At 47.6% G+C, this 201,890-nt stretch overlaps 4 protein-coding genes and 1 pseudogene across 21 annotated transcripts; 1 reads left to right on the top strand and 4 right to left on the bottom strand.

Annotated features, from left to right (window-relative positions):
* Positions 1 to 7,523: 7,523 nt before the first annotated feature.
* On the bottom strand, positions 7,524 to 58,112 carry GOLGA3 (golgin A3). 8 transcript variants are annotated; one of them, XM_062182235.1, is made up of 25 exons: positions 57,792 to 58,111; positions 57,109 to 57,224; positions 51,232 to 51,546; positions 48,081 to 48,362; positions 44,802 to 44,914; positions 41,954 to 42,609; positions 41,500 to 41,611; positions 37,448 to 37,754; positions 35,152 to 35,354; positions 33,161 to 33,298; positions 28,658 to 28,819; positions 27,501 to 27,869; positions 24,817 to 24,894; positions 23,749 to 24,012; positions 21,256 to 21,350; positions 20,212 to 20,428; positions 18,244 to 18,387; positions 17,383 to 17,580; positions 15,085 to 15,201; positions 13,953 to 14,092; positions 13,309 to 13,441; positions 12,974 to 13,096; positions 12,201 to 12,365; positions 11,285 to 11,448; positions 7,524 to 10,642 (listed from the first exon to the last, which is right to left on the bottom strand). In XM_062182235.1, the coding sequence occupies exons 3-25, from the start codon at positions 51,434 to 51,436 to the stop codon at positions 10,423 to 10,425; spliced, it is 4,605 nt and encodes a 1,534-aa protein (XP_062038219.1). In that variant the 5' UTR covers positions 51,437 to 51,546; positions 57,109 to 57,224; positions 57,792 to 58,111; the 3' UTR covers positions 7,524 to 10,422. The 8 variants fall into 8 exon arrangements, with proteins under 8 accessions (XP_062038219.1, XP_062038222.1, XP_062038220.1 ...); XM_062182238.1 differs by having other exon boundaries at positions 48,201 to 48,362; XM_062182236.1 differs by having other exon boundaries at positions 57,995 to 58,106.
* A 4,999-nt stretch (positions 58,113 to 63,111) lies between these two features.
* CHFR (checkpoint with forkhead and ring finger domains) lies at positions 63,112 to 97,087 on the bottom strand. Of its 5 annotated transcripts, none has more exons than XM_062182834.1 (18): positions 97,015 to 97,087; positions 96,666 to 96,809; positions 92,628 to 92,727; positions 88,564 to 88,673; positions 87,641 to 87,700; positions 87,281 to 87,490; positions 82,541 to 82,708; positions 78,966 to 79,125; positions 78,113 to 78,267; positions 77,819 to 77,981; positions 74,471 to 74,613; positions 72,274 to 72,390; positions 70,268 to 70,351; positions 69,427 to 69,497; positions 68,554 to 68,641; positions 66,020 to 66,154; positions 65,582 to 65,654; positions 63,112 to 64,296 (listed from the first exon to the last, which is right to left on the bottom strand). In XM_062182834.1, exons 2-18 carry the CDS (start codon positions 96,796 to 96,798, stop codon positions 64,254 to 64,256), a joined length of 2,013 nt encoding a protein of 670 aa, XP_062038818.1. In that variant the 5' UTR covers positions 96,799 to 96,809; positions 97,015 to 97,087; the 3' UTR covers positions 63,112 to 64,253. The 5 variants fall into 5 exon arrangements, with proteins under 5 accessions (XP_062038818.1, XP_062038820.1, XP_062038821.1 ...); XM_062182836.1 differs by having other exon boundaries at positions 66,020 to 66,127; XM_062182837.1 differs by having other exon boundaries at positions 66,020 to 66,127; positions 87,281 to 87,454.
* LOC133752342 (large ribosomal subunit protein bL33m-like) lies at positions 70,366 to 72,246 on the bottom strand (annotated as a pseudogene).
* A 3,960-nt stretch (positions 97,088 to 101,047) lies between the features above and the next one.
* ZNF605 (zinc finger protein 605) lies at positions 101,048 to 131,113 on the bottom strand. 5 transcript variants are annotated; one of them, XM_062182353.1, is made up of 5 exons: positions 130,890 to 131,113; positions 113,624 to 113,679; positions 109,872 to 109,992; positions 109,549 to 109,641; positions 101,048 to 107,406 (listed from the first exon to the last, which is right to left on the bottom strand). In XM_062182353.1, exons 2-5 carry the CDS (start codon positions 113,636 to 113,638, stop codon positions 105,605 to 105,607), a joined length of 2,031 nt encoding a protein of 676 aa, XP_062038337.1. In that variant the 5' UTR covers positions 113,639 to 113,679; positions 130,890 to 131,113; the 3' UTR covers positions 101,048 to 105,604. The 5 variants fall into 5 exon arrangements, with proteins under 5 accessions (XP_062038337.1, XP_062038336.1, XP_062038335.1 ...); XM_062182352.1 differs by lacking the exon at positions 130,890 to 131,113 and adding an exon at positions 121,154 to 121,193; XM_062182351.1 differs by lacking the exon at positions 130,890 to 131,113 and adding an exon at positions 121,154 to 121,185 and having other exon boundaries at positions 113,624 to 114,039.
* Positions 131,114 to 131,778: 665 nt separating this feature from the next.
* Positions 131,779 to 188,314, top strand: LOC133752302 (zinc finger protein 26). 3 transcript variants are annotated; one of them, XM_062182791.1, is made up of 6 exons: positions 156,590 to 156,819; positions 159,949 to 160,049; positions 163,610 to 163,784; positions 177,160 to 177,286; positions 179,396 to 179,491; positions 185,005 to 188,314. In XM_062182791.1, exons 3-6 carry the CDS (start codon positions 163,770 to 163,772, stop codon positions 186,981 to 186,983), a joined length of 2,217 nt encoding a protein of 738 aa, XP_062038775.1. In that variant the 5' UTR covers positions 156,590 to 156,819; positions 159,949 to 160,049; positions 163,610 to 163,769; the 3' UTR covers positions 186,984 to 188,314. The 3 variants fall into 3 exon arrangements, with proteins under 3 accessions (XP_062038777.1, XP_062038776.1, XP_062038775.1); XM_062182793.1 differs by lacking the exons at positions 156,590 to 156,819; positions 159,949 to 160,049; positions 163,610 to 163,784; positions 177,160 to 177,286; positions 179,396 to 179,491 and adding exons at positions 131,779 to 132,116; positions 142,371 to 142,497; positions 143,469 to 143,561; positions 148,298 to 149,422 and having other exon boundaries at positions 185,467 to 188,313; XM_062182792.1 differs by lacking the exons at positions 156,590 to 156,819; positions 159,949 to 160,049; positions 163,610 to 163,784; ... (1 more) ...; positions 179,396 to 179,491; positions 185,005 to 188,314 and adding exons at positions 131,783 to 132,116; positions 142,371 to 142,497; positions 143,469 to 143,561; positions 148,301 to 151,351.
* The last annotated feature ends 13,576 nt before the right edge of the window (positions 188,315 to 201,890 follow it).

Genomic DNA, 201,890 nt, shown 5'->3' with positions numbered 1-201,890 from the left:
TGAGGTGGGAATTCCCAGGTACAGTGCAGGCCTCCCCAGCGGCTCCAGCAGCCTGCTGGCAGGAGGGAGCAGTGCCCTGGGTCGCTGAGCCGTGCTGTTTGGGAGGTTGGTTGTATTAAATGTCCTTTTGGCTGACTGGGCTTGTGCCAGCGTGGGCTTAGAACACCGGGCCGGGCTGGACACCGTGCTGGCACCATCTGTTCACCTGTGGAATGAATGTCTCAGTGGCATTATGATGGCAACGGTAATGGAACCTCTCTTGGAAATGAGGTGAGGCAGGGCATGCCCTTGCTCTAGTCACCACACGCTAAGGGCTTAGTAAACTGTAGCCATTACTGCAGCCTTTATAACCCATACATTTAAATGATACACATACACGGCTGCTCCAGAAAGTTTATGGAAAACTGGGTTTTAGGGTAATTTATTTGGATGCAAAAAATTTTGCAGCCCATGCATAATTTTTTCACAATCCATGTTTTTTTGTTTTGTTTTGTTTTTTACAAACTATCTAAAAATCAATCAATTTGGGGCTGGCACTGTGGCATAGTGGGTAAAGCTGCTGCCTGCAGTGCTGGCATACCATATGGGTACCAGTTCGAGTCCCAGCTGCTCCACTTCTTTTTTTTTTTTACTTTTTGACAGGCAGAGTGAACAGTGAGAGAGAGAGAGAGAGAGAGAGAGAAAGGTCTTCCTTTTGCCGTTGGTTCACCCTCCAATGGCTGTCGTGGCCCACGCGCTGCGGCCGGCACACCGCGCTGGTCCGATGGCAGGAGCCAGGTGCTCATCCTGGTCTCCCATGGGGTGCAGGGCCCAAGTACTTGGGCCATCCTCCACTGCACTCCCTGGCCACAGCAGAGAGCTGGCCTGGAAGAGGAGCAACCGGGACAGGATCGGTGCCCTGACCGGGACTAGAACCCGGTGTGCCGGCGCCGCAAGGCGGAGGATTAGCCTGTTGAGCCGCGGCGCCAGCCAGAGTTGCTCCACTTCTAATCTAGCTCCCTGCTAATGGCCTGGGAAAGCAGCAGAAGATGGCCCAAGTGTTTGGTCCCTTGCACCCACGTGGGACACACAGATGAAGCTCCTTGTTCCTGGCTTTCGCCTGGCCCACCCCTGTCAATTGCAGCCATTAGAGTAGATGGAAGATCTCTCTACCTCTGCCTTCTGTTACTCTTTCAAATAAATAAATAAATAAATCTTAGAACAAAAAAAAAAAAAGTTAATTTGAAAGGCAGAATGACAGAGGAGAGAGATTTTTCCATCCACTGGTTCCTCTGAGTCACAAATCCAAGTAGTTATGAAAGAATTGATTTTTAAAAAATATTTATTTATTTGAAAGAGTTATACACAGATAGAAGGAGAGGCAGACGGGTGGGTGGGGGTGGTTCTTCCATCCACTGGTCCACTCCCCAGTTGGCCGCAATGGCCAGAGCTGTGCTGATATGAAGCCAGGAGCCAGGAGCTTCCTCCAGGTCTCCCACGTGGGTGCAGGGGTCCAAGGACCTGGGCCATCTTCTACTGCTTTCCCAGGCCATAGCAGAGAGCTGGATTGGAAGTGGAGCAACTGGGGTACCAACCGGCGGCCATATGGGATGCTGGCACCATAGGCGGCGGCTTTACCCGCTATGCCACAGCGCCGGCCCCGAAAGAATTGATTCTAAAGATGGTGTATTGTGTGGAGACTGATGCTACCCAGTGCCCATGCTCTGTGTTACTAACAGAGGTTTCCAGACAGCAGTCGGAGCTGCACCCTTGGCTGACACCTGTGTCCTTGACTCCTCCCACTTTGGGAATGCAGACAGAGGTGGGACCTGGGGCCGCACGTGCACTGCGGTTAAGCAGAGATGGGCAGCGTGTACGTCCTCAGCACTGGGAAGCTGTCCTGGTCAGTCCTGTCTCCGTGTTTGTGCTGTTCTAGGAGAGACAAGCTTGTTTCAGCTCCTGAGCATTGGCATCTCTGACGTGCAGCTTCACTGGCCTGATTTGTGTCTTTTTTTTTTTTTTTTTTTTTTGACAGATAGAGTTATAGACAGAGAGAGAGACAGAAAGGCCCTCCCTCTGTTGGTTCACCCCCCAAATGGTCGCTACAGCCGGTGCTGCGCTGATCCGAAGCCAGGAGCCAGGTGCTTCCTCCTGGTCTCCCATGCGGGTGCAGGGGCCCAAGGACTTGGGCCATCCTCCACTGCCCGCTTGGACCACAGCAGAGAGCTGGACTGGAAGAGGAGCAACTGGGACTAGAACCCGGTGCCCATATGGGATGCTGGCGCCGCAGGTGGAGGATTAACCAAGTGAGCCACGGCGCCGGCCCTGATTTGTGTCTTCACATGGGGTTCCTGGCAACACGGGTCCAATGCCATCCACACTAGATTAAATCAAATTGGAACAACTGAAGATTAAAAATGGGAACTGACGGGGTGGGGCAGGCATGTAGCCTAGTGGTTAGGGAGTACCTGGGTAAGAGGTCTGCATCACGCGTCAGAGCGTCTGGGTTCGAGTCCTGACTCCGGCTGCCTACTCTTGCACACTCAAGAGGCAACAGTGATGGCTGCATTCCTTGGGTCCGTGCCGGTTGCATGGAGTGAGTGCCCAGTCCTGACGTATTCAGTTTCTGATCCAGGGCCCATACGAGTCCCAGTGATCGAATGGGAAGCACTGATATTTCCTGTGGATCTCCCTCAGCAGAAGAGGGTGAGCGCAGGCTGGGATCGAGAGTCAAAGCGAGTGGAAGGTGGCAAGTGGATTGTGAGGCCAGTTTCCTGTTGGTCACAGAAATGTGTGGGCAGAGGAATGACAGGAGCTGTCTGTGGTGTGACGACTGCTGCTGTAGCACTGGAGGTGCCAGAGGAGGCAGGGAGACCTCGCATGGCCTGGGGTGGGTGGGGGAGGGGGCAGGGAGGAAGCGCATGCCAAAAACAAAACAAAAACCCTACCGGCTTCTAGACCTGGCTGTGAAATGCCTCCATGGACGACGAGCCGGAAGCCAGGGCTGGAGGAACACAGCGCAGGCTGCTTACTAAACTGCTGTGAACTGGATCAAAAAGCGCTGGCTCCCCGCAATCTGTCACAGCTCTCAGGCAAACAGATGTGTTTGCATTTAGTCTCCACACCAGACTTAGGTAGTGGGACCAAGCACTTATCACAGGAAACAGACTCAGGATCGCGCCTTAGATCAGTAGAGAATCATTAGTGGTTTTTTTCATCTTCCATTTTCATCAATTGGGCTTCTAATTTAGGACCTCTGCCCATTAAGACTCCGCCTGTGGAAATCCAGCCATGTAAGATGTTACACACCGGGTGCGGGGTGGTCTTGCAGGAACACAGCCCACACCCAGTGCCAGGGGATCCCACGGCGGCAGCAGGAAGCTCAGGACCCTCAGGCCAGGACCCTCAGGCGGACACAGCCTGAGCCCACGTGGACACCTGCTGGCTCCACAGCTAGGCCGGGGGTGGAGGGAGAGGGCGCAGGACCAGAGCCCTGGCCATGGACAGGGCTGGGCAGGAAGCCGTAGGAAGGTGGAGGCAGACACGTCTGGTGGAAAGGGGCTGCCCACATGGCCATCACAGCAGTTTGCTTTCCAGGGGTGAGGCACGTTTTGGGCAGATGAGTCTGAGGGGTGACGGGGGTGACACTTGGTCCTCAGAGGCTTCATGGGAGGTGTAGGAGTGTTACCGGAGAAATGCAGGGTTCTTGTCTTCAAGCAAGAAAGAATTCAGGCGTGAGACAGAGTAGTGGAAAGTAAAAGGAGCAAAGTTTATTAGGGCAGGGACATCTGTAAGAACGGATGGGCACCTCTCCAGACAGGACCCGAGAGAGAGTGCAGTATCTCAGACTGGGGGGGGGGGGGGGACGAGGTTACGTGGTTGAGTGGAGAGATTACACCTGGCCAGACCAGGCTGGCAGCTCAGCAGAGAGGCAGAGGGCTGAGTGCGCGCCATCCGGTTGAGGCGAGGGGGTGGGGGGGGGGTTGGGTTGTTGTTGTTGGTGGTGGTGGTGGTGGCGGCGGTGGCGGCGGCGGCAGCGGCGGCGGCGGCTAAGGAGATGGGTCTTGCTTCCCCACCTTTGCTCCTATTGGAGCAAAAGGGCTTTTTGGATGTAAATAGAAAAACTTCTGAGTTTTCCCTTGAAGGTATATTTCCTCCTGAAACAAAGGACTCTATGGATGCAAATGTTATCAGACAGGAGGGAGGGTGAGCAGGACCCCCTAGAGAATTGGAGCAGGGTGTTTGAAATGCAGATACTGGGCTGCACCTGGGAGATTGTGGAAGATTTGTCAGGCTGAAGGGGTGGGGACCCCCACCTGGCAGGTTCTCAGGTAGAAGGGGCAGGGCAGGATGGGAACACTGGGCTGCCCCTGAAACATGGTCAGGATGACTCTGAGATGCAGCATATGCTGGACATAGACGGCTTCTCTTTAGGCCTTTGTGTCACACACACAGAAGCTCATAACTGACTTCCTCCCTAACAGGAGCAGGGGCTGTCCCCCTGGGGAGCTCTGGCACTCAGGATGTGCAGACATATCAAGTAGTTCGCTGTGAAGGGGACGCGTGGCCCATATTGCATGTAAGAAAGCCCAGATTGGGCCGGCGCCACGGCTCAACAGGCTAATCCTCTGCCTGCGGCGCCAGCACACCGGGTTCTAGTCCCGGTCGGGGTGCCGGATTCTGTCCCGGTTGCTCCTCTTCCAGGCCAGCTCTCTGCTGTGGCCCGGGAGTGCAGACCAGGAGAAGCGCCTGGCTCCTGCCATCGGATCAGCGTGGTGCGCCGGCCGCAGAGGCCATTGAGTGAACCAACAGAAAAGAAGACCTTTCTGTCTCTCTCTGTCCACTCTGCCTGTCAAAAAAATAAATTAATTAAAAAAAGCCCAGCTCATCCACTGCAGATCCCCAATCCCTGTGGGAGGCCGAGTGAATGAGCCTCCCTGGTGGTGCTTCCTGCAGGGCAGGAAGTGCTGCCTCAGGGGGAGTCAGCGCCCTGCAACAGTCCCTGTCAAATGGAATCACAGATAACAGCAAGCAGAGTAACCCCAATAAATGTGCTTCGGGCTAGGTACTGCCGACAGCTGTCTGGTCTCCTAACAACCATCATGTTTATCCACCAAGACGGATGGCAAGGGCTGCGGTTCTGTCCTGTGCTTCTTAGAATTTTATCAGGTGTCAGACTGCTAAGCAACCTGGTGACTGAGCCTTCTGTTAAGAACTTGGGCCTACATTCAACCCACATTCCTGACAGTATCTGCCACTGCTCTGCTAGGAGGTAGGTCCATTCATCTATGCCAAAACCATACTTAGAAAACTCACTGGGGCCGGTGTTGTGGCATAGTAGGTTAATCCTCTGCCTGCAGTGCCGGCATCCCATATGGGCACTGGCTCAAGACCCGGCTGCACCACTTCCGATCCAGCTCTCTGCTATGGCCTGGGAAAGCAGTGGAAGATGGCTGAAGGCCTTGGGCCCCCTGCATCTGCTTGGGATACCCAGAAGGAGCTCCTGGCTCGTGGCTTTGGATTGGTGCAGCTCTGGCTGTTGCAGCTTGTTGGGGAGTAGACCAGTGGATGGAAGACCTCTCTCTGCCTCTCTTTCTCTCTAACTATGACTTTCAAATAAAGAAGTAAAAATTAAAACAAAACAAAACAAAACAAAAAACTCACCATGGGGCCAGCATTGTGGCACAGCAGGTACAGCTGCTGCCTGCAGCACTGGTATCCCATATGGGCTCTGGTTCGAGTCCTCGCTGCTAAGTTTTTGATCCAGCTCCCCACTTCCTAGGGAAGGCAACAGATGGCCCACTTACTTGGACCTCTGCCAACCATATGGAAGACCACAATGGAGTTCCAGGCTCCTGGCTTTGGCCTGGTCCAGCCCTAGCCACTGTGGCCATTTGGGGGGAATAAACCAGAGGATGGGAGATCTCTTTCTAACTTTGCCTTTCAAATAGATGAGTAAATCCTTTAAAAAAAATGTAAAGAAAAGAAGAAACAAAGAAAGAAAACCCACCACACAGCGTTGTAAGATGTGGGACAAACCACACTGGACAAAGTAGATGCACCTTCCAAGTCAGCATTCCAGCTGTGGACCCAGTGCCTGCACACGCTCAGCAGCTTCAGACAGGAGGCAAGTTTAGACGTGTGAACCCAGGTAATGGTCACTCCATTTTAGGACACTCAGGCCACAGCAGAAGGTAGTCAGGCAGTTCTCACTTCCACTTATGTGTAGTGCAGATCAGAAGCTGATGAAGTGGAATCAGGAAACACAGTCAGTCTATGACCACATGTTTTCTGTAGTTTTAAAACCACGCAGGTTACTAAATATTTTGCTGAAACTATACCTGGTGAACTTTTTTTTTAAGTTTGTTTATTTGAAAGAGCAACGGAGACACTAATAGGTATCTTACGCCCTCTGCTGGTTTATTCCCTAAATGCTTGCAACAGCCAGAGCTAGGCCAGACCAAAGCTGGGAGATGGGAACTCAACTGAGATCTTGAACATGGGTGGTAGGAACCCTCCTACTTGAGCCATCACCTGCTGCCTCCCAGGGCCTGCATGAGCGGGAGGCTGGAGTCAGGAGCCTGAGCTGGGACTCTGTCTTCACCAGCGTGTTGACAGCTTCCCTAAATGCCCGCTTTCCTTCAGTGTTGATCAGTAAGGTACACAGGTAGTGGGGTGGGCATTGTACGCTGCAGCATTTCAGTGGCTGCTTGGGATGTCCACATCCCATGGGAGCTGTTTCTGTATCTCCGTCTCTTTGTCTCTCAATAATAATGATACGGTTAGTGCCACCCATCATAAACATCATGTAGCTATCAGTGGTAAATAGTACTTTATTAGTGGTACTAGTTAACATTTTGGAAATCAGAGTTACAGAGTGAGAGGGAGAGACAGAGATCTTCCGTCTTTTGTTTATTCCCCAGATGGCCACTATGACCAGCACTGGGCCAGGCTGAAGCCCGGAGCCAGGAGCTTCACCCAGGTCGGCCATGGTGGTGGCAGGGACCCAAACACTTGAGTCATCTCTTACTGCCGCTCCCAGGGCATTAGCAGGGAGCTGGGTCAGCAGTGGAGCAGCTGGGACACGAACTGGCACTCATATGGGATGCCAGCATTGCAGGCAGTGCTGCTTAATCTGCTATGCAATGCTGGCCCCAGTACCAGCAAAATATGGGTGGAAGACAAGAAACTGGGCATCACAGCACTGAGAATCAACCATGACCCAGCTGTTACCACTGACAGTCCTGCAGAGGCCAGAGCTGGTGATAGGCAACTTGGTGCAGACCCAGGTATGCGGCACACACTCTGTTCTCATCAGTTCCTCTCCCCTTTCTGCCTGGCACAGGAGCAAGCTGCTGCTTGCCTGCTGTGGTCAAAAGCAACAAGTTAGATTTCACATCCTCTCCAAAACTTTAGTGTAACAGAAAATTTTCTTTTAAGACAAGTATTTGAACAGACTGCATAAAAACATGAGATAAAAATATTACTCCCAAATAAGACAAAATATAAATATTAAAATGAAGACCCCAAATGAAATATGAAAATCTTTACCAAAAAATAGTTTATTGCACAAAGTTTAAAGAATTCCCAAGCACACGTAAATTTATAAAAAATCAACATGCTTTTTAAAGTTACAATTTGTATACATGGTGACACCATTCCCCTGAACAGCCCCAGTCTGAGGACTCTCATGAGGAAACTTTTAATAGAAATAAGTAACTCAAACCACTGAATTTTCTTAGATTCTCTAAAACATTACCCTCAAGGGTCCTACTGTAACCTGAGACCACCATATAGTGAATTGGCTGGGCCTTTGAGTGAAACAGCTGTTAGCACAAGGCTCAGAAGGCCCACCATCACAGCAATGCCTGTCCAAGTCATTTCTCTTCCAAATACGCTGGTCCCTTCCACTCCTAGAACCATTATGTGTGGCATTTAATTTTTGTGAAAATAAAAAAATACTCATGGAAGCAGGAATATAGGTCATGGTGACTCAGTACACCCATGGCTTTTGCACGACCCTTATACCAAGAAAAGTGAGCTTCCAACGGGGAGAGAGCTTACTGCAAGCCTCCAGGCTGCCTTCCTAAGAGGGCCAGTCCCATTCCCTGGGCCCTGGCCCAAGTAGATTTTCATGTCCTATCATAAAAACATTGCACGTTACAGCTTCCAGAGAACAAAGGTGTGTAAATCCAGAGATCCGTGGCACCTATCTGACATGTACTATGGAAAAGTCAATGAAAATCACACTGCAATAAACTGTTTAGGAACGTAAGAAAAACAAATGACATCATGAAGTATCCCAGCCCAGGTTCCCTGGTGTGGATGAACAGTGTGCAGTCACCTACTCCAGGCTTGACTGACTTTCCTTGAATGCCTTCTACCATGGCCACTTCTACCCACAAAAACAATAACCCAAACTTTGTAACTCTGGGAAGTAAAAGGGCCGGTAAAGTCCCTTGGAGATAGAAAAATAAAACCCTCAACAATCAAAAGCAGGTGACTTCTTAAGGCTCCTAAAGCCCAAAGTGAACCTGAACCCCCGAGCCCAGGTGGGCTGTGCATGAGAACAGCGACAAACAAGGAACACCACAAAGTGGGCGGGGCAAGAAGCCCAGGTCCCTTGCTGAACCCAAAGGGGCCCTGAGGATGGGACGGGCACTGACAAAGCCAAGAGGAGGCGCTGTGTGTGAGGGTGTGTGCACACAGGGCTGGGGTGAGGAAGAGATCTGCTTTTGCTTGCTGATATACTCGAATTAAGAAACAAGGAGAGTGAATATCACTCATCTGCAGAGCTTCTGTGAGCACGGGGCAAGGAAGCAGCACTGCCGTGCAGCAAGGCGCGTGTTACTTCCTGGTCTTAAAACTAGACCAGAGGATAGTACAACCAAAATAAATAAGGACAAAACACAGAAATAATTTAGTCCAAAGCGATTTCCAACATAAGGTAAGAAGCAGGGTGCATTTATAATGAAGTTTCAAGTATTATTTCTAGATTAACCCTGTACAAATGACACACATACTGTACAAGTTAGAATACTTGCTAGGGAATATTTTTTAAATACCAAAATCTTTGTGATTAACACTACATTAACTGTATCAATTAACCTTCTAGCAGTATAAGAGAACACAGCATAAAAATAGCAGTTTTCTCCACAAAACAGACACAAGTCACCTGTCACCAGCACAACCAGACAGACCACTGGTGCCCAGGACTTCTTCTCCAGAACACGATCTGCAAGGGAGGCCACAGGAACCACTCATCACAACAAATCCATGAAGAGTGCAACTCTCCAGTCAGCCAGCATCTGCAGAGTTTCACTACTCCAGGTGGGAAACACGTACCAGTGGCACCTCACAGACTCCCTGCCAATTCTAAACAGGGGTTTGGCCCTGAAACCCCTCAGGAGACCACAGCACCTTCCTGGTGATGCTGGCGCAGCTCAGAAATCCCTGTACCGCAGCTGTGACCACATATGACCACACGACAGAAGCATCTTTACAGCAAGCATTTCACCTGGGACACAGATGGACAAGGCCTGGAGAAAGCCTGTCGGCTGCCCTCTGAGAACCGGGAAACCCTGCGAGGAAACCCCTACCGCTTCCCCTGCTTCCTCCCTCTCCAGCGTCAGGTCAGCGAAGGGTGAACCTTGGTGTCCCTGCCTACTGGAGACCAGCAGGCTTCTTCAGAGTCCCAACTGCTCCTGCTTGGTAGCCAGCCAAGATGGAGGGTGGGGCCACACGGAACTAGTGGTCTGATAGGCCACACAGGTCTGCGAGCTTACAGAAAATGGGCAGAAGGGAGAGACCCTCAGAGACTGTACAACAAAGAACGCTTTCTGTGTGAGATTTTTTCAGTTTTAGAAGATGCCATAGATAAAGTAAATAATTTCTTAAAAATCTCTTCTTCTGATTGGCACCCCTACACTCTACATGTACGCAGTCCCCTCGGCGCATGGTCAGAGGCAGCGGTCAGACTACTGGGGTGCAAGCTCGGAAAAGAAGGGACAGCTGTCAGCGCTGACACACGTCCTGCGTTGGGATGGCTGCTACAAAACCAAGATGGAGAGCCAGAGGCGCGTGTAAGATTTCATTTGTAAAGCTCTTGCTAAACAGAGCAGCCAGTGAGGGACGGCACCCACACCATGCGGTTTTTAAAGCTTCTGCCACCGAAGCAGCGTCTGTTGTCACTCACAAAACATCTCCTTCAACAAATAACCCCTCAGACACTCAGAAATTCCTCAGAGACCTTAACTAGGGTCTTGGGATTTGGTCGTCATGGGAAATGCTACGTATGATCCTCAGATGACTAGTTCTCTAATCCTTGGTTCTTGTTCTGTTATTTTACTTCCTGTTAAAGGCAAAAGCAAATTTTCATCCCTTAGAAAGACACAGAGCACACAATCAAATAAATACAATGGACAGCGGAAGACTCCTCTGCAATCACACACTGGAGTGGAGGCTGTGGCCGCTGTCCCAGTCTCTCAGCTCAGCTTGGGTTGTGTCTGTGTCACCCCTAGGGTTGGCGTGATCTCCCGGGAGAGCAGGGCTGGCAGCAGCTGGGTCTGCAAGGTGGCCTTCCACCTGAGTCCACGAGGACAGGGATTCGTGCACAGTGATGGTGTGCTCCTCCATCTGTCGTTGCAGGCTGTCCATCTCCTGCCTGGCGACACAGAAGATAAGGGAGAGCCCCAGGTCACACATGTACATGGTGAGCAGCCATCAGTGACCACAGACTTGTCTGTCCCAAGGCAGCCCTGATGGCCATTCACTCCCCAGCACCTGGTGTGCCTCTGGGGACCAAGAAACCTTTACCACAGACCAGCAAAACTGACCATGGCCAAAGGACCACAGGTGCTTTTGGCACTCGTACCCATACCATGCAGGGGCTGGCAGACTGTTCAGCTCCAGATCCTGCTTTAGGGAGATGCCAACTTCCACAGCAAATGTTCTGAAGACAGAACCGAGGGCAGGACCTTCACCAAGTTGCTGTGTGGGAGCCACCCTGAGATCAGTGTCACATATGACTTGCGGTCACAGGGTCACACCTGCCCATGGAGGGCCCATTCACACTCAGCCCTCAGCTGGGGGAAACGACCTCCAAGCTTCTGAGGGCTTGTCAGGTCACTGAACTCTGGGCAGACCTTCCCCCAACCTGCCCCCTCGACTAGAGGCCACGTCTCCTCAAAAGAGACTGCTCAGACTTTGCTGGGCCTTTAGGGCTGGGAACAGGAGACTGCTCCTAGTGAAACATGAACTTATTCTTAAGGACCAAGTGCAGAGGAACACAGAGCATAGGGCATACTTGAGTTGCTGGAGGCAGCTGTTCAGATTCTTGAGGGGCTCCTTGCTCACGGCAGGTGGGGGCCTCAGTAGCTCCTCCAGCAGCGAGGCTGGGACAGGGCAGTCCGGGATCTTGATGGGTGTCGCGGGGCTGGATGAACTGGCCTCACCTTTCAGTTCCTTTCTCTGTGTTAAAAGGCACATCATTAGTTCCCCCTGTACCTACCCTGCTGAGCTGACCACAGAGTTAGTACAGGCTCACAACTGAGGGGTTCAAGAAACAACAGCTGAAGAAGTTTATTCCTAAGGCATCTAACACAGAGCACAGGCCATGTTTGCCCTGGATCCTTTTTAAGAACCTCATTCAGGAACTTTCTGTGATACCCTTTGGCCTTTGACCTTTGCTAAGAAATCACATAAATGTCCCAGCTTAAACTCCTGGTCCTAATGTAGGAAGCTTTTTCAATGGGTAGCCAAGGGATGCTAAATAACCCTTGAATCCCATAGATTTCTTTGCACCTGCCTCCTGGGACTGTTTATGTAGACCAAGGACAGGAAAACAGCCGGGAATGCAAACTCTGACAGGGCCAGCAACAGCAGCATGGGAGCTCCAGGCCTAAGCCCACCCCATAGCTGCCAGGCCCCAGCTCTAAGAACATGGGTCCTGTCACCTGGTTTATAAAGCATACTGTGACAAGGTGGTGATGGTATCTGGATGCGTGAAAAGCAGCAAATTTCTGTTGGAAAAGGCACCAAGATAAAATGATCTGGCTGACTGTCCAAGCAGAATACACTGCTGTCATTTATTTTCACGAGAGTTGCTCCGTGTTGGTTAAATACGTCTGTGTATGTGAATGACATGCATATAGGCCAGCTTCCTGCGCACACAGATGTATAGCAGACGTCAGTTAACCTGAAAGGGACATGAGCCTGGGTACCGTCTTTGCTGTGCTGCGCCGCAGGTCCAGCTGGAGCTGCTGGTTCTGCTGAAGCAGGGTCTTCATGCTGTTCTTCAGCTCTGACACTTTAGCCTGAAGCATGAACTTATCCTTCTGGGTCGAAGACAGCTCTCCCTGCACCACCTCCAGCTCAGACTTGACATTCTAAAGAAAGTGAAGGAAGATTTTCAAATCTAAAGTATCTTAAAAACACTAAGATCTTCTTAGTGTGTCCCAATTCTAAAGGACTAAAAACACAAGAGTGGCTACCCAGGGTGAATTATGGACAACTCCCACCTCGGGACAATTTCTGCTGCCAAGTGTTGAGGTTCAATCACAACCTCAACTTTCCTTACTCAAACTCCAGAGCCTCTGCTCAAAGAGTAGCAATGTCCCATAGCCACCTTCGACACTGGACCCCAAGAACCCCCTGCCTGTACTCCAAAGTCAGCTACTATAATGAGCCCAACCTTTCCTAAAAAATAATCTAAGTCAACCCTCACTGTGAGTCAAGTCACTCAATTTCAAGTGGGGAGCATAGCCAGTTAAAATCTGATCCTCTCCCTGAGCAGAAGGGATTTGCACACTGAGTTCTGGTAGAGAAGCTTATCAGGAATGGGCACACATTCTCGTGAAGTCATTTTTCTGGTATGTTTCACACAGCCCAGCTGTGGGACCCAGAGCAGCAACCATGCTGAGCCTCCTTGTGACATGGGGACATGTCTCCAGGAGCACGCACTCTGACCGGGTGGTGGAGCCATGCACACAGATACCTGCAACAACCGCTGTGTCCCTTCCAGCTCCTTCCTTCCCTGGTGCTCAGCCAGGTCCAGCTGCTGCTTCAAGGACTGGATTTCCCTCTCTTTCTGATCCACTTCCCACTTGAGATTTTCCATCTAAGGGAGGAAAGACACATGAACAAAAGAATGGCAAAGTGGCTGTGCACACTGGAGACTTGCTCTAGGTGTCTCTGCAAGCCGCAGTTAGAAAAAAGTAAACACCCCTCTCCTGGCAGGCGGGGAAGTAAGCAAATCCCCCCCCCCCCCCCAAGCAGAGCCTGGCTGTGGGCCACGTTAACCAGGGGTGTGAGGCCGGGGCCACCTGTCACCTCTTGGTCTTCCATGGGCTGCCGGCTTGGCTGCTCATCCAGCTGCTTGTGCAGGAGCTGAAGCTGAGTCTGGGCCTCAGCCAGCTCTGCCTGGAACTGTGCGACTTCCTGGGAGTGTTTCCCCTCCCGAGCCCTGGCATAAAAATTAAGCCAATGAAATAAAATTACAGCACCCCAAACCCTCCCTCCCATTCACACAGGATGGCTGATGCTTCGGGAGGGAGACCGCTCAACCTGGGCTGGAAGCTGCCCTACGTGCTTTATAATGCAACATCCTGCCTAACCCAGAAGCACTGTGTGCAGCCCTACCCAGCCACATCTGACTCCATGCTCATTAATGAGGAGTTCACAATGAACTTCCTAGCATCCAGGACACAGCTTCCATTGGGGCTCTGTTCTTGGGAAGGATGAGCAAGTTGGGGTATGGACACAGGACAGTGGAAAAAAAGTTGGCGTAGGTTCTTAACTAGAGTCAGCTGTGTGCTATGCTGGCTGGCCTCAAGAGTGCTCAGCTAACACACAGATGGCACTTCTGCAGATGGGTGTGAATTAAAGATGAAGGAGACATTAATGACCCTGCCCACACCAGGACACATGTGGCACAAGCCTGGCGAGGACTTCCTGAGTGGGGCTCAGATGCTCACTGGAGCTCGTCGGCTGCGGCTTGCAGCGTCTGCACCAGCTGCTCTTTGGCTTGTAGCTCCTTCTTCACCTCACTCAGCTCCAAGCTGGCAGCCTTGAAGTGGCGGCGGTTATGCCCGGCGTCTGCCTTGGCAGCAGCCACCTAAAAACAGGGAAGGGAGGACGTGGACATCTCCCACAAGACATGTGTGATGCTTACAGACATCACCCACGTGGGACACGACACACCTGCAGTGGTCAGCACACCAAGTCCCAACACTGCAGTCCCTTCCCACCCCAAGTGTCCCAGTGTCTCCTTCTCAAACTCAGCAACTTCCTCATAGAGATGAGGGCCTTAGCAAAGAGCTTGGCGCACAGTGATGGCACAACATGTCGACTGGTATCCACTGAATGTACAAATATTTACTCAAGATTTTCTCGATCTAAACAGTTTCACAGTCTTCAATTTTATCTGAGAGAACTCTACTTTCCCGTCTGCACAGTTATCTAACTTGTCTGTGTTTTTCAACTCAACGAGATCACTGGCTGTTCTGAAGTTGTTTTTGTAACAGCACTACATACAGGACATCTTTTTCTAGCACAGCATTCGTGTGTGTGTGTGTGTGTGCATGGACCATCATTCAGTGCGACAGCACCTTCTGTTGCCAACACCAGTCCCCTGCAGGCTCCCCTTGTAGCCAACAGCACTGCAACGGCACCAGTTTCCACAGAGCACATTCCTAGAACGGAAACTCATGGATGAAGGGAACTCATTATGTTTTAGATGCCGAAACACTTTCCACAAAGCTCTATGTGGTTCTGATTGGAAACAGGCTGCACGGCTGGAATTTGGTGCTTGGGATGCCCACATCCCATATCAGAATTCCTAGGTTTGAGTCCTGATTCTGCTTCTGATTCAGGTTTCTGCTAATTCACTCTGGGAGGCAGCAATGATGGCAGAAGTACTTGGGTCCTTGACACCCATGTGGGAGACCCACATGGAGTTCCTGGCTCCTGGTTTTGGCCTGTTCCAGCCCTGGTTGTTATAGAAATTTGGGGAGTGGGAGTGAACCAGTAAGTGGGAAAACTACCTCTTCTATCTCCCCCAACCACCTTTTCAAAACAAAACAAAAACAAACAAACAAAAATACACACCTGGTCCTTGAGGCTGTGCACTTTCGTCTTTTCTTTCTCCAGGGCAGCCTGTAAGGCCTGGACGAGCTGCTTCATCTGGCGGTCTTCCTCTTCTTTTCGCTGCAAGACTGCCTGTACCTGATCACATTGTATTAGGATGGGAGAGGTGTGAGATTCCCAGCAGAGCCCAGGACACAGCACAGGGGCCAGTGGAATGGACACACTCATTGCTACGCATCACATGTGTTGCATGACAGCACAAGCTAGGGAGGGAGAGAAAACTTCTCTGGAAAATACTGTTAGAAAACCAGAAATCTGGCTGGTGCCGCGGCTCACTAGGCTAATCCTCCACCTGCAGCAGCGGCACGCTGGGTTCTAATCCTGGTTGGGGTGCCGGATTCTGTCCCGGTTTGCTCCTCTTCCAGTCCAGCTCTCTACTGTGGCCCGGGAAGGCAGTGGAAGATGGCCCAGGTGCTTATGCCCTGCACCCACATGGGAGACCAGGAGGAGGCACCTGGTTCCTGGCTTCGGATAAGTACAGCGTGCCGGCCGTAGCAGCCATCTGGGAGGTGAACCAATGGAAAAAGGAAGACCTTTCTCTCTCTCTCTCTCACTGTCTAACTCTGCCTGTCAAAAAATAAAAAATAAAAAAAAAGAAATCTAAGATTGCAGGGTACAATCACATGATCACTTTCAAGAATATGGCTGGGGGCCAGTGCCGCGGCTCACTCAGCTAATCCTCCGCCTGAGGCGCTGGGTTCTGTCCCGGTTGCTCCCCTTCCAGTCCTGCTCTCTGCTATGGCCCGGGAGGGCAGTGGAGGATGGCCCAAGTCCTTGTGCCCTGCACCTGCATGGGACCAGGAGAAGCACCTGGCTCCTGGCTTCGGATCGGCGTAGCTCTGGCTGTAGCGGCCATTTGGGGAGTGAACCAGCCGAGGAAGACCTTTCTCCCTCTCTCTCACTGTCTGGCTCTGCCTTTAAAAAAAAAAAAAGAATATGGCTGGGTGATGCGGCTAGCATCCTGGGGTAGCAGGTCAAGCCGCCACCTGTAATGCCAGCATCCCATATGGGGGCCAGTTTGTGTCCTAGCTGTTCTATTTCCGATCAGCTCTCTGTTAATAGCCTGAGAAAAGCAGTGGAAGATGACCCAAGTGCTTGGGCCCCTGATACCCATGTGGGAGACCTAGAAGAGCTCCTGGTTCCTGGTTTTGGTCTGGCTCAGCACTGGCTGTTGCAGCCATCTGGGGACTGAACCAACAGATGAAAAATCTCTGTCACTCCCTCTTCCAAACAAACAAAGAAATCTTAAAAAGAAAAAAAAGAAAGAATATGGCTGGTCACCCAAAATGTGCAATTAAATTAAGGGTTATAATCAGAAACACCTTCAGGTAAGGTAGGTGTAGAAAGAAGGGCTGGTGGGAATTAGGGTATCACCTCAGTCATGCAGCTCCCTACTGACTGGGGAACTGGGGGCTGGGTGCTCAGTTTGGCCCTTGGCTGCCCTTCTGAACACGTCCTTGTAACGCCCAGCCTACTCCTGCATCTCCAGGAAATGTTCATGATAAGGCTGAGAAGCCAAAACAGGTCGACAACAAGACCCCGGCCAATATGCAGATCCCAGTGAGGAGTTCAGGTGGGCCTCGCTGCACGTCATTGTTTAGAACTGTAAGATTACCCCACCTACACCACCAAGAGTACTCTCACCCAGTGGGAAGGAAGGAACTGAGGCAATGACTCCATTTCTAAGAACAAGTTTCCCACTCTAGTCCTCCCAGCCTGGCGATCCAGGCTTGCAAATTAACTAGATTCTCTCAGCCTGTTCCTTCATCTCGAGGTCAGGAACACAGGGGCGTGTGTGGCACAGCAGTTAAGATACCACTTGGGATGCCCGCATACTTTATTAGAGTGCCTGGATCCAAGTCGCAGATTCACTGCCCTGTCCAGCTTCCTGCTAATGCCCACACTGGGAGGCAGCACATGATGGTTCAAGTACTTGGGTCACTGTCACCCATGTAGGAAACGAGGTTGGAGTTCTGGGCTCTTGGTTTTGTCCTGACGCAGTCCTGGCTGTCATGTGGATCTGGGGCGTGAACCAACAGATAGAAGAACTTTTTCTTTCTTTCCCACCTCTGCCTTTCAAATAAATAAAAGTTTTAAGAAAATCCCGCTTTCTTCTTAAAATTCCAAAGATGAGGATATTCTCCTTTCCTTGCAGGTAGTCATTATGACTCAGTACAGACGACCACGCACAGGTAAGACATTTGGATGCTACCTGGCGCACACTCACTTTCATTCCCTTCTGGTCAAGGAGTTGAATACCTGAAGATTCAGCTGGACTAGGTCTGCCTCCCTCTTGGCTAAGGCTGTCTCTAAGATGCTGTTGTGTTCCCGCAGTGCTGCGTTGGACTGTCCGAGGCCTGTGAGCTTCCCTCTCTCATGCTCTAACTCAAGAGCCAACTTCTTATTGGACTCCTCAAGGCGCTTTATCTTCCTCCTAAAGCCTCTGGATTCTTGAAGCTGAAACATAGCAAAGTTACTGTGAAGTTACAGTTCCGCTTAAAGGATTTATCCAGTTTTCCACAAGAAATGATTAATGCTAATACACAAACTGCCCTTGCTTTCTGACCCAAAAGGCTGCAGAGGCCAGGGTGGTTGTTTCCCAAGCCCCCTCCCTTTCCTGGCCCACAGCCTCACCTTCTCTTGGAGCCAACTGTTTCTGGAGAAGTCTGCCCAGGGACTGAGCCATGGGCCAAGCCAGGCCAGGCCGAGCAAGATGGACAGGAAATTGAGCAACATGCGTTTCAGGATGGGACAGAGATGGGTAAGTGAAGTATACAGCCCTTGTCAGGGTGACAGCCCCACTGGGACCCTGATGGAGGGGTTGGGCAGGACGGCAATGGGCTGCAGCTGGGCCCACCTGAAGCAGGAACTACACTGTCTCTGAACCTGCGAGCTGTAAGCTCTTAGAAAGGTCTGAGTTGGGATTCTCACTTAACAACCAAAGCAATCTGATGGGGAGAAGAGTCTCCATTATAAATGCCAATGGCCATTCCACTGGGGAGGCCGAATCATCCTCACTCGTGTGCAGGGACCAGAGCCTGATGCGCCAGAGCTGACCAGGCACCAGGCAGGACACAGGCCTCCGCGGGCTCCAGCACTGTGGCGGCCACGCAGCATTACCTCGTCTTCCAGCTCCAGCGCCTTCTCCCGGGACTCCTCCAGCTCCTGGCTGGTTGTGGCGATCACCTCCTGCAGCTCCTTCTCCAGCAGCAGCTTGCTGCGGCCCATACTCTGCAGCTCCACCTCCAGGGCTCGGATCCTTTCCTACAGCCAGGATGCACAGGGCATTTGGTCCCTGTTCCTCCCCCCTTGCCTCCCTTGGCACCGACAGGCATGAAGCCATTCTTATAGCATGTTCCCTTCTTGAAGGATCTCAAGTACCTCAAGACACACTGCTGCAGAGTGACGTGAGGACAGACAAAAAAATAAAGAAGACAGGCTTTTCAGTTAAACGCTTTGGAAACACAGAAAAATCTGACCTGTAGGTGAAGATTATCAATTACTGCATATGGCAAACCAGCAGCCTCCAGCACAATAAACACCACACATGCACACGTGTGCTCACACCATGCAAACATATGCTTCCATTACAGTGCCAGGCCCTGCTCCAAGAACAGGCCAGGGGTCCACAACCTTAATCATCTCTATTATATGACATCATTTCAGCCTATTTTACTGGAGATCATAAAGGTGAGCCACTTGCCTAGGCCACCATCTCTCATATGGATGCCACAGACACCCCAGATGTAGGTCTCAGCCATGTACTCCCACAGTTCCACAGCTGGGCAGGGCAAGGCAGGTTCCACCGAGCATTTGACACCTGTCGCCCTTACCACAAGGCCCAAAGGATAAACATCAGCAGAGGAGGAAGGATGGCAATGGAGCACTTCCCTCTCAACAGTTATGTAAATTCAGCAGGGGAGAACTTAACTTGACAAGAAAATACAACGAAATGATACAGTCTCCTTCTACTCACTACAGCCAGGGAGGCTGGCCACAGGGACAAGGCACTCTGTGGCCAGCACCGATTCCTGCCTCAGTCCCCTGGGTCACCCTCCTTGGGACTCCTGTTTATCCTGACAAATAATTTGGAAGCAAAAGGCTCTGCTCTGTGTCACAGTGCACAGAGCAAGAAGAGCAGCCCCTCCCAATTCTGAGTCTAGCCTCATCGGTCCCGTTCTAAGCCATTTCTCTTCCCGAATCTGGGCATTTGCAGCCACTTCAGCCCTCGTGTGTCCCACACCGACCTTGACTCTGGATCCCTCCCAAACCATCCCATCAGAGCCTTCTACAGCCCATCCCTCAACCCACACACCCTCAGCCCTCCTCAGAGCTGCTACCTCGTGGTGGCTGTTTCCTGTCCTGCTGTCTTCACACTGTGCTCAACACCTCTCCAAGACAGCAGCAGTGTCTTCTGAACTCACCCTCCTGACCCAGTATCTCCATGGACAGAAGCACGAGCAGAGCCCATTCCCAGGTGGTTGTCCATATTCCATCACACACAAGACCACGTACGAACTCCTTCCTCCCTGCCTCCACCCCGTGCCCTCTCCAGCCACGCAGGCCTTCCAGAGAGCCCCTCTACCTAAGCCGCCCCCCATCTGTTGTAGACTATCTCAAACGTCACCTCCTGCAGAAGTTCTGCACTCCACTCAGCACTGGCCTGACCAGTCGCATACCCTCACCCCAGCACCTCAGTGGGCTTGCTCTAAGCACTGCTCCACTCGAGCTCTGCCTCCTGAGACCCTGGGGAAGGCGCCAGAAGACCAGGGGCAGGTCCCATCTCTGCTCCCTCAGCCAGCGAACACATGTCTCCAAAACAAGCACATTCCTTGAGAAGATAAGGTGAGAGCAGAGATGGGACAGGACACGGGAGGACTGAGTGAGAAACCACACACAAATCATCACAGGTCCCCGGCACACACGGATACCAAGCCCTGTCACAGGAATGCCACCTAAACACAGTTTCTCCCATCTATTTTATAAATGCTTTCAGAGGGTTTCCAAGGGAGAAACTGCCCATAAGACAGCCTTCCCCGACAGGCACAGTCTCCTGCCTCTGACGGAGACAGATATGTGTTTACCTACATGTAGGGCGGAATCGCTGCCACCGCTGGCGCTCTGGGCTCTGAGCTGGTTCAGCTCTGCGTCTGCGGCCTCCTTGGCAGTGAGCGCCTCCTGCAGGCGGCGACTAAGGATGCCCACGGCGTTCTCGTAGGCCTTGCGCTTCGTCTTCATCTCCTTCTGAGCACTGGTCAGGTCTGAGCCCAGTCGCTTCATCTTCTGCTTCTGTTCTGTGATGGCCCTGGGGTTACGTGAGGAGATAAGAAGGAGCTGAACTAACCAGTGCTGCACTGCCCCCGCTGCCTGGTGTGCAACATGTGCGACAGGTTTCAGTTTAGTGACTCACACTCCAGACCCAGGAGAGACAGCCTCGGCGCAACATCCCATCCCCTGACCCAATGCTGACTGCCCCTTGGGAAGTGTGGGTCGGCATGTGCTGGTCCTGCTGGGCTGCTGCAAGGTGGACGGATGACCCTAGCAGGTGTCCCTGCTGAGCCAGGCAAGTGGCAAGAGCTCTGAACCTTAGCCATTTCTACTACCACCACCACCACCACCATCAGACCTTGGGAAGGCAGAGAAATGTTTCTGGCATTTCTCCTGACTGCCAGCAACAACCCTAACAATCACATTCACAGGTGAGTCACTGGCCAACAAAAGCAGAGTGGCAAAGGATGTGCCACTGGGGTAGAAGGCTATCTCATGTGCCCGTGCACGCCTGTATGCAAAGGTGAGTGCACATGAGGCCTGTGTGCTTATGTCTACACAGACATGAGGGTGTGAAGGGTGAATACCAAAGTGTCCCTGGTGAGGGAACCAGGAGTGGGGAGGAAGGTGCCACAAGTGTACGGCACAAAAAGTCAAATGAAAATAAAGCAAAAGGGTAGCTTTGGTTAAAGGATGCCTTAGCAAATCAACTCGTAAACTCTGGGATTACCTTCAGGACAAGCACCTGCCAAATCATGCCGGGCCTTTCTATGTGGGACCACAACACTCCAGGCTGCCTTCAAGAGGGGCCCCTGTCACTTCCTGCTGAGCGTGTCCGGGCAGCACAGCCTCGTGCAGACTTACTTCTGGGCTTCTTGCTGCAGCTCTTCCACCTGCTTCTGCAGTGCCTCATTGGCCTGGGAAAGCGCCACCATGTGCTCACTGTCCAGCTGCAGAGACTTCAAGTGGAGAGAGGGCTGTCAGAACTGCAAGTGGCGACCAAGGGCTGCCTTGCAGACTCTGAGGTAACTCGACAGAGATGTTTGTCTCGTTATAAAAATAATTTACAGAGGTCAAAAATTTCTCACTGCTGTGTTCTCCCTGCTGACTCACCTGGGGGCCCCAGCGAGACCCTCCCTGTCAGCTGTCTGTAGGGCCTCTCTGCCTCCCACCACCTCACACCCTAGCCTCGCTCCTCCCTTCTGTGTGGTGCAGTGACATCATCACAGCAAGAAAGGGCTGCAAGGGAAGGACAGGGCTCCTTTCTTTTTTTTTCAAAGGCAGAGTTACAGAGAAAGAGAGAGATCCACCGGTTCACTCTCCAAATGCCCACATCAGCTGGGGCTGTTCCAGCTAAAGCTGGGAGCCCAGAACTCCATCAAGGTCTCCAACGTGGGTGGCAGGGGCCCTGACGCTTGGGCCGTTCTCCACTGCTTTCCCAGGCACATTTGCAGGGAACTGGATCAGATGTGAAGCAGCCACAACTTGAACCAGCGCTCACATGGGATGCCAGCATCACAGGCAGCAGCTTAACCCTCTACACCACAACACTAGCCCCAATGACAGTCTTGTACATATCCCCGTCCCCCAAAACTGGGGCAGCCCCATCCGCCACAGCTTAGTCCTCAGCCTCCTAGGGCTGCCTGTTCTCCCTCAGGAACTCTCCACATCCAGCCACGTCTCACTTTCCACACCCATACTCCCTGACACCAAGCACCACCCTCACAGCTTCAACACCACCTACTCAACGGGCCTTTGCCACAGCCTGGCTCCTCCTGAGGACCTGATCATGGCCTAGCCCTCTCGCGGGGCTCCTAACATGCCATATGCAAAGTGGAGCTCTAGCTCAAACACCTGGGTACAAATCTACCATCCTGCACTGCTCACCTTCCTGCTCCCAGTTACCCTCTTGAACACAGATCAAAGCTCTCACCAGGGACTGGTGTTGTGGTACATTAGGTTAAGCTGCTATTTGCAATGCTGGCATCCCATACTGGAGAACTGGTTCAAGGACCAGCAGCTCTGTTTCCAATCGAGCTTCCTGCTCATATACTTGGGAAGGCAGTGGATGATGACCTAGGTTCTTGGGCTCCTGCCACCCATGGGGTAGATCAGGATGGAGTTTGTAGCTCCTGGCTTCAGCCTGGCCCATCCCTGGCCGTTGCAATCACTTGTGGAGTGAAACAGTTGGGTGGGAGAAATCTGCCTGTCTACCCCCTCTCTCTTTTGCTCTGCCTTTCAAATAAATAAACAAACCTTAAAAAAACAAAACCCTTACCAGCCACTACTGCTCAGGAGAAAGCTCAGCCACAGAATTTTGATTCTACAGGGAGCACGACCAGCTCTGTGCACCCCTCAGCCCCTGCAAACTCATCTGACTAGGGGTCTCTGCCCAGGGTCTCCCCTGGCTCTCTGCATGGCACTGACTTCATGAGGCTATCACTCAAATGCTGTGTTGGCATAGCATTTCCTTATTTGCACATGACAGCCCTGGACAGTATGGCCTGAGTTCCAGGAGGGCCTTCTCCTAGATGTTTTTTGTTTTTCTGGTTTTTGTTTGTTTGTTGTTTTTTGGACAGGCAGAATGGATAGTGAGAGACAGAGAGAAAGGTCTTCCTTTTGCCGTTGGTTCACCCTCCAATGGCTGCTGCAGCCAGCACACTGCGGCCAGCGCATTGCGCTGATCCGAAGCCAGGCGCCAGGTGCTTCTCCTGGTCTCCCATGCAGGTGTAGGGCCCAAGGACTTGGGCCATCCTCCACTGCACTCCCGGGCCATAGCAGAGAGCTGGCCTGGAAGAGGGGCAACCGGGACAGAATCCGGCGCCCTGACCAGGACTAGAACCCGGTGTGCCAGCACCGCAGGCGGAAGATTACCTAGTGAGCCACGGTGCTGGCCTCCTAGACTTTTTTTTTTTTTTTTTGACAGGCAGAGTGGACAGTGAGAGAGAGACAGAGAGAAAGGTCTTCCTTTTGCCGTTGGTTCACCCTCCAATGGCCGCTGCGGTAGTGCGCTGCGGCCGGCGCACCGCGCTGATCCGATGGCAGGAGCCAGGTGCTTCTCCTGGTCTCCCATGGGGTGCAGGGCCCTAGCACTTGGGCCATCCTCCACTGCACTCCCTGGCCACAGCAGAGAGCTGGCCTGGAAGAGGGGCAACCGGGACAGGATCGGTGCCCCAACCGGGACTAGAACCCGGTGTGCCGGCGCCGCAAGGCGGAGGATTAGCCTAGTGAGCCGCGGCGCCGGCCTAGACTGTTCTTTAAAAGTGTCTCCCCACTGTGTCCCACCCTGGACACAGCCTCAAGCACAATTGGCTGAACCTTCACAGTTCCACAGAACCCACTGCCCCCTCCACACACCTGCAGCTGTGTCTCCAATGTGTCTCGCTCCTTCTGTACTGACTGCAGCTGCCCCTCAAGATCTGCCATCTGCTGGTGGACCTGGGACACCTCCTTCTGCAAACGTGACTGCTCCACCTCCACGGCCTTTTTCTCCCCATGCACTTTAATTAAGTCTCGCCTCAGCTCCTGCATCTCTGAGTCCAGCCTCTTCCTGGTGTTCTTCAGCTCATTTATGAGCTGGTCTTTGGAAGAAGAATCCCTCCGGTAGGCCTCCACCATCACCTGCCGGGAAAGACAGAAACTTCAAGTCTGGGTCCAAGTCTGGTTCTGCCCAGGGATCAGCATGGCTTAAACAAGAATGTGTGACAACTCATGCAGGTAAAGACAACATGTTTCACCTATCTGACACATCGTCAACTGAGAGATACCACTACTGAACAGGCCAGATGAGGCGCTGCGCCCAAACAGACATGTGGAGTGGCCTGTCTACTTCCCAAATGTCTGATCTGTTCTGAGGAAGCAATTTCCTCCCCCTTTGGTGGCAGTGCTTGGCCTCTGACATCGAGAAGCCCCTGTCGCCTTGCATCTCTGTACTAAAAAGAACCCCTTTCTCGTGCTGGCTCAGGGGCCTGAGGCCTTGCAGAGACGTGTAGCCCAGTCACTCCTCCAGACACTGGATTCCCTGACAAGTGCTTTCTGCATATACACAATAGTCTGTTTCAGTCTGGATCATGGTGGAAGTTTTCCAAAGACATTTTAAACAGCAAACTCAACCTGCATATTAACAAAGATGTACCACACTCACTGTTCTTTGTGAAGTGACAATAGTGGGTGTCCTGACAGTTGCTGCAGTGATGGGCACCACACACGTCTGTGGTTGGCACCTTGCTTGAAATTGCACCCTGACTTCAGAGAGATTAAAATCGGGCACGGGGAGAATCTTAAGGAAGTGCCTTTAAATCAATCAAGGAGTAAATGTAGCTGTTACCTGCTCTGGTACGCATTTCCTCCTGTGGAAGCTATCAGCCTACACAGGACTGTGTTCCTGCACTGATTTTGCATGAAGAAAACCAACCACACATTTACCTTTTGCTGAAGAAACTGCTCTTTTATTTTCTGCATCTGCTTTTTCACAGCGGTAGTCTCTTGCTGAAGGTGCTCCACCTGTGGGGACACAGAAGTCACCCTGATGGCTGTGGAGGACCTGTGCCCTTGGGCTTTTCCTAAGAACCAGTCCACAGTCAAGGCACAGACTGGAATGTGCCCATGGCCCCTGGAGTCCCTCAGACAGCCATGGCTCCTGCGCTCTCCCTCCTGATGCTGAAGAGCACAGAGAAGAGGCAGGGCAGGGAGACAAGGGAAAGGACAAGTGAGGGCCAGCTTGAGGCCAGGGGCTGGTAGGCCTTTCGTGGAAAAGGCCACATGGGAAACGCCTTCAGCTACACAGGCCAACATTTTTCACCGTTTTCAACTCTGCCCCTGCAGCACAAACAGGCACAGACCACACCCAAGTGAGTCAGCAGGGCTGAGTACAGAGCCAGATGGAGGCTGTGTCTGCATATTACATTATCCGGTCCCTGAGCTCTGCACTCTTGCCACTCAGATCCTGTCACAGACCACTCAGAAGCCTGTGAGAAATGCAGGGTCTCAGGCTCTACCCCACCCACTGAGTCACCTGCATTTGAGAACACAGGCACATGTGAAACTCCGGCAGTTCAGATAGAAATGCTTTCTAAGAAGCCAGGTACTAAACACACCACGAGAGCTCTCACAGCACTCAGTGTGGAAGCACTGGTCACATGACGAAGATGTCACACCCAGGCTACGTTACAGAAGAGGGGTTCTGGAGGCTGTGGAACCACATTCACCATGCTGTGCTCCAAACACTCATCTGGAGCCACTATCTCTGCAAACAGGGAAGAGCTTGCCTGGGGCTCCTCCTACAATTCTTTCTAAGACCAGAGCACACTGCACACACATCCTGGTTGTCACTGGGTCAATTTAGGAATGAGCCATTTTCCCTCTTCAGGCGTAGTTCTAAGCTTCAGGAGTCGTGGGAAGGATCAGAGCACTGGTTTGTTCATTGTGCAGCACCCACTCCTGGCCCTACAGGCTCCACAGTGGGGAAGAATCAGAAGCAGACAGAGGGGAGCTGTGTGAAGAACGCCATTCCAGAGGTACCTCAGGACATGTGCATGTGCTGAAGAGCCCAGGGGAAGGGAGGCCAGCTCTGTCACTCAGGCCAATGCCAGCTCCCAAGTCTGGAAATGGACTCCAGAGCTGGGGGTTTCCCAGTGGGACAGGAGCATGACCACCACTAATCTCTATTTGGTTTTAGGGAAATGATCTTAATCCAAGCAGTAGCTATAAGCAACTCTGTAAGTAACAGTGGAGGTAAAATTATTTCAGCCTTTTCCACGTGTAAGCTGATGCTCCTCTTACTGAGTTGACAGTGAAATCAAATTCAATTTATCAAAATGAGTGTGACACTTCTCTGAATTAACTCCCCAACTGCTGTAAGCACAATGCAGCAACTGTGGCAGGGCTTAGCACGAGGCCCCAGGAGCTCACACAGAACAGGTCAACATTTCTAAGGAAAGGCAGCTTCCTTTCATTTCACTGTCCCAAAGGCAAATCAGATGAGGGACTTCCTCTTGGCCTTGATCCTCAGGAGTGGGACTGAAGAACAAAATCACCCCTGGATACAAATCCTACTTCCTCCACATCTTTCCTCAGCAGTTTTGACTTCCTACTTCCTCCACATCTTTCCTCAGCAGTTTTGACTTCCTACTTCCTCCACATCTTTCCTCAGCAGTTTTGACTTCCTACTTCCTCCACATCTTCCTCAGCAGTTTTGACTCTGTATTTTTTATTTTTTATTTTTTTTTATTTTTGACAGGCAGAGTGGACAGTGAGAGAGAGAGAGAGAGAGAGAGAGAGAGAGAGAGAAAGGTCTTCCTTTTGCCGTTGGTTCACCCTCCAATGGCCGCCGCGGTAGCGCGCTGCGGCCGGCGCACCGCGCTGTTCCGATGGCAGGAGCCAGGTGCTTCTCCTGGTCTCCCATGGGGTGCAGAGCCCAAACACTTGGGCTATCCTCCACTGCACTCCCTGGCCACAGCAGAGAGCTGGCCTGGAAGAGGGGCAACCGGGACAGGATCGGTGCCCCGACCGGGACTAGAACCCGGTGTGCCGGCGCCGCAAGGCGGAGGATTAGCCTGTTGAGCCACGGCGCCGGCCTTGACTCTGTATTTTTTAGTGTTTGCCTACCTCAAAACCATCTCATGCATGAACACTTCAGTTTTTCCCCAGCTGACCTGCTTGCTAGGCTGTGCTTAGAACACCATGACCCCATGGGTGCCATTGGCAGGCTGGGCCCAGCTGGGCCTGCGGTGGAACTGTCCGTCCCTGCCCACGTCTCACACCAGCACTGTTCTGCCAGTGTGTTCAGTGGGTGCCACATGAAGGCAGCACAAAGGGAAAAGCCGAATTCTTGAAGCTTCCGCTAAAGCCAGCCCCATACCATCAGTGTGTTTCTTGGAACACAACTCAGCCCCCTGTTCTGGGCTTCTCCACACCCAGCGGCTCATGCAGGACCACCGGCAGCACTGGCTGCTGTCACCCTTCCGTGGGTGAGCCTCAGCCCCGCCCTAAAAGCATTACTCCATGGATTACCTGCAAGGAGAAAAGAGCCACAGAAAGGCCCAGAAGCCAGCATGGATTCTGGTACATGTGGTTCTTATTCGTAGCAAGATGACAGCAAAAAGCATTACCTGGCTGGACTTGATGGCTAGTTCTTGTCTTAACTGCTCTAAAATTTCCGATGTTTCTTCGGTACCTTCTTCTAAGCGTTTTGCTCCCTGGTCAAATTCCTCCACGCCACTCTTGGCCGCCTGCAGGGCTACCTCCAAGACAATCTTCTCATTTTGTAGGAAGCGGATGGTGTCCTCCCTGGAGGTGGCCTCTCCTTGCAGCTCCTCCAGCCTGGCCTGCAGCTCATCATAGTGCGTCTGCAGGTCACCAAAGGATTGCTCCCTGGCTTGCAGGGCCTCCTGTGTGGAGGTGAGTTGCTGCATCACAGAAAGGTGCTCTTGTTGCAAAGCTTCCAGCTGCTGGTCTCGCTGGTGCAAAGTCAACTTCACCTGGGAAAAGTAGATAAATTCAATATGGCTGCCCCTGACCCTACTACAAGAATTGTACCTTCCTCCTCCCTATTTTGCTTCTTCTTTAAAAAGATCACTTATTTATTTGAAAGTCAGAGCTATTGGTGGGTGTGTGGGTGTGGGTGTGTGTGTGTAGGAATGGAGGGAGGGGGAGAGAGAGGCTGGGCGGGAGATTTGGGGGGGGGGGGAGATTTGGGGAGAGAGAGGGAGAGAATATCTACTACTGGTTCACTCTCTAAATTGCTTCAACAGCCAGGGCTGGGCCAGGCTGAAGCCAGGAGCCAGAACTCCATCTGGTTTCCCACAAGGGTGGCAGGAACTCAAGGACTTGAGCCATGGCCTGCTGCTTTCCAGGCACATTAGCAAGATGTTGGATTGGAAGTGGAACAGTTGGGACTTAAACTGGCAACCACATGGGATGCTGGCATTGCAGGCAGCAGCTTAACCCACTGCGCCACAGCACTGCCAAAGCCCCACTCATGTTTTAAATGTGGACACTCTGGAGTCTCTTTTGTAAACTTCTGGTGGAGGAGAATACTGAGAGTGAACACGCATAATCTGCGTAAGTCAGAGTCTGAAAAGGTGACTCTCCAAGCAAACCCCATGGGCAACCCAACACGGGGTAACCGATGGGGCCTGAAGTGAGAAGACGATCCCACAGCCTCCTGTGTGTGGCTCTGGGACACTCAGACCAGGCGGCCTTGGGCCGGTGTCTGCAAGAGGCCTCTGAGCCTGGTATCTGTTCCCAAGTGGTGGTGGGCACTCGCCTGGTCCAACTGTTGCTCCAAGGAAGCCGCTGTGTCTGCCACCTTCTGCAGCTGCTCCCGTTCATCTTCAAACTCTTCCAGCCTCCTCTGAAGATCCTCCTCCACCATTGTCTTCGCCTCCTGGATCTGCACAAAGGCTGCCTCCTGATCCAACATGTCAGCCTGCGCCAGGAAACAGTGTTTTTTAAAAAGCAGGAAAACCTACCACCCCCAGCAAGAGGACTCTGATATATATGACCATTCTGTCTGCGAATTGCAAATGAGGAGCGCTGAGGCTGGAGGGACACAAGGCAGAGGCCAGGCTAGTCAGAGCATCCTTCCTGGCCACCTGGGGCCTGGTCCTCCTCTCTCCTGACTCACAGTCCCAACCCAGGACAGTAGACAAGACATTGCAGTTTTAAGAACTGAGGTCAAATGGTGAATGAGGCCTCTCATGGAGACAGGCTGGTGGCACATCACTCCTGTTGGCTGCTAATTACCAGTTGATACCACTTAGTAAACCAAAAGGAAACCAAGGAATCACAGGGACAAACACAGCATCCCTGGACAGCTGACCACATGGTTAAGGCCTAACATCTGGACACACTTCTCAGGGAAAAACATTCATTTACAACCTACTATTTTCTCAGTTGTCTTACACTGAGCCCTTGAAGCATTATGACTGACATGAATGACTCTCTTCTATCATGCAAGTCAGATGCCCTCTGAAATCCTTACAGAAAAAGGGGCAGAGACAGAGTAAGAAGGGGATGAAAAACCAAACATGTGACCACCAAGGTTAGGGATAAAACTGGCCCAAATATCCTCACCCACACAACACCATCTTACACCTTGCTTGGATGTTTTATACCACTTTTCTCTTTCCAGTGAGGTTATTAAGTAGGCATTATTATCCCAGCTTTATATAAGAGAAAGGAGGGGCCAGCACTATGGCATAGTGGGAAAAGCCTCTGCCTTCAGTGCTGGCATCTCATATGGGCACTGGCAACTCCACTTCCGATCCAGCTCTCTGCTATGGCCTGGAAAGCAGTAGAAGATGGCCCAAGTGCTTGGACCCCTGCATCCATATGGGAGACTCGGAAGAAGCTCCTGGCTTCAGATTCGCACAGCTCTAGCCATTGCAGCCAATTGGGGAGTGAACCAGTGGATGGAAGACCTCTCTCTCTCTGCCTCTCCTTCTCTCTCTGTGTAACTCTTTCAAATAAATAAATAAATCTTAAAAAAAAAAAAAAAAAGAAAAGAAAAGAAAAAGAGAAAAAGGAAGCTCAGAGAAGTTAAAAAATCACCCAGGGTCTTACAACTTCTTAAAGAACAGCACAGGGGACAGGTGTTAACACACCACTTGGGACACCCTCATCTCCTATCCAAATACCTGGTTTTGGACTTCTGCTCTACTTCCAGTCCAGCTTACTGCTCACGTGCAGCTGGGAGGCAGCTATGATTGTTCAAGTACTGGGATCCCTGCAGTTCTGGGCTCCTGGCTTAGGCCTAGCCCAGCTTGGGCTGTAGCAGGCATCTGGGGAGTAAAGAAGTGGATGGAAGAACTCGCCCTGTCAGTTTGTCTATATCTCTCAAATAAATAAAATAAACATAAAAAAGAAGACGACAAGTTTCTGAGTTGGGGTGGAAACTCCTGCATTTGCTGCTGTTTGAGATGCTCTGTGGAGGAAGCTGGCAGCATTAACAGAGACTCCACGCAGCAGCTAAAAGTCAGACAGCAACCAGAAAACACTTCCTATCAGTGGATCAGAAACAGGTGTCACTAGTGCATCCCTGTCCCCTTTGCGCCCAGCACTATTCCCAACTGGCAATAACCAATGACCAGAGATCGAGGCTGGAGGCAAGGTTGAGTGAATAGGAGTTCCTGGTCACCACAGATATCAAAGAGACACAAAGAGTGGGATCCCAAAACTTTAAGTAGCTATCACTGCACACTGCACAGAACAATATTTAAAGTATCACATTCAAAAAGTAATATATATATATATATATATATATATATTTTTTTTTTTTTTTGACAGGCAGAGTGGATAGTGAGAGAGAAAGAGAGAAAGGTCTTCCTTTGCCATTGGTTCACCCTCCAATGGCCGCCGCGCTGTGGCCGGCGCACCGCACTGATCCGAAGGCAGGAGCCAGGTACTTATCCTGGTCTCCCATAGGGTGCAGGGCCCAAGCACTTGGGCCATCCTCCACTGCACTCCCTGGCCACAGCAGAGAGCTGGCCTGGAAGAGGGGCAACCGGGACAGAATCCGGCGCCCTGACTGGGACTAGAACCCGATGTGCCAGCGCCGCTAGGCGGAGGATTAGCCTATTGAGCCATGGTGCCGGCCCAAAAAGTAATATTTTAGATGAAGTGTATAAAAACAAAATATATATGAGTACTTTATAGTAAAAGATATATATATTTATACTAGTATGTATGGGGGCCTTCAAAAAGTTGATGCATATTGAGAAAAAAATTTTTAAAAGATTTATTTATTCATTTATTTATTTGAAAGTCGGAGTTATACAGAGAGAGAGAAGGAGAAGCAGAGATAAAGAGAGGTCTTCCATCTACTGGTTCACTCTCCAAACAGCTGCAATGGGTGGATGTCAATCCAAACCCAGGAGCCAAGAGCTTCCTGCGGGTCTTCCTACATGGGTGCAGAGGCCCAAGGACTTGGGTCATCTTCTACTGCTTTCCCAGGCCACAGCAGAGAGCTGGATTGGAAGTGGAGCAGCCAGGACTCGAACTGGTGCCCATGTGGGATGCCAGCACTGCAGGCGGTGGCTTTACGCACTACGCCACAGTGCCGGCCCCTATGAAAAAGTTAAGCATAGATTTCAAAACCTCTGTACTAGGGGTCAGAGCTGTGGCACAGTGTGTAAAGCCGCCACCTGTGGCTTCAGCATTCCACACGGGTGCCAATTCGAGTCTCAGCTGCTCTGCTTCCGATCCAGCTGCCTGTTAATGGCCTGGGAAAACAGCTAAAGATGGTCCAAGTAAGTGCTTGGCCCTGCTCCCGATGTGGGAGACCAGATGAGGCTCCTGGCGCCTGGCGCCTGACTTTAGCCTGGCCCAGCTCTGGCAGTTGCAGACATCTGGTGGGGGTGGTGAAGCAGCAGATAGAAGATCTCTCTCTGTCTATCCCTTTCTGCGTGTTTAACTCTGACTCTCAAATAAATAAACCTTTAAAAAAATTTTTGCATTCAAACTTAATTTTAAAATATTTAAATTTTAACTTACTCACTTGAGTGGCAGGAACAGGGAGGGAGAGAAGGAGAGAGGGAAAGGAAGAAAGAGGGAGGAGGAGGAGGAAAGGGAGAGAGGGGCAGAGGGGGAAAGAGAAAGCACTTAAGCTGTTATCCAATGGCTCACTTCCCAAACGTTCACAAGAGCTGGGTTCCTGTCAAAGCCAGGAGCCAGAAACTTAATCAAGGTTTTCCACGTGTGTGGCAGGGACCCAAGGACTTCAGCCTTCATCACTGTCTCCCAGGATCATATTAGCAGGAAGTTGGAATTGGACTAAAACCTGGGCACACTCTGTTATGGATCACAGGCATCTTAACCACTTAAATGCCCAGCCCTAAACTTACATGAAAAATTTTATCATTCCACCAACTTTTCTTTTTATAAATTTTGATTCAAATGAGGGTGAATTCTCTCTTTTTTTAAAAATTTTCATTTACGTAAAAGACAAAGAGGGGCCAGTGCTGTGGTGCAGCCGCAGCCAGCAGCACCAGCATGTCATATGAGCACCAGTTAAAGTCCCGGCTGCTCCACTTCCAATCCAGCTCCCTGCTAATGCACCTAGGAAAACAGTAGAAGATGGCCCAAGTACTAGGGACCCTGCATCCACGTGGGAGACCCACGTGGCTCTGGATCATCCCAGCTCTGGCCACCATGGCCATCTGAACCAGCAGTGGATGGAAGATCTCTCCCTCCCTCCCTTTCTCTAAATAAAAAAATAAATAAATCTTAAAAAAAAAAAAAAAGGCAAAGAGACAGACAAGGCAATCTCTTATCTCTGGCTCACTCGTCAAATGCCTGCAACAGTCTGTGGTGGCCAGGCCAAAGCCAGGAGCCAGAAACTGAATCCAGGTTTCCCAAGTGAGTGGCAAGGACCCAAGTACTTGTATCATCGCTGCTGTCTCCCAGAGCATGCATCCATAAACAGGAAGCTGGAATTGGAAGCAGAGCCAGAATTCAAACCCAGGCACTCAGAGATGGGATGCAAGTATCACAGGAAGCATGTAATTGCTGCACCAAACACCTGCCCCATCGATGAACTTTTTGAAGTGCCCTTCTATATAGGTATATAAAAATATTACATAAAAATGTGTATGAATGTTACATGATCACACATACTCAAAAACACGTAATTTTATATCCCCACAGAATACGTGTCTAATCTATACATATCGTATTTATGACTAAAGTATATTTGTAAGTTCTTCCACTTAGGCAGCATGACCCAAAGCCAGATAAACATCATTAGCTCCTCCCCCGTGGCAGCCCTCACCTCAATGCTCTGCAGCTGGGCGGCCACACGCTCCTTCTCCTTGATGGACCTGTGCTGCGTGTCTGCCAGCCGGTGGGACAAGGATACGTTCTCAAGTTTCAGGTGTTCCAGGAGGCCTGCCTGGGTCATCTGTCCGACCTTCAAGGAAAGCATGCGCAAGGTGAAAGCCTACTCAATCTCACGCCAGAGGTGCAGACCAGCCCATGCCCAGGCTACCAGGGTGAGGGTCTTAGCCTAGCGACAGCTACTAGCTGCTCCTCTCAGCACTGCCCAAGGCAGGGACAACCCTGCCTGCCTCGCTACTGCCCAGGACTCACTCACACAGGCCTTGTACTCCACTGCAGGTCAGATGATCTGGGTTCTATGAGTATCGGAGAAGGCGGCTAATGGCCCTGAAACCAGTGATCGCCACACCCGGCACTGCAATCTGTGAAGGGGTCCACACACAAGCCCCCAATGAAGGTGTACCTCTGAATCCCACAGGTGAAGACCTTATCTGAACTGACCCAAGTCTAGCAGAAATGCATCAGGCCCACCCAACAAATAGTCACAGACAGCCCTGATCAGAAGCTGTCTGCTTGGGACAAAGTAAGAACTGAAAAGTGTGATGGTAGATGGGTCTGTGGCTGACCCTCTAGATCCAGTGAACGTCCCCAGACTGGCAAGATGCCCACATGTGACAGAGCTGTGGGCTTTGGGTCAGGGTCGGGACTGTTGCAAGACAAGTGAAAAATAAACGTTACCTTGTATGCTCCTTCCTTTTGAAATTTGGGTATAGGAAACATGCTACAATCTATAATGAACGAATGTAGAATCTGGCTCCCTAAGGTATTGGAAAAAAAAGTAGCTGTGGTTCTCCAGCTGATACTCACTGACTCTTCCTCTACTCTTACCCTCCCAAGTATACTTCTGACTCATGTCAGGATCCAACGTCTGGCTTCCTCTTTTACACATTTTATGCTCCATATAACTAACTGCACTCCACTTAGCTTAAAAAGCATGTAATTTGTGTAATGATTTATTTCCAAGTATATTTTAAGTAGGACAGATGCTTTCCTGTTTGGTCCTTTCACTTTTAAAGTATGTAATATAAATTTAAGAAAATAACTATTTTGTATATTTGTAAATTCCAGATACAAAAGCAAGGTAACATCTGGTGGAATTAATATTTTACATCCTGTGCCTAAGAGTTTTAATAAACCCACGTTGTCTGATCTGGGAAGGCCCACAGCTGAATTCTCAAAAAGCTGTGACTGAGGGGCTCTTTAGCATCCTTGTTCCCCTGTGCTTCGGGGATAAGATTTGCAGCAGCAACTCGCCTATCCTTCCCAAGTGTCTCCAAAGCACACGAAGAGGCTGCTGCAGCACAGGGACCAGCACAGACACCACGCTCCTTCTGTCCCAGACACACAGATGACACAGCTCCCACCCATGCAACATCAGAAGTTGATCTCGTCTGTGCAGCCACTAACAAAATGGACAAGGCAGCAAGGAGAATGTTTCCTACAGGTCGTCAGGAACAAGAGTCCGCACTGGAAAGATCTGGTCACTGTGTGTTACTCAGAGTCCAAACAGCCACAGAGAGGTGACCATTCCCTGCTGAAAGAGAACGTTTGCTCCAGGCTGTCAGCTCCAGAACAGGGAGAGCAGCAGGAGAGTCCTGAGGCCCACGCAGATGTGGGCCTGAGGATGAAGGTCAAACAACGCAGCAAGTCACCCCTGAGAGAAGAATGGGACCTATTAAACACCATCCCCTCCACAGAATTAAAAATGCTTAAGCAGAAGGGACGGGACTCTGTGCCTGAAGGCCTTGGAGAGAGGCTCCCACAAAGGGCAGCATGGGGTACATGGATGGTTAGCAGATTTTAAAAAAATAGCATCTGTGATATCTAAAAACAGAAAAGTCTTTTGAATTTAGCAAAAAAGCATTGTTCTACATGGATATGTGAAGAGACGGGGTCATCTGTCTGTGTTTGGGCCTTGCCACATACCTGGATGTGGGCCATCTCGCCCTGCAGCCTGACCCGGGCCTCCTGAGCCAGGGCAAGCTGTTGCTGGTACCACTGCCGGACATTTTGCAGAGATGAGATTTCAGCCTGTGACGCCTTGAGCTTGCTGGTCAGGGTTGTGCGTTCCAGCTGCACTTGCTGGAGCTGGCTCTGCAGGGCCGTCATCTGCTGTCGTAGGTCATGCACTGCAAGTGAGCAAGCACAGGCAGCTCAGACCAACAACCATCAATGGGAGAGTCACAGCTCTGTAAGGACGTCTGACACAAAGTCAGAGTCTGCACAGTAGTTTCTGGTGGTTCTCAGCAGTCAGACTTCATGAAGTCACCGTGAACACTGAGTACTGAACCACTGCTCCTGGGAAACATGGAGCTAGGTTCCTGGAAGCCTCTGGTCCCATTTCCATCAACTAACAAACACATAACCTTCATTTATGTGCAGTTCTGTTCAAAGGCACCTTATTTAATAGATATGGTTTATTCATTAACACTCAGTTTGCTGCTGGCCACTAACTCAGCCAGCATGTCTGGATGAAGCTTCTCCAACAAATGTGTCCTCTGACACACAGGACCTGCCTCCTGCTCTTGAGAACACCAGAGTTGTGAGCCACTTTCAATAGCAAAACTACCAAAGACACAAAAACACACCACAAAAAGAACACCTGTTCACAGTCTGAGCTGCGTGTCACCTGTCCAATCTCACTGGAACAGGGCATCAGCTCAATTTTTTTGCCACTCTACCCATGAAGCACCTTGAGTGCTGATTGTGGATCTACAAATAAATCAAAGTAGGCAAAATCACAGGGTGCAATCTCTGATGCTGAGAATTAACTGAGCACCCATAAAATTGATGTGGACACTGTGGCTATTGCTGTCCATCAGCCAACAACACACTTGGTTAACTCTACACGGATAAAACCATGGTTTGCACATGATCAACTCTCAGCATTAAGAAGGGGAAAGTGGGAGGTCAAAAAGAAAGGACAAAGCCACAGAAACCCAAATAACAGTACAGATAAAATCAGTCAAATAGTTTTAAATGTAAACTGCACCCAATATTTAAGAAAACATTTACCATTCTAAAGATGTTTTTCAGAAATTTTAAATAGAAAAGACTGAACAGGAGTCTGAGAGGCCATGGCCAACGCGTCTCAAGTGCTCTGTGGTGAACAGTGACGTCTCAGAGGTGACCGCAGCACCCTCTCGTTGCTCTGCTCCATTCCGACTCCAGCACAGAGCAGACACTGGCCCTCGGCTGTGCCCAGCACTGAGCAGCCCCATGGAAATCAAGGTCAGTGTCGCTGTCCGCTGCCCTGCAGGTGAGCCTTGCAACCCCAGAGTTACAAAACTACTCTGGTGTTTGGAACTTTCTATATTTTACAAATTTTCATAAGGGACTGGATATTGTAAAATACTCAAAGATGGAAAAATTAATAGCACCAAGAGTCTATTAACTTTCTCAGCCGGCTCTTTCTCCTCTCCAGTTCTGGAACACAGGCTCTGCCAGCAGCTCATCACTGCTGGCTTTCAGGTCATCAGATCGGAAACATGGTCTCACATGAGACCCAAGGTCATGGAGACCTTCCCCACGGTGGCCGCACCACAGCCCTCCGAAGGCTCCTACATCTGGAGCTCTGGAGAGGAAAGCTGAGTTGGGGAGATTTCAGAGCTGGGTCGATTCTATACCCCTTGGGGCTTTGATCCTTAATCTTCCCACCCCACTTCAGGCTGTCTTCCTAGTGCTAGTCCAACAGCATGTTCCACACAGGCCGACCAGAGTCCTCTCAATGCCTGCTGGATGCCACAGTGTGGACTCAGGGGCTGGCTCAGGGAGACAAGGAGGCCAAGAGTGCCTCAGGGAGAGCAGGCAGCCAGGGGAGAGGGAGAGGCAAGGAGCCACATGGAGGCCACTCTCTAGGCAAGCCTCACAGGGAACGGACTAGACCACGCCATTAAACTTAAAAAACACAGAAAAGACAGCAGCTTGCTTCTAAATCTTTTAAATAATCAGTGATTCTGTGGCAAAGTAGGCAGCTCTACTGCCCAGCTAACACTGGACTTCCACGGCAGGGTGTGTGGCAACGATCGCTACTGACTGTCAGGGATGCAAAGTCAACTTCCTCTAAGACTTAATTTACCTCACGGAGTGCTCAGACAAAACGTGCAGAAAGCAGATACCTGTATGTCAATTACAAACCAGCACAACTGTCCAGTCACTGGCACAGCAGTCACCACCGTCCCAACGTGTGGGCCAACAGGAAACAGACACCTGTGCCTCTCACCTGTGTTGTCCTTACTGAGGATGTTCTTCTGCATGTCCTCAACTTTGGCCATGAGTCTCTGGTATTGCTCCTCGGCCACTTGCAAGTCACTGTTCGAGGACGCCAGGCTGGCGTTTCTGGCTTCCAGAGTGTTCTGCAGATCAGTCATGGCGCGCTCCAGATCCCAGCAGGATTGCTTCAAGGTATCCACTTCTGAGCTGAGTGAGTCCTGCTTCCGCTGGCTGCTGCGGCTGTGCTCCACCTGTGCCTGCAGCCGGGTGCTGAGGGCAGCCATCTGGGCCTGCAGCTCGGCCTTCTCTTTCAGCGCCTGAAAAGATCCCCAAACAACCACTCTTTCAGGAAAATGAGTCCCTTCCATTCAGTGTATTCACAAGACTGAGAAACCCACCCGGTGAAATAAAGAAGGCTACCTGGCAGGTGAGCCTGGTATTTTTTTTTTTTTTTAATTTATTTATTTGACAGAATTAGACAGTGAGAAAAAAGCCAGAAGGCCGGTGCCACGGCTCAATAGGCTAATCCTCCACCTAGCGGCGCTGGCACACCGGGTTCTAGTCCCAGTCGGGGCGCCGGATTCTGTCCCGGTTGCCCCTCTTCCAGGCCAGCTCTCTGCTATGGCCCGGGAGAGCAGTAGAGGATGGCCCAAGTGCTTGGGCCATGCACCCCATGGGAGACCAGGAGAAGCACCTGGCTCCCGCCTTTGGATCAGCGTGGTGCGCCGGCCTCAGCGGCCATTGGAGTGTGAACCAATGGCAAAGGAAGACCTTTCTCTCTGCTTCTCTCTCTCTCTCTCACTGTCTACTCTGCCTGTCCAAAAAAAGAAAGAAAGAAAGAAAGAAAGAAAGAAAGAAAGAAAGAAAGAAAGAAAGAAAGCAAGCAAGCCAGCCAGCCAGGGAGAAAGGTCTTCCTTCCGTGGGTTCACCCCCCAATGGCCGCTACGGCCGGAGCTATGCCAATCCAAAGCCAGGAGCCAGGTGCTTCCTCCTGGTCTCCCATGCGGGTGCAGGGGCCCAAGCACTTGGGCCATCCTCCACTGCCTTCCTGGGCCAGCAGAGAACTGGACTGGAAGAGGAGCAATCGGGACTAGAACCTGGTGCCCACATGGGATGCTGGTGCTGCAGGCAGAGGATTAACCAAGTGAGCCACGGCACCAGGCCCCTTGAGCCTAGTATTGAAACACTATGTTCCCAAGCCACTCAGTTACTCCACCATGAAAGTCACCCAGAAGAGGAAGACTGTCCCAACAGGTCCAAGGGGTAGGAGGAGACCATGCTGCACCTGCACTGGAAACACCTGTTCACTTGCAGGGATACACGCATGCACACACCAAGGAAAGACAACAGGTGGTGAGGGATCCGTAAAGATAAAAGACCTGAAGGAAAACGGACAGAAAATATCTGCAAGAAAAGCCTGTTATTTTCAGACAGTATTTTATACTCTGTGTGTGTGGGTGCAAATTGTTAATGTTTACTTAGTATAGAGTTGGTCTTCTGTATATAAACTTAAAAACGAATTGTAATGAAGAATGGGATGGGAGAGGGAGTAGGAGATGGGCTGGAAGTTGGGGTGGGAGGGCGGGTATGGAGGGAAGAACTACTATATTCCTAAAGCTGTACCTATGAAAATCGTATTCATTAATAAAAGGTTTCTTAAAAAAAAAGGAAAAAAGCCTGTTGTTTCCTGAGAGGTTCTGGGAGGCTCCAGCCAGGGCCACTGGACAGGCCCAGGAGCAACCCACTCCCCATAGGGTAGATCAGGGAAGGAGAGGAAAGGCCCCAAGAGTGTGCAGAACAGCCATCATGGTGATGAGCAAAGGGCAGAACCCTCCCTCCACTGGAACACTCTGGCCATCCCGAAGTCTAAGGGGCAGGGAGGGTATGTGTGAGAACCCAACTCACATTACAGAGACAAACAACACATTCAACAAAGAACAAACATCCAAAGAAACTGAGTTAACCGAGTAAGTGTAATTTATTTAAATGTCTGCAGACATGCCAGAAAGTTCCATGCCTGTAACCACACACTCAGACTGTGGTCTGCACCCACAGAGCACAAGCGAGTGACCTCAGGAGGGTGAGCAGCTCAAGAGCAGGGTAGCAAGTACAGGTTCTGACAGTTCCAGGGCCTGAAGACACAGGGTGAAAATGCATCTGAAGAAACAGTGGAAATTGTGGACAACCAAATCCACTCTGTTGAAATCTCTTTAGCAGAGAACTGTATGTACTGCACAGTGGTTGTTTGTGTCCCAGGACCAGACTCAATGGCAAAGTAAGTGGTCACAGAGAACTCGTCTTACCTGAGTGGCTCTGCCTATGCCCATGACCCCTGCAGCACACAAACATCATGCTGTGTGTACCTCCTTTCACTCTGAACAAAAGTAGACAGCTCAATTCCACGAAACACATTATCCTCTAACTCTTGATTAAAAAATCCAGTTCTCTGCCATCAATACAAGTGCATACAACAAAATGACAAAGAGAAGCTGAAAACTGTGAAATGATGTTTCAGGTAAATGCTAATAAGACACAGCAAAAATTAATAATTGATGAAAAAGAAACCAGAGGCAGGAAGGAATATAGGGAAAGGCTGACCAGTGGTAAGAGAAATGAGTTCTAGAGTTCACGTGCATGGTACAGTGTCCAGAGATGAAGATCACACACATTTCAAAACAGCGGGATGGGGGCCGGTGCTGTGGCGTAGTGGGTAAGCCACCGCCTGGAGTGCCGGCATCCCTATGGGATGTTGCACCTGCATGGAAGACCAGGAAGAAGCTCCTGACTCCTGGCTTCAGATCAGCACAGCTCCACCCGTTGTGGCCATCTGGGGAGTGAACCAGTGGATGGATGATTCTCTCTCTCTCTCTCTCTGCCTCTCCTTCTCTGTGTAAATCTTTCAAATAAATAAATAAATCTTTAAAAAAAATGAAATGGTGTCCATAAATATGCACAATTTTTATGTACTGAAGATTGACAAAAAAATTTATTGAAGAAAAGTAAAACCCACTGTAAGAAAGTATCAAAAGGGTGAGGATGAAAACCTTACTATACAAGACAAATCTACCAAAAGAATTTATTTTTTATAGACTACTGGGTACCTAACACTAGGCAGATCTGGATGGAGACACAGGGAAAACTGACACATGAACCATCAGAGCAGAGCAGGACACTTCTTTTTTTTTTTTTTTTTTTTTTTTTTAAGATTTATTTATTGGGGCTGGCATTATGGTGTAGCGGGTAAAGCTGCTGCCTGCAGTGCCAGCATCCCTGTACAGGTGCTGCTTTGAGTCCCAGCTGTTCCACTTCAGATCCAGCTCCATGCTAATGTGCCTGGGAAAGCAGAGGAAGATGGCCCAAGTGCTTGGGCCCCTGCATTCATGTGGGAGACCCAGAAGAAGCTCCTGGCTCCTGGCTTCGGGTTGGCTCAGCTCCAGCCATTGCGGCCAATTGCGGAGTGAACCAGTGGATGGAAGATCTCTCTCCCTCTCTCCGTTTCTCCCTCTTTTTCTCTGTAACTCTACCTTTCAAATAAAGTAAATCTTAAAAAAAGAAAAATAATATTCATTTATTTATTTGAAAGGCAGAGAAACAGAAGAGGAGAGGAGAGAGAGAGAGAAATTATCTTCCATTTGCTGGTTCACTCCCCAAATGGCCACAACAGCCAGGTTTGGGCCAGGCCATTAAAGCAGGAGCCAGGAACCAGGAAATCCACCTGGGTCTCCTACGTGAGTGGCAGGGGCCCAAGTACTTGGGCTATCTGTCACTGTTTTCCCAGGCCATTAGCAGGGGGCTGGATCAGAAAGAGAGTCCTGGCACTCTGATATGGGATGCCAGCAGCACAAGCAGTGGCTTAACTCCCTGCACCACAATGTCATCCCAAAGACACCTCTCTTTGGGAGGCTGACAAACCAAGCAGACAAAACATGGAAGGATACAGAACTTTTGGCAAGGCCAGCATGGCTTATTCTTAATGACATCTGTGAAACTTTACCCAACAAAGAGGAAATACATACTCTTCTCAGACTTGGCACATTTAAACATCAACCAAACATCCATTACCTGACTAGCCTCCAACGATACAGCTTCCAGCTGTCCTTCAAGTCTCATTTTCTCTTTAAGAACCTGCAACATTTCATCCTGAGTTCCAGCAACAGAGCTTTCCATGGATATACTGCAGAACAAAGGCACAAAGATCAGGTGGTGGGAAAACAGGGCGAGCATCACTTTCCCTCTGTACTGAAGAGGAAGGCTAAAGCTTACACCAGCGCCACCCACCACTGAACACTGCTGCCAACGCAGCCAGCATCACCAGCCATGCCCCAGTCCGAGCAGTCTCATGGGAAGCAGCACACAGAAGTATCTGTGCAGACACTCACTGATGAGGTCTATTTCTGATGAAGCAACAGGACTGTGTATGGGCAAAACGCTGGTTAGGAAAGAAAAGCAACATTTCACAGCCAGGGTCCAGAGAGCAAGGGCTAAGGCCACGCCTCTGCCTGCCCACTGCCCTCACCTGCTGCAGATGCTGTCTCTTCGGCTCCGCACCTCCCCGTTGACATCCTGTCCCTGATCTTGGTGTTCAGCAGCAGCAGCCTGGAGTACATCCTTAATGGAGGGGAACTGGCCCAGGACATCTGCAGCAATCTCCTGTCCGTTGATCACATAGGAAGCTTCCTGTGTGCCCACTGGGCTCACCAGAGCAGCACAGGTCCTGCGAGCAGAGGTGCTGCTGTACGAGGAGCTGTCACTCTCGTTCCCATCCGCCTCAGACACGCTGTCTCCTGTCAGGGAGGCGTTCTCCAGATGGTCGTCAGTCTCAGGAGCCAGGCTGATCTCAGATACAAGGGCCACTGCACTGCTTCTGTTTGGCCTCAGGGAGGCCCTGGTAGAATCACTAGCTGGGACACTCCCACCAGGACTCCCAGCATCTGAGTCTTCAGTTCTGTAATCAGCCAGAGATCGTATTTTGCTTGATTTTGAACCTTTCTTCTCCTTAGGGTGTGCCAGGAGCCCTAAACTGCCCACTTTTGGCCCCCGAGGGACATTGGTGCGTAGGAATGAATATTCTTTTGTCATAGCCAGGGTACTGGCCCTTGGTAAGTTTTCTGGGTTTAACATGAGCTCAGGATCAAGTGTGCTAAAAAGTCTCATTTTTGTTGGTTGATTGGACTGAAAAGGAAACAAAAATAAAAAAAATTATTTAAAATATAATTTAAAATTAACAAGCAGCATCCTCAAACCATTCTTTAGATAGACTGATAAACACAGCATATCCATCCAGACGGCAGCTCAACCTCTTACATAACAACGCTGGCCCCAGATAAAATTCTTCACACAGTATTAGATATACAAGTTTTTAAAATGGAAAAAAATCTTAAATTTCCAAATTTGGAATTTTATATTTAACTCCTGATAATCAGGCTGGACCCGGGAAATGCAGTGCAGACTCTGCAGGATGAGTCCTGCAGTGGATACCACCCGACTTGCCACATGGCCAGAGTCACCTCTGGCAAGTGCTTCACCACTGATGCTCAGTTTACTCTTCTTTTTTAAGATTTATTTATTTATTTGAAAGTAAGAATTACACAGAGAGAGGCAGAGAGAGTAGTCTTCCATCCACTGATTAATGCCGCAAATGGCCGGAGCTGTGCCGATCCAAAGTCAGGAGCCAGGAGCTTTTTCCGGGTCTCCCATGTGGGTGCAGGGCCCAAGGACTTGGGCCATCTTCCACTGCCATAGCAGAGAGCTGGACTGGAAGTGGAGCATCCGGGACTCAAACCAGTGCCCATATGGGATGCCGGTGCTTCAGGCCAGGGGGTTAACCCACCGCACCACAGCGCCGGCCCCCAGTTTACTCTTCTGAAGTGTCACTTGTTTCCCCTGGTTGTTGTAACGTTTGTATTAGATGAAGTTGTAGGAAACGTATGGTAACGCCTCACATAGAATAACTGCTGATTATCTACTATCATTTTGATTGTTTCAGGCAAGCCACAGTCTCAAGAGGTCCCACACAAGTCTCCCTGACCACGCATGAGGCCATCCTCTGCTCAGGGCCTTGAAGCCTGCTCCTTGTACATTAGGTACAGAACATAAACACCTTCAAAGCAACACCTTCCTCCCGGGAAAAAGAATGGCTAACCCTTGGGGCCGGCACCGTGGTGCAGTAGGTTAATCCTCTGCCTGCGATGCCGGCCTCCCATATGGGTGCCGGTTCTAGTCCCAGCTGCCCCTCTACCAATTCAGCTCTCTGCAGCAGAAGATGGCCCAAGTGCTTGGGCCCCTAAACCCACATAGGAGACCAGGAAGAAACACCTGGCTCCTGGCTTTGGATCAGCACAGCTTTGGCCATTGCGGTCATCTGGGGAGTGAACCAAGGGGAGGAAGACCTTTCTCTCTGTCTCTCCCTCTCACTGTCTGTAACTCTACCTCTCAAATAAACAAAATCTAAAAAAAAAAAAAAAAAAAAAAAAAACGAAAAAATAGAAAAAGAATGACCTCTAAAGGAGACTGCCACTGCTAACTCTCTCATGATAGCCCTTTTTAAAAGTTAGCTTGCTTGGGGGCGGCACGTAGGTTAATCCTCCACCTGCAGCACCGGCATCCCATATGGGCACCGGTTCTAGTCCCAGCTGCTCCTCTTCCAATCCAGCTCTCTGCTATGGCCTGGGAAAGCAGAAGATGGCCCAAGTCCTTGGTTCACTGCACCCACATAGGGAGACCCAGAAAAAGCTCCCGGCTCCTGATCAGCACAGCTCCGGCCATTGCAGCCATTTGGGGAGTGAACCAGTGGATGAAAGACCTCTCTCTCCCCCTCTCATTGTCTGTAACTCTACCTCTCAAATAAATAATAATCTTAGGAAAAAAAGTTAGCTTACCTTTAATTTTAATCTAATTTGAAATTCTTCAAATCCTCAGAAGAACTGTGAAAGAACAGTCTTCATATACATACTCCTTGCCTTTTAATCACTCACATGATTAAAAAGACTTCTTTAATGACCACTGTAATAAGAGCTTTACATCTAAACAAAACTGATTTTAGCATACTGTATGGACGAGTCAAGTAAGTGTGACAGGGCACACATCACCAACTTGACAATGGCAAAGCTTTACCAGAATGTGTCGCTTATGAAAATTTTTACGCTGGAAGACCGGTGGCTGAAGTACAGAGAGCAAGGGTAGGTAAGTAGTTACTTTCTTTGCTTTTCTAATGGTAGACTTCAGTATAAAATGGGCTTGTTCCAAAGGAAGTAGGACCAGACAGGGCAGGAGTCAGTCTCCTGCTGGGTACACAGGAGGGAGGCTGCCTGACGACAGACTCTCTCTCAAGAAGCCTTCTCGGAGCACTCAGAAGGGACACTCACGCGCTCCTGCTGGCGTTTCACTCTGTATTGCTGGAGCTGCTCTTCCAGGCGCTTGCGAGCCTCCAGTCGGACCTGCTCTTCCTCCTCCAAGAGCGGTGAAGACTCCATAGAGCCTGCAGTGGGGAAATGTCCATTTAGAAAGTCACAAAGTAGCAGGGCACAAAGACTAAATTGGGAACAAGAGCTCGGTCATCCTGCACTTATTTCATGTTTTAGCTAAACATCTCATAGCCATCTAGTTTGAGGACAATTTCCAGATGGAGAGAAAACTGTGAGTCCAGGCCACTGACCAGAGAGGTCAACCTTGCAGGAGATACATTGCCAAAATACGGATCTCTGTTCATGCAAGAGTATACAACCCACTACGGGTATTCAGCTACAAGGACCGGAAATGGGTAGCAAGTGCTTTCTAATAACAAAAAGAATGGAATTTAAAGGAACCCTCAAATCTCAGCACGCTCTAACTCTGCTTCCTGGCCTTACAGAAGATGCTCATGACCTTGCCACCAGGAGCGTACAAAAGCAGTTACAATGGAATTATACTTGGGGACGACTGTCCTGTGTTCATGTGATAGCAACATGAAGTGTGTTTCATGGATAGTTACTCTGGGTTAAGAATTGGCCCATAGGTCATCTCATTTCCTACAGGAAGGAGTCATTTTATAGGGGTGGGTGTTTGGTATAGCAGTTCAGCTGGTACTTGGGACACTCACATCCCATTGGTCAGAGAGCCTGGTTCAGGTCACAGCTACTCTGCTTCTAACCTCACTTTCCACTAATGAGCTTCCTGAGAAGCAGCAGGTGATGGCTCAAGTACTTGGGTTCCTGCCACCCGCGTAGAAGACCCAGACAGAATTCTCAGCTAACTTCAGCCTGACCCAGCCCTGGCTGTTGAGGTCATTTGGGGACTGGACCTATGGATAGGAATGCTCCATCTGTCTCTCTCTCTCTTGCTCTTTGCCTTTGAAATAAAATGCAAATAAATAAAAGTTAGAAAAAAAGGTCATGTTATAATACTAAGGTTTTATAAACCGAGAGTTCTTCCACAAGCTGGCAATGCCCACACATTATTTACTCAAGGATCAAAACCACTGCATGGCCTGACTTCAGGACTCACTGCAGAGGACAGCTAAGCAGCAATCTGCCCACGAGAGCCAAGGCTGGCTATGTCCCTTTCCTAACAGACAAGATGCCAGTTCTGTACTCATGCTCAAGGACAGGAAGGGGAATGAATACCATTTTAGCCAAAACCAGAAATTAAAACATCTAAAACCCAAACTTTTTATTTTGGATAATTAAAGGGTTGAATATTGAATGTAAAGAAATGGCAATTACAAACCCAGGACGCTCACATCCTGCGTGTGTGGCAAATCCTTCTTTAATACATCAGCAGACATACCTGCCAGACACCACCAGACGGCCTAGACACTGACCAAAGTAGATACATGAAATAATCTCACAGATTTTCATACACGGCACCCTCTTTAGACATGGATTCTGAGGAGGGAAACAATTATTGTTTTAAATAATCCCAAAAACCTTAGCAGTCACCAAGAAGTTCACTAGGAATTCACCATGATCATTACTAATCCATGCACTTTATCACTGAAAGATCTCTAGACCCTTGCACAAAGCTAAGTGGTCCAGGTAGCTTGACCTTCTGAGCAGTGACTCAGGGACTTGTGACCACCTGGCGGGTAACTCAAGTCAACAGAATGGGTGGATTTTAGTTACAAGACACTGAAGTTGGACGACAAGCTGCACGAAACACACAGCCTCAGGTTCGGGGATGGCAGCAGGAGTATGATGCACGATGCCGTGCAGGAGGTGTATACTCCCCAGGACAGGGCAGCGTGTAGGTGCTGCTTCATGAGCTCACAGATCTGTAGAATCATGAATCCAGACTTTCCGATGATATCTCATGACTTTTATGTCAGTAATTAATTTTCAGAAATGTTTAAAAACACATTGTAGGGGCAGGGTACTGTGGTGTAGTGAGCTGCCACTTAAGAAGCCCACATCCCCCATCAGAGTGCTGGTTTGAGTCCCTGAACATTGACTTCCCGTCGAGCTCCCTGCTAATGCACCCTGGGGCAGCCGACGATGGCTCAGTATCTGGGCCCCTGCCACCCACACGGGAGACCTGGACAGAGTGCTGGGCTCCTGACTTCGGCCTGGCCCAGCCCTGGCTGTTGCAGGTATTTGAGAAGTGAACCAGCAGATGAAGGCTCTCTCTGATTTCTCTCTTTCTCTCACTGAGGCTCTGCCTTTCAAGTACATGAAAAAACAAACATTAAAAATAAGATACATTACAGCCCAGGCAAAACTAAGCCTGAAAGAAAAAGGCAAATAAACCAAAAGAAAAGTATGCAAACTTCTGAAGAGAACAATGCTAAAATGGTCAAAAAATCAAATACAAAGGTGCTCAGAACCTTTGGTCATTACAGTATCAAAACGAAGAGACAGTTTCTACATGATGGAAGGATGGGAAAAAATAGTTGGGGGTGGGAGGCCAGGGAGGGACACACCAGGATTTTCAAGGTGGCACTGGTCACTCAGGCCAAGGAGTACAAACAGCAGATAACAGATGGCTGCAGAACTGGCCCCGCCCTACCAGAGGATATGCTCAGTCTTGAGAGAAGGAATTCAGACTGTACCAGGCAATGGGCACAATTCTCCATGTGATTAGACTAAGTGTGAAAAACACACAACCACATGAGCAATAAACCAGTAACCAAACCTTGGCTATGTTTGACGGAGGCCTGCAAAGGCTTTTGTAAGAATATGGCCCATCAAAGGCTAGGAACCAGGGACTGAAGGGGGAGTTGGAGGCGAAAAGAATATGTGTGATATGACGTGGAAAACGGGGTTTGAAAAAGGTCTCAAGGTTTCTGGGGCTTACAGGCTGCCAGTCTGTCAGTTATTCCCCCCTAAATCACAGACATCAGCAAAAAATAAATGCTGACTAAAACAATTCACAAAAGAAAGCCTCTGATGTAACTGCACAGCTGTCAAGACTGACGTCCACTGCTGCCTACCTACCATCTTGGGATCAAAGGACCTCAACACTGGGAACCTTAGCACCACCACCAACACCAGATATCAGGAAAGTTTCAATACCCAAGTGTATCTGCACTCTCGTTAGAAGCAAGGCCCACCACAGTAGGAAGATGGCAGAGGGCCAAGACTGCTCAGAGTAGGTGGTCAGGGCATGTACCCTGAGGGGCTGATGACCCTGGCGGGCAGAGGGAGGGAAGGGCCACAGGAACAGATGCTTACACAGTTGCGTTTCTTGCATAGGAAGACTGAGTCTGAGAGACTGCAAAGCTTCTTTTCTAACACTGCCCTCAGCACTAGTTCCCTGAGACTTCCTTAGGTTGTCATGGAAACCAGCCACACCTGGAGAGGCATCAGGACCCACTGGGCTTGTGGTGGGGTCGAGGAGAGGCAATGGAGGGTCTGATAACCGCAGTGCTGGCCCGTTCTGACAAAGGCCATCTTGGCCAAGTCCATGCAGGCTTCCTTCTTCACTGGAAGCTCTGTTTACCTCGACAGTGACACCTGGAAAGAGAGCACACACCGTGGTTTTAACAGTAAGAACACATCATTCTCAGATGTGCAGCTAAAGCAGAACTGCAGAGAACCCAGATCCATGAGCTTGAGCATTTCCACATCCCAAAAAATCCATTCACTACAACAGGTCCCACACTCTCTTCCCGAGAGCAGGGAGATCTGACATGATCACAGAACTTCCCAGCCTGTCTTATCCTGTAATGTTTCTTTTTCATTTAAATAAGACCAGTAAGAAATCATATAAAAGAGTCTATTTCTTTAAAACAGGAAAAAAGCTTCAAACACAGCTGACACGTGGCACAGTGCTGGTTTGAGTTCCAGGTACTCTACTCCTGATCCAGCTTTCTGATAATGTCTCCTGGGAGCCACCAGATGATGACTCAAGTACTTGGGTCCCTGCCACCCAAGTGGGGAGACCCAGATGGAGTTTCCCAGCTCTGAACTCAGACCTGGCCCAGGCCCAGCTACTGTGGGCATTTGGGGAGTGAACCTTCAAACGGGAAGACCAATCTCTCTCTGATACTCTGACTTTCAAGTATATGAAAATAAACATTTAAAACAAAACGTATCTGACAATTTTCCTAACACGCTTTGCTGACAGAGTCACACCTCATATTTACAAGAGCTGATTCCAAAGTCATTTTAAAGACCAAGTTTATCCTCTTTAATGAGAAATCCAAGGCAAACAGGTAGATTAGGTGATCAGAATGAAAGCCCAGAGCTCAGAACTGTGCCTCTTCCTGAAGGCCATCTGTCAGGTAAATGTCAAGTTTAACCAGAGACAGCTCCTCTCTACTCACATATTAAACTGAGTCGCACCTGCTAACATGCTGATGCACAGAAAGATTCATATACCAACAAAAGATAGCTCCTTGTCAAAAGAGGAAAAGGAAGACAGACTTTACAACCAAAGGAACTTTGGTCTTTTCCTGCCTTCCTATGCGTCCTATGCCTTCAGTATGCATCCTAGGAATTCCCCATTTGCCCAAATTAAAATTGGATTTCTGTCACCTGCAACTCTAAGTCCTAGCTAATACAGCTACCGAATGTTCTGCTTCCCTGAAAGGAAAAACCGAAATATCAACAGGAGTACCCAAAACAGGAAGCAGAGTCAGGTGAGCCCACCAGTACCCTGAGACAACTGTGTACTCCTAGACAGACAGCCCCACTTCGGTTCCACTACTGATGGGGCAGTGGGGGTAGGCACATTTTAGACACAGTGTAGTGGGTCAGTTTCACCTTCTGGCAGATCTGACAGTTTCTAATCCTTCCTGTCTGCTACAGTTTGAACATGGTCCATGCCCCCAAAGCACAAGCAAAGGCTTCTATCGATGACAGTAAGCAAGAGGGTAGAAACCGAACCTGACCATGGAGCTCAGAGGCAGAGTCCCTAGGACTGAATCCTGGTGGCTTTTGTAAACAGGTACATATGCTCCTGCCACATGCAACATGACGAAGGGGTGCCCTCATCAGAGACTGTGTCATGCTGCTGTGACTCTGAGTCCCCAAAACTGTCAGGCAAGATAAACCTCTTTTCTTAATACAGTAGCCTGCTTCAGAAATCTCTTCACAGTAATGAAAAGTGCCTAACACAGCATCACACTGCACTTAAAAAAATCTAGAAGTCAAAAGATTCAATAGACAATGAGACTTGACTGTTTCCAAACACAATCCTAATGATAAACAAACACGATGAGGGTGACAAGTAGATAAAAACAGCCACAGTTACTTCTTGGCTGTTACTGAGTACTTGGAATTCCATGGGCACCACTTCTTTAAACCCCCACAACTGCCCTGACATAGGTACCAGTAATCTTCTGTCTGATAACAGAAGAGATTGAAGCGAAAATAAATTAAGCGTTTCTCTCAAAGGCATATCACTCCTGAGCGGCAGATCTAAGAGTTAGTTCCCTGCCTGTCTGAGGTGTCTCCATCCTAGGCATGAGTGCAGTTACCAGCGTCAGCTGGCATTCACCATCATTCGTAAGGCCATCCTAAGTGCTGGAACCTCATTTTCCGAGAGTTAGATTGCAGAGGAAGGCATTTTGCTTAGCCATTAGGCCAGCAGTTAGGAAGCCATGGCACACACCACAGTGCCTGGGGTCCACATTTAGCTTCAGCTCAGACTCATGACTCCAGCTTCACGCCAATGCAGGGATGGCTTAAGTGACTGGGTTCCTGCACCCAGGTGGGAGACCGAGAGTGAGTCCTCTGCTTCAAGCCCAACTAGAGTTTGACTGATGCAGGCATCTGAGGAGTGAACCAGCAAGTGGGAGCTCTCTCTCTCATTATGTCTCATTCTTGCTGTCTCTCGAATAAAAAATTTCTAAAAGGAATTAAATTATAAGTTCTGCTAGTACATTAGTGCATACCTACTCTGTAATTTTAAAGCACATACTGTACTGGTATCTCCTGACCAGGCAAGGGGAGTGAGAACGGAGCGAATAATTCACCCTTTCCTTCCGATGCAGGAATAGCTCAGCAGCTAAAATTAAAACGTGGGAACAATCTTTAGATTTCTGTTGGACTATTTCTGAATTCCAGTTATTGAACTTTGGCAACCAACCAGTCAGAAAGGCGGAATTTCAGACAAGGAATAACATGCCAGCAAAACCCACAGACACCTTCAGGGAAAACCACACCGCCCAGTCCAGCTGGTGCACAAAACCAGGTGACTCCTACTACTCTGTTCAGTACGAGCATGACCTGAAGTCAGCACCAACCGAGAAAAAATACTCAATCGATTACAACACAGTCTGAATGAATGAAATTCACAGCACAGTACTCCTCCAAAACACAAGTTCATCATGTCCTCCTGTTAAATGTTAGCAGCACACAGACCAAGCTGACTACTTACGTGGGGCTCTGTCCTGCTGGTCAAGCAGCTCTAGGGAGCCTGGGAGCTTCAAGGGGCCCTTGGTGCAAGCTGAAGTGTCACTGCTGGATCTGACCTCCAAGAGGCCATCCTGGCCAGCTGACATCCCATCCATGGTCAGGACAACACAGGCTGAGCCAATCTGGGGGGTCACAAGTGAACTGCAGGAAAATTCCGTTTCTGCCATCAGCAGCAGCTCAGAGCTCCAGGTAAGAACCTCACTCTGCTTTTCATTTTTAGGTTAAGATTTAGAGTCTCACAAAAGGCTTGACGTTAAACCAAGGAATATCATGATGCCTGAGAGGAGGGAAAGAAAAAAGTGTATCAGAAACTGTTTTTCAGATTTCAAGTCAATAACAAAATTAACATTTGGTTTCTAATTTGCATTTGTATCACCATAGGAAGCAAATATAGATTTACATTTTTGAGAAATAATTCTAGTACAATATCCTAGGTTTTGGGGATAAAACCCTGAGCTCCTGAGGGCTCTTGATGCCTACTTCAGTGCTGGCTGAAGGACACGCTCCCTCAGGTTGCCAGGAAGTTCTGTAGTCCATGGTGCAGCTGTCGGCCATCATCTATGGCAACTGAAAAACTGAGTTTTAAACTTCATTTACACTTCATTAAGTTGAACTTAAAAAGTTACCTGTGTGGCTTCTCTATCACCCAGGCCTAGGTGCCCACAGGCAAGCTCCCTGCCTAGAACACCAGGAGGGACTGCACCCAAGGCCCCAGTCTTGCCACCTCCTCCACCGCAAGCTGGACAGCTCTGGTCCAGAAGGGCAGAAGTTGAAGAAGCAGTTGCCATGGTTCCTGGTGACTGTACATTCTATGAGGGGAATTAGGCAGGCACCTGGACACACAGCCGATGACCATTTCCATCTTTCTTTGTTACCAGGATTAGCTATCTTTTAACCCAACATGCTAGGTTAAATTTAAAGGAGAAGAATTTGCCCAGAGTTTGGCAACTTGTAGTCAACTTTGAAGTGTACTGATATTAACTTATTTCCTTATCAACAGAAAGAGAATATGAGTTTCTATTCATTCTGCAGAAATGCTGGCATTTACTTCTTTTACAGTAAGTTTCTAATTACCCTATGTTTTATTCTGGTTTTAACATATTTCCAACAAATTATCTAAACTTATTCTCCAGCTTACAAATCCCATACAGACTCAGACAAGCCCAAGTGGGTGGTTCTCACAAGGAGGCATGATATCAACTCAACAGCAGAGAGCATGCCAGTTATTCCAGGACTGTCTGTTCTGATCCTATCTGCCCCCATCACTATTCACTTTGTGTAAGAGGGCAGCTACTAGTGGTGAATCTAATCCAGTTTACTGACACAGAAATGACCAGTACACAAATGGCTCTCTCTGTGGCATGATGGGTTACTTATTTGCTTGGAACCATAATAATACAGGTATTCCTCTTTGCTGCTTTGTATCATACAGGTCAGTACATTAAGAGTTATTAGAAGTGCTGTTAAAACTATAAAAATGGGGGCTGGCACCGTGGCTCACTTGGTTAATCGTCCGCCTGCAGCGCCAGCATCCCATACGGGCACCAGGTTCTAGTCCCGGTTGCTCTTCTTCCAGTCCAGCTCTCTGCTGTGGCCTGGGAAGGCAGTGGAGGATGGCCCAAGTGCTTGGGCCCCTGCAACCGCATGGGAGACGGGGAGGAAGCACCTGGCTCCTGGTCGGTGCAGTGCCGGCCGTGGCGGCCATTTGGGGAGTGAACCAACGGAGGGAGGACCTTTCTCTCTCTCTCTCACTGTATATAACTCTACCTGTCCAAAAAAAAAAAAAAAAAAAAGACTATAAAAATGGGGGTGGATGATGTGGCACAGAAGGTTCAACTGCCACTTGGGACATACCTGCAACCCATCTTAAAGAGTTCCGGTTTGGGGCTGGTGCTGTGGCGGAGCAGGTAAAGCCACCGCCTGCAGTGCCAGCACCCCATATGGGCATTAGTTTCTGATCCAGCTCTCTGCTATGGCCTGGGAAAGCAGAAGACGGCCCAAGTCCTTGGGCCCCTGCACCCGCATGGGAGACCCAGAAGAAGCTCCTGGCTCCTGGTTCCGGATCGGCGCAGCTCTGACCATTGCAGCCATCTGGGGAGTGAACCAGCGGATGGAAGACCTCTATTTCTCTGCCTCTGCCTTTCTGTAACTCTGCTTTTCAAATAAATAAATATATCTTAAAAATAAATAAATAAATAAAAAAGAGTGCCGGTTCAAGTCCCAGTACCTCTGCTTCTGATCCAGCTTCCTGCTAATGCATTCTGGGTCAGTAGGTGATAGCTCAAGTGTTTGGATCCCAGCAACCCACACAGGAGACCCAGATGACATTTCCGACTCCTGGTTTCAGCCTGGCCCAGCCACAGCTGTTGTAGGCCTTCAAGGAGTGGGACAGCTGTCTCCTCAAACTCTGTCACTCTACCTTTCAAGTAGATGAAATACATAAAATTTTTTTAAAAACCACTGTCTTAAAAAAATAAACAGCCTAGCAATTAACATGTTTGTGCCCCATAATGGAGTTACTGGGTTTGAATCCCAGCTTCAGTTTCTGATTCCAGTTTCCTGCTGATATAAACACTGGGGGCAGTTGTGATGGTTCAAGTAGTTGGGTTCCTGCCACCCACATGGGAGAACTGGGCTGAGTTCATGGCTCCTGGCTTTACCTCTGGCACAGTCCAGCCTCTATGGGCATCTAGAAAGTAAGTCAGTGGACAGGAGTTGTCTCTCTTCCCCCTCCATATCTCTTTCTCTAATAAACTAATCAAAAATTGTAAGGACACAGAGGGGCCTGCATTGTGGTACAGTGGATTAAGCTGCTCTTTCAGATGCCAGCACCCTATATGAGCACTCGTTAGAGTTCCAGTTGCTCCACTTCCAATCCAGCTCCCTGCTAATGCACTTTGGAAAGCAGCATATGATGGCCCAGGTATTTGGGTCCCTGCCACCCCCGTGGGAGACCCGGGTGGAGTCAGAAGCTCCTATTTTTGGCCTGGCCCAGCCCCAGCCATCGTGGTCATTTGGTGAGCCAGCAGAAGGAAGACCTCTTTCTCTCCATGTCTCTCCCTCTCCTAACTCTGCCTTTCAAATAAATCTTTACAAAAGAAAAAAGAATACAGAAACTTTATGTATGCTATTAGACTACAACTAGCATTAAGGGTTTGTAGCTAGAAAGTACTGTTGACAGAAATGTATGAAAACATTAGTAACCACACATTCAGAGTAGCTAATCAAAAAAAGTTACCAGAAAGGGCTCTGGGAGTCTCTGATTCATGCTGCCTAGCACAAACATTTGAAGATCAAAACAATGTCTGAGTCACAGAAATGAAGGCAGTCATTGAGGCTGGCCAAAATAGAATGCAATCTCACTGTTGCCTCTACAGTTGTCAGTAACATTTCACCCTTGAAGAGATTTTCCAGGTGGGTTGGCAGACGAATGAGCAGGACTCTGGAACCTGGGCAGGGATCTGAGCTACATCCCTATACACCCCAGCACCTCTGAAACCCATCATTCACAGGGTCCCACCTCTGGGGAAACCAGGCCTGCGTGCCAGCAGTGACCCCGGAGAGTGAGCCAAGTTTGACAGGACACTGTGGAGAGAGGAAGACAGGTCAGCAAACTGGAGGCCCCTTTATCACGGCTTGCCACCTTGAGGCAGCTGAATCAATCACAAACGAATGTGGAAGAATCAACCCAGTGAATGGTGGAACCCACTGTGTCACTAAATTTGGTCTCAGCAAAAAGAAACTTTCTGCATTTTGCTTTGCTTTGCAATGTCTTTGCTTCCGGCTTGCAGGGGTGGATGTGACGATGTCTCAATCAGCGTGTGTTCTTCCAGTGCCCAGGAACTGTTTGTTGCCTAAAACCTTGTCATGCCTTTGTGACTGCAGAAGCTGGTCTTCCCCTTGGTAACCAGGCAAAATCCATGTCTCCCTGCCCCTCAGGTAAACTGCCTTGTCCCCTCCCATCTGCTGTCACTGTACCTCAATAACACACTGCAGTTTGGTATCCAGCTACTCCATTGCATTGTTAAGGTCCTTGAAGGCAGAAACGGTCACCTCAAATCCACCTCCCCACCCTCCTCAAATGCTTCCCGTTCAAAGTAGTGCTCAACATAGCTGAGCACTTGGTTCTGCCAAATCCCACCTCTCTGCACCAAGCAAATGATTCCAAAAACAAATGACAAACACTTGACTCTTTGATCATCAACACTGCCTTTTCAAAAACAGAGTTAACTACTCCTACTGAAAATACCTGGGAGTGTGACTGACGAGGGACAAAGAATGTCTCCAGGAGTTAAAAAGACAGCCCAGTGAAGCAATGTCCCCTGAATGAGGAGCAGCAGGAGCCCTGGGGGGACCAGATCCATCTACCAGAGACAGAATATGCAGCAAGGTGGCCAGGGAGCCTCAAAGACAATGTGCCACAGTGATGATGCCTAACTCTATCACTGTCCAAAAAGAGAGGAACATTAGCCAAGTTCCACTGCCAACAGCAAGCCAAATATGATGACAATGCAACAGGCTCACTGAGCCCAAGGCCATCACACACCACTCATTTAATTCCTTTTATTCTGATTTCTTGCTAAAATTTCTTCCCTAGAGGGAAGAAGCAGGGCAAAACTGTAACAGAACTCCATAAGGTGCACCTGACTGCGGTTTCAAATGGAGAAACCACATCTCATGTGCCTACAGGACTTCCAGCATCCTCCAATCCGTGTGCGGTATGAAATCTGTATGTATTTATTCACAGCTCCATCTATGGCATCTTATTAAAGTTGTTCCTATCACCAACTAAAAAATAACAGAGCATATCCAAAGATAAAACAGGACTCTCTTAAGAAGGTTAATATCTGGTTGAGAACATGGCAGTAACCAAAAGTACAAACAGACCCATACACAAAGGGAAAATCAAAGGCAAGGCCACCTCCCTGCACAGCAGATGATCAAGTCTGGAAAGCGGGCTTCTCTTCAAATCCGAAGCCCTCCATCAGTTAACTATGAACATTTCAGGGGCTGGCGCTGTGGCATAGCAGGTTAACGCCTTGGCCTGAAACACCAGCATCCCATATGAGCACCAGTTCGAGACCCGGCTGCTCCATTTCCAATCCAGCTCTCTGCTATGGCCTGGGAAAGCAGTAGATGGCCCAGGCACTTGGGCCCCTGCACCTACATGGGAGACCTGAAGAAGCTCCTGGCTCCTGGCTTCGGATCAGCACAGGTTGGGAGTGAACCAATGGAAGACCTCTCTCTCTCTGCCTCTCCTCTCTTGGTGCAACTCTTACTTTCAAATAAATAAATAAATCTTAAAAAAAAAAAAGAAAATTCCAGCAGAGCGACAGACACAGAGATCCTCCATCTGTTGGTTCACTCCCCAAAATGTCCACAACACCTGGGGCTGGGCGAGGCTGAAGCCAGGAGCTAGACACTCAGTCCAGGTCTCTCATGTGGGTGGCAGGGACTCAAGCCATCATCTGCTGCCTCCCCGAGTGTATGTTAGCAAAAAACTGACATTGGAATGGGAGCTGGGACTCAAACCCAGGGACTCTGACATGGAGTGTGGGCATTCCCAGTGCTGTTTTATCTGTTGTGTTGGGCAGCTACTGTAACCACTCCTAGCCTGTTTTCTCATCAGTAAAACAATGAAAGTAAGAACACAAGGATTTTGCCAGGATTAAACACAGTATGGTACAGGGTCTGTTCCACGCCGTCAGAATAGCAATTATTATTGTTTTCCCTCCAGCTGTTGCTTTTCCAAACTTGATAGGTAAAAGCCAACTAGACATTCTCACTTGAGAAAGTACATTACTTAAGGCACCCGGCAAAACAAAAACATAAAAGTCACCTTCGAGTCGGGAGTCGTGCCAGCCGACTTCAATTTCCTCCTCTTGGCATTCAAGTTAGACCATAACGGAATACTATTCAGCGGTCATAAAGGGCCATGTTCACGGTATTCAAAACCTGATTACAGAAAAGGGCATGAGTCACCAGGTCTGACTTCCTAGGTGACCTGCACAGCGCGCGGGATCGGCCCGGCTCCCTCCGCACTGCACGCTACCCCGTCTTCCACTCCACGGAGCTGAGCGCCCCCGGAGGGTCTTCTCGCTGCCAGCTTCCCGTCAACGGCCGAGCCCCAGCCCGGCTCCCGCCGCCCGGGCAGCCGACCCCGGCGGTCTGCGTCCCTGGACCCCCGAGGGCACCCGCAAGTGCCCGGTGAGGGAGCGACAAGGCCCGGGCCCGCGACGCCCAGAGCCGCTGGGTCGGCCCCGTCGGAGGCCAGCGGAGACGCGCGGGAGGGCAGCCCCGGCCAGGGCGGACCCGCCGCCGACCGCAGAGGGACGGGGCGGGAGGCGAGGCGTTGCCCGAGGGCGGCGGCGAGCACTCGGGCGCTGCGACGGGGTCGTGGCTGAGGAGCGGGCTCTGCGGCCGCGGGTTCGGCAGTTCCTGAACGCGGCCGCCATCGCGTCACCCCCAGCAGGCGGGCCGGCCCCACCGCCTCGCCGCCAGCCACCGCCCCGCGACCCTCACCTGGCGCCGCGGAAGCCACAGCGGCAGACCGACCCTGCCGCCGGCGGAGACGTGGCCGTGCGCGGGGCGGTGCGGACGGCCTCGGCCCCCCGGAAACCGCCCGCGCGCCGCCTCCGTTCCGGAGGAGAAAACGTTCCCTTCGGCGTGACAGCAGGTGCCCTCAGGCCAGGCCGGCCCCGGCCAGGGGCTCCATTCGAGCTCACCCAGGACTGGCCCGAGGCGGACTTCACACAATGACCGGAGCGCTACGACCCTCGCCCAGCCAGAAACACAAGCACCAGACTCTCGGGGACCACTCTGCCAGGAAGCGAGACAATTGAACTTCCGGCGGAAGTGGCGTGGCCAGGTCTGCGTCCCCTCCAGGCCACGCCCCATCCGTCCTGCTGCGGGCGTGGCCTTCCGCCGGTCCCGCCCTCGATGGGGCGTGGCCGCAGGCCGAGGCCGCGAGTGTCGCCGCCCCTGGGACCCCGGTCGGGTCCGCGCTGTCCCCGCGGGTCGTTCTCAGCCCCCACGCACCAGCTCAGAGGTGGGGCCGTTGTTACCGTCTCGGCTTTTTCAACACACCAGCTCGGTGGCCTCGGAGGCGAGGCTCGGGGCCGAGTCGTGGCTACAAACCGCGGCGGCCCCTTCGCCGCCGGCCCCTGGAGCCGCGGGTGCGGAGCGCTGGGCCGCGGATCTGTCCGCATTCTGCGGTTCTCAGGATACGGACTCGGTTCGTGTCTGTGGCGTTAATACCTTAGCGCTTAATTTTCTTTGCAGGGATTGTAAATGGCATTGCGGGCTTTACTGCATTTTCCACACCGCCCTTGCCATTCTGCAGAAATACAGTGGTGTCCTGTGTTGGCCTCGCATCCTGCGGCCGCACCGAGCTCACTTGTTTGTTCTAGTGTTTGGTTTTTTGATGCTGTATAAACTCCTTGGAATTTCCTACATAAAAACCATCACTTTTACAAATGCGAAATTTAACGCAAAATTATGAGACCGGGGCCGGCGTGTGGCACAGCAGGTTAAGCTGCCACCTGAGACACCTGCGCCCCAGCTACTCCACTTTTGGTCCCCTTCCTGCTGGTGTGCAGCCAAGGAGGCAGATGGTGGTTCCAGTGGACCCCTGCCACTCTGTGGGAGACCCAGATCGAGCTCCTGGCTGCGGGCTCCCGCCAGGCCCAGCCCTGGCCATTGCAGACGTTCGGTGAGTGAACCCGATGGTGTACAGGCGGGGTGGGGGAAGGGATATCACAGGGTCTAAACTGCATGATACAAATTCACTTACACAACTCTCAAGAAATAAAATTTAAGATAGCAGATGTCAGCCACGGATTAGAAATGACAGGAAAAGCATGAGGGAGAGCCTTATGGAGCAGGAATGCCCCGTATCTGGATTGGGATGGTGGCCACCTGCGGTAAAGTGCCAGAATACAGCCTCAGCATGTGCTACAATGTCAGCGCCATACACACGCTGACTACATAGAAATGACAGTACCGTACACACAGACTACACATGTGATACAATGACGGAGCTATACACACACTGACTACACATGTGATACAATGACGGAGCTATGTACACGCTGCCTATACATGTGATACAATGACGGAGCTATGTACACGCTGACTACACATGTGATACAATGACAGCGGCATATACACACACTGACTACACATGTGACACAATGACGGAGCTATACACACACTGACTACACATGTGACACAATGACGGAGCTATGTACACGCTGACTACACATGTGATACAATGACAGCGGCATATACACACACTGACTACACATGTGACACAATGACGGAGCTATACACACACTGACTACACATGTGACACAATGACGGAGCTATGTACACGCTGACTACACATGTGACACAATGACGGAGCTATACACACACTAACTACACATGTGATACATTGACAGCGCCATGCACACACTGACTACATATAAATGACAGCACTGTACACACACTGACTACACATGTGATACAATGACGGAGCTATACACACGCTGACTACACATGTGACACAATGACGGAGCTATGTACACGCTGACTACACATGTGATACATTGACAGCACCATACACACACTGACTACATATAAATGACAGCACTGTACACACGCTGACTACACATGTGACACAATGACGGAGCTATACACACGCTGACTACACATGTGACACAATGACGGAGCTATGTACACGCTGACTACACATGTGATACAATGACGGAGCTATACACATGCTGACTACACATGTGATACAATGACAGCACCATACACACACTGACTACACATGTGACACAATGACGGAGCTATGTACACGCTGACTACACATGTGATACATTGACAGCACCATACACACACTGACTACATATAAATGACAGCACTGTACACACACTGACTACACATGTGACACAATGACGGAGCTATACACACGCTGACTACACATGTGACACAATGACAGCACCATACACACACTGACTACACATGTGATTCATTGACAGCACCATACACACACTGACTACACATGTGCTACAATGTCAGCACCATACACACGCTGACTACATAGAAATGACAGCACTGTACACACGCTGACTACACATGCGATACAATGCGGAGCTATACACATGCTGACTCTGGGTATATGCTACAATGACAGTGCCATACACACGCTGACTACACTGTGACACAATGACAGCACTATACACACACTGACTACACAGGTAGTACATTGACAGCACCATACACACGCTGACTACACATGTGACACAATGACAGAGCTATACACACACTGACTACACAGGTAGTACATTGACAGCACCATACACACGCTGACTACATATAAAGACAGCACTGTACACACAGACTACACATGTGATACAATGACGGAGCTATACACATGCTGACTGGGTATATGCTACAATGACAGTGCCATACACACGCTGACTACACGTGATATTGACAGTGCCATACACATGCTGACTATATATGTGATACAATGACAGAGCTGTACATATGTGGACTACACGTGTGATACAATGACAGAACTATACATGCGGACTACACGTGTGATACAGTAACAGAGCCATACACATGCCAACTACACATGTGATACAATGACGGAGCTATATATATGCTGACTACACATGTGATAAATGACTAAACTGTACACACCCTTTGGACCAATGTCAGTTCCTGGTTTTGATGTGGCAGCATAGTTATATAACTTACAACCAACAGAGGAAATTGGGGCAGCAATTTCTGAGCCTCTTTGCTAAGTACACTGCAGGCTGCTCCAGCGGTCCTCTCGGCTGAGCTGTTGGCCCAGAGAGGGTGTGCCGTCACCAGGGTCCCCAGCAGGCAGAAGCCCATTCCAGATCTCATTTGGTTGCATCCCCGGGAAAAAAGTTCTAGAACACTGGGAGTGACTGGCTGGGTAGCTGCTACTCTCAGATGTGGGGCTGATCATCCCAATTCTGCTAGCACTGAGGTAATTACAATGCTTTAAAACTCATTTCAGGGATGGGCACCTGGTACAGCAGTTTGGATACCACTTGGGATGTCTGCATCCAAGCTAGAGTGCCTGGGTTCAAGTCTCAGCTGCAACTGCCAATTCCAGCTTCCTGCTCATGTGCGCTCTGGGAGACAGCAGGTGATAGGGAAAGTGCTTGGGTCCCTGCCGCCAGTGCGGGAGGTCTGGACTGAGCGTCACACTCTGGGAGACAGCAGGTGATAGGGAAAGTGCTTGGGTCCCTGCCGCCAGCGCGGGAGGTCTGGACTGAGCGTCACACTCTGGGAGACAGCAGGTGATAGCGAAAGTGCTTGGGTCCCTGCCACCAGTGCGGGAGGTCTGGACTGAGCTTCAGGCTATTGATTTTGACCTGGTCCAGCCCCAGCTGTTGTGGGCATTTGGGGAGTGAACCAGCAGAAAGATATCACTCTTATCTCTCTGCCAAATGAGTAAAAATAAATATTTTAAAGCTGTATTTCAAGTTGCCCTTTTCTCTGGTCTCAGAGGAAAACAAAAACAAAACCAAAACCTAATAGGCTTGGTTGCAATCAGGACACCTCCCTAGGCCTCACCAGGCTCCCTCAGAATCCCCATGGCCTTTTCCCCTGGCTTGGAATTCACGACCCTTCAGGATAGCTCATTCTGACACAACAGGGAAGGTGGCACAACTGATGGAGAGGGGGGAGGTGGGCAGGACCGAGCCTATTATGATGGGGGTCATCAAAAGGACAGGGTGCCACAAAAAGAGACAGGTAAGGAGACATGGGGAGAAGGAAGTGGGCACCTGCAGGCCGAGCTCTGGTCTGTTCCGGCTGGGCTTAGACAGTCAGACCTAAGCAAGCAGAAGTGTCCTTGGCTGCCAGCTGCTCTTCACAGCAAGCCGATGAGCGAGCACTTACCCCTCCCGACAGGACCCAGGGCTCCAAGACAACTGGAGGTTGTTGGTTTTGTGGGGTGGGGTGGAAGGGTCATGAGGAACAGGAAGTATAGCGAACTGTAAAAGCACTGCAAGTTCACATCCACCCGCCAGTGTAAAGCAGCTATGATGTCCAGGGAACAAGCACCCTGGTCCCAGGCCTCCTCCCCAGATCAGAGGAAGTACAGAAAATCATAAAACACTGCCAAAGTTCACACCCCTGCCTCTATAAAACAGCTCATTATCACATCCAGGGAATAACCACCCTGGCCCTAAGGCCTCCGGCCCTGGCCAGAGTCATGCTCTGTCCTGAAGAGTGCTCACTGGAAGAGAAAAATGGGAACTGGGGTTCACCATCCAGCAGAGTCCCTTAGCATCCCCACTGTGGGCCAGGCATCAACTTTTCCTCACTCCTGAGAAAGTCAGGTGCCCCAAGAGCCCTGAGCCGCCCTTCCCTACCTGTACAGATCCTCCTTCCTGTACAGCGAGACCTGAGGAGAGCTGCAGGTTCTGTCTGAACCCACGCATAGAAAGGCTGCTGCATCCTCTACGGGGTCTGCAGTAAGAGGCAGGTGGAAATGAATGGTTAGCCGAGCTCTCTAAGACGGACACCAGGAAGCCCTAGCCTGCCTGACTCCTTGGGCAGCGTACCCTGGGCCCACTAGGAAAAGAGGCTGCGGCTTCCCAGGGTTGGTGGAATGAAGACTCCCTGTGGCGCTGTCACCAGATGGGCCAGGTCACTTGTGACTCGAGTTTGCTCACCTCACGAGGTTCATGAGCTGAAGGAGTCACCAGGCTGACTGGCAGTAGTAACACACCAGTAAATCTGCACGGAGTCTTCCCCCAGAACATGGGAACACATGGCAACCTCACACATGAGCCCAACAAGACAGGGGAGAAACAAACGCAGCTTGTTTATTAGAATCCAGAACGAGGACATTCTCCCACAAATACAGAGCGCTGCTTCTCAGTCTGTATCAAGAGCAAGACAATCGCTGAAAATCGTTATTCCTGAGAAGAAGCAAAAACGCTACCAGTTTGCAAACAAACATAACAGGTGATGTCAATGACAGATAAAAAGATTTTCCTAACAAAACCCAAAGTTTCAAGTATTATTCCAGATGACATGGCAAACCTAATGTGGCAGCAAAGGCCCCAGCTCCCTCTCATGCTCTGTGGGGTCCCCGTGACAAGGGCATGCCCCACAGGGACAAGCGGGCATGTGGCTGTGGCCATCAGGAAGAAGGCAGCCGTGCATCCCGGCCCTCGCCTCTGCTCCACAGCCAGGACCCGGGGCCAGCCCTACATGAGAAACAGCAGTGCCTCAACTGACACACTTGAGCAAGGGGCTGCTAACTCAGCGTCCACAACTCATGTTAGCAGTTTTGGACATTTGAAGACTTTTTTTTTAATAAACAGTAACATATGCTTATTCTTTCAAATACCATCCACTCCTCAACTTAGTCAATTTGTAAATTATAAATTATATTACTTGTGCTACAGTTTGTGATATTTAAATCTTATTAGAAGATAAGCACCAAACCTATTAAAATAAAAAATATATAAATCGCTGTGGTCTCCCCGACAGCAGAATGCTCTGTACATCCTGCAGGCTGTAAACGTAGGCTCCCTTCTCCTTCAACAGAACGGTTTCGATAACCTTCCCCTTGCTCCCATGGAACTTTTCCTGAACAGAGATTTTGGACAAGGTACGAGGGCAAACCTGTACTACTGCACTACCACCGTCTTGAGTGAAAGAGGATGACTGTGCCCAGCACGAAGCGCCTCCATCTCTGCTGCTCGTGGCCCTGCCTGGAGCTCCCCAGAAGGACGGCTGTGGCACCAGGGCCTCTCAGTCGCTTGCAGGAGATAAAGCTCAGCGAGGGAAGTGTCACACCAGAATACCTGCCCAGAGACCCCCAGCGTCGTTTCAGGGGAACTGTAAAAATGCCCTTCAAGTGTTTGTATTCAGTATTTTTTAGAACGAGCTGTCACTGCAGCTCCAATCCTGCAGCTATCTCAGCGCCTCTCCTGATGCTTAGTTCTTGAACCTTGTCTGTTCACAGATATGATTGAATTTCCTGCAAGGAGAAAATGATCGAATTACACAAGGAAGCATCAGAGACGTTCAAACAAGCAAATTTTGAAACCACATTCTGGAAGAACTACCTACGTGTTAAACAAAATGGCAAATTTGTAACAATATCAAAGAAATTAAGTCCCTTAGATAGTCATCTTTGTCTTTTCTTAAATTCTGAAACACAAATGGATACATCTCAGGTCATTTTCTTAGAGGAGAAGAGAGTAAAAGCTAAGGCTCCTCTGCCCACACTGAGGGCACGGCAGTCACCCAGCACAGCTGAGACAGTCTGGCACAGGGCACACCTTTGCTCCCTTCACACTGTCAGAAAGAAAGGACCCAGTTAAATCTCTGTTTTTCTAATACAGTGGTCTCTCAGGGCAGGCATCTGGAGCACTCCCATTACCAGGGTGCCTGGTCCTGTTCCAGCTCCTGTTTCTAATTCCAGCTTCCTGCTAATGTGCTCCCTGGGAGGTAGCAGGTGATGACTCAAGTACTTGGGTCATTGCTATCACATGGGAACCCCAGACTGAGTTCCAGGATCCTGGATTCAGGCTGGCCCAGCCCTGGCTATTGTGGGCCTAAGTCTCTATTTGTCCCTGCCTTTCACATAGATAAGAAAAAAATAAATTTTTTTTTTTTTAAGAAAATGGTGTCTTCCACAAATTGTTCATGATCAAGTACAAAGCCAGGTTTCTATTTCACAAAACCACTCCTTAGAGGGAGGCACCTTTATCTGGGTGGTCCTGATGTTTCTCAGACTGAGGGCACTGTCTCAGTTACATGGGGCTTGAGTTACTGCTTAACACGGTGAAGCGACTGCTCCTAATCTGTGACCTCAGGGTGACCTGATATTGCCATGCACATCCATTAGAGACACACAGTGGGGGTGACTGTTATCACAACCACAAACACCCAGCTGTCACAGTGCTAGGCAGACGGGGCCTGTGTCTCGGGGTGAAGTTCTTAGCAACCAAAGCCACCAGCTCAGAAACTGCTAACCCTCAAATGTCAGGTGTGCTCCAAAAGCTGTCTGACGAGAGGTAGAGACTCCAGTCACAAATACATGGAGATGGAAGAAAACGGTGAACTCTGGCATACAAACATTTCATGAAACGAGGGAATAGAAGAGCAGAAGGCCTAAGTCACACACCGCATGACTCTGTGGAAGCACAATGACTAGGCCGGTGTGTTTATGAGTAGACAGTTGGCTATTTCCATTGCTTGCCCCATTCTGGGGCCTTGAAGACCTGTTGCTGGCAAGGGTGTTCCCCAGCCTCACTCACATGGCGTGGTGAGCCTTCACCTGTGTACGGCAGTTACGGCCCCAATAGCAATCAGGACGGGATGTTACGGCCACTAGAAAAAGAAAAAAATTACAGGTATGTATGAGATACATCACACAGACCAACTCAGCTGACTGCCTCAAGTGGAGACACAGTGAGGAACCACAGCTGAACTGCAGAACATCCTGTCGCCAAACTAATTTCCCGGATTGTTCTGGGATCTCAGAAAAGAAAAAAACACATATAATTAAAGACCAAATTTAGGAAATGACATCTGATGTCTTTAGTTTTCTGTGTTCTAGAAATTCACATTGCCTTGATCAGTCTGACAGCTGTCTACCCTTTCTGTTAGAGACAAGACCAGCGAAGGCATCTGTTAAAAAGGGAGTACAGAAGCCGATCCACCCATAAGCAGAGTCGGGGAAGGGGGTTCCGCACCTGGCAATTCAGAAGCAGGAATGTTCTGCCGATACTGATAGGTGAGCTCTCTGAAGCTGCGCAGGCCACAACAGTAACACAGCACAGTGTCCCCAGTGATCCTGTCATCTGGAAAACAGGGCCTCATGCAGACACCTTCCAGACAGACAGAACAGATGCAGCACTTTGAACTAGCAGGAAACCAACCCACCGACCCATAAATGACATAGAGACAATGGGCTAGACATGTGGAAAAACATCGACTAATCCAGAAAGAGTACTATGAAGAAAACTGACATGCATATTATTTTCTCTTGAATTCTTATTAAGCACAGGTTCAGATTTTTTTCAGATTTTAGAATGCATATATAATAATGAGTTATCTTGGGGAATAGGACCAAAGTCTGCACACTAAATTTATTTATGTTTCACATACACATCATATACAAAGCTTGAAAGTAATCTGATATGATATTTTTAGTGTGCCTGAATTTTGCCTGCAGCCTATCACTTGAGGTCAGGTGTAGAATTTTCTATTTGTGGCGTCAGGTCAGCAACTCAAAACTTGGATTTCAGAGCATTTTGGATTTTACATTTTTGAATCAGGGATGCTTAACCTGTATGTTGTGAAAACCAAGTGGCACCTGGGAAGAGACCTGTAAATGTGACTGCCTACAATTTAAATAATAACATGGAAATACAAACAACAATCAAAGGTGAAAAACTAATGATACAGTGAGAAAAATGACAATGTATTAAACACTTTTAACAAAGAAATCATACAAGCCCATACCAAAACATAATTCCCTAATAGTCTCATATAAATATGGGCCAAGATCAGAAACAAGCAGATGAACCATAAACGCAAAAACATGATCAATCTTGTCAATAATCAAGTATAGACAAATAAAACAATGACCTATCATGGTCAGTGTCTCTCAAATTTAGAAGATTTAGGGCAAATATAGAGCATGGAGGCTGGGGTATCTCCTTTTCAGGCACTGAGGTACAGCAGGAACTGGGGCAAGCTAGGAACTACGCACGTGCCTGTGACAAAGGCTCACCTGTGTGAACCACTGGGTTGAAAATCCCATTTTTATTCTATTTTTTTAATTAATTAATTTATTTTTTTGACAGGCAGAGTGGACAGTGAGAGAGAGACAGAGAGAAAGGTCTTCCTTTTTGCCATTGGTTCACCCTCCAATGGCCGCTGCGGCCGGCGCATCTCGCTGATCCGAAGCCAGGAGCCAGGTGCTTCTCCTGGTCTCCCATGGGGTGCAGGGCCCAAGGACTTGGGCCATCCTCCACTGCCTTCCCAGGCCACGGCAGAGAGCTGGCCTGGAAGAGGGGCAACCAGGACAGAATCCGGCACTCCGACCGGGACTAGAACCCGGTGTGCCGGCGCTGCAAGGCAGAGGATTAGCCTGTTAAGCCACGGCACCGGCCAAAAAATCCCATTTTTCTTACTCTGTAACAACTTTTCAAAACCAAAATATTGCCTTGTAGATACTATTATTATTACAATATTGAAATAATACTGCAATATTCAAATAGTAGGAAACTTAAAACAACATATGCTTTATTAGTGAACATGGTTTAAAAAAACTATTAGAATATTATGTAATAAAAAACCAAGGTACAGACCCTTAGTGACAGAAAGGAGTCCATAGGACATAGTTGTGTGAAAACAAAATTGTAAGCAGCACACTCAGTCGGATTTCACTGATGAAAGGTATGCTTGTATACATACCCAGCTGTGTGTACAGGTGCCTGCAGGCACCCGCTGTGTGTGTGTGTACAGGAGCCTGGAAGGGTGGTTATGAGAATGTCAATGCAGCATGTGATTTCAGAGTGAGCTCTCCAGTGATTTTTACTCTACCCTCTGTTCTTCCCTGGACCACTGGCATTTTCTCAGCAAACTACATCATTAGAGAAATAGGAAGCTAAAAACAACAAAGGGAGTTCAGAACCAGAAGGCAGATCTGGGCATCCTCACAGCAGCTGTTTCAGCATCAAACATCCAACACCCAATCTGCTGGGGCCCAAGGACTTGGGCCACCTTCCACTGTCTTCCCAGGCCATAGCAGAAAGCTGGACTGGAAATGGAGCAGCCGGGACTTGAACCGATGCCCATATGGGATGCCTGCACTGCAGGCAGTGGCTTTACCCACTACGCCACAGTGCCGGCCCCTGCTTGCTAGTATTTCTATAACGTCCTCCATGACAAACATCACACTTTACAAAGCACCATGTGCTTCCGAGGAGAGGTAACACCCTTCAATGAGTGACTGACCCCCCAACAGCAGACAAATGGCTGGGTACAACCAGCTCCAGGACCTTGATGCAGGTAACTGGTGGGGTCCCTTCAAGCTGCACCCCGCTCTTCCCTATGGAGAGAGGTGCTGGAATACATCACACAGACTCAAACTCAACTTCTGAAAAACAATGCAGAAGCATCAGACCCTCTGTCTCTCTGTCAGGGTGGTGGAGTGGTCTGCACTCTAGGAAGCAAATGCAGCCTTGAGATGCAGGAAGACAACTGAGGCAAAGCTTACCAGACAGCAGAAAGACCCCGCGCTGCAGAGCCAGGAGACTTTCCGACAACACATCTTTCCAGGTCAAACCCCTTGCTGCCAGATAATTCTGTGATAGGGACAAAGAGCAATTAGAAGAAATCCAAGTTCAGAGGAGGAAACATTGAACTGACAAGAGAGGAAACATTTCATGAAAGGCCCCACACATGGTGGAAGCCTAAGCCAGCCCCACAGGTGACACTAACTCACTACCACACAAGTTCTCTCCAGAACCTCAAAAAGGAAGGCAGACCTTTGAACCCTGAGGATTCTGAATTCCCACATACTCTCAAAAATTCTACAAAGACACTCAGCACAGGTACAGTCCTGTGACAAGAAGCCCTCAGAAACATGGAACTGCTTAGCCCTTTTTGTGTAGACTTATGAAAAAGGGCCACTGTGGACTTCAAAGCAGAATGTGGGGCTCCTGTTACTCTTCTCGTGGCAGACAGGAAACCCCACCATTGTGTGTGTGCTGTCAGCAGCACTGGGTGTGCACAGGAGGGCGGTAAGGGTCTCAGCAAGAGCACAGAGGTGTATACCAACAACATTAAAATGCCAAGAACCAAGCTAGCCACCACAAACGTGGGGATGAAGATGGTCAGAAAAGGAGGGTGCCAGAGAGAAGGGCCAGCACTTCCAGGAAACCCTCTCTGTGAGCTGTGGGAACCATGGCACAACAGGCAAAAAGGAAACACCCATTTTGGGAAATGAGAAAAAATAGATATATCCCAATGAAATGCAGAGAACTAGATGTACCAATCAGAAAATGTAAAAACATTCCTGAAATAAAATTTTAAGGAAGCCCCTCCTTGATTTCCACGCAAACCCCAGAACAACTGTGAAAGGTAGTACCTTCAGGATGTCTGACTCATAGTTGTTGTTGCTCAGCACCCCATCCAGACACTTGTCCCCCAGGTTCAGTTCTGCCAAGATGAAGGAAGCAATGTTATCTGGCTTTTCAAAAACGTCTTTATTTATTCATTTATTTAGAGAGGCAGGTAGAGAGACAGTGAGCAAGCGAGCATGTGCTCCCCGATCCACTGGTTCATTCCCCAAAGGCCCACAACAGGCAGGGCTAGACCCCAGGCAGGCCAAAGCCTAGAGCTGGGAACTCAGGTCAGGCCACACAGGTGACAGGCATCCAAGTACTCGGCCGTTACTGCTGAATGCCGTGATTCACATAAACAGGAAGCTGGAGTCAGAAACCAGAGCTGAATATCAAACCAAAGCACTCCAATATGGGTCCCAGACGCCTACCCCAAATACTATTTTAAATAGAGGAAAGGAAAAGTGATTTCCATTCAAATCCCTCCTTAAAGCTCTTTGTGTCTTCTCAGCACCTGATCTGTGTGACAGAATCTTAAACTAGAAATAAGTCTGTTTAGTGGTGGGTTTCTTCTTTTTTTCCTTTTTTTTCAGTGGTGGTGCTTTATGGGTATAAATGAACCCTCCTCTACTGGAAGTTAGTATTTCCCCTAATTTTTCTGGCAATTCTTGTTTCTGAGCCAATACAAACCTGACACTTCTAACATGGCAAATTTCTGCAGCTCAGCAAGAAAAGTCAGTTAATTACTCGGTAACAAACAGTGACCTCCCCACTTTCTTTGCACACAGCAGATCATCTCCTGCCCTCAAGTTCACCAAGAGAACACACACAAATCAAAGGAACTCAAGGCTGAAGAGCCAATATTACCACAGAACGGGGCCAAGCAGCCGAAGCAGCCAGTCCGAGCGCAGCCCCAGTACAGGTGGCAAAAGGGCTGTAGGCAGATGGCACCTACGACAAAGAACAGCTGTCAGTTGGGCTTCAGCTCTCTCGAAAAACACCACTGATGAAGTTTCTAGGGAACTTGGGATCAGGGGCCACATCTCAGCTCACATCAAAGGTGACTGAGAGTTGTGACCCTAACTAAAGGCCAGACCCATACTGCCTCTTCTACTCTATAAACGTTCATCCCAGGAAGACAGCAAGATCCACAGAACAGAATCACACCTGTTCCATCACCTAAACATGGTATCATAATTTTCCTTCTGGCTCTGGCATCTATTACACTCACAACAACCACATATCACACTCTACTTCAACCTGAGTATTTTCTCATACTGTTACTTTCCCTGTGTGGACATTATTTTTTACCACTTACTATTCTATGTAATGGAAGTCCATGGAATAAAGCAGTAGGAATAAAGCAGTCCTAACCAAAACTCTCACAGGGTTGCACATTTATGTATTTTTAAATCTGTAATCACTTCACAACTCTCTCTGTGTATAAAGCATTCTACGTGAAATGACAATCAAAAGCAAATATCACTAGCGAAAAGCTGGCCTCCTATTTTTTAAAAATTTTAGTATTTATTATGAAGGGTTATAAAAATAACCAGAAAGATTTAAAAAATGATGCAATGATACGTGTCCTGATATGAAGAGCTTTCCTTCACAGTATCTCTCCTTACAATGATTCTGTGCCATTTCCCCCATTGATTACACACTGCAAACTTCTGAATCAGTACCCCACCCTTAATCTTCTCATTTATACATCAAATTCCTTTTCAGTCCACTATTCAGAATGAGCATATTTCTTTTTCTGTTCCACAAAGAGGACTTTTTTGTTCACAATCGGATCATAATGCAAAAGTCAGTTTCTACTGCAGTCGGCTTCTCTCGGTGTAGAAGAAGAAACCTGTCCCCACTTGGCTTATCACACCCACCAGAATGGTTCCTGACTTGCTCTTGGCAAGAGAGACCACTGAGGGGAACATGGCGACTGCCCCGTGCAGTCTCTAAGTGGCCTTAAGTCCCTCTACCTCTTGCCAGTGTTTTAAAGCCCTTCCCTCGGATGCCCCATTTGCTGATCACCTTGTGCACGCTCTATAACTTTTCACTTGCCCCTTCTCAATCTGTGGCATCAGAGGGCAAAGACTGCCATGCAGATGGGACAAATGACCACAGGAGCCAGTGACTTTCCAGTGGCACCAGGGTTATGTCCTAGGGCTAGGATAGCTGAATGCTGCCTGAGCCAGAATCCACACCCCGGCTCTACCAGCGACCATCTCACACTTGTCTCAGGAATGCAGTCGTCCTAAGACTTACTCTGTGGTTTCCTCTGAGTGCCAAGAACAACTTTATAAACGATCCCAACAGAGAATCTTTGCCCTCTACATCCAAAGCAAGGTCTCAAACGTAGTGGAAACCAACTAATGTTGCTAGAAAGGTTTATGCTTCTCTTCATTTAACAGCCTTGCCTTCATGTGTAAGGAACGTGCACATAACATGAAATGTTAAAAAAGAGGCAATGGCTATGAACCAATATTACAGAAAGGAGTAAACTCAGTCATTAAATACATACTAAGCTCTGTTTTAAAAGTAAGAAGTGTAAATTAAAGCAAGGAAACATATTTCATCATAAATTAATTGTAGTACTGATGCAGGGACAGAAGTAGGTACAATTCCTAGGAAGAAAACCATCCATGAATGGATACTTGGCATGTTGAACAGCACCATGTCATCAACTGGTAGGAAGAGATGGATTACTCATTATGTTGAAGTGCAAGCAACTGATTATGCAGATGAAATAAAGAAAACAAGAATTGTATCCTTACTTCACACCCTACACAAAAGTCAACAGCCTTGGCCTTGAAGGACGTCCATGTCTTTGCAGAAGGGAGGGCATCTTGGACAGACCTGGCACAGGTACTCACACTGCTGAGGGGCAACGCGGGGGTCCTGCTCACGCTCTGCTCTCCGGTCGGGCATGGGCTGGAAGCAGCAGGTACATATGGCGTGGCTTCCTTGCAGAGGGCACACATAATCTTGGGCTGTTGAAGTATATACATTTACATTCAGGTCATAGCATGTTGGGACACCAAGCAGAGACAATGTTGAGGTGCAGTGAGAAAGTATTCGTGAACAGAGACAGACCCTAAGAGAAAACCAGAGACAATCCAGACCTATCCTGATAGCCACAAGAGATTCTACCATTTAAACTAAGGAAGAGGGCCGGCGCTGTGGTGTAGCGGGTAAAGCCACCGCCTGCAGCGCTGGCATCCCATATGGGCGCCAGTTCAAGTCCCGGCTGTTTCACTTTTGATCCAGCTCTCTACTATGGCCTGGGAAAGCAGTAGAAGATGGCCCAGACACTTGGGCCCCTGCACCCACGTGGGAGATCCAGAAGAAAGCTCCTGGCTCCTGGCTTCGGATTGGCACAGCTCCAGCTGTTGTGGCCAACTAAACCAGCAGATTAAGACCTCTCTCTCTCTCTGCCTCTCTTTCTCTCTCTGTGTAATTTTTTTTTTCAATTTTTATTTATTTATTTGAGAGGTAGAGTTATAGACAGTGAGAGGAAACAGAGAGAAAGGTCTTCCGTCCCTTGGTTCACTCCCCAGATGACTGCAATGGCCGGAGCTGCGCTGAACCGAAGCCAGGAGCCAGGAGCTTCTTCCCGACCTCCCACGCGGTGCAGGGGCCCAAGCACTTGAGCCATCTTCTACTGCTTTCCCAGGCCACAGCAGAGAGCTGGATTGGAAGAGAGGCAGCCGGGACTAGAACCGGTGGCTATATGGGATGCCAGCACCGCAGGCGGAGGATTAACCTACTGTGCCATGGAGCCGGCCCCAACTCTTTCAAATAAATAAAATAAATCTTTAAAAATAAAAAATAAAATAAAATAAGGGAGTTTAAGTAGATTGAAAAGTAACCAGAAACTGTCTTTCAGTTCAGGTTGCAGCATGATTTCAAAGACCAGCTGAAGGTTTCCAGTATTTCCCATAAAGGACAGACCAGCCCATAAAGCACATGTTACCAAACAATACAATAAATTATATGTTTAATTTCTGCCAAGACAAGCGAATTTACCCTTCAAGAAACAAATAACCAGCATGGTGGGCAAGACTGACCTGGCACCAGGACCTCTGTGTCCACGTGGCCGACTTCCCTGGACACTCACCACGTACACAAGAAAGACCATGCATGGGATGGTGCCATATTGCCAACATTCCCCAGGCTCCTGTCAAGCTCTGTGTGCATGACACACATTCTACATGCACAATCCCAATAAGCGCTCTTGATGGTCCCAAAGGGAGGTGCAGACAGGCACCGTGCAGAGACTGTGTTGTGACCCAGACAAACGTGGAGAGGGACAGGCAAACCCAGGACCACGGCTGAGCATCTACACTGACTAAACACTGCCTTCCTATTCCACCCACAAGCTCTACAAAAGCCACAGAGATGCTTAGGAATGTGGCTCTGAGTGACTTTTCAGTCAGGACGCTGGGATGTGCTCAGGCTAAGCAGTGGCTAAGAGGCCAGGGCCCTTGAGGGCCATCTTTCCCTCTGCAGAAACCATCACGTGAACAGGCTTGAGAACTACAGTCCACTGCCCTGCCCAGCTCTCCTTTGCCTTTTTTTGCTGGCATCTGGAGGCCTGTTGGAAACTGGCCACTGAAGAGAGAACGTTTAGGGCAGCTCTTGAGACATGAGGTATAGCTCATGGTAACATCACCACTCACTACGGCAGAGAAGTCAGTCTTTTATTTGATGGTCAGATGTATGATCATCACATCGGGTCTAACAAACCCCACGGAGGGACCTCAGCTACTCTGAAGTCGCAGGCTAGGGAGACAGCAATGCTTAGAAATGGAACTGTTAATTCCCAGCAGTGTCCAGGAAAGGAGACCCACAAAGTTATTTAACTTCTTGGTCCAAATTTGATTATGAAAAGAAAGCCAAGAGAGATGTGGGTGGGAACAGTGAAGCAAGAAGCACCAGAGAACACGTAGCCTGTTGGCTAAGCTGCTTGTGTGAGTGTAGCAAACCACCAGGACGGCGAGTAAGGGTCCTAAAGAGACACCGTGGACATTGCCTGCGTGGACAATGCCTGCAGGAAGGCAGAGCTCTCACCTGTGGTGAAGCTGGCGGACGTGGATGGTGTGTCTCCAATGGCCTGTGGGGCCCCCAGTTCAGTGCCAGGTGCCGGGCAGGGAAGGGGCTGCACCGCCTGCCTTCTGTACTCAGGACACTGTCTGCACACGATGTATGGCTGACTGCAACAAAAGCACGTGCAGAACTGGAGCTATGGAGGCACAGGGCTGAGCAGTACTCACATGCCCATAAAAACAGTGATCTGCTGCCTTCTCCCTGTACTGGCCTCGTCCCCCTTCCGGCTTCAGCTCTGTCCTTGCTCAGTTTTATCCCTACCAGTACAGGAAGGGGGAAGGTCAGACCCGGAGGAAGCTCCTGGCTCCTGGCTTCAGATCAGCACAGCTCCAGCTGTAGCAGCCATCGGGGGAGTGAACTAGCGGATGGAAGACCTCTTTCTCTATCTCTCTGCTTCTCTGTATCTCTGTGTAACTCTTTCAAAAAAAAAAAAAAATCTTTAAAGAAAAAAAAGAAGCACCCACAGAAAAAATACGTAAGACTTTTGTCTCAATTAGAGAATGCCTTTCTGAGCCTGACACCAATGGCAACAATCAATGAGGGATGAGCCAGAAACATCTCATTAGAGAATCAAAACATAGTGAAAAGTTTACTCAATCTCTCTCATGAGAAGAAAGCCAATGAAAATGACACTCCCCTTTTCTCCTAATAAACTGGCAAAGAAAACCCTGTATGCATTTCATACAGTCCTCTGGTGGCCTTTCCGACAGGCAGCAGAGTGACATACCTATCAGTAGACTAGCAAGCCGTAATTCCTGGTCATACTCTTAACTTGACCCTATGGGGCCAGTGTTGTGGTGCAGGTTAAGCCTCTGCCTGTGATGCTGGCATCCCATATGGCACCAATTCAAGACCTGGTTTCTCCACTTTCAATCTAGCTCCCTGCTGACGTGCCTAGGAAAACAGCAGAGGATAACCCAACTGCTTGGGTTCCTGCACCCACATGTGTAAACTCCTGGTTTCAACCTGGTGCAGCCCCAGCTATTGTAGCCATCTGGAAAGTGAACCAGCAGATGGAAGACCTCTCTATCCCTCCCTCTCTATCTGTAACTCCACCTTTAAAATAAATAAAATATATATTAAAAAAAAAAAAAAAAAAAACAGGCCGGAGCTGTGGCATGGTGGGTATGGCCACTGCCTGTGGTGCCGTGTCCTACTGGTTTGGGTCCCGGCTGCTCCACTTCCAATCCAGCTCTCTGCTGTGGCCTGAGAAAGCAGAAGAAGATGGCTCAGGTCCTTGGGCCTCTGTGCCTGTGTGGCAGACTCAGAGGAGGCTCCTGGCTTTGGATCAGCTTGGCGTAAGCCATTGCGGCCATTTGGGGAGTGAACAAGCAGATGGAGGATCTCTCTCTTTCTCTGCCTCTCTGTAACTCTGCCTTTCAAAAAAATAATTAATTAAAAAAAAAATCTTGACTATTTCACTTTGGATATGTGTACAAATATAAACTGCAACATTATTTCCAAATTCAAAATGTTGGGAATGTCACAGAATCCTATGTGCATTATTATCCCATCGTTATAAAAGTATTGATTTATTAGTAAATGTTGTTCACTATTTAAAAATACATGTATGGGGGCCGGCACTATGGCACAGTAGGTAAATCCTCCACCTGCTGTGCCGGCATCCCATATGGGTGCCGGTTCTAGTCCTGGCTGCTCCTCTTCCAATCCAGCTCTCTGCTGTAGCCTGGGAAAGCAGTAGAAGATGGCCCAAGTCCTTGGGCCCTTGCACCCACGTGGGAGACCGGGAAGAAGCTCCTGGCTCCTGGCTTCAGATCGGCGCAGCTCTAGCCATTGAGGCCATTTGGGGAGTGAACCAAAGGACGGAAGACCTTTCTCTCTGTTTTTCTCTCTCACTGTCTATAACTCTACCTCTCAAATAAATAAATAAAATCTTTTTTAAAAAATAAAAATAAATACATGTATGAATACACATATGCATGGTGAGACGGATAGAATAAACTTTTGACATTGAAGTGATTTTTCGTTTTCTTCTTTTGGATTGTCGCTTGTTAAATTTTGTAAAATCAATGATAATAGGCCGGCGTCGTGGCTTAATAGGCTAATCCTCTGCCTGCGGTGCCAGCACACTGGGTTCAAGTCCCGGTTGGGGCGCCGGATTCTCTCCCAGTCACTCCTCTTCCTGTCCAGCTCTCTGCTGTGGCCTGGGAGTGCAGTGGAGGATGGCCCAACTCCTTGGGCCCTGCACCCACATGGGAGACCAGGAGAAGCACCTGGCTCTTGGCTTTGGATCAGCGTGGTGCGCCAGCCGCAGCGCACCGGCCGTAGCGGCCATTGTGGGGTGAACGAACGGCAAAGGAAGACCTTTCTCTCTGTCTCTGTCTCTCACTGTCCACTCTGCCTGTTTAAAAAAAAAAAAAAAAAAATCAATGATATTAAGTTTCCTTTTTTGGGGGGGTCGGCACCGTGGCTCACTTGGTTAATCCTCTGCCTGCAGCGTCAGTATCCCATATGGGAGCAGGGTTCTAGTCCCGGTTGCTCCTCTTCCAGTCCAGCCCTCTGCTGTGGCCCAGAAAGGCAATGGAGGATGGCCCAAGTGCATGGGCCCCTGCACACGACCAGAAAGAAGCACCTGGCTCCTGATCGGAGCAACGTCAGCCGTAGCGGCTATCTGGGGAGTGAACCAATGGAAGGAAGACCTTTCTCTCTGTCTCTCTCTCTCACTGTCTATAACTACCTGTCAAAAAAAAAAAAAAAGATAAAAGTTTCCTTTTTTAAAAATACTATCTTTTTAAATATCAGGGCCTTGATTCAAAATTCAAGTCCTGGACTTGGGAGTTAGGAAACATGAACATAGCAGCAGATAAAATAAGGCCTCCTAGAGCTGTATCTTCTCAGCCAGGGGACTGTCCTGATAAATGATATATATTGCAATTTATGGTGTCAGATTTTGTGGTCACTAGATAAGCTACAAAAAATAAGTGTGCTTAGGGCTTAGGTGAAGAAAAAATTAATTATGGCCTTACATCACAGCTAGCGCATCAAGACCCATGAGGAGGAGTCTAAGCGTTTGGGAACGTGGGAGAGAATCAGACCCCTGTCACAGTACCAAAGGCTTACATTGCCAGCTGCTACACAGGGAACAGCCAGTCCTTGCCGCACTGCACTATGAAGGTGCTCATACTACACCCAGCATCAGGAGACAGGGTCAAGCCATAAAGGAACCTGGCTGCTACGGGACAGAACCAGAGCTCAGGCAGTACGCTGCCTACCCCACAGTGAACTGTGCATCAGGCTACTAACTACATCTCTAGTTCCCAAGGCACATTCTGAGCTGGGTGCAGCGTTTACCTAATGTCCGAGGATTCACTGTCAACATCTGACAGCTCCAGCAGGTCCTCCGAACTGCCTTCCTCATCAGAGAAGGACCTCCTGACTTTGGGCTGCAGCATGTCTTGAGTGATTTTATTCCTGGCATCCATACTTCGCACATCTTCTTCACTGCGACTCTTGTCTAGAATTCAAAGGAGACAGCACCCTTCACTAACAGTGAGATAACCACAAGGACACAGCCTCGATGCTCAGAGCTGGGCTCATACCCCCCATGTCTCAAGTAGGCAGGGGTCCAGTGGCTATCCCACTTGCCTGGGTGCTGGATAAGGTATGCTTCCACGAGGTTGTTGAGGATGTGGTTTTTACAGATCCGCTCCACGGGACAGCGGCAGGTGGGACACAGGGCTGAGCGCTCCATCCAGCCGGAGTAGCAGGCTGCACAGAAGGTGTGCATGCAGGGCTGCAAACTGAGGGACAAGAAGGACTTGGCTCGGGATAGAGTCCTCCACAGGTGCTCAGAAGCATCTACAGATTTGCCAGTGACTCCTGGATGGACATCCGCCCCAGGCCCAGCCTGGGGCCCCAGCAAGGAGTAAGTGTGGGACCCACCCATCATCCAATCTAAAAACCAAGTCTTGGCTAATACTGTGGTTTAGTGTGTTTTCAGGAGGATTAGAGGAGAGTGCATTGTGAATTCAAGAACAGAGAACCAACAGAGACATCGAGCACCTTTAGATCAAAGTTGGATAAGCTCCAATTCTCCAATCCCCAGAGAAAAGCAAGGGCAAGGCTCTTCCTCACTCACTCCTGGGATACTCATTCAATGGTAAATATTAGGTTTCTTTAAATAGGAAATGCTTAAATTTCAGTATAGTACATCTGAACTGCTGCAAAGTAGAGGCTGGGTTCACCAGGTACCAATGACCCACGTCACTCAAAACTGCTGCTATTGAAATCTTTGGATTCTACAGCCTCAGTGTGTAGGCTCCAGGTCTTCTCTTCGCTGATCATGCAAATAAAGTGAATACGTTAACCTCAGAGGATTCCACAACAAACAGGACCCAGACGCTTGTTTCATCCATAGCCCCCCTCGTCCTGCTGGATGAGGGATGCACAGGCCCAGGCTGCTCCCTGGGAGCCGGCCTGAGCAGGAGCAGGGACGCACCTCACGCAGTCATGCAGCAGGTCCTGGCAGATGATGCACGTGAGCGTCTCCTCCATCTTGTCTGGCTTCACGGCTGCAGCTCTGCCATCCTCACAGACAGGCTGAACGTTTCTGCACTGGTCTGCGGCCAACAGCTGCAGGTTCAGGTCGAGCTCCTCATCTGTGAGACACAAGACAAGTCTGACTGTTGTAAGCAAGGAGAAAATAAATGGAGACTCTCTGTCCTAGGATAATCTTAGCTGGTGGACACAGAAAGTTCTCAGAAGTGAAAACACACCATAGCCCTGCTGTAAATGTGTATTTATAAAGGACTTTTTTTTTTTTTTTTTTTTTGGACAGGCAGAGTGGACAGTGAGTGAGAGAGAGAGACAGAGAGAAAGGTCTTCCTTTTTCTGTTGGTTCACCCTCCAATGGCCACCGCAGCTGGCGCATCGTGCTGATCTGAAGCCAGGAGCCAGGTGCTTCTCCTGGTCTCCCATGGGGTGCAGGGCCCAAGGACTTGGGCCATCCTCCACTGCACTCCCGAGCCATAGCAGAGAGCTGGCCTGAAAGAGGGGCAACCAGGACAGAATCCGGTGACCCGACCAGGACTAGAACCCGGTGTGCCAGCACTGCAGGCGGAGGATTAGCCTACTGATTCGTGGCGCCGGCTATAAAGGACATCTATAAAGGCCTAGAGGGGCCAGCGCTGTGGCATAGCAGGTAAGGCCACCGCCTGCAGTGCCAGAATCCCATATGGGTGCCAGTTCAATTCCTGGCTGCTCCACTTCCAATCCAGCTCTCTGCTATGGAAAGCAGTAGAAGCTGGACCAAGTCCTTGGGCCCCTGCACCTGCGTGGGAGACCTGAAAGAAGCTCCTGGCTTTGGATCGGCACAGCTCCGGTCATTATGGCCATCTGGGGAGTGAACCAGCAGATGGAAGACCTCTCTCTCTCTCTGCCTCTCTGTAACTCCACCTTTCAAATAAATAAAATAAACCTTTAAAAAAAACTTTTAAAAAATAAATAAATGAAGTAAAACTTGGGGGTATCATAAACATCTCCTGACTTGATTGAGGCAATGACGACGACCTACATTAAAAGAGACATTCAGGATGTATGGTTAAGAGATAAAGACCAGCTGTCCAACAGTACTTGTGTATAAAATCTATTTTTGTTTAAACCAGGGGTGGGGAATGTCCGGCCCATGGGCCATATAAATCCCACAAAACCATTTAGTCTGGTCCTGACAGACAACTGCGGGTGGGGCATGAAATTGAGTAATTCTATGTAGCAGGCTAATTTGTAAATTCATAATTTTTATGGCTCGAGAATGATGCCACAAATATCCAAATGGATTTTTAAACAATCACATCACACACAGAGCAAAGTGAAGGAAGGCACAGGACTCTCTAAGATGCCACCAGAAACTTTACATGTGTTCCTTCTGGTACAGTTTTATGTCTGTATAATGCTCATGTATTGGTCATCATAGATCAATTTTTATTTTTAAATATTTATTTGAAGAGCAGAGTGACAGGAGAGACAGAGAAAGCAATCTTTCATCTACTGGTTTACTTCCTAAATGCCTGCAAAGGCCACAGCTAGGCCAGCGCAGAGCCAGGAACCAGGAGCTCCACCCAGGTCTCCTATGTGGGTAGCAGGAACCTAAGTACTTGGCCCATCATTTCTCGGGCGTTAACAGGAAGCTGGATGGGGAGTGGAGGTGGGGCATGATACCAGGCACTCTAGTATGGATGCAGGTGTCCCAGTGGCTTAACCTGATCGCCACAAATCTTGTCCCTCAGTTTTTATTTACATACCATTTAAAACATGAAACATTTAGAACAAAGGTAGCCATCCTCTGCCCCAGTGTCTCCTCACCTCCTTTTTTTTTTCTTTTTTTAATTTATTTTACTTGAAAGGCAGTTACACAGAGAAAGAGAGAAAGAGAAAATCTTCCATCTGCTGGTTCACTCTCTAAATAGCTGCAACGGTTGGGGCTGGGCAAGGCTGAAACCAACAGCCAGGAGCTTTAGCCAGGTCTCCGGCATGGGTGCAGCAGCTGGAAGACTTGGGTCATCTTCTGCGGCTTTCCCAAGCACGTTAGCAAGGAGCTGGGTCAGAAGTGGAACAGCCAGGACACACACCAGCACTATATGGGATGCCTGGTGAGGCAGCAGCTTCACCTGGTACGCCATGATGCCAGCCCCTCAATTTCACTTGGATACATTACTTTTGTGCCTTTCAGTTGATTTTCCTTCCTAGTATTTTGTGTTTCTGAACGACAATGTATCTTTTATCAATTTTAGACATCATCTCCCAACATTTATTAAAGTATAGAAGTATTTTGACCCAAAACCCCTTTCCCAATATTATTAAACATAACTGTTGGCTTATTATATTGTATTTACAATATTGTGCTTACGTAAACTATGTTTTGGCTGAGCTAGGTAAAATACTAAAATTAAGTTTCCTTACATGATTTTTCATTTTTACTGACATTAACAACTGCCTCATTTTTATACCAATTTTTCCTGTGTAACGGTTGCTGACTTTTGCACACCCTCCTCAAGCTCACCCCTCACCTTCCCACTCCCTGCAGCAGAGAATCCACTTTGTTCCTGAGGGCCCTTTCTCAGACCCTTCCTGTAACACTGCCCACGTGCTGGCCACACTCTCGCCCTGCTGCACAGCTATCATTCCACTGCGACATTCCCAAATACGTTTCAGGATCTTTGTAACTTGGGTTTTTTTTGTTGTTTTTTTGACAGGCAGAGTTAGACAGTGAGAGAGGGAGACAGAGAGGAAGGTCTTCCTTTTTCCATTGGCTCATCCCCCAAATGGCCGCCACGGCTGGCGCACTGCACTGATCCAAAGCCAGGAGCTAGGTGTCTCCTCCTGGTCTCCAAGCACCTGGGCCATCCTCCACTGCCTTCCCGGGCCACAGCAGAGAGCTGGACTGGAAGAGGAGCAACTGGGACAGAATCCAGCACCCCAACTGGGACTAGAACCCGGGTTGCCGGCGCTGTAGGTGGAGGATTAGCCAAGTGAGCAGCGGCACCAGCCTATTAATTTTAAAAGTTAATGGTTGAGGCTGGCACTGTGGCATAGCTGGTAAAGCCGCTGCCTGCAGTGCCGGCATCCCATATGGGTGCCGATTCAAGTTCTGGCTGCTCCATTTCTGATTCAGCTCTCTGCTGTGACCTGGGAAAGCAATAGAAGATGGCCCAAGTCCTTGGGCCCCTGCACCCACATGGGAGACCTGGAAGCCTGGCTCCTGGCTTCAGATTGGCTCAGCTCCAGCTATTGGGGCCACGTGGGGAGTAAACCAGTGGATGGAAGATCTCTCTCTCTCTCTCTCTCTCTCTCTCCCCCTCTCCTCTCTCTGTTTAACTTTCAAATAAATAAATAAATCTTTAACAACAGAAAAGTAAATGCTCAGATACCAACGTTAAGCAGGGTTCACATTCTTCTGCAGGAAATGAGGCGCTTGTTGAGGGCACCAGCCACCACAGCACAGAGCACCAGTTAGTGCTGGAAGTGCTCCCCAGGAACTCACAGGAAGGTGCACACACAGAACCACAAGATCCTAACCTCCTTTCATTTTCTTTTTAATGGGCTCGAAGTCCTCCTGATCCTGGGATTCTGGCAAAGAAAAGGATGCGCCTTCTCTGTCTGAGAGGACTGAAGCCACCCTGGAGACTTCATCGCTTGCCACAAATGGACCACATCCTTCCAGGGAGATGCCTGCACCTCCGGACCCTGTAGAGGGGACAAACAGGACAGATGCTCATTCACTCGCTTCAGGAAAGCATGGTAGGTAAAGTGTCCCTGTGCAGTCTGAAATCTAAGACTCCCTAGTTCAAGAGTGATGCATGGCTACTAGAACTACGCGTTTACTCAGATCACAAGCCTCAAATGCATTGTTACTACTGTGCTCGGGGAGCCACGAGCAAGCAGTACATTCACAGGGAAAGAAACACACATCTGTGACTGGGGTTAGCTCCTGAACACAGAATCTAACACAAAGCAAATCCACAGGGCAGTAATCACATAACATGTTATGTCGTAACTGGTGTCAAAACAGATCGTGTGGCTGGCGCCGCGGCTCAATAGGCTAATCCTCCGCCTTGAGGCGCCGGCACACCAGGTTCTAGTCCCAGTCGGGGCACCGATCCTGTCCCAGTTGCCGCTCTTCCAGGCCAGCTCTCTGCTGTGGCCAGGGAGTGCAGTGGAGGATGGCCCAAGTGCTTGGGCCCTGCACCCCATGGGAGACCAGGAGAAGCACCTGGCTCCTGCCATCGGATCAGCGCGGTGCGCCGGCAGCAGCGTGCCTACCGCGGCGGCCATTGGAGGGTGAACCAACAGCAAAAAGGAAGACCTTTCTTTCTATCTCTCTCTCTCACTGTCCACTCTGCCTGTCAAAAAAAAAAAAAAATTAAAAAATTAAAAATTAAAAAAAAAAACAAAAACTTGAACCAATTCAAAAAACTTAAAAAACAAACAAACAAACAGATCGTGTGAGATAGAGACACTTCAAAACAGGGATGCACAGGCCGCTGACAGAAGAGAGGACGGTGGTAAACATGAAAAGGAAGGGGGAGAGCAGGAAGCTGTAGAGAAAGTCCTGCCGTACATGAGCAAGAAGTATAAGAACAGTCGCCATGAGCTTGGCAGAAAGACAGGTAAACTTTCCAATAGCCTCAATATTAATGAAGACCTAGTATATGACCTTATAGTATAATATGTACACAGTTTATAATACTCAACTCATCAGTGTTGCTTTTTGAAAAAAGAAATTGGCCTCTAGTAGCCAAATGAATGACGTTGGGAACAAGTGCACTTGTGTACAATGGGAAGAAAAGAGCTTCCTGGGCTGGCGTTGGTCCCAGTCCTTGCTTACACCATGCTCTGGAGCGTCCTCTGTGCCCGGCCAGGCTTCACACCTCCACACTGAAGATGACAAGAACGGTACTTCTCTGACAGCCGTGGGGCTGAAAATCTGCTACCAACTTACAAAAATCATGTGGCGCACTACCTTATGTTTATAGGTATTCAGGCAGTATTAACTATAATTATTTGGTTAGTGTGTCTACACTTGGGACACAGATTTTTACAAAATGATATAAGCAATTTATGAATGTATTACTCTTTCAACAAATTAAACATTATCAGAAAATTAATAAAACACTTTCACTCAGGCCACATGAATGGAATAGAATAGAAAATAATTTTACTGGTGAAGTAGGTTTATTTATAGGCCAGAGCTGTTCTGTGCTTAATTTCTGAAGAGCTTCTTACAAGATCCAGGAAACACGTACTATGGAACTACAGTCATGGCATGTCTTCTAGGCAGGCAGTTGGAGAGGTGTACTCAATCCAAAATCCTTTTAACTTTTCTCCTTATTTGTGTTTGCTGTACTGGAAATGCTCTTAGGCCACAATGCAGTGAACTAAATATTCTTATTACTTGTGCTTCTTTGAGTTATCATCATAAGGGGTGTGCCATCAGGTGTTGGAACTGCTGTGGACAGTCAGTAACTTTTCATTTGTGCTCATGTCTGTTTTAAGGAACCTGGACAGAAACGTGAAGGGTACATAGGTCTAGAAAACTGTAGAACTTCAACCATCCAGGTGGTCACTAAAATGGCATGGCAAGCTTTTTCTTTCACTTGTGAATTTGAAGTGATGGTTGTTGTTGTTGTTGTTGTTAAAAGACTTATTGATTTGAATGAGAGAGAGAGACCGAGAGAGAGATCTTCTACCCACTGGTTCATTCCCCAAATGGCCATAATGGACAGGGCTGGGCCAGGTAGAAGCTAGGAGCCAGGAGCTTCTTCCGGGTCTCCCACATGAGTGGCAAGAGACCAAGGACTTGGGTCATCCCTGCTGCTTCCCCAAGTGCTTCAACAGGGAGCTTAGATCGAAGTGGAGCAGCCAGGACTCGAACTGGAGCCCATACAGGATGCTAGCACTGCACGTGGCAGCTTAACCTTGTATCCCACATTGCCAGCCCCTGCAGTGATGTTAAAACAGAGGTGAACTCAAAGGGCCTTGGAGTAGCTAGAGTTACACTTTGGTATAAACCCTTTCAGTCACTGGTCTGGACCAAGCTGCTCATCTTATCTCCAGGAGTGGTGGGTGAAGACTGAACAGTGCTCACTGTCCACAGTCCATTTTTCAAGTAAGCAACTCTACTGAGCATCCAACAATCTCTTTCACGTGTGCCCTTCACAGCCACATCAACACAAACAAATGATGCTCTTCAGACAGCTAGAATGTCATTAATCTGAGAAGAGTGAGTATCCTGCTGCTGAGGAGCTGAGGCGTCTCCAAAGGGACAGAGGGCAGATTCTACAAGGCCTCGAGGAAGGTAACAAATAAGGAGGGTGACTGTATTACAGAGGAGTATTAGGAAGTAAAAATACCAGATTAACAAAAATGGAAATAGGTTCAGATAGTATGGAAAGACTTTCAGTTCTGAGAAGGCACGCTGAGCCCTCCTGCCTGCTGCTTCTCCTCCCAAACCCCACTACAGTAGAGATACAAGAGGAGCAGCAGGTGGCAGAGTAAAGGAGATGGAGGGAGCAGTCTTCTGAGACAGACTTCACTTGACAGGGGATTTGGAACAAAAGTCCTCTTCCAGAGGCTCCCCTGGCTCCTGCCATGCAAAGTGCTTGTGATGTCCAAAGCTTTGGTAACAAGCTTGGAAGCTCAAGACAAAAAGGCAGCATGGAACAGAATGTAAAGTTCTACCTGGGATCTGAGAAGGCTCTTCTGTCTGAAATCTGCAGACTGCTCTACAATGTGGGAATAGGAGACCAAGCGTTCTAGGAATAAACAAGGACCAGCCCTCAATTTGGGTGGAAAAAACTATAAAACTTCACTAACGAGCATCAGAGAGCTTAATAAACAGGGGGAAATACCATTTTTAGGGATACTGCAAAAATCTCAATTCTTCTCAAGTTGCAAATCTTTTTTTTTTTTTTTTTAAAGGCAGTTAGACAGTGAGAGAGAGAGACAGAGAAAAAGGTCTTCCTTTTGCATGGGTTCACCTCCCAATTGGCTGCTACGGCCGGCGCGCTGCGCCGATCCGAAGCCAGAAGCCAGAAGCCAGAAGCCAGAAGCCAGAAGCCAGATGCAGCTCTGCTGCAGGAGGAGGATTAGCCAAGTGAGCCACAGCGCTGGCAGCAAATCTAATTCTAAAGATAATCTGAGAGAAAACTACACACGTATAGTTAAGAAAGTAAACTAAAAAAAAAATTAGTATATATAGTGTGACCCAATTTCGGGAATATATATGTACACACATTCCACTCAACACCTACGAGAAACACATCATACTGCACCTAAATGGTCTGAATTTTTCCCAATGATCTTGGAGGAAGGTAAAAAAAGTTCATATGGTAAAGAACAGAATACATAAAAATGGCTTTAAATAGTATATTACTCTGGGCTGGCGCTGCGGCTCTTTAGGCTAATCCTCTGCCTGTGGCGCTGGCACACTGGGTTCTAGTCCCGGTGGGGGCGCCGGATTCTGTCCCGGTTGCTCCTCTTCCAGGCCAGCTCTCTGCTGTGGCCCGGGAGTGCAGTGGAGGATGGCCCAAGTCCTTGGGCCCTGCACCCACATGGGAGACCAGGAGGAAGCACCTGGCTCCTGGCTTTGGATCAGCACACTGCGCTGGCCGCAGTGCGCCAGCCACAGCAGTCATTGGGGGGTGAACCAACGGAAAAAGGAAGACCTTTCTCTCTCTCTCTCTCACTGTCCACTCTGCCTGTCAAAAAAAATAGTATATTACTCTGGACGAACATTGAAAACATTATGCCAAGAAAAACAAGCCAGTCAAAAAAAGACCACATATGATGATTCCATATATACATAAAGTCCCAAATAGGCAAAAATCTAAAGAAAGAAAGCAGAATAGTAGTTTCCAGGGGCTGGAGGGAGAAGGAAGAGAGGAATGACTGCTATTGAATATGGATTTCTTTTTGAGGTGACAAAAAAATGTTCTGCAATTAGTGGTAATGGTTGCATGGCCCAGTCAATGTGCTAAAAACAACCAAAGTGAACTCTTCAATTGGGTGACTTTTATGGTATATGAACTCTCTCTCAAAATCGTGACTAATACTCAGTGTGGACTTCACTTGCAGCATTTCTCTTGGGGACAGAACAAGCCAGTGTGTACTACTACAGAAATATCACCACCAACAGCCTATGCAATTCTTTTGTGGCTCACCCGTCTCTGTAACAATACAGGTAAGTATCAGTGAACAAAAATCTATGCAACTATCACTGTGACCTCATGAGAAGTGAATAGAAACTCTCCACCTCACCGGAACTGGAGGAATGCTCTCGCCCTGCAGAAGTAGGCTCCATGGAAGAGGTAGAGGCCGTGGGGAAGAGGTCCGATGTCGACGTTGATGGCTGTGGTTCCTCAAAGCACGCCTGAGTTGGGGGTGACGATGGTGGGACCTGGGCACCATCACCTCGCCCTGTACCTGAGGTATCTTTGGTCATGTGGAACACATTTTCTTTATTAGCTTCTGTAACCACAAAAGGAGCAGGAGCACACACTCAGGGCTCAGGTGGGCACCACTGCTTCAGGGAAGACATTCCAGTGGGGCAAGCGTTCTTCTCTCAAGAATTCAAAAGGCTTGCATATGCATCCACATCTTTGCTACAATCTCACTTACCAAAGGATTCCTGTGTCATGCCTTGCCTTTCATTTAAAGATTCGTACAGGTATGCCACATCTAAAAGGAAATTAATCAAATCAGAGGAGTGGCGGCCATGTGTACAGAACTCATGTTTCTCTTGCTTCCTCCATCACTCCACAGTCTGTCTCTACTGAATATCTGGACTTAGCAGCTAGTAGCAACATTTACCTATTTAAGAGATTTCAAAACAATGATCCAAAATAGCTTTACCAATTTAAAAAAAAAGCCTGAAGGGACAACGCCTGGCATCCAGAGGTAGACTAAGGTACAAGATCTATTCTCTGTTCATAATTTCAAACTTCTACTAGGAATAGACACAAGATCTTTCTGTGTGGCAAGGGGATGGTTTTGGCTATGTTGAAGACAACCTAAAGAACAATATCCCTCTTCTTCCTCATCCTCACCTTCAATAGTCTTTAAACATTTATAGGTGCCCTTCAAAGGACTCCCACGGCTCTCCCTGTCCTAATTCATTCTTCCACAAACATAGACTTCTGGAGCTGGAAAGGTCCTACTGGAACCCAGTCTAATCTTGGCTGTCTCTTGGAAAGTCTCCCAAACCAGAACCATCAGTGGCCTCCAAGCTCCTGCTCCCAGGTTTTCTTCCCCACAGCTCTGATTCCTCCCATGCATCGCTCCTTGCTGCCATTTTGAGACTTACTCCCATGTTCTTGAAGCCTGGCTCCAACTGTAAAGTCAGCATGCCACTCTCCAACAGACAGTATTTACACCAAATCTATATAAACAATCAGGGGAGTGCTGACAATGGTAACAGTCCCACAGGAAATACATTTCCACAGCTTCTCTTTCTGAAGATATTTCCCAGCGTCAGCTAGACTTCCCCACGGTACACTGCCTTGGGCATGTGTCTAACCCCGGTAACTGCTCCTCTCTCTTACTGTGTTCTGGTTCATTCTTCCTGTACACCAAATAGATGACATCCCCAGTCTGTAAAGGACAAGTCTGCTTCTTAACAACCTTCAGCTTATTAATTACTGTTCCATTGGTGCTGTAACGAAAACAAAAATACAAGTTATCCTAATTCAAATACTTTGGAATTAAAAAAAAATTTCTAAGCCATCAAGAAAGTAGCTCAATATCACCATTTTTAACATACACAAAAAAACGATAAAATTATTAAATGGCACACTTACAGTTCTCTTAAGAAAAACTTGCCGGCCGGCGCCGTGGCTTAACAGACTAATCCTCCTCCGCCTTACGGCGCCGGCACACCAGGTTCTAGTCCCAGTTGGGGTGCTGGATTCTATCCCGGTTGCCCCTCTTCCAGGCCAGCTCTCTGCTGTGGCCTGGGAAGGCAGTGGAGGATGGCCCAAGTCCCTAGGCCCTGCACCCACATGGGAGACCAGGAGAAGCACCTGGCTCCTGGCTTCAGATCAGCGGGATGCGCCGGCCGCAGCGGCCATTGGAGGGTTAACCAACAGCAAAAAGGAAGACCTTTCTCTCTGTCTCTGTCTCTCTCACTATCCACTCTGCCTGTCAAAAAAGAAAAAAGAAAAAGAAAAACTTGCCTATTACTTCCTTACTAACAACTATATCACCGTATCACCTGTCCTAACATTTTTGCTGTTCCAATGCCAAGTTCCTTCCATTGCCTCCTGGTAGATCTGAAGCCTCATCGGCAGCACGACCCTTTCATTTCCAGCCACTCTCGGGGTGCATCTAGTACGGGTTTACTCCCTCCCTCCAACAGTCATGACCTCCATCAGTTCATTCCTCAAGTAACCCCTCCTTTAAGAGATGCATTCTGGGATGAGACAAAATAAATGCTGGGCTAGCAACTGAAAAAGGACATGGTGTGCACACTCAGAACCTGTGGTCTTGCGGGGGAGTCAAGTCAACTGGAAGAGGCCAGGGCAAGAGTTCTAGGCATGAGGGGAGATGGGGACAGACCAGAGGCACTTCCCAAGGAGGGCCTTCTAAATGGAGACCTGGTAGGAAAGCAGGCGTTAGCTGGATGGCGACAATGAGGCACAGTACACTGAACAAACACACCAGGCATTCAAATAGCCATACGCCTTTCTCTAAAGGGTCAGAGAGTAAACAGCTTTGGTTTTACCATCACATGGTCCTTACTAAAACTACTTTGCCTTGCAGTTACAGCCCAAGGGCAGTCAAAGTCAGTGCAAAAATAAATGTCCATGGCCACATTCCAGTAAAATGTGTAAAACAGGCAGCAGCAGCCACAGTGTGCTGACTTCAACTTCAGTTATCACAAGAGCTAGGGCTCCTGTCTCCAAGCTTTGCCTCATTATCCATTCTCACACTCTTTCTAAACAAACAAAAATGTGACTATTTCACTCTTCTGCTTATATTCCTTCAGTGTCTTCTCATTGCTGTTAAGGCTAAAGTCCAAATTCTAATTTGGCTTTGCCATTCACCATTGCTGTGACCACATAAGATCTACTTACACCTCTGAGCCTCCAAACATGTGGTTCCTCCTGAATGACTCTCCTGTTTCCCCTCTAGCCCTCTCTGTCAAGGAATAAAGGCCTCTGGAAATAGAAACTGCAGGAAATGGATTTTCCCCGAGGGGCTTCCAGAGGAACCAGGCCTGCTTAAGCTTTCACTTTGGCCCCATGAGACCCATTATGGACTTTGGACTTCCACTGCTGTAAGACAGTAAATTGTGTGTTTTTTAAATTTGCTTATTTTAGTTTTATTCAAAAGGTGAAGAGAGAAACAGACATAGAGACAGACAAAGAGGGGTCTTCCATCCACTGGTTTGCTTCCTAAATGTCCATTATGGCCAGGGCTAAGCCAGTCAGAAGCTAAGAGCCTGGAAATCCATCTGAGTCTCTCATGTGGGTGGCAAGGACTCAAGTATGTGAGCCATTACCTGCTGCCGCCCAGGGTGTCCATTAGCAGGAAGCTGGACTGGAAGTGAAGGAGCTGGGACTAGAACTCGGCACTCATATATGAGGCGCAGGTGTTCCAAGCAGCATCTTAACCACTGTGCCAAAAAACTACCCATCCGTGTTGTTTAAGCCCTGGGACTGTGGCCGTTTGTCACAGCACCCCAGGGCACTGATGGTGTCAGACAGCCAGTGTGGGGAAGCCAATCCCTGAGGCAAGCAAGACAGCTCTGGATCTCTACACTGTGCTGCCAGCTTGCTCCGCTACACACCAGAGTAGGAAAAGAAGGATCAGTCTTTCCTAATAAATCTATTTCCCAGTTTTCTAGCACTGCGCTTGTTAGTTCCCATAGTACCTGATGCTCATAAAAATAAAAAAAACCCAAAACTGGTGCTGTGGCACAGTGGGTAAAGCCACCACCTGCAGTGCCGGCATCCCATATGGGCACCAGATGGAGTCCTCGCTGCTCCACTTCCAATCCAGCTCTCTGCTATAGCCTGGGAAAGCCCTCTACTTCCCTGCACCCACATGGGAGACCCAGAAGCAGCTCCTGGGTCCTGGTTTCATATCGGCTCAGCTCCAGCCATTGCAGCCATCTGGAGAGTGAACCAGTGGACAGAAGATCTCTTTCTGTCTCTACCTCTCAAATAAAAAAAATAAATAAATAAATTAAGATCCTCCAGTGGGAAAGGTACATACTGCTGCTTGTACCAAGTTGAGAATAGACACACTCCCTGTCAAGAAACCATCCCAAGAAAATACACAAATGCAAAGTGTGCAGGAAAGTCACTGTGTTGTCACTTATAAAAGAACAAAATCAAAATCAATGCCTACCATGAAGGAAAGCAACAAACACATTATCAAAAGATAGTGTTGGGGCTGGCACTGTGGCATAGCTGGTGAAGCCACCGCCTGCAGTGCCAGCATCCCTATGGGTGCCAGTTTGAGCCCCATTGCTCCACTTCCAATCCATCTCTCTGCTATGGCTTGGGAAAGCAGTAGAAGATGGCCCAGACACTTGGGCCCCTACACCTACATGGGAAGAAGCTCCTGGCTCCTGGCTTCAGATCAGCGCAGCTCTGACCATTATGGCTAGCTGGAGAGTGAAGCAGCAGATGGAAGACTTTCTCTCTCTCTCTCTCTCTCTGCCTCTCCTTCTCTCTTTGTGTAACTCTTTCAAATAAATAAGTAAATCTTTAAATATATATATATATATATATATATAGTGCTGACATGGTACACTCTCTAAAACTTTTTAAGTGATAAAAGCAGATATGACAATAGTAATTGTATAATCTCATTTATGCAAAATGAATATACTTACATACCTATTTTTAATGAGTGGGATTTTTATACTAATTAGGTTATTTAAGAACTTACTATTTATTTTATTTTATTTTTTTACTTTTTGACAGGCAGAGTGGACAGTGAGAGAGACAGACAGAGAGAAAGGTCTTCCTTTTTGCTGTTGGTTCACCCTTCAATGGCCGCCGTGGCTGGCGCACTGTGGCCGGCACACCGCGCTGTTCCGAAGGCAGGAGCCAGGTGCTTATCCTGGTCTCCCATGCGGGTGCAGGACCCAACAACTTGGGCCATCCTCCACTGCACTCCCTGGCCACAGCAGAGAGCTGGCCTGGAAGAGGGGCAACCGGGACAGAATCTGGCGCCCCAACCGGGACTAGAACCTGGTGTGCCGGCGCCGCTAGGTGGAGGATTAGTCTGTTGAGCCACGGCGACGGCCCACTAATTTTTAAAGAAAGATTTTTTTTGACTTGAAGGAAAGAAGTAAAACTTGAATAGGTTTTTCAAGAGCCAAAAATTTACCAATGTCTTTTAAGTCTTATTTCTGAGTTATGTCTGTTTTAATTTGAATTTGAGAGTTGTACACACTAAAGAATCACAGAATATCCCTCACTGGAAACCAGAAAACACATCTTCTAATACTCTGAGAAACTAATTAACTACTACATTATGGAAAACGAGCCGAGTTATCTCACATTTCCTCAGCCATGGCCGAGTATACTCCCTTTAAAAGTGAGACTTTTTAAGCTTCAAGAGGAAACAGAAAAGAAGTTCAGAAAGTGCTCACCTGGTATCTTCCAGTGTCACCTGACCAGATTTTTCATCCACGACAAGTTTACAGTGGTCTCCAGAGACCAGTTTATTGCTGGGAAACGAAAGGTCACAACCTAAAACAGAGAGTGTGAGAGGACACTGGAGACAGCTATGGATGTGATCACGTGGGAACCTCATTTTGCTTTTTGTTTTACTGAAGTATTGGCTTTGAATGTAGGGTCTCCACCATTCATACTTAACTTTTTTTTTTTTTTTTTTTTTTTTTGACAGGCAGAGTGGACAGTGAGAGAGAGACAGAGAGAAAGGTCTTCCTTTTGCTGTTGGTTCACCCTCCAATGGCCGCCGCAGCCAGCGCGCTGCAGCTGGCGCACCGCGCTGATCCAATGGCAGGAGCCCGGTGCCTATCCTGGTCTCCCATGGGGTGCAGGGCCCAAGCACTTGGGCCATCCTCCACTGCACTCCCTGGCCACAGCAGAGAGCTGGCCTGGAAGAGGGGCAACCGGGACAGGATCGGTGCCCCGACCGGGACTAGAACCTGGTGTGCCGGCGCCTCAAGGCGGAGGATTAGCCTAGTGAGCCCGGCGCCCGCAAGGAAACATTTGATCAAGCAAAACATGAAGAAATTTACAAAGCACCTAAGTTTAGTTAGTTCAAAGTCAAGGGCCAAGGACTATGTTCTGAGCCTTCTTGAAACCCCATTATTTAAAAGATGCCCCATTTACCAAAACTGATCACAAAGTGCTGTCTCCAAGCAGGAAGTGGGAAAACTGGAACTTTCACACTCTGCATAATGGTCTAACCACTTTAGAAACAGTTTGGCAGACTCTCATCAAGTTTAAACTCTCACTGCATGACCCGGCAATTCTACTCCCAGGAAATTAGCTAAGAGAAAGAAAACTGTAAAAAGACCTGTTATAGTTGCTTTATTTCCCATAGCCAAAACCAAGAAACTATACAAATGTCCATCAGCTGGTAGCAAAGGAAGGCACATCCAAAGAACGGATACTATCCAGCAACAAAAAGGAACAAACTGCTGCACATGCAGCAGCCCAGAGCTAATCTCAAATGCACTGTGCCAAGGACAAGAAGCCAGACTGTAGGGGGACACTACTGACTCCACTCAGATGACATTCTGAAAAAGGCAGAACTACGGAGATAGAAACAAGACCAGTGGTTTCCAGGAGCCAGGGCAGAGGGAAAATGACTGTGATGGTCGTCATAGTTCTGAAAACTCATGGAACTGAAGACCAAAAGAGGTCAACTTTATCATGTTAATTACACCTCCATTAAAATGAATGATTAAAAATTGACTTGTGCAGTCTACATTATCAGAAGTACTTTATTGGGGCCGGTGCTGTGGCACAGCGGGTTAACGTCTGGCCTGAAGCGTCAGCATCCCACACAGGCACTGGTTCGAGACTCAGCTGCTCCACTTCTAACCCAGCTCTCTGCTATGACCTAGGAAGCAGTAGAAGATGGCCCAAGTCCTTGGGCTTCTGTACCCGTGTGAGAGACCGGGAAGAAGCTCCTGGCTTTGGATCAGCGCAGCTCCGGCCATTGTGGCCAACTGGGGAGTGAACCATCAGATGGAAGACCTCTTTCTCTCTGCCTCTCCTCTCTGTAACTCTTTCAAATAAATAAATAAATCTTTTTTAAAAAGTACTTTTTTACACTTATCCAAAGTGAGTGTCACCTCAGGTCACGATCTCATCCCACTGAGCCTAACTGCCAGTGTGGCCTCCCTGTAATCCCAGACTGAGTGCCTGTCCCTAACTACATCACAGCGGTGGTTAGCGATCTCACCTGGCTGGAATACGAGTTCTAATTCAGAATGGAGACACTTTATGCTACAGCTCTACTTTGGCACTGGTCCTGCATGCCATGAAATCTCCTGTACGGGTGGTGTACATTTCTGCCACTCCCTGAAAATGGGGAGCTCTATGGGAAGGTGCAGTTCTTGGATCCCTTCCTAAATATCAGTGCATTGTTCCCCAAAATGATACCTTGTATGTGGCAGCCTTGCAGACTACTTTAAAAAATAAATATGATCCAGTTTTACAACTGTTATGGCCTGAATGTTAGTAATTTCTTGCAGTTTATATGCTGCAGTCCTAATCCTCAACATGATGGTATTTGGAAACGGGACCTGTAAACAGGTGATAAAGATTAAATGAGGTCATTAGGACGGGACTCTGATCTGACAGAACCAGTGCTCTTTTAAGAGGAGTATGAGAAACGAGCTCTCTGTCTTTACCATGGAGGACACAGCAAGAGCAGCCATCTTAAGCCAGAAGATGGCCCTCACCAGGAATCCACTTGGCTGACCTGCACTGGACCCGGGACTTCCCAGCCTCTAAAACCATAGGCAGTAAACTTTCGTTGCTTCAGCCAAGCAAAATGTGGTGTTTTATTACAGTAGTATAAACAGAATAGTACTACAACCTTTATGTACTCCCTGGTAATATAATTAATACATTCACTGAAAGCATTTCTATTGATAACTCAGCAACATGTTTTTGCTACCTTAGCTGAACAAGTAATGTAGTATCTTAACATGTATAATAATGACTAAGGTTAAGTGCTAACTCAAAACCAGGCTCCTTCTCGGTAGTTCATGTATGAGATCATGTAATCCTCACAGTAACTCTACCAAGTAGGTACGAAGGCACAGAAAGGGGTGTTGTTGGCCTAAAGCAAGTTATAAGTTGGTGAAGGGTTGAAAAACTAAGTAGCTTGTCTTCACGGCCTCCACTCTTCTCCCCCTGCCTTGTGTATCAATAAAAAACAACACATTTTGGGGACTACATTGTGGATAGCAGATAGGGCTGCAGCCTGCAATGTCAGCATCCCATGTGGGCGCTGTTTCGAGTCCTGGCTGCTCCACTTCCACTCCAGCTCCCTGCTGATGTGCCTGGGAAAGCAGCAGAGGATGGTCCAAGTCTTTGGGCCCCTACACCCACGTGGGAGACCAGGAGGAAGCCTCTTGGGAGACCTGGAGGAAGTTCCGGCCCCTGGTTTTGGACCGGCCCAGCTGCAGCAGTTGCAGCCATCTGGAGAGAGAATCAGCAGATGGAAGATCCCTCCCTCCCTCTCTCTCTCTGTTAACTCTGCCTTTCAAATAAACAAATCAAACACACACACACACACACACACATTTTTCCAAAACTTCTAATGATATGCAAATACTTTCAAAGTTGTAAAAAATAATTTACCTTGATATTAGGATTTAAGACAGCACAAAAAAATTGTCAGGTACAATAAAAGTGGTAAAAAAATCTGTTTGTTGGGGGTGAGAGAACTTTCTCCCATGTGATTGTTTAAATTCTTAGCTTCTCATTTTTGCTGAATAAGTAAATGTTCCAGGATCAGGACTTGAGATCTTCTTTAATATTGGCATCACAATTATAAATTTCCCCCGAGCACTGCTTGAGCTGCATCCCATGCGTTTCGGTATACTCTCTCTTTTTTATTTATTTAAACACCAGAGTTTCAGAAAGACAGAAGAAAAGGAGAGATCTTCCATTCACTGGTTCACTCCGCAAATGGCTGCAAAGCCCAGGGCTGGGCCAGGCCAAAACCAGGAGCCAAGAGCTTCCTCCCGGTCTCCCACGTGGGTGCAGGGGCCCTCGTCTCCCGCTGCTTTCCTGGGGCATCCGCAGGGAGCAGGATCGGAAGTGGAGCAGCGGGACGTCCACTGGGCCCCGCTGCGTTCTATTTTGCTTCCCATTTGTCTCAAGCTGTGCTCCTAGGTCCGTGGTTTAACCCATGAACTCTGAACTCTACGGGCTCAATTTCCCAAGTCTGGGGACTCCGACTTTCCTTCTGTTCTCTATTTCTGCTTGAATGCCCTAACGCTTAGAGAAGACAGTCTGTGTCGCAACGAACGTGCCAAGACTGCATCCCGGAGGGGACGTTAACGCAGCGACTTCACAAAGTTGGAACGAAGAGCAAAGGAAGAGCGACTGGGCACAGCTCTCACCGAGCCCCGCAGCCCGGGGGCTCTGCCCGCCCGCCCGCCCGGCCCGCCCGCCCGCCGGCCCGGCCCCCGCACCTCTCCTCCGCCCGATGGTCCACTCCCGCTTCCACAGGAGGACGTGCGGCTCGCCCTCGTCCGCGCCCAGGCGGCGGAGCCTCCCCCAGGGCTGCTGCTGCGGCGGCTGCTCGCCTCGCTCGGGCCGCTCCATCGAACTCACATCTGACGAGACCCCGGAAGCGTCCGCTGAGGACCCTCCGGCCGCGGAGGCAGAGGCTCAGGGCCGCTGCCCCTCCCCCGCGGGCCTGCCTCCGGCTGCCCACGCCCACGCCGTCCCCGGGCCGGGCGAGTCACCCGCGGGCTGCCCGCCACGGCCGCGGCTGTGTCCCCCCGCCGGCCCTCCCGGCCCCTCACCCGCCCCGCTTACCCCCCGCCCCGCGCCGAACCCGGAACCGGCGGCGCCGCCGCTGCTGTCAACAGACATTGCGGATCCCTCAGCTGATCCGCGGGCGGGGCCAGCCGGCACCCACGGCCTGCGATTGGCTGCCGCCGGCGCCCACCGAGAACGACGGCTAGAGCGGAGCCGAGAGGGGCCACCGAGAGCGGGCGCGCGTGTGGTTCGGAGCGTGCGCTGACGCGAGGCTGCGGGCGGTGACGCCATCTTTGATGCTGGCCGGGAGGACTTCATCTCCGGGGATCACGGAAGTGGGGACGGTCAGCGCCATGTTACGTTGGGGCAAAAGGAGGACGTCCAGAGTCCCAGAGCCGTCTTTGAAATGCAGATGTCTGTTGTGTACGGAAGTCCGTCTTGCCTTTAACGTGGGGGATGTGGGAGGAAACCATTTTCGGAGGTCATTCTCACCCGCTAGGTCACAACGGGCGCCCTGAGGGAGCCCCGGGCCAGTGCGGGAGCCGCGGGTCGGAGTTAAAATAGCAGTTACGCCTTGGCAGGGTCTTTCCATTTTAAAGGTGTTACCGGATAAGTGCAGGGTTCTTGTCTTCCGGCAAGAAAGAATTCAGGCGTGAGACAGAGTAGTGGGAGGTAAAATAGCAAGGCTTATTAGGGCAGGGACATCGGTAAGGACGGATGGGCACCTCTCCAGACAGGACCCGAGAGGGTGCCCAGTCGCTCGGACTGGGCGGGGGAGGAACGAGGTTACGTGGTTGAGTGGAGAGAATACACCTGGCCAGACCAGGCGGGCGGCTCGGCAGAGGCCGAGGGCTGAGCGCACAGCCCGGTTGGGGTGGGGGGTGGGGGGGTAAGGAGATGGGTCTTGCTCCTCTTGGAACAAAGGGCTTTTTGGATGTAAATAGAAAAACTTCTGAGTTTTCTCTTGAAGGTCTGAAACAAAGGACTCTCTGGATGCAAATGTTATCAGACAGGAGGGAGGGTGAGCAGGACCCCCTAGAGAATTGGGATCGGAGCAGGGTGTTTGAAATGCAGATACTGGGCTGCACCTGGGAGATTGTAGAAGATCTGTCAGGCAGAAGGGGTGGAGTATCAAACCAAAGCACTCCAATATGGGTCCCAGATGACTTTCAAATAAATAAATACATCTTTAAAAAAAAAAAAAACAACTACCTGAATACAAGTAAAAACTGTTTTCTAAGTTGCAAAGATCTCACACACAAAAAATTATTAGATAGCGTCACCAAATTCACAGATTTGGCCCCAGAACAAATCCACTACTAGGCTAGTTGATAAGGTTATGGTGTACGTGGTGTTGGAAGGGAAACTGTAAAAGCAAGCAAGCTTTAAATGGAATTTAGTTGAATTGCATTCTTTTGAGCTCACATGTACCAGTGCCTGCTTCTACGTTGCAGACAGATATCTCAAGATAAATAGAAATCTCTAACATCATGACAAGAGTGTCTCACTTCACTATGTGACAAAGGTGCCACAAGAGAATCCAGATGGCAGAAACCATTTTACTCCCATACATGTACAGATCGTTATAGTATTATCACATAGAAACTACAGAGAACTTGAAAACTGTATTCTAATTGTGCTCTCTCACAATACTTATTTCATTGTAATTCCTTATAGAGGACCAGAGTGATACATAGGTTTATTAACACAGAACAAAATGTGCAAGGTGTCTCCTGGAGAGCCCATAATAGAAAGCCTGCATAAAGATGTCCTGCAACATGCTGACTGAAATGCAGATGTGACGAGAAGAGTAAGAGCCCTGCTGATGGCCTGATGGCAATTACTTCTCTTCAAATGAAGTTTACATGCCAATAGGAAAAAAAATATTTGGGTGAGAGAGGATAAAGGAAGGTGAAACTCTAGGGGAGACACTTAAATGATAAATCTACAATGGGACTCTGTGGTAGTCTATTTCAACTTAATTATTCTGTTGCATGAGATTGTGAGTGAAGCAAATACATTTAATCTTAGAACAGTTGATTTTCTGTTTGGCACAGTATTTCCTAAGAGAACTGATGGGAAAGGTGGTGTGGAGGATTTGAAGAAATCTCTACAGTAATTTTTAAAAAGATTTTGTTTTATTTGAAATGCAGAGTGACAGTGAAGTAGGCAGGCATACAGGTTAAAATCGATTAGGTTTGTGACTGGAAGATTCTGCCTTCGCCACGCCCCTGTGTGACCTCATGCCCTACCTGGCCACACCTAGTGCCCACTGGCCAATCAGGTTAATTAACCACTCCCCTTTGGAAGTGGGTTAAAAGCCTGGGACACTTTGTGTCCGCCTTCTCTTCTGTTTCCTGGCCTCTTGCCAGGTCGGGGCTGGCTGTGGCCCTGCGCCCCTAGGGTGCGTGACCTTCGGGCCACCCCGCCCTAGGCTTCCTGGCCTAGAAGCTCCTCCACGTGGCTGGTTTCTGGTGCTCCGTATGAACCCAGATTTACCTCTCTCTCTTAGATAAAGCTCTCACTCTCCTACGCATCTTTCGCTCTAAATAAAAGCCTAAAATGTACCATGCTGCCTTGTGTATTCATGCCAGTATTTAGAATTCTCTAAATATTAGGCAAGAACCCTCTCGGGCTTATTAATATTGGGGCTTTATTAATAAGCATATGGTGATATCGTACGGCACCCCAAATTCCAGTAACATATGTGGCACCCCAGATGGCGCTTCTGGGGACCTCTAAGGGACTACATTGTGATATATGTTAGGGGGTCATTTCCAATATCAACAGTACTGGGAAGGGGACACAGAGCTCTTCCGTCACTCACTCCTCAGATGACCACAGCCAGGGCTGGGCACAGCCAGTGTCAGTAACCCCACCTGGGCCTATCATGTGAGTGGCAGGAACCCAGGCACTCGGACCATCATCTGCTCCTTTCCCAGGTGCAACCGTGGGAAGCTGAGGCTGACCCAAGCACGCTAACATGGGCTGCCCAATGGCTAATGCACTGCATCTCCGTGGTAACTTTGACTACTGCAGTGTAAAGTCTTGTCCATAGGATACAGATTACTCAAATTATACATAATGATGAATAGCAGAATATGGAATAAAGAGATTATAACTGCACAGCACAACTTTTTTTTAGTACCTGGAAGTATGGCATACTATTCTTTTTTACTCAGTAACTGGTTATCTTGTTTATTATCCATATATATTTAACCTGAATAAAAATTCTTTTTATAGGTTGCTTGGCTTTCTCTAAGGTAGCACACATGATTATAAATGTTTTAGTTTAGGGGCCAGCACTGTGGTGCAGTAGGTTAATCCTCCGCCTGTGGCACCAGCATCTCAAATGGGTGCCAGTTCTAGTCCTGGCTGCTCCTCCTCCAATCCACCTCTCTTCTGTCGCCTCGGAAAGCACCCATGTGGGAGACCGGGAAGAGGCACCTGGCTCCTGGCTTCCGATCAACACAGCTCTGGCCGTTGCGGCCATTTGGGGAGTGAACCAGTGGACAGAAGACCATTCTCTCTGTCTCTCCCTCTCACTGTCTGTAACTCGCTCTCTCAAATAAATAAAATCTTTAAAAAAGGTTTCAGTTTTCCTGAAGAGGGGTTTAGAAATAACTGCAAGTCTGTCAACATATGTAGCTAACAGCAGTATCTTCACAGCTAATTACATACACAGCAAAAAACCCAAACAAGCAAACTTTGTTGTCATTTCTATTGAACTGGTAAAGACAACAGGTGCTGGCTTTGGGCATAGCAGATTAAGCCACTGCCTGCAGCACCAGCATTCCATATGGGTGCCATTTCCAGTCTCAGCTGCTCCACTTCCAAGTGAGCTCTCTGCTAATTTGCCTGGAAGGCAACAGAAGATGACCCAAACACCTGGCCCCTGCCCCCAACATGGGAGACCCAGAGAGAGTTCCTGGTTCCTGCCTCTCTGGCTGTTGCAGGTATTTGGGGGGTTGAACCAACTGATGGAAGACACTTCTCTGTGTCTGTCCCTCTCTGTTTCTAACTCTGCCTTTCAAATAAATAAATCTTTTTAAAAAGACAAAGAGAAAATACTGATTTTTAGTGCGGGAAATCTTGGTAGCAGTCAGCCTATGGCTTGTGAGGCACATTTACCAATAACAGATATCAGTTTTATTAAATGTTCATTCAACAAATGGCAAAGAAAAAAATAGTATTCAAAACATTAACAACATTTAATAGAGAAACTGTTTACATAGAATTGTTCAGAATTAAAGAAACTCAACCATTGATAGGGAAACACCCAAAAAAAGTTGTCACCCTTAAGTCTGAATGCTGGAGAGACAGAGCTCCTCAAAGGCAGCTGTAGCAACACTGGGGCAAAGACACTGCCCAGATTTTGGTCCTGTAGGCTGGGAGAGAGAGGCAATAAGCACTCCAGCCTCTCCCCCCTGCTCCTTTACTGATAACTCACATTGTTCCATCCTAAGAATAAGCCTCAGTGAAGCGGTCACTAGAAGACAATGCTGGAGGTGCACAGCAGAGAAGGGAGAATAGATCTGCAGAAGCAGAGAGTAGTCAGCACACACACAGACCCATAACAGGTGCAATTCTTGTTGTAGAGCTGCCACAGACACAGTCACCCTGAGTCCTGAGGACACACGCTGGACTCGGATGAAGCCCTTTATTCAACTACTTTTAAAGACCCACACTTAAGTCCTATTATCAAACAATTTACTTACATCTATAATAAACCCAGAATACACTGTCATCACTCTAGTTTTATGCACTTAGATCTTGTTTTAAAACGACAGAAAAAAACTTTTCTATTTATCCACATATTCACCATTTCCAGAATTCCTCATGGCTTTCTGTGGATCCACATTTCCTCATTATACTATTTTTCTCTGCCCCAAGACTTTGTTTGTCCTCATAGGCACGTCTATAGGTGATAAATTCCTCCTGATTTTTCGTTTGACTGAAAGTCTTGATTTTTGCCTTCATTTCTGAATGATGTTTTTGATGGAAACAGAATTGGTTACAGTGTTTGTTGTTTCTTTCAGTAACTTAGATATGCTACTCTACTTTCTTGTAGCACACTTCTTACCAGAAGTATGATGCCACTCTGTTCATGTGAGTATACTCTGTTTTTTCTACTTGCTGTAAAATTGTTTTGTCACTGTTTTTCATCAATGTGACTTTGATGTGCATCACAGGGGTTTCCTTTGTTACTGCTGCTTTGTGTTCATGGAGCTTCCTGTATATGCAGGATTATCACTTTCATCATATTTTAAAATTTTCAGCCATTACCTATTCATACAATTTTTGTGCATGTTATTTTTCCTCCCCTCCTGGGAATATAGTCACACATATATTATTCCATGGTCTGTTTTCCTATTATTTCTTCTAAAGTATTTTTTCTGTTTGTATACCATCTAACTAATTTTATACTTACTCATTAAGTTCATTGCTTTTTTTTTTCATCTTCTATGTCTAATCTGCTCTGACTGCTACTCAGCATTTAAACATTTATTTCAGATATTGTTTTCACCCCTATTAGTTCTATTTGGGCCTTAAACATACATCTTACACTGGATTTCATGAAATTTGCTGCTGTGGTTTGAACAGGATTTGGCTCCAAAATTCATACATTTATACCCTGAAGTCATGGGTTGCTGGTCAGTGAGGGTACAGGAGTGATCCAGTTATGAAGTTTAGGATGTGACCTAGTGAATGTTCCTTAGGTCACTAGGGGGTACCCTCAGAAGGTAGTTCTCAGGAGAAAGATTATGAAAGTCAAGATGGGCCTAGCCATTTCCTCTGCCTCCTGGTTTGCCATGTGATTCTTCCTCCAAATACACTCCTCCATTGCCACCCTCCAGAATCATCAGTGAACCAATGGGGCATGCCCAAGCTTGGGAATGTGAACTTCCAAAGTCATGAGCCAAAAAAAACTCCTCCCTTTATAAGTAACTTATCTTAAGTATTTAGCTGTAGTGATGAAAAGCTGACTAATACCTTTGTATTTTCCTCTGTATTATATTTACAAAGCTATTCAAATGTACTCTACTAATTCCATCACTTCGATCTTTTCTGGGTCTGTCTCAATTGATTTATTTGTCTCCTAGTTACAGCTCATATTTCTTGCTTCTTTGCATTCTAGGTAAGTGGTTTTTTTTTTTGTTGTTGTTGTTGTTTGTTTGTTTTTTACAGGCAGAGTGGACAGTGAGAGAGAGAGATAGAGAGAAAGGTCTTCCTTTTTGCCGTTGGTTCACCCTCCAATGGCTGCCGCGGTAGACACGCTGCGGTCGGCGCACCGTGCTGATCCGATGGCAGGAGCCAGGTGCTTCTCCTGGTCTCCCATGGGGTGCAGGGCCCAAGGACTTGGGCCATCCTCCACTGCACTCCTGGGCCATAGCATAGAGCTGGCCTGGAAGAGGGGCAACCGGGACAGGATCGGTGCCCCGACCGGGACTAGAACCCGATGTGCTGGCGCCACAAGGCGGAGGATTAGCCTGTTGAGCCGCGGCGCCGGCCTCTAGGTAAGTGTTTTATATGCCAGGAATTGGGATTCCACAGCAGCTTTTTTTTTTGACAGGCAGAGTGGATAGTGAGAGAGAGAGAGACAGAGAGAAAGGTCTTCCTTTTTGCCGCTGGTTCACCCTCCAATGGCCGCTGCAGCCGGCGCATCGCACTGATCCGAAGCCAGGAGCCAGGTGCTTCTCCTGGTCTCCCATGCGGGTGCAGGGCCCAAGGACTTGGGCCATCCTTCACTGCCTTCCCAGGCCATAGCAGAGAGCTGGCCTGGAAGAGGGGCAACCGGGATAGATTCCGGCGCCCCAAAAGGGACTAGAACCCAGTGTGCCGGCGCCGCAAGGTGGAGGATTAGCCTGTTAAGCCATGGCGCCGGCCCCACAGTAGCATTTAATCTTGGAAAATCAGCCTCACTACTAAACAAAATCCTTCTGAGCATTCTACAGGGTACTCCATGTGTGATAAGCTATCTCCACTCTGGCTGGTAGCAACATGAGCTACACCTAGTCCTTTGCAAGCTCCAGAAATTGTGTAGGGTGCTGCTTTGCAGTGCTTCTTTTCCTGGTAGTTTTCTTTCACACAAACACAAATCACTACTAAGACCAAGGACTCCAGAGGCTTCTCGCAGAGGTTCAGAGTCCTATCTCTGCAAAGGTCCTCCTCTCCAGTACATTCCACTGCCAACTCCAGCTACCATGCCAATTCCCCAAATGCCAATTCCCTCTCTTCAATTCAACATCTATTCGCATCCCTGGACTGGCTTTTGGAAACTGACACTAGGCTTAGGCTAGGCAGTCATAGGGCTCACTTCACTGTCACAGTCTGCCTTCTGCCAAACCACAAACCCACACTTGTTATGTGTTTATAAACACTATTTTATATATACTGATTACTTTCAAACTGTTCAAGGTAGTCTCCTAATCTAATCCTAATCTTCTACCAATGAGGAAGGCATAAATCTTCACACTTAAGTAAACATACTATTTAAAATTGACTACTTTGGGGGCAAGTACTATGGCGCAGGTTAAGCTGCTGCCTACCATGCTGGTATCTTATAAGTGCCAGTTCACGTCCAGCTGTTCCATCTCCAACCCAGCTCTCTGCAAATGTGCCTGGAAAGGCAACAGAAGTGCTTGGGCCCCTGCCACCCATGTGGGAGGCCTAGATGAAGCTCCTTGGTTTCAGCCTGGCCTATGCTTGGCCTTTGCAGCCATTTGGGAAGGAACCAGTGGACGGAAGATCTCTCCCTCTCTGTAACTCTGTCTTCTGAACAAATAAATCTTTTTGAAAACGTAAAAAAAAGTCAGATAACATTTACTAGTTTTTATAATAATTTACATGTAATGAACACCTCTTATGCAACAGTCACACTTGTCAAATTCTTCAAATTATTAGGACTATTAATCAGTGTGAAATTTCTAAAATATAATATATAGCATTCCCTTTCTGTAAGCATTTTCTATTGTATGGTTTATTGTACTTTGTCCTTTCTTGATAAAATTTTTGACTCGTTGTTACAATAGAATTCCACTCCTGTTTAGGTCTCTAAATGTTAATTAGCTATACTTTTTAACTGAGAGCTTCTGTGTTAAAACAGTAAGATGTTCACCTGGATGACTCATCTGATGTGTAATGAGTTGTGTCTTCTAGGAGAAAGGCTTTTCTACATCGCCTACTTAGTAAAATTCTCTTCTTTCTGAATTCTGTTCAGTGACTCTTCACTCCCCAGTTAAAGCTCTCCTGTTTATGCTTTATTTTTGTTTTTGTTTTGGTTTTGAGAGAGAGAGAGAGAGAGAGAGAGAGATATCTTCCATCTGCTGGTTCTCTCCAAATAGCTGCAATGGCTGGGGCTGAGCTGATCTGAAGCCAGAATCCAGGAGCTTCCTCCAGGTCAACCACATGGGTGCAGAGGCCCAAGTACTTGGGCCATCTTCCACTGCTCTCGCAGGCATACTAGCAGGGAGCTGGATTGGACCAGTTCCCATATGGGATGCTGGCACTGCAGGCATCAGCTACACACGCTGGGCCACAGCACTGGCTCTCCAACAGTCACTGTCTCAATAGATTGGCGCCTGTCTATTCCCAGAAGCATTAATACGTGAGCCATCTGATAGCAAGCTTTCCATATTTACAGGATTCATATGGCTTTTGTATGATTTCTCTGATGTATCATGAGCTGTGATTTCCTGTTGAAGGCGGTCCCACATTCATTGCATCCATAGTATTTATCTCCTGTGTGAATTCTCTGATGCCTCATAAGGTGTGACTTCCTAGTAAAAGATTTCCCACACTCACCACATTTGTAGGGTCTCTCTCCTGTATGAATTCTCTGATGTATAATGAGCTGTGCCTTCTCAAAAAAAGCTTTTTCACAGTCACTACATCCATAGGTTTTCTCCCCTGTATGATTTCTCTGATGTTTGACGAGTTGTACTTTCTGAACAAATGCTTTCCCACAGTCACTGCACTCATAGGGCTTCTCCCCTGTATGAATTCTCTGATGCCTAAGGAGCTGTGGCTTCCAGGCAAAAGCTTTCCTACAGTCACTACATTCAAAGGGCTTTTCTCCAGTATGGGTTCTCTGATGATGAATGAGACTTGACTTCTCACTGAATGTCTTCCTACACTCACTGCATTCATAGGGCTTCTCACCTGTATGTGTTCTCAGGTGTGATATCAAACTTGACTTCTGGGTGAAGGCTTTCCCACACTCACTACATGCATAAGGTTTCTCCCCAGTGTGAGTTCTATGATGTGTCAGGAGCTGTGACTTCCCAAAGAAGGTTTTTCCACATTGAACACATCCATAAGGTTTGTCTCCTAAATGAGCTTTTTGATGCCTTATTAGCTCTGACTTTCTAAAGAAGGCTTCCTCACAATCATTGCACCGATAGTTCTTCTCTCCTGTGTGAATTCCCTGATGTTTGATAAGCTGTGGTTTTCTGCCGAAGGCTTCACCACATGCATTGCACTCATAGGGTTTCTCTCCTGTATGAATCCTCTGATGCCTAATGAGGAGGGAGTTCCTGCTGAAGGCTTTCTGACACTCACTGCATACATAAGGCTTCTTCCCTGTATGAATCCTCTGATGAGTAATGAGCTGTGACTTCCAAAAGAAGGCTTTTCCACAATCAGGACATTTATAAGGTTTCTCTCCTGTATGCATTCTTTGGTGTGCAATGAGCTTTAGTTTCTGGGAGAAAGCTTTCCCACACTCACTGCAACCATAGGGTTTGACTATTGTGTGGGTTATCTGATGCCTTTTAAGCTGTGATTTCCTGCTGAAGGCTTTCCCACACTCACTGCAACCATAGGGTTTCTCTCCGGTATGAGTTCTCTGATGTAAAACGAGCAATGACTGTCTACTGAAAGCCTTTGGACACTCACCACAACCGTATGGCTTTTCTCCTGAATGTGTCCTGTGATGAAGAGTGAGCAGTGACCTCTGTGAGAAGGCTTTTCCACATTCACTACATTGATAGGGTTTCTCTCCTGTGTGAGTTCTCTGATGTATAAAAAGCTGTGATTTCTTCTTAAAAACCTTGCCACATTCCATGCATAAATACACTCCTGATTGTGTTCCATGGTTTGTATTGAGCCATGACTCCCTCCTGCTGGATTTTCTACATTTACTGCAAACACAGTATTTTGTTCCACTGTGGGGTCCATCAGTTTTGATACAGAGTAATAATTTCTTACTGAACTCATAAAGTTTGTTTCTTCCACAGGTATTTTTTTGCACAAGAAAATCAAAAGGATGTTTCAAACTTTTCTCACCTGTGCCACATTTCTGGAGTCTCATTCCTAAATGAACAAAGTTTATGCTTGAATTAAATATTTTCCCCAAGACATCATATTGATGGCCTCTCTCCATACTTTTAAGCTTGTCTTGATTATCTTGATGCCATATTTTGGAATCATTATCTAGCCAGACTTCTTCTAAAAAGAAAAAAAAAAAATGAACCATACTGTGTAAGTTCCTCAATGATTATGCTTACTGAATAAAACTTCTGAAATGGGACCTGGGATTCCAGTTTTCTAAAGGTTTATTTATTTATTTGAATGTCAAAGTTATAGAGAGACAGGGAGAGACAAAGGGAGAGAGTTAGAAAGATTTTCCATCCACTGGTTCACTCCCCAGATGGCTGCAAGAGCCAGGAGCTTCATCCAGGTCTCTCACATAGGTGGCAGAAGCCCAAACAAATGGGTCATCCTCCACTGCTTTTCCCAGGCTTTCACATGGAGCTAGATTGTGAGTGGAGCAGCTGAGATATGAACTGGTGCCCATATGGGATGCCAGCATCACAGGCAGATTTACATGCTACACCACAATGCTGACCCCAGGGATTCTAGTTTTCTAAAACAATCCTTCCAATAGTGTCTATTTATCTTTCATTGAAAATTTTAGGGGCTGGCATTGTGGAATAACAGGTTAGGCTGATGACTGCAGCACCAGCACCCCATGTGGGTGGCTGGTTTGAGTCCTGGCTGCTCCACTTCCAATCTAGCTCCCTGCTAATGCACCTGGGAAAGCAACAAAAGATGGCCCACATCCCTGGGCCCCTGCACCTACCTACATGGGAGAACCATAAGAAGCTCCTGACTACCAGCTTTGGCCTGGCCCAGCCCAGTTGTTGAGGCCATTCGGAGAGTGAATCAGTGGACAAAAGATCTCTTTCTCTCTCTGTTCTTCTCTCTCTCTGTAGAGATTTAAATCTAAAAAAAAAAGAAAAAACTCAGAAGAAATACCCCTCCCAAATTTATATCAGAGATAGTGCCTAGACATCTGTAGTTTGAACTATATCCCAAGGTAAGTTGATACACCTTGCTACTAGAAGAGATACTTGACAAATAAAATCCTTCTTCACGTGGTCCCATAAAAACAAATTAAAGAAATATTTATTGAATATGAACAAACCATAAATTCCATAAAGAACAGAGAAAATTAAGTTAATGGCCATATCTCTCTCTCTCTCTCTAAAAAAAAAAAAAAAAAAAAAAAAAAAACAAAAAAACAAAAAAACAAAAAAACAACCTTACAACGTAACTGGTTAAATAATTCCAGATGATTTTTGCTAAGCCTTGGGTTCCTATGACATAGATTTTAAGGGGCTAGAAATTTCAGAAAAGGTTAGAAGTCGCGGAGCTTTATTTTTTTTGGAGGTGAGAAAAGAGCTCAAGCTTAAGGGGTATGGTCTTAGTGGGGGAGGCATGACATGACTGAAAGCCCAGGTACAGAGAAAAGTGTATGAAAGGCAGCGAAGAAGCTAGTTCAAATGCACTTAACTGTGACTTCTGGGCACAGAAAAAGAACTGGAGAGTTAAGATGCTGCCATTATCACGAGGTTCTTCATCATAACCAGAATTTAAATATCACATAGCAGGTGAAGAGGAAATTAAACCCACCAGACTATATGACGGAATGAATGAGAAGCTAATTTAGAGAAGCTCAACATCAAGTGCACCAAAGGGACACTCTAGAAGCTGACTTTGAAGTCTTCAGTCTGTACAGAAGGAAAGAAATAGAATCTCCTTACTGTGTTTAAGGTATTAGGGTTTTATTCTATATCCATGGATTCACCTGCTACTTTCTCTGTAGGTTTAAAACAATTCTGCTAAGTTAGAGGAAGAAAACTAATAAAAGTTTCAAGATAAACTGAAAGGTAGTCAGTGTTATCTAAAATGATAAAAAAAAATATGAATTCTTACGGAAGCAGAAAGAAGCCTACTTCTACAGGTCGGTTTGGAACCTGGGAAGGAACGAAAACTGAAAAGGCTAGGAAGAGATGCCTTCTTCAGTAAAGCAGGGTCCCACGTGATTAGCCATCAGTTTGTGCCACTGTATAGGTAAGAGGAGTATATTCTATCAGAAACTTCATGCAAAGAAGATACATCCTGATATGCTTATCAGGATATAGAGAATATTAAAAAATCATGATGACTTCATTTCACCAGTTTTAGGTCAACTCTAAAGATTTAGGAACTTTAAATGGCTTTATAAACATTTCAAAATTGCCAACCAGCCTTCAAAACACCAAGATTTAACTTTCATTGTATTCCACACACTTGATGATTTCTAACCTGAAAAGTTTTGACTTAGGATTTCTTCATCTATTATCCATGGCTCATCATGTTTCAGCTTGAATATTACATCTGCTGTGATCATTTGGTAACCTGTTAATTGGAAACACAGAGGACTAGTACCCAGTTGATTGGGCTGAGAGACTCTAACTATTAAGAATGCTTTATTACACAGGCTACAAAGTGAAGCATTAAAAATCTCTCGATATGGTGTGGAAATCATAGAACCTGCAATATCAGAAAAATATTCAAAAGCAGTAAATATGTCAGCATCTGCACAATTACTGGGCTCATACTAAATTACATTAGAAGAATGTTCTTACCCAAGAACACTAGATTGCTATAGTTCTCCAACATTACATCTCTGTACAAATTCTTTTGAGTAGGATTAAGTAGGAGCCACTCTTCCAAAGTGAAATCTACAGCCACATCATCAAATGATATCTGGAAAAGCAAAACCACGGTTAAATCTGAACTGATTCTCATTGGGTTTTGTACAATACAGGCTTTTTTTTTTCCTCTCTGTTGTAGGCAGCCTCTAAGATGGCCCCTGCTGGACTCACTGACTCACTTCTACAACAGAACAGGGTGTGGTGATCGCACGTCACTTCCAAGATGAGGCTGCAAGAGAATGTGACTTCCATCTTCTGAGTTCCCTCTCGCTCCTTCTGGGGAACCCTGCTGCCATGTTGTGAAGCAGCAACGTGGAAAGATCCATGTGATCACCTTCCCATGGCACCTTGCAATGACTGTAGCCATTCCCAATGCCTTAATTACTGCAATGTGCAAGACCCTGATCCAGAACCAACTAGGATAGTCAGAAACTATGTGAACAGCAGTGTCAATCAATTTGACCTGGCTTTTACAGAACACTCCACTCAACACATCTAAATAAACTTTATTTTCAAGTATACATGGAATATTCACCAACTTAAAACATCCTGTGACTGGCACTGTGGCACAATATGTTAAGCTACTTCCTGCAATGCCAGCATCCCATATGGGTCGGATTTCGTGTCCCTGCTGCTCTACTTCCAACCTATCTCCCTGCTATTGTGCCTAGGAAAGCAGCAGAAGATGGCCCAAATGCTTGAGCCCCTGCACCCACATGGGAGACTCAGAAAAAAATCCTGACGCCTGGCCTAGCCACAGCCATTGTGGCCATCTGGGGAGTGAACCAGCGGACAGAGGATCTCCCTCTCTCTCTCTCTCTCTAACGCAATAAATCTTTAAAAAAAAAATCTTGAGCCATAAAACAAACTCTAACAAGTTGAAAGGAACAAAAATCAAACAAAGCATGTTTTTTTTTTCAAAGAAGATTTATTTATTTGAAAGAGTTACACAGAGAAAGGGAGAGGGAGAAGGAATGGGAGGGGGAGGGGAGAGAGAGAAAGAGAGAGAATCTTCCTTCCACTGGTTCACTCCTCAAATGGCCACAACCGCCAGGACTGTGCTAGGCGGAAGCCAGGAGCTTCATCTAGGTCGCCCACATGGGTGGAAGGGACCCAAACACTTGGGCCATCTTCCATTGCCTTCCCTAGGCCATTAGCAGGGATCTGGATTGAAAGTGGAGCAGCCAGGACAGGAACTGGCATCCACAGGGGATGTTGCAGGTGGCAGCTTTACCCATTATGTCACAACACCAACCCCACATCCACTACTGAAGGGAAGGCTGAGTCGTAGCTACTCTGTTTCTAATTCAGCTTCCTACTAACATACCTGCAAGGCAAATAATGGCCCTAGGACTTGGGTCCCCACCACCCATGTGGGGGACCTGGATGAAGTTCCTGGCTCTTGGCTTCAGCCTGGACCAGCCCAGGCTGTAGTAGACACTTAGGGAATAAACTAGTGGATAGATTTCCCTTTGTCTCTCTGCCTTTCAAAGAAAATGAAAATACAGGCCATTGCCGTGGCTCAATAGGCTAATCCTCTGCCTGCAGCGCCAGCACACCGGGTTCTAGTCCCGGTCAGGGCACCGGATTCTGTCCCAGTCGCTCCTCTTCCTGTCCAGCTCTCTGCTGTGGCCTGGGAGTGCAGTGGAGGATGGCCCAAGTCCTTGGGCCCTGAACCCGCATGGGAAACCAGGAGAAGCACCTGACTCCTGGCTTTGGATCAGCGTGGTGTGCCGGCTGCAGCGCACTGGCCATAGTGGCCATTGTGGGGTGAACGAATGAAAAAGGAAGACCTTTCTCTCTGTCTCTCTCTCTCACTGTCCACTCTGACTGTCAAAAAAAAAAAAAAAAAAAGAAAGAAAGAAAATACAAAATAAACTACAGAAAGAAGACCAAATTAAACCCAACACATGCAGAAGGACAAAATTAATACAAATTAGTATAGAAAGCAGTGAAATGGATAACAGTGAAATGGATAAGAAATAGAGAAAAATCAGGTATGCCAACGGGGACATCACTTCTGATTGACAGACAGAAAAAGAATTATAACAAAAGAAGACTATCAACAACTCTATGCCCATTTTTTTTTTTTTTTTAATTTTTGACAGGCAGAGTGGACAGTGAGAGAGAGAGAGAGAGAGAGAGAGAGAGAGAAGGTCTTCCTTTGCCATTGGTTCACCCTCCAATGGCTGCCACGGCTGGCACGCTGCAGCTGGCACACCGCGCTGACCCGAAGGCAGGAGCCAGGTGCTTCTCCTGGTCTCCCATGCGGGTGCAGGGCCCAAGAACTTGGGCCATCCTCCACTGCACTCCCGGGCCACAGCAGAGAGCTGGCCTGGAAGAGGGGCAACCGGGACAGAATCCGGCACTCCGACCGGGACTAGAACCCGGTGTGCCGGCGCCGCTAGGCGGAGGATTAGCCTGTTGAGCCACGGCGCCGGCCTCTATGCCCATTAAATCAACCACTTGGGTAAAGTGGACCCATATCCTAGAAATGTACAAACTATTAAAACTTTGAGTTTGTGGTTTGAAATCTCTCAATAAAGAAAACTCCAGACCCAGATCATTCCATTAGTAAATCCCACAAAATATTTTTTTAAAGATTTATTTATTTAGTTGAAAGAGTTACACGCAGAAAGAAGAAGATGCAGAGAGAGCGAGAGAGCGAGAGAGCGAGAGAGAGAGAGAGAGAGAGAGAGGTCTTCCATCCACTGATTCACTCCCCAATTAGTTGCAATGGCTGGAGCTACGCCGATTCAATGGTTCACTCCCCAATTGGCTGCAACTGCGCCGAACTGAAGCCAGGAGCCAGGAGCTTCTTCCAGGTCTCCCACGTGGGTGCAGGGGCCCAGGGATTTGGGTCATCTTCTACTGCTTTCCCAGGCCATTAGCAGGGAGCAGGATCAGAAGTAGAGTAGGCCGGCGCCGTGGCTCAACAGGCTAATCCTCCGCCTGCGGCGCCGGCACACCGGGTTCTAGTCCCGGTCGGAGTGCCGGATTCTGTCCTGGTTGCCCCCCTTCCAGGCCAGCTCTCTGCTGTGGCCCGGGAGTGCAGTGGAGGATGGCCCAAGTGCTTGGGCCCTGCACTCCATGGGAGACCGGAGAAGCACCTGGCTCCTGGCTTCGGATCAGTGTGGTGCGCTGGCAGCAGCGCACCAGCCGCGGCAGCCATTGGAGGGTGAACCAACGGCAAAGGAAGACCTTTCTCTCTGTCTCTCTCTCTCTCTCTCTCACTGTCCACTCTGCTTGTCAAAAATAAAAAAAGAAAAAAAAAAAGAAAAGAAAGAAGTAGAGTAGCTTGGACTCAAAACCAGCGCCTATTTGGGATGCTGGTGCCACAGGTGGAGGCTTAACCTACTATACCACAGTGTCAGCCCCCCGTTGGTTCTGTCCCGGTTGCTCCTCTTCCAGTCCAGCTCTCTGCTGTGGCCCGGGAAGGCAGTGGAAGATGGCCCAAGTGCTTGGGCTCTGCACCTGCATGGGAGACCATGAGGAAGCACCTGGCTCCTGGCTTTGGATTGGTGCAGTGCGCTGGCCGTTGCGGCCATTTGGGGGGTGAGCAAACGGAGGGAGGACCTTTCTCTCTCTCTCTCTCTCACTGTCTAACTCTGCCTGTCAAAAAAAAAAAAAATTCTATAAGCCTCAGTACACTGATTAAAAAAACAGGATAATTAAGCACTCACCTGTGTCTCAGTCATTTTCTGCTGCTCCTGGAAGATCTGTGCTCTGTGCCGACAGCCTGGAGAGAGGTCTCTGATCAGAGGTCTGTACACAGAATCCTCAGCCTTGAGGCCTCTCTATCTGACACGAGTTGTCTTGTTCCTGAGAGCTACGGCCTCAGATGCAGTGGAAATTTAGATGATGTAATTAATCTGGGAACCTAAAGCTTGGTTTTCCCCTTGCTGGGAACTCGGATCATTTAAAGTCTCAGACTAGATTTTTATTCGGCTCAGTCAGGGCAGTTGGTGAGAAACAGGGTGAAAGGAACAGCAGCCTTTGCCTGAAGAGAAGACCTGCACGAGGTCCAAGAAGACTGTGACTGTGCCTAGGAGAATCCGCAGCTGCTGTCTGCAGGCCCACACACATCTGTTTCTTCAGGCTGCACAACACCCGAGAACACTCCATGAGTGAAAAGATCCTGAAACCGGCAACCACCTCCTCTGGGGACAAGGAGCTCTGCTTCAACCAATTCACTAAGACCCACTTGTCCAGGCTGCACATCACAGCTCTGGATTACCTCACACTGCACGCCACGCACGCCATGTGAATAACACCTGGTGCAGGACACTCCTTCCCATATGGGAACCATGTTCTGAAATCTGAATACTTCTCAGGACCAGGCAGTTGTGGTACACTCCATGGCCGGCATCCCACTGGGTTATGGAGTGGCAGCAAAGTCTACACAAGACAGGCAGGAAGGGGCCGGCGCTGTGGCACAGCGGGTTAACGCCTTGGCCTAAAGCACCGGCACCCCATGTATGGGTGCCGGTTCGAGTCCCAGCTGCTCCACTTCCAATCCAGCTCTCTGCTATGGCCTGGAAAAGCAATAGAAGATGGCCCAAGTCCTTGGGCGCCTGTGCCCACGTGGGAGACCCGGAAGAAGATCCTGGCTCCTGGCTTTGGATCCGCGCAACTGCGGCCAATTGGGGAGTGAATCAGCGGATGGAAGACCTCTCTATCTGCCTCTCCTCTCTCTGTGTAACTTTGACTTTTAAATAAATAAATAAATCTTTTTAAAAAAGACAGGCAGGAAAACAGGTACCATGGCAATCCTGGCATTTCATCAAGCAAACATGGGGAATATATGTGGCATGGGGGAACACTGACTTTAAAATAAAGGGGCCAGTATTGTGGCTCAGCAGGTTAAGCTGTCACTGGTGACACATTATAGCATTGCCAGTTGGAATCTTAGCTACTCTGCTTCCAATCCAGCTTCCTGATAAAGCCTTGGAAGGCAGTAGGTGATGATCTAAGTACTTGGGTCCCTCAGGGTGGTGTGAGCTCCTGACTTCAGCCTGGCCCAGCCCTGACTCTTGTAGCCATCTGGGAGTGAACCAACAGATGAAGGATCACTCTCTCTGTTTTGCCTTCTCTATCACTCTGCCTTTCAAGCATATAAATAAATAGATAAAAGTTTTAAAATTTATAACTGGGCCGGTGCTGTGGTGCAACGGGTTAAGCCACCGTCTGCAGCCTCAGCATCCCATATGGGCATAGGTTTGAGTCCCAGCTGCTCCACTTAGGATCCAACTCACTGCTAATGTGCCTAGGGAAGCAGCAGAAGACGGCCCAGGTGCTTGGGCTCCTGCACCCATGTGGGTGACCTGGATGAAAATCCTGGCTCCTGGCTTTGGCTGGTTCAGCCCTGACCATTGTGGCCATTTGGAGAGTGAACTAGCAGATGGAAGATCTCTGTCTTTCCTTCTATCTCTGTCTTTGAAATAAATCAATCTTTTTTTTAAGAGAGAGAGAGAAAGAGAGAGCAAGGGGCCTGGAACTCTATCTGGGTCTTCCACATAGACTGGAGGAGTCAAAGTACTTGAGCCATGATCTGCTGTCTCCGAGATGCATTAGCCAGAAATTGGATTGAAGTGGGGCAGCTGGAACTCAAACCAGTAGTCCAAGCAGTAGCTTAACCCACTGCACAACACCTGCCTTATGTCCAAGTCTGTCAACACTATGACCTCTTCAGGAACGTCTTAGTTTAATATTGTATCATCGACAAATGCGAACTGTAGTCTTACTGTGCACACACGGCTCAAAGGTGAAGTTTCAGATCTTTGTGTTTCTGACTAAACAGAACACCCTGTTCTACACCGCAGAACAACAGGCTCCAAATCCTGGAACTGACAAGAACAGCCGAACGCTCGTATCTGTGGTAACACTTTGTTTTACAAACTCGTATCTCAAAAGACAGTATTGCCACATCGGAGTTGTAGGCCACATCTGGGATTTACACATGGAATGTGACTAAGAGTGATTAATCCAACTTTTCTATATAGTACAAGCTGTGTGTTACAGAAGAAAAATCTGGATTCACACCTCAGTTCTACATGGCCTTGGATGAGTCATTCAACTTTAATAAGGTTCCTTCTCTTCTGTTAAAACACACACACACACAACTAAAAAGCAGCTTTTAACTGTCTATCTCAGCATGATTTTTAGAATTTGAATTCACAGAATTCATGGGGCCGGTGTTGTGGCATGGTGGGTTAAGCTATAGCCTGTAATGCTGGCGTCCCATGTGGGCAACAGTTTGTGCCCGGACCGCTCCATTTCTGATCCAGCTCCCTGCTGTGGCCTGGGAAAGCAGAAGAAGATGGCCCAAATGCTTGGGTCCCTGCACTCACGTGGGAGACTGGGAAGAAGCTCCTGGCTCCTGACTTCAGCCTGGCCCAGCTCCAGCGGCATTTGGGAAGCGAACCAGTGGATGGAAGCCCTCTCTCTGTGTCTCTCCTTCTCTCCTTGTAACTCTACCTTTCCAATAAATAAAATAAATCTTAAAAAAATGAAAAGAGTTCGTGGTTGTAAACCATCTAGCTGGTGCCTGGAAAATGGTGTTAAACAATAATTAAGAAAGTTGGAAATGTGAGCTACTGGCATGTTCCACCTGAGGCTGACCTTAATCGGGGCCAGGTCTGTTCACACTGCATTTATTTATTTATTTATTTTGACAGGCAGAGTGGACAGTGAGAGACAGAGAGACAGAGAGAAAGGTCTTCCCTTGCCGTTGGTTCACCCTCCAATGGCCCCTGTGGCCGGCACGCTGCGGCCGGCGTGTTGCAGCTGGTGCACTGTGCTGATCTGAAGCCAGTGGCCAGGTACTTCTCCTGGTCTCCCATGTGGGTGCAGGACCCAAGCACTTGGGCCATCCTCCACTGCACTCCTGGGCCACAGCAGAGAGCTGGACAGGAAGAAAAGCGACCGGGACAGAATCTGATGCCCCGACTGGGACTAGAACCTGGTGTGCTGGCACCGCAGGAGGAGGATTAGCCTATTGAGCCGCGGCGCCGGCTACACTGCATTTCTTTTTCTTTTTTTTTTTTTTTTGGACAGGCAGAATGGATAGTGAGAGAGAGAGAGACAGAGAGAAAGGTCTTCCTTTTTGCCGTTGGTTCACCCTCCAATGGCCGCTACAGCCGGCGCATTGTGCTGATCCGAAGCCAGGAGCCAGGTGCTTCTCCTGGTCTCCCATGGGGTGCAGGGCCCAAGGACTTGGGCCATCCTCCACTGCCTTCCCAGGCCATAGCAGAGAGCTGGCCTGGAAGAGGGGCAACCGGGATAGAATCTGGCTTCCCGACCGGGACTAGAACCCCATGTGCTGGCGCCGCAGGAGGAGGATTAGCCTATTGAGCCGCGGCGCCGGCTCCACTGCATTTCTTAACAGCTGTGGCTCCCATTCATGAACTCTGGAGTGAAGTCACTTGCCTCACTGGTTCAAGTAGCAGAAAGCAGGGCTTTCCCAGACTAAGCCCATCTGCAGAGACATTGAGAAATTCAGGAAGTGCAATGGTGGCTCTCTTATCCTGCAACAATATTTCCTGGGCGCACACAAATGAAATTATTTGCACAGGAGCTACAGAGCAAAACACAGCTACTTTCCAGGATGGTAAACAGAAAATGGCATTTAGACTTGTGAGACCTGAGCCTGGATCAAGGTGTAACTATTTTAAATTAGGCCTCCATCTTGTAACTTGGGCCTGACCAGGCCCTGAACCCTAAGCCAGAAGCTCCTAAAAGTAAATAAATGAACTCCACTTGCGATAAACTCTCCTAGCAACAGCCGATTAGCAGATAACAGAGAAATACCTAGAGTTCCTGGTGTCTTCTCAGGGCAGATAAGGTGACTGATAGCTACCCGAGACCCTGCAGTTCGGCACGTACACCCCGGCAGCTCGGACCCTGTGCTCCGGCCAATCAATTCAAAAGGCATCCACCCCAAAGCCATCCCACCACCGCTAGCAGGTCCGTTCCCGCCACTGGATGCACTAATCAGTTCTAGGAGATGTCCTTTGAATTTCCCGCGGGATGAGATGGTTTGCTAAATGGTACCATGATGTATAGAATGGCTCTGAAAACCCTATAAAAACCCTGTTTACTGAAGGGTCGGGGCTCTCAATTCAGACCCGCTGCGTCGCTGTTGATTGAGAGACCAGGCCCAGACCTGCAATAAAACTCTCGTGTGCTTTACAGCACACGGCTGTGTCTGAGGTTTCCGTATATCTGTCTCAAATACAGCAACCGAGGCCACAGCAGTCAGAGAAGCCAGACACAAAGGGCTTGAGCTGCAGGCGAGCAGGGACAGAAGAGCACAGGGGCAAAACTAGTAACAGAGACATCACAGACGGGGAAGACCTACAGCCAAGGAGAACTTTGAAAAAGGAAACATTCACATAAAAGGAGTAGTCGGTCACTAGCAATCAGCAACCACCTGAAAACGCTCCAGCGCCACATCTCAACACCAACAGGCCTCTTTCTCAAATCTCCTGACCACAAATTATTGAATCCTATAAACTCTACTACCCCGTACCCATGTGCCCCCATCACCCCCTGCATAGACCACTCAACCTGTCCCCAACAGGCCACCCTCTGATGCCTTCAACAACACAGTGGCAAAGTCCACAGCAGCTGACTCTCAGTTGCCTTACATCACCAGCCTCCAGAAACACACAGCTCCGGACTCTTATCACCTTCCCAGTATTGGCCCCTAGAAACTACAAGTACCCAAAGGTCACCAGCGTCTAACTCCACAATCACTTACACCAACGGCAACAAACCACCAAACGCCCCGAACTTCCTGTTCATTGACACCCACAGGTTTTCCAATTTTTTTTTTTAAGATTTATTTTATTTATTTGAAAGGTGGAGCTAGAGAGAGATACCTTCCACTCACTGGTTCACTCCCCAAATGGCTGCAACGGCCAGGGCTATGCCAGGCCAAAGTCAGGCACCAGCAGCTTCATCCGGATCTCCCACGTGGGTGCAGGGGCCCAGACACTTGGGCCTTCCTCCACTACTTTCCCAGGCAGATTAGCAGGGAGCTGGGTTGGAAGTAGAGCAGCCAGGACTCGAACCAGCACCTACATGGGATGCTGGCACTAAAGGCTGTGGCTTAACCTGTTGCACCACAATTCTGGCCCCCACAGGTTCCCCAACTTTTCACCCCCACCCCCCACAAACACACACGAATCACAGCACCTACATTCATTCATCCCCACAAATCCATCATTTCTCTTTCGACTCACCCATCTCTAATCATCTCTTCATTACTAAGATAAACAAGCTCCTTATCATCTATCTCCAACCCTCTCAAATAACAAAACCAATCCATAGGGCACGAATCAATTAAACTCAAAGTTTCTCCACATCCCATTCCCCCAATCAGTGATGTGCCAGCACCCTTTACTCCTTACCTTACACAAGGTCCTCAACCAGAGTACTGGGGTCCCCAAACACTCAGTGTTAGCCGTTCCTAAACCATATCAAGCTCTCAATTATACAGCCCCACAGCAGAGCCACAGAGGCCCCTTGACCAATTACACACTCCCAGATCTCCTAACTGCCACCTCACAAAGCTTCTAAATACTGATGCCGGGGCCTGAGCTGTGGCACAGCAGGTTAAAGCCTCGGCCTGAAGTGCCGGCATCCCACATGGGTGCTGGTTCTAGCCCCGGCGGCTCCACTTCTGATCCAGCTCTCTGCTGTGGCCTGGGAAAGCAGTAGAAGATGGCCCAAGTCCTTGGGCCCCTGCACCCGCATGGGAGACCCAGAGGAAGCTCCTGGCTTCGGATCAGTTCAGCTCTGGCTGTTATGGTCATTTGGGGAGCGAACCAGCAGATGGAAGAACTCTCTGTCTCTACCTCTCTCTGTAACTCTTTCAAATAAAAATAAATCTTTTAAAAAAATGAAGACTGATGCCCAAATACCCCAATCACTAGCTCTCCTAACCCCCGTTTGATAATCTCCATTGTCTATTCGCTGACTATAAACCCAGCGATTGACAGCGAAACGCAAGCACGAAGTCCCGAGGACCCACAGCCCTCCAGGCACTCTCTCCTACAGCTGCTCTTTCATTCACTAACAGCAGTCCCTCCCCCTCAGCACATCCTCAGGCTGCTCTCTTTACCACCGACCACCTAAATTAGCCCACATTCACCAGAGGATCCCTAATCCCTGATCCTCTAAGGCCCCAACGCATTCACCCCCGAGACGTCCCATTCTCTAGTCCGCTTCAGGCTCACCCACCATTCACTGGCACCCCAGAGGCTCTCCGCTCTGCACAACACCGACACCCCAGGCCCCTCAGTGGCCTCAATTCCTACTCCCTCTGTGCACTCACAACCCCCAACAGGCCAGCTGTCAACTTACACTGACACACAGCGCCCACCTCTGATGCCTTAACTGTCAAACAAAAAGCAAATCAGGAGAGCAGAGGAGGACTGTCGGGAGAGAGGGGCAGAGATGAGGCCATGAGCGGCCTCTCTGCGAGCCAAAGGGTTTTCTATTAGAGAGTCCCCAAGGCAGGAAAGAGCCGCGGTGTGTGGGCGGTGGTTAAAGAGCCAACCAGAGCATGTTGTCCTGAGGCCAGCCTCTCTCTGAGGTCGTTAATAAGCATCTCGTTCCACCCGCTCTGTGTGCACATGGCAGAGCGGCCAGGAAGGACACCTTGGAGGCGCTGCACGCGGAAAGCGGCGGGGAGGGGGCGTCTTCGCACACAGGGGCGCGGGAGGCGTCTCCGCTCGCTGTTTTCCAGAAGCAAAAGCCAACAGGCTTGCAGGAGGTCCTGCGCCCTCGAGGGCTCCTCGCCCACCAGCCTCCGAAGGCGACCATTGGTTCATCGGCAGAGCCCGTCACCCCCGCAGCAAACCCTCCCAAGACCGCAAGGCGCACACCCAGCGCCGCTCCCGCTCTCCCCAAGGCAGTCGCCTCGCCCCGCAGGCGCACGAACGCACGAGGGGCTCCCCCGGGCCGCACAAGCCTCACACCAGTCCGTGTGCCCGATCCTGCACGCCAGCCCCGGGGCCTCCGGACGAGGCCCACGACCCTGTCCCGCCCGCTCGCCGGGAGCCCGAGGCCTGGAGTCGGCGCATGCGCCGCAGTGCCGCGTCGCCGGCCTCGGAGCCGGTGTGTGGGCGCGCCGGGGCCCGCACGCGACCTGGGGCGGACACAAAGCAGCCAAGCCAAGCCGCGCCCCTAGCCCCACACACCCTTACCCCTCGGACCCCTTGGTGCTGAGGTGGCCGCGGCACAACTGCAGACGCCTCTTTATAGAACTACACTTCCCAGGATCCCGCTCGCCCTGGAACTACGCTTCCCAGGGTCCCGCTCGCTCCGGAACTACGCTTCCCAGGGTCCCGCTCGCTCCGGAACTACGCTTCCCAGGGTCCCGCTCGCTCCGGAACTACGCTTCCCAGGGTCCCGCTCGCTCCGGAACTACGCTTCCCAGGGACCCCCTCGCTCCGGAACTACGCTTCCCAGGGCCCCCCCTCGCTCAGGAACTACGCTTCCCAGGGCCCCCCTCGCTCCGGAACTACGCTTCCCAGGGTCCCGCTCGCTCCGGAACTACGCTTCCCAGAGACCCCCTCGCTCAGGAACTAGGCTTCCCAGAGGGCTCTGGGGCACGGCTCTGTGGCTAAACGGTTTTGGGGTTTTCGTTAAAAAAAAAAAAACCCGCCTTTTGGGCTAAAAGAAACAGAAGTAGATGAGCAGCTGCCTGGGGGAAGATTCTGCATCTTTTCTAAATTTTTAAAGATTTTAAAATTTATTTATTTATTTGAAAGAGAACAAGGGAGAGAGTGAAAGCGAGCTTCCGTCGCTGCGTGGCTAGGCTTTAGAATTTTAGGGTTGGAAGAAGGCGAGGAGGCTGCCATTTAGAGCAGAAAATCGTATTTTAGCGGGGCGGGATGGGCTGGTATAGAGAGCGGACGCGGGGCAGGGTTTGAAGCCAGGCTTGGTTCTGTTTGTGCCGCAGGGAGGCGAGCGCCCTGGGCCCTGGCGAGGTGGGTGGGGGGCGTGCAGAAAGCCCTCTTGGTGAAGTTCGCAGTCTCGAATGTCTGGGGTGTGGGACTTCACCCAGCAGTGAACATTCCACTCGCCCTTAGATTCTCTGCGCCCTTTTCCATTGGGCCCCGGGATCAGGCCCGGTGACCTAGCGAGTTGCATCAGCCCTTGTTGGCCTAATAAATTTTTTTTTTTTTTTTTGACAGGCAGAGTGGACAGTGAGAGAGAGAGAGAGAGAGACAGAGAGAAAGGTTCACCCTCCAATGGCCGCCACGGCCAGCGCACCATGCTGATCCGAAGGCAGGAGCCAGGTGCTTCTCCTGGTCTCCCAAGCACTTGGGCCATCCTCCAGCACAGCAGAGAGCTGGCCTGGAAGAGGGGCAACCCGGACAGAATGCGGCCCCGACCGGGACTAGAACCAGTGTGCCGGCGCCGCAGGCGGAGGATTAACCTATTGAGCTGCGGCGCCGGCCAGCCCTTGTTGGCCTAATAATTTCTAACAAGCTGACTCCCCAAATGGCCTCAACCGCCAGACCTGAGCCAGAGTGGATCTAGGGGCCAGAAAGTCTGTCCTGGCCTCCCACAAAGGTGGTGGAGGCCAAAGAACTTGGATCATCGTCCCCTGCCTTGCCAGACCCATTAGCAGAAAGCTGGATCCGAAGTGGAGGAACCGGAACTTCAACCAGCACGCAGATGTGGGATGTTGGAGTCGTGACAACTGCGCAACAACGCCAGCACCTGCAGGTTCTTTTAAAATAGTTACTCATTTACTTAGGACACTCTGAAGTCACAGAGAAAGAGAGCTCTGTCCACTGATTCACTTCCTCAAATGCCCACAAGGGCCAGGGCTAAGCAGACTGAAGCAAGGCCCGGGAAACCCATCCAGGTCTCCCATATGGGAGGCTGGAACTCAGTTACTTGAGCCATCACCACTACCGCCTAGTGCTGTATCAGCAGGGAGCTGTAACTGGGAGCCAGAGGCAGAAGCTGAATTCAGGGAACCCAATGTGGAAAGTGGGCACAACTGCTGTTCTCAGTACCTGCCCCCGACAGTCATACCATAACAGGTAGCACTTCTTTAAAAATACTGGCAGGAGGTGGCAATGCTGCCTACGGGTTGTTTTAGATCTATTTATTTGAAAGAGAGGGAGAGAGAGAAAGGGAGAGACCCAGAGAGAGAGAGGAGTCTTACATCCACTGGCCCACTCCCCAAGTGGTTGCAACAGCCAGGGCTGAGCCAGGCCAAAGCCAGGAGCCAGGTATTCCATCTGGGTCTACTATGTGAGTGGCAGGGGCCCAAGCCCCTGGGCCATCCTCCACTGCCTTTTCCAGGCCACCAGGAGGGAGCTGGATTGGAAGTGGAGCAACCAGGACCTGCCAATGTTGGCAGGAAGTGGCCTCACCCACTATGCCACAACTCCAGCACCACCCACAGGTTCTTTCATGTTTGGCAAAACTTAACTTTCCAAGAGTATTGTTTTGAGAATATAGGGGTTTACCTTACTAGTAATTTAATTTCTTTAGTGAGAAACAGTGCTGAGTTTTTACATCAACCAATAAAATTTAGGTTTTTTTTTTAAAAAAGCTTATTTGAAAGCAGAGTTACAGAGAAGGAGAGAGAGAGAGAAGAGAAGAGAGAGAGAGAGAAGAGAAGAGAGAGAGGTCTTTCATCCACTGGTTCACTTCCCAGATGGCCACAACAGCTGGAGCTACACCGATCCAAAGCCAGGATTCAGGAGCTTCCTCCGGGTCTCCCATGCGGGTGCAGGGGCCCTAGGACTTGGCCCATCCTCTACTGCTTTCCCAGGCCATAATAGAGAGCTGGATTGGAAGTGGAGCAGCTGGGATTCGAACCGGCAGCCAGATGGGATGCCAGCACTGCAGGCAGCGGCTTTACCTGCTACGCCGCAGCGCTGGCCCCTAAAATTTAGTTTTATATGAATAATTTCACACTAACAGTTTTGTTTGTGCTTGTTACTGAAAGCTCAGTCCCTGTCTCCAGTGCCAATCAAAATAACAAGACAAGGTTTTGGGGTGAAGGAAAAAGAACATTTAATCTGTCAACAGATGAGAGAGTAGCAGCCTTCCGGGCCTCATGGACCACCCTTCTGCAGGATGAGAGTATTTGGGGACTTATAAAGAGGCTATGAGGAAGGGGGTGCTGGTATGCCAATCATGAAAGGGCTGCAGGTGTCTGGTGTCAAGTCCAGGTCTTGTCACCAGATCAGTGACAATATATTCCCTGAGGTCCACAGGTGCTGGGATCAGATCCAGCCTGATCAGGTCCTCCTGCTTGGGAAAGAAGTTGATAACAAACAAGGCATTGCACTTTAGGACATGAAAAGCGGAATCCAGCAGTCCAGCCCTGAAGCAGCAATTTAAGTAGTAAAAATTGTCTGCTTATGTTCTACCTGGTTACAATCTGGCTAGTGTTTCAAAAGCCTTGGAAATACAACATGATAGGCCGGCGCCGCGGCTCACTAGGCTAATCCTCCGCCTTGCGGCGCCGGCACACCGGGTTCTAGTCCCGGTCAGGGCACCGATCCTGTCCCGGTTGCCCCTCTTCCAGGCCAGCTCTCTGCTGTGGCCAGGGAGTGCAGTGGAGGATGGCCCAAGTCCTTGGGTCCTGCACCCCATGGGAGACCAGGATAAGCACCTGGCTCCTGCCATCGGATCAGCGCGATGCGCAGGTTGCAGCGCCAGCCGCGGCGGCCATTGGAGGGTGAACCAACAGCAAAAAGGAAGACCTTTCTCTCTGTCTCTCTCTCTATCCACTCTGCCTGTCAAAAAAAAAAAAAATAAAGAAAGAAAGAAAGAAATACAACATGATAAAAGGATTTGTGAAATTTGAGAGGCAGAGAGCTCCCATCCATTGCTTCACTCCGTAAATGCCTGCAGCAACCAGGGCTAGGCTGGAGAGGGAGCCAGGAGCACCATCTGGTGGGTGGCAGGAACCCAATTGCTTGAGCCATCTACTGCCCGGAGTCTTTTCATCATCAGAAAGCTGGAGGCAGGAGCCAGGGCTGGGACCCAAACCCAGGTACTCTTTTCCTGGGGTTCCCCTTGTCGACCCTAACACAACCTCGTTATGTGCCCTCACCTTTTTCCTGAAATTTTCTCCCTCTTTGTGCTTTTAACAGTGGATCTGATCATATATTCTTTAAGTCCTTTTTAGGACACAACCATGCATGTGCAGAGGAAACGTGGGTAGAAAACTGCATGCCACACAACCTAGGCGTGTGCAAAAAAAGAAGGGAAGTCTGAATGGCAGACCCGTAGAGGCCAGAGAAACACTGGAACATGAGTACGCCAGCGCTGACAGAAACATTTCCTCAAACATGGAAATCCAGACTCTAATCCTTACCACCATTCTTCATCCCCCTCCCCACCCCGGGAAAAAAGTCCTTACCACCAGCTGGTCTGATTCCAAGCCTCTCCAGTTGGGTTTTGCCTTGCTAGGCATTTTCACATAGCAGCTTTCTCTTACCTAGTCTATAAAGCTTCCTCCACCCCTCAACTGGAGAGGCAGAGTAGACATAGTGTCCTGCCTCCTTGCATGAGCGACATACTACAACCTTCCTCGCATAGGACCAGGCTCACAGAGTATGAAGAGCAGTGGACAGGGACCCTACAACAGAACTTTATCTGTAAATACTTCAGATCTGATAGTGACCCTTTTAAAATATTGATTTGTTTATTTGAAAGGTAGAATTATAGAAAGAGAGAGAGCTTCCATCTGCTGGTTCACTCCCCAAATGCCCACGAGATCCAGGCCAAAGCTAGGAACCAGGAGTTCCATCCTGGCCTCCCTCGTGGGTGGCAAGTTCCCAAATACTTGATCCATTTTCTGTTGCTTTCCCAGGCAGAGGCAGGAAGCTGGACTGGAAGTGGAGCCGCTGGGACTTGAACCAGCACCCCAGTATGGGATGCAGGCATCAGAAGCAGCAGCCTAACCCACTGTGGCACAGCACCAGTTCCTTTTACTAGCTTTCTAAGAACTTAATTTAGTTGTTTTTATTTTGTTTTTACTGTGATACTTAAAATTATGAAATTTTGGGGCTGGCGCTTACATTGCTGGCATCTGTTTGAGTCCCAGCAGCTCCACTTCCGATCCAGCTCTCTGCTATGACCTGGGAAAGCAGTGGAGGATGGCCCAAGTCCTTTGGCCCCTGCACCCATGTGGGAGACCTGGAGGAAGCGCCTGGCTCCTGACTTCGGATTGGTGCAGCTCCAGTTGTTGCAGCCAATTAGGGAGTGAACCAGTGGATGGAAGACATCTCTCTCTCTCTCTCTCTGCCTCTCTTCTCTCTGTGTAACTCTTTCAAATAAATAAATATTTTTTGAAAATTATGAAATTTCTTGTGACCATGCTGTTTCTCTGATACAATTTTTATATAAAATGTTGTCCACAGTTATCTGTATTTCCCTGTTTAATCCAATATTTGATAAAATTTTTTTAAAAAAAAGTTTTCATAAGGGGCCAGCACTGTGGCATAGTGAGTAAAGCTGCTACCACTAGTGCCAGCATCCCATGTGGGCGCTGGTTCGAGTCCCGGCTGCCCTACTGCCAATCCAGCTCTTTGCTATGGACTAGAAAAGCAGTAGAGGATGGACCAAGTCCTTGAATTCCTGCACCCACGTGAGAGACCCAGAGGAAGCTCCTGGCTCCTGGCTTTGGATTGGCACAGTTCCGGCCATTGCAGCCATCTGGGGAGTGAACCAGCAAATGGAAGACTGACCTCTCTCTTTATTGCTCTCTCTTTCTCTTTCTTTCTGCCTTTGCCTCTCTGTAACTCTTTCAAATAAATAAAATAAATCTAAAAAAAAGTTTGCAGGGGGCCAACATTGTGGTGTAGCAGGTTAAGCTGCTGTCTGTGATGCCTGAATCCCATATGGGCACTGGTATGCGTCCCCCCTGCTCCACTTATGATCCAGCTCCCTGCTAATGTGCCTGGAAAAGTAGTGGAGAATGCCCCAAGTGCTTGGGTCCCTGCACTCATGTGGAAGACCTGGATGAAGCTCCTGGCTCCTGCCTTTGGCCAGCCATTGCAGCCATTTGGGGAGTGAATCAGTGCAGGGTCTTAGTCCACCCGAACAAGGATGGACTGGGTCCGAAGAAAGGTAAGTGCGCAGCTCGCCCGTTCCCCAGCCTCCCAATCCCGGAGACAGTCAGACACAGCAGGGAGTCAAGCAAGCAAGTCAAGCAAGCAAGAACTTGGTTTATTGCGTGCATAGCAAAGCCTTTTAAAGCACAAGACTGCAGGATTACTGGGGCAGGGCATAAGGACCAACCAATTACTTAAAAGGTCATTTTACGGGGCGATTTTCTACAGGACCAGCCACATGTCTGTACACTCGTCATCAGTTGTCGTCACCTCCCCTGATGCTGTGCAGGCAATTAGCTTTGGTGGTAGACAACTTTGGATACCGCCCACCTTACTTCCTTTGGGCACCATGTTTGAATTGCCACGTGTGCCTAATTTCCCCACAAATCAGCAGAGATTCTCTCCCTCTCCCTGTAACTTTGCCTTTCAAACTAAAAATAAATCTTTAAAAAAAGATTTTCAGGCAGAGGGGCTTTTTAAATTATGCTATTAATTTATAGTTGTATTGTGTCATTTTGAGTATATTTATTGTATTGTGTTTGGGCTGTCTTGGACCAAGAGTCAATGTCTCCTATCACTGGTGTATTTTTACTTATTTCTCTGTACATCTGCTGTAGTTTCTCCTTAATGGATCTGGCTATTCTATTATTTGGTGCACTGATATTGTAACCCAATGTATAGGGCTTAGGGAAGAGGTGAGCAGGTGTACAGGCAGAGAATCTGAAATAATGCATTTTCTTGAGCTTGTTTTTCAGAGGATGTGACTGGAGAGCTTATTTGCAGCAATGTACTGAGAGAGGGGCCAGCCACCACAGGCAAGGACAGTGCCAGAAACCAGAGTCAGGGTTTTGAATACCCAACGCACAAAGATGTCCATTTCAGGCAGGGAGCCCTCCTGATCCCCTTTTTCTCCATAGGATCCCAGCTTTAAAAACTCTGGCAAACTGCTTCTTGGAGAAGCAGCTTCTGTGGGGGGAACTGCTCTCTTCCCCATCTCCTTTATTTGTCATAAGTAAATGAAACTTTTGCTCTGAGCAACTCCTGCTTGAGGCTGATTATTTGGTGTTTGCTATGAAAATTCATGACTTAGTGGGGCAGTTCCTAACCTTATACTTGGGTAACAAGGAACAAGGCATGGGGCCAGTGACAGTAACAGCTCGTACAGGGTTTACTCTCTCCTGCAGAGTTGCTGCTCTGTACTCTTGGCATAGGAGGTTTCACTTGGTGTCTGGCAACCCTGATTTGCTGTCTTAGAGATCCATGAGGTGACATGGCCACCTGGACCCCTTGCTATCCAGCACCTCATGGAATCAAGGAGTCATTTGAAGTCGCTGCTCTAGTCAGTGTCTAGAGTTTATAACTCTGTCCTAGTGAAAACCAGGACAGGCAGCGTGTTATCAGGACAGAAGCAGGGGCAGGAAAGGGACGGCTCTTTCTGGAATGCCAGAATGCGAGCTTGAGGACCACAAAAAGCAGCCCAAGAAATCTCCAGACTGGGTTTCTGGGTTACTTAGCGCCTTCCTTCCCCATTTCAAAAGTGTGGTACCACTTTATTTAGCTTTAGAAGTCTCTAAATATATAGACAGGGAATTTCATGTTGTAGAACTGATGAAAATTGTGATGTCTTGGTCCATCTCTCTACTGCATTCGGGCATTATGTCTGCATGGTTTTTCTTCCTTGTTTGTGCATTCGCTAATGACCTGTGAACTCTGGCCATTTCCTACATCGGCTCACTTGTATTATTCAGAATTCTCTAGAGATGTAGCACTGATGATAGGCATTTAAGAATATGAAGAATTCATTAGCGAGTTTGCCTCATACAGTTGCAGCAGCTGAGAAACCCAACAGGTTGTCTGCAGGCTGGGAGCCCGGGATGCCAGCCGCGGCTCAGGCCAGTCCAGGGGCTTCAGTGCTCCTGGCAGAAGCCAGGGTTGTGAGTCTCAATTCTAGGCCAAAAGCCTGAGTGCCAGTAAGGGAGCTGCAGGTGTAGTCCTGGGGTCCAAAAGCCAGCAAGTGACATCCCATACAGGAGTGGAACAAGTCCCACTTCTCTCTGTGAGAACCCATAATCCTTTTCCCACCTAGCTTCTCCAGACTGGCAGCCAATTGATGATGCCTGCCCATATCAAGGCCAGGTCTGCGCACATAATACATTCAGATTTGCATATTAATTTTTTGGAAACACCCTCACAGGTACACCCAACATAATGCTTGTCCAGGCTGCTAGGTAGTCCTTGATCCAGTCAATCTGACACTATGACTTTAGCTACCACATGTGTACTGGAGTACCATTACTGGGGTTTGACAAATTTCCCCATGTGAGATACTGTCCTCATCTCAGTGGAATGTGAAGGTGTGCCCTTATCATCCGGTTCTTTATATGTCATAGGATGAAGAGAAAACTGAACAAGAAATAAAGCTGGGGCCGCACTGTGGCATAGCGGGTAAAGCTGCCGCCTGTAGTGCCAGCATCCCATATGGGCACCTGTTTGAGTCCCAGCTGCTCCATTTCTGATCAAGCACTATGCTATGGCCTAGGAAAGCAGTAGAGGATGGCCCAAGTCCTTGGGCCCCTGCACGCGTGTGGGGGACCCAGAGGTGTCTCCTGGCTCTTGGCTTCAGATCAGCCCAGCTCCAGACATTGTGGCCATTTGGGGAGTGAATCAGCGGATGACTTCTCTCTCCCTCTCTGTAACTTTGCCTTTCAAATATACATATACATATATATATTATATATAAAATTTATATATATGTAATTTATATATATATATAAAATACATACATATATAAAAGTCCTTCAATGGGAAACAACATACAGTTGGGGAGAGGCAGCGTTGTGGTGCAGTGAGTTAAGTTGCTACATGCAAGACCAGCATCGCATATGAGTACTGGTTCAAGTCCTGGCTGCTCCACTTCCAGTCCAGCTCCCTCATAATGCACTTGGGAAAGCAGCGGAAGATGGCCCAAGTACTTGGGCCCCTGCCACCCAGATAGAGTTCCACGCTTCTGGTTTCAGCCTGGCCCAGCTCCGGCTTAGTCAATGTGCATCCTGGAATCAGGAGTGACATCAGGATTGGGAGTGTCCACGCTGTCCCCTGATTCCTTTCAGCTCCTTTGGACAGAGGAAGCAGTTTGATGAGGCCAAGAGACTTATGGTGACATCCACCAGAGGAGCCCTGAACCACTGTAGAAATAGAAGGGGAATTTTTGTAGCATGAGTTTCACTCCTCTATCCTGCGATGGGGGAGGTACAGGTGCCCTGTTCAACAGGAAGCAGTTACAGAAGAATGGCCTTCATCTTTCAAAAACGAGGAGCAAAACGTCTAATGGGGATTTTGTAACCACAAGTGCAGGGTTTAGGCGGGGGCATAGGATGATCAGCAGAAAAGCTGAGACAGTTTACTTGCCTGAACTGGAGGGCTTACCCTACACCATGGACACAGCACATGTGCTACATACCACATACCATAGCACGTGTACTACATACCACTACACACCCACAAACAAGCAAAGCTCCAATAAACCAGTCCGGGACTTTTCAGCTAGCGTACAGAGATGCTCATGGGAAGCAGGAGGGGAACGGCCACTCGCCCTTCTTCTACATCTAGACACTTCCTTAGTAACCCTGGCAAACTGCTTCTTGGGGATCCGGTTTCCTTGGGGACCCATGTCTTCCCACTGTCTCCTCTAGTTGTCACGGTGAACGAAGCTTTCTTCCGAGCAACTCCCGCGCCAGGGTGGGTATTTGGTGAGCCCCTGGTGTCCAAGATTGTTACCCGACACCGTGAATCACAAATTCTAGCCTTAGCAAGTCGCTTTTTCCCCCTTGTGCCAACTTTTTACCTGAATTCCGTCTCACTTGCTATAGAGAAGTCAGCAGCCTGGGCACTCAGCTGAGAGCAGTCTCAGGCGGTTTTCTGGCGATCCCGCAGATACGCCTCTTCCCCTGCAACTCACTTGAAGATTTTTAAAAAATTTATCTGAAGGGGACAGAGGGGCCGGCGCTGTGGTATATCGGGTAAAGCCGCGGTCTGCAGCACTGGCATCCCGTATGGGCATCGGTTCGAGTCCCAGCTGCTCCACTTCCGATCCAGCTCTTGCTATGGCCTGGGAAGGCAGTGGAAGATGGCCCAAGTCCTTGGGCCCCTGCACCCACGTGGGAGACCTGGAAAAAGCTCCTGCCTCCCTGCTTCGGATGGGCGCAGCTCCGGCCGCTGCGGCCATCTGGGGAGTGAACCAGCGGATGGAAGACCTCTCCCTCTAACTCTGCCTTCCAAATAAATAAATAAATCTTAAAAAAAAAAAAAAGAGTAACATAAAGAGAGGGGGATCTTCTATCCGCTGCTTTACTGCTCAGACGGCCGGGCCTCCGGAGCCAGGAGCTCTACCCGGGTCTCCCACGTAGGTGCAGGGGCCTTGGCACCGGCGCCACCCTCCGCGGCTTCCCCACGCCATCAGCAGGGAGCTGGACCGGAAGTGGAGCAGCCTGGACCGGCACCGTCTGGATGTCGGCGGGAGCCGGGGACGGCTTCACCCGCTAGGCCACGGCGCCAGCACGGAGCGCCCTCTCCATGGACGCGCAGCCTGTGGGCAGCGGCCTTTTGTCCAGGCTTCCGGCAGCCGGTTGCGTCCCCACCGCCCAGCCGTGACGCACTTCCGTGTGCGCCGCACGCCTTCCGGTCTGCGCGCGCGGCGCCGTTTCCGGTCGGCAGCAGTGAAGCGCTGGGGACCTGGCTGTCCGGTCGGTGGGGGTGGCCGCTGGCCGGGGAAGACCGAGAGCTTGACCGCTGCACGCCTGGCCCGGTCGGCCCAGGGCGTGGACGCAGCCTGGCCGGCCTCGGGATCGCCTGCGTCCGTGCCACCGAGCGGCACCGGCTCATCGCCGGGACTCTGCGTCCGGGCCCGGAGGCCGCGTCCCTGCGGGCGGCCGGGCCTCAGGCCACACAGGGGGCCGACTGGCCGCTCTTGCCTCGGGGTCGGGAGCAGCGGGCAGCCCGCGGGTTCTGCAGCTGCGCGGCTCGCAGGAAGCTGTAGGGGATGGCCTCCGGGTTACGGACGGCTTCGTATTGGGTAAGTGGGGCTTTCGACGCCGAGGTGGCCGGGTCCCACCCAGGGCTGGCCCTGCCCGTGTCCGGGCCTCCAGAAAGGTTGCTTCGGGTGTTCGGTGCCCTGGTTACGCTTCGCTCAGGCGATGACCCGCCGCCGTTTCGTCGTCGGCTTTGGCTGACCCTTCGGCCCTCGTGAGGGAGGGTGCCGTCTTTCCTTCAGGGTATTTGGGCAGATGCTTATTCCGGTCCGGTTGTGTGCCGGGGGCCATGGGATGCTGGTTGGGCATTCACTCCGTACGTTCTTGTTTGTAAGGAGCTCTGGTCTTGTGGGAAGGGTAATCAAATGAACAGTGTGCACAGTTCCAGGTGAGTGGGTAGGGACCCAGGACGAAGTGTTAACAGCTGCCACTCTTGGCTAGACACTCTTTTAATAACTTTCAAGTCTCACAACTCTGTGAGCAAATAACATTTCCCCACTGTGCGAGGAAACCGGGAACCTGCCCATAGTCCCAAACTCCTCACAGATCCTAGGAGAGGAGGCTGACAGCCCAGAAAGTTCATCTGCAGGGTTTGTGCTCTCTTTTTTCATTCATTCTAAATAAATTTTATTTATATTCACTTTATTTGTAAGGCCGAGAGCGAGCTTAGATCCATGGGTTGACTCCCCCAGTGCCTGCAAGAGCCAGGGTTGGGCCAGTCTGAAGTCAGTAGCCTGGATTTCCGCCCACTGTTCATTTGATCACCCTTCCCACAAGACCAGTGTCCATGACGGCTGCTTCCAGGTGCACATTAGCAGATTGGAGGCAGAGTCGCTGCAATGTGAACCAGGCACCTACTGTGAGAGTGGGCGTCCCAAGTGGCCCCGAAGCACTGTGCCAATACTGGCCTCAGAGTTTATGCTCTTATTGCCTCTTAGGACCTAAAAGGATTGTAAACAGTGTTTCTTTTTTTTTTTTTTTTCTTTAACATTTGTTTATTTTATTTGTAAGAGAATTATAGAGAGAGTGAGAGACAGAGAGAGAGATGTTCCATCAGCTGGCTCACTCCCCAAATTGCTGCAACAGCTGGGACTGGGCCGTGCTGGAGCCAGGAGCTTCATCTGAGTGTCCCACGTGTGTTCAGAGGCCCAGGGACTTGGGCCATCTTCCGCTGCTTTCCCAGGTGCACTAGCAGGGAGCTGGATCAGAAGTGGACCAGCTGGGACTGGAAATGATGCCCCTACGGGATGCCACCATCCGAGACAGTGGCCTTACGCATTGCGGCACAACATCTGCCTTATTTCTTTGATTTCAAGTGCATGTACTAATTTTGTTAGCGGACACAAGGGGTCTGTTTGATTCGGATGTTGCCAACTGGGAGTCGGCCTCAAGTGGGAGTTGCTCAGAGGTACGCTTTCTTTAACTGTGGCGAGTAAAGGAGACAGTGGAATGGTTCAGTTCTCTAAAGAAGCTACCTCAAGCAGTTTGCCAGGATTTGTAGATAGGGGAGTGTCTAGGATGAAGAAAAGGGTCACTGCAATGCACATTGTATGTTCTTCTGTTATCATGTGTTAAATCTTAGACTAGTTTCTTGTACTTTCCTTGTTTGTGGAGGTCTGGACCCCTTAGAAAACAATGCTGCCTGTAAGCCCTCCAGGGACATTCTCTGAAAAACAGGTTTAAACAAGCAAACTGCCCATATTCTCTACCCATATTCCTGTGCCCACCTCTTGCCTAAACCCAGAACTCTTGGTTACAATTTAACAGTCATTTATTGACTGTTACGCCAGACAGTTTTTTAGAACATGCAGAGGTAAACAAGACTAGCAGAGTCTGTGACCTCATGAAGGTTGTGTGCGTTAGTAGGTCCCCAACTGGATTAATTCCAAGAACTTATCTTGGTGTTAGAGAAGCAGAGATATAAAGTACAAGGATGAGAGCAGCCCTGCTAATGCTTCTGGGGAGGCAGCAGAAGATGCCCCGAGTGTTGGGGGCCCTGCCCTCTGCTTGAGAGACCCAGATGCAGTTCCTGGTTCCTAGCTTCCGCCCAGCCCAAACTGGCTGTTGCAGCCATCTGGAGAATGAACCAGCAGATGGAAGATCTCTCTTTCTGTCTCCCTCTTGCTCTGCTTTTCAAATAAATAAATCTTGAAGGAAAATGATATTCCCAAATGGTTTGAATAGCTGTAGAAATAAGGTACACAATGGGAGATAAAATTTTTTTAAATTTATTTTTATTTACTTGAAAGAGCAACAGAGAGTGAGATAGATCTTCCATCTACTCCTTCACTCCCCAGATGCCTGCAACAGCCAGAGCTGGGCCAGGCTGAAACCAGGAGTCCAGATCTCTCTCATGGGGAGCAAGGACCCAACTACTTGAGCCTCCTAGGATGCTCATGAACAGGAAGCTGAATGACAAGGGGAGCACAGATGTCATCTTAGGCTTTTCCAGATGGGATGTGAGAGTCCCAGGTATTGGTGCACTCCTTGTGGATAGATAGCTCTTTACGTGAGGTGAGACATTATGCTGTCGTGCCCTCAGAGTTATTTTATTTTAAATAATTTGAAAACTATGCAGGGGGTGTAAGGATAGTATTAAAACCTATTTTTTGGCTTGCGCCGCAGTGAATAGGCTAATCCTCCACCTGTGGCGCCGGCACACTGGGTTCTAGTCCTGGTCAGGGCGCCGAATTCTGTCCTGGTTGCTTCTCTTCCTATCCAGCTCTCTGCTGTAGCCCAGGAGTGCAGTGGAGGATGGTCCAAGTCCTTGGGCCCTGCATCCGCACGGGAGACCAGGAGAAGCACCTGGCTCCTGGCTTCGGATCAGCATGGTGCGCCAGCTGCAGTGCGCAGGCCGCAGCGGCCATTGGAGGGTGAACCAACGGAAAAGGAAGACCTTTCTCTCTGTCTCTCTCTCTCACTGTCCACTCTGGCTGTCAAAAAAATTAAATAAATAAAAATTTTTTATGTTTTTAAGATTTATTTATTTATTTGAAAGGCAGAGAAAGAGATTTTGCTTCTGCTGGTTCACTCCCCATATGACTGCAGCTGCCAGGGCTGGGCCAAGCCAAAGCCAGAAGCCAGAAACTCCACCTGGGTCTCGGTGTTAGTGGCAGAGACCCAAACACTTGGGCCATCTTGTGCTTCCTTCCCAGGCACAATGGAAGGGAACTGGACAAGAAGCAGGTCAGCTGGGACGTTAACCGGCACTCCAATATGGGATTTCTCCATCACCGATAGCAGCTTAACTTGCTGCGCCACGACGCTGGCTCCAAAAAACTATTGTATTCCTACTTTTTTTTTAAAAAAATATATATTTATTTACCTATTTGGAAGGCAGAGTTACAGAGAGGCGGCGGGGGGAGGGTAGAGAAGTCTTCCATCCTCTGGTTCACTCCCCAAATAATCGCAGTGGCCGGAGCTGCACTGATCCAAAGCTGGGAGCCAGAAGCCTCTTCCAGGTCTCCCAGGCCGGTGCAGGGGCCCAAGGACTTGGGCCATCCTCCACTGATTTCCCAGGCTATAGCAGAGAGCTGGATCGGAAGTGGAGCAGCTGGGTCTTGAACTGGTGCCCATATGGGATGCTAGCACTGAAGGCAGCAGCTTTACCTGCTACGCCACACCCGCTATTGTATTCTTTAAAAGCTCCCAGAAGCTTTCTCAAGAAGATGTCCCAAGTCCTTGGGCCCTTGCACCCATGTGGGAGACCCGGAAGAAGCTCCTGGCTCCTGCCTTTGGATTGGCACAGCTCTGGCCGTTGCGGCCAGTTGGGGAGTGAATCAGTGGATGGAAGACACACCTCCTTCCCTCCCTCCCTCCCTCCCTTCCTCCTTCTCTCTCTCCCCTTCTCTCTCTATGTAACTCTGACTTTCAAATAAATAAATAAATCTTTAAAAAAAAAAAAAAACTCGATACCCCGCTTCATCCAGAATCCCCAAATGTTACCATTTTGTACTGTTAGCTTTATCGTTGTCTACGTAGGAGTGTGTTTGTACGCATACGCTCACTCACTTGGCTCCCTTTCTCCTTCTGCATGTTTCATTGTTCTGCTCCCTGATATCCTCCATCTTGTGAAGCCTGCTCTTCCCTGTGTATCTCATCTGTTTCTCAGGCTTCTTCCCTCCCTCACTTTCTTCCTTCTGTTTTTATTTTTAATGATTTATTTATTTAAAAGGGAGAGTGATAGAGAGAGATTAATCTTCCACCCACTGGCTCACTCCCCAAATGCCCGCAATAGCTGGGCTCGACCAGGAACATCATCTTGGTCTCCTACATGGCCGGCAGGAATCCCAGTACTTGAACCTGCTGTCTCCCAGGTACGTTAGCAGGAAGGAGGATTGGAAGTGCAGAGTAGTGGTGACTTGAACTGGCACTATGGTATGGGATGGGGTATCCCAAATGGTAACTTTAACGTGCTGTACCACAGCACTCACCCCCTTCCTTCCTTCCTCCTCCTCCTCCTTTTATTAACTTTGTTTTATTTTTATTGACACAAATACCATAGGAATTAGTTTATTATATGAAAGACTTCTTTACCCCAGCCCATTCTGCTTTCTGGAAAAACATGCCGTTTCCTTTTTTGTTGTGCAGTCTTCCTGTCCTGTTTTGCATAAGTGATTGTGTACACAGGTATGTGTTTTTTTAAAAAAGATTTATTTATTTATTTGAAAGTTAAATTACACAGAGTGAGAAGGAGACAGAAAGAGAGAGAGAGGTCTTCCATATGCTGGTTCACTCCCCAGTTGGCTGCAATGGCTGGAGCTGTGCCAATCCAAATACAGGAGCCAGGAGTTTCTACCGGGTTTCCCACATGGGTGCAGGGCCCAAGAACTTGGGCCATCCTCCACTGCTTTCCCAGGCCATAGCGGAGAGCTGGATAGGAAGTGGAGCAGCCGGGACTTGAACCAGTGCCCATATGGATGCCAGCATTGCGGGCAGCGGCTTTACCTACTATGCCACAGTGCTGGCCCCACAGGTATCTATTTTAATATGAAAATAAGTTTGCAGCTTCTCTTCCTTAACAGTTTTAATTGCATTTTCTTTTTAGAAAATACTATTGTCAGTAACACACTCTGAGCCCCATTGGCCATTTTCCGTCCAGGCATCTTCCGGAAGAAACAGTATATAAATTGTGGAATTTTTTTTTCTTTTTCTTTCTTTTTTTTTTTTTTAGTTGACAGGTAGAGTTATAGACAGTGAGAGAGTGAGACAGAGAGAAAGGTCTTCCTTCCATTGATTCACTCCCCAAATTGCTGCTAAGGCCGGCACTGTGCCGATCTGAAGCCAGGAGCCAGGTGCTTCTTCCTGGTTTCCCATGCAGATGCAGGAGCCCAAACACTTGGGCCATCCTCTGCTGCCTTCCGGGGCCACAGCAGAGAGCTGGACTGGAAGAGGAACAACCGGGACTAGAACCTGGCGCCCATATGGGATGCCGGCACCGCAGGCAGAGGATTAACCAAGTGAGCCACGGCTTCGGCCCCTAAATTGTGTATTTTGCTATCTCCTCTTTTTTTCTTTTCTTTTCTTTTCTTTTCTTTTCTTTTCTTTTCTTTTCTTTCTTTCTTTCTTTCTTTCTTTCTTTCTTTCTTTCTTTCTTTTTTTTTTTTTTTTGACAGGCAGAGTTAGACAGTGAGAGAGAGACAGAGAGAAAGGTCTTCCTTCCGTTGGTTCACCCCATAAATAGCCGCCACGGCCGGTGCGCTGTGCCGATCCAAAGCCAGGAGCCAGGTGCTTCCTCCTGGTCTCCCATGCGTGTGCAGGGCCCATTGCCATCTCTTAAATTTATTTCAGATCTCTTATACAAATAGTTTTTACATTCCTTTTACTAACTGCATTCTAGAGCCCACAGTACAAGTAGGCTACATTTTATTGAGCTGTTTCCCTCCAGTGGGAATTGTGCACCCTGCCTATGTCCTGAGTAGGAGAAGCCTCCAGGAAGCCCTCCCTTTCTTACTCATAGATGGAACTCTCAGCTTTTGGTTCTACTGAAAATTTCTATTTTTTTCTCTTTAAACATATTTATTTATTTATTTATTTGAGAGACAGAATTACAAAGAGAAGTAGAGCCAGTGAGATAGAGAGGTCTTCCATCTTATGCTGCTTTCCCAGGCCACAGCAGAGGGCTGGATCAAAAGAGGAGCAGCCAAGACTCAAACTGGCACCCATATGGGATGCCGCACTGCAGGCTGGGGCTTTAACCCACTGCGCAATAGCACTGGCCTGGGGCATTTTCTATTTTTATTTATTTATTTATTTATTTTTATTTTTGACAGGCAGAGTGGACAGTGAGAGAGAGACAGAGAGAAAGGTCTTCCTTTTGCCGTTGGTTCACTCTCCAATGGCCGCCGCGGTAGGCGTGCTGCGGCCGGTGCACCGCGCTGTTCCGATGGCAGGAGCCAGGTGCTTATCCTGGTCTCCCATGGGGTGCAGGGCCCAAACACTTGGGCCATCCTCCACTGCACTCCCTGGCCACAGCAGAGAGCTGGCCTGGAAGAGGGGCAACCGGGACAGGATCGGTGCCCCAACCGGGACTAGAACCCGGTGTGCCGGCGCCGCAAGGCGGAGGATTAGCCTGTTGAGCCACGGCGCCGGCCGGGGAATTTTCTATTCTTTTAAAACAGTGGAAGATGGCCCAAGTCCTTGGGCCCCTACACCCACAAGGGAGAATCGGAAGAAGCTCCTTGCTACTGGCTTCAGATAGGTGCAGCTCTGGCCGTTGCAGCCATCTGGGGAGTGAACCAGTGGATGGAAGACCTCTCTCTCTCTCCCTCTCTCTCTCCCTCTCTCTCTCCCTCTCTCTCTCTCCCTCTCTCTCTCTCTGCCTCTCTCTGCCTCTCCTCTCTGTCGGCGCCCATATGGGATGCCGACACTGCAGGTGGTGGCTTACCTGCTACACCACAGCACTGACCCCAATTTAACATTCTTTATGGTAAAAACATTGAAACCCTCTCTTGAGTTTTTTTGAGTTTGTCATGGGAGTGCGTTGTTGCATAGTAGGTAAAGCCAGTATTCCATATAAGCACCAGTTTGTGTTCTGAATGCTGCATTTCTGATCCATCTCCCTGCTGGTGGCCTGGGAAAATCAGTGGAGGGTGGCCCAGGTGTGTGGACCCCTGCTATCCCTGTGGGAGACCCACATGAAGCTCCTGGCTCCTGGCTCTGGCCTGACTCAGTCCTGGCTGTTGTGGCACTTGAGGAGTGAAGCATATGGAAGATCTCTCTCCCTCTCTTTCTAACTCTGCCTTTCAAATAGATAAATAAATTTCTTTTTGTTTTAAGAGGTTTTTTTTTTTTGTTTTTTTTTTTTTGGACAGGCAGAGTGGACAGTGAGAGAGAGACAGAAAGAAAGGTCTTCCTTTGCTGTTGGTTCACCCTCCAATGGCTGCTGCAGCCGGTGCGCTGCGGCCGGCACACCGGGCTGATCCAAAGGCAGGAGCCAGGTGCTTCTCCTGGTCTCCCATGGGGTGCAGGGCCCAAGCACCTGGGCCATCCTCCACTGCACTCCTGTGCCACAGCAGAGAGCTGGCCTGGAAGAGGGGCAACCGGGACTAGAACCTGGTGTGCCGGCGCCACTAGGTGGAGGATTAGCCTGTTGAGCCATGGCGCTGGCCTAGTTTGTTGTATTTTTTGAAGAACTCATTTTTTATTATTTTATTTTCATCTGCTTGAAAGAGAACACAGAAAAATTGATCCTCTGTCCACTGGTTCACCCTCCAAATGCCCTCAATAAGCAGAGCTGGGCCAGACAAAAACCAGGGGCCCAAAACTCCAACTAGATCTCCTACATGGATGGAAGGGGCCCAAGCACTTGAGATACTACCCACTGCCTTCCCAGGGTGCATTAGCAGAGAGCTGGATCAGAAGCAGAGTAGGCAGGACTTGAACTGGCACTCGGATATGGGATGCAGGCATCCCAAGTAGAGGCCTAACCTGCTGCAGCACAACACCTCCCCCTAGTTTTTCAATAATAGATAAATACCTACTATATTAACATTGGAGCTGGTATCCTGTGATATTGACATCTCATCTGAGTGCCTGTTGAAATCCTGGCTGTTCTGTTTCTTATCCAACCCTCTGCTAATTCACCTTGAAAAGCAGTGGAGGGTGATCTAAGTACTTGGGTCCCTGCCACCCACATGGGAGACCTGGATGGGGCTTTGAGCTCCTGGCTTTGGCTTAGCTTAGTCCTGGCCATTGCAGTCATATGGGGAGTGAACCAGCAGATGGAATCTCTCTCGCTCTCTGTCTCTCTCTGTCTCTCTCTGTGTGTCTGTGTCTGTGTGTCTATAACTTATAATTCTGCCTTTCAAATAAGTAAGTAAATCTTTATTATATTAACATTATCCATAGTCACCCTCTGTGCAGTCGAACTGCAGAACATCTTACTCCCGTCTTACTGTAACTTGCAACTCTACATTTTTTTAGTGGTCACCTTTGTCTTTCACAGACATCTTCAACTTTTCCTTTTTAAACCAAAGTCTAAAGTTGGTATCTTTTCTCAAATGAAAATGGTTCTTTTATACACTATAATTTTTTTTTTGACAGGCAGAGTGGACAGTGAGAGAGAGACAGAGAGAGACAGAGAGAAGGGTCTTCCTTTGCCATTGGTTCACCCCCCAGTGGCCGCCACAGCCGGCGCACCGCACTGATCTGAAGCCAGGAGCCAGGTGCTTCTCCTGGTCTCCCATGCGGGTGTAGGGCCCAAGAACTTGGGCTATCCTCCACTGCACTCCCTGGCCACAGCAGAGAGCTGGCCTGGAAGAGGGGCAACCGGGATAGAATCCGGTGCCCCGACCGGGACTTAGAACCCGGTGTGCCAGTGCCACAGGCAGAGGATTAGCCTATTGAGCCGTGGCGCCGGCCTATACGCTATACTTTTTATTTTCTGTTATTGCCATCTATTGGCACTGATGCCAAATAGTAGCAGTTTGTAATTTTAGTTCTGGGGCATGAAGAAATATGTTTAAAATGCATTTAAATCTGTATTGAGATCTACCAGTGCATATATTTTACTCCACTGCTCACCATTATATATAGCTTCCCACTAATTCCTTCTGTGTTTTTTTCTTGATGTGTATCTCTGGAATGTTGATTTTCCAAGTGCTTGTACAATTAAAAGTATCCTTTTCCTTATTGTTGCCTTTTAGCCTGGCTAGTATAAAATTTCAGAATCAAAATAACTTTTCTTTGACACTTTATCTCCTCCCACTCAGGAAATCTTCTTTTCCCTTAGTTGCTTGCCAGATGTTCTCTTTAAACTTTATTTTCAGAAGTTTATTACCATCTGCTTAAGTTTGGATGTTTTGTTAGAAGGTGATCTTTTCACTTGGTGGGTTTTTCTAAAAGGAACTCCTATATTTGTCTTTATTTTTGGAAACTGTCAGTCTACCTTTCTTCAAATGTTGCTGTAATGTTTCCCAATGTAAACTTACATTGGCTATTCTTCTCTACAGGAAAAATATTCCAGGTCTGTTTTGCAGTCTGGCCCTTCCCTATTCCTCCTTCGCAATTACTTTCTCTATTTCTGAAATAGTTGCAGTGTCTTGAATTTACCAGGCCCTGCCACGTGTTGTACAGTGCTTGCCACTTGTCAGGATCTGCAAGTTGTCTCTCAATAGTTTTTCTTTCTTCGTAAGGTCTTTCAGCTGAACACGTAGAGAAGCAGACTACATTTCCCAGTGTCCCTGGTGTTCGCGCAGCCGCCTGCTGCTCCAAATCCAAATGTGATGACTGAATCTTAGACCTGAGTTCCCCAGCAATGGAGCCCTGCATGGCAGAGCAAAAAGATGGAAGGTGATTGAGTCTCTGACTCTGCATTTGTCCCTGCCCAGACCCATTTGCCTCAGACTCCTGCAAGTAGAAGCAGGATGACCTTGTTAAAGCCACTGCTGCTGCTGCTGTTTCTGTTGCTCCTGTCGTCCTTTCCACTCCATCTTCTTGGGGAAACATATCATGAATATGAGACTGTTCACTTGGCTCTTAATGGAACCAAATCTGGAACCCCTTTTTAGGACTGTTGTCTCCATTTCTGTGCAAAATATACCCTGTAAATATGTATCAGAGGCTCAGAACAGCTTATTTCATTCGTGTATGTGATACCTGTTTGCTTCCTTATAAAATACTTTTTTCCTATAAAAGATTAAGAGTATTTGGCACACAGAAGCTCACAGAATACATACTGAAGCAGGCACAGGAGATGGTGTGAAGGAAAGTGTCTACTTTCTCAGGGATTCCTCTGCATCTTTTCCACATCACCTGATAAAATTACATCTAATTGGATTGGGTATGTCTTATTACAGGGATTGTTGTCATTCAAGGATATATCTATGGAGTTTACCTGGGAAGAATGGCAGCTCCTGGATTCTACACAGAAGTACCTGTACAGGGATGTGATCCTGGAAAACTATAGCAACCTGGTGTCAGTGGGTAAGCACAGCTTCTCTGTTTAACTCAGATTAGGACTTGTAAATTGCTTTCCCTTTTTCTTTTCTTTCTTAAAGATTTATTTATTTACTTGAGAGGCAGAATTACAGACAGACAGAGGGAGAGACAGAAAGTTCTTCCACCCACTGGTTCACTCCCCAAATGGCCGTAATGTCTGGAGCTGGCCAATCTGAAACCAGGAGCCAGGAGCTTCTTCCGGGTCTCCCATGTGGGTGCAGGGGCCTACCTGAGCCATCTTCTACTGCTTTTCCAGGCCATCAGCAAGGATCTGGATCAGAAGTGGAGCAGCTGGGACTGGAACTGGCGCGCAGAGGGATGCTGGCACCGCAGGCAGATGCTTAACCTACTATGCCACAGTGCCAGCCCTGCCAGCCCTTTTCTTTTGTTCATTGATTGAGGGACCTCCAGAGTGCTTAATGCTTATGAACTGGAACTTTAGAGGTCAGATGTTCTTAGTCCCTGTTTGCCTCTCACCTGTTAGTTGTTGTTTTTCTCACCTCCTAATTGTAATCTTTCCCCAACTGCTGTGTAAAAATAAGCAGTTTCATTTTTTAAAAAAGATGTATTTACTTTTTTTGAAAGGCAGAGCAATAGAGAAGGAGTGACAGAAAGAGAGGTGGGGGGAGAGATAGAAATCTTCCATCTGCTAGTTCACCCCCTAAATGGCTGTAACAGCTGGAGCTGATCCAGGCCAAATCCAGGAGTCTAGAACTCCATCCTGGTCACTCACATGAGTGGTGGGGACCCAAGTATTTGGGCCATTTTCCACTACTTTCCTAGGTGTGCTACCAGGGAGCTGGATCAGAAGCAGAGCAGCCAGGACTGATATAGGGTGCTGGCTTCTCAGTCAGCAGCTTAACTCATAGCACAACAATACCAGCCCCAACAGTTTCATTTTGTAGCTCCTGATCCTGGCAGTTTGGTCTATATCCTTTTTGATTTTCCTTTAACAGGGTACCATGGTACCAAGCCTGATTTAATTTTCAAGTTGGAGCAAGGAGAAGAGCCATGGATAATTGCCAAAATTTCCAGTCAGAGCTGTCCAGGTGAGTTGATGAGAATCAGGAAGATGGGAGATGTAGAAGTGACCTGGTTGTTCCAGGAGGAACTCACACTGGTGCAGCGCGACGCACAGAAACTCTTAGGGCACCGTAAGGACTCGCCAGCATTCTTCACATATTGGGGCTTTCCTTCCTTTGGCTTTGAGAGGTAGGCAGTGCCGCTTTTTGTGCTCAAAATGTGTGCTCTGGGTTAGCTTCTTTCTTGCCCAAGGTCAAGCACATTATTAGGCATTAAAACATGCAGAGAATTTATTTTTATTCTCATTGGGTATGACTCATACCCCTCAATATCTTTTTTTGTTTGTTTGTTTTCTCTTTTGCCTTCCACAGTTAAATCCCTTAGATTATATCACAGTCTTAAGTTTGGTCTCACCTCTATAACTAACCATCTTTACACACCTTACATTTCCTTTTTGAGTTGTCTGAAGGGATTGGTTTGCCAAATTCTGTTGTCATCTCCTCTGCTGTAACTAATGAAAGACTTTTCCATTCTTCAGATTGAAGCTTTGGCCAGCGCTGCAGCTCAATAGGCTAATCCTTCACCTGCGGTGCCGGCACACTGGGTTCTAGTCCCGGTCAGGGCGCCAGATTCTGTCCTGGTTGCCCCTCTTCCAGGCCAGCTCTCTACTGTGGCCCAGGAGTGCAGTGGAGGATGGCCCAAGTGCTTGGGCCCTGCACCCGCATGGGAGACCAGGAGAGGTGCCTGGCTCCTGGCTTCACATCAGCGCAGTGCGCCAGCTGCAGCGGCCATTGGAGGGTGAACCAACGGAAAAAGGAAGCCCTTTCTCTCTGTCTCTCTCTCTCACTGTCCACTCTGTCAAAAAAAAAAAAAGATTGACGCTTTCCCCACTTTTAATCCTGCAATGCTGACATCCCTCTTCTTTTCTTCTGCAAGCTGCGTCCTCAGGAGAGCTCCCCGTGCTTTCCTGCACTTCGTTGAATGTAGTAGAAATGGGCAGGAACTGCTTTCTAAAATTATGTTGTTTCTCTATTTTTATTGTTGGTGCACTTGTAGTCTGTGTGCTGGATTCTGTGGTCACACTATGGGTATCCTATCTTCTTTGCTGATCTTGCAGCTGCTTCTATTTCTGTCAGTAAAAGTATTTTGTCCTCTGAAAAGTATAACCCTTATCTCTTCAGTTGTCACCCAGACTAGGTCAGTATTGTCTCAAACCTGCACCTGTCAATTTCATTGCCATCTCTGAGAGCTCTCATCTCCTCCTTAGCTGTTGTTTCTTTCCACAGCATTCTATCAGCAGCTTGAGAAAATAAACAAAAAATTTTGTAAAAAATAAACCCGACAAGTGTTTCTTAATCTGTGATTCTACCAGAATAAAACAATAAGGAATTTAAAATTTCAAGTGAAAAGTTATATGTCATAGGGCAACTTCACCATGATGTCAGGAGCCAAGCGTCCGTCTGTCTTTCTTTTGTTCCCGTGGGATATTATACTTTCCCTATCAACCCATTTCTTCATAATGAATAAGGCTCCTCAGTGCCACATGTAGTGCCACATGTCACATGCAGATACCACAGAAACCACCGACTCAAATTTATTTCTGGGGAAAAAAAAAAAAACAAAACTGTTTGATGGGTGCTTAGAGTCTCCCAGAAGCCTACCAGCATGTTTTCATAAAAATCACATGCCAGCGTCTAGTCCAGATATGGTGGGGAATGGGAGGGCTCCAGGACTTGTGCTCTATCCCCACTGACCATTACATATGAACAAGAAAAGGGTGGGTAGCCTCACTGAGTTAGGAGAGGACATGGCCTTTGAGTAGGCAGAGTTCATTATAGTCCCATCTTTGTGCCCTCTGTTCAGCTGAACATCTTCAAAAATTCTCATGTCAACATTCTCATGTTAGCTTCTTCCAGGTCTTCTAACGTAGGTGCAGGGGCCTAAGGACCTGGGCCATCTTCTACTGCTTTCCCAGGCCATAGCAGAGAGCTGGGTCAGAAGTGGAGCAGCCAGGACTTGAACCAGCACCCATATGGGAAGCCGGCACTGCCAGTGGCGGCTTTACCCACTATGCCACAGCACTGGTCCTAGACTTAAACTTTATGATTGTGCCAGCTGAGCTCACATGTGTCATCTTCTCTCTGAGAGGAAGGGCAAAATTTAGGTGCAACACTCAGGACAGCGTTACTGTCGTTTGCTCTGTAGATCTTGATCTTCTGATGTTTTTCCTTTAAACATTTGTCTGGTCATTACTTTCATTGTGATAGCACTGTTTCGGCCTAATACAGGGACCTTCACATTCTCTAACTCTCCTGCTCAGCCTTCAATGTCCCCGCCTCTAGCTCTGGCTCTGTGTCTGTTTTGTTTGCGTTGTTCCCTGGATGGTCTCATCCATTGTGTTATTTAATGCCTTTCATTGAGCACAGAACTTACATCTGACTGCCTAGGTGCTGTCTTCATTTGGATGATGTCTAACTGCAATCCCAGATGTAATAACTACCAAAATAAAGTCCTTTAGTTCTATACAAATATGTTTCTTGTTAGGTGACACGAACTTGTTACTGAAGGTGTTCATTTCTCCCTTTCTCTCAGCTCCCACATCCAGTCTCATTAAATTTTCTTAGTAGTCTCTTCTGATTTGCTCACATTTCCTCAACGCCAGGGGCATAGTCCAAACCATTGTCATTTCATCTTGGTCTAATGTGACTCTCTTCCCCTTTCTTACTCATTTTTTGCCAAATAAACAAACTGATCTTTTTTTTTTTTTTCACACCAGCTCTTGAAGAATTAATTTTCATAGCTCATTTTTTCTGATTTATTTATTTCATATTAATTAACTTAGGCAGAAACAGAAAAAGATCTGCCAAACATTGGTTCACTTCCCACAACAGCCATGGCTAGGTCAAATAAAAATCAAATCAGAAGTTGGAATTTCAATCCAGGTCTCTGTGGGTGGCAACACAACCAGTTGAGTCATCACATACCGCCTCCCAGAGGTATGCATTAGCAGGAAGCTCGTATCGAGAGTGGAGCCTGGACTCAAACCTAGGCACTTTGGTGCAGCATGTGGGTACCCCAAGCAGAATCTTAACTGCTAGGCCAAATGCCACCTTCATTCTCATCTTTAATGTCTCATTATCACCCACGCTTAAATGTCATACTCTGGTTATCCTGTATCTTGTAATTTCATGTTTAATTAAAAGAAAAATCTTGGGGGTAGCATGTAGTTCAGCAGGCTAAGCTGCCTCCCGCAACACCGGCATCCCATATGGGTGCCAGTTTGAGTCCTGACTGCTGTACTTCCCATCCAGCTCCCTACTAACACACCTGGGAAAGCAACAGAAGATGGCCCAGGTACTTGGGCCCCTGTCACCCATGTGGGAGACCCAGATTGAGTTCTAGGCTCCTGGCTTTGGCCTGGCCTAGCCCTGGCCATTGCATCCATTTGAGGAGTGAACCAGTGGATGGACAATCTTTGTCTGTCTGCCTATAACTCTTACCTTTCAAATAAATAAAAGGAAAACTCAATGAGATAGATGCTCTTTATTTCTGCCCATCTAAGTTCACAAGCTACTCTGTGACAAAAAAAAAAAGGAAAAAATCTTGTAATAATAACAGACAGGTACAAAATCATTGGAAAGTGGCTCCTAAGTGCAGGCTAAAATATTTTTAAAAGATTTTACAGAGTTTACAGAGAGAGAGGGAGAGATTGAGAAACAGAGATCTTTCATCTGCTGGTTCTCTACCCAGATGTCCTCAATGGCCTGACCTCATCCAGTCTGAAGTCAGGAGTCAGGAGCTTCTTTCAGGTCTCCCATGTGGGTTGCAGGGGCCCAAAGACTTGGGTCATCTACTGCTGCTTTCCTAAGTGCATTAGTAGAGAGCTGGATTGGAAGTGGAACAGCTGGGACTCAAACTGGTACCCATAAGGGATGCTGGTGTCACAGGTGGTGGCTTTAATGGCTACACCATGATGCTGGCCCCTAAATTTAAAAAAAAAAAAAAAAAGATTTATTTGAAAGGCAGAGTTACAGAGAGGAAAGACAAAGGTCTTCTATTTGCTTGTTCACTCCTAGATGGCCGTGGCCACAGCAGCCAGGGCTGGGCCAGTCTGAAATCAGGAGCTAGGAGCTTCATCCAGGTCTCTTATCTGAGTGGCAGTGACCCAAACACTTGGGCCACCTTTTGCTGCTTTTCCTAGGTCATTAGCAGGGAGCTGAATCAGAAGTGGAGCAACCAGGACACAAAGCAGTGCCCATATGGATGTCATGGTTGCAGTTAGTGGCCTTACGTACTTATGCCATAATGGTGGCCCCTAAAACACTTTTCTTTTTTTTAGAAAGGCAGTGTAACAAAGAGAGAGAAAAGACACAGAGAGAAAGATCTTCCATCCTTTCCCCAAATGGGCACAACTAGCAGGTCTGGTCTTTCTCTGCCTTCCCAGATGCAACAGCAAGGAGCGGGCTCTGAAGCAGAGCAGCAGCACTCTGATACAGGATGCCAGCGTTACCAAGGATGGCTTAACTGTGTGCCACAACACTGGCCTCAAACGCATCTTGACTGCTGCTCATTCACTGCCAGTTTCCATGAGGGGACCTTTTCAATTCAGGTTCTCTTCCTCCCTGCTTAATCAGTAATATTTCTTTTGAATCAGTGATATCAACCTATTACTAAAAGAAAAAGAATCATCACGTGGCAAGCAGTTCTAAAGCTCTTTAATTCCTTATCAGAATGTTTAAAGTGTGCTTTGTTTTGTTTTTAGAAGGCTGGGAAGAATGGTACCAGAAAAATCAAGATGAGCTTGAAAGTGTTGAGAGAAGCTTTGCTTGTAATGTGTTTGGAAAACTTCATCTCAGCAAAACCTGCGTCTTTTCAAAACAAAGGCTCCATAAGTATAACACACACGGGAAAAGCTTGGCACAAAACTCAGACTCAAGCATAAGTTATGTAAGAAAGAATCTTGATAAGTGTCATGGCTATGAGGAATCATACTTCCTAAGGCATAAAAGAGGTCCTGGCATAGAAAAAAACTGTGTGTGTAGTGAATGTGGGAAAGCTTTCCGTTGCAAATCACAGCTCATTGTACATGTCAGAATCCACACAGGAGAGAGACCTTACGAATGCACTAAATGTGAAAGGGCCTTCAGTGCCAAGTCAAACCTTAATGCTCACCAGCGAGTTCACACAGGAGAAAAGCCCTATTCATGCGGGGAGTGTGGGAAAGTCTTCTCTTTCAGGTCACAGCTCATCGTGCACCAGGAAGTTCACACAGGAGGGAAACCTTTTGGTTGCAGTGAATGCGGGAAAGCATACAGTTGGAAGTCCCAGCTCATCTTACACCAGAGAAGTCACACAGGAGTGAAACCCTATGAATGCGGGGAGTGTGGGAAAGCCTTCAGTTTGAAATCACCCTTTGTGGTACACCAGAGGACTCACACGGGAGTGAAACCCCATAAGTGCGATGAATGTGGGAAAGCCTTTAGGAGTAAGTCGTACCTCCTTGTGCACATCAGAATGCACACAGGAGAGAAACCTTATCAATGCAGTGATTGTGGAAAAGCCTTCAACATGAAGACGCAGCTCATTGTACATCAGGGCGTTCACACAGGAAATAATCCGTATCAGTGCACTGAGTGTGGGAAAGCCTTCGGTAGGAAGGAACAGCTCAGCGCACATCTGAGAGCCCATGCAGGAGAGAAGCCCTATGGCTGTGGCGAGTGTGGGAAGGCCTTCAGTAGCAAGTCGTACCTTGTTATACACAGACGGACACACACGGGAGAGAGGCCCTATGAGTGTGGTTTGTGCGAGAGAGCCTTCTGTGGGAAGTCACAGCTGATTATCCATCAGCGCACTCATTCAACAGAGAAGCCTTACGAATGCAGCGAGTGTGAAAAAGCCTACCCTCGGAAGGCATCACTTCAGATCCACCAGAAAACACATTCCGGAGAGAAACCTTTTAAGTGCACTGAATGTGGGAAAGCGTTTACTCAGAAGTCGTCTCTGAGTGAACACCAGAGGGTTCATACGGGAGAGAAACCGTGGAAGTGCTCTGAGTGTGGGAAATCCTTTTGTTGGAATTCAGGACTTCGCATACATCGGAAAACTCACAAGTAAAAAATCAGAAGGAAGTGACTGTTGGCAGCTTTCACACAGAAGCTGATCCTCAGGAGATTTCAGACAATAGGAGGATGTATAAACATACACTGGTCACAGGTAATCATGGAAGCCCAATAAGACTCGGAGTGAGTGTGCAGAAGCTTTCAGAACAAGTCATACAAATCTTTGTAGACAATGTTCGAAGGAATGAGGAATGATAAATATACCAAATGCCGTGGTATCATGAAGATTTGGAGAATTCACACTGAGAACACCTTATAAATTTAGTAAATCAGAAAAGCATTTCCTCATAGCAGGTGTGTTACATGGAAAGTCACATTCCAGATTTGAAGCAGTTTTTATAAATTAGTGATTAAAAAATAGACTTTCATGAGAAAGTGTAAGATTGTTTTTGTTTCATAATGTAAAATAATTGTCAAGAAAAACATAAGAGTATACAAGAGCTTTAAAAAGTACATGGAAACTACATCTTTAATTATCTCTTCCATGAACTTTTTAAAGCCCTCATATTTTGAAAGTTAAAGGATATTTAGACTTTCCTGAGTTATTTTAAATTTTGGTATTTTATTCTTAAATGTAATTTATTACTATATATTTGGTAGTCTGTGTCATAACATCTCCCAGTATTCTCCATATTAAATACTAAATATCAGCATTATCTTTCTTAGCAATATACTAAAATAATGTGACTTAAAATACCTGAAAGATTCAGGTCCCCAAGGCAGTCAGCTTTTTCAGTGGTCTGTCTCTAAGCAGGACTGGCAGTTATTACAGGGTTGCTTCTTGAGGGAACTCATCACAATGAACATTTATTGTATTTTAGCAGTTTGCTATCCGTTGCTGTGAGCCCCTCTGTTTTTGCTAGAGAAATACCACCTCTGTCCTGTGCTTCTTGGCAGTAGTGCCTTTCAGGTATCCTTCCCACTAGCCCGTCATCAGATAATGGTAATCTCTTTGCCAAGATTTTCAGTCTGACGTGATTCAGAAGGGAAATGTGGGAATTTATTTATTCTTGTTCCAGAGTCCTATTGAGACATTCAGTTAGTTCTGCGGAATTGATTCCCAGGATAACTTTGGATGTGACTCTATTTTGAACCCGGTTCTCTGGGCTGTGTGCTTCCTTATATTTTCTCAATAAAAGTATGTTTTTATTTTTTGCTTAATTGAGGAATGAGTTTTTTGTTTTTTTTTTGTTTGTTTTGTTTTTAGTTTTTTTGACAGGCAGAGTTAGACAGTGAGAGAGAGACAGAGAAAGGTCTTCCTTCTGCTGGTCACTCCCCTAATAGCTGCTATGGCTGGCGTTGTGCCAATCCGAAGCCAGGAGCCGGGTGCTTCCTCCTGGTCTCCCATGCGGGTGCAAGGCCCAAGCACTTGGGCTATCCTCCACTGCCCTCCCGGGCCACAGCAGAGAGCTGGACTGGAAGAGGAACAACCGGGACTAGAACCCGGGGTGCAGGCAGAGGGTTAGCCAAGTGCGCCGCGGTGCTGGCCGAGTTTTATTTCTTAACAACTATAGTTGACCAGTTGTGTAGAGGCAATCCGCTAGTAGAGAAAAGTGGCATATGTGCATTAGGATTTTTCTTGAAACAAAAAGAAAATCAGATTCTTGTTTATGTTCCATGACAGGAACATTTTAGCCAGTCAAATTAAGTCATATAGGCTGGTGCTGCATCGGCGTAGCACGCCTGCCATAGCAGCCACTTGGGGGGGGGGGTGAACCAACGGAAAAAGGAAGACCTTTCTCTCTCTCTCTCTCTCTCACTAACTCTGCCTGTCAAAGAAAGGAAAAAAAATTAAGTCCTATCATTGCTTGTGTATACCCACAACTTTGTGGCCCTTCATAGAATTTTGGGGATACTGAGGAACTGTTTCAAAAGAATTTTAAATTTTTGCAGAAAACTGAGACAGGAAGTGAGATGGCTGCTTAGGTCATACTAGGTCTTAGACCACAGAAAAGACAGGCGTGGAGCCCGGAAATCTCATCTCAAGGCTGAGTATCAGTCCAAAATAAAGGCTTGTCATATTGCTAAAATAAATGCTTGTAGGATTGAGATGGTAGAATCAAACAGTGTATTTGGCTTGATGAATTAAGAGTCAAGTCATCTCAAATGCTCTCCTAAATCCTTGATAATTTGAATAAGAATATCCGAGAGGAATGTGACTATTCAATCTAGCAACCTTTTGGTATAGTTAGAACTGTGTTGTTTTTTTTTTTTTTATAAGATTTATTTATTTATTTGAAAGTCAGAGTTACACAGAGAGAGGAAAGGCAGAGAGAGAGAGAGAGGTCTTCCATCTGCTGGTTCACTTCCCAACTGGCTGCAGTGGCCGGAGCTGCACCGATCAGGAGCAAGGAGCTTCTTCCAGGTCTTCTCACAGGGTGCAGGAGCCCAAAGACTTGGGCCACCTTCCACTGCTTTCCCAGGCCGTAGCAGAGAGCTGGATCGGAAGTGGAGCAGCCGGGATTTGAACCGGCGCCCATATGGGATGCTGGTACTGCAGGCGGCAGCTTTACCCACTATACCATAGCACCAGCCCAAGAACTGTGTATTCTTCTTCTGTAGACTAGATATTGACAATATATGAAATTCAAATTTCAGTGTTCATAGATCCAGTTCTGTTGAAATATAGCCAAATGTATTTGGATATTGTCTGACTGCTTTTGTGTTCAGCAGAGTTGCTAGTAGCACACTCGGTCTGCCTGTGAAACCTGCCAGCTCCTGGTGAAGAGCCCGTTCCTTTCCCTGAGAAAAGTGGACTGTGTCTTGCGTGAGGGAGCTTACTCTGCCAGAACGGCATGCATCTCTATTGCCACCTTGGTAACCAAATCTACACTAAAATGTCCAGAGATGGGATAGCTGAGTTAGGACAGAATATGGAAATCAGAGCATTGCAGTAATGTTTGAAAGCTTCTAAGAAATATTTGTGAAAATGTTACTTATTTATACAGTGTTCCTGGTGTGTGAACAATATGAACAATCAGAGGTCATTATACTTTTTTTTTTTTTTTTTAAGATTTACTTATTTATTTGAAAGTTAGAGTTACATAGAGAAGGAGACAGAGAGAGGTCTTCCATCCACTGATTTACTCCCCAATTCACTGCAACGGCCAGAACTGTGCCTATCTGAAACCAGGAGCCAGGAGCTTCCTCCAGGTCTTCCCATGCGGGTTCAGGGGCCCAAGGACTTGGGGCATCTTCTGCTTTCCCGGACCATAGCAGAGAGCTCGATCACAAGTGGAGCACCCAGGACTTGAACCAGCACCCATATGTTGGCACTGCAGGTGGCAGCCCCCATTATACTTTTAAAAGTTAGTTGCACTGGCTAATACAAAGACCAGGTCCAACACTGGCCCATGGCTTTGGAAGAACAAGTCAGAATCTTTGCTTTTGCTTTTCTCTATATATTGCTTGTTACTGTCTTAAAGACATCTTAAGATTTATTGTGGAAAATATAGAGCATACCCAATTTTGAAACCAATATAGCTGTACTAAGAGCATCAAACTGAAAGGAAAAGTAAAAGAACAGTTAAATTTGTTCCAAGACTAGAATTTAAGATATTTTATAGTTGAATTGCTGTCTTCCAATTTTACATGCTTAGGTAGACTTTTCAATAGCAACAATGAAAATCAGAATATATTAAAAAAAAGCTAACACTTAAGTATGTTGAAGGAAAATACCTAAAAATGAAGAGTTACTCAGATTAGGGTGATGTAACTTTCAATACTAACAAAGCAAAATACTTAAGAGTTTGAAACAAGCCAAAATAAAGCATTTTTAGACAAATCTAAACTGAAAAACTAATGAGAATGGTACCTTGTAATTTGAGAGCATAGAATAATGAGCTTAAACCTCAGGAAACAATAGCATTTAATTTTGGAAGAGGACAATTTAATTATTTGTAGAAGAGCAGAGATACTACATGACAATGTATTAGACCAGGAGACCCAGTTTACCACAAATAAGGTGCAGGAGTGGTTTCATGACCAAAGAATGTACTGGTCCTACATACTCCATCCACCACCTAGAAGCTGCTGGTGTGAATAGAGCATTGGCATGGCTTGCTGAAGGTGGAGCTGAAACAGTATCTTGTAAACAGAGGACACCAGTCTTTAGGATGCAGTCCTGGAATCAAAGACCTTGTATGTTACTGGTTTCCTCAGTCATAAAAAAACAAAACAAACAAAACAAAAAACCAACAACACATGGTTCCAGGAACAAAGGAATTGGAGTGAGAAGAGCCTTACTTAACATCACTTCCAATGAAGCAGTTGGAGATACTGTCTTTCAGCTCTGAGCTTTGTAGGGTTAGTGATCCCAGTTTTTAAAGGGTGCATACTTTGGCAAGGGGACACAGCAAGACTGCCATGGGAGTATAGCCGCCTAGGTACTTTGGGGACCAGCAGACAAGGAGGGGATGTAGGGGTGATTGGCTCTGATCATAAAAGTCTGCTATGCACTGAGGTCATGGAGAAAAATTAAGTGGTCTGCCTGGGTGCTTTTTATACCCCTGGCCTCAGAAGGAAATGATGATCAGGACTCAGTTCCCTGAAGGATGAGAGTTCCATTCATGTGATTAGATGAAGCACTGAGGCTAGTGAGAGGGTGGCTGAAAGTGAGGGGAGTCTAGAATGAATAGCAGAGGAGGGAGTTGAGTATTTGCTGTGGTCTCAGGGAGCAGCAGGGGCAATAGGTCATTGTACTACCCTCCTAGGGAGAGGGGCCCTGTGAAGTCCCAAAGGAGCTGTTCAAACTTGCGTCAGGTTGTGAGGAAAAGGTGGACCCGAGTGGTCACAAAGGGACCTGCTTTAGTGCAGGATGTTGCTCCAGGCCTCTGTGGGTATAGTCAATAGATGGACTCCAGCTGTCAGTTTGTAAAAACTTACAGGCTGGCGCTGTGGCTTAACAGGCTAATCCTCCGCCTTGCGGCGCCGGCACACCAGGTTCTAGTCCCGGTTGGGGCGCCGGATTCTATCCCGGTTACCCCTCTTCCAGGCCAGCTCTCTGCTATGGCCCGGGAAGGCAGTGGAGGATGGCCCAAGTCCTTGGGCCCTGCACCCGCATGGGAGACCAGGAGGAAGCACCTGGCTCCTAGCTTCGGATCAGCATGGTGCGCTGGCCGCAGCGGCCATTGGAGGGTGAACCAATGGCAAAAAGGAAGACGTTTCTGTCTCTCTCTCTCACTATCCACTCTGCCTGTCAAAAAACAAAACAAAAAAAAAAAACAAAACCTCTTACATTCTTATAGGGCTTTCCTCTGTTGCAGAGAACTACCTGCTCCTCTTGGGGTACCCTACAACCAATGACTAATCGCAGTGCTTGTATAATGGCTCCGCCGCTTTTGCCCACTATACAACAACTCAGTGGGGCATATATATTCCAGAGACCCTTTGTCGGGCTTGATGGAGTGAGAATTACCTGAGTAGACTTTTTGTGTGCTTAAATACAATATAGTGACTAGCCCCTCCTCCCCTCCTTTCCTCCCTCTTTATATTCATCTCCCTGAAAGGCAGAGCAACAGCGAAATCTTTGATCCACTGGATCACTCCCCAAATGGCTCCCAACAGTCAGGGCTGGGCCAGGCTGAAGCTAGGAGCCTGGAACTGAATCTGTCTCTTGTGGTGGCAAGGATCCAAGCCCTGGGGTCATCATCTCCTGCCTCCCAGTATGCTTAGCAGGAGGCTGTATCCGAGACAGTCAGAGACCTGATGGAACTCTGAGGATGTTCCAGGTGGTGGCTTAACCTGTGGCATCACTACACCCTATCCAATCCTTACTCTTAGGATGAGAACTATAAGCAGTTATTGAAGTCAGCTTAGATTTTCCAGTGAGATGGGTAGGCAGTTCTGTCTGTTGTCTGTAATTATGATGAAGATGCAAGCCAGGTTTCTCAGTCTGAAAGAAGCTGCAGAAACAAACCCTGTGGTGTTGCACTGGAACTGGAAGTATCAGCATGAGCTCATGATTTTGTGTTTCTAAAGGTACACAGACATTTTCTAGCACCAAGAAGCAATGACATCTAGTAAAAGCTATACTCGTGTGCAGCCCATAGCCCATTCACATTCTCTGCCAAATCAAACATGAGATCCTTGGGACAACTGCTGATTCAAGGACGAGGGCTAGGAAAATAGAAGGTGAAATTAGAATAGAAGTGCTCAGAAAATAATTAAATAGGGGCCGGTGCTGTGGCACAGTGAGTTAGAGCCCAGTCTGCAGTGCCAGCATCCCACATGGGTGCTGGTTCGAGTCCCGGCTGCTCCACTTCCTATCCAGCTCCCTGCTAATGCGCTTGGGGAAGCAGCAGAGGGTGGAACAAGTGCTTAGGCCCCTGCATCCACGTGGGAGACCTGGGAGAAGCTCCTGGCTCCTGGCTTCCGCTTTGGCCTGGCCCAGCCCCGGCCCTTCAGCCACTTGGAGAGTGAACCAGCGGAGGGAAGACCTCTCTTTTTAAAGATTTATGTATTTGAAAGGCAGAATTACAGAGGGAGAGGCAGGGTTCTGAAGGCCGAGGCCGGCAGTGAACCAACAGGCGGGAGCGCTCGCTCTCTGTGTCTCTTAAGCAACTAAATAAAAACGTAAACATTCTGATGGACCTTCTTCCCTAGCCTTTCACAGCTTTCTTCCACCTCTTCACAGCGCTCAATCTGGGTTCTCAGGTTCATAGCCCCCGGGCCGTCGCGACCCGCGCTCGGCACGCACGTACCGCGGGGTATTCTGGGAAGTGTAGTTCAAAGGCGGGACTTTCTTCCTGCGCAGGCGCACTTATCCCTCTTTGGACGCGCTTTCTTCAGCCTTGCCGCTATGCGAGGGCTGTGTGCGCACGCGCACTTCCGCTGACGCCCCGCCCCACTCCGCTCGGGGAACCGCACAAAAGCTCGCAACAGCGTGGGGCGTGGTGGGGCGGTGCCTGTCGGGGAGACCGCGCGGGTCACGTGGCTGCAGGTTGGGGGTCGGCGATGGTGGGGTGGCGGCGGACTCTTCCGGGAACGCCGTGACGGTTGACGGCGGGTGCTGCGGCGAGATCCTCAGGGGCCGTGAGGGTGGCGTCCGCGAAGGAAGCGGCTCGGGCTGCGCGGCCTGGGAGCCAGGTCCCGCCCACTCACGGGTTCCTGCGTTGCCCGCAGTGGGGTGCGGTGGGCACCCGAGGCCTCGGTTAGGAGCTCCCGGGTGAGTTGGGGAGCCCGGGCCGGACGCGGCGGGCGTGGGGAGCCCGGGCCGGACGCGTTGGTGCTGCGGGCGTGGGGGAGCCCGGGCCGGACGCCGCGGGCGTGGGGAGCCCGGGCCGGACGCCGCGGGCGTGGGGAGCCCGGGCCGGACGCCGCGGGCGTGGGGAGCCCGGCCGAACGCCGCGGGCGTGGGGGAGCCCGGGCCGGACGCCGCGGTGCCGCGGGCGTGGGGAGCCCGGGCCGGACGCCGCGGGCGTGGGGAGCCCGGGCCGGACGCCGCGGGCGTGGGGGGCAGGGGCGAGGGCGCGGGACCGACTGGTTCTCGTGTCGTGGGAGGCGTTGGGCCGTGCCGGGGCGGTGACCCGTCGGGGTCGGCTCGCTGCGTCGTCCTTGGCTGGTTTGGAGCGTGATGGAGCCCCACGCGTGCCCGGCCGTGACTCCGGAGAGACCCGTGGTGTGTGGGCGCAGCAGGTGCGGGGCCCGCCGCCTCCGCTTTGCAGCCCAGCTGTTTGGTCGCTGCCTTGTGAAAGGGTAGGGAACCTTGGCTTTTAGATGTCTCTGCGTATTGCAGTCCACTCGGCTGCTGGTTTTTAACGTTTTTCATCTGAAAATGGAGTGATAATGTTTCCCCCCTTCTCACGCTTTTGAGTCCCTGTGGTGGTGGACTGAAACCGGAACCAGGTCCATCAGAACGTTTACGTTTTTATTTAGTTACTTGAGAGACACAGAGAGCGAGCTTCCGCCTGTTGGTTCACTACCCAAACTTGGATTAAGGATTTTTAGTATTAAATAATATGTGTACTTTTTCCTGATAGGAGAAAATGTAAAGTATGCACTCAGTTCGGAAAAACGTTAACAGAAAACTCGTGGTCTCATTAGCAGCAGTTTCTACTACCGTTTTGGAACATTTGCTTTAGCCAGTGCACGTATCTTTTTAATGTACTTTACCTTTTTATGTTTCCTTTTAAAAAGCAATTTGGGAATATGGTGCGTGTGCGATTTAAAACCATTACACTCTATTAATATTTTTAAAATATTTATTTAAAAGGTAAAGTTACAGAGAGGACTTCCATCTGCTGGTTCACTTCCCAAACTGCCGCAGTGGATGGAGCTGGGCAAGGCCAAAGCCAGGAGCCTGGAGCTTCTTCCAAGCCTCCTACAGGGGTGCAGGGACCCTAGGACTTGGGCCGTCTGCTGCTGCTTTCCCAGACCATAGAAAAGAGCTGAATTGGAAGTGAAGCAGCCAGGACTGGAACTGGCACCCACCACCCACATGGGTTGCCCACACCGCAGGTGGCAGCTTTACCTGCTAATCACAGCGCCGGCCCCTATACTCTGTCATCATTGATAACTTTCTAACATGAGTATATTGTTTTTAAAGATTTATTTGAAAGAGTTACAGAGAGGGAGAGACAGATCTTCCATCTCTGGTTCACTCCCCAGATGGCTGCAATGCTCAGGGCTGGGCTAGGCTGGAGCCAGGAGCCAGGGGCATCTTCCAGGTCTCCCATGTGGGTAAGAGGAGCCCAAGTACTTGGCCCATCTTCAACTGCTTTTCCAAGGCCATTAGTAGGGAGCAGGATTGGAAGCATAGTAGCTGGGGCTTTAGTTGGCACCTATATGGGATGCCAGCATTGCAGGTAGCATCTTTACCTGCTACACCACAATGTCTGCCCCAGCATGAATATTTTATTCGAGAGTTCAATTGTGTTTTGTCAACTGATTCTTGATAACTTTACTCTTTCTCTTGTATTTATTCTTTATTATTTTTATTTTTTTTTTGAGCAAATAGACACACAGGCAGAGCACTCATTGATTATTTCATTCTCCTAATGCCTCCAAAGTTGGGACCAGAGCCAGGAGCCAGGCACTCGATCCAAATCTTTTTTTTTTTTTTTGGATAGGCAGAGTGGACAGTGAGAGAGAGAGAGACAGAGAGAAAGGTCTTTCTTTTCCGTTGGTTCACCCCCCAGTGGCCGCCATGGCCGGCACGCTGCGGCCTGTGCACTGCGCTGATCCGAAGCCAGGAGCCAGGTGCTTCCTCCCGGTCTCCCATGCGGGTGTAGGGCCCAAGCACTTGGGCCATCCTCCACTGCACTCCCGGGCCACAGCAGAGAGCTGGACAGGAAGAGGAGCGACTGAGACAGAATCCGGCACCCTGACCGGGACTAGAACCTGGGGTGCCGGCGCTGCAGGTGGAGGATTAGCATGTTGAGCCATGGTGCCGGCCATCGATCCAAATCTACATAGTGATGAGAACCTAACTACTCAAGTTATCATCTGCTTTCTCTAAGGGTCTATCCTGGCAGAAAACTGGAATCTGAAGCCAAAGCTGAGAATCAGATCTAGGCATTCTGGTATACGGGTTGTAGATGTGTCTACTACTAGGTCACACGCTTACCTCTGGTGTTGATTCCTTTCTCCACTTCACCTTCCAGTATTAAAGAGGGGTTGTGGACACAGGCTCTGGGGTGAAGTCTGTGGGTACAGGCATCCAGATGCGACTTCCTGATTTAATCAGTCTTTGGGCAAGTTGTTGAACCTCTGAATTTCTGTGCTGGTATGTTAAAAAAGATAGTATGGTTTGTAAAATATTTGGAACATAGTAAGTGTAAATAAAAGTTATTTTATTTTTTTTTTTTTTTGTAATTGTAGTCAAGTTATTTACCCCCATCCCAGAAAAAAAAAATACTCTGGAAGATAATTTTCATTGAAATCTAACCAAACTTTGTTAAGTGGATTGTGACAAGATTATAAATGATATGAAAAATAACATTTTTAACATTTGGCCATCAACTTAAGAAAATGGTTTGCCTATACAAGTTTTTGTACTTTTTAAAAAGGTAATGTAATCTACCCTCACATGGTCCTCAGAATTAAAGCGTAATGAACAGGATGAAGGAGAAGAATGCAGCTGAGTGCCAAGGCAGAACATCTTGCCAGAAGTAGTGAAGTAGAGTATACACTAAATAGCAAGTGCAGAATTTCATGGGGCCAACAAGATAAGTCTGTGTTTCACTTACGCAGGCGAAGTGGATTTTGCAATTACCAGTTGTGTTAAATGCACCAAATAAAGCTCCTATATAAAAGTTATTTTTTTATTCTCTACCTTTCCCTGAAATTTCCTTAGAGCTTGGTGATGAGTGGAACTATGGGATGATCATGGTGGTGGTTCCTTCTGAAGATAAATTGAGAGCTTTCCCAAGGAGTGGCATGCAGGAGACTACCAAGGTAAAAAACAAACTGCTCTAGTTACAAGGGCCAAAAGATTTTTTTGAAGATTTATTTATTTATTTGAAAGGCACAGTTCAGGCATAGTTAGAGAGAGGCAGAGACAAGAGACACATCCACTGGTTCACTCTCCAAATGGCTCAACAGTTGGAGCTGGGTGGATCCCAAGGCAGGAGCTTGTTCCGAGTCTTTGACATGGATACAGGGGCCCAAGCACTTGGCCATCTTTGCTGCTTTCCCAGGCACATTAGCAAGGAGCTGGATTGCAAGTGGAGCAGATGGGACTTGAACCAGTGCCCACATAGGATATAGTTTTTTGCCTGGCCCCATGGGCCAAATCCTTTTTTTTTTTTTTTTTTTAAGATTTATTTATTTGAAAGGTACAGTTACAGAGAGATAGAGGCAGGGTTGGGGGGGGGGGGTCTTCGATTTGCTGGTTCACTCCCCAAATGACTGCAGTGGCCAGAGCTGTGCTGATCTGAAGCTAGTAGTCAGGAGCTTCCTCCGGGTCTCCCACATGGTATGGGGCCCAAGCACTAGGGCCATCTAACACTGCTTTCCTGGGTGCAATTAGCAGGGAGTTGGATCAGAAGTGGAGCTCCTGTGACTTGAACTGGTGCTGATATGAGATGCCAGCACTACAGGTGATGGCTTAACCTGCTGCACCACAGTACTGGCCCCACTAAATTCTTAGGCATTTGTAAGTTACGCTTCATTTACCCGTATACTTCTGTGGAGTCAGTGTCAAGTGTTCTTTCGTTTATTTTAATTTTATAACATGTTATTGCTTTGGGTCTGTTCACGTGTTCACACTTTTTTTTTTTTTTTTAAGATTTTAATTATTTATTTGAGAGGTTACAGACAGAGGGAGAGGTCCTCCATCTGCTAATTCACTCCCCAAATGGCCTCAATGGCCAGGGCTGAGCCAGACCAAACCCAGCAGGATCTTCTTCCTGCTCTCCCACGTGGGTGCAGGGGCCCAAGGATTTGGGCCATCTTCCGCTGCTTTCCCAGGCATGTTAGCAAGGTGTTGGATCAGAAGTGGAACAGCCAGGACTTGAACTGGCACCCATATGGGTTGCCGGCACTACAGGCTTAACCTTTTACACCACAGCGCTGTCCCCTAGAATTACTTATTAAATAAATAGTTTTTGAGATTATGGTTAGGGTTAACTAAAATATAGAAATTCTTGGGTGCCAAATTATCTGCAAATGAAGTCTTTCTATTCTAGAACAAGGCTGACTTATGCATTTATGTAATTCTATTTTTATTGTCCTTATTGGCTTTTTTGTTTGTTTCATTTAGGTCTTCTATATTTCTTATCAAGTATACTCCTGCATATATTTTTTCTAAGTATGATTCTATTTTTTTTAAGACTTTTTATTTATTTGAGAGGTAGAGTTACAGTGAGAGGGAGAGACAGAGAAAGGTCTTCTGTCTGTTGGTTCACTCCCCAAATGGCTACAGCAGCTGGAGCTGTGCCGATCCGAAGCCAGGAGCTTCCTCCGGGTCTCCCACATGGGTGTAGGGGCTCAAAGACCTGGGCCATCTTTCACTGCTTTCCCAGACCATAGTAGAGAACTGGATGGGAAGAGGAGCAGCCGGGACTTGAACCAGCACCCATATGGGATGCTGGCGCTGTAGGCCGAGGAATAACCTACTGCACCACAGCACCGGCCCCTATTTTCTACTTTTTAATCATTTCATATAAGAAAACTGCCGGTATTCTACAGATAAGATTATTAACATGGAAAAAGTATTCTTTACATAATAGTTTAAACAGTTTTATATGTGACCATATGCTTCTATTTTGTTGAAAAAATCACAGCAGGATTTACAAAGCACATGTCCCATGCTATAGTACGTGGAGTTAATTCCTGTTTTGATGCCAGCTTCCTGCTGGTGCAGATCATGGGAGGTGACAGGTGGTAGCTCAAGTAGTTGGTTTCCTGCCACCCATGTGACACGTATTGAGTTCTGGGATCCTGGCTTTGACTAAGCCCAGCCCCAGCCGTTATGGTTTTTTGTGGGAATCTCTCTATTTCGCTCTCTGCAATAGTAATTATAACTATTATTTGTTTAGTGATAACTGTGTGCCCGTTATCTGTATATATTGTCACAATTCAAGGTATAAAGGAATCATTTCTTATATAACTGTTAGAAATCTCAGTATGTGTTTCTGAGTTTGTGCTGAAGTTTTAATAACAAAAAAAATCATGAATGATTCATTGGTTAAGTGCTACTTTTTAGTATGATGTTGAGTTGAGGCAGTTATTAATTTGTGTTCCTGTGGGAATAAGTTAATAAAAATTCTGTGCATTAATGTGAACAAATAACATGATTTTGATAGTAAATGCATAGCAAGAAAGAGAAATAACATCCTGCTGAGTAGCTGTGGGACATGGGAACACGCACTGTTTCAGTCATAGTTTTCTCTCTGTAAAATGGAGATTATGTTAAATTACTTTCTGGGGTTGTCTGTGAGTAAGAAATTGTAATATGCTTACTATGATGTCTCTAATGTTAACTTACTGTCCATACCAGGTGCCACATTCCTTCTGATACTTTATTTGTTCCTAAGACTCCTACTTTATCCTTACCATTTTAGCAAATAAAGAAATGGAAGGCCAGAAAGAAGGGGAAAAAGAATCAATCATTAATAACTATATTGAGTTCTTCAGTTAAAACAAAGATTTTTGATTTGGCTGCAGAAAAATGTAAGCTCTGGCTGTTTATAAGAGATAATGGTGCTGAAATTTTAAATGTAGATAAATGGAGGATGATATCAAACACAGATTAAGCAAAGAATGCTGACACTGCCAGCTTCATCTAAGGTAAAATAGATTTTTTTAAAAAAAGATTTATCTATTTGAAAGGCAGCGATAGAGAAAAGGATTGGGGTAGATCTCGAGATGTTCCATCTGCTGGTTCACTCCCCAGATGGCTGCAATGGCCAGAGCTAAGCCAGGCCAAAGCCAGGAGCTAGGAACTTCATCTGGGTCTCCCACATGGGTAGCAGGGGCCCAAGTACTTGGACCATCCTCCGTGGCTTTTCCTAGGTCATTAGCAGGGAGCTAGATCAGAAGTGGAGCAGCTGGGACACAAACTGAAGCCTACATGGGATGCCAGCATTGCAGGCAGCTGCTGTACTTGTTGTGCCACAATGCTGGCCCCTGATGTGTAGAAGATTTTAATTAGGAAAGTGGTGCTCAGTAGGATGAAGTTTGTTTTTGCCAAAATGGTTGATGGAAGCTCCTACCTGTTTTGACATAAATCATAGATGTTTTGAAAAATGCCATCTAGCTAGAATAGTTCTTTTTCTTCACAGCATTTCAGTGTCCACAGTGAACTTTGAATGATTCTTTCACGTGTTTTATTTGATATTTCTTGTATCTGTTCATGGACTTTCCTATTCCCTGTTTCTGTCTCTGAGAAGCTTACATAGGAAACATTCTCTGGTCTTAGATGATCATGAATTCCTATTTCCTAGCAACAGAGGAAGAGATTTAAGGCACAGTGGGAACGTGCCAGATGAAGTGCTTTGTTCTTGTGTCCACAGATCCTGATTCCCTTCAGATAAGCCTGCGCCTGTAAGATAAGAAAGGAGTTCCTGCTTGTTCTTAATGTAGATGACCTAGCCAAGACCTTACTCCAGAGCTTTGGAGCAGAGGCCGAAGAGACACAGACTAGAACAGATCATCTCACATCAGCAGCATAAAATGACCACGGCACAGGTGAGTTGATTGTTTATTCCTTGTTAGAAGATTGGAAGAGATGTATAAATCTTCCAGTGGAAAAGAACATGTAAACAGCTGAGACAGTGAAGGAGAATCGCCTCAGCACAGAAGGTCATGATGGAGCTGAGGCATTAATTCTGTGCCCTTGAGATGTTCTTAAAGCTTGAATATTTATTATCTACAGTATCCTGCATAATTATTGAATTCAAACTGGGAACTTGGCTCAGATGTTTTGCAGTTGTAATAAGGAAATATGGATGTTTATATAATTGCATAATTCAAAGGAAAAAGCAAACTAATTCCTCGTAGGAAGTGAATATTACTTGGTCATTAGTCATTATATCCCCTCAATGAAGTCTTTGTGAATAAGTGATTAAATGGGTAATGTCCATAAGAGAGACATAATAAATGCATGATCTTATGGCTTGTTTTTTCTTTTTTTAATAGTATTCCTCAGATATGACACAAAGGTAGAATGTGAAGCAGGACTTAGTGACATAATAATTTATTTATCTCTTTAAATTGTGAAGACTAATTCACATGCCAAAAGTACATAAAAAAATAAAAGTACAGCTTAGTGAATTACTGTCAATAATTACTGATTATATGAAGCCAGTGCTCAGGTCAAGCAGGAGGACACTCTCAGCTACTGTGAGGCACCTGTACTCTCCTAGTTACAACCTTTTCCTCCTGACACAGCTGACAAGGTCTCTGACTTTGTTGGTAACCTTATCTTTGCTTTCCTTTATAGTTTAAATTCAGTTGTTTGTTTTATCTGCTATGTATTTACTCATTTGGGTCTTGATTTTTATTTACTATTCTGTTTGTGAGAGTCATTGTAATTGCAAGGCTCTCTCTACTTAAGGTGCTTTTTTTAAAGATTTTATTTATTTAAGAGGTAGAGTTATGGACAGAGAGACAGGAAGGTCTTCCATCTGCTGGGTCACTCACTCTCCAAATGGCTGCGATGAGCGGATCAGAAGCCAGGAGGCAGGAGCTTCTTGTGGGTCTCCTACATGGGTGCAGAGTCCCAAGCACTTGGGCCATCTTCCACCGCTTTACAGGCCATAAGCAGAGAGCTGGATTGGAAGAAAAGTACTGGGACATGAACCATGAAACCATGAAACTATGGGTGGAGGCTTAGCCTATTACACCATAGCACCGGCTCCAAGGTAGCTTTTTTTCTTTAATAGATTTATTTATTTGAAAGGCAAAGTTACAGAGAGATCTTCATTTGCTAGTTGACTCCCCAGATGACCACAACAGCTGGAGCTGTGCCAATTGGAAGCCAGGAACCAAAAGCTTCCTCCAGGTCTTCCAAGCGAGTGCAGAGGCCCAAGGACTTGGACCATTCCCCACTGCTCCCCCAGGACATAGCAGAGAACTGAATTGGAAGTAGGGTAGCCAGGACTTGATCCAGTGCCCATATGGGATGCCAGCACTGCAGGCGGTGGCCTTACCTGGTGTGCCACAGCGCCGGCCCCTGAGGTACCTTTTAATATCACAAAATCCAGTTAGTTTTTCATTTCCAGTTGTCTCATAAAATTCATGAAATGTTTGTAGTTTGTTAAATCCTAATCCAAATAAAGTTCATACAGTACAGTTGACTGATTGGTCTCTTAGTCTTTTATAATGTATTGGGGTTTTTAATTTTTTTCTAACCAGATCAGTCGTTGAAGAGGCCAGGTCATTTTTTCTGTGTCGTTTTCCACTGTCTATATTTATTTATTTGAAAGGCAGAGTTACAGAGGCAGAGAGAGAGAGGTCCTCCATTCACTGGTTCACTCCCCAGATGGCTGCAACAGACAGAGCTGCACTGATCCGAAGCCAGGAACCAGGAACCTCCTCTGGGTCTCTCATGTGGCCCAACAGAACATATTAACAACACTGTGGGGATATTACTGGCAAAATACAGACAGTGGGAGGGGCCGGTGCTGTGGCATAGCGGGTAAAGCCGCCGCCTGCAGTGCCAGGATCCCATAAGGGCACCGGTTCAAGTTCCGGCCGTTCCACTTCTGATCCAGCTCTCTGCTGTGGCCTGGGAAAGCAGTACAAGATGGCCCAAGTCCTTGGCCCCTGCACCCACGTGGGAGACCTGGAAGAAGCTCTTGGCTACTGGCTTCAGATCGGCCCAACTCTGGTCGTTGCGGCCAATTGGGGAGTGAACCGTTGGATGGAAGACCTCTCTCTCTGCCCCTCCTTTTCTCTCGTGTAACTCTGACTTTCAAATAAATAAATTAATTAAAATATGTTTTGTCACCTGCGTTTGCCATAGATGGTAGATTTAGAGTTGTACCCTCCAACACAGAAGCCACTGGCCATATGTGAATATTGAAATTTAAATTATTTAAATTCCTTAGCCACATTAGCCACATCTCTAGTCTTTACAGCTACAAATTGGACAAAAATGAATTGGATGGCACAAATTAAAAATTTCTTTTTTTTTCTTTTTTAAAGATTTATTTTATTTATTTATTTAATAAGACAAAGTTACAATGAAAGAGAGATCCTCCATCTGCTGGTTCACTCCCCAAATGGCCACAATGGCCAGAGCTGGGCTGATCCAAAGCCAGGAGCCAGGAGCTTCTTCTGAGTTTCCTATGTAGGTGCAGGGGCCCAAGCACTTGGGCTATCTTCCACTGCTTTCCTGCACATTAGTAAAAGCTGGATTGGAAGTAGAGCAGCCAGGACTCAAACCAGTGCCTCTGTGGGATTCCTACATTGCAGGTGGTGGCTTTACCCACTATACCACAGCGCTGGCTCCAAAAAAATATTTTCATTGGCATAGCAAGATCTAGAGGCTTGATCAGAATCAAGTTTGGGGGCTGGCACTGTGGCGTAGTGGGTAAAGCTGCTGCCTGCAGTGCCAACATCCCATGTGGGCGTCGGTTCGAGTCCCAGCTGCTCCACTTCTGATCCAGTTCTCTGCTATGGCCTGGGAAAGCAGTGGAAGATGGCCCAAGTCTTTGGGCCCCTGCATCCACGTGGGAGACCCGGAGGAGGCTCCTGGCTCATGGCTTTGGATTGGCCCAGCTCCGGCCATTGTGGCCATTTGGGGAATGAACCAGCAGATGGAAGATCTCTCTTCCTCTCTCTTTCTCTCTCTGCCTCTCTGTAACTCTGCCTTTCTAATAAATAAATCTTTTCTAAAAATAAAGGAATCAAGTTTGATCTTTTTAAAAACTTGAAAAAATTTGTTACATGATTGTTTGAGAGGCAGAGTGACAGAGAGAGCACACTCCCATCTACTGAATCACTTCCCTGAGCCAGGAACTCAATCCAGGTCTCCCACATGAGTGACAGAAACCAGTTACTTAGGCCATCATCAGTACCTTCCAGAGTCTACATTAGTAGTAAGTTAGAATCAGGAACCAGAGGAATTCCTGTATGGGACATGGGCATCCTAATTGCTATCTTAAATTGCTAGGCTAACTGCACACCCTGCAGTTCATCTTTAGGAAGTCATCAGTTTGTTTTGGTGTATCAAAAAGACTAAATATAAATTTAATAATTGCAGGGTCTTTCTTAAAAAATAGGCAATCATACTGTTTTGATAGCCTCTCTTTTTTGTTTCAATATTTATATGTTTTATTTGCATTATATTGCACTGGCAATGTAGACTGGTAATAGTATTAGGGAGCATCATTTTTTTTAAGATTTTTTTTTTTTTTATTTGAAAGTCAGAGTTATACTGAGAGAGAAGGAGATGCAGAGAGAGAGGTCTTCCATCTGCTGGTTTACGCCCCAGTTGGCCGCAACAGCTGGAGCTGCACCAATCCGAAGCCAGGAGCCAGGAGCTTCTTCTGGGTTTCCCACACAGGTGCAGGGGCCCAAGGACTTGGGCCATGTTCGGCTGCTTTCCTGGGCCATAGCAGAGAGGTGGATCTGAGGTGGAGCAGCCAGGATTCAAACCGCCGCCCTCATGGGATGCTGGCAGTGTTGGCGGCGGCCTTACCCACTATGCCACAGCGCTGGCCCCAGGGAGCGTCTTTGTCTTACACTCTGCCTGCACTGTCTAATGTGGAACTACTGCAGTTCCATTTCGGTGTCAGCCACCCAGAGCTAACCACTGCTAATTGCTGGGTAAGGGCGCAGTTCTCAACTATTCTCACTGAAGTTGCTAGCTGCAAGTTTGGGGATCCCCAGAGCTGAACAACAGGCTACACACTCAGGGGAATTCCCTTGATCCTCTCAATTTGATAATTTTCTAGAGCAACCCATAAAATTCAAGAAAGCATTGTACATAGGATTGCAGCTTCATTATTAAGGATGTAAATCAGCCAAATGGAGAGATATGCAGCAAAGTCTGGGAGGGTGTTGACTTTGGAGCTTTCATGCCTGTCCTCTTGAAATCAGGATCCATGATGACCCTGAACATACTGATTTGTTTACAATCCAGTAAACCACCTGGGAGTTGGTGCCCACAGTTGTTCTTGGAATTTGACTATTTAACATGAATGAAGCATTGGCTGTGTGAAGGAACTCGCTCTCCAACCCTCTTCCCCTCCCTGGAGGTTGGGCTGCTGTCTCCTGGCTCAAAGCTCCAATCCTCTGGCCATGTGATTTATTTATTTATTTTTTTTCTTCATTTCTTTTTCTCTTTATTTATTTATTTTTTTGACAGGCAGAGTGGATAGTGAGAGAGACAGAGAGAAAGGTCTTCCTTTTTGCCATTGGTTCACCCTCCAATGGCCGCTGCAGCCGGCGCATCGCGCTGATCCGAAGCCAGGAGCCAGGTGCTTCTCCTGCTCTCCCATGCGGGTGCAGGGCCCAAGCACTTGGGCCATCCTCCACTGCCTTTCCGGGCCATAACAGAGAGCTGGCCTGGAAGAGGGGCAACCGGGATAGATTCCAGCGCCCCAACCGGGACTAGAACCCGGTGTGCCTGCGCCGCAAGGCAGAGGATTAGCCTGTTAAGCCACGGCGCCGGCCCCATGTGATTGATTTAAACATCTTGTCCAGTCCCTGTTCTGAGATTCCGTGGAGGATTGCCATGAATCACCTTGTTCCCCTAATTCTGGAAAGGTCCCCATGAGTGAGAAAGACACTTCGGGCACTGGGAAAATTCCAGGGTTTTGGAGATTCCAATCCAGAAACTCGGGAAAAAGACCAGACAATTTTTGGGTTATTTTAAAATTTTATTTGAAAGGCAGATAGAGATAGAAATTTTCCACCCACTAGTTCACATTCTAAACGCTTACAATAACCAGGGCAACACCAGAAGTCTGGAACCCAATTTGGGGTTCCCATGTGGGTGACAGGGACCCAAATGTCTAAGACATCATCTGTAGCCTTCTAGGGTGTGTGTTAGCAGGCAGCTGGAATCAGAAGCAAAGCTGGGACTCAAACCTTGTTATTTCAGTATGGATTGCTTGTGTCCCAAGTGCTGTCTAAACTTGCTTTTCCAAATGCCTACTCCCATATAGATTTTTAATTACATACTATCTTTGTGTGCTAGATTAAGTTAATTAAAGTTAGATATAATTTAAAAGTCAGTTCCTTATCACTTTTGAAATGTTCAGTATACACTTGTGGCTAGGAATATATTTTGAATAGCACAGATACAGAACATACCAATTATGAAAAACTTATTAAACAGTGCTAATCTAGTCCATAGGGAGTATCAACATATTACAATTAAATATGACTCAGCTATAGATAATTTATGGATTAGATTGAGTTCCCTCCTTTTCCTGGTTTATTAATAGTGTTTTGTTATATGCCTTTTTCGTGCCTCTTGAGCTAATTGTGGTTTTTCTCCTTTATTGTATTAATATGAGTAATTATATTGGTTTTTTAATGTTAAATTTACCTTGCATTCCTAGAAGAAACCTCATTTGGTTGGGCCATACTTTTATACATAGCTTGATTCATTTTGCTAATATTTTTACATGGCTTGATTCAATTTGTTATTATTTTGTTAGCAGTTTTGATTCTTTTTTTTTGTATTGATTGATTGTATCTTTTTATTTATTTTATTTTTGACAGAGTGGACAGTGAGAGAGAGAGACAGAGAGAAAGGTCTTCCTTTTGCCGTTGGTTCACCCTCCAATGGCCGCCGCAGCCAGCGCACTGCAGCTGGTGCACCGCGCTGATCCAAAGCCAAGAGCCAGGTGCTTCTCCTGGTCTCCCATGGGGTGCAGGGCCCAAGCACTTGGGCCATCCTCCACTGCACTCCCGGGCCATAGCAGAGAGCTGGCCTGGAAGAGGGGCAACCGGGACAGAATCCGGCGCCCCGACTGGGACTAGAACTCAGTGTGCCGGCGCCACAAGGCGGAGGATTAGCCTGTTGAGCATGGCGCCGGCTGATTGATTGTATCTTATGAGTGTTTTCCTGTAATTCTCTTTTCTTGTGTCCTTGTTGGGTTTGGGATCAGGGGTCTGCCGACCTTAGAAAAACAATTTGCAGGGGCCAACGCTGTGGCACAATGGGTTAAGCTATTGCCTGCGATGCCGGCACTGTTTGGGTCCTGGCTACTCCACTTCCAATCCAGCTACTGCTAATGGCCTGAGAAAGGCAGCAGAAGGACTCCTGCCACCCACGGGAGGAGGGGAAAAAGAAGAGCTTACTGTCTTCTTTGGGGGCGGGGGGAGCATTTATTTATTTATTTGAAAGTAAGAGTTACAGAGAGGGGGAGAGAGAGAGACTGAGATGTATCTTCCATATGCTTGTTTATTCCTCAAATGGCCTCAACTGCCGGGTCTAGGCCAGGCTGGAGCCAGGAGCTTCATCTGGGTCTCCCATGTGGGTGAAGGGGCCCAAGGACTTGGGCCATCCTCCTCTGCTTTCCCAGGTACATCAACAGGTACCTGGATCAGAAGTGGAGTGGCCAGGATTTGAACTGGCACCCGTAGGGGATGTTGGTGCTGCTGGCAGTGGTTTAAGTTTAGAAGAATTCGTCGCTGAAGATATCTACAGCTTAACTTTTCTTTGAAGGAAGACTTTATATTTATTTTCATTTTATTTGAAAGATACACAGAGATCTTCATTCCATTGGTTCATTCCACAAACACCTACAACAGCCTAGGCTGGGCCAGGTCGATGTTAGGAGCCAGGAACTCCAGCCTGAAGCAGCTACTAATTTGCTGATTCTCCATAATAGGTTTGCACTTTTTGGAGATTTCATGTAAATAGATATATGTTACATGGAGTCTTTTGTGTTATGTATCTTTCAGTTAGCACAATGATTTTGAAGTCTATGTTATAGCATGTGACAGGGATTTATTCCTTTATATGGTGGGGGAGTAGCTCGTTGTATGGATAAGGACACATTTTGTTTACTCACTAGTTGATGAGTATTTGGGCTGTTTTCACTTTATCATTATTCTAAGTAATGCTGATATAAACAGTCATATACATAGTTTTGTATGAACATATGTTTTCATTTCTCCTGCATACATACCTATAGTTGGAATTGCCAGTTAGCATGATGAAATTACTTTGAGCTTTGCAGAGTTCTTGAACCATCTTGTATTCATTTTAGTATGAGGTTCCATTTTTTCTACATCTTCCCAGCACTTGTTCTTGTAACATTTTTATTATATAATTCTAGTGAATGTTATATAGTACCTTTTTTTTTTTTTTTTTTTAAATTTAAATTTTGTTTGAGAGAAGGATGCTACCATCCACTATTCAGTCCCCAAATACCTGCAGCAGTCTGGGTTGTTTCAGGGTCAGAGCCGAGAAAGAGCCAGGGCTTAATCCAGGTCTCCCACATGGTGTGGCAGTGACCTAGCTGAGCTATCACTGCAGCCTTCTAAGCTCTGCCCTGGTGGGAAGCTGTAGTTAAGAGCCAGAGCTGAGAATCGAAGTCAGGCACTCTAGTGTGGTACATGGTTTTTGTTTTTGTTTGGTTTTTGACATTTATTTATTTGAAAGAGTTATAGAGAGGGTGAGGCAGAGAGACAGAGAGAGAGGTCCCATCCCCTAGTTCACTCCCCAAATGGCCCCACCAGCCAGGACTGGCCCAGGCTAAAGCCAGGAGCTAGGAGCTTCATCCTGGTCTCATGTGGATGCAGGAACCCAAGGACTTGGGCCATCTTCTGCTGCTTTACCAGGCTTATTAGCAGAGAGCTGGATTGGAAGTGGAGCCCTAGGTCTTAAACCGGTGTCCATATGTGATGCTGCTCTGCAGCTTTACCTGCTATGCCACAGCACTGGCCCCCTTTTAAAGATGTATTTATTAGAAAGGCAGAGTTAGAGCGAGAGCTCGTCTATCTGCTGGTTATTCCCCAAACTTCCACTACAGCCAGGGCTTGGTTCAGGCCAAAGCTAGGAGCCAGGAGCTTCTCCCAGGTCTCCCTCTTTGGTGCAGGGGCTGAAGGACTTGGGCCATCCTCCACTGCTCTCCCAGGTGCATTAGCAGGAAGCTGGATCAGAAGTGGATCAGCCGGGACCTGAACTAGTGCCTATGTGGGATGTTGGTGTTGCAGGTGGTGGCTTAACCCCTACACCACAACACGGGCCCCGACAGGCCTCTTAACTACCAGACTATTTTCCCTCTCACTATGGTTTTCATGACTGATGATGGTAGTAGTTATTACTCCCTGTGTTTATTAGTCATTCTTACATTTTCTTTGGTGAAACGTGTTCATATATTCTACCTGTGTCTTTTGATTATGGAGTTAGAAGATTTCCTTATATATTCTGGATGAGGTTCTTTATCATAAATATAATTTGCAAATATTTCTTTCCATTCTGTGTCTTGTCACTTCATTATTTAAATGGTGTCTTAAAGTATAAACCTTTAAATTTTATTTTACTTCTTAAGTAAGAATGTAGAAACCTTTACTCTGTCTCCTTTATATTGTGATTGTTTTATATATATCATGTACGGATATTGAAAACTTTTAGAATGTTGCAATTTTTGCTTTCATCTGTTAGATTAACTTGAGAGAACAGCTTAATATATATTTGGTCCTGTTGTATTTCTAAGTTGCATGGTGGTATCATTTCCCTTCTATCTAAATGTCATATGCTAGTAACTTTTTTTTTTATTTTTTATTTTTTTTTATTTTTTTATTTTTCACAGGCAGAGTGGACAGTGAGAGAGAGAGAGAAAGGTCTTCCTTTTGCCGTTGGTTCACCCTCCAATGGCCGCCGCGGTAGGCGCGCTGCGGCCGGCGCACCGCGCTGATCCGATGGCAGGAGCCAGGTGCTTATCCTGGTCTCCCATGGGGTGCAGGACCCCAGGACTTGGGCCATCCTCCACTGTGCTCCCGGGCCATAGCAGAGAGCTGGCCTGGAAGAGGGGCAACCAGGACAGGATCGGTGCCCCGACCGGGACTAGAACCCGGTGTGCTGGCACCGCAAGGCGGAGGATTAGCCTAGTGAGCCGCGGCGCCGGCGCTAGTAACTCTTATACAGCAGACCTTGAATTCTTAGGTTGTTTTTTTTTTTTTTTTCTGTAAGAAAATGTTTTTATTTCAGTCATTCCTGGTGAATATTTAAGGTAGATTCAGAATTCTAGATTCACAGATCTTTCAGTGCATTAAAAATGTTCCACTTCCTTCTGGTCTTTATGCTTTCTGATAAGGAATTTGCAGTTATTTGAATTACTATTAACTAAAACTAATGAGGCTCTTGTTTTTATAGCAATTTGTTTATGATGTATCTGGATGTGTATTTCTTTAAAAAAAAAAATGATTTGTTTGGAAGGCAGAGGTTGGTCTAGGAACTCCACATGGACTCCAATAGGAGTGACAAGGGCCCAAACACTTGGGCCATCTTCTTTTTTTAAAGATTTGTTTTATATATATATGTAATATTAATATAAATATATATAATATATATAAAATATAGGCTGGCGCCGTGGCTCAACAGGCTAATCCTTTGCTTTGTGGCGCCGGCACACCGGGTTCTAGTCCCGGTTGGGACGCTGGATTCTATCCCGGTTGCCCCTCTTCCAGGCCAGCTCTCTGCTATGGCCCGGGAAGGCAGTGGAGGATGGCCCAAGTGCTTGGACCCTGCACGCCATGGGAGATCAGGAGAAGCACCTGGCTCCTGGCTCCGGATCAGCGCGATGCGCCGGCCGCAGCGGCCATTGGAGGGTGAACCAACGGCAAAAAGGAAGCCCTTTCTCTCTGTCTCTCTCTCTCTCACTATCCACTCTGCCTGTCAAAAACAAACACACACACACACACACATATATATATAAAATATATATTTGTGTTAAAGATTTATTTGAAAGGTAGAGCTACAGGAGAGGCAGAAACAGAGAGAGAGAGAGAGAGAGAGAGAGAGAGAGAGAGGTCGAGTTCACTTCCCAAATGGCTGCAACGTCCGGAGCTTGGCCGATCTGAAGCCAGGAGCCAGGAGGTTCTTCCAGGTCTCCCATGAGGGTGCAGGGGCCCAAGGATTGGGCCATCTTCCTCCACTGCTTTCCCAGGCCATAGCAGAGAGCTAGATCAGAAGTGGAACAGCTGGGAGTTGAACCAGTGCCCATATGGGATGCGTCACTGCAGGTGGCGGCTTTACCCACTTCGCCACAGTGCTACCCCTCCCCCCTCTTTTTCCTTGGGTCATCTTCTGCTTCACCAAGCCCCTTAGCAGAGAGTTGGGTCAGAAATGGAACAGCTGGGTCTCAAACTGGAACTATGACATGGAATACTGTTTATCATAGGTGGTAGCTTAACCCTTTGTTAGCGTTCAACTATCATTTCTTGAAACTTTTCAAAAAAAAAAAAAAAAACTATGTTCTTTTCTCTTTCTGAGACTCCTATGACAGTCAAGTTAGGTCCTTTGGTTTTGTGTGATAATGTCCCAGCTCTGTCTATTTGAAAGTCTTTTTCCCTTTGTTGTTCAAAATGGGACGTGTGTTCTAATTCACTGATTCCTCTTGAGGTGTATAGTGTGCTATTTAGAGTGAGATTTTTGTTTTTAATTGATTTTCTGATGGTGCTCTAGATTTTTAAAGATATGTCTTTTTATTGTTATCTATGGAGTCTTTGGGACAGAAGGCCATCTTGATCCAATATTCAGATTTCTAAAACCAAGCTTTGGTTTATCATTCCCTTTCCTATAAAGTCTTTCGTGGATGATAACTGTTGGCAAAAAGAGTGTGTCTAACCATGTTAATCACACTTTACCCCACCTTTCGTTGTGGTCCTTAATCTAATTAATATCCCATACACTGTTAGCAGTGTTCACACCTCCTTAACCCTAGTAGTTTTTTGTCCTATATCTGAGCTGCTGCTTCCCAGAATGCCTTTGCATGTCCCTTTTCCGTGGAAACATAACTAATTTCTACAACTTTCTGAAACTTTACCTTTTCCTAGAGCCTAACTTGACATTTACATAGAACGATTTTCTCCCTGCTTTTTTTTTTTTTTTTAATTATTCATTTGAGAGAGGGAGATTGAGCGTTCCCATCCACTGATTCACTTGCTGAATGCCTGGAATGACAGAACTGGCAGGATCAAAGTCAGGAGCCTAGGTCTCAGTTCAGGTTTCCAACATGGGTGGCAGGAACCCAATTTCTTGAGCCGTTGTTACTGCTTGCTTTTTTTTTTTTTTTTTTTAATTTTTTTTGACAGGCAGAGTGGACAGAGTGTGAGAGAGACAGAGAGAAAGGTCTTCCTTTTGCCGTTAGTTCACCCTCCAATGGCTGCCGCGGCCAGCGCGCAGTGGCCGGCGCTCCGCGCTGATCCCAAGGCAGGAGCCAGGTGCTTCTCCTGGTCTCCCATGGGGTGCAGGGCCCAAGCACTTGGGCCATCCTCCACTGCACTCCCGGGCCATAGCAGAGAGCTGGCCTGGAAGAGGGGCAACCAGGACAGAATCCAGCGCGCCAACCGGGACTAGAACCCGGTGTGCCGGCGCCGCTAGGCGGAGGATCAGCCTGTTGAGCTACGGCGCTGGCCCATTACTGCTTTCTAAGGTCTGCATTAGCAGGCAGTCGTAATCTGGAGCCAGAGGTAAGTATTTAAGTATTGAACTCAGACATTCTTCTGTGGGATACAGGCATCCCAACCAGTAGGACAAATACTCACCCCCTCCCTGCTTATTATTCACACTGTTCCCTCCCTTTACTTAGTTATTATTATCTATAGGGGTACGTGTTTGCATCCCTCTACAAGACTAAGCACTTTTTAAAAGTGTTATTTTTTTTATTTATTTATTTTTTTGGATTTTTAATTTATTTGATAGGTAGAGTTACAGACAGAGAGACAGAGAGAAAGGTCTTCCTTCCGTTGGTTCACCCCCCAAATGGCTGCAACGGCCGGCACTGGGCCGATCCGCATCCATGAGCCAGGTGCTTCTTCCTGGTCTCCCTTGCAGGTGCAGGAGCCCAAGCATTTGGGCCATCCTCCACTGCCCTCCCAGGCCACAGCAGAGAGCTGGACTGGAAGAGGAGCAACCGGGACTAGAACCCAGTGCCCATATGGGATGCCAGCCACAGGCAGAGGATTAGCCAAGTGAGCCACAACGCTAGGCCCCGAAAGTGTTATTATCATTTTTTTAATATTTATTTATTTTACTTGAAAGTCAAAGTTACAGAGAGAGAAGGAGAGGTAGAGAGAGAGAGAGAGAGAGAGAGAGAGAGAGAGAGAGAGGTCTTCATCCGCTGGTTCACTCCCCAGTTGACTGCAACGGCTGGAGCTGTGCTGATCCGAAGCCAGGACAGGGGCTCAAGGGCTTGGGCCATCTTCTACTGCTTTCCCAGGCCATAGCAGAGAGCTGATTGGGAGTGGAGCAGCCGAGTCTCAAACTGGTGCCCATGTGGGATGCCGGCACTGTAGGTGGAGGCTTTACCCCTCTAGGCCTCAGTGCCTGCCCCTGAACGTATTATTTCTTTTGCTAACATGTCTTCCGTTGATAAATTGGTCATTCAGTAAGTATTTTGCTATTTCTTCCATGAATGTATATTTACCTATTCTCATGACTGTTGTATAAATAGAAGAATGCACAGTGCCATTTTATCACATTAAATATAATGAAGTGATACTGGCATCCCATATGGGTGCCAGTTCAAGTCCCAACTGCTCCATTTCTGATCCAGCTCCCTGGTAATGTGCCTGGGAAAATAGCAGATGGTCCAAGTACTTGGGCCCTTGCCACCCACAGGGGAGACTTGGAAGAAGTTCCTGGCTCTTGCCTTCGGTCTGGCCCAGCCCCAGCTGTTGTGGCCATTTGGGGAGTTGATGGAAAATCTCCCTCTCTGTCTAACTCTGCCTTTCAAATAAATAAAATAAATCTTATATTATCTACTTCTATATATATGTGTGCGTGTGTGTATATGTATAGAAAGGCGAGGACGTAGTAGACATTTTGTATAGCCTACTGTGATGAGAACAATGTGTTTAAGCTCTGTTTATTCTTTTCACATCGTGCAGTGATCACTGCTTCGGATTTACCAGAATTGTGCTCTTACAGGAGTCGTTTGCATTTGAAGATTTATCTGTGGATTTTACCCGAAAGGAATGGCAGCTACTGGATCCCCATCAGAAGAAGTTATACAAGGATGTCATGTTGGAAAACTACAGCAACCTAGTGTCACTGGGTAAGAAAGGTTTCCTCAAGTACCTTGGACGATGCCCAGTACATTGCTCTTCCCCTTGTTTTGCTTACTGAGAGCTATGGACTCTGAATTTTTTAATAATTGTATAGTTAAATTAGGTGATTAAAATTCATTGAACAATGATTAGCAATTACAAAGGCATTTGGATCTCATTTTCAATAATGAAGTCTTAAATTTTTTTTAACCTGAAATTAAGTACGAATGGTTGTGGTAGACATGGTAGTGCCTGATGCTTATAGCTCACGATAAGCCTCATATAGTTCCAGTAGCTTTACATAGATGGATTCATTTAAAGATTTATTTATTTATTTATTTGTTTTTGCCAGGCAGAGTGGATAGTGAGAGAGAGAGAGAGAGAAAGGGCTTCCTTTTTGCCGTTGGTTCACCCTCTAATGGCCGCTGCGGCCGGCGCATTGCGCTGATCCGAAGCCAGGAGCCAGGTGCTTCTCCTGGTCTCCCATGTGGGTGCAGGGCCCAAGGACTTGGGCCATCCTCTACTGCCTTCCCGGGCCATAGCAGAGAGCTGGCCTGGAAGAGGAGCAACCGGGATAGAATCCGGCGCCCCAACCGGGACTAGAACTCAGTGTGCCGGCACTGCAAGGCGGAGGATTAGCCTGTTAAGCCACGGCGCCGGCCTATTTATTTATTTGAAAGTCAGGGTTACTTTTTTTAAAGTATCTTTTTTAAAGATTTATTTGCTTTATATATATTATTATTATATATTAATATATAATATATTTGTTTTAAAGATTTATTTGAAAGGTAGAGCTACAGGAGAGGCAGAAGCAGAGAGAGAGAGAGAGAGAGAGAGAGAGAGAGAGAGAGAGAGAGGTCGAGTTCACTTCCCAAATGGCTACAACGTCCGGAGCTTGGCCGATCTGAAGCCAGGAGCCAGGAGGTTCTTCCAGGTCTCCCATGAGGGTGCAGGGGCCCAAGGATTGGGCCATCTTCCTCCACTGCTTTCCCAGGCCATAGCAGAGAGCTAGATCAGAAGTGGAACAGCTGGGAGTTGAACCAGTGCCCATATGGGATGCGTCACTGCAGGTGGCGGCTTTACCCACTTCGCCACAGTGCTACCCCTCCCCCCTCTTTTTCCTTGGGTCATCTTCTGCTTCACCAAGCCCCTTAGCAGAGAGTTGGGTCAGAAATGGAACAGTTGGAGAGGAGAGGCAGAAAGAGGTCTTCCATCCAATGGTTCACTCCCTAATTGGCTGCAATGGCCAGAGCTGCACTGATCCAAAGCCAGGAGCCAGGAGCTTCTTCTGGGTCTCCCATGCAGGTGCAGGGGCCCAAGGACTTGGACCATCTTCTACTGTTTTCCCAGGCCATAGCAGAGAGTTGGATTGGAAGTGGAGCAGCTAGGTCTCAAACTGGTGCCCATAAGGGATGCCGGCACTTCAGGCCAGGGCATTAACCTGCTGTGCCACAGCACTGGCCCCAACGGATTCATTTAGTCATCAGTGCAATCCTAGATAGAAGTTATTATTGGCTGGCGCCGCGGCTCACTTGGCTAATCCTCCGCCTGTGGCACCGGCACCCCGGGTTCTAGTCACGGTTGGGGCGCCGGATTCTGTCCTGGTTGCTCCTCTTCCAGTCCATCTCTGCTGTGGCCCGGGGAAGGCAGTGGAGGATGGCCCAAGTGCTTGGGCCCTGCACCCTCGTGGGAGGACCAGGAGGAAGCACCTGGCTCCTGGCTTCAGATTGGTGCAGTGCGCCGGCTGTAGTGGCCATTTCAGGGGTGAACCAACGGAAAGTAAGACCTTTCTCTCTGTCTCTCTCTTACTGTCTAATTCTGCCTGTCAAAAACAAACAAAAAGTTATGATTATTATCCTTTTTTCATGATGAGAAAATCGAAGCCAAGGTGCTTAAGTAACTTTCCAAGGACTGATAGCTACTAAAAGAGCCTGGAATTTAACCCTGCTAGGCTGGCTTTAGAGCTTGTGAAGTTTATAATAAGTTTGGAGTTGTATTATAAAAGTTACAGATTGTTGGGATTCTATTAGCCACAATATGGAAATGTGGCTTCATTCTTTTGAAGCCCTAAAGCTCAAGCAGTTGGGCCCAAAGCTTTTGTGTTTTTTCCTGAATAGGGTATGAGGTTATGAAACCAGATATCATCTTCAAGTTGGAGCAGGGAGAAGAGCCATGGATAGAAGATGGAGAAATGCTACTTTCAGACTCTGCAGGTGAGCATCTGACAGCTGGGGTTGGAGAAAGTAGCTCAGTCATTTCTGGTCAGTGATTGTTCTATTTCCAAAATCTGCCTTAGAGGTCTCTTTTTAAAATCTCCAAATTTTTAGTTGTGATTCAGATGAATTGATATTCGCTAACTCAGGTATAACACATTTAGATATGGCTTCTTCATGGCTTAAAATCAAATATGTGGCTCCCGTGATCCCTGACATTATTCCCTATATTTTACGTCTAGGACTTGGACTGCTTGTTTGGTATTCCATCTCCTGACGTTTGATTTCCTCTGTACCTCCTTCCTATATGGTCAGAGACACCACTGAGTGCACACTCAAAACTTTTGATTTTCCCCTCAATTTAAGTATACCTTGAGAAACCCCACTTTTCAGCCTCATTATTTTAGAAAATGGAGTCATTTTTTTCTCAAATTTTCTCCCTTTTCAGTTTGGTTCTTTGTGTTTCTATAACTAGTGTGATATTCTCTTCCTGCCATCCTTTCTTATTATTCATGTTTTTGCTCTTTGGAAAATATCTTTAAAGCTTTCCCTTCTGAACTCCCTCTTAGAACTAGGCCCATGATGTCAAATTCCCAAAGTTCTCAAATTGCCAGAGAAATCCAGATTCCAATATTTTGTAAATTATTTTAGATAATACCACTGTATCTGATTTCTGGTAGCATCTAGCACACCTTGATCAGTTAAACCTCCCTGGTCATTTGACCTTGGCTTACTTCATGTTTCCTTGAAGGCAGATCCGGAGATAGGTGTCTGAGTGCAGGAGTTTACTCACCAGTGCAGTGGGAGAATGGGGAGGTGAAATGAGCTGGGTGGGTTAATGCTTGGAGTTTTGTGGGCAGTGGGGTCTCATCTGGGCCAAAAGTCCTCGGAGGCACTGTGGGAACGTACCTCAGTTCTGACCCTCTGAGGGACCAGGAAGCCTATGTATTTGTTCTGTAACTCCTATTTCTCCATGGTTAAGGATTGCTTTGGGACATGTCAGGTCCACTGGAATGCCCAGCAACTCTGCACACAGACCAAGCTTGCACTTGCAGCCCAAGAAAGGTTTTGGGTAAAAAAGTGCAGGTGCCTGTAGTGGGCTCTGTGTCAGGAACTATCCACGAACACTGCCGTCATTCCCTGACTTAGCTGAGGGCGTTAGACTAATAGCATCTGCTTCAGATTTATAATCTCTTCTTCCTAGGATCTCTGCAGTGTAACACTGCACTACTTGTTCATTTAAGTTCCCCTGCCCCCATTCATGGTTAGCTCCACTTAAACATTTCTCACTAGTTTCAGACCTGTAATATTCATTTTTCTTTCTGAATTTCTTCTGAAATTTTGATTGTGTTGTGGTAGTTATCTAGAAATTTGTAATCTTTTCCATAGGAACTCACTTTTCACTGCATTAATATTCACAAAACATTCCTTGAATATTTCAGCTAAAATTTTCTCTCCTTTTTCTAAAGTCCTATTCCAAACTTGGTCGCAGTATAGTACTTTGTAGTTGTCACTGAACTTTGTGCATGGAGATGCAAAGTCTTTTAATTTAATATTTCCAGTTATATCTTTAGTTATATTCCATAAATTTCACTCTATAAGTATCATTTTAATACAGATGTTTTAAGCCAGGAAGTACATCACATTATCTGGTACTTATTTTCCCCCAGCTGTGTGCATCATGGATAACAGAAGCTGGTTCAGTACAGTGGTGTGTGTTTAGTTTTTATATTGGTAGGATAGGATTGGTGTTTGTAATTGGAGATTTTTATATGCCTCCTTTGTTTGAGACCTGTCGTATTAATGATTACTAAAGATGATTTAAATAGTAAGAGGCCAGAAAATAGCTTCCAGAAGCAGAGAACGTAGTGAAGAATATGAGGCATGTGCATCACTTTTTAAAAATTCAGCATGTAAACATTGAGTGTTGATGTTCCATTGTAGTGTGGCACTGAGTTCATTGTTAAAATTAATTTTACAAGTAGGGGTCGTGTGTCAGAGTCCCCAAGGCCAGTCCCCTGTTTGGAGAGACACTAGAAGGACTCCTGGGACTCAGCACATAGTTGTCTTTCTTGCTAATATTAAAGTGGCCTAGCAAGGACACGGCTGGATCATAAAGGGAAAAGGCACTTGCAGAATCTGGAGGAAACCGTCAGCAGGCTTCCCATGACCCTCTCTCCCATGCCAGTCACCATAGCTTATTCTACTCCTGCAATAAAATATGTATAATAATACATTTGTTAACTTCTGCCCAGGGAGGCCTGTTAGAGACTCAGTGCCTGTGGTCTTAACTAGAGATGAGTCTTGTAGACATACTCTGTCTAACACATACCCTGAAAGAAAGCAGATGCTAATAAGCATGGTGTTAGTTTACAGTCTAGACACAGTGAACCTCTTTGTTCAGTTACAGAATGTTGGGAATACTCCTGAAACCCAGGTTCCCAGATACCAGCCAAGGAGCAATCTGATAATTAGGCCTTCATCTTGATTACAATCTAGGCCTGCTGTAGACTCTGCTGTGCAAACTGCAAATATATTAATTTCTTCCATTTTTCACATTTTCTGGGGCATGTTAGAGTGTATTCGCACTCTATTTCTTCCCTAAATAGTACTTACTTGTGGACAGATAAAAAAAGGAACAAGTTAGAAAGTAACAAGAAAATAAGCAATATTAAGCGAATAAGTTAGGTGATAGAGAATATATTAGTTGGCTCAGGCTGCCATAAAAAAACACAATAGATGGGCTGGCTTAAATGACAGAAATTTACTTCACACAGTTCTGGAGACTGAGAAGTAAGTCTGAAATCAAGGTGCCAGCATGATCAGTTTCTGGTGAGGGTCCTCTTCTTTGCTTATAGACAGCTGCCTCTTTTTTTTTTTTTTTTCTTCACTTTAAAAAAAAATTATTTATTTGAAAGGCAGAGCTACAGAAAGGGAGGGAGGGAGAGGGGGAGAGAGAGGCAGAGGCAGAGAGGTCTTCAATCAGCTCGTTCACTCCCCAAATGGCCACAATGGCCAGAGCTGAGCTGACCCGAAGCCAGGAGCTTCCTCCGGGTCTCCCACGTGGGCACAGGGCCCAAGGACTTGGGCCATCTTCCACTGCTTTCCCAGGTCATAGCAGAACGCTGGACCAGAAGTGGAGCAGCCAGGACTCAAACCGGCTACACCACAGCACCGCCCCCCACAACAGTTTTGCTATCCCCAAATCAAACTCCCTGTCGGACACCTGCCTCTTGTTGCATCCTCTCGTGCCCTTTCCTTGGTATGTGCGTGTTGACATAGTGAGCATTCTCTATTGTCTGTTCTTATAAAAATAGTAATTCTGTCACACTAGGGTCCCATACTTATGACCTTCTTTCAGCTTAATTACTAAGAGGGGGGACTAAAACTTTAAAAAGAAATAGGCCTTTGAAGAGCACTTATAATAGTGATTATAGTATAGAATAATGAAAATAGTAGTATATAATAAATGAATATCAAACAATATTTTAGGAATAAAAACTTGTATCTTAGGATAGTTTCATTGAAAATGCACATGGATTTTAAGATTCTATATCTGGGCCGGTGCCATAGCTCACTTGGCTAATCCTCCGCCTGCGGTGCCGGCACCCCGGGTTCTAGTCCCAGTTGCTCCTCTTCCAGTCTAACTCTCTGCTGTGGCCTGGGAGGGAGGGCAGTGGAGAATGGCCCAAGGTGCTTGGGTCCCTGCACCCACGAGGGGGGCTGGGGGGAGGTACCTGGCTCCTGGCTTTGGATTGGCATAGTGCCAGCCATGGCGGCCATTGTGGGAGTGAACCAACAGAAGGAAGACCTTTCTCTCTGTCTCTGTCTCGCTGTCTGTCTATCTCTCTCTCTCTCTCACTCACTCACTGTCTAACTCTGCCTGGCCAAAAAAAAAAAAAAAAAATTCTATATCTGAACACTTTAGATGAAAGATGATAAATATCTTGAAAATGTGTCATGGGACAGGCATTGCAACACGTTAATTCCTCCACTTGGGACACCCACATTCCATATTGGAGTGCCTTGTTAGTCCTGGATACTCCACTTTTATTTTATTTTTTAAGATTTATTAATTATTTGAACCATCTTCTAGTTCACTCTCCAGATGGCCAGAATGGCCAGGGCTGAGCCAGGCTGAAGCCAGGAGCCAGGAACTTCATCTGTGACTCCCATGTGGGTGGCAGGGGCCCAAGGACTTGGGCTGTCTCCAGCAGCTTTCTCAGGTCATTACCAGGAAGCTGGATTGGAAGTGGGGCAGCTAGGACACAGTCCAGTACCCTTATGGGATGCTGGCATTATAGGAAGCGGCTATATTCCCTATGCTACAAGGCTGTCCCCTCCCCACTTTTTTTTTTTTTTTAAGATTTATTTATTTAACAGGAAGAGTGACAGAGGCTGGTAGAGAGAGTATTCATCTGCTATTCACTCCCCAAGTGGATGCAATGGTCAGGTCTGATCCAGGCCAAAGCCAGAAGCCTGGAACTCCATCTGAGTCTTCCAAGGCAGGTGGCAAGGGACCAAGTATTGGGCTAGCCTCTGCTGTGTTCTCAGGCACATTAGCAAGGACCTAGATTGGAAGTAGAGCAGCCAGGAATCAAACTGGTGCTTATATGGGATGCAGCATCTCAAGCATGGCTTATCCTTCTGCACCACAAGGCTGATCCCCAGGGATACTCCTCTCCTGTCCCAGATTACTTCTAATGTTTGTGTCTGGAATGTAGCAGATGATGGTTCAGGTACTTGGTTTCCTGCCACCTAGGTGAGAGGCCTGGATGGAGTTTCTGGCCAAACCCTATCACAGGCATCTGGGACATGAACTAGTAGATAGAAGATCTCTTGATCTCTCTTTCTCTCCATCTCTGACACTCTGCCTTTCAAATAAAAAAAAAAAAACCAAAAAACAACAACAAAAAACTTAAAGACTATGTCATGAAGTAACTGGCTTTTTTTGGTAGTTATTTTAGAGGAAAAAATAAAACATTCAGAAAATCTGAGGATGGGTAAAAATATACAAAGTGTTTTTCTTCAAACTTGAAATGCTTTTAGCTAATTTTCTATTAAATCTATTCATTTTCTTTATAGTACTTAGCAAAGTGAATAGCTTCATAATGGGTGGGGCTTTTCTATCATGTTTTATTTTGTCTCCAATATTTCATAAACTTATCTGGAAATTGGTATATATTCAGTAGCTATCAAGTGAACTAATTTCTTAGAACACTAAATGAACGCTTTATCCAGCCTTCTTTCCTTGTTCCTCATTCTTTATATACTTTTCACATTCTGTTTAATCAATGTATATTTGTTAGCAACCAAAGGTGTCTTACTACAGCCAGTTTTCTGTTCCCATTTTCAGCATTTCTTCTGTTTTTCAGTACCTAAAGGAGACATTATGCTTGGGACATATTTCATACTATGAAACTAAGCCTTAGAAAGCAGTCAACCCCTCATTATAGCATTTCTAGTTCTTTTCTCCAGCAAACAACCAAACAGGTTTTTTGTTTCCTTTGTAGAAGAAGTCTGGCAAGTGGATAGTCACATGATGTGCTTCAAGAATAACCAGGACAAGCGTAAAAATGTGAAAAGAAGTTATGAAGGTGATGCATTTGGAAAAAAGTTTAATCTGAACATGAACTTTGTTCCTCTAAAGAAATCACACAATGAAAGCGACTTAGATGGGTTGATTTTAAGACATAATTTAGATTTGTTAATTCCAGAAACAGATTATGGAAGAATGCAATCAGATGACTTTACTGTGTTTGATAAATTGTTTCTCCATACCAAGCCTGAAGAAACTGATACATGGTTAAAACACTGTGAATTTGATAAATATGATAGCTGTAGAAAAACACAGATTGTCATATATCACAGAACTCGTTTAGGGGAGAAACTCTATGAATGCAGTGAATGTAGGAAACGCTTCATTAAGAAATCAAGTCTCATTAAACATCAAAACAGACATATCAGAGAGATAGCCTATGGCTGCGGTAAATGTGGCAAAACCTTTCTCCAGAAATCACAGTTTGTTACACATCACAGAACTCATACTGGAGAGAAACCTTACGACTGTAGCCAGTGTGGGAAAGCCTTCTCCCAGAAGTCGCAGCTCACATCCCATCAGAGGACACATACAGGAGAGAAACCATATGAATGTGGCGAATGTGGAAAAGCCTTCTCCCGGAAGTCACATCTCATATCACATTGGAGGACACACACAGGAGAGAAACCCTATGGATGCAGTGAATGTGGGAGGGCCTTCAGTGAGAAGTCAAATCTCATTAATCATCAGAGAATTCATACAGGAGAGAAACCTTTTGAATGCAGGGATTGTGGGAAAGCCTTTAGCAGGAAGTCACAACTGGTTACGCATCACAGGACTCACACTGGAACGAAACCCTATGGATGTAGTGAGTGCAGAAAAGCCTTCTTTGAGAAGTCAGAGCTCATTAGACATCAGACAATCCATACTGGAGAGAAACCGTATGAATGTAGTGAATGTAGGAAAGCATTTAGGGAGAGGTCAAGTCTTATTAATCATCAGAGAACCCATACAGGAGAGAAACCCCATGGATGCGTCCAGTGTGGGAAAGCCTTCTCCCAAAAGTCACATCTCATATCCCATCAGATGACACACACAGGGGAGAAGCCATTTATATGCAGTAAATGTGGGAAAGCCTTCAGTAGGAAATCCCAGCTTGTTCGACATCAGAGAACGCACACAGGAGAAAAGCCCTATGAGTGCAGCGAATGTGGGAAAGCTTTCAGTGAAAAATTAAGTCTCACTAACCATCAGAGGATTCACACAGGAGAAAAACCCTTTGTGTGCAGTGTATGTGGGAAAGCCTTCTGTCAGAAGTCACATCTCATATCACATCAGAGGACACACACAGGAGAGAAGCCCTACGAGTGCACTGAATGTGGGAAAGCCTTTGGTGAGAAGTCAAGTCTTGCAACACATCAGAGAACTCACACGGGAGAAAAGCCGTATGAATGCAGGGTTTGTGAAAAGGCCTTCTCCCAGAAATCACAGCTAAATACTCACCTGAGAATTCACACTGGAGAGAAACCCTACGAATGCTGTCTTTGTGGGAAAGCTTTCTTTGAGAAGTCAGAGCTAATGAGACATCAGAGAACTCATACAGGAGAAAAACCATTTGAATGCAGTGAATGTAGAAAAGCCTTTAGAGAGAAGTCAAGTCTCATTAATCACCAGCGAATACATACAGGAGAGAAACCCTTTGAGTGCAGTGAGTGTGGCAAAGCCTTCTCTCGGAAGTCACACCTTATACCACATCAGAGGACACATACAGGTGAGAGACCTTATGGGTGCAGTCAATGTAGGAAGGCCTTCTCTCAGAAATCACAGCTTGTTAATCATCAAAGAATTCATACAGGAGAGAAGCCTTATCAATGCACTGAATGTGGAAAAGCTTTCTCACAGAAGTCACAGCTCATTAATCATCGGAGAACTCACGCAGCAAAGAAGTCCTGAGGATGCAATTAATGTGAGTCTTTGATGGAGATGATACATGCAGTTATGTCAGGAATGCTTTCATCAGATAAGCATACTTCTATACCAGAATTCTTACAGTGAAACACTGAACGTAGTGGCTCTCAGCCTTTGAAACCATTGTCAAGTCTCACGCAGTACAAAATTATACCAAAGTGGAATGATTTGAATAATATCAGAAACTTCCAGATGTCAGATTTCACTAGCTATTATAAATATTCCCACAGTGATGAGAGGAAACTCCATAAATACAGCAAGCAAGGCAATATTTTCATCAAGAAATCACAGCTAATTACAAGAAAATGTTATTAGGAAATTCTAAATGTGGGACAAACGTCAGCAAGTAAAGCCAACTATAGTGTATAGTGGAGGATGCATATTGTTGATAAACCTTAAAAAGACACTGGTAACCTGTGTTCCTAGAAGTGGTACTATAAAGAGACAGTATACTTCTTCTAGACATGGGTACCAAAAATAGCCAGTTCCAATGGTTGACAGATACTCACTTTGAAATTTAAAAATACATGACTGAATTAAATAATTGAAACATCTAAATAAGAAACATATTTGTATTTATGCCTGTGTCACATAATGTTTTTTGGTATTGCAGATGACAATTTGAGAGCATGAAGTGCATATATCATATGGTGCCTCTGATGTCTCTCATACCACTGATTTTCCTGTTTTTGTACTATAAAATTTGGAAACATATAATTTGGCTTATTGCTGAATAAATAGCTTAGGTAATATTTTTCCCTTATTTGTTGACACATATAAGAGACCTTTTATTATTTAACTCTTCAATAACAAACTGACATTATATAAGTCTTCTGCATCTTCAGAGTCTGAGAAAGTTTATATAAAATTCTGTTTATAATTATGCAAGGGCAAGAACCACAGAATAACAGTAGTGATGTACTGTGTGAACAGAAGAAAAGTATGGCAGCTATATTACTCAGCACTCACATGATAGTAGTGCTGGGTACTATCATTTTCTTCAGTGTGATGCCTCCTTTAGTCAAGTACATCTAAAGTGCTGTGTAGCCCAAGTACAACTTATATTTTAATTTACAATTGATGAGATGTTGATGTTTTTTGCTGTTGTTACTTCTGGTGTTTCATAAAATATCTTAAATTAGAAACTGGATTAATAGTAATTGTTTAGAAGATGTAAGATATAAAGGACTTTGTGGTGAGGAAATATTTTTTACACATCCAGGGCACTGCATTTTGCCTTCTTGCAATTTCTTGTGATATTGAACAAGTATTAAACAAGACTTCCATTATTATTTGAAATGTTTGTATTTCATTTTCTTTAAGCAATTGTGTTAGTCACGTAAGAGATTTCCCATTGGTAAGTTACCATTTTGTAAGTATGCTTTCCTTTAATAATGCATGAACTAATTTAGCCAATTTAGAATTGTGTAGTGTTTTCTCTCTAGTGTTTGTAAAAGTTAATATTTTTGTATAATGATTGAATTCAGAAAAGTCCCAACAGTGAGCTTGATTCCAAACAAACAATTTAAGACTTATCTTATGCACAAATCATGTCATCATGGTGTGCTGCCCCTTTGATTTTAGCAGTTTTTCTTCTTTAATTATCAATTTTCTGACATTGTTGGAGAGTTGGAACTTTAAGTAAATGAAAGTAATTTTCTATGGCACCTTGCCAGAATTTCAACAGCCAAAATTATTTTCTCATGGATGATTTAAAAATCATCCAATTACCCTGTTTTTCTCTTATTCATACTCAGATTTATAGACTTCCTCCTTTTCTAGTATCTAAAACTCAATTTTCTAGGTAAGGAAGACATACCTTTTAAATGGACAAATAATAGCAGGGAGGTTCCAGTTTTACTCCTTCCATGTATGGTGACTCTCCTGGTTCCAGAGATTGATTGATTAGGTCTTGTACAGAATTTAGAAATAAACTGCTGCTTCCTGATTTTTCTCACATCAACTTTAGATTATTCCTTTGACTATTAAGCAGTTAGATGTAGTAGTTCTTTTATTGTATAATGGAACCTCAGCCCTGGATTATTGGTTGACTATTCAAAAGCAAAAAAACTATTTTCCTGAGCATCATCAGATGGCTACTCACAGGCTGATGCCAACAACAGAGACGTGCAGTTAATATGAGTATCTGGTTTGATTATCCATATATGCAGTGTAGCATCCACTGGAACTCTTCATTGTTCTGAAGTCTAATGTAAAAGAGTTCTAAATTTGAAATTATAGATTTTTAGTGTCTGTTTTTTATATCAACCTTAAAAACCACAAAAAACATGTCTTCACATTTCCCCTTACTGATTCCTGCCAGAGATCCCAGAAGAAAGACCGTTTTAAAGTCAGACTATTATTTCGTGGAGCACAGTGAGTTACATTGAGAAAACGTTGAAGGATGCCAAATATAAAACATCACTTTTTTGATCCTATTTTACCACCTAGGTTCCTCAACTGACTTGGAATTGTTCGCAGTTCTACAAAGGAGAGTTTGCTTTGCATTCGTTTTACTATGTTATAGGGTTTTTTTTTTTTTTTTTTTTAATGGACTGGTCTGTGAAATTTGAAACTATGTTAGAAGGGCCTTTTTAAAAATTTTTGTTACGTATTTGAGAGATGAAAACGAGCTTCCCCAAATGCCTGCAAGAGCTAGGGCTGAGCCAGGGACAAACGTATGAGCTAAGAACTTAATTTAGGTGTCTTCTGTGAATACCAGTAACCCCTATTTTTTGAACAGTCACCACAGCTTCCCAGGGTCTGCCTTCATAGAAAGCTGGAATCATGAACTAGAACCAGGACTCAAACCCAGGCACTGATGTGGAACACAAGGACTTTTTTTTTTTTTTTCAGATGTATTTATTTATTTGAAAGTTACAGAAAAGGAGAGAGATCTGCCATCGACTGGTTCACCCCCAAGATGGCCACAGCAGCCTAGGGCTGGGCCAGACCAAAGCCAGGAGCTACTTCCAGGTCATCCACATGGGTGGCAGGGGCCAGGGAGCTGGATTGGAAGTGGAGCAGCTGGGACTCAAATCAGTGCCCATTTGGGATGCTGGCATTGCAGGCCGCAGCTTTACCTGCTATGCCACGATGCCTATCCCAGAACACAAGTAGCTTAACCAGACCTTAACTACGAGGCCAGATTTCTGTCCCCTGGTGTGTCTTCTGTTCATCTGTTCTTTGGGATCTGATAGTTATCTGCAGATCTATGTGTTTCTGATACTTTGTCTTCAGGAGCATCTTTTGTAGAAACTTGAGATTAACCCAAAGATGCCAGGTTTATCCAATAAAACGTTTATTAAATAGAATGTAAATCAATAATAAGTATTTGGAATCTACACTTGACCTCCTCGGTCATTTGGTCATTTATTCCAGCAATGTGTGTATATGCTGTCAATTTCAATGGGCTTGTTAGTCTGCATATATGTCGCTAAGCTTTCAGATGTCCAGCATCTAGCCTTGTCCTAAGTGCTCATAAATATCCATGACCTGTGCCACTATATGTATGCTTTTTGAACCATATTCTCAGTTTATTTTTCAGACTTTGTGAATGCATAGTGATTGTTTTTAAATGCAACTTAGATTACACACTCCCTTGTTGAAATACCATGTGGCTCATTGTGGATTTAAAGTGTAATACCCTTATGGTATTGAAGACTTTTACACAGACCCGTGCCTAGCCCCTCATTGTTTCTCAACGTTCGTCTTTCCTCGTGTTCAATGTTTTCTGGCCAACTACTCATAGTTTAGAGTCTACCATTTCTCATCTAATGTCATTTGCATATCTAACTGAAATACCAGTGTTCCTTGTTAATGTTCGTTCAACCTAAATGAAGCTATTATCTGTATTATCGTTGTGATAATATGATCTTTTTTTTAATATTAGAAAGCTCCTGGAAAGCTGGACTATCTTTTTTTGTCTATAATTTTAGCAGCTGAAGCTATAATTAAATATGGGTGGTTTTCTGTCATGTGGAGAAAGTCTACAGTAAGAGAAGAGCAAAGCCATCATGGAAGCAAAGTCCTGCTTGTGTCCTAGCACCTGGCTTAACTTACCCTGCTGTTCACATCCATCTCTGCCTTCTTCACGTCCTGATGGTTAAATTCTTTGAGTTACCTCAGACGTCTAATAAATTCTTATGTTTTCCTCACGTGGTTAGGTTGTGTTTGTTATTTACAACCCAGATAATTCCCAAAGAGGAAGTCAGACTCATTTTTTAAAATTTTACTTATTTTTTTTACAGGCAGAGTTAGAGAGAAAGGTCTTCCTTTACCGTTGGTTCACCCCGCAATGGCCACTGCAGCTGATGCGCTGATCAGGAGCCAGGTGCTTCTCCTGGTCACCCATGTGGGTGCAGTGCCCAAGGACCTGGGCCATCCTCCACTGCCCTCCCAGGCCACTGCAGAGAGCTGGACTGGAAGAGGAGCAACCGGGACTAGAACCTGGTGTGCCGGCGCCGCAGGCGGAGGATTAGCCTATTGAGCTGCGGCGCCGGCCAAGACTCATTTTCATTAGTTGAATTTTCTGGAAGCAGATACTGGGTGCAATTTTTTTTTTTTTTTTAAGATTTTATTTGAAAGGCAAAGCTAAAGAGAAAGGGAAAGACAGAAAACCTTCATCAGCTGGTTCATTCCCCTAAATGATGGAAAGGCCAAAGCGGAGCCTGGCCAATGCCAGGAGCCAGGAGCTCCATCCAGGTCTCACATAGGTGGCAGTAGCCCAGATACTCAGGCACATTAGCAGGGAGCTGGATGGGGGCAGAGCAGCTGGGACTTGAACCAGAACATTATGGATTGCCAGTGTTGCAGGTGGCACCTTAACCCATTGCCGCAATGCCACCCCCAGAAGATGTTTGTTGAGGATCTGCAGCTGTAGGCTAGGGTTAGTGCTAGGAAGATGAGTAGGACAAACTACAACCTCTTGTTGAAGTTAACTTTCTGTTCTCACACTTGTACCACCTCTTCTGGTAGCAAGGGCTAGCTCAGTGGCATGTCACAGGCCCTCCTGCAGTCAGCCAGGGTCACTGTGCTGTAAAGTTTGTCTACCATCACAATTGAGCAGCAGCGTCCCATGAAGCATCCAGGTAGATCATGATTTTCACCCCCATTTCCTTCCTTGCCCCTCCTACCTCCTTCTGATTAATGTCCATATCCCTATGAAGACAGTGACCCCTCTTCTGGCTTGCTAGTTCTTGAACACAGGAATCACAAGGGTCTCAGGTCATATCTGTGGCTTGTTTTATTTATTTTATTTTATTATATTTTTTGACAGGCAGAGTGGACAGTGAGAGAGAGAGAAAGGTCTTCCTTTTTGCCGTTGGTTCACCCTCCAATGGCCGCCGCGGCTGACGCGCTGTGGCCGGCGCACCGCGCTGATCTGATGGCAGGAGCCAGGTGCTTCTCCTTGTCTCCCATGGGGTGCAGGGCCCAAGCACTTGGACCATCCTCCACTGCACTCCCTGGCCACAGCAGAGAGCTGGCCTGGAAGAGGGGCAACTGGGACAGAATCGGTGCCCCGACCAGGACTAGAACCTGGTGTGCCGGTGCCGCTAGGCGGAGGATTAGCCTGTTGAGCCGTGGCACCGGCATTATAGCTTGTTTTTAAAACACTCAGGGCTGGTGCTATGGCGTACTATGGTTGAGCCTCTGCCTGGCGGGCCAGCATCCCATATGGGTTTGTGTCCTGGCTGCTGCTCTTCCAATCTGGCTCTTCTAATGGCCTGGGAAAGCAGCAGAAGATGGCCCAAGTGCTTGGGTCCCTGCACCCGTGCGGGAGACCTGGAAGAAGCCCTGGCTTTGGATTGGCCAAGCTCCAACTGTTACGGGTATTGAGGGAGTGAACCAGTGCATGGGAGATCTCTCTCTTCTCTAACTCTGCCTCTCAAATCTTAAAAAAAAAGGGGGTGGGGGGCTGGCTTTGTGGCAGAGCGGGTAAAGCTGCCGTCTGCAGTGCCAGCATCCCATATAGGCCCTGGTTCAAGTCCCTGCTGCTCCACTTCCGATCCACCTCTGCTGTGGCCTGGGAGAGCAGTGGAAGATGGCCCAAACCCTTGGACCCCTGCACCCACGTGGGAGACCTGGAGGAAGCTCCTGGCTCCTGGCTTTGGATCGGCGCAGCTCCGGCCGTTGCGGCCAATTGGGGAGTGAACCAGTGGATGGAAGACCTCTCTCTCTCCTCTCTGTGTAACTCTTTCAAATAAATAAATACATCTTAAAAAAAAAAAAAAAAAAACCTCCTCTTGTGTAAGGGATGCCCCCTCCACCACCTCTAACCCTACAGAACCCAGCGATGTGGGGATGGTAAGCAGGAAGTCTCCAAGAAGGTCAGTGTAGTGGTGCTAGGTGAGGCTACTTCTGCTTTCATCCAGGGGAACCAGAATCTTTAATTTCCCCCCTGGGGACACAGCTCCATGTTAAGGCTTTTGGCCTGCTCATATACTACACCCTAAAAGATGCTGCCTTCAGGAGATAACTTTTTTTTTTTTTTTTGACAGGCAGAGTGGATAGTGAGAGAGAGAGAGAAAGGTCTTCCTCCTTGCCGTTGGTTCACCCTCCAGTGGCCGCTGCGGCCGGCTCATGGCGCTGATCTGGAGCCAGGAGCCAGGTGCTTCTCCTGGTCTCCCATGGGGTGCAGGGCCCAAGCACTTGGGCCATCCTCCACTGCACTCCCGGGCCACAGCAGAGAGCTGGCCTGGAAGAGGGGCAACCGGGACAGAGCTAGAGCTGGGGACTGACTCTTCCCTGATAAGTCAGTTTGTCTTTATTTATTTGAAAGAGTAACAGAGAAAGCCTGCACTCAGTCTGCTGGTTCACTCTCCAAATGCCCATGATAGCCAGGGCTGGGCCAGGCTGAATCCAGGAAGCAGGAGCTTCATCCAGATCTCCCAACTTAGGTGGCGGGGATCCAAGTGCTGAACTGTCCTCTGTCTCCCATGGTGTCCATTAACAGAAAGCTGGAATGGGAGCAGAGGTGAGACCCTCAGGCACTCTGACATGGCATGTGGATGTCCCAGTCAGTGGCTTAACCACTGTGCCAAATGCCGGCAACATCCTATCCTCCATCCCCACCCCCACCCCACCCGCAATACACAAAAGTACTGTTTGAGCTGGGAGCTCCGGCTTTTCCTTCACATGTTCACTCCAAAGCCCTTTGGCACCAGCAGCTACTGGGTTGAGGTATGTGATACAAGTGGGTTGTTTTGACATGAACACATTTTTGTATGCCCTTTGCTACAAAGTAGGTCCCCCTAGTCTGCTGCAGTGGAGAGTGGGAGCCCAGACTGTTGTATCAAACATTTTGTAAGGAAGTTTTTAGGTAACAGTACTGATTGAGGCCCCATGCACAGTAAAGAAAACCCATGCCAGGAAAATGTGTCTTCATGAGAGAATAAACCACTGACTTTTCTGGGCCAAAATAGTCAACCTAACACCAAGTACCAATTGGTGTTCAAGGAATGGTACCTTATTTTGGGCATTCAGTGGTTGCATTAGCTAAATCAGCCTTGTTAATGAGATTGTACATGCGAGTTCCATCTTTGCTACTGCGGCCACCCCATTGGTCCACACTGTGTGGAATTTTAGCCAGATCATGTTGCCTACATGGTTGTCTCTTGCTTCTTCTATGGGAGATGCTGTCTGATCAATCGTAGCATTTGACACAAAGATCTTCATGACATGCCTGTATTCCAGACCTCTTTATACCAAATCTACCCATTTCTCCCCTTCTATTCCCTGAGAAAGCTAGCCAGGCCATAAAACCGTGAGTCCGTATTTACTTAACCCTCCTTTTCGCACGGAACAATAGCTAAGTGTATCTCCCAGGGTACCATCCATGATGAGAAAGTTGCCCTTCTGCTGTTTGCAAGGCCACCTCTGAATGAGATGCAATGCAGCTGCTATCTTTTATGCTTGCATCTACATACTGAGTTGACTTGTAGTTAGATCTCAGGCTTTTTTCACCTGAATCTGGTTGTACCATTTGTAGGCATAAAATGAAGAATTCTGGTACAAATGTGATGAGTCTTAGGTGTCCTGTGAGCTACTTCCTCATGAGGCTTGTTTGGCTTTAAGTCCTGTTCATACTTGATCCTGCATATACCATTTCCATCTTAAAATGCTTAACAGTTACAGTTGCCCACGTTTATATTTGCAGGCCTGACATGACACAGGGCAGTACTGGACATATGATCACTTGTACTCTGCTTAGGTATTCCATAATTACAGGGCCTGATAGAAACCAGAAAATGTTTTCTTTGTTTTGTTTTTTCCAAAGGCATATATGCTGTAATTTGAATATTTTTGTTTGTCCCCATGAATCTCATATTGGGGCATGATCCCCAGTGCAGCACCATAGTTGAGATATGTTGGAGCCTGTAAGAGATGAAGTCATTCAGAATTAACGTTTTTCTTGCCAGAGTGAGTTTTTGCCTGGAGTGGGGAACCTGTTTTCTGCTAAGGGCTAGTTGGATATTTATGACCGAATTTGCGAGCTATGCAAAAGGATCCACTTAAACATTATTCTGCTATTGATTTGCTGAATTTCAAACCCCATGTGTAGTTGCCTTGGCAGGGCCAAACCAAATGATTCTGTGGGCCTTATATGGCCTATGAGCTGGACATTCCCACCTCAGAGGGAATGAAAAGAGAAGAGTTGTTATAAAGCAATTCTGGTACCGTCCTTGCTCTCACCCTGCTGCCTCCTTCACTGTTCGTGTGCTGCCTGCCCTTCTGCTTTTGACCTCCATGTTATGGCAGGGAGTCCCTTGCCAGCTGCAGCCACCTGATCTTTAATTTCCCTGATCCAGAACTGTGAGCTAATTAAACTTTTCTTTGTAATTTACCTTGTCTTCACATACTCTGTTATAGCAACAGAAAACTGACTAAAACCAGTGGATGGAAGATCTGGCTCTCCCTCTCTCTAATGCTAACTTACAAATAAATAATTTTTCTTGGCCAGCACCGCGGCTCAATAGGCTAATCCTCCACCTGCAGCGCCGGCACCCCAGGTTCTAGTCCCAGTTGGGGCGCCGGATTCTGTCCCGGTTGCCCCTCTTCCAGTCCAGCTCTCTGCTGTGGCCCGGGAGTGCAGTGGAAGATGGCCCAAGTGCTTGGGCCCTGCACCTGCATGGGAGACCAGGAGAAGCACCTGGCTCCTGCCTTCGGATCAGCAAGATTCGCCAGCCGCAGCAGCCATTGGAGGGTGAACCAACGGTGAAGGAAGACCTTTCTCTCTCTCTCTCTCTCTCTTTGTCCACTCTGTCAAAATAAATAAATAAATAAATAAATAAATAAATAAATAAATAAATAAATAAAATAGGCGCCGTGGCTTAACAGGCTAATCCTCTGCCTTGCGGTGCCGGCACACCGGGTTCTAGTCCCGGTTGGGGTGCCAGATTCTGTCCCGGTTGCCCCTCTTCCAGGCCAGCTCTCTGCTATGGCCCGGGAAGGCAGTGGAGGATGGCCCAAGTCCTTGGGCCCTGCACCCACATGGGAGACCAGGAGAAGCACCTGGCTCCTGGCTTCAGATCAGCGAGATGCGCTGGCTGCAGCGGCCATTGGAGGGTGAACCAACGGCAAAGGAAGACCTTTCTCTCTGTCTCTCTCTCACTATCCACTCTGCCTGTCAAAAAAAAAAAATAAATAAATAAAATAAAATATAGTGTCCTTTAAAATTTTTTTTCTTTTAAAAAACAGCCTATATGTTACAATTCATTTGATTATTTTACATTTAAAAAAATTTTTTAATTTAAAAGCCAGTGTTAGAGAGAGAGAGAGAGAGTGAGATCTTTCATCCACTGGTTTACTCCCCATATGGCCAGAAAGGCCTGAGCTAGGCCAGTACTAAGTCTGGAGCCAGGAACTCCATCTGGGTTTCCCACAGGGGTAGCAGGTGCCTAAGCATTTGGACATCTTCCACTGCTTTTCCCAGGCCTTTATTGGGAGCTGGATGGGAAGTAGAGCAGCTGGGACTCCAACCAGCATCCATATGGTATGCTGTCATTGCAGGCAGCGGCTTTATCCACTATGCCCCAATGCAAGCCCCTATGTTCATTTTGAAAAACACATTTTTTAAAAGTATTTATTAATTTGAAAGAGTTACACAGAGAGAAGGAGAGGCAGAGAGAGAGAGAGGTCTTCCATCTGCTTGTTCACTCCCTAATTGGCTGCAATGGCTGGAGCTGCACCGATCAGGAGCCAGGAGCTTCCTCCAGGTCTTCCCACATGGGTGCAGGGACCCAAGGACTGGGGGCCATCATCTACTGCTTTCCCAGGCCATAGCAGAGAGCTGGAACAAAAGTGGAGCAGCCGAGACTCTAACTGGCGCCCTTATGGAATGCTGGCACTGCAGGCAGCAGCTTTACCTGCTATACCACAGCACCAGCCCCCTAAAACACATACTTTCTAACAAGATTATTTTGTGCTTCATTTATAGTGAACCATGATCAAATACTCAAGTGATTTAAATGCTTTGCTGATTCCACCCATCACAGATTCTTGGCACACTTAAGAGCGACTATAATCAGAAGAGCTACAACTATCTTTTTTTTTTTTTTTGGACAGGCATAGTTAGACAGTGAGAGAGAGAGACAAAGAGAAAGGTCTTCCTTCCATTGGTTCACTCCCCAAATGGCCGCCACGGCCGGTGCCGCACCGATCCGAAGCCAGGAGCCAGGTGCTTCTCCTGGTCTCCTATGCAGGTGCAGGGCCCAAGCACCTGCACAATCCTCCATTGCCCTCCTAGGCCACAGCAGAGAGCTGGACCGGAAGAGGAGCAACCGGGACAGAACTGGCGCCTCAACCGGGACTAGAACCTGGGGTGCCGGTGCTGCAGGCGGAGGATTAGCCTAGTGAGCCGCGGTGTCAGCCACAACTGTCTTTTAAATGATTGATTTATTTCTTTGAAAGTCAAGAGTTACAGAGAGACAGATCTTCCATCCACTGATTTATTCCCTAGGGAAGTGGCTGTTCCACTTCTGATTCAGCTCCCTGCTGAAGGCTTGGAAAAAGCAGTGGAAGATGGCCCAACTGCTTGGGTTTCTGCACCTAAGTGGGAGACTAGGAAGACGCTCCTGGCTCCTGGCTTTGGCCTGGCCCATTCCTGGGTGTTGCAGCCATTCAGGGTGTAAACCAGTGGATGAAAGACCTCTCTTCGTCTCTCCTTCTCTCTATCTTATCTCTGCCTCTCAAATAAATAAATAAATAAATATTTTTAAAAAAGACACACTGTTTCCTAAATTCTTCTCTAGAAGGGATATAGGTGCATCATCTTATAAATAGACAACTTAGTAAAGAAATACTAACCTAAAACAATAAAATTATAGTTAATGGTGATTAATGCCAAAAATACCACACCTTATGTCACAGTTTGGCAATAATTTTGATGCATACTTTTGCATAATGTTTTAATCCTTATAATTTCCACTTTTTTAAGTAATCAAGACAAATAGAAAAAGCTACAGTAAGATCTGTAAAAGGTGTTAATATTGCCTATACAGAAAAAAAATCAAACGTGAATAGTAACAAATAAATTCTACATCTTATACTTACCAATGTACTTAACCCATTGCCATAAAGTTGAAGGGTATAAAAAATCAAAACAAGTGTTAATCCATAATCAGTATATTGAGAACTGCAGTAATCATTTCAGGTTTATGAAATTTGCAATCATTCTACAGAATATCCTAAGACAAGGGAGACACACTTAATTCACTTAATTATCATCTGTTGGGTTTTTTGTATATTGTGCACAGGGAAAAGTAATGAGTTGACATTAATGTAAATAGGGTATATTTAGCCTATACATAAAAAAAAAAACAGGGCCGGCGCCGTAATCCTCCGCCTTGCGGCACCGGCACACTGGGTTCTAGTCCTGGTCGGGGCACCGGATTCTATCCCGGTTGCCCCTCTTCCAGGCCAGCTCTCTGCTGTGGCCCGGGAGTGCAGTGTAGGATGGCTCAAGTGCTTGGGCCCTGCACCCCGTGGGAGTTAAGCACCTGGCTCCTGGCTTTGGATCAGCATGGTGCACCGGCCATAGTGCGCTGGCCGTGGCGGCCATTGGAGGGTGAACCAACAGCAAAAGGAAGACCTTTCTCTCTGTCTCTCTCTCACTGTCCACTCTGCCTGTCAAAAAAAAAAAAAATATATATATATATAAAGATAACACCAAATGAAATCTGAATACAGGTTTAGAAAAGTGGACATCTTAGCACATACTGTATTTCTCATATAAAAAGTCTGGTTTCAGCAAAAAATAATTTGGTTGCTTTTCAGCTGCATTGTAGATCTTGTAAACTGAAGATGTGTTATGTCCAAGTACCTTACATACCATAATACATGTCCTTCTCAATCCATACAAAATTTCTTTAAACTATATTATAAATTTTTCTTTAAATATTTAGTAGAATTGATCAGTGAAACCATCTTTTCCTGGGATTTTGGGGGAGGGCTGGGAGACTTTTATTATTGATTCAATCTTTCTATTCCTTTATTGACTTGTTTATATATCTATTTCTTCATGATTCCATCTTGATACGGTATATGAATTCAGTATTTTTGCCATTTCTTCTAGGTTATAAAATGGTTGGCATACAATTGTTCATAATAATCTCTAATAATCCTTTTTTACTTCTGTGGTATCAGTTGTAAAGTATTCCTTTTCCTCTCTGATTTTTTTTTAAGATTTATTTATTTGAAAGTCAGAGTTACACAGAGAGAGGAGAAGCACCCATATGGGATGCACTGCAGGTGGTGGCCTTACCCGCTACGCCACAGCATCGGCCTCTCCTTTTTGATTTTGACCTTTTTTTTTTTTTTCTTAGCCTAACTAAGGATTTATCATTTTTTTTTTCTTTTCAAAGCAACAGCTCCTTATTCCATTGAGCTTTTGGTTTCATAGCTGCTATTTTATTCCCTTCTAATTGAGTTTTATTCTTTCTTTCTCCTATTTTTGGGTTTAATTTGTTCCCAATTTTCTAATTCCTTGAGGTACACTGTTAAGTTCTTTATTTGAAATATTTCTGCTTTTATTCAAGACCCAGAAAGATGGAGAAGGAGAGACAGACAGGGAGCTCCATCTACTGCTCATCTCCCAAATACCTACAACAGCTGGGCCTGGGCTGTGGCCAAATCCAGGAGCCAGGAATTCAAGCTAGGTCTCCCACACGAGTGGCAGGGACCCAACTACTCACGCCATCCCTTGCTACCTCCCAGGGTCCACATTTGCAGGAATTTGGAATCATGAGCTCAGAACCAGGAATCAGGAGCTTCTTCCAGGTCTCCCATGCGGGTGCAGAAGCCCAAGGACTTGGGCCACCTTCTACTGCTTTCCCAGGTGATAGCAGAGATCTGGATTGGAAGTGGAGCAGCCGGGTCTCAAACCGGTGACCATATGGGATGCCGGCAATGCAGGCATTAGCTTTACCCGCTACGCCACAGTGCCGGCCCTTATTGTACTGCTTTTGATTTAACATCTATTTTACAGGGGCCCGGCGCTGTGGCGCAGTGGGCATTCCATTCAAGATCTGGCTGCTCCACTTCCAATCCAGCTCTCTGCTTTGGCCTGGGAGAGCAGTGGAAGATGGCCCAAGTCCTTGGGCCCCTGCACCCACGTGGGAGACCTGGAGGAGGCTCCTGGCTCCTGGCTTCAGATCCGCGCAGCTCCGGCTGTTGCGGCCATCTAGGGAGTGAACTAGCGGATGGAAGACCTCTCTCTCGCTCTGCCTCTCCTTCTCTCTCTGTGTAACTCTGACTTACAAGTAAATAAATAAATCTTAAAAAAAAAAGAAAGAAAAGAAAAAAGGCCGGCGCTGCAGCTCACTTGGTTAATCCTCCACCTGCGGCGCTGGCACCCTGGGTTCTAGTCCTGGTTGGGGTGCCAGATTCTGTCCCGGTTGCTCCTCTTCCAGTCCAGCTCTCTGCTGTGGCCTGGGAGGGCAGTGGAAGATGACCCAAGTGCTTGGGCCCTGCACCCGGTGGGAGACCAGGAGGAAGCGCCTGGCTCCTGGCTTCAGATCGGTGCAGCGCGCTCTCTGTAGCAGTCACTTGGGGGGTGAATCAACGGAAAGGAATACCTTTCTCTCTCTCTCTCTGTCTCTAACTCTGCCTGTCAAAAAAGAAAAAGAAAAAAGAAAAAACATCTATTTTATGTAAGTATGGTTATGCCTACTTTCATGGTCCATTTGCATGGAAAATCTCATTCCGTCCTTTCCCTTGCCGTCTCTGTGTCCATAAAGTGAGTTTCTTGTGAGCAGCATATACTTGGGTCTTGTATTTTACTTATGTATTTACTGTTTATATGTGAGGCAGAGAGCGCGCCAACCCCTTGGTGAATGTCTCCAATGACTGGTCCTGGCTGGGCCTGGAGCTAAGTCAGGAATGCATCAGCGTTTCCCACAGCGGTGTAGGAGGCTCCTAGCATCACTGAGCCATCACTGCAGACCAGAGTAGGGCTCAACCCCAGGTACTCAGGGTGGGACGGGGGTCTTGAAGAGAATTGCCCCGACAGGCGGGCGCTCTAACTGAAGGGAAGCGCCCCACCGTCCCACGCGCTAGGTCGCGGTGTTCTGGGGTGTCGGGGGTTTCCTGGACCAGCTGTCTTTGCCAGCCCGTGCGGTGGCACCGCCGCGGCGCGGGCAGGTATCACAGGACAAACGCCCTCTTCTTCCTCGCGCACGGCCGCTGAGGGCTCTGGGAAGCGTAGTCGGTTGCCCAAGGCCGGCGGTTTTTGTCGGCTGGGACGTAGGCGTGGCCGCGGGGCACTCTGGGAGTTGTAGTGGTAGAGAAATGTTACATGGGTCCCAGCGGAGGCCGCGGTGGCATCTGGGACTCGTAGTCGTCTGTGGCCCGAGGTCTTGCGTAGCGTGTGAGGCGTGGCCGCGGGGCAGGCTG

The sequence above is a fragment of the Lepus europaeus genome, chromosome 23, assembly GCF_033115175.1.
Source record: "Lepus europaeus isolate LE1 chromosome 23, mLepTim1.pri, whole genome shotgun sequence".
NCBI classification, from domain to species: domain Eukaryota; kingdom Metazoa; phylum Chordata; class Mammalia; order Lagomorpha; family Leporidae; genus Lepus; species Lepus europaeus.
The sequence above is the reverse complement of the archived record's forward strand: the minus strand, read 5'-3'. Positions and strand labels throughout refer to the sequence as shown.

Excerpts from the sequence above, each read along its gene's own strand:
- LOC133752302 (XM_062182793.1), top strand. The coding sequence starts at position 132,084 with ATGGCCTCCGGGTTACGGACGGCTTCGTATTGG. Across the intron at positions 143,562-148,297 it reads TTCCAGTCAGAGCTGTCCAG|AAGGCTGGGAAGAATGGTAC; the intron begins GTGAGTTGATGA and ends TTTTGTTTTTAG. Across the intron at positions 149,423-185,466 it reads GCCTTACGAATGCAGCGAGT|CCTATGGCTGCGGTAAATGT; the intron begins GTGAAAAAGCCT and ends TCAGAGAGATAG.
- CHFR (XM_062182833.1), bottom strand. The coding sequence starts at position 96,798 with ATGGAGCGGCCCGAGCGAGGCGAGCAGCCGCCGCAGCAGCAGCCCTGG. Across the intron at positions 77,982-78,112 it reads ATACCTTATCCAGCACCCAG|ACAAGAGTCGCAGTGAAGAA; the intron begins GCAAGTGGGATA and ends TTTGAATTCTAG. Across the intron at positions 67,403-68,553 it reads CGGGGTCTTTCTGCTGTCTG|CGCCGGCACACCGGGTTCTA; the intron begins GTAAGCTTTGCC and ends TCTGCCTTGCAG.
- ZNF605 (XM_062182350.1), bottom strand. The coding sequence starts at position 110,034 with ATGAGAATCAGTTCAGATTTAACCGTGGTTTTGCTTTTCCAGATATCA. Across the intron at positions 109,642-109,871 it reads TAGCAATCTAGTGTTCTTGG|GTTACCAAATGATCACAGCA; the intron begins GTAAGAACATTC and ends TCCAATTAACAG. Across the intron at positions 107,407-109,548 it reads CCTAAGTCAAAACTTTTCAG|AAGAAGTCTGGCTAGATAAT; the intron begins GTTAGAAATCAT and ends TTTTCTTTTTAG.
- GOLGA3 (XM_062182235.1), bottom strand. The coding sequence starts at position 51,436 with ATGGCAGAAACGGAATTTTCCTGCAGTTCACTTGTGACCCCCCAGATT. Across the intron at positions 35,355-37,447 it reads CCTCAGTAAGGACAACACAG|TGCATGACCTACGACAGCAG; the intron begins GTGAGAGGCACA and ends GCTCACTTGCAG. Across the intron at positions 20,429-21,255 it reads CTGCAGCAAGAAGCCCAGAA|GGCCATCACAGAACAGAAGC; the intron begins GTAAGTCTGCAC and ends ACGTAACCCCAG.